This window comes from Gouania willdenowi, chromosome 7 (assembly GCF_900634775.1).
Source record: "Gouania willdenowi chromosome 7, fGouWil2.1, whole genome shotgun sequence".
Classification (NCBI taxonomy): domain Eukaryota; kingdom Metazoa; phylum Chordata; class Actinopteri; order Blenniiformes; family Gobiesocidae; genus Gouania; species Gouania willdenowi.
Window position 1 is genome coordinate 30387922 of NC_041050.1, and position 285428 is coordinate 30673349.

The 285428-nt window shown below is 38.1% G+C and overlaps 8 protein-coding genes across 25 annotated transcripts; 1 reads left to right on the forward strand and 7 right to left on the reverse strand.

Annotated features, from left to right (window-relative positions):
- Nucleotides 1–10396: 10396 nt before the first annotated feature.
- Nucleotides 10397–68496, reverse strand: scn8aa (sodium channel, voltage gated, type VIII, alpha subunit a). Of its 7 annotated transcripts, none has more exons than XM_028451998.1 (28): nucleotides 68176–68496; nucleotides 67702–67902; nucleotides 63671–64004; nucleotides 54408–54526; nucleotides 52608–52697; nucleotides 51190–51318; nucleotides 49034–49125; nucleotides 45678–45899; nucleotides 45358–45421; nucleotides 44381–44522; nucleotides 41958–42164; nucleotides 40571–40852; nucleotides 38225–38506; nucleotides 36683–36818; nucleotides 36218–36456; nucleotides 34636–34809; nucleotides 34170–34526; nucleotides 33585–34058; nucleotides 32804–32921; nucleotides 30055–30209; nucleotides 27826–27999; nucleotides 21603–21725; nucleotides 17374–17658; nucleotides 16993–17046; nucleotides 16154–16291; nucleotides 15951–16055; nucleotides 15571–15841; nucleotides 10397–15478 (listed from the first exon to the last, which is right to left on the reverse strand). In XM_028451998.1, exons 3-28 carry the CDS (start codon nucleotides 63947–63949, stop codon nucleotides 14343–14345), a joined length of 5847 nt encoding a protein of 1948 aa, XP_028307799.1. In that variant the 5' UTR covers nucleotides 63950–64004; nucleotides 67702–67902; nucleotides 68176–68496; the 3' UTR covers nucleotides 10397–14342. The 7 variants fall into 7 exon arrangements, with proteins under 7 accessions (XP_028307799.1, XP_028307796.1, XP_028307800.1 ...); XM_028451995.1 differs by having other exon boundaries at nucleotides 38192–38506; XM_028451999.1 differs by lacking the exon at nucleotides 49034–49125 and adding an exon at nucleotides 49334–49425.
- A 7348-nt stretch (nucleotides 68497–75844) lies between these two features.
- On the reverse strand, nucleotides 75845–144853 carry dip2ba (disco-interacting protein 2 homolog Ba). Of its 4 annotated transcripts, XM_028452004.1 has the most exons (40): nucleotides 144605–144853; nucleotides 109720–109791; nucleotides 108359–108508; nucleotides 107240–107365; nucleotides 106588–106824; nucleotides 106377–106505; nucleotides 106036–106047; nucleotides 105561–105680; nucleotides 105192–105389; nucleotides 103941–104032; nucleotides 103746–103856; nucleotides 103394–103517; nucleotides 102932–103041; nucleotides 101700–101802; nucleotides 101466–101530; nucleotides 101277–101370; nucleotides 100118–100237; nucleotides 99901–100015; nucleotides 98329–98468; nucleotides 98067–98203; nucleotides 97668–97748; nucleotides 96564–96691; nucleotides 96354–96468; nucleotides 95172–95373; nucleotides 94962–95074; nucleotides 92710–92733; nucleotides 91569–91647; nucleotides 91354–91479; nucleotides 89946–90067; nucleotides 89458–89569; nucleotides 89114–89223; nucleotides 85570–85700; nucleotides 85297–85465; nucleotides 83389–83559; nucleotides 83166–83227; nucleotides 83019–83076; nucleotides 82863–82937; nucleotides 82614–82788; nucleotides 79402–79525; nucleotides 75845–78865 (listed from the first exon to the last, which is right to left on the reverse strand). In XM_028452004.1, exons 1-40 carry the CDS (start codon nucleotides 144687–144689, stop codon nucleotides 78613–78615), a joined length of 4770 nt encoding a protein of 1589 aa, XP_028307805.1. In that variant the 5' UTR covers nucleotides 144690–144853; the 3' UTR covers nucleotides 75845–78612. The 4 variants fall into 4 exon arrangements, with proteins under 4 accessions (XP_028307805.1, XP_028307806.1, XP_028307807.1 ...); XM_028452005.1 differs by lacking the exon at nucleotides 106036–106047 and having other exon boundaries at nucleotides 144605–144852; XM_028452006.1 differs by lacking the exon at nucleotides 92710–92733 and having other exon boundaries at nucleotides 144605–144852.
- A 4011-nt stretch (nucleotides 144854–148864) lies between these two features.
- atf7a (activating transcription factor 7a) lies at nucleotides 148865–186022 on the reverse strand. Of its 3 annotated transcripts, XM_028452352.1 has the most exons (12): nucleotides 185903–186022; nucleotides 170005–170076; nucleotides 160147–160243; nucleotides 159015–159127; nucleotides 158754–158915; nucleotides 158428–158576; nucleotides 157983–158076; nucleotides 157753–157872; nucleotides 156791–156943; nucleotides 156425–156613; nucleotides 153974–154079; nucleotides 151088–151317 (listed from the first exon to the last, which is right to left on the reverse strand). In XM_028452352.1, exons 2-12 carry the CDS (start codon nucleotides 170050–170052, stop codon nucleotides 151088–151090), a joined length of 1461 nt encoding a protein of 486 aa, XP_028308153.1. In that variant the 5' UTR covers nucleotides 170053–170076; nucleotides 185903–186022. The 3 variants fall into 3 exon arrangements, with proteins under 3 accessions (XP_028308152.1, XP_028308154.1, XP_028308153.1); XM_028452351.1 differs by lacking the exon at nucleotides 185903–186022 and having other exon boundaries at nucleotides 148865–151317; nucleotides 158766–158915; nucleotides 170005–170101; XM_028452353.1 differs by lacking the exon at nucleotides 185903–186022 and having other exon boundaries at nucleotides 148865–151317; nucleotides 170005–170100.
- Nucleotides 186023–188641: 2619 nt separating this feature from the next.
- Nucleotides 188642–197604, reverse strand: asb8 (ankyrin repeat and SOCS box containing 8). Its single transcript, XM_028452355.1, has 4 exons — nucleotides 197525–197604; nucleotides 194478–194654; nucleotides 194278–194382; nucleotides 188642–191280 (listed from the first exon to the last, which is right to left on the reverse strand). The coding sequence occupies exons 2-4, from the start codon at nucleotides 194604–194606 to the stop codon at nucleotides 190645–190647; spliced, it is 870 nt and encodes a 289-aa protein (XP_028308156.1). The 5' UTR covers nucleotides 194607–194654; nucleotides 197525–197604; the 3' UTR covers nucleotides 188642–190644.
- Nucleotides 197605–199529: 1925 nt separating this feature from the next.
- Nucleotides 199530–217450, reverse strand: larp4aa (La ribonucleoprotein 4Aa). 2 transcript variants are annotated; one of them, XM_028452725.1, is made up of 17 exons: nucleotides 216862–217450; nucleotides 214204–214321; nucleotides 213763–213921; nucleotides 212344–212428; nucleotides 212118–212254; nucleotides 211933–212036; nucleotides 211741–211851; nucleotides 211600–211653; nucleotides 211295–211504; nucleotides 206184–206287; nucleotides 205952–205993; nucleotides 204173–204403; nucleotides 203653–203707; nucleotides 203425–203583; nucleotides 203173–203312; nucleotides 202330–202552; nucleotides 199530–202018 (listed from the first exon to the last, which is right to left on the reverse strand). In XM_028452725.1, the coding sequence occupies exons 1-17, from the start codon at nucleotides 216973–216975 to the stop codon at nucleotides 201626–201628; spliced, it is 2439 nt and encodes an 812-aa protein (XP_028308526.1). In that variant the 5' UTR covers nucleotides 216976–217450; the 3' UTR covers nucleotides 199530–201625. The 2 variants fall into 2 exon arrangements, with proteins under 2 accessions (XP_028308526.1, XP_028308527.1); XM_028452726.1 differs by lacking the exon at nucleotides 205952–205993.
- Nucleotides 217451–219390: 1940 nt separating this feature from the next.
- LOC114466890 (ATP-dependent 6-phosphofructokinase, muscle type-like) lies at nucleotides 219391–236808 on the reverse strand. The gene is made up of 22 exons (XM_028452759.1): nucleotides 236628–236808; nucleotides 234763–234836; nucleotides 234586–234663; nucleotides 232018–232207; nucleotides 230595–230760; nucleotides 230402–230446; nucleotides 229637–229745; nucleotides 228709–228804; nucleotides 228530–228622; nucleotides 228299–228424; nucleotides 227115–227179; nucleotides 225864–225927; nucleotides 225588–225734; nucleotides 224417–224487; nucleotides 224252–224339; nucleotides 223971–224123; nucleotides 222671–222835; nucleotides 222519–222580; nucleotides 220903–221014; nucleotides 220718–220817; nucleotides 219833–219938; nucleotides 219391–219748 (listed from the first exon to the last, which is right to left on the reverse strand). Exons 1-22 carry the CDS (start codon nucleotides 236716–236718, stop codon nucleotides 219607–219609), a joined length of 2343 nt encoding a protein of 780 aa, XP_028308560.1. The 5' UTR covers nucleotides 236719–236808; the 3' UTR covers nucleotides 219391–219606.
- A 6745-nt stretch (nucleotides 236809–243553) lies between these two features.
- On the reverse strand, nucleotides 243554–262422 carry troap (trophinin associated protein). 3 transcript variants are annotated; one of them, XM_028453055.1, is made up of 14 exons: nucleotides 262286–262422; nucleotides 254721–254834; nucleotides 252830–253073; nucleotides 251651–252071; nucleotides 250347–250456; nucleotides 249712–249763; nucleotides 247015–247160; nucleotides 245924–245978; nucleotides 245761–245834; nucleotides 245593–245676; nucleotides 244496–244597; nucleotides 244144–244414; nucleotides 243853–244052; nucleotides 243554–243727 (listed from the first exon to the last, which is right to left on the reverse strand). In XM_028453055.1, the coding sequence occupies exons 2-14, from the start codon at nucleotides 254780–254782 to the stop codon at nucleotides 243668–243670; spliced, it is 1881 nt and encodes a 626-aa protein (XP_028308856.1). In that variant the 5' UTR covers nucleotides 254783–254834; nucleotides 262286–262422; the 3' UTR covers nucleotides 243554–243667. The 3 variants fall into 3 exon arrangements, with proteins under 3 accessions (XP_028308856.1, XP_028308854.1, XP_028308855.1); XM_028453053.1 differs by having other exon boundaries at nucleotides 244496–244600; XM_028453054.1 differs by lacking the exon at nucleotides 262286–262422 and adding an exon at nucleotides 258539–258773 and having other exon boundaries at nucleotides 244496–244600.
- Nucleotides 262072–282735, forward strand: LOC114467060 (differentially expressed in FDCP 6 homolog). 4 transcript variants are annotated; one of them, XM_028453056.1, is made up of 11 exons: nucleotides 262072–262371; nucleotides 266705–266845; nucleotides 267844–268029; nucleotides 271172–271399; nucleotides 271487–271633; nucleotides 275563–275671; nucleotides 275752–276050; nucleotides 277260–277426; nucleotides 277578–277776; nucleotides 279563–279665; nucleotides 279818–280221. In XM_028453056.1, exons 1-11 carry the CDS (start codon nucleotides 262276–262278, stop codon nucleotides 280018–280020), a joined length of 1878 nt encoding a protein of 625 aa, XP_028308857.1. In that variant the 5' UTR covers nucleotides 262072–262275; the 3' UTR covers nucleotides 280021–280221. The 4 variants fall into 4 exon arrangements, with proteins under 4 accessions (XP_028308857.1, XP_028308859.1, XP_028308860.1 ...); XM_028453058.1 differs by lacking the exon at nucleotides 279818–280221 and adding an exon at nucleotides 282109–282735 and having other exon boundaries at nucleotides 262276–262371; nucleotides 279563–279653; XM_028453059.1 differs by lacking the exon at nucleotides 279818–280221 and adding an exon at nucleotides 282109–282242 and having other exon boundaries at nucleotides 262276–262371.
- The last annotated feature ends 2693 nt before the right edge of the window (nucleotides 282736–285428 follow it).

Genomic DNA, 285428 nt, shown 5'->3' on the forward strand with positions numbered 1-285428 from the left:
TGTGTGGGGGGGGGGGGGGGGGGGGGGGGGCTATTATTAGTTTTCAAATACACAAAATCTTTGTGTTTACAGTAAGTCTTAATTCTTAATTCTAATTCTAAACTGCTCCAAAACCATTCAATCTGTTTTCCCACAGGAAATGCCATGAAGGATAAGAGGCAATCACTGGAGTCTGAGCTTTGAGACCACAGCTGTCCACAAGCATCCTCCAAAATAGAAAATAGACTTCCTCAGCTGCTATACCCCACCACACTGACCAATGCTACTACCCCGCCTCCAACTCCCCAAGCACAGCAACGTTCACTATTTAAGATCGTCCTATACCAGTGTTTCCTAAATCGGGGGTAGTTAAAAATGCTAATCATATTAAATATTACCAGCAACTCACAAAACAGCAAAAACACACAAAATAAGAGAAAAATATACAGAATAATAAAAATAAAAAAAACGTACAAAATGACACCAAAAACACACATACCAAGAGAGAAAAATACCAACAACACACAAACGACAACAAAGACACTAAACGACAGAAACATACACAAAAATAACAGAGAAACATACAAAACGACACAAGAAAAAACCAAACGACACCAAAAACACACACACTGAGATAGAATAATTTAAATAATACCAACGACGACACACAAAAAGGACAACAAAAACACACAGAAAAATAAGAGAGAAATATATATACTGGATAATAAAAACAACAGACAAACAACAACAAAATACACCAAAAAATGACACCGAAAACACACAAAACATGAACTTAAAATAGGATCAGTCTTGGTCACACATCAGGAGGGAGATGACCATAAATGGTAAAAACTATAGAAATAAATATATTCAGGCAGCGCTATACTGTTTCATTCCACTTATTTACAAAATGAGATCGTTTAAAATGTGTGTTATTGCTCATTCATTCCATCATTATGCTCTATTATATATATATATATATATATATATATATATATATATATATATATATATATATATATATATATATATAGTATTAGACATAAGGGGGTACTTGGATTCAAATGTAAAAGAAACTTTAAGAACCACTGTCCTATAACAAAGCACAAACACCTTCTGGTTTTATCAATCTTCTCCTGAAGAGTTTTAAGTGCCACATGTCCAACAAGCTACACTACACCAGAGAAATGAAAGGTAGCAGAAAAAAGATGGTGAAATTGAGCCTGGGTGAAAAAACTATTAGTGAGGTTTAGCTGCATGGAAAAAAAAAAATCCACTTAAGGAAAAAAATAAATCACAACCAGTGTGTAAACCTGTGTGTTTCCATTGGTTTCCTTTTGTTTCTGCCTCCTCCCAGCCCCCACTGCCAGCTCAGCCTCTCTTCACCCGGACTGTGGCCATGCATCCCTGCCCTGAGCGCTGCTCGCTCACTGGAGCACAAGGCCCCTGCAAGAAGGAAGCCTATTCAACAGCCTGCCCACAGATGCTCCACCAAAAACAGTCCTCCAGGCAACAGCGGGAGGCAGAAAGAGGAAAGAGAGCAGGAAAGGTAGATAGAAATCTGATAGCCTGTCATTAACTCCCCAAATAAATTGAAGGAGAAATCTCAGCCCAAAGCACAGCCCTCGGTGATGATGTTTAAAAGCGATATGTGTATTGTTGTGTCTCCTGCGGTGTTTCAAAGAACGGTTTATCCGTCGCCTAGGTGGTGTTTGTTGTTGCAGATAAATGGTCTAATGTGTGGCGTCCACAGTGATTCACACACATTGCCCTCTTAACCCCAAATGAAGCACAATGTGTACAGACACCGTGTGTAGGAGTGCCTCTTCAATCTAAACCAATTTTACACTTTATGTAGCATCTACTTTGACGCAAGCTACACCAATTACTTTCCTTTTAAAAGGTAGGATTAATGCCAGGGTTAGACAATCTTATCTTAATATAAAGTGAAAGAAAATGTCTATCGGATCGAAGCAATCAGAAAAATAAAGTAGTATTATCGCGTAATGGATTGCACAATTCTGGGATTACAAAAATGTCAAATAAGTAATCAAAGCATTGCAAAACATCAAGGTTCCTACAACTTTAGTCAATTTAAATTCAAGACTTTTTAAGAGTTTTTTTTGTCATTTGAAATGAAATTGAAGACCAACTTCACAGTAAACATAATTGGGAGGGTAGGGTATTTTCTAGTGTCTCGTGCAGACATGCAATTGGCGGCCCTTAAAGTAAACACACAAAAATACACAAAATGACAGTAAAATACACAAAAGGTGCAGACTAAAATAATCAAAATTACTCCAACAACACAAGATGACGACAAAAAAAAAGCTGGAAACAACAACAAAAATACAAAAAATAAAAACCATTAAGAAAAACCATTTAAAAAAATCTTTGTTGGACAGGAATTTTTTGTTAAATTTACATTTTCCCATGTTGTTTACAGATTTAAAAAAAAAAAAGTAATTTACCATTTATTTTAAAATGTGAGACTAATTACAATCATAAAATCATACTTATGTGTTAAAATTGAAACAATGATTTAAGACACTTTAATGACAATGAAGCCCTTATTTTTAGATTAATGCATTTAATGACTTTTAAGACTTTTTAAGGATCCGCAGGAACCCTGAGTAAAGTGATGCACGGTATTAAAAAGCTGCATCTACATGAGTGAAGGTGCAGATTAATGCAATATTAATTATTAATGTATTGATTAACACGAGAGGAGCTGTGAGAAAAGCTTTGAAGATCTTGGTCATTACGGACTGGACTCCATGTCTGCTCTTCATGATCATATATATATTGAATGTAGACTTTTTACCTCATCCTCCTCCACTGGGAGAACAGAATAAAATATGAGTTATAGTGTGTGTGTATGTGTGTGTGTGTGTGTGTGTGTGTGTGTGTGTTCATAAATACTATATCACTACACCATCCGGCTGCTGCCTGAGCTTCATACAATCTGATTAAATATTTGCTCTCCACATCAGTGCCTTTATCTGATCACCTCAGGTATCTATAAATTATTTCATCGTTTGCACAAAGCAAGCCTAGAAAAAAATGCTTTTAATTTCACTTTTAATATAAGAAGCTTTAAAAATGAAAAAAAATTTAAAAAATCTTCTGCTGCTCCACTAAATTCACAATCAAACTCTAGATTATACATTATTCAATGACACAATGTTGATTTTTGACATGCTGAGTGTTTACTAAAGGTTACAGCGCCACCACGTGGAAGACTGAACACCTGCTAATCAACAGTGACACCTAGTGGTCAGAGAGCCTCTACCTGTATTCACGTTTCTTAAACCTTTTACCAAATTACTGTGATAGCTAATTTACCTATTGACTAAAATAAACTACAATAAAAAAGACAAACACTTACTTGTTTCAGAAGGAGCGGTTTAAGTCTTGTAACGGAGCAATGGTTGGAGGTGTAGGTGTTCTCTCACATGCTAACCTAGACATGCTAACCTCTGTAGCTAAAACACAAAATATTATTATTATTATCAAAGTCACAAATATGCACAGAATCCATTTCCATTATTACCTCAGCTTCATGTTCAGCTTAGAGGAGATAAGTCGGTCCTGAATCCGTTTGAATAACTAAATGGGAAAAAAAAACTGTCTACAGCTCTGAAAGTTTGTGTATTTCAAAATAAAATAAAATAAAATAAAGTAGTATTTCAAAATAAACTGCATTACTTTCACGTTCGTGTTTCAGGCTTTCCTCGCACACATGTCCTGTTTTCTGATCAATGTTGAGAAGCTTTGCCCACCTTTCATTTTCATTACTTTTTTTTTTTTTACCTGAGGAAAACTATAACAAAAGCCAACTTCTTACGTCATACCAACATGTACAGGCTTCACGTATCATCTCTTTTCTTTGTTTTATTTTATTATTATTATTATTATTATTATTATTATTATTATTATTATTATTATTATTATTATTATTATTATTATTATTATTATTATTATTATTATTTTCACAGTGTGGTAAATACACTGTTGTTGTGTTCATGTTCATAATAAAATAAAATAAAATGAATAATTAAATAAATACAACAACATTTACAAAATAAATTGACAAAAAAAAATCTAAAAACTGAGAAAATGATTTCACTTTTGTGGTTGATCTTTTTGGTATCTGTAAAAATTCCCATATTTGTGTTTTCTTCCTTTATATGTCCTTCTTTTTTATTAAAAAAAAAAAACACAGACAAACTTAACAATATGTAATCAAGTGGATAAACTCTGTAAATGGGCACAGTTTGAATGAAACATTATATTGAAATACCTCTTGTCGATCGCCTTTAAGTGTAAGCATGTAAATATAACTTGGCTGCTTCTAATTTTGTTATATTTCATTGACATATTTTATTTGCAGCTCTCCCTATAAAGCTCTCCCTATGAACTGCCTAACATTGAGCATTGGTTTAAATAGTATATTGTTCTTTTATTCATTCTATTTTAAACACCATCCATGACTAATATTCCTCACAAGCGTTCTGTGGCAGTGGGAGAATGGAGCATATAGTGCATGGATAAGCAAGTTTTATCACAGCAAGGATCACAAAAATGTGATCGTCTTTGATCCGAGGGCCACATTATCAACTTCCATGTCCGAATTTAAAACAATGACCCATCTGAGCAGAAAAAAACAACAAATAACATTTTCTTTCTTTTTTTTTTTTTGTTGCAAATTTGTGTATTTTTGTTTAATTTTGGGGGTTTTATCTGATTCGTCTGTTGTCAGCAGGTTGTGTATTTCGGTTGTCACTCGTGTTTTTTGGAGTCATTTTTGTGTATATTTGTTGTAATTTTATAATTGTGGAGTCATGTGGATGTATTTTTGTTGTAACTTTGTGTTTTGGAGTCATTTAGTGTATTTTTTTTTATTATCTAGTGTGTTTTTCTGTAATTTTGGATGCCCCTGTGCCGCGAGTTGCCAATGTCTGATCTAGAGGTTTAATGTCCAAACCTTTATACTGTGAGATCATGTAATAATCACTATTGCATGGTGTTAACATCACATTGTGTAATTCATCTTGTGGAGAGTGTTTGAAAAGCTCTCCGCTTGTAATAATATGAACTACAGCAGGGACACATGAGAAGATCCTCAATTTTCCCAAAACAGATTTAAACCTTTTTTTTTTTAGCAGCCGATCAATAACCTAGAACAGACATAGGCAACTGGTGGCCCCCAAAACAAATCCCCCAAAATTGTACTTCAAGAAGTTGGAAGAAATATAAAGCCCAACGTAATACAGAAAATAACTCCCAAAACCCACAAATCAACATCAAAATTAGGTGCACAAAAAAAATCCTAAAATACACAAAATGACTCATCATGAAGCACAAAATGACAACAAAGACAGACACAACAACTACTCAAATAAACAAAATGATGATGAAAACACAAAAAACAACAACACATCATTACTCAGTAGCTCCAAAGACACACAAAGTGTCAACAAAATTACACAAAATGACAGAAAAATACAGAAAACAGCAACAAAAATACAGAAAGTGACCCCCAAAATGCACAAATCGACAACATAAATGCAGAAAATGACACAAAATGACAACAAAAACAAAAATCAGAAAAATGCACATAATGACTCAGAAAAAACACACAAAATAATTCAAAACGGCTAAAACCACAGACAAAGATCCATAAAAAAGTCGAAACCCTTCCCCCGTAATGCTCAGATCAATCATTATTCTAAATGCTAACATAAATGTTGATAATGTGGCCCTTGGATCAGATATAATCACATTTTTGTGCTGTCCGTCACTGACCTAGAAGACAGTTTAACCCCTATTGATGCAATCACTGTGTTCACTGTTTAAAAGGTGAGCGGTAATGTTTGGTGCTCTGCTGTTGTCATCACACATTAGAACACCTCTTCACACCTGCTGCTGTCTGACTCTGTGAAACTGGGCCCTGACTTTTGACCTCTGTGTGGAGTGCACACAATTCCAGTTCGATTCCTCAGCACCGTAACGAGGAAAAGGGTCGTCGGGACTCGGAGGTGAGTTTCATGTCACACCCACACAGCTGCTGTCCTATAAAATGCACTGAGAGTTAAAGGTTTAGCCCACTTTAGGTGTATCCTCAAGGTGTTGTTTCATCACGCAAACCCACGTCACGGAGGCTTTATCAAAAACCATTGGTATGTGCACGAGGAACTTCACTGAGGAGCTTCCACAAGGTGAGTTTTCCCTCATCATAGCCAAACATCTAAAACCTACTGCTTGTATTAAAGTCGTGTGATATTTCTCATCCTGTCTGTGTTGACTAGGTAATCTGAGGATGGATTTACTCATGTGGTCAATGCTGGTGCTGCTTCTCTTTTCAAACACCAAGCAGATGGCTGAGGATCATCATCAAAGCAGACCATCAAAGTATTTGTCCAGGTATCTTTCAAACTTTAAATACTAAATATGCTGAAGTCATACTTGGGTTTTATATCTATTGGATAATAACTTGGGCATGTTGCAAAGATTGTGGAGGAGTTTTTCCAATGAAAAACCCAATTACCTAAAATCTAATTGTGACATTGTTGTGGCTGTTGGAAAAAGCGTAAAACATGTGGTATACTCAATGTAAAAAAAAAAACCGTGTGATGTTGTTTGGATAGATGGCAGTCGTATCGGATGGAAAAAGGTCAACAAATTATCCAAAAATTAAAAAGGCACTCGGATGGGACGTTCACCAGTGACCTGATAAACTACATTGATAAGACAAAGGCCAAAAACTTTGTAAAGTGGCTGACCAGCACCAATGGAAAAAGGTGAGTGAAAAACACTTACAGCTCATGGCATTAAAATAAATGACAAAGTTTCCAAAGATATCTCATGTTTTTAAAATGCTGTTGACCCGCCACTATTTAATGGAACTACTTTTCAATAAACTGTGTGATCCACTGGGTTTATTTAGTGATAATTCATTTATTTTTGTTCTTTAGATGTCGTGGAACATTCCTCGAAATTGCAGCAGAGGAATGAGATACTCCTGAATAAATGTAAATGTCTTTGTTTGATTGAGAGAAACGTCAGAGATGATACCAACCAAATCCTGTGTTCTTCGTTTTGATAGATGTACATGTATGAGCACTTTGTCATAGTGCAACGTCAGATTTATTTCAAGTTTCATTTCTAAAATGTAAACGAAAGCTACACTCTAAGGTTAAAATCACGCGTCTAGTTATTTTCCTCTACAGCACTAATAAACCAAAGTGTGCCATGTATTTGTACTTTTCTGTTTTATTTAATCTGCAAACGAATGTATCTAAAACATGGGTCACAAACCTTTCTGAAACTGTGAGCTACTTTATAGGTACTGAATAGTCTGAAGAGCTGCCAGTTAGAAAAGTACTACTTAAATACTACATTTCACTTTAATCAGAGGGTATAAGGAAGGCTAGCAGTAACTTAAAAAGGAAGGAAATGTTGAGGTTTCAAAACGAAACATGTTATTTCTCCTAATTTATATGATTATTTCATTTTCATTAAATTGTGTGGAAAATTCCCCTTGATTTAAAAAAAATATATATCTTATGAATATTATAATTTTGTATATAACATACCACTGACCATTTACCAGATCTGCAACACTTAAAACATTTGTAACAATGTTTCACTGAAAATAAACATTTAAATTATAATTTTTTTTTGTTATTGTAAAATAACACAGATAATACTCTTCACACTCCAGAGCAGCAAATACAGCCTCAGAGATTAATTTATGTTTATTTGACCAAAAGCAAGATTAGTAGTTAAACAAAGATGTCTGTCTGTTCGTGGAGTTAATTAATTTGTGGAATTCTGTTGATAAAGAAATAACAGAATTCCACAAATTCTGTTATTAAAAAGAAATTAACATTTCTTTTTAATTTCAAAAAGAAAATATCACAATATATTTTAGTTTTATGTTTGTGGGTTTTTTTTTTTGGCATTTGTTAAATGTTGTATATAAAATAAGGTACATGTGTATATATGTATTTATATATGTTGCATTATTTGAAAAAAATACAACTCACATGTAATTGTTAAATGCTTGCATTTCTTTTGTATGTAACTTACTTGAATGTTATTTATATTTATATTTATAAGCATTTTGCTTCTGTCTGTTTCAGTCTTGTTATATATATATTTTTAAATTGTGATTTATGTTTGAATATTTTTTTAGACTGAAACTAAAACTGAATATGGTTAATTTAATACTAAAATTTTATCAGCAGTATTTGACTTTACTAAGTACTAACTACATGTATAATTTGTATGTATCTTTATTAATTTGAGTCCTGGAGAGTAAATCAGATTTTAGATGGAGCTCATTGGTGACTAGAGCCCCTGAGGACACCTCACATGGTCCATGTGGGCTACCTGGTGCCCGCGGGCACCGTGTTGGTGACCCCTGATTTAAAACAATTTAAAGTTAAAAAGTGAAACACTTCAAGGGTGCTTTTTAAAAAAAAAAAAAAATGAACAAATGAACACAGTTAATGATATTTATAAAAGGTGGGGAAACTGTTAGACACAGTCTATCTATACACCTTATAGCCACAGGTAGGCGCTGTTGTGTAAAACATCCCAGAGCTGTGGAAAGAAACACATCCAAAGGGAAAAATCCAGTTCCTCTCTTATCTCACAAAGATATGAGCAATAATTACACAGGGAAAAACAAATCCACCGATATTTGGTCTGTTTTTAAAAGCTGCCTGTGTGCACCACATCCAAAACCAGTTTATGGTGATTTATGGTCATTTATGCAATGAATCAGACACCTAAAAGTATAGGTCACATTCAGTGGAAAAAGGAGGGTGTGGGTGGGAAATATTGAAGTGAGGTTGTGGGAATTTGTGTCATCCCATTTAGAAAAGCTAACGCTGGGGGTGCAGGCTGCTGTGATGGGATTGTTGTGTGTGAGGGGAGGTGGTCATGGGCCCTGCTGGTTTCCATCTCCATCAGGCCCTTGTAAAGGAGGAGCGGCATCAGGAGGGTGGAGGGAATACCAGCAGATGCAGAAACAGTGGTTTCTAATAAGAGCAAAGGGTTAAAATAGTGTCTGACATGAGGGAACCCCCTCCTGCTGTTTAACAGCATCTCTGCAGAACAAACCAACAATGCTCCTCAAAGCAAGGCGAGGTTGTAGATGTGATGCACAGATTTGATTTGAATCAACAACTCAATCGTAACATCTGATTATTGCAAAGAACATGTAATAGCATGGTTAAATGGCACGAGGAGAGGAAACCCAGCTGGTGAGCGGGATGAGAGGCTGATGAAGAAGAGGATGAAGGTGGGGGTGTGTAGGTGTGGCTCGAGCTCCTCCACACAAAAACGCATCCGACAAGGTTTGTCCCGCCACCGGCGCCGCATTCCCGCCGTCCCAGCCCCACCCAGAGCGGCATCTGTCCGGTGAGAGGACAGCGGTCGTCCCGGTGTGACCTCCAGCACCATGGACAGCTCCATGCTGCTGGATCGTAGGGTTCTCCTGGTGAGGATGCTGCTGACTCAGCCTCCTCTGCTGCATTCATTTATCTGCACTGCAGTGCTCCACCAACACCACCACCACCCATCTTCTCCATGGTTCCATACCTCCCCTCCCCTCCCCTACCAATCACAGCCGTCCTGGTGCATGGCAGAGCATCCAGGAGAAGGCTGATGGCTAACAAGCAAGATGGATGGATGGATTGATTGATGCTCCTCCTCTGGAGAGCAATTCAAAATAAGTTAAAATGGATCACTAACCCCCAGCATCTCTACACTCTTAACAAACTCAACAATCCCTATTACAATAGTAACATTTTTAATGCATTATAATCTTATTGGAACCAAGAAGAGGTCAACCCATATCGAGTAATAGAATATATGTAGCCAAAAATGTAAGCGTAAAGATGTAGGTTTCCAATGAAAGCATTTATTTATTTATCAGAATGTTGTTTTTAGCCACCCTGTTCATGTTTTTCATATTAAAATGATCAATGAATAAACTATAAAAAGCTTTAACACCAAGGGTTTCTGAGGCTGAACCACTAAACAATATCTTTGATAATTATTATTACTACTGATTTTTTTTTTTTTACCCATTCCAAAAGCACCTGAGGGCAGGATTGAAATATTTTGGTCAGCCAGTTCTCGCCCTATTTGCATGAGCTGCACCTCAGATGTAAACTGTTGTGTGCAATTTGACAAAAACAAGTTAAAATGACTATAGCTGTGATCAATAACTTATAATATAGTTTGAAAAAAGTTAATTATTTATTAACCAATTATTCATGTTATTAAAAAATCAATATTATTGTCATAAATACATTATTTATATAATGTTTACACACAATTCTGGATACTTCTTCTGCAAAAAGGATCAAACATTCAGCTAGTAAAAACACCAGACGTGCAGTAACTGGAAGGCTGCTTTATTGGTAATAAAAAGGTTCGTGCTCAAATGAAGACAATCTTTCATATATTCTTACCAAGAGTCCAAGTGGTTGTGCAACACACCATCATATTGTACTGTATATATCTTCTTCTACCACGGTGTCAAATGATAACAGTTTTAAAAAGCACTTTAAATTTTTAGCAGAAAAAAAGAAAGAAAAAAAACCCACCAATTTTAAACCATGCTAAAAAAAACTAAAATAATTTTTTTTAAAAAGTAACAATGAGTCCTTCTAATAAATATCGATACAAAAATAAACTTCAGATGGTAAACAGAAAGAGAGAAGAAACTCAACTGAAATATAGAAGGCAAGCTGCTTTTTCACAAGCCAAGTGGGTGACACATATAGCACTAAGAACAGGACATTTTTGAGTTAGCTGTTTTTTTTTTCTGTTAACATCACACACTTGAATATTCAAAAGAAGTGGGGTGCCTGGATGACCCACCGGCAGTATTTCTGTCTCCACATCCCTGATTTATGTTGTGCTCACCCCCAAAGCCCATCCCATAGTTTAAAAAGATGTTTTAGTTTTGATTTTTCTTCTTTTTCCAGTGTGGCATTGACATCCAAATTTGCAGAAAAAAAGGCACATGCCATCGAGTGGAACACTAGAAACAAACCATTCAACAAAAGGAATGAGAGGTTAAAAAGCAAGGATATAATGGTGTGTGTCTGTGTGTGTGTGTAGAGCTGTAATGGCACTGATGTGTGTGTGTGTGTGTGAGAAAAGCCCCTGTGAGGTTAGGTACCCTCTCAGGGAGCATGTGGCAGTCAGTTACACCAGCTGATGTCCTTCAGGAAACAATCACTGGTAGAGATGGTGGGCAGTGCAGATCATCTTTGTGTGTTTGTGTCTGTGTGTGGGTCCTGTATACTCTGAAGGTGACAGATGTGACAGTTAAGTAAGAAATGTGCTGGTAACATTATCCTTTTGTCATGATCAGGCTACATCCAGTTGGATCAAACATGAGCTATTCCCCCACATTGAGCGACATAGTGCTGGAAACAACCAGTTTTAGATATCGACTGAAAGTGTTGCACATAAATCAAATGTGACAGTGTTCTTCAGTTTTTACGTATATACATATTGACATATATGTATACATGTATATATCTTTTGTATTATATAATATCTATAGTTCATTTAATTTCAATCGACAAAGTGAAAAGTGTCTCAAAAAATCCCAAAGGTAACAAATGTGACAAAGGGCATAGCTGGAAGCCATTGTATATTATTGTTGTTATTCATTTTTTTGATTATTAGTAGTAACATTTTTAAAATCCCATATGTACAAAAAACACAACAAAGCATGCCGATAAAATAAAATATAATACAATATTTATAGTTTCTCTCAAAAAGCCATTTACATCATAGCCTGCACTGTACATATATGTTTTTTCGTGTTTTCTTTTTTGTCTTTTTTATTTTCTTTAGTTGTTTTTTTTAAACTTTTTTTTTTTTTTTGAAGTGTGAATGTATCATTCTAAAATATTACATCCAAGATGAGCGTGGTTAAATTGGATGACTAACTCACTCCTGTGGTTCTCATTGGGAATGTATTTGGTTTCAGAGTGCAGCAGACAAACTGATTCAGAGACCTCATCATGTAAACAGACCTCAGTTATTGTTGTACAGGGAAATCTGGTACGGGCAGTGTTAAACACACCAAATGGCATCAGTGATGTGACAATGGACGCAAGATTCCTGTCTAGTCATCCACTTGGAAATAGGACCGTCACTCCTGTGTAGAAAAGAAATGGCAGGACACGAAGAGAGGCAGTTGTGTTTTCTCCATTCCTTGAAAAAGCCTGTTCTGTCAAACCTCGGAAAAAAACACCCACAGAGTTTATTATACAACATAGCTGCATCTATGTGAGGCCTGCTGAAGTTTCTTCTCAGCAAGTGTTGTCTTGAGGAGAAGCATCTGAAAGTCTGCAGGTTTGTAGGAAGATGGGGTGAGCCCGGGTCCAACAGCACACAGTGTTTTAAGAGGTCCCACAAAAGCACAATGATACACTGACAAACATGGGACTTTGAGCACTCCACCTCAGACCAAAGCACAACCTATAAGTTCTAATGGCAGTCAGTCTAAAAACCCTGAAGGGGAGGAGCTACCGATACATTGGTCCATTGTTAACGCTATGTTATTTTTATATAATTCATCCTCCTCCCTGACACAATAGAAACAATCCATTCAGTTCTCCAGTCCAACCCACAAGCCCTTCACAGCGGTCCACCTTCCACACATGCTAGGCACGACAAGGCATGTCCTTGCAATAATTCTCTGCAAAGTCTGCTGCATCAGATGGTCAGTGTCACGCTCACTGATCAAAGCCTTTCCTGCGAATGATTGCATCAGAAGGACATTCAGAGAAACTCTTCAAGGCTTTTTCCAAACACTGGCAACTAAAATTATATTAAAAGTGCTGCCCGAGTTACCACTCACTGGAAAAGACTGGTATGGATCTGACAGTATAAAAAAAGGAACTTGAATAGAACAATCAGTAGAAATAGCTCCTAATATATTTGTGCACCTGTTTTCAGTTCTTCTACTAGCCTAAAACGCACACAAATAGGAAAAACTAACTTTAAGCAAACAACCTCAACCATATTTCTTTCTCTTTGTAGGAATTACTGCAGAAACAGGGACACGGTGTGAGCCCCAGATTTGGTTTCGGGCTTCTGACTCGGTTGTGTCCCCTCAACATGAGGCTTTTCTGCTTTTTAACACTCACCACTTTGTCTAAGCTATAGACATTCAGAGCAGAAAAAAAAAACCTGATGAGTGCTGATGACTGATGTAAAAGTAATTCTTTTTTGAGTGCTTACATATTTTACTCACATAAAGTTTTGATAATGAGATGAATTGAAAGATCTGTCAGTAAAAAAAAAAGCAAAACCAGTGGAGGGCAGGAATCCCTAAATATTTTACATAACCTCAGCCTAAATCTTCATTTTTTTTCCCATCTATAGTTCTTCTAACTTTTCCAACTGGACAGCCTCAAATCTGAGTTCAAGCCACTGCAGTGGTCTGAGATTTAGTGTCTTGTGGAATATGATTACTCATGCATGATTCCTGACCAAAACATGCCTTCATGCAAATCATTTCTATGCATTGAACGAGCACAATAGTTAGTATTTATCTGGAACTTGTTCTGACCAAATCTCCTTCAGCCCAAGTTAAAACAAAGACTGATGACCCTGACCTGGTCAGTGTGAAAGCCCATGAAGAAAATGTCTTTTTAATGTCAGTATAACAGAGGAGATGAAAAAGACCAGTGACATGGGCTGAATGCTATCTTTTTTTTGCTGCTCAAATAATGTATTTAGACCAGAACACTCAACACAAATAAACAAAAAAAAAATCTTTACAATACTGGATCGCCTCTTGCTTGTTAGCGTTTCCTCCATGTGCTAAACATGTTTGGTGCAATATCAAGTTCTTCTCCATAAAGACAGCAAACGTAGTGTTGTCAGAGCCCCATCAGACTGCTGATACAGTTCTAATGGGATCTGTGGGATCCAGTCCCGGAGCACTGACGCTCTGCTGCAGGGTTCCACACTTGGTGGTGGCAGGGATTTTGCTATTCTCCATTCTCGCAGAGATTTCTGTGCCTTGGCAGTTGGTCCCCAAAGAAATGTGTGCCATCAGACAACACACAGTTAATCAGTGTTTTTCATTTTGTACCTTTTTTTCTACTCACACGATCGCGATGCAGCAAAGGTCCCACAGTAAACTGATTGTGTTTGGTTTAGCTGTCTTTGACAACATAGGAAACCACATCGCCTCCATAGTACTGGAGTATGTAAACAATATTTTTCTTGGTGTGTTTCTAACTCACAAATGATCATTTTTCTACATCTGTTGGGTTTGGGCCCAGAGTCTAATCTCGCTGTGTTTGATCCTAACACTTGGATTCCCATTCATCTTTTTGGTATTTGTCCTTATTATCATCTTGTTTCTCCTTGTCAGGTTTGGTCACGCTGTCATAGGAAGGAAGAGAGGCTGTCGAGGGCGTGCTCTCTTTTTTTTCTTGGTTGGTCCCCCCATTCTCCACCTTATTGTTGGTAAAAGTGAAGCGCTTGAAGATGATGCCACGCCTGATGAGGTGAGCGCGGTATGAGTTCTGGATGATTCTGGCAGAGACGTCCTCCTGTTTGCGGCGGAGTGTGGTGGTGATGGGCTCATACGACACCTTGGAGGGGTTTGCGGCCACAAAACGCTCCTCCATCTGTTGCCTCAGCATGTCTAACTCACCGCTGTCACCCAGCACACGCTTAGTGAAGGCAAACAGGATGTCAAGGCAGTGAATGCGATCACCGCTCACCATGGGCAAGTCCATGGCAATTAGTTCTATGGTGTTAGGCTTTGGCACTCGAAGTGGGTGCTCCAGTGTGTCTGCAAAGTCTGAGAGCTTGGCAAAAGTGATGAACTGGGATGCAGTGGGATCAAACTTCTCCCAGATTTCGTAGAAGGTCTCAAAGTCATCTTCACTCAGTGGATCAGCACTCTCCTCTGTGGCTACGCTGAAATTCTCCAGAATGATGGCGATGTACATGTTTACCACAATAAGGAAGGAAATAATGATATACATTACAAAAAAGAAGATTCCCACTGAGGGATTACCGCAGTCACCTTTTACTGAAGTACCCGGATTCTCTAACTTGGGGTCGCAGTCTGGCGGATAGTTGAGAATCGGCAGAAGTAAGCCGTCCCAGCCAGCCGACGTTGTGATCATGAAGAGGATGATCATACTGTTGCCAAACGTTTCAAAGTTATACAGGTCATCAATGCCTGCCCCGTGTTTCACGTATCCAAAGTTGGACATGCCGAAAATGGAGAAGATGAACATGACCAGGAAGAGCAGCAGTCCAATATTAAACAGAGCTGGCAGTGACATCATCAAAGCAAAAAGTAGAGTCCGTATTCCCTTGGCTCCTTTGATCAGGCGAAGAATACGACCAATACGAGCTAATCGGATCACCCTGAACAAGGTTGGTGATACAAAATACTTTTCAATAATATCAGCCAGAAACATACCTGTAGTGAAGAGGGGGGAAACAAAAGAATCAGAAGAAGACCTCATTCTATGGGTTACCTCAAGGTACATTGTTTCCACCAATGTTGCTTACCAACAATTGACAAAATGACCACCACCACGTCGAAGATATTCCACCCGTTAGTGAAGTAATAGTGCCTCAGGGCAAAGAGCTTTAGCAAAAACTCTGTAGTGAAGACAACAATGAAGATGAAGTTGACCCAGTAGAGAACGTTTTCCGTTTCATCGGACTGGTCATCTGTTTCCACCATCATCGTGACCATATTGAGGCAGATCAGTATCATGATTGAGATGTCAAAGACTTGCTGTGTCACAAAGTCAAAAATCATTCCCTGGACTCTGTTCTGTGTGGGTAGAGGACACAAAACATGATTAGGTCAATGGTTATTCAAATTTGAAACAGTCAATTTATTTGCTGCATAATCAGAAGTTGTTAAAAAAAAAAATGCATACCTGTGGACGAGGAATTGGTTTTTGAGGCTTTTTTGAGCCAAGTTTTTTCATGGCATTGTAGTATTTCTTCTGTTCCTCTGTCATGAAGATATCCTGACCTCCAAAGTAAAGGGATGAATGCAGACTTGGTTACAATCTTTTTACAATATTTAAAGTAATAATGATATTGTTTAGTTTTTTAAAGGTGACAGAGCAGCCCTTATCTTTTTCTTTTGTTGGTTGAAGTTGTCAATGATGACACCAATGAAAAGATTCAGGGTGAAGAAGGAACCAAATATGATGAAAACCACAAAGTAAATGTACATGTAGATGTTGACCTCATAGGATGGCTGATCTTCAACCTTAAATATAATAAGAACAATTGAAAGCAATGTCATAAAAATGATCAATAAAAACTATGGGTTAGTTTTAGTTGCATCCCATCACATTTCTTTACAAACCACATTAGAATATCATTTTTATGATAATATTTTATGATGTAGAAGACCTAAAGAAGTTACAATTCAAGAACAATAAGCACTAAAGATAAACAAAACTTTATGCTGTGATAATTACTAGCAAGTATATGTTTGTTTAATATTTTGTAGAAAATAAAATCTAATTTCTCAGGTGAAAGACAGATTAAAGTAACCAGAAATCTGGTAGCATTCAAAGCTGACTGACAAAACATGACAGCTGATCAGCTGTTCCACTCACACACTCACGTTACAGATATGATCTTTTTTAATAATCCTGTTCAATCTGGAATATTTGATTCAATTCAAGCTACAGTAAGTGTGAGGGGGGAAAACCATAAAACTAATGTTTTTTTTCCCGTTCGCTATAGAGACAAATGTTGTTGTGATCTTTCAAGCTGGTAGTCATTACAGAATGACAGTAAATTGATTTAGCCCATATATTTATTAACAATTTGCATAATTATTTATAAAATATTGTTCACAGGCAGAAAGTGTGACTGCCAACAAGCAACTAAAACCAATGTCAGACTCACTTCTGAAAATAAACATTCATATTTTTAAATTAAGAAAAACTTTGATTATACCATTCTGGAATCCACAGCTGCATACATAATGTCCATCCAGCCTTTAAATGTAGCCTTTGAAAAGAGAGAGACCATATTTAAATGGTTTTAAAAACAGATGAACTATAATTAGCATTACATTCATCAGTGAATGATCAAGCTGAAATGAACTGGCCTGTGGTAAAGCTTGCACATGGACAGAAAGACTGGATGAAAGGTGAGAATTAAAAGCAATAAACACAATGGAGAACAAATCATTTGCTTATGATGCGATAACATTAAGTTAAAGAGGGACGAAACGGCAAGATCAAGATCATTTAGTGAAGAGTAGAAAAGATTTGAAACAAAGAGTGGAGCAAGAATGAAAAAGTTAAATGCAGACATCAGAGTTGCTGTTCTCACCACTTGGAGCAGGGCGAGATAGCCAGCGCCCACGTTGTCAAAGTTGATCTTGACATTTTTCCACCTGACCTCAGTGTGGTTATCACGAATAAGCGCCTCACACTCAGACTTGTTGTTAACCAAATCGACTGGCAAGTATTCCTCTGACGTCTGATTGAAACAGTAGTAGTACTTGCCCGCGAACAGGTTGACCCCCATGATACTAAAAATCAGCCAAAAGATGAGGCAAACCAGCAACACATTCATAATGGAAGGAATGGCACCCACCAAGGCGTTGACTACCACCTAGACCAGACCAGGAAAGACAGGATATGACAGTGTGAGACTTAGGAAACAACCGTCAGCTCTGTTACCTCTTTTTGAAAAGACACTACATACTGTTATGGCATGACACTTGAAAATGCTACTTTAGTTTAGGTTTGTTACAGGTGGGTTTTTTTGTACGCTCACTAGTTCAACACGATCATGAATTAAAAGCAGAGTCTGATGAGCGCTGCAAACAACTGTGACGTGCATACAGAAGTGTGGGCAATTAATGGAATGAGCGTCCCAGTTTAATTAGAGAAGCACTGATTTGACTCTGAGATGCTCTTTGATCTATTGAAGCACGCAGCGAGAATGACTTAAGGAACACTCCAACTCCAACACACGCACACAGTACGAGTAGACACAAAATAATTATTCCTGGGTCTAACGCACCCATCTAAAAATCAGGATTTGAAATGTAAAGATTTATTTGTTAAGGGATTCATTCACTTCCTTTATACAGGATGTAGATCAAAGTGTGTTTTACTTCTCAGCAAACACAAAAATAAACAAACTTGTTTTTAAGCTTAGTGTCCTTATTGGCTTTATGTTTATTTTTGCAACATGGTTTCTATTTCGGAAAGCAGTGTTTGCCATACCACTATGAAGTGTCAACACTTTTCCCCCAACAACAGTGTTTCTAACATCGCTGGGAAAATAATTTCAATCCCACCGCCCCTCAAAATCCAAACAGTTTAGCATTCCCCTCTTAATTCTTATAGATTTTCTATCAGCAGTAGAAGCTCAGCAGTGAACCGCTCACTACCAGTGTTAGGCAGGCCGACCAGCAGCTCTCAGGCAGACAGCTGAGCATGCATGTCTTTGTTTTGTGGAGCCATATTCCCTCCCCATCACAGACAGACAGGGGCGAGCTCTGGAGTTAGATTCTCTCAGCATGTGCCCAACCTTCACGGAGGTTTGGGATTTACTGTCAGAAATAAAATTACTCATATAAAATGCAAATGACGCATTGTGTATAGATTTAATAATAGAATGTATTTTGATTAAAAAAGGATGAAACTTATAATCCCAGTTGAAACGCCTCCTCCCAAAGCACTCACTGAGAGAACAACTCCGGCTGCTTGAGTCGAGTTTAAATTTAACCTCTTTCACAGTGTTAAAAAAAAAAAAAAACAGAATTGGGCATTCTCATAAAGAGGGAAAATGGCTTTCAAAAATGCATAAAGTGCATCAGCAGTAATAATACATGCGTGTTACATGGCATTGTGCAATCTCAAGAACCGCTCAAATCAATAGATAAATAAATAGAGAAATGTGATAGAGAGATAGCAGCTAAGGTCATGTCAGAAACTGTACTTGTTTGTCTGAGGAGTCTTTTCCATCATTATATGATTGACAAACATCTACACTGACTGAAATTCAAGGGCCAACATTTTATCGAATCGCCTGAAGTATATGTTAGCCTTCTAAACGGGTTAACAATTTATATTTACAACCCAATCAAAAAATATAATGATTATCATAGTGATAAAGGTAGTCATTCCTGTACAATGCGTTTCTCAAGAAACTAAGTTTAAAAAGCAGCATTAAGAGAAAGAGAGAGAGCAAAGTACAAAGTCAAACTGCATATATTCATTGCTGGTTAAGCAGTGCATATTACATAGTCCAATTAAGGCAGCAATGCTTTGGAGTTGCATATGGACTCTGTCATGTATGGTGCCATTAAGTTCAAAGAGCAAGGGTGCAAAAGATTTCATCGTTCGAATACTTCAGAATCTGTATTTTATGATCATCTCTCCATTCATTTACTTCCCTGTTTATTTATCTATTCTTTGATCTGAAATTGTTCATTTGCAGTTCAAACAATACTTTATTACTAAATTGATAAACAAAGACATAAAAGTTAAAAAGTGATACAGAAGGATTAAATTCCTCAGTTTGTATCCCTGTGCACTACTGGACCACCATTGCCTCTCTTACCACAATCACCCAGTAAATTATTTCATTCAGAGGGGCATTGGTATTGGCATCATTAATCTTTATATTGAAGCAAATGTGCCATGAATTCAAACCCCAAAAATGGCATATTTTTAACAACTCTAACCCATAACCAATAAAAAAAACATCTCAGATTTTGTGTTAAACTATCAATTAAACACCAACTATCCAGGGCATAAAAGCATTGATGTCGGCTCATGTGCAACTGCATTGTTTATTGGTCATTGTATATCAAAAATAAAGTAAACTGAAAGCAGAATTTGTCTAAATAACAATTGATTCATTTTCTGAGGGATTTCTCAGGATTCTTCCCCTACAGGTCTGTCATTTTTGGGACATGCTGTAGATGGATGACACATTTTCTGTCAAGTGTTGTTCCAACACTGGAGTTCCAGTCAACCTATGGGCCACCGCTCACTCAGAAGTCAAAGCTGGAACTTAACTGGGCCCAGTGTTGCCTTCCACTTTCACAGGCTGTGAAACTAAGAGGCAACACAAAGCCAGAATTCTGCCATGTCCACTACACTGTGTGGTGCCATGACATGACAGCATTAATGCCTTAAGTGAAATGGCAGCCTTAAATATTTGCTAAACTTCTGCTTGCAGCTCCAAAATGAAGTATAATAACTAATTGTACATACTCAATAATGAGGGCCTGACACTGGGACAGATTGCTGGAAAGTCAGCTGCTCAGACGTTGGGATTCAAAGTGTTGATGCTAGCAGAAGCTTAACAAATACTTTCCTCCCAAAGCCACAACACTGTGAGTGTGTGGGTTCTGTCTCAGTCCCTGATGCAGAAAGATCCTGGACAAGCAGAGGAGAGTAATGACACTCAAGTGGTCTGAACCAGGTCAAGATGGAATGAGTAGTGAAAGGGAAGGGTGCGAAGAAGACAGGGGAGGACAGGAAAGGCAGGGTGAGGTGCTGCCCTGGGCAGCACACGTGGGGACTGAGGAGGGAGTAAAAGTGTCTGGTGAAAAGGAAAGGTCAAACTAGAAAACAAGGCAACAAGTCCAAGAGTAGGGAGAGGGAAACAGGAATGGAGTCAAGAGAGGGAAAGTGAGAAAGAGACAGGGGAGACTAAGATATGACAACAACCAGGCACAACCTATTACTACCATCAGCCACAGAGGCAACCAATCAGATCTACTAAAGTTAGATAGCGGTAACTGAAGCAACCAGGAAAACTGAGCGTCAATTCTGCTCAACAAAACGCAGAATCCTCAGGAGTGGTTGCTTTACAGCCGCCCCACAAAAGAGTTTTTGTGTGACTGGTTAGGCAGAGGGTTTGGTGTCCTGCAGCTCCCCGGTCCCTGCTGGTTGTTCTCGATGCAATTAAGGAATGGTGTGAGCTAGGACAGGGGAATTTATGGCAGCAGGGAGGGAGGGGCATATGGAAGGTGACAATAAGGAAGGTTTGAATTGAAAGCAGTGATTAAGAATCAGGCCAGATTAATTCCTAGGTCTGGTTCTGAATGCTCTATGAGATGAGATGTACGTTTGGTTAGCTTTGACCAGTTTGGCATTCACTTAAGCCAATTGAGAGGAAAGAAAGTGAAAATAAGGTAAACTTCTACTTAGTAATTTATGTGATGAGGCAGCTTAGTGAAAACATATTTGAGAGCATTTTATCACCAAATTGAAGATTTTGTAAAGAAACTCAATTTGAGTGTTTTTTTGTTGTTGTTTTTAATCTGTTGTCCTTACAGTTTTAATGTTACTTTACTCAGTCTCCCAGCTGCATCATGACTTACTTTTCATTCTAACAAAGGCATGGTACAGGATTGCGCATGGAAAGGTGAAATATCTTTCACTTCCTTTTTAAAAACAATCCCCGATAATTTGATGGCTTTTATTGTCTTCAAAGTTTGTTTTTTTTTTCTTTTTTTTAATCAGTTCTAGCATGCTTAAAACTGTTGAATGGGCATGCGGAAGGATCAGCTGCTTAGCTTTGGATCTTACCCTCATCCCTTCAAAACGTGACAAGGCTCTGAGGGGTCTCAAGGCCCTTAGTGTCCTGAGTGATTTAATGGGCCCTAGATCGGAGTAGCCCAGCGCATTAGCTACAAGGGTGACTATAGACACCTATACAAAAACAGAGAAGCAAAAGAGGTTCCAAACTGTTAGAAGTGAGAATATCCACTAGGGAAGTGAGAAGGCCCTGGTGTAGACGAGTTGCTTGACACACACACATAAATCTATGCATGTATACACATGTATAATATTGCATTTATACATGAATATACACAGAGAGAGAAGGTCATTGTTTAGTATTGGTTTTATGTGTGTAGTATTTTTAGTAGCAGTAGGCCATAGGGATTGTTTATCTGTTATTTGGGGCAGTTCATGGGATGTGAAAAGTCCTTTGTACCTGCAAAGAAATTTTAGGTTGAGAAAGAGAGAGGAGATAGAGACATAAGACTCAAAAGAGGGTAACTTAGGCAGTAAAGAGTGTGCTACATGTTTTTAGTAGAGACACAAGCCAAGGGACAAGAGGAGCAGGGGAAGAGGTTTTAAGGGATGGAGGGAAGGAGAGAGGTTATCCTGTGGAAGCTGATAAAAACCCAACAGACATGAGAGCCTTACCCTTGCCCCTCTAACATTGTCTCTTCATGTCGCGCTCAGGCAGAGGCATAAAATCTCCTTAAATTTAAGACAGACAAACTAATGGAACCTAAGAGAAAGAATACAAGTAAACATGTACAATTGTGTCATTTTCTTTTTTTCTTTCTCAAACATTAAAATCCAGTTCATCACACAGGTTTGGAAGTCAAATAGGAGAGCCACAGTCACATGAACCACACACGAGAAACAGGGATGAAGGTTAGGGGCAAATCAGAAATAGTTATTAGCACTGGATGCCACTGAAAGGACAAAAATACATGGAGTACAGTTGGGTTACACACAGTTAGCACAATAACGGCACAAAACCTCAAAGGAACCAGTGCAGCCCCCTATCAAATCCAACCATAGCCATCAAGAGATAACTACAACTTACTTTGATCCACCAGATCAACTTAACATTAACTTTAACCCATAAAATGCAGAGGATTTTTCTTATAGCAACACAATACTGAAATTTAGACGTTCTGACTCTGGGTGTTAGTAACATAATATGTTTTGCTCTTTGCTCTGATAGGTACACATAAATATAGGGTTACATGAAATATGTATTAATCAATTTCAAGATAAGAGGATGATGCACTTAGTCTCTTTCTTAGAGAATTTGAGACAAGGTATGTGTGAAAAGGACAATTCTTTATTTTGCTCTAGAGGAGTAGCTCCAAACCATATTGTATCTTGAGTACTGGAGAGAGTGATGCTCTTCAAGAGTAACTTCAGTAACTAAAGTGTCCTGGCTGTCCATTACAGGTTGTCTGCAGCACAAGGAAGTCTTCAAAATAGGATACTTTAGATGAAACAAGATGGAGAAAGCAGAGTGTAATGTAATCAAATAAATCTGCTTGTTGCATGATAACCACATGAAAAGAAAACAATATAGAACATGTGGTAACACTTTTTTTAAGGGGTATACATATGGCTGACATTACACTGTCATTATTATGACTCAACACCTGTCATTAGCATGAATAAGGTGTCATGGAGGCTGTCATTAAGTGTCGTTTGTTACCCTAACCCAGGGGTGGCCAATCCTGGTCCTCAAGAGCCACAATCCAGCATGTTTTAGATGTTTCCCTGTTCCAACACACCTAATTCAAATGATGAACTCATCATCAAGCTATGCAGAAGCCTGATAACGATCCTGGTCATTTCAATCAGGTGTGTTGGAAGAGGGAAACATCTAAAACATGCTGAATAGCGGCTCTTGAGGACCAGGATTGGCCACTCCTGCCCTAACCTCTAACGATCCCCTAACCCTCAATATTCCCCACACTGCTTACATACCCACTATACACTGGTGTCTGCACTACACACCCACATCCCATGCTCATTCCCATCTTTGCCAAGTAGGCTCAGTTGTGGCTGACTGCATCCGGTATACCCGCTTCTGGTCCCTGAACACATCTCAGACACTCCCTATACCAGATGGACCAGATTCCTGAAACTTTTAGATATCTCCCTGCTCCAACACACTTGAATCAACTAAATGCCTCGTTATCATGCTTCTGCAGAGGTTGATGACAACACATTGGTTTCAATGAGATGTGTTGGAGCAGGGAGACATCTAAAAGTCTCAGGAATCTGGTCCTCGAGGACTGGAGTCCGGCACCCCTGCCCTACACTGATACACCTTCACAAATTTCTTGATGAACGGTGTACGATACCAAGAAACCCGAGTAACATGCGCCGGCCTGTGCCTTGCCTTTGACTCCCCATACCAAACTGAACGGTCTAGAACCGTTCAGGAAGTTTCATCGAGAGAAAATAACCACAAACCTCACCTTAACCCAAGCCCTACCCAACACTAACCCAAAAAATGTCAATATAGATTCAAGGTTTTAGAATTTAGCGAATGACATTTGATGACAGCCTTGATGACACTTAATGCTAATGACAGGTATAATGTCATAATAATACCAGCTTAATGTCAACTGCATATATACCCCTTCAAATAAAGTTGTTCACTTCTAACTGTGGTTTACTTGGTCTGGTAGTTGGAGGATCTGAAACAGGGGGAGTACCAGTTCCTAAAAGATAAGGAAAATTACCAACAATAAACAGACATGAAAGCCCGTTCAACCAGTCACCGACACAAACTTTTCAAACTCACCGCAAGAAATACATGACATTCAAAGCTTACCAAAATCACAGGAGGACGCTTTTTTTCAGCAAAATCTTCATTTTGACTGATGCCAAAATCAGCAGAGCTTTGGAAAAGCAGGAGATTGACCTTGAATTTAATTTCTTGTTCGTGTTTAAGTAATAGGTAAAAAAAGATGCTGGTTTGGTTTTTTTTTGGTCCAAGAACTTTCCTACATTTGCAGATGTTCTGCTACAAAGGCAGTAAAATAAAGATTTTGCCTTCATCTACGCTACAGTATTTGGGGTAATTGTCACCTTCAGCTGACCCCTTGGAGAGCACCCCAACTCTTGGGGTGCCTTTGGGCCGTGGCCCCCACGGTGGGCCAGCTGTACGGTATTGGCCTCAGTGTCTCAACGTCCCTCTCACAGAGCTCTGCAAGTCAAGCCCAATGACATCTGGGGCTGTGATCCCATGATGACGACAGCACGAACCAAACAAAAATAAAACAAAAGAAAGTGAAAAGAAACAAAAACAAAACAAAACAATGAGAAAATCCTGAGTGACAAAGAAAGATGAATGGAGCGTGATACCTTTATCATGCATTTATTCTAAATCTAAAGCAGAAAAACCCACCAGAAACTGGTGTGTCCTGTATGACAATGTCAAACCTAACCTGAACCTTTACTCAAATAAATAAATATAAATATTTCTGACAACAGAAAAAAATGTCTAAATCATCTTGATAATGAATATCTGAACAAAACAAAAAAGAAAAATCCACAGAAAGCAGACAGATGCAACAACAGGAAAATGAGGAGAACATCTAAAGAAGGATTCAGGCAGAAAAACTTTTGGAGAGAAATACAGGCCGGTCTAATGATGGTGTTCACAACCCCCCCACCCCCCATACCTCTTCTGAGTCAACAGGAAGGGTTTCACCACACAACACAGAACAGCAGTCAAGCCACAGCACAGAATACACTCATAAAGCACAGGTTTTCTCGTGGGGGAAGCACCATTAAACACCAAACTTACCCTCGGCCGCCTTTCACCCACCATCATTACATCTCAGCACAATATCACCACATTCCCAGGGTTACACTTCTAAGAGGGGTTGGAAGGAGGACGAGGAATGAAGGTTCACAGATTGGGAAACAAAGCACCTCGCACTGAGAGTTTGGCAAGAGAAAAAACTGCAGTTCAGCGAAAAGTCTACTTTATTAACCAGAACTGCATTTGGGGAAAAGACTTTGATGGACTTGAAAAACTTTGATGTGGCCGAATAAAGGCTCTGGGTGTGTAGTGTGAGGTCTAAAGGTAGGAAATGGAAAGAGTTGTTGCTGTTTCTTTGAAAAGTTCCTCTGTAATGTGTGTATTTTACATTACCATGGCAACAAAGGCCTCTGCATTGTTTACAAGAACTCTTGGGAGTTGCTATATTGTCCAAAGAAAACCTAATTCTGTAAAAGTCTGTAAGAAACACTGTGTGACTGGTCAGAAATTTGATGTTAATGGTAAGGTTATTAGTGTTCATTATTGGATAGCCTACCGCAAGCTAAATCCATGACATGATCTGACACGATTGTGACAATTGGTAATAAGTAATAATAATATTAATAATAAAAATAAAAAGAATAGATAGTATTGCATTAAATTGTTTGTTTGTTTGATTTTTTTATAAAATGCAATTCACAGACAAAGTTACCAGCAGATATTCTGAAATAGTTCAAATTCCTTCTCTCATTTCATTTGGGTGCTGTAAAGGCTGAACTGAACATTTATTGCAATGAGCAGCCACTTACATTTGGGTTAACGTACAACTAACATACTTTTTATTTTGCTCTGAAAACTGAAAAAATGTTTTTAAGGTAATGTGACCAAACCAGCATTTTCAGATGAATGTAAACACTAGAAGTAACAGCACTAAAGCCTTGTTTCTGCTGTAAAACATCAGCAGTTGTAATGATAACCAGAGGAGCTAATACACCCATCTTGGTTTGACCATTGGGATCTTTTGCACATCTTATCACATCATTACATAACAGTGTGTCTTCTAAGGTATTTTCTTCCATCAAGAGAAAAAAACTGCTCTATTGTCTCCATCTGTCAAATATGAGGTAGTGAGGTGTGTGTCTTTGTGTGTGTGTGTGTGTGTGTGTGTGTGTGTGTGTGTGTGTGTGTGTGTGTGTGTGTGTGTGTGTGTGTGTCAGCTGATATAAGGTGTTCTGCACCTGAGTTCTTGTTCTTTTCACCTCAGGAACAAAAATCTCTGTTCTCCTAAATTATGAAGAAGTTGCCATTTTTTTAACTGTGGGTATAATAAAAGGTAAAAATAAATAAATATACTGTATATATATATATATATATATATATATATATATATATATATGATAATCAATCATTGAATTGATCTGCCATTGACAGGTGTCCTTTCACTGGTATTGTCTGAGGTGTTGGATACTGTGGAGAGGTGATTAGTTCAAGAAGAAAGTCAGAAGTCAAGGAAACTCCAGTTCTATTCAAAAAGTCGCACACCTGATTTAGAATACAGGTAAAAATCACATGCTTTTGTTTTTTCTTCAAACACTGGTGCATTTCCCCCCTTTTTTGATATCTGACTTAGTTTGTCTCAGATATCCCAGCAACGTCCAAGTCCTAATTTGAAGACGTGTAACTGGAAGTGAATAGAGTAAGGAGTCCCAGTTCTGGACTTTCAGTCTTGACTTGACACAAGGAGCAGAGCAGTACACAGAGAGAGAGGACAAAGACACATATCTGACATCATACAGTTCAGAAAGTCAGGCTAAAACACTTTTACAGAAACACATTTTTGTCACATCATTTTCCTCGAGCAGAGCTTGAATATATTAGTTAATCACTGATTTACAGTTTATTTATTGATTTTTTCTTCTGTTGACACAAGCTCATGAACATGAGTCATTTCGAGTTAAGAATTAGCCGATGGAGAGAAAGTCAAAGTCTGAAGTTCATTCAGAGACTGGTTTTAATTATTATATACTCAAGCAGCTCAGAGTGAGTAATCAGTAAGTGTGATGGCTTTGTCGAAGGTGACCAAGGTGTGTGGAGACTCAATGTGGACAGACTGCATCACAGTCTTTGTAAAACACTGCCCACAAATGCTTCAAAAAATAAGCTTCTATGTTGTACACCACATACACCGTCACCTTATAAAAGCCAAGACACACACATTTAATCAACAATATCACCTTCAGAACCTAACCACACCCAAAAGACCAAAACAGCATGATAGGCTGCACTTGTGTGCAGCTCACAGTATACTTCTGATTATGTATTAAAACAAATCTAACTTTACTGCAGCCATAATTGCCTAAATCCACAATGGACAGTCTTTCTGTATTTGTCACTGTGTGCTGCTGTTGCACCAGGGTGTGGTTAAGGTGCAACGGGGGTTGACTTCATTTACAACACATGATGTAAGATAGAGAAAGTCATACTTACATCCACAATGAAGAAGTCCAGCCAACACCAGGCATTAGTGAAATACTTGACAAAACCATAGGCCACCCATTTCAGCAACATCTCCAGGATGAAGATGTAAGTGAAAACCCTGTCGGCGTACTCCAAAATGATCCTGATCGTCTTCCTCTGCTCAATGTACACATCCTCAAAGGCCTGCAGAGAGAATTATTACACATGAGGATTTATAGCTCTGCTAATGAAATTGTGCACAGCTCTACAGCCCTGTAGGGAGTTTATGACTTACAGTGATTCAGAGAATGAAAATAAATCTGTTCCAAATAAAATATTCCAACACCCTGCACTGGTAATGCTCTGGATTTGAGACTGTATTTCTATTTCAGTGGCACTAGACATGCTGGACACTTAACCCCCACAAGTGCACCTCTAGATTGATAAAGAGCAGAGTCCATTAATCATCAGTACTGATGGTCCGTCTTCCAAACAGCTTCCTACACTACACCACTTATTCACATCTTCAGTAACAAAAAGATGCAAAAATATATCTTTAAATCTATCAAGTTATTTAGGTAATTTAGATTGTATTGAGGGTTGGCAATTTTCTCCAGATACACTTTTTAGGTTTTTGGTTGAAATTTTATTTATGTCCTGACAGAAATGAAGATCTTATGTGCTCTGAAAAAGGAATGAAGAAAATATGTCAACTATAGCAGCTGTAAATCTGTAATAACTTTGACCAATGGTAAAAAACAAACCGTCTTTTTTAACCAATCATGTCTCCCAGTTTTTGGTCATGTTGTTTAACATATATGATGGAAAAGTTTATTGTTTACTTACTGCTGAATGAGACATGAGACAACAAAGTTTCTGCACAATACAAGCGATGAGCTGAGGTCTGCTATTAGAGCAGCTGTGCGCATGCCTGTGAGTGAGACGGCGCACAGGAGGGAGGGGCGAGGGGGATAAAGGTGGAGCCATCAGGGAAGCTACATTCAAAATCATGCTAGCTTTTGAAAATCACCTACCCTACCTTTAAACCCTAGTTTAAACCTTTAAAAAATATTATGGTATTTTCTGGGCTATTGAGTGCACCGCAGTATTGGCTGCTTTACAAGAAATGTACAATATTCCCGGATAAGCCAAACTCTATCAGAACGTGCAGGTAGGCGGGCTGCTACGCCGGTTTTGATTAACAGAGATTCATAAGTATTCTGATGAGTTTCAACTGATGAGTGTCCACCACCTACACATGAAGTCACCTCCTCACTGCTCCACGTCTGCATATCAGCCCATTTACAGCTTTTTATTCTCACTTTTTACTGTAACAAGGCTTGTGCCAGCGCTGCACTTGCTCCAGAACAAACCTAATGTGGTGATTTGGAAACTTTATGCCCTTCATTATTTCCTGCTATAACAAAAAAAAAAAAAACTGAGTAATCTTACATTTAAACCTTATTGTAACTTGGGTAACACTTTACTTAAAGTTTTATACATAAGGCTGACATTACACTGTTATTCATACTAATGACAGGTATCATGTCATAATAATAAGGTGTCATGAAGGCTGCAATTAAGTGTTGTTTGTTACCCTAACACCTAACCATAACTCTTACCTTAACCCTAACCCTACTTAACTCTAACCCTAATCCTACCACAACTAGATCTCTCCACCTAACCCAAAAATGCCAACATAACTTCAAATGTGTCATAACTTAGCTACAGGTGTCATAATTGAGCGAACAACACTTAATGACAGCCTTCATGACACCTTATTGATGCTAATGACAGATAATGATGGCGTAATGTCAGCCTTATGAAAACAATGTCAAGTAAAGTGTTACGTATCCAACATTTACCCCTTCCTGCCAAAAATGCACATGAGCTTCCCCACTTGGAAACTGTCCTGGGCTTATGAAGCCTGTGTGCTGTGCAAGCTTCAGTGCATCACTTTTCCCACAACTTCCAAAGCTTGTTTATGAACGTTTGGTTCACGGAGATGTACCAGGGGTGACGGTCGATAACACACTGTTTTGCCTCCTGACAGCCACTTTAACTGGACAAATGTGTGCAGACTTGCTGCAAAATCCACACACAGAGAGAGCACTCTGTTGTATTGTCCGCTTCCTCAAATTTAAAATTAAAAAAAGCATCCTATACGATGGAAAATACGGTAAATACAGTTTAAAGGAGATTTTGAGGTTTTTTTTTCTTTATTTGTTTGTATGCTAGCTGCAGACATCCAGTCCTTACCAGGGCACCACTGCTCAGAAGAATCATGAAGATGATGAGGGTTTCAAACCAGTTGTGTTCCACTATCAGGTAGCAGGTTTTTCTCAGGTACCACCAGCTCTTCCATTTGCCCACTGTGATGTCAACCTCGCAGCACTTGTACTTGGCGACACAACCTGAGAACACACAAGAGGTGACATTTGGAGAATTTATCCAAGATACTGTGAGTTATGAAACAGCGTAAGTATAATTAAAAAAAAGATTACACAATTACTAACAAGACAAGACAATTACTAACCCCAGATGAGTTTAAATACATGAAATATATCTTGTATTTTGCAAAAATTTTGCCTATTGCAGTTGTGTATTTAAATAAGAGCTCCCATTTAGAATTAGCAGTGCTGATGTCTTCAACAGCTGAAACAATCACAGATTTACTTAAATCACTAAAACCTGCATATTATACCATCAAAGATATTACAACCCACTTTCCAATCATTCCAACAAATCATTTCTTTTTTTTTTTTTTTTTTTTTTTTTTTAATTTTTTTCTCTTGTCTGCACATTCTGTCGAAGGTTAACACTACAAGAAGTGCAATCTTTTAACAGCAATGCATATTTTGTTATTGCAATTAAATAAATTTATTTATTTCATTGCATAATTGTGACCATCACCAGCCCTCCCTAGGGAAGGGTAAGAAATACTTTATTAAAGGGAGGATGTAAAAAAAGAGAGGGCAGTGTTACACCAAGGTGAGGGGTTGGAGAGGGGTGGGGAAGTTAACAGGGAAGAGGAATACAAGATAGGAAATGGAATGGGTGGGGAGTAGTCGATAGATTTCAAGTGATGCGATGTGAAATTGTGGTTGTGTATATTGTGCTTATTGTTGAGTTATCAAGCCAGTTTGGTGACCAGTGTGCGGCTTAGGAATAATGGTGGTGGCTGTGAGCAGAGGAAGAAGTGAGTGGAAATTCCATAGAACAGGTATTTGGGAACAACGTGTCTGTGGTTGAGCCCAGTATGAGTGTTATCCCACAGCCCAAGGCCAGTGCATCCATGACAAATGTATTTCCAAGAACCGCCACTGCAAAACCCACGAGCCGCCCCCGGGCCCCGGAAGCAGCCAGGCCAGCAGCAAGAGCGGGCAACCCGGGGGCCCCCGGCGACCACCACACGGCCAAGCAGCCCCCCGAACGCCCCCAAGATCCCAAACCGAGAGGCAACCATCGCCCCCCCCATACACACCCGAGAAAGCCCCAAGGAGCCAAGGACCCAGCGCACCACGCCACCAATCCAACCCCCAACCCCCAGACCCCCCACCCCATCCCCCCCCACCCCCCCCACACCCCCGCGCCCAACCCCCCTCATTTCTTAAACCTTAACTTCGAAGAAGGAACCCTAATAAGCCTTTTTTAAGAAAGTAAGAATCCATATTCAATGTGCAGGAAATTAAATACTTCTTATTTTCTTTATCATCAGCATACCATGTTCATAATACTGAAAAGTGAAATAAGGCTTACCAACCCTGGGATCCTTAAACTTTAGAGATAAGGGCTTATATTGTTACTGACTAAAAAATGTAAGCTGCGAGAGTACAGATGAAGGTCCATAAAGTGAAAAAAAAGGGGGAAAAAAGCAAACAATGTGAAAACTAAAATATGGATGAAATTATGGTATGTTTTGCTAAATTGTTTTACACATAATAAGGCGTTTTTAGATATTATATCGAAGTATAATGCCCTTTTGTCGCCCTCCTCCACATGTTAATGTTTTGCAACATAATAGAAATAAACCAGCAATGCCCAGATACCGACGCGATTGCTTGATCAAACCTGTTCTACATGTAAGTATCATCCTTTATTTATGGGTCATTGCAAAGTTTTATGAGTGTCCTAGTCATGTTAATTGTGTTAATTGTCTTTGTTGATTTGATCTAGTTAAATAAGTTGCCTTTCTGAATGAAAATCTGCTGATACGTAAGTGTACTACTGGTCCACAGCTTGGTGGTTGGGGACCCCTGCTCTACAACATTAAAAAACTACAAGCTAGAGAAGATTTTACCTGAGCTTTTTTTTTTTTTTTTTTTTTTTAAACACTCAAACCATAATAACGAACAGTTTGGATCAATTATATCAAAACTTTTGAAAAGCGTAATTATAATGATTAAAAAGAAATTACAGTGGCCTCGATACATTTTAAGTATCTATTGATCTATTCGTAGACTGTAAATTCCCAACCATTATTACACTAATTGGACTAAAAACACATACTGTACTTGTTTGGTTGATGAGAGTGTCCAAATTAGTCATAGTAATCTTAATTGTCAATTTTTAAACATGTGCTGGACATACAAAAAATTAAAAAAAAAATGTATATGGAAATGAATGGGTGTGGGGGGTTGTCTGTATCTATGTATTGGTCCCTGAGACAGAATGGCATCCTTTATACCTCTCTCTTATGTCTGATATATGCACCAGAAGGTCCATGACCCTGTAAGCAGCGATAAACGGGTAAACAATATGAAGGAATAAATAAAAGAACAACAAAGTTAAAAAATTATATTTTGCTTTTAGTCATAAATCTACCACCAATGTGTTTGTGTGAGCATCAGTTACACAGAAAGGCTAATAAATAGGATCTTGATGGTTGAGTGATCCTTCATAATGAAGCCGTCCTTCACCCTCCTGCCCTACAATTCCCATTCAGCCTAGAGGGAACGTCTGTCTTGTGAAGTGGAGATAATGGTTGTAGTGAAAACAGTGCTCTCACCATCTGTCCAGCATGCCTCTGGATCCAAATACTCCTCCACCGTCTCCACAACCACCACCTCCTCCACGTCTGGCTTGATGTCGATGGTGCTGCCCTCTGAAGAGCTGGTGTCGTCCAGCTGCAGGAGAGCAGATGGGTAACATATGCATGGTTACTAAAATTTAAATGGCGATTAGACACAAGCACTGGTTCAGAATAGTTGTCATTTGGAGATGGTGCAGGGTTATGTAAAAGACAAATTTATCCAACATTCTGGTGCTAGTGAGAAAATGTACAATGCATATTATTTTCAGATTTTATTGGCTCCACCTTAACACCCTTTGATCACAGATATGGGCATTATACCAGCCCCGCACCTCATATATTACCCACTCTATCACTGAAAGGGAATATCCTATGTCAAATCTGCTATATACTGTAAGTCTTATAAACTAATTTCACACTAGACAAATGTAAGAAGACATCCTTTCATTAACACTGCTTGCCTCTTCTAAAAACCTCATGTGGTTCTATTGAATAATGAAGTTATATTAGTGTCTGAGTTGTGCGGACACTCTTCACATTACAGTGCAGGTCCGAAAAGTGTAATGAAGTTTTAGTCAATTAAAAAAATAAGTAGAAAAGTACAAGTTTCAGTCAAAAACCAGTTAAAAATAGCAAACCATTTCAGAGAAAACAAAAAACTGTGTTTTGTTAATGTGCAGCACATTCTTGTCTGTTAAATGTTCACGTCCTAAAAAGATGCTGCTCATTTGGTAGAAAAATTCACTCTATCGCTAACCTCTTTGCTGTTCTCAATGTCTGACTCGCTGCTGAAGTCCTCTGTGTTGAGATTCTCAAAGTCAGATTCTCCAACAGCGATGGGCACGCAGACGGTCAAATTGGGGTTGTGGATGAACGACATGTGGTCCTCATCAATCATGTACTTCCCAACACTGCTGCCAATACCACTGGTGGTACCATTTCCGTTCTTTGCATAGTCCAGATCCCGATTGATGTCCACCCCGGCATGATTGGCAATGCAGTTTAGCTTCTTATCATACATGTCATCTAAGGGTTTCTGCTCATCCTCAAGGGGGGGTTTCTTCAACAAACTGGCCACCAAAATGCGGACTTTTTTCTTTATCCAGGCAATACCTTTCTTAATGCGTATGACTGATATTTGCAGGTTGTTGAGTTCCCCATCATCATCCGTTGCCGCCAAGTTGTCGGCACTAAATGAGCTCAGCAGCAAGGCCAGAAACAGGTTCAACACCTTCAAACACATAAGAAGAAACTAATAAGGCCATGTCCTTAACCCAACTGTAGCTCTGTTAAAATGACAACACTTGTTGCTCATTAAAAGATTGCCAGATTTGACACTTACCACCAGGTTACCAATGACCATGACCATCATGAAAACAATGAGGCACATGGCCTGGCCTGCCACCTCCATACAGTCCCACATGGTTTCGATCCATTCTCCACATAGCACTCGGAAGACAATCAGGAAGGAGTGGAAGAAGTCGTTCATGTGCCAGCGGGGGAGCTCGCAATCAGCCGATATCTTACACACACAGTCTTTGTAGTTCTTTCCAAACAGCTGCATGCCCACCACAGCAAAGATAAAGACGATGATGGCCAGCACCAGGGTCAGATTTCCCAAGGCTCCCACTGAGTTACCAATAATCTTTATCAGCATGTTGAGGGTAGGCCATGACTTGGCCAATTTAAACACTCTCAGCTGTGGGAGGATGGGGAAGATCATTAATTAGTTATTCAGCTATCTGGATGGATGGATGGATGGATGGATGGATGGATGGATGGATGGACTGACAAAAATGGAAATTTACCAAACGGAATGACCGCAGCACAGACAGGCCTTCGACGTCCGCCAAAGCGAGCTCCACTAAACTCAAAGTCACGATGAAACCATCGAAACAGTTCCAGGCCTCCTGGAAGTAGTAGTATGGGTCCATAGCCACAAGCTTGAAAAGCATCTCTCCAGCAAAGATCCCAGTGAACACCTGGATGTGGGAGGGAGGACTGATTTGAACAAATCGACTTTAAAAGAAATTGTAAATAGGCAGATTTCTTGTTTGATACTTGACCAATTAACAGATAAAAATAAAAAAAATGTGTGTGCATACTGTATATGTGTGCCCAGAGGTGAAAGTAATGGATTACAAGTACTCACGTTACTGTAATTGAGTTGCTTTTATGGGTACTTGTACTTTTTTTAAGTATATTTCTAAATCAGTCATTTTACTTGTACTTAAGTAAGTTTTACAAGGTTTCTACACCCAACCGTTACTGAGTAAATTATTATTTTTTGTGATTATTTTTATTTCTGTTTCATGGTCTCATTGAACATAATCCATATGATTAAAGCCCAGCCATTTTCTTGGGTTCAGGTTGGGGTTTCTACCTATGACGTTGTTACCCACATGGCACATTTTTATCATGACAGTTTTAAAGTTCATAAATGTAGCTGTACTGTACTTAGAACTTGAGAATTGTTTTTATTTGTAATATATAATTTATTGGTGTTATTTTATTTTAAAAAAGAACTGTAGATTTTGACAAACCTTTTATTTTATTACAGATGCCTTTGTGGAAAATAAATGAAGTTGTGTTCCTTTTGTAAGTTTACACATGAAAGTAACTAGTAGCTTTTACTTTGAGTACTATTTAATTGAGCTACTTTTTACTTGTACTGACTTGTATTTGAGTACAATTTCAATCAAGTAACAGTAATTCTACTTGAGTAGGACTTATCAGTACTCTTTACATCTCTGTGTGTGCTGTACAGGCTGTTGCATGACTATGACTCATATTGCATCAAGGTGACCTCGAAACCCCTACCCGTACTTTCCCCTGTATTATTTGATAATCCCTTACTCTGGACAACAAATAATGAATAATGAATATATGAACACATTTATGTATACACATATACACCTGCACCATCACAGGTGTGCTAAACAAAGGAGATCAAGATTATTAGAATGATCACACCCCTTCCAAAATCTAATGAGTGTGAAAGTAGCCCGATTGTGCTATTTGAGCTGTGATTCAGGCATCATTTTAATAAAAACTCATTGATCATCATGCCCCATGGAATATTAATGGAAGCCTCCAACCAGTCAGCCAACTAGCACAAAAACAGGCTGGTACCAGAGAAGTGAGCGGCAGCTCCACTCACCCAGTGAAGAGAAGAGGAAAGACATCAAAGCAAAAGAAGACAGGGAACATTTGAGTTTGGATGAATTAGAAAAATGAACAATCACACAGAAAGACAAACAGATTTTTTTGTAATGACTGTCCTTCTCAACTCAATAAAAACCCTGCCAATTAAGTCCAAAATAAAAGGGGACAGAAAAGAGACAAATGAGGCTTCAGTGACTGAGAAATTAAAAAAAGGTTGACACTCACCAGATTTCCTACAGACAGCATGTCTTCAAAGTCAGTGCTCATGGGGTAATGCTCCATGGCCATGAAGAGGGTGTTCAGGACGATACAGATGGTGATGGCCAAGTCCACAAAGGGATCCATGACTATCAGGTTCACTATTTCCTTGATCTTAATCCATGTGGGGGAGCACTCCCAGATCAGGAATGTGTTAGAAAAGTTATACCAGCATGGTGGACACTTGCGCTGAGACTCCTCCAGTTCTAAAGACATAGCGCGGATAAAACATCAAAGCCCAACATAGTTGCGTGCATGAGCATTCAGCATGCAATGGTATTTAATGGCAGAAAGTAACTTTGTATGTATCTGGTACTATTGGATATGCAAAGCAGATAAGCAGGAAATTCATGTCAAAAAAATCAATAAGAGCAGCCCTAGTTAAAGAATAATGAGAGAGCAGGTTAAATAGCTGGGTTAAAGTGGCAGTACCCTCCACTAGTGTGTTGGTAATGACGCTCATGACACTGTTGGCCCGCTCTTTCCGCCCATAGGAGGTATTGAGCTGGTCCACAGACACCATCAAGGAGCCCGACAGCTTCTTCTTCACCTCAACCTCAGTTGTTGGCTGTCAGGAGGAGAGGAAGAATCAAGCACCCATGGAGAGGACATGATCACCATCCCACATAACCACCGGTGGCCGGTGGAGGGAAGTGCACAACAGCATTGGCAGGAAAAAGTAATTGAGGGTCAGATATTTGGGGTGATGGGGGAGGGGGTAAGTTACATTCTTCTTCATTTCAATGCTGGTTTCAAGGAAGATGTGTGTCTGCTGTAAATGCATGCACGTCTCAGCCAACGTGGGAGCAGTGATCTAAGGCTACTTGACCTAATTGTATTTGAATGTAATTAGCTCATCCAAATTAGACAGGAGCTGCCCTGTGAGATACTTTTTAAGGAGGACGGCTTCTGCATGAATGCATTTCAGTCCTGCTATGTAGTGGTAAGAGGCTTTGCTGTCATTGCAATATAATCATGAGGTTATTTTACATAATGTCGCTCAAATATGGCCACGGTAGGGCTTCTTGCAGATTGAAGCTACTGAATCTTCCTACTTTGAAACCATACAATTTATATTGCAACACTCAAGTGAAGTGCATTGTAAAGGAGATCATATGGAGTTCTGATTCATTCAGTTGTCATGCATGAGCATGCTCCAAGTCAAAGTGAAGGTGATGAAATTACAAACATCATAGCCAATGTTCTACTTGTCTAATTCATGCTTGGTCTATTTTATGCTATAAATCTAACATGCTAACTAGAATGAGACACGGCTAATTAACTACTGTTGACCAGGGAGAGTTTGGAAAACAGAGAAAAGTAAAGACAGACAAGGACAACAGCCCTCCTTTCTTACCAAATATACATTAAGACATGATTTAATATGTATAGGCTAGTGTCAGGAATGAGGGAACCTGTTAAACAGTCCACTCTGTTTCCTCCAACTTCTACTGTATCAATAAATTGAATCATTTTCGCTCATTACTGAATGCTGTTTTCATTTTTTAATCACAAAACTAAGTTAAATAAAGTTGGGTATTAATTCCTAAATAGTCTAATGGAAATATGTAATGTGCCAATTACAAATAAGGCAAATAAACACCTTTGTATTGCTGTGTGTGTGAATGAATCAAAGTTTTACAAAAACAACACTACAATTTTATCAATCAACCCTATCTTCTGGAAGTCACTGATAGACTTAGTGTCACCAATCAATCAAATGTGAAAATGTTTTTCGTGTGTTTACTATAATTCACCATCCTGTGCCTACTGTTGGAGGGCAGCATACACTATAGGGTAGGGGAGGGGAGGCGCGAGCGCTTAGCCAAGAGATACATACGAACTTGCAAAGATGACAGAGTAGAGATAAGAGAGCCAGAAAGAAACGTAACGGACGAGAGGGGGCCATGCCTAGATAGGTCTACTAATTGACTTCCTTACGCTGTCGTCAGTAGCTGCCTTATCTATTTTCACCTCAGGCAGAAGACGTCCACCGGGCCCTGGGCCGATGAGGGACACCACGCCATTGCAATCCACCGTGCTGTTCCTCTTTCCGTGGAATCCGCTGTAGCTGTTCCGTCGATACGGGCTGAACAAAGAGCCGCGACGCTCCTCGCACTCCTCGACAGTGCTATGCTCATCGTCTGCAAACTCGTTCTCCGAACCCACATCCTTACTGCGGCCTTTAAAACTGAAGATGCTGCTCTTGCTGTTGTGGCGGGAGAGGAAGGGTGAGCCAGGTATGCTGAGGAGGGACTAGACAGGAGGAGAGAAGAAAAAGACATTGTTAAGTGTGAAGTTGCCGGGGTTTTTCTCAATTACAATGTTTCTCAAATGGGGGTACGTGTACTTGAGAGAGAGAGAGAGAGAGAGAGAGAGAGAGAGTGGAAAATTAACAAATAAAGTGTCAGTCTTGGTCTCACACCAGGCGTGAGATGACTGGAAATTATTAAAAAAAATCTATTCAGGGGCCACTTAATCAGTGTTTTTCAACCTTGGGGTCAAGACCCCAACTGGGGTCGCCTGAAATTTCTGAAAATTTATAATAAATTTGAGAAACAACTGTACTTCTATACTTTCACTTTGTGAAATATAAATCTAGTTTAACTAAAACGCAGTAAAAAAAAAGTTTTATATCTGAGCTAAAACATGATCAAAAATTAATTCTAGAAAAAAATGTCTTTCGGGTTGCCAGAATTTTTTTTCTGCTTAAGGTTGGGAACCATCTACTGTTTCTATCCACTTATTTACAAAATTAGATTCTTTAAAATGTGTCTGTATTATTGAAGTATTATTACACCAGCACCAAAATGATTATCTCCAGTAAGTTCACAAACCACAAAGCAAATAGTAATTAACTGGGCAGTGGTGGCCGAGGCTTGTAATTGGAAGGTCAACAGTTCGAATCTCACCTGGGCCATCACTGTGGGATGCTAAAGGCACATTGTGTAACTTTTGGCAACTCGATCGGTAATTTTCACGCAAGCACCCCTAGTGGCCATAAGCGCCGCAGCACTGTCGCAAAAATCAACGTGGATTCTTTAGTAAGGGAAGTCGCCAAGTCAGATCCTTAAATTCGAGATAAGGATTGGCTCTAAGGGCTCGCGTCGCGGCTACAGTCTATGGGCTGAAGTATGGGCTGGAGGAGCAGCCGCCACCACCGCCCTCCTCTCCTCACCGCTGGAGTCCCAGCGCTCGGCCTTCTTGCCGCGTCAATGGCGCTTCCTCCCACTCCCTGGCCTCGCCGCAGTCGTCGGCCCCCTTCGCAGAGGGTCGCCTGTCCCCTCCGACCCCCGTAGAAGTGGACCGACAACGGTGGCGAGGCTAGTGGCGGCTGCTCCTCCAGCCCATACTCCAGCCCATAAACTGTAGCCGTGGCACGAGCCCAGCTCCGCTTCGCGCCCCAGCCCTGAGAGCCAATCCTTATCCCGAAATTACAGATTTGACTTGCCGACTTCCCTTACTAAAGAATCCACGTTTAACTGAACTATCGCAGCAAATAGTGCACCATTAACCCAACACGAAACTACCATATTATGTTATTTTGGCTGTAAACAGAGGCTAACTCTTTTCAGCTGCCCACAGCAATGGCGCTGGGTCGGGAAATGACCATATGTTGTGACGTCACGTGGTAACGATATATATCCGAGCCTGTGGTCACGTGACAGCCGTAAAGTGAAACTTCTCCAGGCATTCTCCAGGTCACATTACCTGGAGAATGCCTGGAGAGATATTGATACTGTCAAGCGCTGTATATTGGCCTGTGGAATCATTTAAAATAACTCATATGGTTCAACTCTTTAAGTTAAAAAGTCCACGGTGTGCCTTTAAGCAAGTCCCTTAACTCTAACTACTCCCCGGGCGCTACACTGGGCCTGCCCACTGCTCCTCAGGGATGGGTTAAATGCAGAGAAAGAATTTCATGTATGTAGCTCTACATACGTGACAACAATAAAGGTGATCTATCACCCCTATCAAACTTATTTCACACAAGTGAAAGTCTGAGTACAGCCCTATTGTTACAATGTAAAACATGAGCCAGTGTTGCCCAAGTGAGGCCTAAACAAAGCACTTCAGCACCCTCTGAAACATTCATGTTAGTACAGTCAATAATTCATGATCTGAACTTGTGCTTCTGTATCTTTAGCCACTATATGCTCATGTGTGTGAGTTTGTGCAACATCAACCATACTGTATGTTCTCAATCTGGCCTCAATATTTGGGGACATCTCTGTGTTAAAACATAGTACACTAACTTTTATGTCTCTCAGACTTATTTTTGCTTCCTTCAGCTTCACATCATGGAGCCTGTTTTCTAACCTGGTTCATTATGGAAGACTTTCGACCAAGGCGGTTATCTGGGAAACGGAAGCGACTTCTCTTGCTGCCGTCGTCTGACTCTGACTTGACAAACTTCTCACTGTCACCCTTCTCCTTCTCCTGTTCTTTCTGTCGCCACTTCTTCTTTCGATTGCGCCGCTCTTTGGCACTCTTGGAGCTGAGCTTTGACATCTCGGAGGAGCTGCAAGACAAATGGCCTCCTCCATCGTCCTCAACTGCATCCTCTGACACAGTGCCTGCAGAGGTTGCCATGGCAGCAGTCTAAAAAGACAAACACCACGTATAAATTCCGAAAAACAATATGGCCTGATCCAGAAAGAATTATATCAAAGGAAAGAGCAGGATTATGGTCCAGCAACCCCTGCTACAACATATGGTATAAGCAGGGTTAGAAAGCACAACTAGAAAAGATTGGTAACACTTTACTTGAAGTTGTATAAATAAAGATGGCATTACACTGTCATTATTTTGACACAATACCTGTCATTAGCATGGAAAAGGTATCATGAAGGCTGTCATTAATTCTCGTTCGTTACCCTAACCCTAACCCTTCATTACCCAAACCCCTAACCCTTGATGCAAGCACTTAACCCCCATCTTTAATTACTCAGGTTCCTACACATACTTCCTAAACCCTAACCTATTTTCCCTTACCTTAACCCTAACCTCTCCTTCCCCACACTTAACCCTAACCCATTTCCCCCCACCCTAACCCTAAACCACTTTTCCTTACCCTAACACAATCCAACTTTTTCTTACCCTAACCCGAACCTTCCCTTCCTTAAGCCTAACCATGACCCCAGATACCTCCAAACCCTACTATTCCCCAACCCCCTCCTGAACATCCCAGTATAAGCACTTTATCTTTCATATCCATATTTTAATTATTTATTTTTATGAAACGTTTAAATTGGGTGGGGCAATAATATGGTTTTATTCTCACAGGAAGCTGCAGACCCTTTCCTCTTTTATTGAATCTTGGACCTATTTTATTGGAGGTTATTCTACTTTGTTCTATTATTCCTAGTTTTCATTTTTTCTTTTATTTTGATTTTACCATTTTAAATCTATTGTTATAGGGAGGAGGAAGGGGTTCCTGTAATCTGTGCCTTAACATGTCTATCCCTACCTAACCCCTACCACAAACCCTAACCCTACCAAACCCCACTAGATCCCTCCACCGAAACCAAAAAATGCCAACATAGCTCCAAAGGTGTCATAATTTAGCAAACGACACTTAACGACAGCCTTTATGACACCTTATTTATGCTAATGACAGATAATGACAGCGTAATGTCAGCATTATGTATAAAACTTCAAGTAAAGTTTTACCAAAAGATTAAAGAAGACTTTGACCCTTACTTACCTGTGCATCTTCCTGTTGTTTCTTAAGCTGGTCCAGCATGGCCTTGAATTCGTCCTCCTTCCGCTGAGCCTCTTCCATGGTGGCCTGGTTCTGCTCTTCATAGGCCATGGCTACCACAGCCAGGATTAGATTCACCAAATAGAAGGAGCCCACAAAGATCACCAAGACAAAGAAGATCATGTAGGTTTTTCCTGCGGCTCTTAGGGTCTGTAAGAGGAAGAACACAAGGAGACTCTTAAGCCATCGGATACATGTCACTACGCAGTATGTTAGCGCTGCCAGAAGAAAATAAATACTGAGCTACTTTGATAATAGCATGTGCGTATATATGATTATGTTTACATGTAGCATAAAGGGCACTTCAATTATGTTCACCTTTCCTGGCTTTTAAATATAAGAAGCTAACCTGAAGTTGAAAAATGGATGGGTTGTCCAACACCGGTGTTATCACTTACAGTGTCTTTTCTTTGAAGTTGAACATCCACCAACAGTTTAAGATAGAGACGCAAGTTCTTATGCATGGTGACAATTCTACAACAATTTGTTGTTTTCAAAGGCTTAGAATACAAACACACATTCAGCAGATGCCTTGAGACACACATTTTCCTACATGTAGCTGCCCAACAGAAATAAGAATAATATGTAGCCCAGTTCATGTTCACCATTTCATTAATTTCAATAACTCTGGAGAAGGAAGCTGGATCTCACCAACACCAACTAGGCCATATGTGTCTAACTCAAGGCCAGGGGGCCAAATAAAGCCCATCAAAGCATCCGATTTGGCCCACAGGAGAAAGTGAAAATGACAGAGAAAACATGAATCATTGTTTAAATTACCAAATAATTTAGTTATTTTTCTAAAATGATGCAATTTTTCTGAAATTATTCAACAAAATCTCCTCAAATTAAATAAAGTTTGGTCAAAAAATAAATAAATCAAAGCACATTTAAGGATCTGTCACTTATTGCTTTGATATTGTTGTTGCCTTTCATTCTTTATGTCTAATTTATAACTAAGAAAGTGCAAACTCGGGCACATTAATGTTGAAATTGTTTGTTTTCCGGCCAAAAACCTGCCGCCCACTTGTTGATATTTAATCCTTGAATTATATGAGTTTGACGCCCTTGACTTAGACCAATAACATCTACATTCATACAGTGAAATGTAAGTCTTACTTGCCAAATGACACTAAGGCACTGTCTGGAATCCAATGGTTTCTCAAAAGAAGGTTTAATGTTTTGTTTTTTTTTGCTTTTGTACCACTGATTACAAAATTATAGAATAAGATAAAGCCAGAGACTTATTTGTAGTAATACTGAAGTCTGACCAGTAGAACAGTACAGAGCTGAATAATAGTTTTTCTCAACACTAGTTGGTGGGTGAATTTCAAAGGCAGGACCAAAAATAGAGATATGTGCTGGGTGCTCCCATCCAATCTCATCAGGTCTTACCTCTCTGATTACAGGCGTACTGTAATCCTGAGCCGTGAATATTTCATGCTTCCTCCTTCACTTGGCCTCTGAATGTGCAGGCATTAGTGTGTCTCCACCATTTCAAAGCAACCCAGAGTGGAGCAGCCCAACACACAACTATGGTACATGGCACAGTATCTAGTGTTAAGCTAAAATAAAAGTTATTTTCCTTTCAATTTACACAGGCAGACCACTAAATACAGTGTAAGTGTGTTGACACGGACAATTACACTAAATTCAGAGTGAATTTTGTTGATTATTGCCCTTTAAATTAACATTGATTGTCTCGTACTTTTAAAGTTTGCGCTGCACTGAGCCAAATTCAACTATGAAACTATGACAAATAAAACAAACAGACTAAACCTCAGTATGTGTGTATACATGTTAGAAATTAAGATCACAATAATACTTGGATTTTTTTCATAACTAAAATGTGCCAAAACCTAAAGATAAATCATTTCCAGATTGGAAAAGAAAAACATTAATAAAACATAATAATAAAACATAATAATAAGCCTTTGCATAAGTTACTGTAATGCTATTTACACTCAATATTTCAACTCTGCAACATTTAAAGCCTGGAAAACTCCATATTTTTTGTTTTCTTGAAGTGCAATGATGCAGTATTATTAAGAGTTGATGTTGTATTAAAAAGAAATGCAGTGTTTAGAAAATGGTTTGATTTACATTAAAGATTTGATTGAGTTTTAACCCGGTTTAAAATCCTATGTTCCTGGTACATGACAAACCTCTGTTTTTGCTACTTTAGTGTTTTCTTTAGTTCGGCTCCATTTTTGAAATGATCCACAAATCTGGCTACCATGGGTCAGAAATGTGTGAATTAGACTTTTGTAATCTTAACCTTTTAAAAGCAAATATAGGAGAAAAAAGAGGCATATCACCTCTTAATCCTACATAAAATAAATAAAAAGTCAAGTCCAGAGCTTTACCAGCATATACAAGTTTTCCCAGAAGTCTTGTGTCATCAGTCGGAAGAGAGCCAGGAAGGCCCAGCCGAAGCTGTCAAAGCTGGTGTAGCCATAGTTTGGATTTCTCCCAGCTTTCATGCATGTGAAGCCCTCCGGGCAGCGGCTGAGGGGTGGAGGGAATGAGAAAGAGAGAGATACATATAATCAGAGGTGGCAAAAGTACTAGTCTTCAGTACTCAAGTAAAAGTATACACCTGTAGATACTTGAATACAAAATGACTTTGGTAAAAGTAAAAGTAATAAAGTTGCTCCCTTACTTTAGTAAAAGTAAAAAAAAGTACATTCTACTAAATGCACTTAAGTAAAAAGTAAAACAAATGTCTCTTCAATAATAAGAGGGTTTTAAAACCAGCAAATTTCGTATCTTTTTTTTTTATATAAGATCTTCTAGAACACTGGTACATGTACATGGAAATAAATTAAATCTGTTACCTTTGAACACCTAGATAATTTAGCACTCCTTATAGATCAAATTTGAAAAATAAAATGTTTCAAGAAAAAAAAAATGCAAATGCTCAATTAAACCCAGAGCAGCTTTAAGTTTAACATTTTTAAAAACTTGAAAATGTTAACCATAAAACTAAGGTACTTGCCAAAAGCTCAAACTACCAACATTTTTCATTTAGCCACAAGAGAATCATGTTCTCCAGGTTTTTGGAATGGAAATGTGTCATTTTTGGTCTGAAAATGTGTCATTTTTGGTCTGAAAATAACTTGTTCAGCTGAAAAACCTTTCACAGGCAGCAGAGGCGGTTGTTGGTTTGCGTCTTTTTACGTTGTGACATCATCTTTGAAGGTCTTAAAAGTAACGAGCTCATTTTTAAAATGTAAGGAGTATTTGCACTTTGCTACTTGTCACCTCTGCATATAATTTAATGTTACTACAGACGGAGGCATTGCCGCAGGTCCTGATAGGATCAGTGGCAGAAAAACCTCACCCAGAGTCAGAGCTGTTCCCACAGAGCAGAGCGTCCACCTGACCATGCAGGATGTAGAAGTTGCCTGAAAAAAACAAACCAGATGAGTCACTGTGTCACAGCTACGACTAATAAATGTGTCTGTGAATCCATAAAGACCAATTTCTGATCTGACTTTGCTGACACATTCTTTTCATATTAGTGCAACTCATTACAAATCCATTCCTTTTGTCCTCATTGCTGCCAAAGTGACATATTGTAGCGTCTTTCCAGCATATGGGCTGACTCAAACACCTTGATCTATGCCAGGTTCATGCTGGTTACGCTTCACCACCACTTACTATTGTTGTGTATGAACTCATCCCAGTCAAAGCCCTTGCTGCCGTTGGATAGGTAACTCTCGGTGATGTTGATTGGCCACATCACGCACTTTTGGCGCAGGTTGCCCATGAAGAGCTGGAGGCCGATGAGGGCAAAGACGCTCAAGCAGAAGACAGTCAGAATCATCACGTCCGAGAGCTTCTTTACAGACTGGATGAGGGCGCCCACAATGGTCTTTAGGCCTGGATGGCAGGGGCACATGCACACACACACGCACACACACACACACGCACACAAACACACGCAATAGTGATGCAGGAGCTGCCGATGTTTCAGGTTTTAGATTTTGAACTCGTCGTTTTATGATTAAAATGCAGCATTAGCATACAAGTTAATTCAATTTTGAATAATTAAAAGTAAAATTTCATTTAAAAAATCAAATTACAACAATTTTACAAGTGTCTATTAGCTGGGTAATGCTAACAATTGCTGAGTATGGCACAGATTTATATAAATTCCAGCAAAAAAGCATTTGTGATTTACAATTGACAAATTAGACACAATACATATATCTCTAGAGACAATAAACATAACATATTACAAAGCCTTTCCACTCTTCTCATATTTACCCCAACAGATTTATTAAAAAAAAAAAAAAAAGAAAAGAAAAAGGATGGAATAAACAAAATGTGTCAATATAAAACCCAAGAAATAGGTGGGATAATTTAGAGGAAGAGTGGGAAGACTAGAAATATTTAAGGAAAAGAGCACAGCAGCACAACAAAGGTCCATGAAATGATAGAGGCACAGGCAGGGGGGGCTGGAAAACACATGCAGGTCATTTAAACTCCAAGGCTGAACGGGAGCAATTCAATGCCAGCACCAGTGTGGGCACTTTCTTGAACTGTCTTGTATGAGGAAAACACTGACCCCATACCTCGACCCTGTGGTGCGTCTCATTCAAAAAATATCTAAAGACAAAATCACTTTACCTTTCAGGCAGGGATCCTTTGGCAACCTTCACGTGGATCCACGAGAAACATAATAGTCCAACGGCATCTAATAAAACCCATTTCTTTGGCTACAATATACTGTATTAGTTTAACAAGAATCTCATCGAGCTATACAGGATTTAGGAAAACTAAGTAGAACACAATTTGTATTCACATTCCCTTTTCAAAGCTTATTTATTTGGTTATCTTGCATTATATAATAAAGCTTGTACACTTTCTGTAGTCCGTAACCAATAAATTAAACACAGTTAGTAGCCATTGGTGGGTGGCAGAGGCCTAAGGGTTAAGGAAGTGGGCTGGAATGTTTGTAACTGATGGGTCGATGGTTTGAATCCACTGTGGGACCTTGAGCATGGCCAATAACCCTAACTACTCCCTGAGTGCTACACTGTTCCTCAGGGATGGGTTAAAAGCACAGAACACATAATATGTAGTACATATATGACAATTAGGATGAACAATTACCCATTTCAAATCTAATCATCTGCTTTAGTTAAAGTGGAAGAAATGACGCTGGTGTCAAACTACAAGAAGTTACAGGAGGCAGGAAAAAAATAATTTATTCGGGATGCTCGATATTATCTTTTTTTTTTTTCTTCGATATCCAATATGCTAATATTGTCCTTCCAATTTTAGGTCACATAATATACTGTATATCCCCTACTTTTAATGTGATGCCTCAGAAAAGCGTAACGGTGTAACGATTCATCCATTAGATCCATGAATCGATTAATATTCCTACAGTTGGCCTGCCGGATGACATTAATCGATCTAAAATTGTTTTAAAAGTTAATCAATCAATTGTATCGATACAAGGAAACAACACAGAGGATTTAAGTACAGCAGACTTTATATGGATGTGTTTTAAAAGCACTTTTAATATGATAGACGTCTGTATGTCTGTGACAGGTTTAACTACTGCTCATTTAACATTAACAGATCTTGGTTGCACTTCATCTCTGATATTAATATTGCATTATTTTTATGTGAAAAACAAGCAGAAGGGTCAGGTAAACCTAATATGTAATTTTACTGAAAATGTATTGAGTATTGAAAATGAGATCAGAAAAGGTTAACATCCTGTTGGTTTAAATTAAAGCGTTGGTTGGACTTCATTTAAATGAAATGTGAATACATTTGCCATTAAATGTTGTTTACTTGTTTGTTCATGTCCATAATTAATTTATAGACGATCCCCTTACAAGAAACAACAGGAATCTATGAAAGATCACCTGCACTGTCCAGTGTCCATGGATTTATTACAGTCACACTGGTTGAATTATTATTTTGGCTTAAAATTTACTGAATCGAATTCTTATTTGCCAATACCGTAATGAAATCATTACCTATCGAATTACAAACTTTTGGGATATATTGTTTCTTGCATATACCAGTAAAATATGTTCTTCTTGTAGAAGCTCTGTCTAGCTTTAATAATATTTTGGTAATATTTATTTCCAGTATATACTGTAGCTACACTCATGTTAAGCAGATTGGAACCTGATGGTCGACGACCCAATCTGTCACTCTATAAACATTAACCATGAACCCATTACTACATCTTATGGATTGTTTATCATTCCAACAAACTGTATCGAATCGGAATAATAAACAGAAAGAAGAAATCAATACCATATAACTTTGAACAAAAGAGGACAACCCAAACTTCCAATGCCATTTGTCAGCCAAGCTCTTAATAGACTAATATTGTTAAAAGCAAGTGACCGAAAAGCATCATGCAGCATAAGAGATATGTTCACAAACTAGGCTTGGCAGTCTTCATGCATAAATAATCACCACATTCTGTGGGATCTTTCTTAGAGCTACTCCCTTTAAACAGCATCAAATAAACCAGGTTTACCAACAGGAATCCTCTTGTTCCAATTCAGGCATGACTTTTACAGATGGAACAAAACTGTATTTTTATTACTTTTTTTTTTGTCCTCTTACAATGGAGTCAAAATATTTGAGAGGCAACCTGTTACCTTAGGATAAACACTATTACCACCAACCCTTTAGTATCTCATTTCTAAAGATTTCTTTACATAAAAGGACATAAATAAGAGTTTAATGTTATTTGAGGAGAAACACAGCCGCCTTTGAGAAAAGCCTCATAGAGCGTTACTGGGGCAGAAGAGAGTCATAGACACTTTAAAAGGCCCTAGAGGAGACTGCAAAGCCTATCAAAAATGTATTAGTACCATTTTTGATAATTTTGGAAAAAAAAAAAATCAAAAAATGGTAGTTTCCAATTATTATTTTTTTTGTTATTGCTTAAATCATAATTGTAATCATAATAATAGTGTGTAAAAAAAAAAAAAAAGGGTGAGAGGATCAGCCTTAGTGTTTAAACTGAGTCTCACCTGGAATGACAGAGATAGTTTTCAATGCTCGGAGAACTCTGAATGTTCTCAGCGCAGATACATTGCCCAGGTCCACAAACTCTGTTATATATCTGAAATAGGGGAAGGATCACACACAGAACAAACACGATGACAATAACCACACACACCAAGAGCACAACACCACCGAACCAGGAAGGAAACGACGCCACTCACAGAGCCTGTCCACTGAGGAGAAGGGTGGAAGGTAAAAAGGAAAGAGAGACACACACACCTAACACCGACCCCGCCCAGCTACCCCCCGCCCCAATCCTGTCTTACCTGGAATTACAGAAATAGTTTTCAATGCCCTCAACACCCTGAACGTGCGCAGAGCTGAGACATTGCCTAGGTTTACAAACTCTGTTATATACCTGCAGGATCAAACCACAGTTACAACAGCTCGTTATTTTCATGTGGATGTACGGAGAAAAGGATGAGCTGACATACAGATGGTCTGTGTGAGAGCCACAGGAACAATGACATGTGTTTACTAAGAGGAGAATAGCTTTGGTGAGGAAGATGCATCAGTACAGCCAGGGGTGGGATCAATTACTTTTTTCAAATACAATTACATTTACGTTAAGCTGATGTCCTCCTGAACACTAAAGAGTTACAATAATCAGACTCTTTTTCACCACTTCTAGTGGCTGACCTGCCACTGGTCTTTAAAATTCAATAAATTAAAAAAAAAGATCTGTTTACTAATGTAAATATCATTTTTATTTTATTGGATTCATTTTTATTATTATTTTAGATTTGAATATCTTTAAAATGATAAGCATTTAGCTCCTTATCATTCATTTGCACCTTGTGATTCAGTTTACCTTACAACCTCCTTGTTTTATGTGTGTGTGTGTGTGTGTGTGTGTGTGTGTGTGTGTGTGTGTGTGTGTGTGTGTGTGTGTGTGTGTGTGTGTGTGTGTGTGTGTGTGTGTGTGTGTGTGTGTGTGTGTATATAATAATAATTATTATTATCATTATTAGTGCTGTGTTTATTTATTCTATTTTATTTTTTAATATCCCGCACCTTGCCTTTCTAATTACCCCTCGGGGATAACTTAAAAAAAATTGGATTCTGATTCAATAACAATTCAATTACGATTATAGTTACCAGCATTTTTTCAAAATAGAATAAATTACATTAAATTAATTACTTTGTATCCTCAGAAAGTCAATTACAATAAATCACAATTACTGAGCCTGAAATAAACAACGTAATAAAAGTCAACTTATGATAACGGGTCCTAAATCAGCTGTAAAATACACTAAAAACAAATATCTATCATCTAATTTCTTTCTTTCCTATCTATTGGTTACCATGTTAGGCTTCCTAATCATAGAAAATATTGGTTTTTATTATTTTTGGTGTGGGCATCTGAGCCTTTTCTGTCTCAGTATAAATTTATTTAAAATGGTAAAATGTGGGAAATGAATTTTAATAATTGTTAACTACATATGTGTAGAGCTGTAATATGGTTCCCCTCTTTTGTGTGAAATTATAATTGACCATTTTTATGGTATTTTCATGGCAATTACAATTACAAAGTGAATTATCTGAACTCAATTGCAATTTAATTACGATTACAACAGCAACATTACAAATATAACTAGAACTGCAAGCAGTTATGAAAAGGGGCCAAGCTTTCCTGCGCGACTCGGCCCCCAGGTTTTGCGGAGCCCATGGAAGTACGCCACGAATGACGACGGGCTTGTGGCGAGCGTCAGGACACAGTAGGTTTTTGATGTGCAGTGACTTACAAACTAAAGTATACCTTGGGAGTGGGCGTGGCCTATGTCAGAAGATGCAACTCTATTTAGGGAACAAGTGGATATAAAGTTTATGAAGACGAGAAAGTTATAGGTTAAAATGTATTTGCACCCACTATAGCACCACCTAATGACACACTTCTACAGTGAGTGTAAATCAGAAGCAGATACATGACAAGAGAAGACTAAACAGTTAAATGGGATCGATATAGCTGGTTGTGAAGGAGGCCACACTGCATAAGATGGAAACCTTGAATTCTTAAAGAGAAAGATCAGATATTTCAGGGAAGTACAGAAAATGGATCATCATGCAGAATATTGCATTTTTCCCTCAACAACATTCTGAACCCAGAACATATAATACTTACGCCATTGAAATGACCATAAAATCCAGCCAGTTCCATGGATCTCGTAGGAATGTAAACCCATCTATACAGAAACCTCGCGCTGTGATTTTTACAAGAGACTCAAATGTATAAATTCCTGTGAATGTGTACCTGAAAGACAAAAAGGTTGACAGAATGAGTTCATCCATTCTGGATCAAAGCCCACAATATTCAAGGTGATTTAAAACAGATATTTGAAGTTGGTGTTGAGCAAGAGATATATTTAGAACAGAAAGATTACCACGATATGTTAATAAAAAAAATTGTGTGTCACATCCAGATGTTATTCATGAAGGCGCATGAGCCAGTTTTAGCAAACAGTTATTTAAAAAAAAATATTGGTAATGTTTGCACCATGACTGGCTGACAGCTAAGTTAGCATGCTAACAATGCTAGCTGCTAATATTTTTATTCCCTAGAAGCTAGCAACTTGTGCTACCCTGATTTTGCCATGCAGCATTTGATTGGTTTTAAGCCAAATTTTCACATATGTGATAATATAATATTATTAGCATTAGCACGAAGCAAAAGCGGATGAATCCAATACTGTGGTGTAGACATGACATTGGCAACTGGTGGCCCAGGGACCATATGCAGCCCTCGTTCTAATTTTGTGCGGCCCCCCAAAATGAATGCACTGAATGACTCCAAAAATATAAATAAATACACACAAAAAATCCTGCAAAAATACACACAAAAAAACCCCAGTGAAAACACACAAAAACTACACACAAAAGGACAAAAATACACATAATAACAACAAAAATACACAAAATAACAACAAATATACACAGAATTACTCGAATAAATATACAAAAGATGAAAAATATACTAAACAATACAAAAATTACTCCAAAAACCGAGGAAACAACAAAAAAACACAAAATAAGATAAAAAATATAAAAATACAACACAACACAAATACAGAAAATTACAGCAAATTAATTAAAAACAACAAAAACAGACAGAAACAAAACAGAGTTAATGGCAATTCATTTTGTGGTACATGTGGGAAAAAAAATGTGAATAGTTTTTGACAAATCACTGAACTCGATACAGCAACATGCGGACAAATTAGCATTAAATTAAATGATGTTTACATAATACTTTATTCCACCAAGCAGATACGTAATTGAGCAAATGGTAAAATATGATCACATCACTGTTGTTTGCAAAATCTTTTTTTTTATCTAACATCTAAAATCTAAAAATATTTTGAATATTTTATCAGTGAGAATTCTGAAAACAAAATGTATTCTGTGCACTGAATAGGATCTTTACAAAACAAGATAATAAAATAAATAGACGTATCCCCTAGCCTAGAACTACTAGAAACCATTTAGTGATTCAAACAGCAACACAATCAAACACATATATAAAAATGTAAAAAGTGTACTTACTCTACTTGTTTTGACCACTCGGGTGGATCACTAAAGGTCATGAATATACAGTTGGTCAAAATAGTACACATAATGATCATGCTGAAAAGAGTGGGGAGCAGGTTAAGGAAAATGTGGATTGGAAAAGACTTTCACAATTAGAACAACACCTCAAAGAAGCACAAGTTATAACAGTTGCTACAATCTGATTTACCTGCTAAGCGCTAAAACTACACAACACACATGTACAACAAAGGAAATCATTTTTTCACTCATGAAATATTCATGTGGTATATATTTAGTGAAACCTCTACGGTATGACCGTAACAGTGGTGTATTTCCCTGTTGCAAAGCTTTTAGAGCGGTCTAAACTTACAAGCAAATGTAAAAAAAACACAGGAATACATTTAAAGGAAGAGGTCAAGAGGTCAACTAATAAACAGTGGTAAAGTATCACAAAAGCAATTTAGGATGGCAAGCAGAAGTATTAAAAACACAAAAAGATGGGGGTTTTTTTGTTGTGAAAACTTCCAGCTAAATATCAGGTAATAGATGTGATAGGAGACAAGTTAAGCATGTATACCAAAACATTAAAACATATAGATTAAGGATATTTCTAAATGGTATTATAATATTGAGCCTTGTTTTTGTCGATGAGATCCAGGCTCCAATATGACTGCTTACAAACGGTCATGAAACCTGGCAACAAGGGGATTTTTTATTCTAATGAATTTATCTATTGCTTTTGAAATATGTATTACATTTACATCCATTAAAATGTCATAAGCAACAACTTTTCTGTTGATTAATATAGAGGTCAGGTTGTTGTGGTGGAGTATTCGAGCACGTTAACAATCTAGTTGTATAAGTTATTTTAGCTTTGACTTTAGAAGCAAATCTCATTCAAATTCAACTAATAAACTAAAAATGAGCTTTTTTAGCATAAAAAAAACACCTTCATTAGATCAATAGATCCATCTTTAATTTTAGCTGTAAATCACAGTTTCAGACAATCTAGCCAGCCTAGCATACACACAGTCCCCTACACAAACTGATCAAGAATCAGTGTATTTATCCAGATTCCCTCCAAAAGATCAATGGAATCCTAAATGGTGTAAGGTCTATCTGTGGTTAAAAAATGTGTCCGTTAATTACTTTTTGACCTCATCCTGCTAACAGACAAACAAATAAATAAACTTTTTACCGCCGTGGCGGAGGTAATAATCAGACCTGCAAAAAGTACACAAACAAGTGTAGAAAATGAATCATCAATTCAGTGATATTCCAACAAATCAACAAGTTTGGACTGGTTTGGCAAAAAAAATAATAATAATTCACCAAATGGTTAAAATGTGCTTTGCTTTGCCTCATAATTTGGTCATCAATATGTTGCTAAAATGAAGTTGAATAAATGTAAAAATTAAGTTTAAATGACTGCAGTCAGTAGGTTTTATACAGATCATTTTCTGCAACAATCAGTACTAGACAATTATCGGTATCATATTTAAACATTGTTGCATCAGCAGCAGCATTTCTTCCCTGTTTCATTAGCGTTATAATAAGTATTGGTACAAGGTTAAACTGCTATTCTTGGCCCTGAGGAGAATGACACAAAAAGCAGGTGAACTGAAAACAGCCAAAAGCTCATTTGGAGTACATTTATCTGCAGGAATCTTCAGTATCAACATGACTAATGCACTGCTTATTGTACTTGACATTATGTGACATTATTAATATCCTATAGTAGGTGAAACATCAGAGGAAGCAATGATCTATTAATCACCAATAATGCACATGAACAAACACTGTTTCAAAGGATATGAATGTATCAAAATTTTAATAGCTACTTGCCTAACCGGATTAAAAGGACTTATGAAGTACAAGGCAGGTGTGGCACTAAAGCGGAAGATTGTCTTCCCTCTATTTACCACTATAAATGTCTGTGGAGAGAAGAAAACAGACAGAAACAAGGACAGCGTTAATAAATTGCTACGTAGCGTTCACAATGGATCATAAAAGACAAGAATAGACCACTAAAAGCATTGAAACGATATAATAGATCATGATGTTCAAAATACATAAAATATGAGTGCCATGTTTGCGTTTTACATTCAGTGTCACACAATGTTAAACGAAGGTAATTTGCAAACAGCTGGGCAGATGTTTCTGATGTTTGAACACGGTCTTGCTCCTTCTGCACTGCTCGGCTTCAAGAAAAGGAAACGAGCAAAACCCAAAGAAGTTGGCGAGCCACTTCCTGTGGATAACCTCATGAGTGTTTAAATAAAGCATGGGGATTTGCATGAAACTTTAATGAAACTGTGCATTTGCACAAGTGATATGGGCTCTTGTGCTTTTAACAAGGCACCCCTCAATACATTAAGCCCTGCAGAGCATCTGACTAGGAGGCCGGGAGTGGGGGGTGAGGAAGCAAGGGTGGGGAGGAGAGGTGTGGTATTAAAGGCCTTGTAGTGGCGTCACATAACGGAGTCTAAAACATGCACTTCACATAGAAATGAGGTGCGTGTGTGAGAAGTTGTTGACAGGAAACCAAAACAATAGCAAGAGCAGAAAATACAGCCGACCCACTTTGAGAGAAAGAATCCAAAAGCAACTCAAGCAATGTTGACAATGAGTGGACACTATTAATATTGGATCTGTAATAACTAGAACACCAGGGTCATACTCTCATTTAAAAAGTTAGAATACGCTATGTAAATGAATAATCGAAACAGTGGTCAGATATCACAACATACATAGGGTGACCATATGTCCGGATTTACCCAGACATGTCCTTTTTTCACGTCTTGTCCGAGGATATTTTACAAATTATTGAATTTGTCCGAGTTTGACAGGGACCATGAACGCATCTCGGAGAACACGTTAATAAAAAGAAAGTGTCTGTTTGTACGGACAACCCCCGTTGCTATTTGTACGTTTACCAAAGTACACTTACTTAGAGCTAGGGTTAGGTTTATGGTTAGGTTACAACCCTATGATGCAACAATTTTTAGGGTTAGGTATAGTCTTAGTCACGTGACCTAAACTGGCCAATGAGAAGCGCTGTGAACGGATAGAATGTTGGGGAGAGAGAGAGAGAGAGAGAGAAGGGTTCAAATAGACCAAATAGCAGTGGATTAAATTGAAAAAGTTATTTATTAAAGTGTATATTTATTGATTACATACTGTTCTGTAAGCCTTGAGTTTTTGTTATAGTTTTAATAAATTAGGAGGTAATGTTTCTCAAACTGTTTCAAGAAAGGGTACGTTAGCGTCTTAGGGTTAAGGTTAGCTTTAGGGTTAGGTCATAACCCTATATTGCAACAATTTTTAAGGTTAGGGTTAAGGTTAGGGGTTAGGTTTACGGTTAGGTTTAGTCATAGTCACGTGACCTAAACTGGCCAATGAGGGGCGCTGCGTATGGATAGAATGTCGGTATATTGATACGGCATCTGATAGCCACTGCCTTGTTTCAATGATTAAGAGATTTTAAGTTTTACATGAGATGTTTCAAGAACAGATTGCTAAAGTGCAAAATAAAAGTGATTGACATGAGTCACCACTGATTTCAGATTTAACCCTAACCCTTTCTTATAAAGAGAGAACATCATTTTTTAACCCTTATGGTTATGGACAATAACAACTTGTTCATTCATTTTATTGTATTTTACCGTTACAAGGTAGATTCAAGAAAACGTTGAGTACTTTTTGAGTACTCAACAAGGTCGGCCCAATTGTCCTCTTTTTTTTAGAAATCAAAATATGGTCATGGTCACCCTAGACATACTGGAAAACCTACCAGTTTTGGTTCCCACAATGAGTTGTAAATATGTAACAACAAATCCTCTATTCGAGGTATAAGGATGTAGAAAACCTGATGTGCAAATATACACATTAAGTGGCATGTGTACACAAAGCCTAAAATTAGTCATCCAGTATTGTCATATTCACACACAGACACACACGAATGCCACACGTGTAAGGGAGTCATTTTTGTAATGCATGACTAAACTGCTGCAAAGCTACTGAAAATTTCATAATCCAGAGCTGAGCAAAAAGGAGAGAGCGATGGTGGAGAAGGAGAAGGATGGAGCAGTGGCAGCGCTGTGAGGCAGGCAGTGAGTGTAGCAGCAGCAGGCTGTGGAGTAGCAGGACGGAGGGAGGGAGGCTGGCATAAGGCGAGGAGGAGGAGAGGAGGAGGGGGTGGGTGGTGGGGGGGGGGGGGGGGTCAATGCTGAGGGAGAGCAGCTTCAGCCTGGGAGCTGGAGGCCACAGCCAGAGCTGCAGCGTCTCCATCCAGCACCATTCAGAGAGCGCTGAACCCTTATGGTAAATGATAAATACACAGCAGTCAATGGTAGGGAGGTTTTTTCATACTGCAAGTGGCTAATAAACTGAACTTAACGTTTCATCTAAGGAACCTCACGATTCGATTATGATTCAGGGTGCTACGATTAGATCAATCAACGATCATCAAGATATTAACAATTGTCACGATTTTTTATGCATCTTTTTTTCTTTTCCTCACTTTGTGGCTACTTCATACTTTTAAACAAGGTATATGTGTCGACATCCATTAATTAAAGTAACCAAACAAATGTATCACTTATCTTTCTTTGTATCACCAATCAAATAGTAATCATATTACAAAATAAATAAATGCATATTACATAGGGCTGGGCGGTATGACCAAAAATGTATATCGCGGTATTTTTCAAAATTCTAACTGTTTCATGGTATATGACGGTATTTTTTTTTTTTTTTTTTCATAATCAGGTGTTCACAGTATTTTCTACTGGTTGAGAGAGGAATTACTGCAGTAGATTTACTTAGGATGCTCTATTTTACTGTCATGATGAGTGAATATTGTAGAATAATTTCACACTAGTAGTAATACAAGTTACAATGAGACACAGCCCGACTCCGTCTGTTATTAAGGCATCCACACATGTAACAGCCACTGGCTCTTTGCCCCGCTAGCTTTAGCATTAGCTCCATTTCTAACTTCAAATGCTGCATACGCAGAAAAAAAGCCGACCGAAAGAGGAAACGTGCCAACTTGTCCACGGACTCATGTATTTCAATACATCTGAGCACTAAAAAGTCATCTGAGCAGCGTTGACGAGGTACATAAGTGTGTTTTGTGTTTTTGTGTCATGTAGACACTGTAGTTACGTGTTGCGCTCTGTTTACACGGACCACAAAGCATCAGCAGTAGAATCTGGTTTCAGTCTATCAGCGCACGTTTCACAGAGATCCTCTTTACTACATCAAGACGGTACTTAGTACTTAATGAAGATTATTACTTGGATGGGATTAAACCAGCGCGCACAAGAAATGATCCACGCTGCAATCATAGCACACAGAGACTCGTGGCATTCACACCAAACGCATCGAAAGCTGCAGGTGTACATTCTGTTATGGCAATTTTTATATTCATCATCATATCGTCAAATGTATGTTCATGTGTACAATTTGTCATGTTTTAATACATGATGACTCCATTACTCTTTGCACTTTTGAACAGCTGAATCATGTTAGATTAAACAGTACAGATCGTATTGTACTCAGTGCAACACAGAGTCTCTGCTGAAGGCCAAAACTCAAACTCACATGCAGATATACACGAACGCACACACTATCAAGGACAGATAAGAGTGGCACCCAATCTTCCTCATAATATACACGTCTTCATCATCCTCAAATGTTTCCACTGTTGGGCATCTGACTCCCTCCTTCTCCTCACCTCAGGGTGGAACTTTTCTGTTATCTGTATAAAAGCATAAGCTGTGAAACTGTTAGTTAGAGTGGGTCTTGCCTTTTTGCTCTGCCACGAGCCTTTTGCCTTTCATTCTTTCAGGATGGAAGCTTCTTTTTTACTCCTTTTTATTTTATTTTATAATAAATCTTTTTTATAAAATCATCAATGCCTCGCCTGGACTCCATCATTCAACCAGAGCAATAAATCATGCCTCCAAATGAGGTCAACCGCAATTTTGCCGTAACAATTCACAATAAACTGTATGGTGGACGTGCTTCTAGGGAGCGTTGGAGGTCCCGCTGCGTGTCCCGTTTTGAAGCTTTTCGCACGGCGGACGCTTTTGACGTGCGTCGTGCACCTCCAACGTGGCCAACGCTAGAGTTGGGATTGTTGAAATTTTGGGGCACATCACGGCGCGTCGACCAATTTGGAATATAGCACCTGTAGTTGGTGTCCTGGTAGGAGATGCGAGCACCGATGCGGGTCAGCAGGTCGTCAAACTGGGCACGGGAGAGAGCTCTGAAAGCAACTCTCGTCCAAGCGCAGCTCTGGTAAATCCAGAAACGGCGCCGAGGCGCAAATAAAGCCAAGCCACTCTCTGGATAATGTAGAGCCGATGAACGGGGGTCAGAGGCGGCATATTCAGCAAGGACTGCAAACTTTATTCTCCATTCACCTCACTTCTCTATGGTCATCTAACATCACAGTGCACACACTGAGTCACACCAAAATACATCCGACCAGAAACACTGCCTTCTCAACACAATAATGTTTCCCACCATATTACAGTCACTGGGTGAATTATGAACGTAACTGATCGCCACAATATCATCCATTGTATGAACACCATTGGCAACAGAGAAGCCCCTTTGACGCTGGTGACAAGCATCTGTGTTCAATGAGCACAGGCGTCCAATAATGCGCGTGAGGCACAATTTTGAGGCCCGAAATGCGTTTGGTGTGAACGTACCATCACAGAGTGTGCATCTCCGAGACGCACACGCTCAATAACTTAAATGCACTTTGTGTGTAAATGAGAGAAAAGGTTTAATTTGACTCTCTTCTAGCAACTCAGTCAGTTATAGGCCTGTACATTATTATTTCATGTATGAGTGGGGACAAGTTAAACATTTTTTTTTATATATATATATTGTGCATTGTTGGAATGCCCGTGCTAAATAAATATTTTCATATTTTGAATTTATTTATCCTTTGAAGCATTCATATAATTGCTATATTTCATTTTTAGTGAAGTTACTACACAGTCAGAGCCATAAATGCAATGGGACATCATTTGCATAATAATTTATTTCAGCGTTTCGGTTTTCAGCCTTGGTTTTCTCATTTTCGGTTTTTGGTTTCGGCCAAAAATTTTCATTTCGGTGCATCCTTGGATTCGTTTCTCCTCTGTTTGAAAACGAGAAATTTCTATCGTCCTCACGCCGTGACGCTGAGTTCAATTCAACCTTGCTCAGCCCTGTGAGGCACTGCCCTGCTATGGACACCAGCGGGGTGGGGATGGAGGGATGCTGCGTCATCAGCCGACCAGCCGGCCCTCTGTCGTGGCTGTGACACAATCTAAAAGAGTCACAATTGGAAGACTTGTCATGAGGGAGATAAACTGCCTTCTCTCACACTCATCCCTCCGCCCTGTTGTGAAAAACCTATTAGGGATCAGCTGCCCTCCTCTTCATGACAAAGACATACAGAGCAATGTTCTTCCATCAAGGTCACCACCTGATCTGACGTCACAGCTCCTCAAAATGCCGGATCTGAGGCAGCGTCAGTTTTACTTTGACATCAGAGAGACCAGATCGAGGGTTTGTAACTAGCTTAGCCTGCAGTTTAGAGCTTACATGTAGGACTGCTGCTGAAGGCGAGAAACAAAAGGCACAAAGCAGATTGCACGATGATGACTCGCATGCATCCATGAGGAGAAACGTATGGAACATGCTGGAAACAGACGAGGAAAGTATGCGTGCGTCAGTGAGTGAGAAATCAACAATCCCACATTTTTCTGGGCAGGTTTTCATCAGAATCGTGTCTAAATCTTTGTGCACTGGACTGATGTGTTATATAACAGCCAGTGTGCACAGTGTAAAGACAGGGAGGTGTAAAACACAGAAGGAGACAGTAATGGTGCAGCTGATAACACACAAAACAAAACAAAACACACAGACATGCACACAACACGGATGATATATAATGGGCAGCTTCTCCTCTTTAGTTAGTTAGCGTTTGAATGGAAAAGTGAATCAGTGCTGACCAATTTGAATAAAAATGCATGTTTTGTTACATAATTCTTGTTAAAAATAGACAAAATACATTGTTTCCATGGTGAAGGACTTTAGCCTTTCTCCTCAGTCTACACTAGCATTACCTCACCACAGCACACTTAACATCACAAACTAACAAACCAGATGATTTTAAAGACAACCTGTCATATATACAGTATATATATATACTGTATATCTGAATATGTCTTAAAATCCAGATTATTATTATGCTTTTTATTTTGGCTTTTCAGAAGAAAAAAATTATTCTAGCAGTTTTTATCACTATTAAACTCTCAAAACCTTCGGCGAGTATAAAGCGTTGGCCTTTTACGTAATGTGTTTCATCTTTTTGTGAAGGAAAAAGCACAAATTCAAATCAATCGTGAATATTAAGCAATTGGTAAAAATTTGCGACGTAATTTGCCAGAATTCCGTCGAATAGTTTGCCAGAATTTTCCATCTTATTTTTTTTTTCATTTTTTAAATTGAAATCTAATATTACTGTAAATAATGTAGTACTGCAACCCCCAAGGTTTTTTATGTACAACTTAAATGGTCATTTAGAAAAAAGTCCTGTTTTTGCTGTCATTTCACTTCAAACAAAATCTACCAGATTAGATGCTCTGTTGGGCCAAACTTGGCCCAACAGAGCATCTACATGAGTTTGACCTACATGATATAGGCTTACTAACAAAATGTTCTCCTTCCAAAGCTCAGTTAACAGGTACACATTGGTGGAAACTGTCAAGGTCACCCAAACGTCCTCATGCTGAGTGTCAGTCATGACAGAAACCTTCAGAGACACACGTGTGTCCTCTACAACAGTGGTTCTCAACTGGTCTCACCTTGCGACCCAATTTTGCCACTGTCATTAAATCCAGATTCAACCAACCAAATTTAATCCTATTAATCCATATAATCTTTTTTTAAAACATGAATCTATATATTTGCCCATGCAACAAGCATTTCACAACAGGCCTGTCAAAAGAAAAGTCCAACCCAACATGAGAGACATTAAGTATTTATTTTTGACCAGCTGTTCGCGACCCACCCAGTACAGGTCCGCGACCCACCAGTTGAGAATCACTGCTCTACAACATGCCTGAGTCCGCCCAACACTGCTGCTGCTGCTTCTCTGAACAATTAGGAAAAGCTGTCATGTGGAACAGAAGTCTTTCAACACAAACTGTCCCTGACCTTTTTCCCCAAAGCCCTGCAAGCACTTTGCAGATACTGCCACAGCCCAATCAAGAGCTGGAGAGCTGGGCTCTTCTCAGACCGCTGAGCTTCTCAGGGAGGAAAACATAATTACATTCAGCCACCACATTATCAGATTAAAACACTGTAAACACACCACACCTTAGAGTCAAGACACACACACCACACGTCACTGATTGGTCTGATTTGCAACGTCCAATCACTGTGTGACCCCTTTAATCACTATTTGGTCATAGATGTTCACAATAATCCAAAGAACTAAAGAACAACCCAAACTGATCAGTTTGTTGTAACGATAAAGCAGAAAAGATTAGATCTGTTTAAAATATATTATTTAGGTTTCTACTCTATAACTACCAGTTAGCTATATGTCACCATGACTAAACACCAGGGTTGAGGCCAATTATAATTGTAAATGCATAATCGATAATATATTACACTTATGGCACAATTATAATTTTAAAAATCTGTTGCTGTGGTAATCGTAATTAAATTGTAATTGAGTTTAGATAATAGACTGTACTTGTCATGAAAATGATATAAAAGATGTTAATAATGACCATGTTACAGTTCTAAATACAGTTCTACACATATGGAGTTAACAATTATTAAAATATGTGTCATATCAAGCTTTTCCACATTTTATCATTTAAAAGAAATTTATTAAATATTAATATTAAAACTATTGTTTTTAATGTCATTTACAGCTGTTATCATAAGAGATGCTAACAGAAAGCTAACACACGAGGAAGTTTAACTTTTATTAGATTATTTATTTCAGGCTCAGTGATTGTGATTAACTGTAATTGAACTTTAGTAATTGTGAACATAATTGACTTTCTGAGGATGAAAAAAAACGGTAATTTGATTGTAATTGGAACAAATGCCAGTCAGCGTAGTCATAATTTAATTGTAATTGAAAACGTAATTGGAATTGAAAAATGTAATTGACCCCAACCCTGCTCAACACCCATACACCCACATTTTGTTGATACCACATTAAAGCTCAGAAATCATAGTTGCAGGGATTGGTCTGTGGTGTGTGAACTAGAACTGGCCCAAACGTCTTGCACCAACCAAACTATTGTACGGGACACGCCCCGGGCCTAGAAGATAAAATATCTACCCCCAATTTTCTGGACACTCTTGCTTCTGATACTCGCCTGCATGTGAGCTGTTCTGTTTGAAGGAACAGCAGGCTTTCTGCTAAATTTCACTTGTGACTAACTTAGAATAAACTGCACCTGAAACACAGTATTACTCTTGTCATCTTTCCTTGAAGCTGTTCATTTAAAAGATCTGTGAAGAAGGAAGAGAAAAAACCTTATACATTTAAGGATCGTTCAGAGATTGGGTTATGATTATTACATTAGAGTAAGAGTTTTTTCTCTTTAAGATAACAGAAATTATTTTCATTCTAAATTATATAAATATCTGAAATCAAATAAAAACGTAATTTATTAGAATCCATTAGATAAAGACAATACCTGCAATAAACTTGAGCTAACAGACGTATTGAATGGTGATAGTTTCATGTTTTAACCCCTGAATCCAACTTTTAAGGAGAGCAAAGATCTTGAGGCACGTGAAAAAAGGCAAATACCAAAAGAACTACATGTGAATTCTCAAACCAAACTAAATACAATATTTACTTTGACCTTTTTATACAAAGATCCACTCTTTTCTAAATTCTTCTCCTAAAGAACATTCTAAATCCAACCAAATTTTCCATTTAAACTAAAGTCCAAGACATCAGAAACACCCTGTGATGAGCTGAGTAACTTTGCTGCCATCAATGAAAACACAAAGGTGCGTCTTTATGGACTCACTTTCTGAGTATTCACGTAGAATGGGTCCAGGTCCTCCAGTGGGACCGCCACCATTCCTTTAGGGATGTCCCCGTAGATGTAGGGCAGGCTCTTCCCAGCCTCCAAGTCGCCGTTGGGTTTGGGTTTGTTCTCGTCATCGTCGTCACGGTAACTGCTGTCCTGTTTAGGCGGCCTCCTGTTTTTCTCCTCTTGGATGCGTTGCTCAAGGACCGCCAAAGATTCCACAGTAAACCTCTTGAAGCTGTCAGGTCCTGGCGGTGCAAGAAGGGGTAAAGCCATGTTTTCATCCTGCAGCTAATTGGTCTTTAGGTTTGTATCATCCACAGCAGCAGCTCTGCAGGAAGAACAAGTCACAACACGGTATTAGGCACGATAAATGGCTGCCAGACTATTACATTAGGACCACATATTAGTTAACATTTGATTGGCTTCTTTCTCCAAAAATTGATGCCCAAGAAAGGTCAATTGGTAGGAATTCCCAATCTACGGGTAAAAGCAAAGGTATTGGGTCTATCTTGTTACTGTGATGCCCATGGCATCATGTGCTGATTGCTCAGTGTTGCAGCCTGCTGATTGGGTAATGTCACACACCTGGGCCCAGTGCGTTGAGGTTAACTAGAATCAGAAGTACTTCATTTATCCCAGGGGGAAATTACTGAGCTCCCAGACTCCTTGGCTGCATCCGAATAGTCCCTCCTATCTCCTTTCCTATCCACTGTTCTTTAACCCCCGGAAGTATTTAAGTGGTGGCCATGATAAAGAGCGTTCATATTTTCTTTAAGCTAAGGAAAGGAGGCTCAATGCTTGCTTTAGAACCTCCCTTAGCCTAGGAAACACTGATACATCCTTTACCAAAGGAGATGAGATAATGCTGACCCACAATTCCTTGCGGCAACAACATTTAAAGGAACACGCACAGCCGAGCGCTTACGGAAACTCACGATGACCGACAAGGGACGGAGATCATGTAAGTTACCAATGCAATAATATGCCTTTAATAACTTTAAATAAATCATCTAAAACCCATTTCTTATGATATGTAACACATATTATCAGATTATAACTGACATAAAAAGGGATCAGAGACATTTTTAGCCACAATATGTTTTATTCAACATAATTGATAATAATGAGTGGAAGGTGAGTGTGAGCAACCATTCTCAATGTGACGTTCTTTTAGTTTCACTTTTGTTCCTCGTAGCCTGGTATCCTCTTTTCCTTTGATTTACATTCAAATCTTGTGATATTTGAGTTTATATCAGCGGAAAGTGTCATAAATGTACTTTGATACATTTATGCAGACATCACTAACCGTCGCGGCCGTCGGATTATTACGTCACCTAGTGGAAGTGCATCTGATTGTCAAAACAAAAAGGATCGCCTTTTCCTAACAACTTTCTTTAACCCTGTGACGTCATCTACGTGGTTATGGAAAAGTGGATAGGAAAGGAGATAGGAGGGAATATTCTCCACACAGGACACCACACCTAAGCACCAAATATCCTGTTTGCCAGATATTGGCAGTTATCTGGATCAGTTATTGATCAGTGTACCATGATCATTCACATTTTAAAGGCTTGGAATAAATGTGTATCCCCATTAATACCAATACAGTAAATCCAAACGTACATGGGCACCCCCATTTTTATTTTTTTAATAATCACGATGAACTGTGCAATCAAGATCTGATGCCAATGAAACTTGGTGGGCTAATTGAGGAACCAACGCGACATAACTGAGTCAAATTTCATAGGGATCGGTCAATTACGAATCGAAACATGAATTTTTAGATTTTTGCCAACGTTGAAAGATAGAGAATTTAGCGATTTTTCAAACTGAATCAGAATCAGTATCTTGATCTGGATTCTGCTCCAAAATGTAATGGAATCTTTCATGGCATAAGGTTTGTTTAATTTTAAATTTAGTCTAAAATGTGTTAAGTAGTTTTGACATAATCCTGCTAACAGACAAATAAGTAAATGGTGAATATATTACCTCCTTGGCAAATGAAATAATTGTATGGTCATTAGAAGTCTTAAAAATCATTTTTAATAATTAGTAAAAATAAATAAATAAAAAAGACAGTCTTTATAATAAATTAACCTTTTCCCAACCTCTCATAAGTATAACCTTGTGGTATATGTGAAACATGTTTTTGACAGCATTTTTGGTATAGCCTACGGTAGTTACTGGCACTTTGATACTGCAGCAACATGGTGTTGGGTTTGATTTCTGTGTGAAGTTTGTTTTCTCTGCTTTCCTCCATTTTCAAAAGTATGGTTCGTGGGAGCATTCGTCCTGATAACAAACCTTCCCCTCTGCCAGAAGAATTCACTGTGTTTAAGTGGGATGTGAAAGCACATTTCATGTTTAAAAAGACTATTAGATGACACTTTACATTGCTTTGACTATTGTTTGCATAGTTTATACATCGCCCAACATCATTGTAACACTTTACATCAAGTTTTATTCATAAGGCTGACGTTACACTGTCATTATTATGACATGGCAACTGTCATTAACATGAATACGGTGTCATTAAGTGTCGTTTGTTAGCCTGACCCTTCGTTACCTTTACCCTAACCCCACTAGATCCCTTTATCTCAGCAAAAAAAAAATGCCAACATAGCTCGAAAGGTGTCATAATTTAGCGAATGGTAACACTTAATGACAGGCTTCATGACACCTTATTCATGCTAATGACAGAAAATGACAGCATAACGTCAGCTTCATGTATAAAACCTCAAATAAAGCATTAGTGTAAACTCTTCATTGACAGCCTTTTTAATGATCATTTTTGATTTTGGATAGCCTCAGAAAACCCATCACACGTGCACGTCTACATGACTCAGTTCTTTTCCTCAGCAGAAGGACGAAGTGTAAAAAGGTTGCATGACAACTGTTTAAACATCAGTGTTGGAGCAGTGATGGGAGGAGAGGGGATTAGAGCTTATAGCCACACCTGAAAGATGAATGAAACCATTTCACATGTAGGATCTCATTCTGACCATTACTGCACAGCAAGGTGCATGTTCCACTCAGGTGTGCCTTTAAAAAACGTGAATTAGCCATAATAATAACTGAAAACCAAGCCTGTTGTCACTTTTCTGCTTCCTCTCGCATAGCAAAGTCTGATTAAAAATGGATGCAGGAATGGAATCAGACCAACAAACACTATTTCTGCTCTGCTGGGATGAGGAAAAGAAAAAGGAATGGAGCACAGGATGCTTAGACTGTTTTAAAATGGACCCCGGATCATCACAGTCTGTCTCTCTCTCTCTCTCTCTCTCTCTCTCTCTCTCTCTCTCTCTCTCTCTCTGAACGGCACGCCAGCATGTGCACGTATGCGTGTACGACTGAATGCACGCCCGGGGTGGAGAGGGGCTCATACACTGCCGATCTACCGGGCCCCGTCCCCCGTCCACCCGTGTCTCCATCCCCGGTCGTGTCCCAGGTCTCACCATTATCGCGCACCACAGTTTGGGAACCATACCCCCCCCCCCCCCCCCAAAAAAAAAACCCACAAACAATATTGTATGGTTATACACTGGGTATGTCATCGGTGTCCCTCTGTCATTTCATTCATTCTAAACGTCCATGGCAGCTCAGCCCGGGAAGGTTTTTGCGCAGAGACGCGCGGGCCGCTCCGTAACCAAAGTGACCAAAGCATCTCCTGCTCTACTGCAGTGCTTTGGTTTCTGCTGACTTAGATAGTCGATGGTTTGTCTAAGTCACAGCCGTGAGGTCGATGTTTCATAATGAACCAGTGGGAGACAGCCCTGTGTGTTGTTCGGTGAACGCGCTGCAGCGTTTTCCTCTCCCTTCCAGATATTTCGTGCGCTTTTACGCGTTGCCTTAAAGGATCTGCACCACACCCGTGAGGCCATGTCGACTGACAAATCAATAGGAGCCATCTGCGTGTCAATAGCTACAAACAACACACATGCTGACAGCATGACCACAAACAAACATGCAGATTGTGGCGCTGCCACAACCATGAAAAACCAGCAGGATGGAGAGCAGCTACTTACATGGCAGCAGACTTATGGACACTGGTGCATCGCGGTAGAGTCCAAATGGTAGAAAAACATTTCGAAACGCAGTCCATCTGATCTGAGCATTCAAAGGTGTTTGTTGGTTATTTATGGAGCGGGGCTGTCAGGCGGCGCCCCACCTGAAGCCTCTCATGTGAGACATTTGCTGCCTCTGTCTCAGAGCTTTTGCTGCGTATCCTAGAAAAAATAGATACAATCCAATGAATCCTTTGTAATCGACACCAAACGGTGGATAGACATATGTTTGCTGGGCTCAGGGAGCGCAGACTGCCTCATCCATCCCGCTCCACACACACACAAAAAGGAAAAGATGCGGGGCAGAGCGGCTCTGCGACATTCAGGCTAAAGCAAGGATACCGACGGATGGAGAGAGACGCAAACCCGCACCCATCCATGCACGTCCCCCCCACCGCCCCCCTCCCCAAACAAGCACGAACCGAGGATACTCACTTTGTAAAGCGTTAAAATGAATCCGTGGAGCCGCGGCGGGGCTGCAGATGTGGGAAAGATTGGGGAGAAACTGCGGTTGTCGCCATATTGTTGCTGCTGCTGCTATCTTCCCCCTCACTGTGAGCGCTGTCCCTGCATAATTGATGACTCTGGGCAGAATGTGAGGGAGTGTCGGTTTGCTCCTCATGCTCTCACTACAGTTCACCACCATGTCATCTGCAAAGACATAATTCCATGGTTGTGTATCCTGACTTCATTGTCACACTGACAGCACACCTCACTGTTGTCTTACATCCCTCTTACGTCCATCTCAGGCACCACACACACCCTCAAAGACACAGTGCAGCTCTTTTTGACCTATATAGCGTCCTATTATAATAATAATAATAATAATAATAATAATAATAATAATCCGATCCAAAACTCTGAGCCATTTAAAACTCTGGATGAAATAGATTTTACAAAACGATTTTGTTTGATTTTGATTTACGCTACAGACCTTTAGAAAAACATTACGACAAAATGAAATGTTTGTTATCTTTATAACATTCAAACGATCAACATCACTTTTTGATATATTTTTTAAATTAATAGACAATTTTGATTAAATTGACAGAATTTCAGTAGTAAGACTGAAAACCATCACGTGGTTCCTTGACTAGAATCGTCTCTGGTGACGTAATTACACTTACTGACACCTAGTGGATTATCTGTGCATTGCATGCATAGAACTTCAAAATTGATGATACACTCATCTGATCATTCTTTAAAAACCTCAAACAGAGGAAAACAAGATGGGCATTTAACCTGGACACAAACGCTTATTTGTTGATGTTGGTGCTAAATTTAACAGCTGTTACTTCACTGCAGCACAGTGAGCAGAAACATGTCAAAACTTCCAGCCAATAAACTCTTTTTTTTTTGTTGCTTTTTACAAAGTCGGAGGCATTCTAGCCAGGAGGGGCAAAAGAAAAAATAGAATTAAATATATAGACCGTCTCCAGATTTGCTCCAACCACAATGTGTGCAACATATACAATAATGCAAAAATGGATTAGTAACATAACTGATTCATGTTGAATCCAAAAATTTGTGTTGACGAGTCGTTTAATGTTGTAAATTCATGATAAAATCAGGCCGGCGGCACCTTTCTGATTCATTTTTGCTGCTGGGTGCAGTGTCGCTTCACCATTTACATTGTGAAGAAGTTTTGCACAACAAAAGAAGAACCAACCTAAAGTCTCAAAAGTTTGGGATCATTTCACTGAAAACTTACACTACACACCTGCGGTAGAATTAACATCTGTGACATGACACTACCAGTAATACATACTGTTTTATGGCACTTAAAATATTTGTATATTATGCACATTATATTAAGAATTGTATTTTTTCGAATGAATTTGGGAAAACTGTAAAGTTAAAATCCGAGTAAGGTTAGAGGTGCTTTGCTTAACCCTCAGTTAGTTAGGTATTTTAACTGATTGCATAGAGCAGACATGGGCAACTGGCAGCCGGGGGGCCATACACCCTCGGGCTAATTTTGTGAGTCTGTCCTAATATTGTTGGTCAACTCACTTATAGTCTTGATCATCTTCCTTCTCTTGGATACCCTCCAGCTACATTTGTCTGACCTGAAGGACATCGATCAATCAATCAATCTTTATTTATAAAAAGTGCTTTTTATACAATAAAATGCAGCTCAAAGTGCTTTTACAAAGTTAAAAATAAAAATAAACAAAACATCCACCCCATACAAACCCTGTCCACCGCACACAGACACAGGTTAAAATAAGGTCAATGGGACATGGCTAAGTGCAGAGGATCTAGGTAAGGAGACATCACAAGGAGCCGTCTGCACCAGGAGCAGGACACAGACTATGGGCACAGGGTGACGAGACAGAGCCGCCAGCACAGCTAAATAGCAAAACCCATTTACCAACACAGACAGAACCACTGCAGCCACGGCCCCTCACAGCCCGTAGTGCAGAGGGCTCCCTCCGAGGAAATACTGGGATAGTAATACTAAAACATAAAATAACATACAAGAACAATCCTAAAACTATAAAAACATCATAAAAGATAATAATCCTAAAACTATAAAAACATCATAAAATATAACAAAACCTAAAACTATAAAAGCAAAAAAGACAACAATCCTAAAATGAAAAAATAATTCGTTGAAAGCTAATTTGAAAAGGTGGGTCTTGAGCCTGTTCTTAAAAACATGAACGTTCTCTGCAGCACTGAGGTTCTCTGGCAAACTGTTCCACAGACGGGGCCGTAAAACTGGAACGACGCCGCACTGTGTGTGCGTGTCCTGACTTTGGGGATTATTAAAAGACCAGCACTGGAGGACCTCAGGGCTCGGGAAGGCTCATAAAGTAAAAGTAGTTCTGAAGATAAGAGGGCCCAAGACCATTAAGACATTTAAAAACCAGAACGAGAACCTTAAAATGTATCCTGAAACACACGGGGAGCCAATGCAGCGATTTTAAAATTGGTCTAATGTTCCCTCCTCCTGGTCTTCATCGGCACATGTGCAACTGAATTCTGTAATTGTTATGAACTTGAAGTAGTCTTTTTGGGAAGACCAGTAAGCAGGGCATTACAGTAATCAATCCAACTAGTGATAAAAACATGCGTGTCCATGTTGGCCTGAGAGCAAATGGGACAGACTCTGGATATGTTCTTCAAATGATAAAAACCTAATTTTGTTATATTTTTAATGTGAGGAATAAAAGTGAGCTCAGAGTCTAAGATAACGCCCAGGTTTTTAACTTGTGTAGAGGGAATCAAAGATGCTGTTCGAAGTTTAGGTAAAATTTTCTCTCTCTGGGCATCAGGACCTAGAACTAAAAGTTCAGTTTTGTCCTGATTGAGCTGGAGAAAGTTTTCTGCCATCCAGGATTTGATATCTAAAATACAGTTAAAAAGATCATCCATTGGACTGGTGTCATCAGGAGACACAGAGATGTACAGCTGTGTATCGTCAGCGTAAGTGTGGAACTCCATGTCTCCTAATGACATCACCAAGAGGGAGCATATACAGATTAAATAAAACAGGGCCTAAAGTTGATCCCTGAGGCACACCACATATTATGTCATGGACTTTAGAGGAAAACATATCCAAACTTACCATAAAAGTCCTGTCTGTGAGGTATGATAAAAACCATTTGTGAACAGCACCAGAGAGGCACACCAGGTGCTTCAGTCTGATTAAAAGAATGGTGTGGTCTACTGTGTCGAAAGCGGCACTAAGGTCCAGTAGAACCAACACTGTTTGTCTTTTGTTATTATTTTAGTAAGAAGTAAGAATTCCTTGTGTTTCTTATGGCTTTGTTATACGATTTTAACTGATCACAGAGGATTTGTTGGTTAACTGTTGTTTTGTTATTTCTCCACCTTCTTTCTGCCACCCTGCATCTTCTTTTTAGCCTGTTCAGTTCCTCAATTTTCCATTGTGTTTGACATTTTTTATGAATCTTTTTTGTTGCAAGTGGGGCCACAGAATCAAGACAGGACTGAAGTTTACTGTTAAAGTCATCCACAGTAAAATTACAGGGGAGAGGTAAAACAGGCAGTGCATATTTGTTTAGTACCTCCTTAAAGTTTGCAGCCACTTCAGGTGTGATATAGCGCCTTCTCACTGTTCTGGCTTAGGTCTACCGCTGGATAAAGCTGTTAATATTGAAAAACACAGTAGTGGTCAGAGACAGCCAAGTTAATAACAGAGGACACACACGTGGACAGGCCATGGGTGATGACCAGGTCCAGTGTGTGTCCTCTGTTGTGAGTTGACTGCATGACGTGATGGTAAGAGGGGAGGTGGCACAGCATCCATAACCACCAACGACCTGGATTTTACCCATCACATATGGTAAAAGAGAAGTTAAAATTTGGTGGTGAGGCCTCAACAAGAATAATTGGTGATTTTTGATAAAAGGGCGGAGTCCAAAGATTGTTAAATTTAGCAGTGTTTTTACCTTTTTGTTGCTTGTATTGACTTCTGATGGTGATTAAAATGGGGATGTGTGCAGAGGAGGAGGGACACCGTCAGGCATGGGATGGTAGCAGGGCTGGACAGCGTACCCCATGTTGGAGACCAATACTCGGCTGCCCAGCCTACTCGGGTGGATCCTATCCTGTACGTAAAAAGAGGATCTATTCCAAAAGAGGTTAAAAATGTAAACCATGTAAACCTCAGTTCAGGAATTACATTTTCCATGTAAACACGAAGCAGAAAATTTTAATTCCGAATGATTTAATTTGGAATAACTAATTCCGTGGCCATTGTCAATAAAGTCAATGCCATGTAATCTGCAGGAGGATTGGAGCCAGCTGTTCAGACAGGATCTTGCTAAAATGCTCTACTCCATGGCCCAGTGTGGGAAAAGGACAGCTGATGAGTACAGTCTTCTCACTGTTTTTTAAAAGACTGAAGAGGCCGTTATAATCCTTCTTAGTTACCAGTGTCATTAGAGTCCACATGGACAATAATAAGCTTCATGAAGGAGGGGACAAGTGGGAAACCACTTTGTTGGTGTCTGCGAGCTCAGGTGTACTGCAGGAGTGGCTCTCTGGAGGCGTGGTCAGCAGGTTGGAGCTGTTTCTCCGTGGAGCCAGTGTGGAGTCTTGCTCGTCATGCTGAAATCCAACCATGGAGCAAGACACACTGCAAACACGTCCCAAGGCACTCCGCACCCGCGACCCAGTGTGGGCTGATGTTCGAGAAGGAGCAGTCAGAGGTGGGAAGGCATCAGGGTTAAGGATGCTGAATCTGTTCTCCAGTGTTACACCCTCAGGAGGAGAGAAAGGACAACTTCTCCATGCTGGGAGGGTTTTATGTCCAGCAGGTGCTGCCGGGATAGAGTGGATCATACAGGGCCTTAGGTCTATCTCCTAGTAGATACCGGGGGTTATCCACAGTAGCAGGTGCATAAGGAAGACCAAAAGATCCACTAGGAGTATTTGTGGTGATCCTGGATTTAGTATCCATTTCCACATGAATAGTATCTGCTAACTGTGAACTGGTAGCAAGGGCTTGTGTTTGGCCGATGAGGATTCACTCCAACTCACGTTCATACTCCTGAATTTTATGCAATGTGGAAATCCTGGCTTCAAGCTCTGACACTTTTTGGCTATGGTTAATACAGCTTTCACAGGAAAATAGAGGAGAGTGAGGACCAATGTTCAGCTTCTTGGCCTGTAGCCTGACCTGGTGGTGGTAGCTGCTGTTGTAGCCTGGTGGTGGTAGTTGTAGCTACTGCTGTAGCCTGGTGGTGGTAGTTACTGCTGTAGCCTGGTGGTGGTGGTAGTTACTGCTGTAGCCTGGCCTGGTGGTGGTAGTTACTGCTGTAGCCTGGTGGTGGTGGTGGTAGTTACTGCTGTAGCCTGGTGGTGGTGGTAGTTACTGCTGTAGCCTGGTGGTGGTGGTAGTTACTGCTGTAGCCTGGTGGTGGTGGTAGTTACTGCTGTAGCCTGGTGGTGGTGGTAGTTACTGTTGTAGTCTGGTGGTGGTGGTAGTAGTTACTGCTGTAGCCTGGTGGTGGTGGTGGTAGTTACTGCTGTAGCCTGGTGGTGGTGGTAGTTACTGCTGTAGCCTGGTGGTGGTGGTAGTTACTGCTGTAGCCTGGTGGTGGTGGTAGTTACTGCTGTAGCCTGGTGGTGGTGGTAGTTACTGCTGTAGCCTGGTGGTGGTGGTAGTTACTGCTTTAGCCTGGTGGTGGTGGTAGTTACTGCTGTAGCCTGGTGGTGGTGGTAGTTACTGCTGTAGCCTGGTGGTGGTGGTAGTTACTGCTGTAGCCTGGTGGTGGTGGTAGTTACTGCTGTAGCCTGGGGGTGGTGGTAGTTACTGCTGTAGCCTGGTGGTGGTGGTAGTTACTGCTGTAGCCTGGTGGTGGTGGTAGTTACTGCTGTAGCCTGGTGGTGGTGGTAGTTACTGCTGTAGCCTGGTGGTGGTGGTGGTAGTTACTGCTGTAGCCTGGTGGTGTGGTAGTTACTGCTGTAGCCTGGTGGTGGTGGTTGCTGCTGTAGCCTGGTGGTGGTGGTAGTTACTGCTGTAGCCTGGTGGTGGTGGTAGTTACTGCTGTAGCCTGGTGGTGGTGGTAGTTACTGCTGTAGCCTAGTGGTGGTGGTAGTTACTGCTGTAGCCTGGTGGTGGTGGTAGTTACTGCTGTAGCCTGGTGGTGGTGGTAGTTACTGCTGTAGCCTGGTGGTGGTAGTTACTGCTGTAGCCTGGTGGTGGTAGTTACTGCTGTAGCCTGGTGGTGGTAGCAGCATCCCAGTTGAATATCCTGGTGTTGTGGATCAGTGAGTCAATGTCTCACTCATTCTAAGCTTACAGCTTGAAGACATCCAGCAAAGATGACTGAGAGTTGCTCCATTTCAGAATTGGTAATTTACAGAATGTGTTGTTGATGATCTGATTGAGGAGGATGAGGCCTATTCAGAACAACAGTGCGAACAGTGCGTCTCCTTGGCATACATTGTACTTGATGTTGATCGTTCCCATGGAATTCTTCATGAAGGCAGTTAGTGTCCTGTTAATCTTGTTCAAGTCCAGACATTCATCCATGTTTGCCGCATTGAGTCAAAGGCATTCTTGTAGTCAATCCAGGTGGTGAACAGGTCGGTCCTCCTATACGCTTGCCAGGGTTGGGGTTAATTACATTTTCTCATCTCTTGGTTATCTTCTTAAGCTTCCTTATCCATGAAAACATAGGTTTTAATATTTTTAGTCTTGGCATCAGCACAAAAATCTTTACAAAGAAAATATGCATCTGTTATTTCAGTGTTTTGTAGACACATCTCAGCAATTTAGCATTAGACCCATTATCTACAGCTAATCCTGACTGGTCTTCATACACACATTGGACAGATCACCAGTCTATTGATGGACTGAAACAGACTTTCTTTTAAAATAATAAGCCTCTCAAAGCTGCACTTCAACCTTCATCTCTCATTGATTTTTTCCCCCAATATTAGCAAGAAAGTAAATTACATTTAAATTTATTATTTAATTAAAGAGTAACTAAACCCCAAAACCATTTTTTTCTGGTGAATACAGAAAAAACTTTTTGTCAAAGTATTTCAATTTGGCATATTTTGTTGTAAAATGTCAGTGACTGTCCCCTATGTGTTGAAACCTGGCTATTACAATTTATTTTTGCTATTGGCTAAATCAAGATCATGTGACGTTTCGGGACCATCTTGCGTCACAAGCACTGTTTGCCCCGCCCCTTTTATAAAAACTATTACCTGTGGGTTCTAAAATCTGTGGTGAGGATTGAGAGAAGTGAGTACAGACGTATGTTGAGTAATGAGTAGCCAGTTAACATAGAGAATAGACTTCATTGGAGATTTTATAGTATAGACTTGGCGGTTCTTAACTGCTCTAGGAGCCCCGCTCATAATAAAGGCATTTTTAAAAAAATTCCCTCCAAGTGACAGGTCAGGAGAAAGCAGGGGTTTAGTTACTCTTTAATAAAGGATATTATTTATCTTTATTTAATAAAGGCCTACTTGAAGTATACTGACGGGATACATATGGACATTTCAAATGTTTCCAATGTGGTTAAAATAAAATTCAAAAGTTGGTTTGAAATGTCAAAGATTCTCTTTTCCAGTTTGTTCTCGCTCATTTTGCAGTAAACAAAGCGCCACAAACTCTGACAAAGCTCTTTTTATTCAACATGAGACACATCCAATGACGGAGTAACAGTGGGTTTATTCATCAAGTAAGACATGTAGTAAGAAGTTATTACACCACTGACCAGATTCAGGACGTCTTTGCGGCAGCTCGACGATGCATAGTTAACTTGCTGAGGTATACATTGTGGGGGGGCCTTGAGTAGGTTTTCCTTCTTTTATATGAAGACTCCTAATTATGTAACCTCACAAGTACATTTGATATTTTGTGCTTAGGACAACTCAGAAAGTTTGAATCAGACGCCATTGGTAGCAACACAAATAGAAAATCTGAGTGAATATTCAAACAGGAAATGACAGGTGTTATTGTCCTTGTCCATTTGCCTGTTGGGACATCTGATCGCCAGGCGATAAGATTGTCTCCGGATGACGTGTGGGAAACAACTAAAGAGAAGAAAAAAGACTAAGCTTTTTCTTCTCTTTACAGTGAAGGATCAAAGTTTGTTCCCTTTGTCAAATAGCACCAATGTTTTGTGAAAAAGGCTAGAAGGTCAGAGATGGGCGTGGTCAGTAGCAAAAAATGGCAATAATCACATGGGTGTCTGACAACGACCTCCAGCTTATGGTTCACAGAGAACCCTTTACTGGGGGTAGTCTGTGGGTCACCAGTGTGTTTGTCAACCAGCTTAAAGCAAGAAGCTGTGCAGTTTGATCTGAAGATCATGTCAAGAAAATTATTGATGAAACCCTACAAAATATATTAATCTCCTAGTCTGTATGGAGAGAGTAAAAATACAGTGGAGTCGACATTAAAAACAAAAGTTCAATCTTTTGGGATTTTTTTCTCTCTTTTTTACAAAAGTTGGGTTGCACCATAAAAGCCAAACATGACTGTTGTACTAAACATATGCCCACGCACACACACTCCCTCATGAACACACACATCAGGAGATAATAGGGAAAGTGCAAATTGTTCCCGCCCAAATTATCTTGCTTCTTTTACACTGATGCTGTCAAGTATGAAAGGCTCCATCCAGGTTTTTGTTTATCTACTGAATACCTTCTCATTGACACATGAACATCAGCGACCCTGAAGGTGACCTGTAGAGTACGGTTTACAGAAATGTTCTCCCATATCCTACAGAATTTTTTTCTTCTTCAAATCACAGGTTGTTTGTGAACGACCCTGTTTTTCTTTTCAGTGTTACAGACATTCAGAAGTGACTGGCTTTAATAAATGTGGTAATGTTTGAACACAAAAAAAAATCATGACTAGAAAGTAAAAAATAAATGAAGACATCCCCTCTTCTAAAAAATAAAAGCTATGACATGGTGTCTGATTTCTTATAACTCAAAGTACAAAAGCTCCACAGGTTTGATAAGGCAACGTTCTCCCCATGGTTTTAAGATACTGTTCTAGTGATTCATTAGATTATATGTAGAAACTAAGATAAAAGGCACTGACCTGCCTTCTGATGGCTCAGCAAATAGTACGTGAGGTGACGTGATATTCTATATCAGGTGTGTGAGAGTCAGTAGCTTCCAGCGAGAGCTCAGCACAACATTTTCTGTGCTTTTTTTTTTTTTTTCCTATTGCCATAACAGGGACTACATCCATCTTAGATATCTATTAATCCATTAACCCTGATCAGGTCCAAGAGCACGCAAGACAACACGGACACAGAAATAACACACAGAAACGATCACACGGATGCTTTCAGCGAGTAAAATGTAAATGGTGCTCAGATCGAAATCATATCGCTTCAAACAGGACAGTTTTTCAGATATTTAAAAACTAAAATATCCAAGCAGCAACAGCAAGCTTAGGTATTTGACTCTATAAGTTCTAAATGACTTATTTTACATTATTTTACCAAAGCGATGTTATTTAAATTGTGAAATAAGAGTATATACCTGCTATTAGTGGTTTTGATTTTTCAAATTTTGGTTTGAGTAACAATGGTAAAACTGTTCAACCCTTATGTGTTCACTGATGCTGTAAACCTGCCACACCACAGCCATAAACAGCAGCTAGGCTTCTATTCCTGTACAGTATAAATAACCTTCAGATCCACTAAATGAGGGTCAGTGGTTCTATTCGTGACACTGACTGTAGATCTGAACACCAGATACAGCTTCAAACCTTCTCCTTTGCCAGCACTGACATGGACACAGATCTCACAGATTCCCACTCAAAATTAAAACAAAGTCTCTGCACTTCTGGAATTCAAAAAGCTAATCTGTCTCTCACCAAATCACTGTGAAATTGCTTTCTTTTAGGACGTTTGGTCTTGTGTGAATGCCGACACTTCATCTGGTGGCAGACGGTGTGTGAAGCAGGTGGAGCGACACCGTGTGGGGATTGGCTGCTGCTGTTGGCACTTTTTAATACTGATGTGGATTTGCTCTTGTGAAAGCAGCAGGCGTGTGTCCCCCTCAGGTACTGTAGGTGAGACACGAGATTGACTTAAAGTGCAACGAGGGGAGAAGTCGGTGCCAGAGCAGCGACACTTCACTTAGAATCGAAATGGTTTAAAACAACAGAGCATGCGTGGATGAAAGATTCAAAATAAAAATGAGGAATGACAGTAAAAATATAGATGGGATGGATGAGGAAGATGTGGGATGCACAGAGAGATGGAGGATATTTCTTGGCCCACAGCAGCAGAAGTCACTGTGAAGCACATCGTCTGCAGTCCTAAATGTCTGAGCTTTGAAACATGTGCACATCCTGGGTCCTCTGCCCTTCTGTCTGTTCTCGGAGTCTGACTCAGACTTGTGCAGCGTTCACATGTTGTAGGCCACGTAGATCGGGTCCAGCTGGTCGGCCAAGAACGAGTCTCGCAGGTGCATCCTCTGTTTCTCTCCTCTAGAGTTGATGGGGATCACCCCGGGGTCCACGATCACCACCACCCCAACGATGAGGTGGTGCTCCTCCAAAACCACGTTGGTGACGAGTGGCACCAAGTCTAAGGCCTCCTGCTCAGAGCCGCCGAGCTCCGCCACCACCACGAGGAGGTTGGTCCATGTGAAGACGGCGCTGAGGATTCAGAAGTGCATTCAGAGCCCAGAACGAGTCACTATACGTGAACATGTAACTAGGGGTGTCCCGATTCGATATCAATATCTGTCCGATATTAGCCTGAAAACGAATGTCGAATTCAAATTTCCCTGATTCTCCGATATTTTTTTCTTATTCTTTTTCCCCCCAATTCATTTTTTATTTATTTCATTCAATTGTAGAATACTGTAGATATTATGTTGAATGTTAAATGTCTGTAACCAATTGGTTAATAATAAATAGGTCAGTTTTTCTCATACCTAATGTTGCAGACTATTATTCTCTGTTTGAGTAACATCAGTTGATCAAGCCTTTTCTATCATTCCACTCTACAAAATAAGTATTTATTATTTATTTATTAAAAAAAGAAGAAAAAAAAGAAAAAAGTATGTATGATTCATGCTGATATCGGATCAATATCGGTATTGGCCGATGCGCAACACAGCAATATTGGTATATCAGAAATTAAAAAGTTGTATCGGGACATCCCTACATGTAACAGGGAAGAAACTCACCTCTCTGCAATGCTGCGGTGTGCACGGGACACGGACGTCTCAATGTCGATTGGGTGATAACGCAGTCCCCTCAACTCTAACGTTTCATCCAGGGAGCCCACAACAAACAAAGCATCATGGCGGTCTGTGGCACAGAAAGCAAACAGGTGAAATCATTATTTTGACAATCAGGTTAGGAAAAATAAACACAAGTTAGATGAGTTTATGACTTTAAGACTTCTTAATTCACTCAGGGCCATTGATGAGATAACTCGTCATTTGCGTTTTTTCACGGGGATTACTAGAAAACACCTTGGCGGAGGTCCCTCATCAATATCTAAGCTGTGGGGTGTTGTAGTGACCAACTGTGCCCTGAAAATGGCAGCAGTACACCTTTAGATGAGAGATTAGCCACTGATGCTACCCAGCAAAGGAGGAAGAAGCAGGAACGAGTGAGATTATGGCATTATGAAGTGATATTGTGACGTATCCAGCAGCTCACAGCTCCACATACTAACACAGAACATGTGTGGACACGAGTAGATTACTGATAATGTTGCGACGGTGAGATAAAACCAAATACCCCCAGCCTGTGAGCCAGATAGCAAAATAATAGGTGACATGTAGGAGGTAGCAGCGCACCTTTGGATGAGGGATCATCCATGCTCAGCAGAGCTCAGAGGGAGAGGAGGAAAGGCGTTTACGAGACAGAAAATGAGGCTATGTACGAGAGTTGACGTTCCCAGCAGCGCATACTCAACCAGAGCATGTGTGTAACTCATGGATAGTGTGGCGATGGTGAGATAAAACGATAAAAAAAAAAAAAAAAAAAAGCGGGGAACGCAGTGACACTCTGCATGTCTGGGAGGAAGAGAAAGTTACATGTGTGCAGACTGACGGGAGAGAAACTTGGAGGAATGCCAAAATACAGTAAGAAATCCATTCAACTCTGACCCAGATAGTAAAATAATAATAATTTTGCCATCAAAAGCCTGGTCTCAGTGTTTTTTTATTTGTTTTATATACAGTAAGGAAACAATGTTCAGATGTTAGAGTTGTCACTAAAGCAAAAAAAAAAAAAAAAAGCTTTAAAGTCATTGACAGGGTTTTATTTTTAGAAAAAGGCTGTTTTCTCAGCTTTTTGCTCTGAAACTGAAGATTTGTGTAAAACTTGCTCTATCCAACAGCTGATTACAAAAGAACGAAATGAGCCAGAAACAAATTCTTTTTTTTAATGAAAGTAGAAAATATTCTGTGGGTCTTTAAAATCAGTCAAAATGCCCCAAAATGGCTGGCACTGGGGGGGGTAGAAAATCTGAAAATGGCTGGCACTGAATGAGTTAAATTCAGACATTTATTCATTAAAACCTGAGAATACACTTGTGGGAAATGTTCCCTTTGGAACAGAGTACAGCATCATTGCACTTTCCTCTGTCATTGGGATTTCAATAAAGGTATGTACACTATGTGGTGTCAAAACTGGCACAGAACATAATGAATATTGATACACTAGTAGAAAACCTCTCAGCATTCCAGCCTTATCTTCAAGTGTCAACCATTCCAGCATTCCAGAAAATGCAGCCAAGCAGGGCCATTGAATACATAAAGGTTGGGATACATTGTGCAATTTTTTCAATAGTTGTACTCAGGTCCAGCTCAAGTTGTGCGACTCAATTGCAGAGTCCAAATGTGCGAAGCTCACAATTCATGTTCTCACACTGTACGGGTCGACAGTCTGAGAGGATCTGAATGCTCACACTGTACCTCCATACAAGACACGTCAGGGTCTTGTTTCCGGAAATTCAACGTACAAATTAGAAGAAGAAGAACTCTGAAGCAACGCCATTAAAACAGAAGAACCCGGAAGTGGAGAGACACTCGCAAATCTCAGCAAAAAAAGCTTTAAAAAGAAAAGGCGGCGATGAGATAGACTAGGAACTGGACGGGGGCAGTACGATCCTTCAATTCTACAGCGGTCTTACGGTGTTTGCGCATGAGCAGTGTGAGAGTTAAAAGTAAGCCGGTCTGTGGCACTGCTTCAACAGTGTGGTACCCTCATGAGGAGCGACTGGATTTCAAACATGTTTGATTTGCTTTCGATTGCTGATTGAGAGCTGGTTGTGAGGTGTTAATCGCTTCTCGTGACCCCATGTATACTATACAATATAAGACAAGCTTTACACTAAGCTGCATTTTAGTCAAAAGACTATGACTAAAACTACACAATTTTGCTGTCAACCACACAAATTTGCTGTCAAAATTAACATTGGTTCCAGGGGCCCTGCCCCATAACCAAGGCACTGAATATTCCCGCCTCGACGTGGTGTTAAGTTACCCCCACTTTCCACTGAATGAGTAACTGCTGCATAACAGCAACAGAGCTAATACGTTTCCATTAAAGTAAATGTGTCAATTTCCATGCGGTCCATCACTGCTGATTAAGGACTCAGTCATGCTGCAGCCCTTCGAAACAGATACGTAGACCTTCTATTTTTGTTGGAAGCCCGAGTAACAACGCATAAATTCAGCAAAGATAGGCTCATGTGGGACAGGAAGTAGTGCACAGACAGAATAAAACATCTGGTTTATTTTCAAAATAAAATATTGTTTGCTCCTTTTCAGGGTGGCGGTGGGTCTGCCGGTGCCTATATCCAGCTTTCTTCATGTGCTATGCGGGGGTACACCCAGGACAGGGCGGCAGTAGATCGTATTTCACATATGAACATTGCACTTATCCATGGTTGTATCACAATAATCTCCACAAAAGCAAAAGATCTACAGGGCAGGATCGAGTCGATTTCCTTCTGCTCCTCTCGGAGGACACAATTAACTGTTTGTATGGCTTTGTGGTTCTCTTTGTCTTAACTAAAACTCACTATATCACAAGATTACGCATTATTAAGGCAACAGATACGTTTCATAGACTGAGGTGGTGGGGATTGACAGAAGGCGAAGCACGGAGCAGTTATGCAGCAGGGACATTACTTTACAATACTTACGCAAACCAGTATCGGAAATTAGCAAGAGCTACGGGCCATTTGGCTCTCAATTTAGCCAAAAACCTTGTTCCAAGTTTTTTGTCAACTTATTCTTCGCTCCGCCAATGGTTGGGGAGAGTTTTCCATGGCCTCCAATCATTTTAAAAATGTCCACAATTTTTAGACTACGGGCCATACCCCGCTCTAATCACACAAATTAACTGTAAGATCCGCTTCAATTGAATCTCTCCTCACCTCCACTGGCGTCCAGCAGCTCCGTTCTCTTAATGAAACCAAGGTATCCTGTCCTGGCCCACAGAGTCTGAGGCTCACCAAAGCTCAGTCTGGTGTTGAAATGATCAGCCTGTAGGCTCTCCTCTCCATAGATGGTGTAGTAGCCGCTGGCGCTGTGAGGACTGTGCACCCAGATCTGCACCATCACATGAGGGAAGTGAGAAGTCAAAATAAAAAAAGGGTAAACAATGATCCTCTAAGCTCACTCACCTCCCCAAGATGCGAGTCTCCCAGAGGTCCTCTAGTCTCTGGGTTAACGATGATGACTCTGACACCAGGTAAGATCTGTTAAAAGAATATGAGGAGAATAAACACAGCAAGTTTGCTGAAACCTGTCACTAAATTGCGATGTTACAGGATACTTACAGTGCCAGACTCCATGAGAGGAAGACTTTGCGGCGCACCTCGTTCCACCAGCCTCACTCTAACAGATGAAAAGGATAAACCACTATCAATCACTGATTTATCATATGAACACTAAGAATTTCATCGTCATTGATTCATTGTGTCTACCGGTCATGACGTAGGGACTTCATGTCAACATAGACTGTGGAAGGGTCTGGTCCAGCAGTGCCCTGGTCATACAAAGGGAGGAAAACAATCAGTCAGACCGCTTCAAACCCAAAATAAAACCTTTACCAAAGAATAAAAACGATCTTCACACAATTAAGTAGCAATAAATAATTTCTAATTCATTGAAACTGATTTAAAAGTGTGTAAGTTGTCAGAAACCGACCTGCATGCCGATGGCCAGGTTGACTCGGGATCCGAAGGCGGTGCTGACGGCGCGCGACGACAGGCCGATGTCTTTGAAGAGTTTGGAGAAAGACTGTGTGAGAGCGAGACGAGGACGTTCCTCAGCTATGACCACGCAGCTCCGCACACACGACAGGTTCAGACCCCGCGCCTGAGGGAACACACACCACATTATTATACTCACAAATTACAATAAAGATGGTTCACAGAAATAAAACAAATAGATTATTCTGACTAATTTTTGGACCACTACTAATGGCGTTTACAAGGTGACTCGACGCTGGTGGGAGAGTAAGAGCTCTCTCACTATTTAACATTTTTGAGTGCCAATCTTAAGTGATTGGCTGGTGGACTGTAACCAGACTGGCTCTTCACAGGAATGGCATCAGGGCTTTAAATTAGCACCCGCCAACCGCAGGTAAAAAATTAACTTTGGCGGGTAACATTGTAGCGTTACTAGTCATTTGTCTGGTGAAGAATGAAACAAATACCACTGCGTCTGTTTGAATTGGCAGGCTGCAGAAACAATATTTTGGGCTGTTTTCTGCCAAGAAATTTGAGGGTTTTTGTCTGTGTTTAGACTTTAAAAAGTAATGTGTATCTGGCAACCCTGCTGGTTGTACTAATCCTACATTTCCCATGAACAATATGTTGTCATACAACAACTGGCTACGTGCTTACGTTAGCATGACTGTTATGGTTCATTATCGGAGGAGTCAGACGGAATGATGATGTAAAATTAGTTAGGCACAAACAAACAAACGTGGAATAATTATCGAGTGTTGAAAAACCTAAACCTGCAAAAAAGGAAAGCTGCTGCCGACACAGGGGAAAATTAAGACAAAAGGATCTGAAAACAAATTAGAACTTGATTACTTCTATTTTTTCTAACTTGACAACAATGTTCCTGGGATCCAATTTTCATCTGAGTTAAATTTGTTTATTAAGTTATGAGAATATAAATGTTTACTTCCCCGACACACTCAAAGTTCCATATTGCACTTTTTAGGCATTGTTACAATATTGTTTTAAAATGAAATTTAATATTATTACTATTTTAATGTATTTATGCAATCAACTAAATAACAAACTGTTTTAAAAAAACATGAATGCTTAAATCTATTCTGTGGCACTGATAATGTAGTTTATTTTTGCTGGGAAAACATTTGGCTCGTGGAAAATCTGGTTGGCTGGTAACTTTAAGAATCTATTAGCCATGCTGGCTGGTGATCTAAAAAGTTATTTTAAAGCCCTGAATGGTGTCTACAAAGGAGCCGACTGCCCTGCAGACGGTGGAGAGCATTAGTGTATGTATTGCTGTGCTGAGTGTTCTTATTGAGAAATTAGTAATTTGTGTGATTTTTTCCCAGGTATACCCAGTGCTTTGTGTTAAGACTTTTGGAGCACGTTAGCGTACCTTGCGTTCTGTGTTTTCCTGGTTTACGAGCGTTTTACGTTGAAATCCTGTAGTAATCCTTCTGTTTATTAGAATACATGGTTTATCCAGCGCCTTGAGTTTAACCTTATCTATTGTGTTCTGTAAAGAAGCTGTAGGAGTGAGATGCCATTTTTGTTGTCCTTTCATATTATTTCTTTAGAATTAGGAGTTTACTTGTTGTTTTAGCCTGTGCTCACTCTGATGCCATTGCTTATGTTTCCTTTGTTAAACAGTGATAAATAAACTGAATGGGAATCATAGTCCTGGTCTTTGTCAAATATGTTGCGCTCTACTCCTAGACTTGGGCCGTAAAGCTGGCATTTTACTGAAACACTTCAAACTTAGCATTACAAAGCAATCACATTTACATTAGAATAAAGAGACATATGTGCCATCTGTATTGACAGCACTAATTCACATTCAACCATTGTGTGCATGTGTTACTCTGACCTTCAGTATTTCTGTTTGTGTGCCGAGGCCTTTGGTGCACAGCTCCATGACAGAGTAGGAGCAGAACGTGTCTCTGATCTTGTACTGGCTGAGCGTGCTCAGCCACAGAGGCAGAGAGCTCTCCAGCTCCAGCGGAGGGATAAGGATGGACTGGTGACCTGAGTAAACACTAGAAACAAAAACACAATCACAACAGCAACAAGGCTACACATACAGAAGCTGCACGTGGTAGACTGGACAACACAGAGTGTTCATCATTGAGAGTCTGGGTACCTGGAGAGGCACCACAGGACGAAGCCCAGGCCACAGTACGGGTCCAGGCAGATGGCTACTTGGCGTGAGGAGTAGAGCTCACACTGCAGCTTGATGGAGCGACACAGAGTGCTGATCGCAGCATGAGACATCTGAGCAATAAGCCAAACTTTAAATTAGTGTGTGTCACATCCGGCAAGGCTGCATCAATCCAGGTCTAAAATAAATCTACAACAATAATAACCCTTTAAAACAGCTGAAGTCAAACAGGACTTGCACGTCTAAATAGTTTAGAAACCAAAGCTACTGGGCAAAAGAAAAAAAATCAAAGTAAAATACATTTTCTACAGGACAAATATAAAATTTGATTGTAATGTATTGTAAGTAATAATGATAATTTTTAAGTTTCCTCAGTTACACCTCGGTTCTGTGCTACAACTGTTTTCCCCTTTTGCCTTTCAGTTTATTTTCTTTCTTTTTTGTAGGTATTCCTTTTATTGCAAGTATGGACACTCTAAAGACAATTAAAACAATAAAAAAGAAAGTACCGATAATTGTTATGATAATACTTGCAGCAAAGTGCAATTTTTGAACTCTTATTTTGAAGGATCTATAGTGACTGACTTCCCAGATATGGGAGACAGACTGTTTTGTACTTTGGGTATATATTTAACACATGCTTCATCAAAGCGCTCTAGTCGACCAGATGACACTAGCTGATATGTGCTTTGTCATCATAATTTTTTGTACGGGTCTCAAAGACCTGTGTGATTTAAATGTCTCTGATTAATGAAACCTAGATGTTATGAGGAAATCTACAGAGCTGAATGATGACACAGCTTAATAACATAAGTGTGTAATAACTTATTGACATTCAACAATAACAACAAAACTACACATAAAAGCAATGAAATGGAACTGAATCACATCACATTAGCCAATCATGACTGAATGTTTTTAAAGTTTTTGTAAAGAAGTAAGTAAATAAATGCTTATATGTGTCAACAAATTTAAAATTAATTCGATGCATAATATGAAACAGCTGTTAAACCCTGTACAGGTATTTTCAAATTCAACGTAATGACAAGAAGACTGTCATCAACATCCCCCACCAGATTGGTTCTCATTATAACTCGCAACCTTTTCCTAAATTTCCTAAATCTAAGAACTTAGATGTATGCATAAGAAAATATCATCACATCAGAATATAAAAATAGTAAATTAATTGATGGAGTTGGCCCTTGTCAGGTGTTCACAGACTGCATGCACTGAAGTAACATCAGAAACGATATATGAACATTTTATCAGCAGAAGATCCGCTTAAAGTCTTTACTCAGGAAACACTGTAAACTGAACATACAAATACAGTGGGGCAAAAAAGTATTTAGTCAGCCACCAATTGTGCAAGTTCTCCCACTTAAAATGATGACAGAGGTCTGTAATTTTCATCATAGGTACACTTCAACTGTGAGAGACAGAATGTGAAAAAATAATCCAGGAATTCACATTGTAGGATTTTTAAAGAATTTATTTGTAAATTATGGTGGAAAATAAGTATTTGGTCAATAACAAAAATTCAACTCAATACTTTGTAATATAACCTTTGTTGGCAATAACAGAGGTCAAACGATTACTATAGGTCTTTACCAGGTTTGCACACACAGTAGCTGGTATTTTGGCCCATTCCTCCATGCAGATCTTCTCGAGAGCAGTGATGTTTTGAGGCTGTCGCCGAGCAACACGGACTTTCAACTCCCTCCACAGATTTTCTATGGGGTTGAGGTCTGGAGACTGGCTAGGCCACTCCAGGACTTTCAAATGCTTCTTACGGAGCCACTCCTTCGTTGCCCGGGCGGTGTGTTTGGGATCATTGTCATGCTGGAAGACCCAGCCACGTTTCATCTTCAAAGCTCTCACTGATGGAAGGAGGTTTTGGCTCAAAATCTCACGATACATGGCCCCATTCATTCTTTCCTTAACACGGATCAGTCGTCCTGTCCCCTTAGCAGAAAAACAGCCCCAAAGCATGATGTTTCCACCCCCATGCTTCACAGTAGGTATGGTGTTCTTGGGATGCAACTCAGTATTCTTCTTCCTCCAAACACGACGAGTTGAGTTTATACCAAAAAGTTCTATTTTGGTTTCATCTGACCACATGACATTCTCCCAATCCTCTGCTGTATCATCCATGTGCTCTCCTGGCAAAACTTCAGACGGGCCTGGACATGTACTGGCTTAAGCAGGGGACACGTCTGGCACGCAGGATTTGATTCCCTGTCGGCGTAGTGTGTTACTGATTGGTAACCTTTGTTACTTTGGACCCAGCTCTCTGCAGGTCATTCACAGGTCCCCCCGTGTGGTTCTGGGATTTTTGCTCACCGTTCTCATGATCATTTTGAACCCCACGGGATGAAATCTGCGTGGAGCCCCAGATCGAGGGAGATTATCAGTGGTCTTGTATGTCTTACATGTTTCTGATAATTGCTTCCCACAGTTGATTTTTCACCACCAAGCTGCTTGCCTATTGTAGATTCACTCTCCCAGTCTGTACAGGTCTACAATTCTTTTCCTGGTGTCCTTCGACAGCTCTTTGGTCTTGGCCATAGTGGAGTTTGGAGTCTGACTGTTTGAGGTTGTGGACAGGTGTCTTTTATACAGATAACGAGTTCAAACAGGTGCCATTAATACAGGTAACGAGTGGAGGACAGAAGAGCTTCTTAAAGAAGAAGTTACAGGTCTGTGAGAGCCAGAGATCTTTCTTGTTTGAAGTGACCAAATACTTATTTTCCACCATAATTTACAAATAAATTCTTTAAAATTCCTACAATGTGAATTCCTGGATTTTTTTTTCACATTCTGTCTCTCACAGTTGAAGTGTACCTATGATGAAAATTACAGACCTCTGTCATCATTTTAAGTGGGAGAACTTGCACAATTGGTGGCTGACTAAATACTTTTTTGCCCCACTGTACATATTAGTGTTCTTATAAATAGAAAATACCACAATACAAAAAGTCAGCAAGCTTCATGCTAACGTCTATGGGAAAACCCATGTATATGCTCATGCTAACATTTACCGCGATCGGCGGTGATATACCTGTATATCACACACCGTTTATGCTTTATGCTTACATAAACATCAAACAGTACAGCATATGTTTTTTCAGCTGAAAATACAGAACAGTAAAAACCCGTGGGCCATGGCTTTCAGATGGCAACTTCCGACTACTACGGCAACAGTATTAGGTCAAAACCCAAACTCACCAGGAGCAAAAAACGAAACAAGGGCAATAACTCCTGAAAAATGAATTGTGCACTTCTCATTTTCGAACTCCATCAAGGTATTGATACCCTGAAGCCACACATCGAATTTGGTTATCCTATCTTAAGCAGTTTCTGAGAAAAGCTGTCCCTTTAACTCGGACGGACGAACGAAGCTCAAACCTCCGTATATCCCCTTCCTCCCTTCCACTTTTTGGCGGTGGATAATAAAACAGCCGAGTGAAGAAGGCAAAGTGAAAACACTAGTATGAGTAGAGGATGCGATGTTTGGACATAGTTTTACCTTAACTCCAGTCAACATGCCTGTGGTGGACACACTAAAGTCCAGGTAGGCCAACATCTCTGCTGTGGGAGGTTTGTAGATGTTTGGAGGTCGCTTTCTGGGAAGATCATCTACAACAAGCACAGGGATTGAAAAATGTGTTAATTGATGTTTATTCACAAAACAAATGAGAATATTATATCTCACCACTTTACCATGTGCTGCAGTTGGCTATCACAGGCGCAAAGTGTTATCTATATTGCTTTAATGCAAACCATGTCAGATCTTTGTGGTTTCACCACTCTTTTACAATTATCCATGAAAAAAGACTGATTAACGGCTGATCATGTGACAGAGTCCAGCACCTGTGTCAATGATGGTGGGCCACGTCTTGACGTTGACGCTGGCGGCAGCTTCCCTGGACCGGAGGATCCTCATCAGAGGTTGAGTAGTGAGAATACAGGATGCTTTGCTCACCTGCGAGACACAAAAACAGAAACCCTATCACCCATGCACCAATGTGTTCATAAAAAAACTAATAAGAAAAACATACATCAGTATTTTTATGGCATTAGTGAAAACTAATACATGTAATTTAACAGATGGCTCTGGAGATGTTTGAATATAAAAGGCTTTAAAAACAGATTTAAAGTGGGGTTTAAAGCTTTTCGGTATTAAAGGAAAAACATATTTGACAGAGACCTGAATGCTTTAAATATGAAAAAAAAATACCTGAACTAATAATCATAGTTAACATCATAACAGGACTTAGTCAGTAAAAAGTAATGCTAAATGTCAAAAAGTCAAATGTGTTCCATGATGACAGTTTGAGTACATGCACTATTGCGCTCACATCAATGATCATGCGGACGGTGGGCAGAGTAGCAGCCAGGTTCTGTGGATGAGGAGGTCTCACAGTCACAGGAACGACCCCAGCATAGAGGCAGCCGTAGAAGGCAGCAATCAGGTCAATACCTACAGACGCATCAACACAATGAATACAAGCAGAGCGTCACAGCCACAAACAGTCACAGTTACAAAAACAACACAAAGTGTAAACACAACACAGAAAGGTATACACACCAGGGTTGGGGTCAATTAAAATTGTAATTGTGTAATTGAAAAAAAGGTGTTGCTGTTGTACTCATAAATGAATTGTAATTGAGTTCAGAAATTGACTTTGTAATTGTAATTGGCATGGAAATTCAATAAAAATTCATTTACGATGTAATTTAATGCAAAACTGGGGAACCATGTTATAGTTCTATATCTTACACATGCATGGTTGATAATCAATAAAAAAAATCAACTTACCTATAGAAAAAATAACTGTAACTGAAGGGACACCTACACTCTGCTGTAACATCTTAATTTCTCATTTATTTATTTGTTTTTTTGTCTCTTGTCGGCTTTGTTTTGTTTTCTGGGACCCGACATGTTTTCCTTTTTTCTTTGTGTTTTTTGTTTTCTCACATTGTCAAGTATATGATGTCTTGTTGTCAAGGAAGGTTCTGTAACATGTTTTCTCATATTTATTACTAAAAAGAGATAAAGCAAAAAATAAATAAATCAACTTAAATTAAATCAACTTTTCCCACTACCTGTTTCTTCTTTTCAGGATCATTTTACTATTTAAAAGAAATTTAAAATCAAAGGTTACACTGACAGAAAAAAGGCTCAGATTTCCACACCAAAAATAACAAAGCCAATATTTTTATTGATTAGGAAGCCGAGCAAGGTAACCAAGAGATGAGAAACAAATTAGATGATGGATAATATTTATGTGTATTTTACAGGGGATTTAAGACATGGGTCAAAACTGACCCGTTATCATAAGAGACGCTAACAGAAATCTAACACAAGAGGAAGGTTTCCTTTTATAGGCTTTTTTATTTAAGGCTCAGTAATTGTGATTGATTGTAATTAAACTTTAGTAATTGAGAACATAATTGAAATTGACTTTCTCGGGGAAAATAATAATTTTAATTTTAATTTTAACTGTAAAAAATGCCGGTCAACAATCGAAATTGAATTGTATTTGAACATGAATAATTGAAGAAGCGATTGTAATTTAAAAATGTAAATGATCCCAACCCTGATACACACCTATGTATATTCATGAATCATGAACATATTTATACATGGATGAAATAGCAGAAGATGGTGGCAAACATTGAACTGTAATTATTGATGGATATTGCACATTTGGTTTAAAAAATGTAATAAATAAATAGGGATAATATTGAGGCTTGTGTGCACACCTGGGGGATAAAGCAGCACCACATTGTCTCCAGTGTAAGACCTCCTCTCTCTAATAAAAGTGGCTGTGATTTTCTCTGCTCTCTTGTGCAGCTGAGCACACGTTGCTGTGCACACTGCTACCCCCTGGAGGACAAAGAACAGAAGTACAGATGAATGACAAAAGGAAAACAACAAGTGTGTGGGAGTGTGTGAGATAATATGTGTTGTCTTTACTTTGCATTGAGCAGCACATATAGCACATGGTCGGGATCTGATTGAGCTCTCCACTGTAGAGCGTCAGACAAGAACTGGTGCTAAAAAGGCAAACAGAAGAAAATATCAATGTAGATACATTCCAGAGGAAACAGAGAAGAGATGTCAACATATAAAATAAGGCATGAGAACTGACAAAGTCTAAGGAACCAGCCAACAAATCAACAGCCAAGAGCAGACCATCCTCGTACTTAAAGACTGGTGAATACGCAGACAACATTTTACGGAGAAAAACAGATATATCATGTGACAATTCCATCTCTGATAGAAGCACACAACAGGAGCACAACAGGGGCCTCCATATGGAATGATTCGACAACTGAAGTGTCACACTGAGACCATCTGCGCTCATACACACACTATCAAAAACTAATGAACTACAGTCCTCCAAAATACCCCAGAGCACTAGTGCTGACAAGCCACACATTACTGTCTTCTTGTATAAAACAGTGAAAACACGAATATATGCATCCATGAAATGTCAAAACCTGAGGACCTTACCAAAAGAAACACATAAAATGACAAAATTTAAGCTCAAATCTGTTTTTACACAAAAAACATCTCCAGCAGCTCCACAGACAGAGGGAACATGATCTTTTTTGACACTCACACTCAGTCAAACAACTCTTCTGTGTTGGCCAATGGTAAATATTCATGCCTAGACCATTCATTAAGACATGCAACACATGAGAGCGTTACAGTAAACACAGCGAGCAGAGGTGCACACCATAGTTTTACATAGTGACACTTTGTTCTTGTTGTTCGAATGCAAGACTAAATAAAGCATGTCTGTCTGATCTGGGTCCACAACTGAGGTTTGTAAAGAGTTTCTTTTTTTTTTTTAAACACTGAAAAATTATTGGTCCCTATAAATAGTACATGAGTGTTAATCAGTTTTATTATTACAACTCGACATCTCTGAGCTAATACTAAAGTTGAAGGACAGGAGGTTATTTCTTGTCCTTTAAGACTTCACGTATTACTCTTTAGGTGTGTGGACCCCTGCTGGCCACAGAGCCAGCCGATTTAGAAGATCAGGAGATCCCCACAGCAGAAGCACATGTGACCCACAGAAGCAGCACAAGCGGAAACGGGAGTCTTACCATCATGGTGGGCCACATACAGAGCTAAAGCCCAGCCAACCAAAGGTAAAACAACAAGAGGTGTAAGATAACAACACCAGCAGCTGCTTTCCTCCACAAGATAAAAAGGTTATTTTTAACTTGACAATGGCAATCGGAGAACACTCTGTTTTCATTCTATTTAAACTGAGAATTGCTTTTTGTTTTATTATACAGGTGCTGGTCAAACAATTAGAATATCATGAAAAAGTTGATTTATTTCAGTAATTCCATTCAAAAAGTGAAAATTGTATAATTTATACATTCATTTCACATAGACTGACATATTTCAAGTGTTTATTTCTTTTAATGTTGATGATTATAAGTGATAACTAATGAAAACCCCGAATTGAATATCTCAGAAAATTAAAATATTGTGGGATAAGTTCAATATTGAAGACACCTGGTGCACCTGCAAAGGCCTTTAAGTGGTCTCTAAGTCTAGTTCTGTAGGCTACACAATCATGGGGGAGACTGCTGACCTGACAGTTGTCTAAAAGACGACTATTGACACCTTACACAAGGAAGGCAAGACACAAAAGGTCATGGCTAAAGAGGCTGGCTGTTCACAGAGCTCTGTGTCCAGACACATTAAGAGAGAGGCGAAGGGAAGGAAAAGAGTGTACAAGCAATAGGGATAACCGCGGCCTGGAGAGGATTGGGAAACAAAACCCATTCAAAAATGTGGGGGAGATTCACAAAGAGTGGACTGCAGCTGGAGACAGTGCTTCAAGAACCACCACCTACAGACGTATGCAAGACATGGGTTCCAGCTGTTGCATTCCTTGTGTCAAGCCACTCTTGAACAAGAGACAGTGTCAGAAGCGTCTCGCCTGGGCTAATGACAAAAAGGACTGGACTGCTGCTAAGTGGTCCAAAGTTATGTTCTCTGATTAAAGTAAATTTTGCATGTCCTTTGGAAATCAAGGTTCCAGAGTCTGGAGGAAGAGAAGAGAGACACAGAATCCATGTTGCTTGAGGTCGAGTGTAAAGTTTCCACAGTCAGTGATGGTTTGGGGTGCCATGTCATGTGCTGGTGTTGGTCCACTGTGTTTCCTTAGGTCCAAGGTCAACGCAGCCATCTACCAGAACATTTTAGAGCACTTCATGCTTCCTGCTGCTGACCAGCTTTATGGAGATGTAGATTTCATTTTCCAACAAGACTTGGCACCTGCACACACTGCCAAAGCTACCAGTACCTGGTTTAAGGACCATGGTATTCCTGTTCTTGCTTGGCCAACAAACTCGCCTGACCTTTATTTTCTGAGATACTGAATTTGGGATTTTCATTAGTTGTCAGTGATAATCATCAATATTAAAAGAAATTAACATTTGAAATATATCAATCTGTGTGTAATGAAATAATATACAAGTTTTCCTTTTTGAATGGAATTACTGAAATAAATCAACTTTTACATGATATTCTAATTTTATGACCAGCATCTGTATTCCTAGTTACTGACTCAGTTCAGTGATTTATTTTAGGGTCTTCAAGAAGTTGATAAAATAATAAAAAAGGGATCCTCACTCTGTACAGTGCATAACATTTGCTGGCTTTTAGTAGTGAGTCCAGCCAATCAAACACTAATGCTCTGGTTGCCAATTCAGGCCATTAGTAGTGGAGGTGAAACCTACAAAAAAGTGGCAAGACTTCTTTCAAAATCAGAATGTTGGGTCACTGTGTTCTGTAAAAATACAGAAAAAAGATACATATATTATAATAACAGGAGACCAAATACAAAATATCTGGATATCATATTTTGGATATCAGGAGATGGGAGCATGATGTGACGTACTGAAAACAAATTTCACCCGTTGTGTGGCCATTAATAAATTATTCTAATTCTGATTCTGAATTACCTTTAACTGTCAAAGGAATACTCGTCACATTTATCTACAGTTTTTTTTAAAAAAGCGCTGCCATTATTAATACATTTTCAAGCTTCAAGTGACATTGGGTACAGTCACGACCAAAACCCCAAACGAAACTGTTTAATTGATTGGTTCCTTTAAAACACAAGGAATGTTGAATGTTTAATATTATGGAACCACAATCCAACTTTTTGGTTACAAATTAACATAAATATTGAACCTTTTTAAAGATGGTGGAGGAGCCACAACTAAAAGAAAACCTCAAAGAAACTGAAAAAAATATTATTTTCCACAGTACGAATCGCAGATTTATCTAAATGCTTTAAAAGGGTTCAGTGTAGTAAAAGTATTTTTTGGTTCACCTTTCGAATGAGATCCTGATCTTCCACCATGCCCAGTTCTCTGCCTGTAGCCTGAGCGATTCTCTTCCCTGCCACCAGGTTTCCAACGAGCATGGAAGCTGGACCAACATCCACTGAAGCAGATCAAGAACAATCCTCATCACTCAAACAGTTCAAAATATTTACGGTGTATAAAGCGTTAAAGCAGACCATGTGTGTGAGATGACCCACCAGGTTGTTTCTGTCTCGGCTTTGGCAGGTTTGTGACACAGGTGTGGGGGCACAGGAGGATATTGCAGGGGTGCAGGTTTCCCTCCAGAAAGTTCTGCTTTGTTTCACAGATGTGGATGCCTCCGAGCGGCGTCTTTGGGAGAGTGTTCGCGGGGACAAGTGCTAGGCAGTACAGGCCAACCTGGTGGATGCTGTCGATGGCCTTTGAAAACACAACCATTGAATGTTGCAGTCAGAAGAATGTGAAATCAGAACAAACTACCCTGGAAGATAATGTTCTGTGTTGCCTGCTTGTGTGCAGGTTTGCAAACAAACATGAGAACAAGATACAAATGCTTAAACTGACCACTCTGCTGAAAGGACCAGAGACCTGGTATTAACAGAGATGTGCTACAAGAGAATCATGGAGTGACGCACCGAAATTCCGTCCACCAAAAATGGCCCAAAAGGGCAATGCAGCTGAAACGCCTCTCAGCGAAACAAGCCAACTGAAACAGGATGTTGTGATGACACGAGCAAACACTGCGGTCATCGCACATGCTTGTCTGGAAACAGGCATACTTTACCATGGACTCACGGAGCGGCTATATTTCAATACATCCGAGCCCTACTTTACTACTACATTACTTGGATGGGATTAAAGCAGTGATCCACGTTGCAATGAATGCAGAGAATGGAGACGTGCCGTGCAGGAAAGTACAATAGAGCTCACAGTCAAGCTGCTTCTCATCAAGAACTTAAAGTACTTTGTGTTTTTATGTGAAAACATTTAATTTGACTCTCTTTCAGCAGCCCAGTCAGTTATAGGCCTGTACAATATTATTTAATGTATGAGTGGGGTCAAGTTATTTTCAATTTTTTTCATTTTATTTTGCGATGTCAGTGCAAAATAAATATTTTCATATTTCAATTAAATTTTTTCTTTGAACCATTTATATTAATTTATACAATTGCAATGCTTTAATTTTAGTGAGGTACTGTAAGTACACATTCAGAACCATAAATGCAGTAATTTGCATTAGGATTTCTTTCGTTGTTTCGGTTTACGGCCTTGGTTTTCACATTTTCAGTTTCTACATTTTCAGTTTCTACATTTTTATTTCGGTGCATCCCTAGAAACATGTACCTGTGGACAGCATGGAGAGGAATCTGATTGGTTAAAGCTAATTTGTTTCTGTTTACCTGCAGTACTCTGCTCATCCACTGAAAGCTGTCCTCCTCACTGGCATCTGGTCGCTGCTCTGCCACGATCACAATCCTCTCATCATAAAACACTGTCACTGAGAACACGGCAATCCTACAGAAGCAAAAAGAGAGGAGTGAGCACAGGCACATGGATAGACGAACGGATAGACATAGAACACAGAACAGTAAATATTGACTTTGTTTTACCTGCCCCTGTAAACCGTTTTGACAGGCTCCACTGCCAGGGCTGTGGCCACCAGATCATCAGCGTTGTGGCGCCGACCGCTCACAATCAGCAGTCCCTCATTTTTACCCACAACGAACACCAGACTGCCCTAAAAAGAGGGAAAGAGATGACTCAGCATGAGGGTGCACCAACCACCTGCATAATCATCAAAGCACAGAGCAAACAAGTGTAATACAGATGCTTTTCTTAATTTTTTGTGTTCTGATCGGTACAGCCAAAATCTAGGTTTTATGCATCGTCTCCTGTTATACCAGAGGTTCCTAACTTTTTCCTTGTCATGACCCCATTTTTATAACACATATTTCTGTCGACCCCAGGACACTTCTTTCTCTAAAATTAGTTATTTGATCAAGTTTATTATACTGCATTACAAACACAGGGTAGCCAGTATTAGTGCACAATAGTGACACCAAGCACCAGCTCAGATATATATTTTAAATAGATTTATATTTGAGAAAGTGAAAGTATAGAAACAACTGTTTGAGATTGTGTGCGGTGTTTGAATTTGAAAAAAATATTAATATTTAAGCTCTTTGAGCTTTCTTCCTCTTCCTGCAGTGCATATCTATTTCTGTGATATGTATTTTTTAATTTGTTTTTTATATATTTTCATTTCAAAATAGATCCTTTTTTTAATATATAGTTTTTTTTTTATTTTATTGTAATTTTTTTAATTTTATTATTAAACATTTCAAGCAACCCCATTTTAATTCTAATTCCAGGTGACCCCAGATGGAGTCACAACTCCAAGGTTGAAAAATCCTGCTCTAAGGACACTGCTGCAACTAAAAATTTATATAATATTTTTTTTAATTAAAAAATTAGAATTTTAATGAGTAACTTTTGAAATTGTATTATAACTAGACATTTCAGGCGACACCATTTTATTTCCAGGCAACCTCACATGGGGTCACGACCCCAAGTTTGAAAACCCCTGGGCCTTAATTTTCTTACAAAATGTAAATAAATGTGACTAATTTCATAGGATAATCTATTGGCCTTTATCAGAATATCCAATGAATAAAATAAAATGACAAATGACAGGCATGTCTGGAGGTACTTACTGGTCCCACAAATCCAAGCAGACCAGTTCGGCTAAAGGGAATTTCTCCTATGGGTGCCCCCGCTTGGTTGACGGGAATAACCTAGAAAGTATCAGAGACCAGGAAGACTAATCAAACAACTTGTACTTACTTGTGATGGATGAATGCAGAGATTATGAACCAGAGGTGTTTAATGTGTAACTTATATCATTACTACAATCACGGTATGTTGCTATAGATCATCATCAGTGTGTTCAACTTTTGTAAGCTGTGTAATTAAATCCTCCTCCTAGTCATTATGCTGTGGTTTATTAACCGTTTGTCGTAAATTTGTGTATGTAAACAGATGTCCGTAAAACAGATGATTACTTCAGTTACCAATAAACTATGGAGTCCGAGCTCTAATACAACTTCTCACACCTCAAATGTGTTCTTGGTGAGACCTGGCAGTCCGTAGTACATGGTGCCACCAGCCCGAGAGTTGATCACAATTTCTCCAATCTCGTCTGTCTTGCACAGCTGAGGAGGCCCGTCGGGCTTTACGATGCACATCAGAGCTAAAAAATAAAATAAAATAAAAAAACACAAACCCATCCAAACATTAACTGTGTATATGATACCCATCATTTAAGATTAATACTAGTCTGACACAATTGATGCGAGTTGATTGTGGTTGTCGAACCTCCAGGCATGATGTGGCCCACGTCCTGTACAGTGAGAGCAGAGTTCTTGTCCTCTGTGTTCACTCTGATCACCCCATGGCTCAGTCCGCCCATGGACAGAATGGCCCTGGCTGGTAGAGGAGCTCCACGTGCACCAGGCCTGCACATATGAGAAATTGATGGACTTTTTCATACCGTACCGTACTATATTAGGGTGGTCCATAGCATAGGAAAAAATAAAGTTTCAAATAACCTCAATTAGAACCCTGCATTAGGTTTTGGCATCCAGAAGACGATTTAGGGAAAAAAGGAGATGTTTCCTGGAAATTGACTATATACATCATTCATATACAACAATATGAAAAAGGAAGGTTCATAGATTCCCCCAAAGCGCTGTGATGCCATTAATTAAGCAGATTATGATTTCTTTGAAATCCTTATTCTAAGTTTTCAAAGAGCACAGGAACATTTCTGTGATGTCAACTAAAACCACAGTGGTTGCTGTTTGTTTTTGCAGAACAAAACCACAAATTTTCCAATATCCCTTTGTTATTTGGCTCGCTATGTTATGGTATGAAGCAATTTTCAAGTGTCTTGTGCAACCTCTAAATAATCATTCACATGCATAAAATTTGGACCCAAATAATTTGGCAAAATATAGAAACAAATGCAGGGTTCTAACCTAGAAAATCTAAAATGTATTTTTTGGACCACCCTAAATTATGTTTTTATACATCTTCTGGAAGATATAAAGAAACCATTGGTATAATGTTTCCACTGCTTTTTTTCTTGATTACAGATTCTGTTCTTTAAATGCACAAAAGAGAAGTGAAACTCCGCTAAAAGGCAGCCAGGAAGGAAACTAAAGGTGACCTAATTTTGATGTCACGCAGCTGCTCAAGAGCTGCAGTTAGAGGCATCGCCATGCCATCAAGGTAGAAGGAAAAAATAAGTTTTAAAAATAGGACACCTAATTTTAAAGCTAATTTTGAGGAAAATAAGATGCGAAAGTGTTGAACTTTCCTGCAGTCTAGTGTTCTCTAAACCCGTGATTTTCAAGTGGTGGGTCGGGAGCCAAAAGTGGGTCACGGACAGCTTGTAAAAAATACAAAAAATATTTAATGACTCATGTTGGACTTATCTTCTTTTTGAAAGAAACTTTTCTTTTGACCGGTGTCACGGTCTGAGTTTACCTCCGTACTGAGATTATAACCCTAACTCTAACATATTCCAATAAACAAATAAAACACGTGTCCGTTAATTTTTTAGCAAAGATTCATTTTTCGGAAATGCGCATATACAATCTCATTACGATGTGAACGAGATTGCATGACACCGGTGTCACGTACTGAGTTTACTTCCGGGCTGAGATTATAACCGTAACCTTAACCTAATCCTAACCCAATCCAATAAACAAATAAAACATGTGTCCGTTCACTTTGAAAATATTTATGTTAAAAAAGACTACATTTTGTTGGTTGAATTCTAACAAAATATGAGCCGTGTCCACTAAAAACAAACAACCATCACACACTGCAAAATATCTAAGCGTCTGTAGAAGTATTTCAATGATCTGTCCTGTGTAGCCGTACCTGCGTATGGCTACTGTCAGGGCTTCAGCGGAGGTGGCACATGGACAAATGACCTCAGGCTTCAGACCATTTGACTGGAAAACATTCAGGAAGGCATCGCAAGAAGAAACGGACCCTGAGAACCAAAAATTGAATGTCAGGAAAGCATTTTGGAACTAACAGATGAGAAAAACCTAACCGACTTTTATATAACAAGCATTGTGGGTAAGTGACTCACATGGGTTGGCTCCATCAGCCACTATGAGCATTCGAATAGAAGACAAGTTGGTGTCTTTCTGCTCCTTGTGAGCCATCATGGCCCAGTGGAGGTCACGACACTTCACCAAGGCCACACGTGCTATGGGCAAGGAAAAAGGAAGAATATATAGAAGGTATGGATAACATAAATATACAGCAGTGATATGTGTCCAGGGGAGCTGTCATCGTGACAACTGAATACCTCTAAATTATTATTTTTTTAAAGTGATGTGTGATATGTCTTCTACTTTTAATGACTAAATTTGCTGAATTACTGGTAAGAGGACACAGATGCAGCTATGAGGTGTACCTTCTTGCCACTGCGTAAGCTCACACTGCAATGTCTAAGCCTGTGAGTCGAGTCCTTTCTTTTCACACAGTTGGTCATCTTTGAATATTTTTTTTTTAGTCTTTAGCTCAATGGATTAAATAAAACATTCTGTGTATCAGAATTGACATAAAAAACACACAAAAAATCAAGAAGGCAGACAGGCAGTACCTCTGTGTGCAAATAAATGTTTTGCTAAAAAAAATCCAAGATATGCCCATATTTAAAAAGTGTGTAAGTGAGAAAAAAATTTGTGTTGCATATTTACCCATGGTTTCATTGATTTATATATACCCCTGCTCAATTACATAGCCGACTTACGTGTCTGCAAAAAAGTCTTGCAACACTGGAAACTTCCATAAAAAGAACCTCACCACATGCCACTAGTACAGAGTGCACACTACCAGTAAAAGAAATACAAAATACAGTTAAAAAGAAAGAAAAAAATCAGTACTTCCTTTATTTTTATATATTTTTGGGTATGTATTTTTTTTTTACTTTCTAAAGTAGTCTAGCCTAAAAAGTGAAAAACCCCCAACACAAAAAAAAGCTATTAACTCTAATAACTGGTTGTTTTGTTAGTGTGGAGGAGTTTTGGGTAAATCTTCACTGTTGATTTAAGATTAGAAAAATTCATGCATGGATTACATTTACATAATTTGTAAAATACTTTTGTATAATTACGACAATGTATACCTCAAATACATGTAACATCTTTGAAACAAACCAAAAATGTAAACTGATTCATTCACATTATAACAAAAGAAATGAAATTATTTAAGGACAATAAAAAAGGAATATGTGGCTGAACCTTTGTGAATGTGGACCCTCTGCACCCAGGATATGGGGCAGGCTTTCATCACAGCGTATGGCACAGTGATGGTATGAATTCTGTTCATGACACTCTGCAAAGACAAAAATGCACATCATTATCATTATTCTCCTGCTGTACATCACATCAAAGTGGCAGATAAAGATAACCAAGCAGCGGCTGTCTCACCGTTAATACGCCGTGCCACAAGCCCATATCCTTCTTACAGTCCAACACATTTACCAGTGTCTCTCCTACAGTAAAAACAAAGCAACATAAAAAAGGTTAATATAATTTTCTTTTTACAAAGCTCAGTGTCATGATATGTTTTATTTTAACTAATAACATCAGATGCCGAGTATCAAAGTGAAAGAGCAAAACAGTGATTCCTTAACAGAAATGTTGGTATCACTGATATCTGACCTTCACAGTAGTTACAGGCTTGAGTCAGAGCCTGACAGTGCGTCAACATGGAAATCTTAGACACAGCAACACCCATCACTGTCCCCTCCTTGGTCGCTTTGTACTTTATTGAGAAAGAAACAGAGTAACAGGATTAAAAAAAATACGACAGAATTACAACTTGACATTTTCAGCAAGGACGAAAACTATTACATTTTTATTCTAGTTTTTGTCTCTTTTTTTTGTAGAAGCTGGTGTTTGTTAAAGCTTTGTAGAAATGTCAATGTACAAATAAATAAAATAAAATCCTACAGATGAGTGACTGAATCTCAGGAGTAATAAGTAAAGACTAAAGTGTGACAAGAGAATGCATTACATCCCTACAAATCCCTGTCAAAATAAAACAAGTTATTGGTATCCTATGCTCTGGGAGGGGCCAATAATTGGTTAACTAGTATGGTAAGCATCACAGTGCAAACATCATGGCCTCAATCCGACGGCTGGCCCTCAGTATGTGCGTATGTGTCTCTAAGACTGGTGTCCTATCCAGGGATTTACTCAGCCTTAGCCAGGGTCGGGGTCAGTTTTGACCCATGTCTTAAATCAGCTGCAAAATACACACAAATTATTATCGATCATCTAATTAGTTTTTCATTTCTTGGTTACCTTGTTAGGCTTCCTAATCCATGAAAAAATTGTATTTTTCTTGGACGTCTGAGCCTTTTTTCTGTCAGTATACCCCTCGATTAAATCTTTTTTTTTTTTTTTTTAAATTATAAAATAACTCAATAGCTTAGCCCATAGGGACATGGGTTGGGAACCGGAGGGTTGCCGGTTCAAGTCCAAAAAAACGGAAGTTGTTCTGGTAGCTGGAAAGGTGCCAGGGCACCTCTCGAGCACTGCCATTGAGCAAGGCACCAAACCCCAACACTGCTCTTCCTTCATTGTAAAAGCAACCCCACTCTGACATCTCTCCCTTAATTCATGTCCACAGGTCCTGTTTGTTCATGTGTGTGAGAAGCATGTCTCTAAAATAACAGAGTGCAATGTAATTTCCCTTCAGGGATTAATAGCCTTTCAATTAAATTAAAATAACAGATGTTTTCCATTACAATTACATCATAATTGTAATTAATTATTATTTACACAAATTCCAATTATAATTCACCCCAACCCTGGCCTTAGCTACAACTGACATTAGGCCATGACCACACAGGATTAGTAGACACAGAAGATAAGAGGATAGGGTGTACCTCAATGTAGGCGGTGTCTGTATTAGCAGTGGGGATGTGAGGCTGCCAGTCTTTGGATGGTTTAGTCAAGTACTTAGTATCGGTCACGACCCATTTCATCCGTGGCCATCCTGGAGAATGATGCCAAAAAAAAGCACAGAGTGATAAAACAAAATGTAAGAAGACCCCAAAAGAAGAGAAGATCATTCAGCTGCAACACTTATGAGAGTCTATCTAAAGTACCGGTGTCAAACTCTGTTCCTGTGGAGCTATTATGATCACTCTCCAGAGCTAATATGACAGCCTGTTAATTAGATGTAGGTGTGCTGGTTCAGGAAGACAATTAAAATCTAATATAAAAAAAAAAAATATAGCAGTTCTCCAGCAACAGAGTTTGACACTCTTGATTTAAAAGCTAAAAATATGACAGATGACTGATGCAGAGTCAGCAGCACAGCATAGATGCAGTCCAAGCTTGCAAACCTTTGAACTGGATGATTTCCCCATTTGGTGTTTTGGGCAGCCCTTTGAGACACACTTCACTAGTCAGGGCCAAACTCACCCCACAGCTGCCTAACAGAAAGCCAATCTGCTGGCTGCCTGCATCCTACAGGGACAAACAAAGGTCAGGAGGACTATGACACGCTGAGAAAAGCAGCCTCACAAGAGTGTCACATTAAAACACCCAGGAGCAGTGGAGCTGTCAATAAAATGCATGTTTCATCATCACTTAATACAACTGAAATCAAATGTGACCTACCAAAAAAATGTATTTAAAAAAAAAAAAAAAGAAAAATGTAATGTAATCATAACAAAACAGAGTTGGCAAAATTACCTGTCTGGAAAGCGGTACTTCAATGGGCACAGGAATGACTTCAGCTAAGAGACAGCCATAAAAAGCAACCCAGAACATCCCAGGGTCACTGTTTGGATACACCAACGCCACCTGAAAAATGGAAAAACAATCTATTGTGTTTGCCACTGTCCTTTTAAAGACATATACCAAGAGATGAGGGTGGCAAAATCTTACTCTATCTCCAGTTTGGAGGACAGGTTCACTCTTTGTGCCCAGTTTATTCAGCAACGTGTAGGCCAGCTTCAGACTGCGACTCCACAATTTACCTGTGTGGGTAACCATTTTTAAATTATTGTTACAAATGAATAATGATGTAATAATAATGTTAAACATGGAATGGGTAGCATTCTACTAGAGTTTAAATCATTATATGCAAGCCACCAGTGTTTAATAATCATGTATTGGAACAATTTTGGTCATTTTAAAGTGTTTTAGGTGCAAAATTAAAAATGTATTTGCCAGAGCTGGATTGTTGCCAAGACAACATGACTCAGCAACTCAAAGTGAGCCATACTGTACTAGAACAAGGTCTAAGAGTAAAATAAATCATGTTTGTATGCTGTTACACATCAGCTTCATTGTCTTTATTGTACAACAGACTTAAAACTGGGTTAATGGTAAATTGTTACTGACAAAAAAAGGGTTAAAATCGATTTCCCTTCTTTTGCTGCATTTCTATGGTGGATGGCAATGTATCATCTTTAAAGGGGACATATTATGAAAAATCCACTTTTGCAGTGTTTTTGAACATTTGCGAGGTAACTTGAGTGTCCACCAGCACACAAAATGGGAAATAAATCCATCCAATCCTTTGTTTGTGGTCTGTGTCAGTCTTACAACACAGAGAAAAGTGCTCCGTTTCAAATTTTTTGAGTTTGTGACATCACAAGTTGAATCGGGCTTTGCTTCTAACTCCAGCTGCCGAAGACAGAAGAAGGAGGTGGCTGGATTTTATCTTTAATGGAAATACTTGTAACGGGTTTTCGGGACACCCCGCGAAATAGAGGGGCGGGGGGAGGGGGAAAACAGAGCGCTCTGAAAGAGCTGTTTTATACCGGGTCTTAAACCTCCCCTTTTGCTTGATTCATGGTATGTTTTGACCAAACCCCAGCCCAGATATGTTATTTAAACCATAGGGAACTGTTTTAAAAGGTGAAAAATGGGTATAATATGTCCCCTTTAATATTATGTTGTTTACTGTGTTGTTGATGTTTTTATTGTTTGAAATAAAGTTATTTATTATTATAATATCTATGTTCTGCTGATTCATCATTACAGTGGTATAGTATCCCTTAATGTCTGTGTTTTGCCTTCCTAAAGAGAAGAGCAACGTATAATGTGGATGTGGACAACGATCCTCTATATAGTAATCATTTATGTTTTTTTAAAATTATCTATCATAACAATTGAGTGCTCGATGTTCACCATATGTGAGTGTGTAGAGTGGTTTGCCAGTGATGTCCAGAGCTGTGAGGGCGGGGCTTTTAGCCTGAGTGGCCCCCCAACGGGCGAGGGCAGCCTGCAGCGCCGGGGGCCAGTTACTGACCACTCCGAGGGGCTCCCCCTTCACTGGGATGATCTGACGCCCTTCAGGCTTTGGTGTGTTGGGGTCTGGCTGGGGTACTGGAAATAAAAGTTCAGGGAGTAGATGAAAAAAAACAATGAATAAAAGAGGTTACAATTTAAGAAAGATTTCAGCAAACCACAGAATTAGCCTGATTTTATTTTTCTTACAACAAAAATAATTTCTGCATTTGACAGTACAGCATTGCATTTGTGCTTCTTATGTCTCACCCTCTACTATTTCCTCCGAGTCATCGAGGAAGAATTCGCTGAGCGGGGGCCGTTTGGGACGTTTAAGTGTGTTCAGCAGCTGCTGGATCTTGGTGGACACTCTGCTGCTGACAGGCACGCCTGGACAAATACCACGTGCAGTCACAGTCAAAACGATAAACCAACAAACACGGACACATGTAGCTCAATGCTAACATAATTCACTGCTCTATTCACGCACACTCACAAGGGCAGAGTCCTACACACTAACAGTCAGGATGAGAATCAGCAGCAGGAAGAGTTTGAAAAGGAAATTTAGACTAGAGGAAACAGATGGACAATTTCAAGTAAAATTGAATTTGAGGACATTTTATTGTACTACGACTATGACACAAAACAAAGAGGGATAGAATCATAGATAGATATCAGGAAGGAAAGCAGGCTGATTAAGGCCTTGAAGCGCCCCACCCCTTTCCCAGTGTCCGATTTGTATTACCTTTTCTTTTTCCTTTTTTAAATAAAGGCAAGACAGGGACAGGATTAATGGACCCAAAAGAAAGAACACAAAAGATGTGATTAGCAGCATTTACCACCCAGTGGAATGAGGAAGTCATTCAGGATAGACTCAGATCACATTAGGATTTGAGCAGATTCTGTGAATCATATGGTCACAGAAAAATGTAACCAGACTACAATGAAAAAAGCATGCAAATAATTAAACTCTCCCATTTCTTCAGTTGGGTCAAAGTATCTACTTTTTATGAACACTTAAGATGCTTCCTTTTATATTAAGCAGAAACTGAACACTTTTAAAGATGGGGGTTTGTATGGTTGTACCGTCAGCAGTCTCCATCATGCTGGAGCGGCTCTGTCCACGACTCATGCCCCTGACCGCGGGGGGAAGGTCCACTCTGGATCCGCTCTCCTGTGGAGTGGAGGACGTCACATCTGGGGGCACGCTGTTTTCTGATTTAGGATGGAAAAAAGTGACATTTATGACGGGAAAACCACTCTGACAATGATGCACCATTGTGTCAGTAACATTTACCAATGCGTGTGTGTGCCAGCACGTCGGCTAACAGAGATGCAGCAGGCTGGGGCTGGGGCTGGGGTTGGCTCTTGGGCTCTCCATGGGAGAGGGTGGAGGAAGCAGATGAGGATGTGGAAGAACTTTGGACGGAGCGGTTGATCCAGTAGTCAGGGCTCTGCAGGCTTTGGGCAAGCACTGCACTGAGAGCTGCTTTTCTGCGCAGAGAGCCTTCATCCTCTGATGCAGAAGATGTGTCTAGAAGGACCATAACATTTTTATTTTTATTATTATTATTATTAGAAGGATTCTAAGTATGATTTGTTTTTTCTTCCATGTGTCAATGTGTAAAAAGCTTTTGAACTAGTGATAAAAGCACTGAATAAATTTGGTACATTTATTAGTTTGCACCTGTAAAATGACTTTCTTCTATAGCACACATTTTTTTTTAATTGTGCCTCAATTTTGTCAAACACTAACTCTTCTGAAACAAGTTTTCTTCAGCGTAGAAATGCCTTTTTTGATAAGCAAGCTGTGTGTGAATCTTATACAAACTATTTTAATGAGGCTTAATTTTATTTGCAGCAAATTCAATGACTTCCTTTAGGTGATGTAGGTCCCTTCAGGTCCAAATATTACTCAAAACCCCCATCTGCATCTTAAAATGGCTCACCTGGAGGAGTGCATGCATCCATGGGAGATTGGACAAAGGCTGAGCGGCGCTTAGTCGGCATGGGCGGTGCCATCTTTTCTTCTTTGTGCTTGGCCAGTGCTGCTTGCACAGCTTCAGTGTGGATGTCTACACACACAAACACCAAAACAAAAGAAACAAACTTGATTTAGTCATAGTGACTGGTGTTGACAGGTTTTGCTGAACTATTAATGGAAAAAAAAAAAGTGAAGACTCATCCCGACCAGGATGCAGATCTAACAGACTGAACTACAGCTAACTGATTTGGATATTTTGTATTTTTACCTAGCTAAAACCAAACACAATGGTAATGTTTAACCTTTTTGGGTCAAGGTGAGCCTTGTGATTAAAGAGGTGCTTGGATATAAGACCAACAAGACGTTCCCCATCTTCTATCTGGGAAATAATTGCAAAGTTGTGCAGATGGAAGATAACTATCTGGTTGAGGTTCTTCTTACAGCTGGCAGAAGCCCATAACAAGAAACTGGCTTACTTTAGACCCTCTGAGACATAACCAATGGTTAGATATAGTACAGGAAATATGTGTGTTAGAAAAAATGACTTACTGTTTAAGAATAAAAAAGGAAGATTTTGATAGAAAATAGAACAAATGGATTTGATTTATAAAGACACCAGCATTTAAAAGATAATGGATAGCATCACCTTATTTTTCTTGCATAATGACGAAAACGAATGTAAACTGAAAACTGTATACCCCTGTGTACACTATGACCTGATGCCATGCTTGTTGTTCTATGTTCATGTATATATGTGGAAAATACAACAAAAATCTAATGTAAAATAAAATAAAATGTGACTACAATGTGGATCGCCCTCTGTCTAAAGTAATGATGAAATACCATTTGTCACTTATTTTACTCCTTTAAACTTAGGGGTATTTCTAAGGTCTCAACAGAAATTGTTTCCCATTTACCTCTTCCATGCCTGAAAAATGCCAAATGTCTTTTGTTTGCCCCCGGTCCCATCCAAAAAAAAAAGGATCATCACAATGCAGATAAGTCTGAATTATCCTTTTTATTCTATCAAAATTTCAGCTTTGTTGCTGAACGCGCTTTTTGTATTGAGTCATAAAACGTGTACCTGATCTGTAGCGCTCATCCCTGGCCCCTCCACTGCGGTGAGCACGATGGTGTTTGGAGGGTGAGGAGGTGGAGGGGCCCGGGGCCTCAGGGCTCGGGTCTGCACTGTGGCTCGGTGAAAGCTGCACATCTGGGAGAGAGAGACTGGCATCTGCAGTGCAAAGAGAAACACAAAGAAATTAGATGATTGTGTGTATACAGTATATACACACACACACAAGTATATACATATATATACACACACACACACGACAAGATTCCACAAATAAAAGAAAAGCTTTGGGGAAAGTCTCACAGCTTTGTTATAAATTTCCAGAGATACCATCTAAATTTAGACCCTCTGCAAACCAAGGATGGAGTGAAATGAGGACATAAAATTGTCTGATTCAACCTGCACAGCAATAAAACTAGGTGAAACCAAAATTAGATTATTATTAATCTCTCTGTCCTCCCTCATCCATTAATTCGAGCCGGCGAGAGATTACAGAGGAAAGGAGGCAAGGGGACGGGTGAAGGGTATGTGTTTCCCTTTGAGACCAGAAGGCTGCCTGGTAACGGCACAGAAGAAAGCTTTTAAACAAAGTAATAAATGCTATTTTAAGGTCAAAATACAGAATTTGATGCATCAAATGAAACAAAAACCTAATTTACGTCCTTGCATGAACTTCAACATGAAAGTTGAACTCTAAACATCATTCAAATCAGAGTTATGTCAACTTCAAGGGATACTATATTCCTATCTAGTAGCTTTAATTTAAAATGAATAGTCCAGCTAGCACCAGCTATAAAATGTCTCAAAGTTAATAAATATACATTAGCTAGGTATATACAAAGGAAGTCATGAAGTTACTTTAACAATACACCAAAAGTAATCATCTTCTCTGGAGCTAAAGTATTTGTGAGGAAATACCACAGTTGCATCCTAAAAAATGAGTTAACATGGCAAGGCATAAATATTTAACAACTTTCAAAATGACATTCATTAACACACTGTGTCGCCTGAAATGGTCACACAGAAAATGTATGTATTTCTACTGTGTTACATGAGGATTTTAGGAGCAGTGCTCTTTTCAGAGGAATAGTACGGATTGTCAACACCGGATGGGATTTCTCGTTAGGCCAATAGATGGCGACAAAGAGTCATATATTCACATTAGAGAGTAAAAGTGAGTTGAAACAAACAAAACAACTCCAATGTAATTTCCTTAATAGAGGTGCACATTTGTCATATGGGAAAAAGTGGCAAGTAGAGTGAAATCTTTGCTGTAGGTACATATTACAGCACTGCTGACAGGAAAAGTGATACTGGGAAAGAAACAAAAATGCTGATTCCTAAAGAGCAGAGGAAGAAGGTGCTCTTACTTGGCAGATGGGGGATGTAGGAGGCCAGCAGCTTGGCTTTTTTCTTCTCGAAGCCCTTCTGGGTGATGTCGCCTAGGGGAGAAGACAGAAACACCACAACGTCAGGATTACCACACAAACACCAGGCAACAGTGCACGCACATTAACCAGATGAAGTACACAACACTCATCTGACACACACACACTCTCACACAGTTACTGCTTATACACTGGGCTTGAGTCAATAATAATCCTCTTTAAACTAAATCTACTGAGCTCCACATGTTAACAGCTAAGTCCATTTACAACAATGCGCAGAGATAAGGCTATTGTTTGGCCTTACATCAGCTGCAGCGAGCAAACATGATTAGTGCACTAAAAAAGAAACCTTCTGGCTATGAAACCCAAATATGATCCCGACAGTAGCTGATAGCTGTACTCGGCAAAACACAACAACAACACTGAAGGCCACCGAGAATGGGTTTGATAACAAGAGCAAAAGATAAAGGAAAGCCATGTGAACCAGTTTCAGATGGGAGTCGACCATTTATCTGCACAAGCCCCCCCCCCCCCCCCCCCCCCCCCCCCCCCCCCCCCACTTCAGCTCAAACCTTTTTTCCCACTGTCCAAGGAGCACCGCCCCCTTCCTCACTAGGCCTTGGACTGGCAGGCCTCCCACGCAGGCATGACAAAGTCCACTTTACAGGGACCCCAAAGCACACAATCTGTTTGAGCAGCAAACATGCACGCAAGACACACCCCACCCCGTTGATCAACTAGCACACACACCCCTTGTACACACAAACATTCCCAATGTAACAATCTTGCACACTCAGTATTTCCAGTTCTACTGTCTAGTGATAACACTGTTTGCTATGTCAAGTGCAAGTTGCCAGAGGTCTGCTCAGCTTCACCACTACCACACCTCCTCCTCTCTGACCACTGACAGGAAACAGACCTGAGGCCAAGTACGGGGTCGGGGTCTATGGTACCGTCGTTATACTAGGGGTTCAAGATATAATGATACATCATCATTCAGACACAGTAATCAATGATCAATACATACTTTTCAAATAATTATTTATTTTACACAAAATACTTTAGATGGATTTTTTATTGGATTAACTGATATTTTAAAAGTACTATAGTACTTTTTAGTTTATTATTTATCATAAAGAGTATATAATCTATCATTTAGAATAGCAATTTTTGGTTATTGCATATGTTACCAAGTCAAGTCAAAATCAGCTTTATTTTCAATTCCACTATACGTACAAGACATGTAGACTATATGAATTATAAGGACAGAACAACGACGACAACACAACAAGTGTTTACACGATATACATTGAGTGTGTTCAGATATGAAAATAAATATATGTATTTACATGTTGCAGATGACATAACAGTTTACAGATGTCCTCTGCTAGTTAAATAAAAGGTCAAATTTGTCTTCTGTGATTGCTATTGCTAAGTTTTTAAAAACTGCACGTCATCAGTTGCCACTGTGAAAAACAAAGAAATGATTTGAAGAAGTGCAACTTTCTTCATGCATCGATTTAAAAAAGAATCACAGTCAGTAATTGTAATTAGGGGTGGGAACCTCTGGGTGCCTCACAATACGATACGCGATACAAAGCTCACGATAACGATTATCTCACGATATGACGATACTGCGATTATCGATATATTGGTCAGAAATCATTCTACAATAATCTATGACATAACAAGTAAAAAAATACAATTTTTATTTTACATATCTGAAAGACAATAGATTGAAAAAGTGTCCTTTGAACAGTGACACTATTTTAGTGCAACATTTCTGTAAATAAGTGTCAACATACCAATGTAAACGAATAAGTATCGCCAATAGTGCTTTGTGTAAACAAAAAATAGGGTCTTTCTTACCAGTGGCACCAGTATAGTGCAATATTCCAGTAAACAAAATAGTGGTTCCTTCAACAAACAGTGACAAAATTTCTGTGAAGACGTACCTGCACATTTTAGTGAAAAAGCAGAAAAGGTTTTGAAAATAAATAAATAAATTTTAAAAAAATTTAAAAAAAAAAAATCGATACTTAGCAGGAGCATATCGATAATTGATAGTGCGGAAAAATACCGCGATATATATCGCCGTATCAAGATATTGTCACACTCCTATTTGTAATTGTGTCAAATCATGACGTGGATAAAGACTTCCCACCCTTATGTTCTACCAGTTATTCTTATTTTATTAGCATATTTATCTTCACGTAAATATTAAATATCAATAGCTCAAAATCATCAATGTTAAGCTAGTTGGAGTCTTTAAATCGACTGACACCACCAGCCCTCTTTTTTCAGCTCTCTTAAGTTCACTTAAACTACACCATGATTTGTTTCCCAGATAGTCCACTTTTGTTGCTGGTCAGGTCTGAATGCACAACCGGGCTAAAAAGAGCTGACTGTGGTCCGTTTGCATTAGTAGGCAAACTCTAGCTTCCTGCCTAGTGACTTATAGGGCAAACAGACAGACCTCTGCACTGCAGCATGATTCAACATAAAAGAGCAATGTGTAGATGTGGAGCAGTGAAGAGGAGCTGGCTTGTGTAGATGCTTTTAGGAACTACCTGGAATAACATGGTAAATCCACAGCTGGGGATTTTACCAGCACAGGGGAACAGAGATAAACGGAAATATAAAACTGTGACAACTGTACATAAAAGGTATGTGACTCACTGAGGCAAAGCAAGCAATAAACATGTTTTTGTTTTACTGGCTGAAAATCATGCCACTATACAACTGGAGTTACAGCACAAACGGGCAGCTTTTGTAACCAAAAGGGTTTTTGGGTCAGTGTGAAGCTCTTTGAAAAGCTGTTTAAATGCAAACCAAGCCAAACGATGGTGTTAAAATTTAATCAGCCTTTCTGTCCAAGGCACTGATCTAAACCAGCCTAAAAGTAAAAATGTGCGATGGGCAGGTGATCTGTCCAGAATGTAATCAGCCCTGCCCATAAGATCAATTCCAGTTGTAAGAGCGATTTATCTCATTTATCGTGTTCATTTTGAAATGCTGTTTCCTTGTTGGCGCACCAATATTCCTATTTGATCCAATTATAGCAAGCTTGAATTTTTGAATCTTTAAATGGGGTGGATTGTTTTAAATACTAAAGCTTCTGCTTTTGAAAACACCACCATTTTGGATTAGGATGCAAGGGTCAAATGTACTTTAGTGAGCCAGAGCCAATCAAATGAATTGAAAAGAGCTACAGCATATCAAGGTTTGGTTATTATGGATGGAGGAGTCTAACATTGAGTGTAAATTTCTCACTTAGAGTGTTTACTCTGGTTTGCGCTAACCATCTGAAAGTATGCATGAAATAACAGGAATCTATAAATGTAAATTGCTCTAAGAGTGAATGGATATTAGCAGTTGTTGGTTTATTTGTGTTTGGCAGCATTTTCAGCGTATACCCCAGCGTAGTCCCTGTTGAGAACCGTACATTGGCACCAGCAGACCCTCACTTTTTCAGAGGATGAATGAATGAATACAAATGAATGAAAAAAAAATCCTGCCAATGTTTTATTACCATTGACCCCCAAATGTAACAAAAGTTGATAAACACATGGTGCAGTCACTGGTGGAAGCGGAAAAAAAACAAAAAAAAAAAACAGTCCAGTATCAATGCTTAAAAGAAACAATGGAAAGAAAAATCTAAACAAAGCTCAACAAGCGGATTGGTTGGAGGTTGGAGGGATGAAAAAGTTTGACTCTGATCGAGTGTACTGTGACTTAAAGCTTTCTCACAGTCTAGTCACCATCCCTTTGGCAGGTTTTGGCTGGATAAACAACAAGGGAAGCGCACCTTAGGACTGACTATATAGATTAGCAGGATGGGCTCAGTTTGAGTCCTGCAGTCTTTCATTTCTGATCTGCAGGAAACACTGGGGGTTTCACAACAACAGTGCAGCTGTGAGAAAGGGTTGGGTAGAGAGGAACATTCACAAACTCAGCAGAACAAAGTCAGCTAGACAGAGTAAGGAGACAGTGCCAGTGCCACAGAGCCAAGGGCTTTCATTCATAAATTAAAAATAAAGAAAGAAAAATTAAAAATTAAATCAGCATTGAGCTCAGAGTCCATGCTCGGGGACAAAAACTAGTCTTACAAACAACAGAAATTCTGCTCCATGTGGAACTTATATTCCCCATCGCTGAGGCTTGCAAAGGAATTGTTTATGTGCAGACAGAAAAGCCCAGCAATCAGAAACTAATTGATTGCAGTGGGCGAGAGCATCATTATTGTTAGAGACAGAGTTATGTCAAGCACAGTCCTTGTGCATGAGTGGTGGTGGATAGGGAGCAAGGGAGGGAGGGGATGGAAAGATGGAAAGTAGGCAGTCATTAGCACAAACACAGAAGAGCCTGTGCTAGTTTGGGGGGCATAACAACAGACACAAGCACACTCCGAGAATGACAGTGAGGGGCACCGGGTGGAAAGAAAGCTGTGACAGCTGATCCAAAACAGTGGACGAGCTGTGGTTCTTCGAGCATGAATGTGGCATTTGGAGTGTGAGCAAAACAGTACAGTAACTGTGAGAGTCTGCGTGAAAACAGAGGTCAGGGGACAGGATATGAACGTTACTCCACCCAGTGTGTGCGCTGCCAAAATCATTTCCCTGAGTGTCTAGTGAAGGAGGAATGTGCTGATTGGAAAACACCAAACTAAGAGAAAGCAGCAACTGGCTGGCAGAACTAGCTACTTGGCCAGAAACTCCCCTTGGATGTGTGTGTATATGTGCGTGTACGAGCGTGTACACAGCTGGTCCAGGTTAAAGGGTGCTTAAGTGCAAATAAAAATAAATGTGAAGTGAGCCTGGAGCAGAGGGGAGTTACAGGACACCTCTGTGAAATCTGCCAGTATGTCAAAAGATGAATGTGTGTTTTTGAGAGAGGATCTGCTCAGCATCAGCATGAAGGGTTAGAAATGCACAACTTCAGTGTACGTCGTCTTGTCATTAAAATCCAGACCTTTCTTCTTGTACTGTAGTCGGTTTGGGTCTAGATGTCAATGACTGTCTGATTGCTCCTTTTAAGTTCGTCTGTGGACCTCTGACTTCAGGAGCATGAAATGTGCCTGATCCTACCATAACTGGCAGTGCAGGAGTCAAAGTGGAGATAAAAAACAGATACACACAAAGGATATGCCTATCTACATTCCAACATTTATGATTCAGATCAAATATCTAGAGCACATCAGCTTTAATCTTGTGATGTCATGAAGCACATTACGTGATCTGCTGATCAGCTATGCAACATCTGCAGACTGTGCATTTCCCACTAAAATTGGTAAAAGTCAATAACACGTTTTAGACATCATCACGGCATGTTATAACAATCTCTGGGTGATATAAATGTCAACTTTAGACAAAATTTTAAAATGACCTAACGTCACTTCATTTAGAGCTCTGTTAAACACATTAGTGCAGAAGTGTCAAACTCATTTTAGTTTGGGGGCTAAATATGGAGCATGGGATGCACCGAAATGAAAATTATTGGCCGAAAAACGAAACACCGAAAGAAACCATGCCAATTATTAGTACCATTGCATATATGGCAATGCAGATTCATGCAAATACACTTCTCACTTCCAACTCTTCCTACTTCCTTATCTAGCCAAAACTATGGAGGAGTATCCTGTTTACACATTTCTTCCCCCGAGCTGTAAGGTTCCGCAATGATGAAACAAATTAGTCATGCTCCCTGTTTTAGTATTAATCCTCTGACTTTTCAGACATGCAAAACAGCAACAGCAGAAACAGCGCCATTTAAGAAACATGCTCTTCCAGGCCACTAGCCAACATGGTGTCTCTAGAAGAAGAGGCTTCTCTTTTATACATTTTAATTGATTCATCCCTAATAGAAGATTCAGATTTGTATATTTGTGTCATTTAATGAGGGTACTAAATCATCAAAGGTTTATGTTGCCTTAATAAATAGCACAGTGGAAATTAGGTTTGTCCCCCTTTATGTAGGGGATTCAATCCCTGTTTATGTATCTAGAAGTGCAGCCCAGACTTAAGACCCTCCGTTTGACACTCGTGTGTTTAGACCCCCCAAGACGAGACGAGTGTAATTAGTGAAGGCAGATTAGCAAGTGACATCATCGTCATCGAAAATCTCCTCTGACCTCGGTTTGTCGGTTCATCTCTCTGCAAGCAAATAACAACCACATCTGACAATTTACCCTGTCCCGTTTGTAATTGTAATCTGTGCATGTGCCCATTTGCTCTACGTGATGGGTCCCGGACTCATTTGTGATAAAGAGTTGTCCCAAAGACTTTAAATGGAAGTAAAAATAAGAGCATCAACATAATTTGCTGCTTTTAACACAACAGCAGTGATAACAAAAACACTCAGAAGAGAGTGCAAACCTGCACAAATCACCAAATATCCTCTTTGCCAGATATTGGCTGTTATCTGGATCAGTAATCCTAATCATGGTACCTTATCATCCACACTTCAAAGGCTTGGAAGAGATTTCTATCCCCAATAATTACAATACACTATGTCCAAATCTATAAGAGCCCCAATCTTTTAGACAAATCACTATGAAATGCAAAATCCGGATGCGATCGGGACAAAACTCACTGGGGTAATGAGGAACTAGTCTGAGTCAAATTACATAAAGATTGTTCAATTGCAAAAACGAGATGTGAATTTTTGCCAAAGAGGAGTAATTTTTTTTACTGATCCCGAATAAGAATATTAATCAGGATCCTCTTCGAAATGTATTGGAATCCTTAATGGCGTAAGGTCTATATTTAGATACAATTTTGTCATGATCCATCAATACTTTTGACCTAATCCTGCTAACAGACAAACAAACAAAACAGACAAATAAATAAAATTGAATTTGGGATAAAGCAAGTAAATAGTCTTTTACTTATCAGAAAAGTTAGCAAAAATCAGTGCCAACATTCAGAGCTACACGGACTGAATGTGAAGAGTCTGTACAGTCTGCTTAATGTTCTAACCAACTATGATAACCAGTGTTTCCTAGGCAGCCATTTAGACAAAAAGTCTGTCTCTGTCTCCCAGTTCTGCAGCATGTTTGGGTCCAGAAGATCACCGGCTAGTCTAGGTAACTCTTCTTCTGCAGGTCAGTGTAGCTTGTGATGCCGGGACCGCAATAAGTTCTCTGTGCTGCGATGCTGCAAACACAAGGGCAAATATTTTTGTCTCTCCTTCATGTCATATTTAGGTTTTGGAGAAAATTATGTATGCAGGAACCGTCCACCGTCTAATGTTGTCAATCCACAACACACTGTCTTTCTCAGCCATCAGCAAACATAATGTACTGTAATTTACTTCCTTTCTATGTACAGGCGCGCTCACAGAGCAAGTCTAGTAAGAATCCCATGTTTATCACAAGTGACCCCTGATGTCATCGGCCCCCAGATTTTTACCTACACTTAGATTATTCAACAGAGGTAACAACCTGGATTACACCAATACATGACAAAAAATTCAGCACAATTTATCGTTAGAGCATAGCCATCGCAATGTACGTGTGTGCAATAGTCACATTGTGGGATCCTACAATATTTTTGCACAAACACTGCACACATTTGTCCAGTGCAAGCAGCTGTCATACAGACCATCATTCCTGGTGGGATGACTGAACTGGCACAGCCACTGGACATGTCTGTAAACAAAATGTTTAAAAAAAAAAAAAGCTTTCAGAGTTGTGGGGAAAAAGAGTGAGGTACTCAGAGCTTTACTAACAAAGGACAGATGCAGAGATCAGTGCAGGTTAATTGTCCCAAGATGGCAGTAACAGAGCATAACAAAGTGCAATTCGAGTCATTCAGTGAAAATTCCTGCATTTTTCATATCGCAATATACAGTATCCCAGGATTAAAAAATTGCAAAGTCAGTTTTTCCACTATCGTGCAACCCTATTCAGAGTTCCCTGTATTTAAATTCTCTCCTAATACGTAATCTGGGATTACATGATTCTAAACAGATTATGGAGATTTGTTAAAAGCATACATGACAAAAAATGCCAGACCTAATCATAGGATCCAATTCTACATTGCAAGACTGCCATCAATGTGTCCATGCTCGGGATGCAAGCAAAGTGTGTCTCTATGTTTAATTTATACATATAAAAACACAACATTTTTAGGTTTTAGGAGTTTACCAATTTGGAGTCACAAAGAAAGCATTTAGAAAAATGAAAGCAGCCAGGTTTTGCCATGTAGGTACAGGTACAGACAAAAACACAGGGCTGTTAAAAACTATTGCCAGCCGCAAGATCTTATTAAGTCTGACTTAACACACAGAAAAACAATGGAGAGACTGTGGTGGTAATGAGAGTAAATAGGAGTGAGCAGGAAATGCAAATGAATGAGTCTGACACCAGTGTCATGTAATGACAGCTGGTCAGATCTAAAGAGCTGATTTCTAACAAGCAACACAGCTGCCATCAAATTTTGTATACTCTAATTCTGTTTCTACAATTCATCTCTCTCTCTCGCTCGCTCTCTCTCGCATTTGTTAAATTTAATCTCTCTCATGAGTAAGACAATTTTACACATTTTACAATTTTTAGTAATACAATTATTTTGAAATCAATAAGACATACAGTTGTTGTATTCAAGCCCATGATGACGTGAGTGATGTATGACCTAAACTTACTCAGAGTGAAAAATTCTATTTTGAGTGATTTATTTCCGAGTTGCAAGATATATAAAATTGAAAATGCATGATGTAGTATTTGTGTGTAATAGTATTTTGTTAAAATAACCATGTTACAATTACTCAACCTCTCGGACAGTTTTTATAACCTATGTTTGGCCCTTCAGGAATGCCTTTAAATTTCAAGTTTAAAATGTATTAATACCAGGCCATTTCACAAATGAATTTGATGCCCTTTGGTTGATAAACTAAACCTTGGTGATCACTGAACTTTCCAGCAAGACAATGACCCAGAGCACACCTCAAAGTCACCCAAAGCTTGGTTGAGAGAATCCTGGAATATCCTGAAGTGGTCTTCTCAAGTTCTCAGTCACCAGATTTAAATCCATTTGAAAATCTTTGCTGGGATTTAAACAAAGCAGTCGCAGCATGGAACTAATCAAACATCACTGAACTTGAGGCTTTTGCATGTGACGAATGGGCAAAGACTGTGTAGGAAATCAAAAAGGCAACCTGTTGACAGTGTACCTCACATTCTGGACTAAGTACTCTAGGAAAGGCTTTGGTGCACAAAGAAAAACAGGGGTGCAACGGTGAATGCACTGAGTATAAACACCAATGTGCTCCTTTGGAGTGCGCGCAGTCCACGAACGGAGCCAGGCATAACGAGGCCTTCACTGAGTGCTTGCTCGCATTGAGGGCAGCAGTAAAAAAGAATAGAGCGTACACGCTCATCAGAACCAGCATGGAGGGACCAGAACTGATGGACTATGATGCCAGGCCAGATGCTAAGCTGTGGTTCTCCCAGAGCAGTGGTCTGCAACCTGCGGCTATGGGGCCTAAAGTGACCCTTTGACTCTTTTGAAATGGCTCCCTATAGCTTTAAAAAAAAACTATTGAAATGAAGTTATTTTTTACAGAGGCTATTAATGATTAATGACAAATAAAATCAAGATAGAACAATTTGTTAACCTAGAAATAAATCACATTATGCAATGACTCAACGACCTTCCTACTTCATCTCCTGCAACATCTACAGACCATTAACTTTTCTTGCACCTCTGGCTAACCTTAAGTTTTAAATCTCTGGTAAGATAATTAAACCAATAAAAACAATATTCTGGAAGAAAATAGAGATTTTAATTGTGTGGGAACAGATTTATTTAACCGCCAATGTGCTGGTTAAAAATGCATGCTTTATGTGTGGCAAGAAATGAGCAATTAGCATGTGTTGACCACATGATCATGCATCATCAAATGTTTCCTTCTAGAGTAAAGGTTGCAGACCCCTGACCAGGGGAAGAGTGTTAGGAGACCCCACTATAATGGACCCTCTGAATTTAATTCCATGGGTTGAAGCAATGCAGACGCTAAGTTGGTTATGCTACTGTTAAGTTAATTCAAGTACAGCCTTTCTGCAAAACTAATTACCTCAAAATATTCTTTATATACTACAGGACAAACAAAAACCTAAAATAAACAAACAGTGATACTAACATGGTTTTGATTAGAATGCAACAAATAGCAACACACGTAAAGTTCAAAGCTGCATTTTATATTGTACTCATTTGCACAAAACCTTAAAATGCAAACTCAAGATTAAGAATGAAGTTATATCTATGTTTGCCAAACAATAGTAAGTCAAACTGAGACTCAAAGTCTTCCTTTAGCGCAAGTGTTTACCAGAAAGTGAGAGTGTTATAAAAAGCCAGAAGTTAGAATACATAACTAAGTGGCACTGCCACCACAATACGGAGGTATGACAAACAGGAAATTACACATCTGAGAAACACAAAATAGCAAAGGGTAAAGCGCCACTAACTCTTGACAACTTAAAAAAAACAAAAACAATACCGCAGAAGCAAGTACTGTATAAAAGAACACAGCAACAATCTGTCCTGCCCTCTTCCTTGAATCAAGTGTCTAATCATTTCAGACCATCCTGTACTGGATGTAAACAACACTTCAGCATAAATCATTTGAATGTCCTACTATGAAATAATAAAAATCTGGCGGTCAATGAACTCCAAGTAATAACTCTGCTTTGTGGCCAAGTTACAGTTTGACTGGAAAGTCACCATCCTGTAAGTTATCGCCAATGGAAAAAAACTAATGCTCCTTTTAAGCTTTTAAAGGATTTGCCTTCTGTCTGACTGTGGAGTGCTGTGGGAATACTGCCCTTCCTCCTACATTACTTTTATTACATTGTGCACATATAAGCAGACCTCACGCTTTCAGCCAGCTGTATCGGACCCTATAGAAGGATGGACAAAAGGATGCCTTATCCCCTTCCCAAAAATGGCAATCTTGGGATCACAAAGAACTATCGTGGCATCACGCTCACCTTACGGCAATACCGATTTCTTTGGTATCACTGCTGGGGTTCTACAAGGAGACACCTTGGTTCCATTCTTATTTACCACATTTATAGGCTACATGCTAAGAAAAGCTCTCGACAAAAACCTAGAGCTTAGATTCACCCTTATGGAATGAAAGAGCAGACGACATGCAACTCAGAAAATTACAGATGCAGACTATACCGACGACTTAGCAATAGTGGCAGACTACCTGAAAGACACAACAGCACTACTTCATAGCATTGAGAAGGAAGCTAAAGTAATCGGGCTATATGTCAATGCAGAAAAAACTGAATTCATGTGCCTCAACCAGGATGCATCCGCAGGCATGAAAAGCCTAAGCAGTGTTACGGTAAAGCAGGTGGATGATTTAAAATATCTAGGCAGCTACACTGTGTAACCAAACAGGATGTCAACAGTAGACTTGGAAAAGCATGGGGAGCACTGAATGGAATGGACAAAATCTGGAGGTCTGACCACCCCGACAAATTAAAAAGAAATTTCTTCAGGGCTACTGTAGAGTCTGTCTTTATATACGGTTCTATCTCATGGACCCCGACATTGAAACTTGAAAGAAAGATAGATGGTGCCTATACGCGTATGCTCCACACTGCTCTTAATTGACCTTGGAAAGACCATCCTACCAACAAAGAACTCTACGAGAACATTCCACCCATTACCACCTCAATACGACAACTGTTTGCCGGACACTGCTGGCGGAGCAAGAACATACTGGCTGCAGACGTCATCTTGTGGAGGCCATCCCACGAAAAAAGATCACAAGGGCGGCCAAAGAAGTCCTACATCGACCAACTGACTGATGATATGGGATGTAGGGCTCAACCCAGTAAGGCATGTATCAGTACAATGCAAAACCAAACCAAAATGACCATCTTTACCCTGTTACTTATTCACTGATAATTTACCCTTCCGTACCATTTATTAGAGTGGGCACGATGCGTCGACATCATCGACAACATAAATTTGTTATGTTATTAGCGTCAAATGCTTCACAAAACTAGCCGCCAAAATTCGGGCAACAAAAAAAGGTGGCTGCTATGTTAAAGAAATATTGAAATGTTAACGATAGGGTTTGATATACCTTTCATTGTGTGAATAGTTAGATTGATTAAATAATGTTAAATAATCATTAGTGAAAAATGAATCGTTAGATTAGTCAATTAATCGAAGAAAAAAAATCTATAGCTTTAATCATTTGACAATCATTTATGCTGTTACTTTCCTTTCAAAAGTGGGTCATGGTGAATCCCCGAGGACATTTACAAACAGGTTGTACCATCTTTTTGACGACAAGCTACAGTGCAGTTAAGTTCAGAGCACATTCACTTTTCAAAGTAATAAGAATGGTGAACAACTGAATGCTCTTTCTAAACTTTGATGTAATGTCCTCAGTATCTTTACCCAAAACAAGGTTTCTTTAAATCTGCTTTGGTATCAATCATTTGAGATGGCAATGCCGTCATGAATATCAGAAGTGCTGCAGATGATAATAGGACAATAAGAAGTCAGTTGTTTTCCTTGGTGGAGCTATTATCTTAATTATATAACCAATAAAAAAGGCATGAACTCCAGTGCACACTGACATACATATAAAACCTTACCGAACACCACAACAGTTTACTTTTAATATATATTATCTCCTTCAGATATAGTGTGGTTTCTATGACTTACCAGGGCAATCTGCATAAGACTATTTGTAACTGCCAGTGCCTACATGGGCAGTGAATATATTAGTTTAATACATTTTAGTTTTTGTTTTGTACCCCTAAAGACATTAATAATTAAGGCGGAACGAAATACCCGCAAACGTGTCCGGGGGGACCCATTTTATGAACGGACAACAAAGATGGATAGAACAGGAGAGTGTCCGTCATTTCTAAGTTAATATATCATGTTTAAGGGTCATAAATAAGATAGAAATTATAGTTTTGCAGGATAAGCTGGCATTTCATTGAACAAAGTTGTTGTCCTTATTTGTGTAAGATTAGAATTACATGTTATGGATAAAAGAATATAGTTATATACTTTATAGATATAATTCAAAGTTAAAATAAGACATTTATGTACACTTCGTACATTTGTCTACTTCATTCATGTTATATTTCTTTGTGTGCTGTTTGTTACAGTTCTCACATTTAGGAATAAACCCCTAATCTGAGGATAAAGAACAGTTGTGCTGTCGTCATTAAAGCAAAGGGAGGCACACTATATTTAAGTGAGTTGATGTCACAGAAATGTGGACATTATTTATACAAAATGTAACATTTTGTAACTGTTTATGTACATAAATTAGTGAATACTGGTGACGCACAATGTTGAAAACAACAACAAGAAAAGACCAGTAGTTTGGTATATAAACCCACACCGTTTCTTTGCCACTCGCTAGGCCAGCTTGTTTATTTCAAGTGTGTGAGAGCAATAATTAAGTCAACTGCCACTAAGGGCTAGAGAAGGAAGAGAGGGGGTGTCTCCCCACACAGTATCGGCTGCGTGTCACACTAGTGTTTCAGCATTGCCGGGTAACCACAGTTTACTGGAGAGTGAGAGTGTATAGGGCGGATCCAATTTCACCGCAGTGGGTGTTGTAGCTTAGAGATGTGAGGAGTTAGGGGGGTCAAAGAGAGCTGACCTAAGGTTCACTGATCCTTTTCCATCAACATCAACTCAAGTGTCATATGTTGAACCAACACATATGTGGTTGCCGCTGGTATTCACTGATTAGCCATGAGATAATGACCACTTGCCTGAAAATGTTTGATGTTTAGATCCCTGAAATGACAGTATTGCCTCTGAAAGCATGTGATGATATCAGACACAATAATAATGGCAGAAACTCACGTAGAGAGGTGGTTGATTGGACTTTGTTGTCAGAAAATATTTGTCAACTTAAAATCCCTTTAGTCCAGAGATGGGCAATGTCTATCACAGTGAGGGCCACGAAATTGTGATTCTCTAATCCAAATACCACATTATCAACATCAGTGTCAGCATTTAGAATAATGATCAAACAGAGCATTAATATAGGAAAAAAGAGGGTTATTATGTGGTTTCCTTGGTGTTTTTGAGTTTTTAGTAATTTCGTGTTTTTAAATTTATTTAGTCTACGTTCCTTTTTTTTTTTTTTTTTTTTTCTTGTCTGCACATGCTGTCAAAGGTCAACACCACAGGAAGTGCAATCATTATGAGACAGCAATGATTATTTTATTGCAATAAAATACATTGATTTATTTTATTGCTTAATTGTGACCATCACCAGCCCTCCCTAAGAAATGGTAAGAAATATTTTATTATAGGGAGGATATAAAAAGGGAGAGCAGTGTTACACCTAAGTGGAGGGGGAGGGGGAAGGGGAGGGGAAAGGGAGCAGGGAGGAGAGACTCAAGGCAGGAAATAGAAAAGGTGGGGAAGAATAGACTGTTCTTCGTATACCAGCATATGTGCAAAAAAAAAAAACGCGACTGCAAGCCCAGGAACTGCCCTGGGCCCGCAGATGTAGCCAGGCCAGCAGAAAGAGCGGAGGCCAGGGAGCCCCAGGCAACCCCCCCGCGGCCGAGCAACCCCCCAGATGCCCCCAAGATCCCAGGTCGAGAGGCAGCCACCGCCCCCCACACACACATCCGAGGAAGCCCCAAGCAGCCGAGCACCCAGCGCATCCCCCCACCGACCCCAACCCCCAACCCCAAGGCCCCCCGCCAGCATCCAGCCCCCCCACCCACCCACCCACACCCAAGCACCCAACCCCCCGAGGGAAGGGCCCAGAGAGCCCCCCGCCCGAGACCCCAGCAGAGGAGCCAAGGCCCCCGCCCAGCAGACGGCCAGAGCCGCGCGGAACGGGCAGCCGGCGGGCGCCCGCCGGTGGGCCCAGAGCCTGCAGGGTCCGGACCCCAGGCCAGAAGGACCCGGAACGGAAGCAGCACCGAGGGCAGCGCCCCCAGGGACGACAACCACGGCCATAGTCGCCGAGGGCACCAAAGGGATGCTGCAAGCTGCCCCGCCGGCCCCCAGGCGCACCGACCAAGCACCCCAGAGCGCGCCAGATCGCCTTTCCTTGATGCCGCCCGCGCGATGCGCCCCAGACGCCCCCCCCCCACCAAAGGGCCCAGCCACACTGCAGAGCCCGGCTCACAGGGCGCCGCCCAAGCCGGGGCCACCCGGGGCCGCACCCGCAGATATGGCAGGGCGCGGCCCGTACCACCCGCCCTTTTTCGTTAAAGGAAGGATTGATGATTTTGACCAGTTAATGGAATAGTCTGATAGTTTAGAGAAGCTGTTTATTAGTTTAAATAATTATTCTAATGAGGATTGGGGTTCTTCCAAATAGAGTAAAATATCATCCGCGTAAAGATTAATTTTGTGTTCTGAGATGGATGAGTGGATTCCTTTAATAACAGAGTTCTGACGAACAGCTGCTGCGAGAGGTTCAACAAATATTGCAAAAAGCAAAGGTGAGAGTGGGCAACCTTGTCTCGTTCCCCTCTGCAGTGTGAAGCTTTGGGATGTTATTTTGTTTGTGGTTACTGAGGCCTTAGGTTTAGAGTATAGGATGGAGATCCATTGTATGAATGAATCTCCAAAGCCAAATTTGCCAAGGACAGCAAGGAGGAATGACCAGTTGACTCTATCGAATGCTTTTTCTGCGTCTAGTGACAAGATTATTGTTTTCTTTTTAGAGTTCTGTGCCATGTTGATCAAATTAAACAGCCTTCTAACATTGTCTGTGGAGTGTCTATTTTTAATAAATCCTGTCTGGTCTTGGTATATAATTGACTGTACGACTTTCTTTAACCTGGAAGTGAGTGCTTTGGAAATATTTTATATGTCTGTGTTAATAAGTGAGATGGGACGGTAACTTGAGGGTAACATGGGGTTTTTGTCTGGTTTAAGTAGTAATTTAATGTTTGCTGTTTTCATGTGACCTCCTAGTTTAAAGTTTGACCTGAATTATCAGAAATTGCCGCTATGAAATAGTTTTCTTTGTTGTGTTTAAGCTGATTTGCTAAATATTTGCCTGATTTATTATTTTAGTCAAAGTTTTTGTACCGTAATTGCTGTAAAATAAAATCCGTTTTTTTAGATAAAATTATGTCCAGATTAAGTTTTGTATTTTGGAGTTTTTTCCATAAAAGTTCAGACGGGTTAGCTGCGTATTCTTCCGTAAGTTTCTTAAATTTTTCTTCAATCGTTTTTTCTGCTATCTGTTCCTGTTTTTTCTTATAAGAAGAGTATGATATAATCTTCCCTCTGATGACAGCCTTGCCGGTTTCCCAGAGTAAGGACGGTGACACTTCCAGAGAATCGTTTGTTAATAGAAAGTCCTCCCATTCTTTTCTTATCATTTTACCAAATTCACTGTCATTAAGTAATGAAGTATTAAAGCGCCACAGAGAGGATAATTTCTGATTAGAGTTACACTTCAGGGTGAGGGATATCGGGGCATGATCGCTAATGATTATAGGATGTATTTTAGAGGAAATCTTATGTGCAATGGATTTATTTGAGAGAAAAAAGTCAATTCGGGAGAAGGATTTATGCACAGGGGAGAAGGGGGGGTATTGAGTGGATGTGAAAGAAAAAAAAAGGTTAGGGGTTGGAGAAGAAAGAGGTGACATGGGGGTAGAGAGTGTCCTGTGAAACTGTACGGGCCTATACGTGTTTACCAACATCTGAGCAAGCATACACACACATACATACACACACACTTAGTATATATACACATATCCATGATTTTATTTTATTCATCTTTTGAATTATTTCAATTATTTTTTATATATATATATATATATATATACATATTTAATTATTATTGTTTATATTTCATTTTTTATTTGTTTTTTTTTTTTTTTTTTAATTTTGTTAACACACACACACACACACACACACACACACACACACACACACACACACACACACACACACACACACACACACACACTTTACCTTTTAAATAGTGCTACCTGAACTACACCATGAGTGGAGAATTATCCTTTCAATATTATCTCATAAATCACCTGTTTTTTTTTTAACATGTTTTATTTTATTTTTCTTAGTAGAGCCAGGGGGTGATGTTAGAATCCCTAACTAGTTGGCCATCAATGTAAAGCTTGTCTACGACCAGTTTGGAATTACGGCCTCTGTCGGTTTTCTTTGAAGATAGGATATAAGGTTTTTCGGCGTTCATTTATTTCTCGAGGGAATTGATCATTCATGCCGAATTGCGTACCTTTAAGTTCCCTACAATTACTTTTAACCTGGATTTTCTGTTGAAAGTGTTCAAATTTGGCAATGATAGGGCGTGGGTGGTTACCTCTGCGTGGACCGAGACGATGGACACGGTGAAAGGTGATGTTGAATTTTCACAGACTGTCACGTGACTCTCAGAACATCTCGCGTGACTTACCGTGACTTCAAAGAGTCTACTTTCCTATCAATATAGCAGTTTTTGTGGCTTTTTTGTGTGCATTTTGAGTCATTAGGTGTGTTTTTGTTATATATTTTTTATTTTGTGTACTATTTTTCTGTCATTTTGTGCAATTTCGTAGGCATTTTGTGTCTTCAAAGTTCTTTTGTATATGATGTTTTTGTAGTCATTTTGTGTGTTTAAGTGGTGTTTAGTGTCTTTGTTGTAATTCTGTGTTTTATAAATAATTGTTTGTATTTTTAAAATCTTGTGTCGTTTTTGTTGTTATTTTGTGTACTTTTGTTGACATTTTGTGTATTATATTGGCCTTCATATAACTTCCATCTTCATGAATTACAATTTTGTTTTGGGGACCACACAAAACTAGACCGAGGGCCGCACGGGGCCCCCGGGATGCAAGTTGCCTATATCTGCTTTAATCCTTTAAAGGGCCATTGCTATCAGGAAATACTGTTTCAACATCAGGGTGTGCATAGCTGTATGCTCAGTTCTGTCACTGCGTGTCAAAAGAAAAACCACATGTATGTAAAGCTTTAAGGATCCAAAGCAGAACATTGCCCAAACCATCTCACATGTCAACACCAGCTAGCTTTCCTTCCTAGCATAGTGCTTTAGGGTTTTATGACTCATGGTTTCTCTTTAAGTAACCACCCTCACAGTCATTCACACAAATTCAATGATACTGATTCATCAGAGCAGGAAAACTTTAGTGGTCAAATAAAAAAAAAAAAAATAAAATAAAGCTTAGATTAATTTTAATGACGCTTTGGTATTCATCAATAGGCAGCATTAGGCTCACTGTGCAATCTGATTGAAGGAGAAAAGTGATGCCAGTCAATTTGTTCTGCTAAGCTACAGTAACGGACTCCCTCATAATTCTCATGTTAACTAAACACAATTTGTACTCCTAAATCCCATAGGAATGATCTATTCTTTCAACATTTCAACTTAAATATTTAAGATCTTTGTAGAAGAAATGAACTTAAAGAGTACCTGTACTAGTGTTGTTTATAACAAAAAATGTGGTTTATATATTACAGTAAACAAAATATTATAATTTGAAGTACTTTTTTGTACAATTTTATAGCCATTGAGACAGCCATTACACATATCATTGATAGAGCAGTGTGTCAAGTCCAATATCCATATAATGTACATGTAAAATATGTCTGTTTCATTGGAGTTAGGTACTAAATATACATTTACTTGATACAACATGAATAATAGTTTTTATGAGAATTATTTCACCGACCCCCAAGTTACGGCTCGAGGACCCCAGTTTGGGAACCACTGCCCTATTACACCTGAACCAAGTGTATGCCTACGTTTACACACTAAGTTTATGCCAGCATTACATTTCCGTAGCAGAATTTAATTTAAATAATAAATTTAAACTTGCATGATGGTCATTTACTGGATTCCATCGCTCATAGGTAAAAGGTTAAAACATGTAAAAAAAGAAAGTGATTAGGCAGCTATCTTAATAAACCAATATTATAAGCTTAAGTAGCCTGTAAAAATTATGTTCACCAAGTGTCAGTTCCCCCACTAACTCTGAAACAACAGAGCATGAGACAGTTTCATGGTCTTGACCTTTTGAGAGCATCTATGAATAATCATTAAACATTCATCAGGATGTCAGTCTGTTGCTTCTTCAAAAATGACAAATTTCAAACTTTGGAAATTCAGAGTCGTGTTTACTCAAGTCCACTCATAGAATCATCGGGGGGAGAGTAAACAGACATTCACTGTGCATCATGACAGGATGTATAAATGTTACTTCAGCGCTTAAATACAAAAACAAGTTAGGAAAACAATCTCACTTCACAGAGCTGAAGAACCAAATTTACAAGGGAGTGGCTGTGAGTCACAGGCATCCAGAGTGTTATTACTGTGGTTGAAAGCATAGTGAATAACAGGAAGAGCAATAATTGTAATTGGCATGCTGCTGTTACCACAAGAAAACATAATTTCAGTGCATTAACCACACTATTCAAGACTGCTCAAATGGCAATAATGTTGGTGTCAATATTTTATTTTGTTTGTTCAAAAATATGATTTTGTGCATTCAAAACAGTCAAACCTATATGTAGTGGTTGTTGTGTAGAGTAGTTGCTTTCAATGGAATTCAAAAACATTCACCTACTTCCTCCATTCAAGGTGATAAACATGTATTATAGGAGCAAACATAGAGACCAGCCCTATAGACAATTCAACACAAAGAGCCCAAAGCCACACCCATTCTACATGTTGTCAAGGCCTTTGATTCCTTTCTTTATCTGGAGAGTTGAATTAAAAGGGGTCCGTGACTAAGAAGCCAAGCTCGAGCACAATGTGCTTCGAGGGGCCAAGAGGGGAGATACACATCAGCCAGATGAAGTGGTTTCCTGAGGACTTCTACTCATTTGGATTTTTATAAAACTTTGGCTCTAAACACAGATGAGAAAATGACCTATCCTAAATCAGAAAACAGGTCCAACAAAGGGGGGGGAAAAAACCAAAAATGTCCTCATGGCATACCAAAGTAGGTGACCTTTTTGAAAAATGTCATTGTATTTTTATATGAAGGCAGCTTCACATGTGGTCTTTGGTTTCCAGCAGCCCTTCCTGTGACGCATGCTGCAGTTTTTCAACATAGAACGTGACCAGCTGCTGACAGAAAAACCTCATGTCCATCACACCCACTGGAAGGCCTTTATAATCAGCTGCTGTTGATCAACTGGAGAGCCTGAGTGAGTCCATGTGATGATAGATAATGTTTGTGGGTTTTTTTTAAAAACATTTGTTGATTTCTTTTTTTATTGTTATTGATTTTGTTTCTTCACAAGAGTTAAAAAGTAATATTAAATTATTGCATTAAAGCAATGGCATTTAATGTTTTAATGGTATGATGTAATTTTCTATAATGTTTGTAAATGTTACTGTACGTTGTGAATTGCATAATGCATCACTGTAATCTCACAGCTTGATTGTTCTAAATATCTGTATCATATTTGTATTATTTTTGTAAATATCTGTATCATATTTGTATATTTGTATTAATATTATTATTATTACTATTATTATTACTATTATTATTATTATTATTATTATTATGTTACTTTATTTTTTACTACTGCAATGTGTGTGTATCTGATCCTTATTTTTAACAGTCTTTTACTTAATTATACACTTGTTTAATGTTTATTCTTTCTTTCCTCTTTACTTAATGTTTTATTCTTTTGTTTGTGATTTTTTCTTAAGTGGCTGTAACAAAAACAATTTCCCCCTGGGATAAATAAAGGAATTCTGATTCTGATTGTACTGGGACTTGATTTGAAGAAAATAGTGAATCAAATCGAAAGAGCAATATCTGCCAGAAAAATTGCAATCTTTTCCTAAAATTGTTCAGCCTTAGCTCCTACCATCTTTCTATGATTATATTTAATATATTACTACAAACAACACGAGGATGTGTGTAGAAGGAACTTTTGACATGTCAGGAGCTTTTATTGCACTTATATCCAATAAAGTAGGTTTATACTTGAGACCAGCTGCAGATCTCTCTATGTGGAGAAAGACTAGCGGAGGAGATGCAGCGAATAGTCAAGTGATTCTAAGGAGGGAAATTTGATGTGCGTGATAATAAACAACTATGGTGGGTCAGTACCAGCCCGTGACCGTGCCTTGCTGTTAACTCACACCAACCATGGTGCCCACTAGAAGTGATCTTTTGAACTCTAATAGTTCACTAGAAGTTAACTTTAATTATAAAACTAATGATTCATTTGCTCAGGTATACACTATTTTGGAAGGAAGATGCCAAAAACATAAAATGCAGCTTTAACAATTAGCACAGGTATAACAACCTCACAAGGTCAGAAGGCAGGTTGAAGGCATGAATTCAGGCCGTTCCTGGCACACTGTTATATTTCACACATAAACCATGTGTGCAACAGCATTCCACATAGAACAGCCAATCAGCCGAATAGCTGGTTGTGGATGTGTTTGCCACCGGCCACTGTCTACTCGCCTCCATCATAGAGACACTCCACTCAATTAGGACTGACTGTTAAAGATATGGATGGGGTAGCCTCTGCTGCAATGATGGTGGAGCTTTTTGTGTCAAAGAGATGCTTGTTTGCTTCTCCTCAGGCATGAAAGTGCATTTGTCTTGCCAGCGAGGTCTATTTATATTCACAAGAGCATTCTTCAGCATTAGCACAGTCACATGGACGTTGGGCAGTGGATATAGACCAGTGATGGATTAAAGGGTGTCCACAACTGACTGTACCAAGAAATAAACACAACTTAACATGATTATGTGTACCAAACCCTCAGACCTTGGTACCCTGTTGATAAGCATATATTGCTGTAAACTCTGGTACATCACAGCCAGGTTGTGACTAAAATAGTGGGAGTAAAGACTGATCAACATCACAGCTTCAGCACATAATCATCTCTAATAGTCCATTTGGCCACAATAGTTTAATAAAATGTTGGGATGTGCGGAAACAAGTGTTAAGGGTCTGATTACCAGTACATTAAATCGGCAGTAAAATATGAGTGATGAGTCACAGTTTGAAATACACCCATAAACCCAGAGGCTAAAACTGGTTCTTTCACTTTGGGGTGCATGGTAGTGCTCTGGAGGAGGCTACACACGTAATTGCAGTTATGCAGCCATGCCTGTAAGCAAAATTAATTCATTGATTGTAAACTTTCAATAGACAGGTAAATGTATGTCCGTATGATGTGGATGTCATGTCCTACAAAAGGTCACAGGCAAACGCATGCATGTTAACACTAATCCTTCAACTAATGTCCTAGATAATGCCGCACAGTGCCCAAGTCAGGTTATTTGACTCATCGGTAATTTTCAAACAGTGAGCTATTCAAAATAAGTGCTTTTATTGTTGCTTTTGGTAACTTCTACTTAGGGATGGTAAACATCAGAGGTTGGGCTATATGAATTTTCCCTGCTTTTAGGAGTCCAACCCACGGGCTGGCTGGTTTTGTTCGGTGTGGGTAGTCACTCAGAGCAGGATAGGAATGCGCCTGCATGTTTGGTCTATCAATACCTACTGAACACTGACGTGGAAGAATTGAACACATTTTATAATGACGAAGGATGTCTGTTTAATTTTTGCACATCTGGATCCGATTAGCCCTGACAAAATAAACAATGTTAGATCCTGACTGTCTGCCACACAGTCCTAAAAACTCATTTAGACCACACCTCTTTATCAATCAATCAATGTTTATTTATAAAAAAGCGCTTTTCATACAAATAGATGCAGCTCAAAGTGCTTTTACATAGTTAAAATACACCCGCCCAACAAACCCAGTCCACCACACACAGACACATAAGTTAAAATAAGGACAATGGCACATGGCTGGGTACAGCAGATCTAGGTAAGGAGACATCACAGGGTCCTGAGACAGAGCCCCAGCACAGTAAAACAGCAGAAGCTATTCACCAACACTGAGGGCCACAAGACAGCGTCACTGCAGCCACGGCCCATCACAGCCCTTACTGCAGAGGGCTCTCTCTGAGGAAACACTGGGATAGTAATCCTAAAACATAACAACATAAAAGAACACAATCCTAAAACTATAAACACTACATAAAAGAACAATCCTCAAACTATAAAAACAAAAGACACCAATAACAACATAAAAGATAACAATCCTAAAATGAATAAATAATTAGTTAAAAGCTCATTTGAAAAGGTGGGTCTCGCCTGTTCTTAAAAACTCTTCTCTGCAGCCCTGAGGTTCTCCGGCAGACTGTTTCACAGACGGGGGCGGTAAAACTGGAACGACGCCTCACTGTGAGTGCGTGTCCTGACTTTTGGGATTATTAAAAGGCCAGCGCCGGAGGACCTCAGGGCTCAAGAAGGCTGATAGGTTAAAAGTAGTTCTGAAAGATAACAAGGCCCAAGACCATTAAGACACTTCAAAACCAGTTAGAAAACCTTAAAATTGATCCTGAAACACACAGAGAGCCAATGCAGCTATTTTAAAATGGGTGTGATGTGTTCCTGCCTCCTGGTCTTCATCAGGACACGTGCTGCTGAATTCTGTAATAATTGTAAACTTGAAATACTATTTTTGGGAAGACCAGAAAACAGAGCATTACAGTAGTCAATCCAACTAGTGATAAAAGCATGCGAGAAAATGGGGTGGACCCTGGCTATGTTCTTCAAATGATAAAACCTAATTTCATAAAAATTTTAATGTGAGGGATAAAAGTGAGCTCAGTCTAAAATAACGCCCAGGTTTTTAACTTGTGTAGAGGGAATCAAAGATGCTGTTTGAAGTTTTTCTCTCAGGGCATCAGGACCCAGAACTAAAACTTAAGTTTTGTCCTGATTGAGGTGGAGAAAGTTTTCTGCCATCCAGGATTTGATATCTAAAATATAGTTAAAAAGAGCATCCATTGGATCCTTAGCTCAATTTAACTGCACCAGGGTTTGATTTCCTAAAGACCAAAGAAGCAACTTTAGTTGGCTTCCAGATGGGGTCTCGGTTGCAATCAAAATCTCAATCCAGTCCCTGTGACGTAGCATAGACACACACTGCGCTTCAACAGTATTAAAACAAAAACAAATATAGAAAGCAGTATAATGACTCACTAATACTTATTTAAGCTGTATTACACCAAGTGAATCATCCTGATTATTTTGTATATATCAGTAAAAGATTGTTTTTCATGATATGATTTGATTAAGATTATCTGTCAACAATTTGATCCAATGCAGAACAATCTGTTTCAGCCTCTATTTTCTACACTACTGACCATGTTTTTGTTTTGTTTTTATCAGCGAACACAAGCAGTAAGATAAGTATGACCTCCAATGTATTATTTAAAAAGTGATTAAAAAAAATCAATAACTGCAGCATTTGAAGCTAGCAATCAAGCTAATGCTAGTGAGAGCTCGTGGCCCTCTGCCACTAATGTAAAAGTGACTGCAATAAGTCTAAGAACAACTTATCCGTGCCTGTACCTGCTGCAAAGTGACTAAGAGGAAAATGATAGAGTTTCATGGCATTGGATATCAAAAAAAAACCTGCCGCTAATGTAGCTACAAGTAACAACAATAAGTCTGAGAACAACTAACCTGTACCATGTTCATTCTATCATTACCCGTTGACTTATGAAAATGTTACGCATACTGCACTTTATTTTTTGTAGAATATTTTACTTTTAGGAGCTTTTATCCTGTAAGCTGTTGTAGGTTATTTTTTCGATTGATATTTATACATTTAAATATCCACAAAGCTGCTGAATTTGTAACTTTTTCCTTTTGCACTGAGCTTGTATGCGCTGTAGAGAGTCTCAGTTACCCCTCAGTCGAGTGTGCAACAACTACACGAGGGCCCTCTAAAATCCACATTAACGGAATTGCGGACGGAATCGACCAATGAAAACGGAATCTACCGAAACGCCATCACCGTGAGTAAAAGGACGTTTTTTTTAATGGGGAAATGTTTTGGTGACCGCTTATTAGATGCACCACCCGCCCCCTTCCCATCCTGGCTGCTTCAAACACAGTCTAAACCGCGCTAAACATCACCTGGTGCCCCAGTGACACGTACGGGATAATGGGCCCCATTTATATATTGGTATATGCCAATGACCAACAGTCGTAATATTTGACTTGCAAATAAATGAGAAATTGACTTTCATTGTTTTTTTTTTTCTTTTGGGGCCCCAAATCAAAAATCGGGCTCCAAGAGTATACATCCATAAATTATACCCACCAAATTTCAGCCCGATCCGTTCACGAATAACAGAGGAGTAGTGATTTTAACTAGTGTACACAAAAACAAGAAGAAGAAGAAGAAGAAAACAAGAAAAAAGTGAGTGGCGTTTTGAGTCCGGTAGCCCGGCCTAAAAATCAGTGATGGGCCACAAAAATCAGCAAAAATTTTGAAAAGTATAACCCTCTGATTACTATTCCCTGCATTTTGCGAGGCACATTTTGTAAAGTAAAGCTGAAGTTTTTTTTTGGTCTTTGTTACAGCCTTACTTTAAAGCAAAAAGCTTTTTTTTTATTGGTTATGGGTCATGATGATTGGAGTTACGAGCTTGGTATAGGTCCTTAACACATAAATACTTAAAGACACTGTATAGACAAGAAATAACATTTTTTTCAAAAGACTGATTTGAAAACACGCTTCGGCTTCAAAACTTCTGCGCTCGGCTTGTCTAGTTGTTGGCAAATGAGCGACATGCGTGTCACGTATACCACGGGGCTAATTTCTATCAGTTTCCCACGAAATAGAGCACCAAAGGAGAAGCCGCCCACGTGTCGGGACAAATCAAGGGTGTCGATTACATCCTCTTGTCACGGGCGGGGGTCTTGGTACAAACGGGTGTTAATTACATTATTCTCCATTCGCTGAGGTGTTCCTTGCGCCAAGAGCAAAGACTATTTTTTTTTCATTCAAAAATTAAATTAGCTATTATGTGGGACCCTCAGTAATATTGGCTGTAGTAAATAGACAGTGCGGCTGATTTATGTGTCTCTCGGTTATGCAGATTAAAAAGATTGTTAAAACAATCCATGCATGCCGGGAACTCCTTTTTGTGTTTAGGTGTGCAACCAGTATTATGGTGGTACCAATCAAAAAAGGGAAAAAACAGAAAAGTCCCCCTACGCCGGTTGAAACACAGCATTGGGGCCAACATCACAGCGTAGAGGACCCTATGCTCAACTGCGCAGGAGAGGACCCACTGTTAAATACAACTCCAAACCTGGGTTTGAATTTATTACAGAGGGCAGGGATTACCTTCTCAGTGAAGCAGCTACGTAATGGAAGTTCAAACTTCAACAGGAAGTGAAAGGCTGTGTTCTACTGTTCTAGTCATAAAAAAATGTCCAGAAATAATCTTTTAAAACACTAGGTAGGTTTTCATTCCCTTTCTCATGATTTTCACCTCGCTCCTTCATACTGTGCTAAGTAATTTTGAGCTTTACAACTTTATTGACCCGTCACGAAAAGAAAATCAAGAAGCGACATTAAAACATTATAATAAGTTGTGTTACAAACTATTTACTTGCATAATAAAAATTTCGAATAATATTTAAATAATTTTCTATCATGATTTAAGAGCTTTTTCTACCATCACACACACATTCATTTGTCAAACCAGTTAAACGTCGTCTTTTGTGTGATACGTTAATTTCTACAGAGTCACAGGTGGGTTGTTGTCAGTATAGCTCCTGGCATAAATTCAAACACGTTATTCACTTTTTGGGGGGCTTGCCTCGACTTGAAGTCACACTGACAAACCCAACAAACCAACCCACTCATCCAAACCACTAAGGGAAAGCTGTCCTGCTATTTAAGGAGTGTGTGACTAATTCAGCCAACCGATGGCAAGGAGAAGGAATAGGTAATATAGTCATCATTAACTGTTCCCACAGATTATATATTTTATCTGCAATCCACATCATCTGAAATGCACACACACATGCGTGCAAACAACATGTAAAGCAACAATCATATGGTACATGCACACACATGAACAAAGACCTGTGCCTCGAGCAAACGACCATCTGCTGGATCTAAGGACCTACGGATATGAGGCTGCAAGGAAGCTGACTTTGTTCTATTTGGATTCAGACCATTTTGGGTTCTTTACATGCACTATCAAGAGTATCATGCTGCAACATTTTTAACAGCATGATAGCAAAATATTATAAATTAGGAGTCTGGAAAGCAAAATAGAACAAAGTAGTTTTAGACTTACCATCCCTCCTCATATAAGCAATATTTAAAAAAGGCTCACGTCGTAATTTTACTTAGAATTGCAGAGCCAAGGGAAAATAAAGTTTAACCAAAATTAAGTGACATCTTATATATATTATAGCATTGTGTGTGTCCTATAAAAACAAAGAAAAATTGTGTTGTCTAACTGGAGCCCAGAAAAGATGGCTGTAATCTTGCCAGAGGCTAGAACATATGTTACACAAATTTCTCTCCTGCTTCTGCTTTCTATGAAAGTACACAAGTATTTCTTAAAATATATCTAAATCTACCTTCATAACAAATGCATAGATGAGAAATCAAATTATGGAGATTTTATTTCCTGTTTTATACTCGATGATGATGAGTTATATGCATTCAAGCAGTCCACTCACAGTCAGGTTTTGGCAAGCAAATGTGACCAGAACATTTCAGATCTACTGCTAATGTCTTAGTGCTAGATAATGCAGTACATGCTAAGAGGGCTTATGCAAACAATGCTTTGATAAGTCAGGTTTAGTTAGCAAAAGGGAGACTGATGAAGTGTTGCTAGTTTTTTTTTTTAAATAAATAATCATATTTTTAATAACTTTTTTAATGATCTTGTGTCAAAAAGATAATTACGGTACCTCAGCCAAGGAGATAATGTTTTCACCAGCTTTTCTCTGTTCATTTCTTAATGTGGATGTTTGTTAGCAAGATATCTCAAAATGTTGGAAATTAAATTTGGTGAGCTGATAAACAATGTCAAAAGGAAGAATTAGTTCAATTATGGAAATGATCCATTCTTTTGTTGCTTTCTGAGATTGTCCCAGCAGGCTTTAGGGTGCGTTCATATTATAATGAAGAATCTTTAAGTTAAAACACTCTAGAATTTGTTTGGGCAGTGTGAACACACAAACAAAGTCAAGAGTGGACCAGGCAGGCGAATTGATTGTTTTGGCCGGCCCCGGAGCGTCTCCAGTCTCAAGCAATTCCGATTCACCCAAGTAAGGGACTATACTGTACCTGTGTGAAAGCACCCTTAGTTACTGACAGCACTAAATGTATAGTGTAAATTTCAAATGTATTTTCAAGAATCTTAAATTACCTACAAAAAGCTGATTAGATTTGTCCTCCATATAAATGAACATGATGCTGTACAAACACTAAACAGCTTGTGGTAACAGGGCTCTAAAAGTTATGAAGTTGTAGAAAGAGTTCCTTTAACAAACAATGTGATGTGGTTCCCCTTTTGCACAATAGATGAACTTTAACAAAGATAAAACACATTTGAGGAAGGAAGTGGCACAAATCTGGAATCTGCTTTCCAAATTGCAAATGCAAATGTATTATTTTTTACAAATTGGCTGGGACACAAGAGAGCCATTTTCATAAGACCCCAGAAGAGTCTAGCAAAGATCTGTCAAGCTTTACTCTACAACCTGTCACTAAGGACCAAGTTTAAGAAAATGAATGGTTGATACAATTACAGCACATTACTGCTGTCCTTTTCCATCAAAGACTCTTCAACTAATTTCATACATAATGCCACAGACCATTTTGGCAGCATCTGAATGGACGACCAAGAAATCAAGCATCTGCTGGTTGTCTGAACCTGTCTTCATATACTGATCATCACAGAGATCAAAGGCAGTAACAGATTACAGCTAAGAAAATATACAAATAAGGAGTCTATTTGTAGTTTGTTTTTAATCACAAACCCATGGCAGATTGGCCTTGACCACTTGCAGCTGATTCCTAAAAGTTGCAGACTTTTGCTTGAGTTTGCAGAATTTGATTTTTTTGCAACCCCTTGTGATAGAGGTAAGAGGTATCAACCTGTGAACTGGTTACAGGAATGGAACCAGAAGCCCTCCATTTGGAGTCTCATCGTAAACCACTCCCAGCAGAGGTACACACAACACGTCATCTTCCTATAGCTGATCCTTGGCCCCTCCCTTCTCTTCATATGGAGGCAGCCCATTTCAACGTGAACACAAAGACCAAGTTCAGCTGAATGGCCTAAATGGCAGCGGAGCTCCACGACACAGAAACTCAGATCAACTGAATGCTTCTTATTGTGTCCCCATGGTCACAGGGGGCTAGCAGAACCGAGTAGCCCTTGAGCAGCCTAGAATTCTTTTCCGAGCAACACAGCAGCAGGCATTTCCACTTGGTTCAGATGAGGACTAGGTATGGACTGAAGGAAAATAGGGAGGAAAAAAAGTTGTAACTAGAAGCACACTTTGTTTTAGGAAAATGCTCAAAGGCTCATACAAGCACAAGAGAAACTCTGTACTCACAACTTCGTACTTTAAAAGGACCCATTTAGCAACTACTGCTGATTGAATATATAAAACTCTTTTCACCTCCACATTAATTCCCTGGCAGGCACAATCTACTAATGAGAGCTTTCAGAATGGGTGGCTTGAAAAAAAGGAGTCACAACCAAACCCATGTTTCTGAATAAACAACACAAAACATCCAATAATTTAAAAAAAACTACTCACATTTCTCTTTATTCATGTCAATACAACAGAAAGTGCAAACATTACTTTTTGGTTGGATTTAAATTAACATATGCCATGTATGAATTAGTGCTGCAGACATTATTTCAGTAATTATGAATTATTTTATTGATTATTTTGGCAGTTTAACAGATAAAAAATGTTGGTATCTTCTGCCGTGTTTTACTTTAACAGTACCTATATGTGATAGCAATCAATAAACAAATCAATTTTTTTTTTTTTAGCCTGTGTGCAACATTTACAGCAGACTGCATTTTGAGATGACTTCTGTTGTATTTAGTGCTTTATAAAAATAAAGATGAACTGAATTGAACAATAACAGGAATATTGGTATACCACACTATTGTAACTATAATTGCTAATAGTAATTTAGAATAAGAGAGGTGCCCATTCTCCATTAATGTAGACAGACTGCTGTGCAAAAAAAAGCTATATTTTTATGACACACAAACACAGTTTGGAATGTTCACAATTCAAATTTATTCTGCGGTTCTCTAATATTGACAATGTATTTTACTTTATGATAAAAAATATTCACAGTAACGAGGAATATCTCATTAAACTAGTAGATGTTTGCATGTTCAGAGATACGATGAACAATGAGGAAAAACTTTACGAATAACCAGCAGTTTTGTCGTGATTTTAAATGATTTTTTTTAACTATTTTCCTGAAGACTGTTGGCAACAAAACAAGCAAACTGAATAATTAAAACATTTTGGTTTTTTCTATTTTGTGTAGCCTTAAACAAACATTTTATGTTTTAGTTTTTTTATGTAACTGGATGCATCACTACCACCAGTTAAACTGTGTTTCACTAAAGCGGGACGTAACAACCGTGAAGCGTCCAAGACGGTAACATAATGGTACATATTAGGGAATTCAAACTCTGAAAATGGACACCAGAATAATGATTTAAAGCAAAAGTTCCACATAAGTATCACTATACTAACATTTCCATCATATACAGATGGGACAGAGTGTGCATAACAGCCCTTTAATAAAGATGTGTGGGACTGATTTAGAATCAAACAAAGCCTTTCATTCAACCAATTCTAATATTCAGTGACATTTTTAATTAGATCAAGTCAATTTTAGGTTTAATCGGCTACAGAAGATTTCGCAGCTTAAATAATGTGATGCGGCTTTGTTGACTTTGGGAATAGCTGCTTTAGAATAGAAATCATTAAAGAATGACCTGTAGTAAAATGTAAAACCAACTAAAGACTTTCTCGTGCAAAGAAGTGGAATGTTCTGCAGTTGCCAAATAAATCACTTGACCTGAATCCAACCGTGCATTGTTTTAACTGTCTGAAAACAATAATGAAGGATAAAAGTCACGCTGATAATCATTAGACAGCAGAAGATCACCAGGGATCAAACGTAGAGTCTTTCAGTGAAACCTGATATCTTTGTGTCATACACTGGCTGAGGATTTTTTCGATATGATACCGATATTGCAGCCTTACGTATCGGCCGATACCAGCATGAATCATACATGCTTTTCTTTATTTATTTTTTTGTTTAATAAAAAAATAATAATTAATTATTTTGTAGTGTAGAATGTTATAAAAGGCTTTATCAAGTGATGTTACGATACTCAAACTGACCCATTTATTATTAACCAATAGGTTACATACATTTTAACCTTCAACATAATTTCTACAGTATTCTACAATTAAATAAAATAAATCAAAAATTAATTGGGGAAAAAATATTAATTTTTTCGGAGAATCTGGAAATTTGAATCCAACATCCGATATTTGTTTTCAGGCTAATATCAGACCGATATCCGATAGGGACACCCTAATCAAAAGTACCCCCTCATCATTTTAGTAGTACACCCCCCTTTTATTACAGGTTCATATACATGTATCAGGTAGAGCCCAACCCCTTTTAGCTACTACTGATTAACTGTCATTGGTCTATGATATTATGCAACTGATATATTAACATTTTTGCTGAGCTTTCTGCATTATACACTGCCATGTTTGAATGAGCAGCACAATTTGCCTTGTTTGATTTACTAGTTAGAAATTTTAGCAACATTATGTTCCAGAAATACATTATCTCATTTATCAGTCCTTATGTTGAGAGTGTTACTATTTAAGGGTCTTTATTTTAACTGAGTAGTGTTTTACTTCTTTGTCTTGAATAAAAAAAATCCCTTATCAGTCAATCTCTAGTATCAGTGGGATGGTCTGATCTCTCTCCTATGTCATGGGCCAAGGTTAAGAAGCATTAAACCGATTTGTTCATGATTTCCTGACTGTTGGTCATTTGACCATTTTGGCTAGTGCTTCGACTACCTCTTCAAAGCTATGCCCCGATAATGTATTTTCTATTTGCAGCATCTATTGTTGATTAGTGGTTGGAACCTCTGGGTACCTCACGATACGATACGCGATACAAAGCTCACAATAACAATTATCTCACGATATGACAATACTGCGATGATCGATATATTGGTCAGAAATCAATCTACAATATTCTATGACAAAAGAAAAAAAAGATTAAGTGAAAAAATACAATTTTTATTTCACATCTCTGAAAGACAATAGATTGATAAAGGGTCCTGTGAACAGTGACACTATTTTAGTGCAACATTTCTGTAAATAAGTGTCAACATACCAATGTAAACGAATAAGTATCTCCAATAGTGCTTTCTGTAAACAAAAAAATAGTGTTTCTTACCAGTGACACCAGTATAGTGCAATATTCCAGTAAACAATATGTTGGTTCCTTCAACAAACAGTGACAAAATTTCTGTGAAGACCTACCTGCACATTTTAGTGAAAAAGCAGAAAAGGTTTTGGAAAAAAAAATAAATAATAATAATAATAATAATAATGATTTTTTTTTTTAAAAAAAAAAAAAAAATCGAAAAAAAAAAATCGATACTTAGCGGGAGCATATCGATAATCGATCATGCGGAAAAAATATCGTGATGTATCGCGATATTGTCACACTCCTATTGTTGATGGCTCAACAGATTGCTTGGAAGTAGTGACGATTACCATGAAAGAAGACCATTCATTACCTTGGAAATAATTGAATAAACTTTTACACATTGGCTGGTCAGTGTGCTCAATTACTCCTTGGGGTACACGCCAACCTATTGCTGTGTAATTTATCGATATATATCCTATTGCGATATAAAAACGTCTACCGCAGATTAATGCGTCTATGGTTTATATCACAAATTTAATGTATGTGGTGACAGTCTTGGTCCCACTCTGTTGCTAAAATGAGATGCAGAAAATTGATACTATGGGATACGGAGGTGAAACGTTGCTTTTTTCGGCCAGATTGGGTCCCCCAGAGACCAAAGTCATCAATTAGTCTGGTTACAAACTGTCACTACAGCCAATATGACTCTTCCAAGCAAAATTGATAAAAGCGTGTCTCTCAAATGGATGTGTAAATTTATCTTCTACTGCTCTAGAAGAACTTTAAAAAAATTAAATCTAACGAAACCTCTACTATCATATAAAATCTTTGATGGTATGATTTAAAATGATAGCATTGGCCATTATTGTTCTTTTTTCCGCACCCTGGTGGCATTTCCACACACAAATGTACAAATCAGAACCCATGTGACAACAGCAAATGTAGTGAAAGTTACTAATATTCCTTCATTGAGAACATTTTTTTATTGTTTATATTTATATATAATAAAATAGATAATGAATAGCAATTTTCCATTCATTCAACGATTCATTTTAAGGAAGAGAAACTATACCGGGATATATGGGGGTGTCCCGATCCAATATCAGCCAGAAAACAAATATCGGATTGCATCTAAAATCTCCGATGTATAATATATTATATTTATTCAATTGTAGAATACTGTAGATATTTTGTTAAAGGTTAAAATTTATGTAACCAATTGGTTAATAAATGGGTCGGTTTTTCTCACAGCCTGAAAACGGATATCGGATGCAAATTTTTGGATTCTCCCAATTTTTTTTTCTCAATTCATTTTTTATTTATTTTATTCAACTGTAGAATACTGTAGATATTATGTTGAAGGTTAAAATGTATGTAACCAATTGGTTAATAAATGGGTCAGTCTTTCCTCATACCTACTGTTGCTGACTATTGTTCTCTGAGTAACATCACCTGATCAAACCTTTTCTAACATTCCACACTACAAAATAAGTCATAAAAGTATGTGTGATTCGTGCTGATATCGGATCGGTATTGGCCATTATTCAAGGCTGCAATATCGGTATTGCATCGGAAGTGGAAAAGTTGTATCGGGACATCTCCAGGGACATATATTGTTATGGTAATAAAACATTTTCTCCAAATCGCACGGCATCACACCAACCTTTGATTGGGAACCACCAATTCCCAAATCTATAAATTCAAAACTTCAAACTGGAAAGATTTGTAACAACATAATAAATTCTAAAATCTATAAAAACACATATGAGCAGCATGTCCCTCATGGGAGGAGGATGGTAGTCAGCTGGAGGCAGAAGAATAGAAATCCTAACAAGGATGTGTGACAGACAGACAGACAGTGTGTCACTCCTCCTGGGGGAGGGGTCAGCTACTAATATATGCTTTGTATGAAGCACATACACAGGAAAACTTGCATCATAATGATCACATATCACGTTAACTAACCACTAATGAAGGTTAGCGCATCACGTGTACAGGTGAGGAAGCTTGTAATTTACAGGTATGTCAGGTAACGTTATGAGCCCCCTGTGTTGATGGTTCCAGTGGATGTCACTGAGGTAATAGGTGCCCATTAGTGTCAGTCATTCATAACAGACCGTGTGTTTTCAAACGATGACTCGAGGCCTGCTCATTGCACCTCAGCACCAGTCACAGTGACTCACAGTGAGCCACTAAACCTGTTTCCAGAGGAAGCTGTAACACACATTCACACACACAGCAGCAGCAGTCATGGAGTGCATGTTAGGGTGGCTGAGAGAAGAGCACCAGGGCTAAAGCTCACACCAGTCTGCCACACGGAAAACAAGAGACATTAGCACAAAAAGACGAGATAAATGAAACAAAGGTAGATCCTAGCCATTCTCCTCCTCCTCCTCCTCCTGTCTGTCATGCTCTGCTAGCTCATATGTCTCCATCCTGGAGCAGCTTTAACCTACAGCTAAAACCAGACCTAGCATCTCCCCCACCTCTCCATCAACACCCCCTCCGTTACCTTCAGACAGCTCCAGGTCCAACTCCGCCAACTGGTCCCTAACCTCCTTTGGCAGGGAGGACAAATCCACGCCGCGGTCCGCCATAGCGTCTCCTCTCCACCGCACTCAGAGCAGACTAGCTGAAGGACAGCGGGCCGTCAAGGCGTAACGAGTAAAAACAAAAAGTAATTGAAAAAAAAAAAAAAAGCCTCCCTTAAGACAACGGACAGGCAGCGGAATGGGAGAGACGGTCCATCCGCACGCCTGGCTCTTCCGCCATGATGGGAAAAACTCACCAAAGGCAAAGCAGCCGGTCACGTGACAGCCTCTACATCGCCTGTGAGTCGCTGCATCCGAGCACGAGCAGGTCAGACAGACGCAGGTGCGCCCCCTGTTGGAAGACTGGTGGAAACACAGCCTGACAACCAGAGAGGAGGAGGTTCACGTCAGTAGAACCACAGTTCAGTTAAGTACATGGAAACATTTATTAAAGGGGAAAATACATATAATTATATCTTATTAATATAATCTGTATTATATTATTATTATTGTTATGTTCATATATTATTAATAAAATAATGGCAATAATATTATAATTATTATTGCCATTATTATTAATATAAATGTTATATTAATAATCCATCTTCCAACAGTAATGTTTTTGGATATTCGCATGGCAAGGCAAATTTATTTGTATCGTACATTTCATACAAAAGGCAATTAAATGCGCTTTACATCCGAATCAGAATCAGAATCAACTTTACTGGCCATGTAATGTGTTATACACACGAGGAATTTGACTTGGTGAACTGTGCTCTCTCTAATAATATAAACATTAAATAATAACGATCAACTAGAAAAAATATAAACATAAATATAAACAGTAGTTAGACTAATATGTGCAAAACTAAATAAAATAATATAACAAGATAATAATAACAATAAGATAAGATAATAATAATAATAATAATAATAATAATAATAATTACATTAATAATTTACATGAATAAAAATTGCAAAAGAAAACACTTAAACACATTAAAAAATGAAGCAAATTTGTGTCTGTACTATCTCATCAAAAAGAAAGTTGCTTTAATAAATAAAAAAAAACCCCACCATTAACAAAACACCAAACTTTAATTTATTTAACAAAAAAAAAACCTTTTCAATCAAAAAAAGTGTTGAAATGCAAATAAGTATTTGACACTCAAACACTTTTTTTTTTATTCAAAGTATTTTTTTTTAAGTGAGGTTTTTTTAAATTGATAATACTTTCTTGATTGAATAATTAAGACACTAATTTACCTCCATATTAGGGCTGCACAATGAATCGAATTTTAATCGAGATCACGATTTCATGGGCTCCGCTGCATATTAAATCAGGCACACAAAAAAAAGGGTGGAGAAGGGGGAATTCAATGAACTTGTGCAAATTTTTTTTATTTATTTAAGTTTCTTCTTTTTCTTACTTTATTTTAAACATGTAGACTGATGCTTTTCTTTTTTTTTTTTTTTTTGGCAATTTTGTGTGCAGACCCTATATTTGAGGGATTTTTAATCACCCCATAACAGCCAGTGGATCTAAAAAGTTAGAATGATCTGAATGTCGACTGCACTAACGTAGCTGCTGCTGCTGCTGCTGCTGCTGTTGTTGTTGAAGATGCAAATGTTTTCAATGGGCCAAAATGAATCCTGGCTGGGTTTGGTTTGGCCTTATTTTTAACCTCCAATCAGTGGAAAACGGTTTCCCAGTTTAATAATCCTATGTGACGTTCCCACTGCAACCACTAAAGAATAAATATCCTCTTACTACTACTGCCTTAAATCAGGGCTACTTACCGAAAGATGAGATGTTTTTATCTCATGAGAAACATGGATGATTTCTTGCTTTTTCTTGGAAAACAAGCTTCAAAGCAAACTAGACGTAGTAGCAAAAAAGTAGGCTCTGTTCACTTTATATTCTAAATATATTCTACATTGAAAAACAAACTGAAACCCTTAAAGGGGAAAAATAAAAAACTTAAGATAACCTGGTTGCATAAACATGCACATCCCTTAAACTAATACTTTGTTGCAGCACCTTTGGCTTTTATTACAGCACTCTTGGGTAAGAGTCTATCGGTGCGGTACATCTTGATGAGCCAATATTTGCCCACTCTTCTTAACAAAACTGCTCCAAATCTGACAGATTGTGAGGGCATCTCCTCTGCACAGCCCTCTTCAGATCACCCCACAGATGTTCAATCGGATTCAGGTCTGGACTCTGGCTGGGCCGTTCCAAAAACCTCAATCTTATTCTGGTGAAGCCATTCTTTTTTTGATTTAGCTGTGTGCTTAGGGCAGGGGTCTGCAACCTGCGATTCTGGAGCCTCATGTGGCTCTTTGACTCTTTTGCAATGGCTCCTTATAGCTTTTAAAACTATTGAAATAAATATATAATTTCTTACAGAGGGTATTAATGATTATTGATTTTGACATCAACTACAATCACGATATAACAAGTTGTCAACCTAAAAATAAATCACATTGTGCAATAACTCTGCCACCTTTCACCTCCTGAAACAACTACAGACCATTAACCTTCCCTGCACCTTAAGTTTTAAGATAACTAAACCAACTAAAAAACTATTCTGGAAGTAAATATACATTTTAATTGTGTGGGGACAGATTCATTTAACTGCCAACATGGCGGCTAAATATGTATGCTTGATATGCGGCAAGAAATTAGCAATTAGCATGTGTTGACTGACATTATGTGTTATCAAATTCAAGTTATTTTTTGTAACCCTTCGAATACATTGTCTAAAAAAAATATTTTACATAACGTTATCCGATAAAATTTAACTGTATAGAATTTTATACACTATGTTGTCTTCATTAAAAAGGTATTTTTTTCGGCTCCAGAAGGACTTTAATCCAGGTGAGATGAGGCAAAATGGCTCCTTTGAGAGTAAAGGTTGGAGACCCCTGGCTTAGGGTCATTGTCGTGTTGAAAGATAAAGTTCCTCTTCAGCTTTCTAACAGAAACCTGAAGGTTTTGTGCCAACACTGCCTGGTATTTGGAACTGTTTATAATTCCCTCCACCTTGACTAAGGCCCCAGTTTCAGCTGAAGAAAAACAGCCCCAAAACATGATGCTTCCACCACCATGCGCTACTGTAGGTATGGTGTGTAGCTATGGTTCTTTTGGTGATGAGCAGTGTTGTTTTTGTGCCAAATATACCTTTTGGAATTATGGCCCAAAAGTTCAACCTTGGTTTCATCGTACCATAACACATTTTCCCCACATGCGCTACGGAGACTTCAAATGTGTTTTTGCAAAATTAAGCCAGGCTTGGATGTTTTGCTTCTTAAGATAAGGCTTCCGTCTTGCCACCCTACCCCATAGCCCAGACATATGAAGAAGACGGGAGATTGTTGTCACATGTACTACACACCAGTACTTTCCAGAAATTCCTGCAGCTCTTTCAGTGTTACTGTCGGCCACTTGGCAGCCTCCCTGACCAGTTTTCTTCTCGTCTTGTCATCAATTTTGGACGAACGTCCTGTTCTTGGTAAAGTCACTGTTGTGCCATATTTTCTCCACTTGATGATGACTGTCTTCACTGTGTTCCATGTTATATTTAATTCCTTGGAAATTCTTTTGTACCCTTCACCTGACTGATATCTTTGAACAATGAGATCCATGTGATGCTTTGGAAGCTCTCTGTGGACCATGTCTTGTGCTGGAAGGTGTGGCTACAAAAATGTCAGGAAAAGCTACTAGAACAGCTGAAGTTTATTTGGTGTTAACCAGAGGCACTTTAAATGGTGACGGGTGTGTGTTGACTCCAATTTGATTGGTTAAATCCGAACATAGCCCGTCCCCAGTTATAAGAGGGTGGGCTCACTTTTGCAACCTCATTCTCTCAGTTTTTGATTTTTACTTCACCTCCCTGAAATGTTTCAGTTTGTTTTTCATTTGCATTGTACAGGTTATAGGTCACATTAAAGGTGGAAAAAGTTGTGAAATTATTTATCTTGGATCACAAAAACCTGGCATTTGAACAGGGGTGTGTAGACTTCTTATATCCACTATATTCTGTTTGTACATCACAACTATATTGTTTATGCAATATATGTTAAATTTGTACATGTAATCATATCGTTCATTTAATATTTGTACAATATAATGAAATTGTTCGTACAATATAGTGATCCAAACTATATTTTTTCACACATCCATAGAATCCGATCATCATTTCAAAGAGAAACACATGAAGAACAAAAACAAGATTTAGTAAATTGTAGTTTCTTTAATTAAACCTGCAGCACGGTAAAGTGTTCATTGTTTTGGACATGCATGGAAAAGTAAATATATTCATATAGTACAGATATGTACAGTATAAGGACAACATGGGAGCGTGAAATACTGCTAAAACATGCAGTTTTCCACATCGTTTTCTTGTCAGTTTCCAATGTCTTCATTATAGTTATTCGACCAATTGAAAAATAAGTTAAACAAAGTTAAAACACTTGACCAAATTTTTTAAAATCTTTTGCTGGGATAAAATTACTTTTAGAAAAAAGCTACCAATAAAGTATTTTTGTTACAGAAAATTCATCAATACAATCAGAAGCCAAAGGTTGTGCGAAGCTAAAAAAAAAAAACAAAAAAAAAATTAATCGCACAAGAAAAGAAACAAAACAAAACACATGAATAAGATGCTCATGACATGACATACAAAAAAACCCCATTAAAACTAAATATTTATGAAATTTTATTCCATAGCAACCGTATATAAGAGAGTGCGGGCTAAATATATTGCCAGCATGAAACACCGCAAATGCCGGGATCACCATTAGGACTGTGGGACAAGAGGTTCAGTCAATACATTTAAAGTTGCACATGTAAGAAAAAAACAACAATAAGAAACTCTAAAAAGTATTGGAAAAACCATTAAACACACAGAATATAAAGCGAAAATGAACTTGCATTACTTTAGTGCATAAAGACACGTCCACGTGTTAATGGACAGATTATCTGTTTGAAATGACGAAGAAACGATTATTAAAGTAATTGTTTTTGTATTTATGTTTAGGAAAACATCTCATCTGGTAAACGGATTCGATTGGTTGCCTTTTAGAAACAATCCCATCCTACCTTTACTCTGCCATTATAGCGTTTGGCACTGACGGTGCCTTTGCTCTGTCTCTCCACAAGATGACAGAAAAAACCCTGTTTTAGTGATAAAAGAACAGCGCACCAGTAGAAAAAACTATTAGAAATGCTTTAAAGCGTCATCAGGCATAGAGTATTTAGTTTGAAGAAGAATTCAAAGCTCTGCCATTGTTCTCTGTGTATTTATCAGAGAAAAATCAGAGGCACTGATTGGATTTTAAGGCAAAACGTGACATTTTCCATTTTACGCAGCAAGGAGTGATATAACGTGTCACTAGAACAACAAGATGGTTTATTTTTCTTTACTCTGAACTCCTCACAGGAGATTTTTGGACATCAAGAGAACAGTTTAAATGTCACTATGGCTTTGTTTGGGTTTAATGGAGATAAAAAATTAATAAGAACCTTAATGAATTTCCAACAAGCAGCAAGGATGCACATCCAGTTTGATAACCGTTTCCAATTCACTGGTCATTAGACAGTTTAACCCCACTTTTTTTTTAGGTAATTGAAAAGACAGAAGAGTTAATTCGCTTCAAGAAACTATCATTAAACTGAGTTCAACTCAACAAACACATGACAGAACTAGCCTGGGACAATGTGCCAACTGGTTAACAGATATAGCTGCACATACTGTATCGAGAAAAAATAAAAATAAAAATTAGAAAAAGACAAATACTAGCCATCCAGCTAAGAGCGCATCAGATGAGTATTTAGGCTATGTTCTCATCAACATAAATATACAATCACACGCGCGCACACAGATAATACACTTTAGCAAGAAGAGGTGAACATGAGGTAAGGTTTTTCAGTCCATGTTGACATCTTCTCCAGGAGGAACCATGTGCTGAATGTCTGAGCTTTAAACCTGCATCCTTAGCGAGAATTTCTTTGGAGTCAATGATGCAAACAGATGGAAGCTGTGATGTGTGAGTGTGTGATTTAATCTATGACCGAAGCAAGGCACAATGTCCTGCAGAAGAAACCATGAAGTAAGGTTGAGGAGTGGATCCATTTTGAGGAAGAGGAGGCACAGCAGGGCGAATTTGGGGGGGAGGGGTAGGGGGAGGTATTGGAGTCCAGCCCCTGTAGTCTATGGCAAAGTGAACAGGGAGCTCTCACACAAGTCTCAGTCCATTCCCAGAAGGCTGCTTTTGCTGAGCTCCAGGCCACAGCAGGATGACTCCACACTAGGGGGAGTGAGAAACTGAAAGAGCAGGGTCGGGGTTGGAGGAGGAGGAGAAAAAGAAGAAGAAAAAGAAGAAGAAGAAGAAGGTAATTTTGGATGTGGGAGCCACCCCCTATGTAAGTGCCAAGTCTGGGCTGCAGTTGTCCTCGCTCATCATCTGGCAGCGGACTGAGATTGTGCAGCCATGATAATGTGAGAGGATCCACTCTCCCTCTGCTGCTGCCCCATTCCTGCTAACACAGACATGGCCATGGCCTCAGCTGCTGCCCTCGAGCTCAGGCCGTTCAGTCCCATGGAGGGAATGGGCGCCAAAGAGCTGTGTTGTATCACTGGGGCGGGGGATCCTGTAGGCTCCATGGTGTCCTTAACTCTCTCGTCCATAGCTGCACAGAAAAAAAAACAAAACATGTTTTATATTTGCACTGAACTTTGAACTTTCAAAGCCAACATCTCCCAGCATTATAGTCACAAATGACCTGGAGCAGTGGGTAGTACTTTGTATTTACTTGTATTACTTTGTATTTCACAATTAGTTTAGCATGTTAGGTTGATCTTTTTATCTTTTCCAATGTCAGTATTCTGTTTTTGTTCAGTTTTCTTTTTTTATGCTTGAAATTATTGAAAAACTGGTAAACTGTATTAGCTCAAAACTTAAATGATAATGTAAACTTGTTTTAGGGTTTGTTAGCCGTGTCCCGTTGCACCTGAGGCATATATTTAAAACGCATGTTGAGAAGAAATGTAAAGTTTGCTGAAAGACTTTATTCTAAGCCAAATAAATGAATCCCAATAAGAAAAAATGCATTTGGCCAGTCGTCATACGCACTTCAAGCTGCCCATTACTGGAATATATAATCTGTAAATATTAGGCATATAATTGTCCTTTCGCAAAAGCCCCGCCCCCCTTATTTACTTTTGTGACGTCCGTCAAGTTCCTGAGTTCGTCTGGGTTACAATAGGCTTTGGAAGGGCATTTTTTGGGTCATTTTGAAAATAAAATCACTATAATATAACCAAAAATTGGCAATCCACTGTCATGTAAAGAATAACAGCACATCTCAGGATAGAAGAAGACCTTTTAGGATGAGAGGGAATAATACAGGATGATGGCATGAATGCAACTGTGGCATTTGAGGACTGGATTTGTTAATTAAGCTGTGTGGCAGAACCAACTGCTCAGAAGTCTATGTCATTGTGTGGGTCATTGCAAAACTCAAACTTATTTCTCCCATGTAGTAATTTCAAATCATCAGCCTTCTTGTAATTTATAAAGATCGTTTTTGCACTTCTGTGTCTAATCTACACATAACTGAGTGAGCCTCCATTCCTGTCAAGCCACTGTTTACTAGTGCTCTCCCGAATGAGGCCTTTTTAATATGTTAGACTTTGAGTAGACACTGAGTAAAAAGTCACAAGTTTTCTTTAGTGCAGCTTTAAATCACACTGCAGGCAAATGCAACCCAAATCCAATCTTTTTGCCCATATGTGACCTGTATCCAATCTGTTGAAGACGGTCTGAATGGCACAATTCAGATTTTTTTCAAATCCGACCCACTTTCATATGTGGTCCTAAATCCGATACGAAGGCGCCAAGGCACTTTTTATCTGACTCGTACGTTTCCTACCAAACGAAAATGTCATAATTCTAATAATTAACTAAGAAGTAATAATAAATTATAGTTCTTTTTTGTCATTCGGAAATTTGAAATGAACTCCTCATCATTGAAGCCACTGACATCTCTATCCCACCACTGTTGACTCTGCATCCAAACAGTGCGTTGTACAGATGTAGCAGCCATCACGGCAAACGGATAGAGCTATTAACCTGGCTCTCTTCTGTCGTGTTGACTTCTGTTGGAAAGTGCGACACACATCTCCATATTTACTTCCGTCAACACTGTACGTGCCTGCGGGGTCATGCGTCACCTTAGTACATCTTCTGCGCATGAGGGTCACTTCAGTGTCGTATTCTTATACATACTTTAAACCGTTTGAAGTAGGGCTGCACGATTATGGCCAAAATGATAATCACGATTATTTGGATCAATATTGTAATCACGATTAACAGTTTAGAGTGCAAAAGAAAAGCTTTAAACTAGAATAATGATAAATACTAAAACCAAATCATTTTAATTTACTAAGGGCAAACTATATAATTACACTGTTACAGAGTGCAACTCCTTGAAAACAATTACAGCGTATAAAGAAAAGTTAAGAAGACAAGGCTTAGGCCTACAAGTTTTGGGTAAGGAGAAACCATAGACTGTAAAAAAGATGAACGTGACGTCCTCCATAGTTCTTACTTAACATTCTTGAAGCCTAAATACAGCGCTTATTTTTTTTACGTCATTTGGAGCCAGAGTCTGTGCAGTAGGGTCCTGGGGGAGGAGCCCTGGTAACACGCCCCGCCCATTTAGCGACTGCCCAATACTGCTCAAACTACTTATTTAAAACAAACCACAGAAAAATGAGCACTTGTACTCAATGTAGGATCACAGCAGAGTTTAGGTTTGAAAAAAAAATCATGTGACAAGTATTTTAACTTCACAGTTTGACCAAAATCCCATCCGTTAACATTGAGGAGGCGGGGTTTATGTCCTATACTGCAGCCAGTCAGCAGGGGGAGCTCTAAAAATAATAGCTTTTTTTTGGAGTCGCTTGTCAAGTCCATCTTTTTTACAGTGAATAGGAGAAACAGCCGCTGAAGCATTGCTCGCTTGTTAATAAGGTAGCTTAATGAAACCTTAATCATGTGTTCGCCCCCTGGTGGTTGGCTGACTACTGGGGCTGATAAAGTGCCTGATTAGATGTGCAGCAAATGTAAAAAATCACCGACGATCAGGTTAATTTAATCGTGGAGGCCAATATCGTAATCACAATTAAACTTCAATTAGTTGTGCAGCCCCAGTTTGAAGATGCATTTAATATGTATTATGAACAATCACAAGAAATAGTCAGGTTTTTTTGAAAGAATACGAATTGTGCATTAAGACCTGCAGTGTGAACGTAATGACAGAAACGCAGGTTAGTGGAGCTCACCTAAGTAAGCTGTCTTCTTCTGTAGGTTAGTCACAGGACAGTCTTTGTGGGCCAGCAGCAGCTGCTTCAAATGAGCCACCTCGTTCCGCAGCAGAGACACTTCATTCTGAAACCAACAAATACAGACTTTTTATCACTATTACTACAAATAGATGGAATTACAAGATTCAAGATTTTGGAAAAGTGCAAAGGAAAACAGAACAACAAATGCTAAACAAAACATATTCAAAACAAATTAAGATTAGAAGAACACTGTTATTTTCTAAATGCCACTATTCTTTCTGACATATTTGGCAGCATGTCAGATTGTCAGAGTGATACATGCAGCGACAATGGCCATGGTTAAATTTTTTAATTCTTTATTATTAATTCCAAATTAAATCATTTGGAATTAAAGTGTTCTCAGTTTACATGAAAATAGTAATTCCTGAATTGAGGTTAACGTGGAAAGCCGGTTTATTAGGCTTAATTTAATTCCGCTTTAGGTCTGGGGGATGGGAAGGCTCTGATTGGACAGTAGGCGAACGTGACGTATCACGTCTATCGGGAGAAACACACAACAAACCTTTTATTGTCGGCTGTAACACAGAACACCACACATGAGAACTGTTTTCACTTTTATTTTGATTGTAGTTTTGAAGCAGCAGCTCAACAATAACACATGGTTTCAGTTTGGACTATGGAGCAGAAGGAGATAGGAGCTAATCACTGGCAAAAATGCCAGTAAAACTCCGGAAAACAATCACCAGGAATAAATAGTTGCTCCCTGGTAAAGATAGTAGCTCTAACAACAGGTAAAATGATAAACTTGGTGATATTACAGCCTGTGAATGCAGTACGGGGACACATTTACTCCACCGTGTGAAAGTCTGCATATGCGTTTCTATCCACTCTTTTCATTATATCCATGTATTCTAAGGCAATAAATAGTCTCGGTTCTAGTCTGGACGGGCATCTTGGATTATATTGTCATCGCAAAAAATCGTGCATGCACAGAACTACCCGAATTAACTTAAAGCGGAATTGGCTTGTTGCATCGGGCAACAAAAATGTACTTCTGCACACTTGCGGTACAATGACGAGACAGTGTGAGTGGCCAAGTCCCTGACAGCTCTCGCTGCATCGTGCCCCATATGACGGCGCATAAAAAAGTGTTTTGAATTTTTGACAGTACAGTATGCGATGGCTCTTCTACGCCAGCAGCACTGAATGTTTATGGAGCTGTCTAACAGCTTAGCTGTAAGCGCGTCACGCTTCCAAAAAAGATCTAAATGTGATGCATATTTTTTATGTATTGTATTAGTTAAAATGCTTTCAGTCAGCACAGTCCACCCCGAGTCAGAGAAAGAGTGGGAACAGACGGAATAAATAGCTTATTAAAAACATCTGCAGTGTGGACGGAGTGTCTGTGCTCTGATCTGCTCCAGCTCGGCTGCTTGTGTGTGAGCAGTGGTGACTCTGAGCCTCTTACTGTCCTCACAGCAGTGAGTGATACGTGCTTGTATGTCTATAAAACATCAGAAAACTCTCCAAAAGCACAAGATAACGTTCCTACATTTTTTACTAGTCTCTATGGAGAAAACAGTGGCAAACAGTTTCACAGTGTGCCCGTGCACGCAAGTTTCGTTCAGGAGGGGAGGAGGGAGCGTGGAGCGCCTCACAAAACTCATGCACTGCAGCTTTAACTTTGAATACTACATCCACCCATTATTAACTAACTAAATACAGAATATAAAATGCAAACTCACCTGGTATAATGGCAAATTTGGTTATCAGAGATAGTAAAACACATCCGCAGCTCTATTTGACTCAGAGCCAGCTCAAATTGTCTCCGCAGGTCCTCGTTTTCAATTTGGTGTCAGCACAATATCACTGGGTAATAAATGCCAGCTACACACTCTTGTGTCCCTACTTGGAGTGTGAAGTTGTCTCTCCGGATTTTGGCTAGCCATTGCTGACGCGTTGTATTATCAGCAGGGAAGCAGTAGAAGCTAATACAGGAATTATACCGTGAAGAAAAGGTAGATCTTGGTACGCAACAGTGTAATGCTGAACCTCCAACCCTTTTATAGACCAATTGCCTCTTTTGGACATCAAACATGCTCATTTTCCCCTCCGCTCGCTGGCTTCGAAACAACAACAACCATGACCCGGAAGTCAGCACCGTCACAAACTGTAACAGGAAGTGTTTGGACGCCATATTGTGCACGTAGCCAATTAAGCAAGTTAAGTGTTTACAAGAAAGAGGAATTCGCTAGTTCAGAATTAAAATCGGAATAAACCAGCCACTTAATTCATATTTAAGTTTAATTCGGAATTAAATTAGCATTAGGAATTAAGTTTAAAGAGGAATTAACTTTTATTCTGCTTTAAAGAGGAATTAAAGCTCCCATGTAAACATGGCCACTGCATAACCCCCCACCCCCCACCACCTCCTTCAGGTTGACTCACCGACAGCGAGACGTTCAGGGAGCTGAGATCCTCTGCCTTCTTCTCCAGGGAACCGACCCACAGTTTGCGTTTCTGTCTGCAGCGCGATGCCGCCGCTCGGTTCCTTTCCAGGAACCGCTGCCTTCGTTCATCTGGGTCGTCTTCCACCGTTCGACGCCGACGCCCACCTGTCGGCTGTGCTGGCGATACCTGGAGGGAAAAGAAAAGAAAAGGAGAGAAGAGACAGAGCGCAGACATAGACAGCGGTGAAGAGTAGAACAAAAGAGAAACAGAAAGCTTTCAGTACAAGTTTGATTTTATTCTCCAGCTTACATCAAAACAGACATTCCAGAGATGATGAGTCTTGGTAACAGACTGGGTTTGTACCTGAGGTTGTGCAGGTGAAGGAGCATCTGGCTGCTGAACTAACAGCTGGCTCTGCTCTGCTTTTTGTGGTACCATTGGACTGCTTCCCATATCCATGATTCCCATACTGTGGTGCACTGATGGGTTCTGGTGGGACAGAGCGGCCTTCAGACGCTATAGAGGATCAATAAATACATTCAGAACAAATAAAAAAGAAAACACAGGCCAAAATAATAATAATAATAATAATAATAATAATTATTATTATTATTATTATTATTATTCATTTTATTTAAAAGCACCTTTCAGGACACTTTACAATAAAAACAGAATAATACAAAAAATTAAAAAAACCGCAATATCTGAAAAATAGCTGGAAAAATATCAAAATATCTGAACTCAAACTGTTATAACCCTGTCTTACCAGTCAATAATATAAGCAAGAAGATTCATATAAAACTTTGTGACCTTATATGACCTGAAATATTTTGACATTCACAATGACATGCAAGAGCTGTGATAAAAGTTAATTATTCTCTGCGGGTGAATTTCACAGGCACTGTCACTCTCTAGAGATCCTCACAAACATTCCCATGGGAACATCGCAGGGATCCAAGTCAGTAATAAACAGATTTTGTGTTGTCACCTTATTGTGCTGAGTTCACTTTAAACACTATACACTAGCAGACATTCTATCACATGACAGTGCTGGGTGTTGATCATGTTATTGAAAACCACAACTGGGTCTTTTTTTTTTCTATCTAAAAAAAAAAAAAGAAAAAGAAAAAAAATAACATCAAAGTGTGTAGTGTGTTGTTCTATAATAGACAAAAATGGCTTTTGTTCTTTGGAAATTCTTAAAAAGTAATTGGAGAAAAAGTAATGTGATAAACAATCAAAGGCAGAACAAAAATGTCTAAAGTGAGACGATGGAGACACAAAGAAAAGAGGAGATGAAAATAGGGAGCTAATCTGTTGCTGACCATCTTAGCCTCTGAGTAGATGCTGTAGCCGGAGGGGGAGTTGGAGCCGCTGCTGCTGCCTCCGAGAGGAGGGCCAGGGATCCCAGGAATGTTGGGTGCCATGCACAAAGGTCGAGCCAGCTGAAGACGCACAAAAGACAGAAAAATGCATTAATATATTGAGACTTAACCAACTTCAAAGCTGCAATAGTGATACTAATTGAGTTTAGTCTGTTGTTGGTCAGCCTTACATTAATGACGGAGGGTATGTGCATGGGCCCAGGGAGGACGGGCACCCCCTGCCCGGTGGGAAACATCATCATCGGGTAATGGCTTGTTGGTGAGCTAAAAAAAAGAAAAAAGAGAACAGAAGACAAACACAAAATAAAACCACTTGCTTCTGTGTATATAGTTGCAAACAACCTGATAACTTGAGGAAAATAATATTTGGTACCATTTAAAGCTGTAGTTTGTAAGTTTTATTTTATTTTTTTAAACACTTTGTAAAATTATTTTTGTGCTCACATTAAAGAATGAAAGGTGTGTGTTATAGTTTAAAACCATTTTCAAAGCTTTTCTTAACTCTCCTGATGAGAAACACAAAGTATATCAATGCCCAGAATGTGCGTAATTATAATACCTTCAAAAAAATGCAGATAGAGTACAAAAAAGCTAGCCTGAGGATACTACACTTACCACAATGTACGGTTTGAAGGTGGTGCTTGTGTGATGACGGACGTGGGTGATGGCATGGTGGGTTGAAGGGCATCGAAACCCAAGTGTAGTGGGAGGGACCCTGGACGCACAATGGTTGGGGTTGGGGCTGAATTCTTGGGAGGTGTGTCCTTTAACAAAGCAATATATTAAAGTCAGTGAACCAGCTTAAACAGAAAAATGTCTGCAAAGAAAAACTAAATATTGTCATCCTTAAACATGTTTCTGTAAAACTCATACTACGTTACTTATAGCGTCAAAAATGTTTTACCTAAACTCATGAAAACAACCATGTCACTTTATCCCACCTTGCCTCTAACCTGTGGCTCTCTGATGTCAGATTTCCCGGAGACAGACTCAGGACTTCCTGGTGGTGAAGAATCAACCTCCACAGGTGCTTCCTCTTTCACCTTTACATCTGATGGTGTCTGCAAGGTCATGTCTAAAGCACCAGAGCTAGCTACAGGAAGCTAAAAAATGTAAAACACTATTTTAGGTACATGGCAACTGGAAATTGATTTTATTTAGAAATTACAACTGAAGCAGCCCAAAAAACAACATTTTCTTACAGAGTTCTTTGTCCTTTTTTCATCATCGTCTTGCTCAAAGGAGCTGGCCAGGTCATTAAACAGCCCAACCTCTTCACAGTTCTTTAGGAACCGAGTGGGAGTGGGTGTCTGATCTGGAAAAAAAATATATATATCAGACTAGGGCTGGGTGATTTTGCCTAAAGAAGAAGAAAAAGAAAAAAAAATCAATTTTCAATTTTTTTTTTCCCAATGCACTTAAAAAGTGCAACTTTATTGTGTGATTGTCCTAAAGAGTTAAAATGCATAAAACAATCCCAAAATAAAAAGTAAATGAGGCTCTGTCATTCAACAATTTCAAGCTTTAACCCAGGTTTGAGCAAAAGTGCAACAGCAACTTCACAGTAGCTTAAATTTTCTGATAAAGAAATCAGATAACTACATATTTTATAACATATGACATTACAATTAAAAAAATAATCAACTCTTCCCTTTGCATCTCAGCAAAAAAAAAGGTTTTTTTTCTTTAAAAAAAACTAAACTTTTTAAAACGCTCGAATTTACAAAATAAAAATCGTTTTTATCTACAAATTTGATAAATTGATTAAAACGATTTTTTTTGCCCAGCCCTACATCAGACTTTGTTAAACTAAAATAATAAATACAGTAGTTCATAGGGTGGGACGATACACTGAGTTCACGTTATGATAGACATGATACAATACAATAAATGCATATTGCTAAATACACATTAACTTCTGATGTTAAAAGCCACACGTTGGAGGAATTGTTAAATGGAACTAGATCCGACTGTATAAATGTTGTTTTTGTTTGTTTTTGTGTGTGACGTGTTATATGTAATTATATACTGCACTAATAGGACGAGTAGCAATGGCTCTAGCCAAAGCTAATGGAGACACATACAAAGATATTCTTTGAAAGGGGGAAAAAAGACCCCCCCAAAAAAAAAATCACAGTTGGGAAAACAACAAATAAACATAATTGGGTGTGTAGTAAATTGTGTAGAACCTCCCCCATCATACCACTCGCACATGTGACGTTTTAATATTGCAATATCTTGTCGCAAAATATATCGTCCCACCTCTAGTGATTCATATTGATTACTACAGCAAAGTCCTAATCCAGTGAACAGTAAATATGAGGTCAACAGTACCTGCAATTATGACAGAGTCTGTTCTGGCTGGTCCAAATTTTAGTGTCATTTCATGCTTGTGCTTGTGTACTGCCAAGTGATCCTCATTGGTGAACCTCTGGAACAAATGGACAAAAAACAGAAATACAGTCATTACATAAATTAGCCTGTAGGTCACTAGAACGGCGTCCTTAAGAGACAGCCTCTATTACCTTAACCTAAATATCACATTACAATATGCACCAGTAAATAGTCTCTTAGAGATGTGATCCGATTCATGACGCCTGCTGAGCAAAGATTATGGAACAACCACATAGAAAAGTGTGTCTGCGTGTACAATTCCTTGCTTCTTAAATAGCTGCATTATGGCCACAGGATATCAGCTCAGATTTCTGCACAAAACACTAAAAAAAATAAAAATAAAAAGATAAGAAAGAAAGCTTTTGTGAATGAGGGCTTCAAAGAGCTGAAACTGTTTAAAAGGCACAGAAAAAAAAAAGGTAGATGGAAATTCTGCAACGTCATTCAGATGTGTAACAAAATACTAGCATGGAAAAACAATTATCACACAACACTCAAAAAAGAAACTAAACCTTTTTAGTATTTTAAACATGTTAGGACTGTAAAAGGCTCCGTTATGTGTGTGTTGGTTTCTATCAGCAGTTCGTGACGTCTGACACTCAAAGTGAGACAGGAAACTTTAGAGAAGTAACAAAGTGATTCATATTGGAGACGTAGGAGGGATAGTCCTAACCTACACCCCACCTATCCACCAGCGGCGGCGGCCTATTTTGGGGCGCTGCATTGCAGTTGCGAGTTTAGTCGTGAGAGTGAAGTGGAAACGCAGTCAAGTGTTGAGAGGGGGGGGGGGGCGAATATTTTTAGCTCTGCCAGGCAGCATCACCAATACAACGACATATCTCGTCTGTCTGTCTGTCCCTCTCCTCTGTACAACTGGGCTCGGGCTTGTGGAAGAATCTCTTTCCAACTAATCTTTCTGGTATGAGATAAAGGCGGCTTGAATTACCTATACACACGCAATACGTACAGGCATAACGCAATGCGAGAGCCACTGGTTGTTATTGTTGTTGTTAACTTGGTAAAAGAAAAACACTGAGCAATGCCAGGAATCATCATCCATGTTCTATTATGGTTGTAATTCAGTCTTTCTTGGTAGACACTAGACAGCTGTGGTCTGTAAAGGCCAGCAGTAAAACAGTTATTAGACATACTGCTTATAGAACATACTAGGACGTGCCCTGTCTACGTGCACAGGGGTCTATACTAATAATTCCTACAGTAAAATGTTACCAATGTGACAGAATAATTCCAGCCTACACTTGTGTGGAGCCATGCGTTGGGATTTGATTTGGTGCAATAACAATAATAATATGGATCAATTTGTGTAAAGTAAAAGAAGATGCTGTCCGGGACTGAAATCTAACACAACAAAAGTGGTTGATTTTAGGTTGATTTAAGTTGTTACACCTACTTGTACAATGAGAGACTCCAAACACCTACTGTATCTGACCTGTAAAAACAAGCTGTGACACCAAGTCATACCATAACATTCCGCAGACTTTTAGTATTATTATTTTCTTTTCTTTTTTTCAAATTAACAAGAGGTTTAAATGATATTTCAGAGCATGCAATGTTTTAAATCTCGCTGCTTACTTTCAAAATACAAAATCTAGTGTCAAGAGATTAAAAAAAAAATGCTGCGATTAATTAATCCTAATTTTTCAATCGCACCTAAAAATTGCTGAGAAACGCCTTCAACTTGAGGTATTTTCATTTAAATTAATGACATTATTGTGGCAGACCAAAACATTGGTATTTAACAAAGTGTCTTTCAAAAGTAATTTATTGTTTTTAAGAGCCTTGAACAGATGCAGGCGTAGCCATTTACATTCCTCTGTATTTGAGACTAGTCCCAAGGGCTACCTGTCATATTGATGTGTACTTTGGTCAATCTCCAAATCATAGAACATGAAAATGAAATAAAACATCAGGACTTATTCATTTTGGCTGTGAACCCTGTCATCTTGTTCAGTTTTGGCCACACGGCGTGCTCGGAGAATGTAGCATAGCACTGTCTGAGTGTCTGCGTCACGGTCAGTGCCTAATCCTTTCGTTTCAGATCCTTTCAACGCAAAAACGACATCACTTCCTTGACTCGAAACCTGTACGACAGAGCTCCTGGGACGTGATATTTGAATCTAAACCAACCATACACGTGTAAATATGTGTTTTGTGGTGTTTTTAATTGTTAATTTTTTTTTTTTTTTTTAAAAACAGATAAAAACAAAGTACACAACATTGACAATCAAAAACCAAACAGAAAAATAAAAAAATAAGTAATAAATCGGAATTTACTCAAAACATAAATTTCTAATTATTTTTTAAAAAGAAGAGTTTCAGCCCTTTAAATAGTACACAAACTGCCTTTGGCCGACCAGATGTAGATGCGTCTCGCACATGCATTGAAATGATGATATTTTTTATAGGGCGTTATTTTTTCCTGTCATTAATTAATCGCAATTAATGTGTTAAAGAAACAGCTGCTTAGCCATGCATACATGATTTAGTGAAATAATGTATCACGCTTGGCTAAGCAGCTACATTCTCTAAATGAATAACAGAAATGGAGGTTGCCATGCACCCTGTGTAATATGGGAGTTCTGCCTCAACATGATCAACATCAGCAGGTGTATAGAGTCACCAGAAGGCATACAGGCAATCTGGACACTACAATCAACCCAACATCCATGTTTTTTTGATGGTGGGAGGCAGGGTTGGGGTCAATTACATATTCAATAATAATAACAATAATTCATTTTATTTAAAAGCTTCTTTCAGGCCACCCAAAGAAGAGAAAAGAAAAGCAATGTAGGTGAAATTAGGAATGATAATTTACAGAGTGGGCAGAATGGAAGAGATGAGTTTTGAGTCTGGATTTAAAGAGGGGTAAGATATGTCGATGTTTAATATTATATATTGAATTATCCATGTTCATTTACAACTCAATTACCTTGACCAGCATTCGTTCAAATTACAATTAAAATGACAATTATTATTTTTCCCTTGAAAGTCAATCACAATTACTTTCTCAATAAAGTTCAACTAATCACAAATACTGAGCCTTTCATAAATTAGCCCATGAAACATAGCCTTCCTTTTGTGTTAGCTTTCTGTTAGCATCTCTTATGATAACAGGTCAGTTTAACCCATGTCTTAAATCAGCTGTAAAATACACTAAAATCAACAAAAATATTGGTATTAATATTTTTGGTGTGAGCATCTGAGCCTTTTTTGCATTTGTACACCTCTCGATTTAAATTGTTTTTAAATGATAAAATGACTTTCAAGAGAACTGACAGGTAAACTTGACATAAAACATATTTTAATAATATTTCCTTACTATCCATATGTGTAAACTCTAGATTAAATTGTATTTGACAGTTTTTTTAATAGATTTTCAAGCCAATTACAATTACAAAACACATTTTCTGAACTCAATTACAATTAAATTCTGATTACAACAGCAAAATGACACAGAGGACCACCCCAGCGCTTGAACCCAGGACAGACTGTGAGGGCAGATGTGTGAACCATGATTTCAATGCATTTCTGACAAGATTTGCTGATGCAGCTGAGAAGGTAATAGTCTGCTTCCTGTATAATCCTGCCCATGTCGTCTGAGCCGTTATAAAACCAGCTGACCAATAAACACAGGCTATGACATGTTCTCTCTCTCTCTCAGACTTTGGCTGTACATTTGAAATAGATTCATGACTCATTGAGAACAGGTTCTCATTTGTAATGACGACCTGGAAGCAGTTAGGATTAAAGGACTTGCTCTACCTCACACAGTGATGGCACAGAGTGGATTTTAATTCTTTTTTTTGTATTAACATAGAGACTAAACCCATTATACCAAAACTGGACTTGACATTTTTACAGTATACCAAGATCAATGCTTTTATAAAAAAAAACCAATGTCATATGTACGAGCACTTTGAACCAGTTGGTATTATTTAAGAGCTTATTCATTATTATAATTTTTTTTTTTTTTTTTTTTAAATCACTACCTGTTGTATTTTAATTTCTATGTTAATATTTATATAAAATATACATTTTAAAGCACATATTACAACAATAAAGCAAACAAATCTGTGGCTTTACCTCTTCAACATATCTAACTAACTAACTTCACGTTTCATGAAACATGTAAACATGTGGACAGCACTTCTTAAACACTCTCTGAACTTAACAGGACAGTACAAGACAGGAAAAAAAAAAAAAAAAAAAAAAAAAAAATTGGAAGGGAAAAAAAAATCACGTTATATGATATGCAATTAATCGTTCAGCCTTAGTTATGCTGTTAAAATTATCAAGATTTCCATACAAATATTGAGGCGGGTCCATATTCTATAGACACGGTCCAAATTCCGTAGCTGAATATATATTCTTGGTACTTCAACAACAGATTTCCCTCCCAGTCTCATTCCTCAGTTCCCTCTCTCTCCTACTGACCTGTGTCACACAGTAAAATGGCCGTAGCATCTCGTATGTAAATAGTGCAGCTGACAGCCAGCTGTGGCTGCTTCAGTGTACAGCAAAAGCTCATAATATCAACTTCAGTCATGTCACAAGTAGCTCCAACACATCCTTATGTTGCCCGTAGTAATAAATGAAACGATATTAAGGAAAATGTAGAGAAATAGACAATGAAAACTTAAATACAGTGGAAAATCAAATGAATCAGGTGAGACCGAAAGTAAATACTGCACCAGAACCAACGATTGGGGTCACATCCAACTAGACATGGCTGCTCCCCATGGACTGTATTTTGGGGTATAAAATTGCAAAAACGTGCACATATTTTGTTTATTGGTAAAACATTAAATATATTTCCAGTACAGGTACCGTTTAATGTTTGCTACACTTGCTTGATATTCAGCCACTTGTTTTATTAAGTTAGGGTTATTATGTGTGGGTTTCGTCCATGTTTATTTCCATTTCAGGGAATTTGGCTCGAGACTTGACAATTTCTTCTCGCCTCCACGCACTCAACCACCCGTTTACGGCCCAAAACATGCATGTGAGGGTACATTCTGACTGCCATTTGCATTTCAGGGCGGGAATTCTGCATTTTCCTTCAGTTTTCTTTAATCACAAAATAAAAATTATTTTGGATCAACTCATTTGATGTGAATGAACAAAGTGAAACCTTATCAATTCTATTAGTCCACGTGCAATGTTACAGAGAGCAGCTTTTATATTAGCTCCAGTTTGAAAATGAACTAATGTAGTCTGTTAACAGAGACAAAGATCTAACACCATACTCCAATCCTGTACCTGTTTATTTAACAGTTTCACACTCAAACAAATCTCCTAGAAGGGCCACAGCTGCAGAGCCACACCACACCACCCTCTGCTTTGAAAATGAAACTGCCTTCGCAAAGTGAAAAGGATTGACAATATGTGCAAATGAAATACAGTTACTATTTACACCACAAAAACATATCACAGGGTGTTTGTTATACATCATTGTGATTCTAGGAATAAGACATTAGCATTCTCCTAATCTTCTCTGAAGATATAAAGATATATTATTTTCTGTTAAATACAAATTCAGGGCTTACTGTTTTTTGGTGGTAGTAATGAAAAGGCGCTAGCAAGTAAAAATATTTTGTAGCCAGAACAGTAGGTCTTGAGGGAGGACAAAGGGACAGATAGTAAACACGTTTATTGGCAAAATGTATTTAATTGTGATAAGAAAAATAAGTTATATATTGTTGAGCTGCAACCAAATTGTTATTTCATATTAAATATTCAAAATCAACAGAGTTTAATGAATGAACAGTAGCAGTGAAAATGAACAGGCACAGGTGAGACACCTCACGTGTATTGGGTAAATCATTTGAATAACTGATATCATTAACATGAACTTGCCCAGTTGATTGCTTCAATGCAATAAAAATTTACAAATCGTCTAAAAAGGTTTATTTCAATATGAAAATGATGGAATATTATTAACTATTCAGTACATAGCATACATTTACAGAAGAGCATTGGATAAAGCCTGGGTCAAACTTCTATTGTGTTGATATAGTTGAGCCAAAAGTATTTACATTATTTTGGTATATCTTTTTATCACTCCATAAATGAGAAAAACTGTGAATGATTCAAATAAAAAAAAGTTACTTTTATTCTGTATTATTATTATAATTATTATTTTTTACCCTGCTCACCTGTAGTGCATCACCATCCAGAAAAAACCATATACGTGACAAAAGCAGTATCAGCAGAGGGCATGTCGGGTAACGTTAATGTATAAATACTGACATTTACGCACCATGGAGCACACTGACAGCATGAGCGTGCTGTACTTCTTGTATTCACCCATTTCTTGTTCCTAACGTACACGTGTGAAGTTATGAGGACAAAACAGAAAATAGCTTTTCCATTTTCCCACTCAAAAATGATCCCTGTCAGTAAATGTATAGAATTTTTTCTTTGCAGTTCTGACTAATGATTGTTTTTTTTTGTGTGTGAAAAGTGGAAATCTGTTATTGTTACATAATATCATACAATTCATAATATGTAGTACATAATGATAGTCTATATATATAGATTAAAACATCAAATATTATATCACTATTATATAATAATGTATATATATCTTACATTATATAATGGTACAGTATCTACTATATATCTACTTTTAATGCTGTTTTTCTTCACTTTTTCAGATATAACGCCAGCACAACTGCCTGGGTACATATTACTCTTCGCACAGAAGGATTTTTATCAGTAAATGCGACAAAAAACTTGTCATCTCTGAAACCACAAACTGTCAGAATAACCTTGTAACCCCACACAAATGAGAAGAAATCCCAGCTCATCCATTAGTCGGGACCAAAAACAGAAATCCACCCACATCCGGTGGCTTGTATACAACAATCACCAACTTTACAATACCAAATTCTTAGTTTCTGCTGTTATTTCCATGACTACTAAATACAGCTAGGTTAGAAAGCATCACAACATCTGAAATAACAAACAACATGAGAATGACATTATTTATTCCTATTGCAAAATGAACACAGCCATCAAGTGACAGCCAAAAAAAGTCAATACTGTAAATATAAAACAATCAATAGAAAGATTTTTCCAGATACAATAATAACCATAATCATAATAATCCTTATTAGTGAGTCATAGGCCTATATGTAAAGCTAATGTAGTTTAATATCAGTGTGTTTCAGTTCTTCCATGTCTGCAGACGAGATGATTTTTTACTTTTATATTCAACATAAAACAACATGTTTTTCTTTAATCCAAAATGTATTATTATTGTGCATATTATTTATGTTCAGACTGCACATGAACCACAACAACTTTACAACGTTGGATTATCCGTCTCAAATATTCCAAAATGTAACCATTTCTGTGTCAGTTTACACAGTTTCATTGTTTGTTTCATTTGCTTTCCCTGTAGGTGTCATTACAGGCTATCACATTTTCAGACGTCGTCCCAAATGAAGTTAACTTATCATTGTTTTACTATTTATATACAGCAGAAATGCACCTTAACAGGCAAGTGCTTGAGATCACGAGGTGAGATTTGACAACCGGCCGTTTGCTAAAGCTAAACATTAGGTTAATTCACGCGTTTTACTGTAAGATTGTGTGAACATTATGGATGGGCGATATAAACTAAGAACTGTATCTCGATAACTTCTGGTATTTATCACGATAACGATAAAAATTATGATATATAAATAAATAAAATCATTCCCAACTTAAAGTGAAAACCTTTACAAACACAAATGAAATTGAATACGTCAACACTAGCCACATAAAAGGCTATTATAGCTGCTGACTCAAAAAGCCCATGGGCAGATATTACATATTTATGGAATATATATTAGTGCACAAGGGTCACTATCAGTGTTATTGAATGTAATTCATTTATTTCCTCATTTAAAATGAAATTATTTTCTTAAAAAAAAAAAAAAAAAAAAGCACATAAACAAAAATAGTGTTTTTACTGTTGCTGAATCTGGTTTATTTTATATCTGATAATGAGTTACATAAAGTTATGGTTGATAAATATCGCTCTGATTTCCTATAATGGAATACAGTAATCACAATAGTTACATTATTATCTAATTAGCATTAGCTCTTAGCCCTATCTCATGTGTCGGTGGGTTACCTTTAGTCGAGTTTCTAGTTCATAATCATTGCTGCGGGTTCATCCCTGTCAGCGTGTTTGTGGGAACTCTGGGTGGATCTGGTGGAGAAACTTGGATTGGTTCACTTTGTTGGATGGTTGTCTGGTCTTAACCTGGTAGCGGTCCATAATGTATGACAGTACGGCAGCTTCAGGTAGCCGTGACGATCACCGTCGTGTGTGTGTGAGCAATGGCAAAGCTACAGAGAATAATAAGTTGTTCACAAAATACTTGGGGGCAATTTTTGCCCGTGGAACAAGGTTTTTAGAGACATTCTTGGCTAAATTGTGGGACAAATGGCTCGTGGCCCCTCGCTAATTTCCGACATGGGAATTTATCATTTCTATCGTGGGATGACATTCTTACCTTTGAGAATGTTTTTGACGATATATCGTAAACGATAACATATCGCACATTCTTAGTGAAAATGTCTAAAAAGTCTGTCAGATTATAACAGATTTTGAGCTAGAATTGTTAGAACTGTTATAAATTCATGATATTTCCCACAATATGCACTTTTTTATTTAGAATTTTATCTTTATTAACATATGTTGTTTCCCTCACATTTCTCTTTTTTAATTTCCTCATTCATTGTCTCATATTTACTATCTGTAAAGCACTTTGTAACCCTGGTGTAAAAAGTGATATATAAATAAAGATTATTTTTATTTTTATTATGTGGGGGTATATTCAGGGTCATATTATATCAAGAATTTCCGTTTCCGGCAGTTAATTTTATATTTTCCGTCCAGCAAATACAGAAAATCAGAGGCCACACAGTCAAAGCAATCAAAGTTTAAAAGTCAGCTTCTTTAGTCCACATCAGAGTCTGAGGGTGTGTTTAATCCTGACCAGAGTAAATACTACAAGGAAATAAACTCTAGCTAATGTAAAGTAGACTAAACAAGGCTGATCTAAATGAACTCTAGGTTAACCATCATTAAATCCAACAACAGGTTCAACCAGTTTAACATTTTTATGGTCAAAATTCAGATAAAACACAATGTTTCTGATCAGAGGAAGAAACGTGATTTAAGAAATGTTATCTAACCACAAAGAAAGTTTCTCCAAGTGCCAGGAAGAATAAAGTAGAAAATCACACCCAATTAAATTAGCATTGGTGACCGCAACATAAGAAATCCTGTGTAAATAATCCTGTGTCCTGAAACTTTTCCCCCCTTGTACTTATCTGTGATATAATAATGCCAAGCTCCCAACAACAAACCACAGAACTGGCATGTGAGTTCACTACTGACGCTCAGCTGAGTCACTGCTGAGGCTTTAACCTGTGTGTCTGCAGGCGCTCCAAGTCAGCGGTGGCAGGTTGAAACAATCACTGTGTTCTCAATACTCACTGTAGCTTCCACTGAGTCACAGATAAACCGTTGTTTCACAAGACATCGGGCCAGAAAAAAAATGTTATGATGTTGCATACATCATAATCAGGAAAACTTTGAAAAATAAAAGTGTTTAGTTATTGGATCTACAGGGTTTAGTATCAATTTACTTAAGTTTTAAAAGAGGATCTAAAGGCAGCCATAGTCTTTTCCAGCTGTAAAGTTGAACAACACACGCGCACACGCACACACACACACGCACACACACGAAACTTAGAAGATGAAATGAGGGGACTTACCTGTCCGCAGCCGGGAGCGTTACACACAAAAGGTCGGTCATCCCCCATTTTTGCAAAGAGCTTGCAATGTAGCTGTGGAAGTGGAGAAGAGGAAAACATTGCTGCAACTATTTGGAAAACTGGAAAACACTGAAAACAACAAAAAAGGGATGCTGCGGTTTGTAGTCTCCAGTTTGTGCAGGAACCCAACGCGACTTAAAAATAACCCTGGCAAGGAGGAAAACACGCAAAGAGGCAGCGTGACGAAGCTTCCCTGGTGACACTTCCTTCTCATGGGGGGGCTTTAGTGTGGCCAATAGGAACTTGCTTAGTGGAGAGCACCACAGCCACCGTTTATACAAACACATCGCCCTTGCTTTCCCTCTTCTTTCTGTCTGGTTTCCAACCCCTCCTCTTGTTACCACTCCCTCTCCTCACCTCTTTAGCACCTTACCATTTCCCTGCTGCAGAGACGTAGTCTGGAGCCTTCCTTATCTGATTCAGCTGTTTCTTTTGGCCATGTATTCATTTAACTGCACAAACATTTCAGGTGAATCTACAAAAAATAAATCTAATTCACACTGTGATGACTTTTTCTTTTACACAGTCAGTACTAGATTAAAATGACAGTGGAACTCCGATTCCCATGTTGTTGTCAGACTAGTTAGTTTATCTGGGTTAGCCCCCCTAATAATAACATAGTGGGGTAGATACTGCATGGTCTCCCGTAGAAACTGAAAAAGGTGATATTGCGCATGGATACAGAAAAACATGCAGGGGTTTTCAACCTTGTAGTCGGGACCCCATTTGTGGTTGTGAGAAACTAGGAGGGGGTCGCCAGATGCCTTCAAGAAACCAAGTATATTTTCTGAACAATTTGAGCCCATTTTTTGCTTATTTTTACACTTTTTCCTGCAACTACACCAAATTTCAACCTATTTTCATAACTTTTTCTTGCCATATTTTTGCTACATTCTCCCATTTCTGCCACTTCGCCATCAAATTTGAATGCCTTTTTAGTACATTTTCTCACTTTCAAGACATTTTCAGCACTTATAAACCCTTTCCACCATTTTCCCTCCTAATGTTGCATATGTTATTATTATTGTCACTTTTAAGTTCCTCTTTTCACCATATTTCATGCTTCTTTTTGCCAATTCAACAACATTCTCGATTTGTCATGCCCATTATTTCCCAGTTTAATCTAATTGTTAATACTTTCTGTGACTTTTAAGCCAATATTGACACTTTGAATCCTTTTTACCACTTTTTTCTAAGTTTTTGGCAACTCTAATTTGCAACTTTTAACCAATTTCTATGGTTTTTAAAAACTTCATTTCACCACCTTTTCCACCATTTTTGGTCACTTTGAACCCATTTTTATTTCTGATTAAAACAAGGACCATAATTTTGCTGACTTCATGAATAGGCCCCTAAAAGCTCTCCCCTTTATTCCCCCTCATAGATGGCCCTGTCTCAACATGACTGTTCTTCAACGTTCATGTCTGTGTTCAACCACCTTCAGCTACAGTGGGGGTCCTCGGTCTCTGGCACCTATTTTTTGGGGTCGCGAGCTGAAAAGGTTGAGAACCACTGGTCTAATGTATCTACTTGTTAAACTAAAAAAACACTTTTTCTACTATTTGGAAAATTTTTTGAAAGCTTTTCCCACGATAATTTTTTTAAATATATAAAATCATAGTTTATGCCTCATAGATGAATGAATCAAACATTCACTCAAAAAAGAAAGGAAAAAGGTAGAAATCTCAGCACAAAATGTCAATAAACGGAGTATTTATGGTGGAGATAAAAACAACCTTTTAAGTGGTAATTTTGACCTTTTTCCTTTCTTTATGGGTAGATGATGTTCAATCTATGAAGTCTACACTGCGATTTTTATCTGATAAAAATCGTGGGTAGCAACTTTAAGTACAGAAATAAAAAATTATCTAAAAATTTTAAATATCTTTTCAAAAGTCATAGCATTTAGGTATAGTGCTTTATTTGTGGGGTGATATTTAGAGCAAATTTCTGTAGTTTTAGGGAGAATTTGCAATCTGATGAAAACATATGGTACAAATTAACATACTGTCACATAACTCAATTTACATGAGTAAATAATGAATCATCAATCTTTATTACCTGCTAATACTGTTCTGAGTCATGGGGAGCATGAAAGTACATGAAGCGAATAAAACGATTATATCTGGTACAATTTTGATTTAAAGTTTTAAACATTTACAAATAACTACCGTATTATAAGGCGCACTTAAAATCCTTTAATTTTCTCAAAAATTGACAGTGCGCCTTATAATCAGGTGCGCCTTATGTATCAAGTTAACTACTGTGCTTCAACATACTGAACTGAAAAAGTGAGTGTATTGTTCTGTATTTTAAGTGTTAATCCTGAACAATGTTGAGAGTTATTGTTAATGAGTTGAATAAAGTTTGACTTATCTGACTATTTTATTTCGCTTAATGCATCTTAATAATAATAATAGTAACAATAACAAACCGGTGCGCCTTATAGTCCGGTGCGCCTTATGTATGAAAATAGACCCAGTCAGACCCATTCATTGATAGTGCGCCTTATAATCCAGTGCGCCTTATAGTCCGAAAAATAAGGTAAATAAAACTCTAACCTTCGCCTTTTTCTCTTTCCCAAGAGGGCTTCAAGATATAGTGAAGATAAATATGCTGTTTTACAAGCCAAACACGAAAAATTGTGAAGACAGAGTGGGAGGTTAATAACAAATAAGTCATTAAACTTAATTCTGAGAAGCAGCTGGAAGAAGAATAATGGCGCGTTCACACCAAACGCATCAAAAGCATCAGGTGTACATTCACAATATATGGCGGGCGCTCTTCTTGGAGTGTCGAGAGGTCCCGCTGTGCATCCCGCGCCTCCTGTGCGGAGCGTTTTGAAGCTTTTCGCGCAGCAGACGCTGCACGTTTTGAGATTTCAAGCTTTTGACATGCAACCCACACCTCTAATGTGGCCGATGCTAGAGTTGGAATTGTTGAACTTTTGGCTGGAATCGCTGCATGTCGACGAATTAGGGGCTTTCCCCAACCGTGACGAATTCAGAATAATGAAAAAAAAAAAAAAAAAACACTACCCGGGGACAGATGGACAGGCGCTCTTCTACTGGAATAGAGCGCCTGTAGTTGGTGTCCTGGTAGGAGATGCGAGTTCCGATGCGGGTTAGCAGGTCGTCAAACTGGGCACGGGAGAGACGGAAGTAGCACTGAAAGCGACTCATCCAAGCGCAGCCCTAGTGAATCCAGAAACTGCGCCCAGAAGTCGGAGGCGGCGTGTTCAGCAAGGAACTCCAAACTTTATTCTCCATTCAACCACACTTCTCTATAGCCCTCTGACATCACAGTGCACACACTGAGTCACACCAAAATACATTTGACCAGAAACACCGCCTTCTCAACACAATAACGTTCCCCACCACTTCACAGTCACTGGGTGAATAAATGAGCGTAACTGACGACGCCACAATATCATCCACTGTATGAACACGACCGGCAACAGAGAAACCCCTCCCCAAAACGCGCTCAAAGCACTCTCTTCCCAACTTGTTTGGACGCGCGTCAGAGCGTCTTCCACGCTGGTGACAAGCATCTGATTCAATGAGCACAAGCATCCAACTACAGGCGTGAGGCACGCTTTTGACGCACGAAACACGTTTGGTGTGAACGCAGCTTTATGGACCTTCAGTGCTTCCAGCAGAAACAAATCAGTGCCTTTCTAAGGGTGTGTGATATTTGCAGTTAATTGATATAAATGTAACCAATCACCATTACGCTTGCTGATGACAATCATCATCATGTTTGCCTCTGTGTGACAGCGGCTTCAACCACAGAGACCACAGAGCAGGAGGAGCTACGTCACAGATTTAGACTTGGGTTGGATTTAAAAAGTTGGATATTGAGCAGAAAAATATGATTGAAAGATGTGTCCTCCGGTGACCGCCTGCAAGCAAAGGAGCAGTTTGTTCTAACATTTTAAAACAAAACATGTGATTGTGAGGAGAGCCAGAGGAAGCAGTCAGTCTCCGACCACAAGAGAGAAGAAACAAGTTTGCCCTACTACTCAACCACAGACCTCTATTGCACACACTTTTTGAAAGGGCACTCTGGATTATAAAAGAGTAAGTGTTGGACTGACATTACAACAGCCATTAAAATACACTTGTGCTAAGACATGGTCCATTTCCAATTGAGTTGGGTTCCACAATGATTAAAACCTAATACGTAGTGAGTCGCACATACTTTAATGAGACACAAATGCCCAAAGTGTTTGGATAGTTTAAAAAGGCCTCTGTGAATTAAAATATATCAGAATTATACGGACCTACTGTTGAGTTGAGTTTGCTCCCAACTGTCCAGCCGGTGCCTACAGACTTTATATTTCAGGTGAAGCAATGGATTAAAGATGGATTGGAGTCAAGGGGTCTCAGAGAAGAATCTCAAGTGTGCATAACCACAGACAACACCGCAAATATGATGAAGGCAGCAGTAGGGCTGGGCAACATATCAAGGTTCAAGATATATCGAAATTTCTATTTTGGTGATACAGAAATATACAATATCGTCTAGAACAGGGGTCTGCAACCTGAGGCTCTCGAACCTCATGTGGCTCTTTGACTCTTTTGCAATGGCTCCCTATAGCTTTAAATAAATAATTGTTATTTTCATTATTTCATAATGATTAATGACATTGGCACCAAATAAAAATCATGATATAATAATTTGTCAACCTAAAAATAAATCACATTGTGCAATAACTCTGCACCTCCTGCAACATCTACAGACCATCAACTTTCCTTTCCCCTGTTGTTAACCTCAAGTTTTAAAATCACTGCCAAGAAAACTAAACCAACTAAAAGACTGTTCTGAAAGAAAATAAAGATTCCAATTGTGTGGACAGATTCATTTAACTGCCGACATGCCAGCTAAATATGCATGCTTGATATGTGGCAAGCAATTAGCATGAGTTGGCTGACATTACCATGTGTTATCAAATTTAAGTGAATTTTTTGTAGCCCTTAAAATCCATTAACTCTAAAATCTTCTTTACATAACATTATTATACCCCACCACAAAGTGTGGAAAGGGGACATAAATTTGAGCTCTGCGCGTCCGTCTGAGTTAGAAACCATTTACGATAGGATAACCAAATTCGGTGTGTGGCTCAGGGTATCAATACCTTGATGGAGTTCGAAAATGAGAAGCGCGCAATTATTTTTTCCGGAGTTATTGCCCTTGATCCGTTTTTCTTTCCTATGTTCGAGGTATCTTCAAAGGGGACAGCTTTGCTCAGAAACCATGCAAGACAGTTAGTCATTTTTTATTCTGATGTGATAATATTTTCTTATGTATACATCCAAGTTCTTAGAATTAGGACATTTAGGAAAAGGTTGTGAGTTATAATGTCAACCAATCTGGTGGGGGATGTTGATGACTATGTCTTCTTGTTCTTGATATAATTTTTAGTGTATAGAAATTTATACACTATATTGTCTTCATTGAGAAGGTATTTTTTTGGCTGTGGGAGGACTTTAAACTAGGTGAGATGAGGCAAAATGGCTCCTTAGAGAGTTATGCTACGTTCACACCAAACGCGGTTTCTGCGGCACAAGCGAACAGATTACATGCAAAGTCAATGGTTTTAAAGGTTGCAGACCGCTGGTCTAGAACAATAGCTTATTTTATATTAAAATAATCATTTTAGTTGCTGATTTTGCTACTTCTAAAAACAGCATGAAATCCTGTGTGCATCCTAACCCAGACTTTCCCCTAAACAAGCCACACTACAGAACTCACTCACACGTGTTGTCCCTTATAGGGGAAAAAGCCAGAAGTGGCTCATATTGTGCCGGTGTGGCATTTTGCATCAGCAATTTTAACACAGAATTTCCCTCTGGTACGACTTTATAGATTTAAAAGTATTTAAAAAAATATCGAGATATGAATTTTGGTCCATATTGCCCCGCCCTAGGCAGCAGCGCTTTGGTCACAGGTTCCACCTTGCATTGATAGATTATAGGGATGTAACGATTAATCGTAAGGCAGTTAAAAATCGATTCATAGGTATCACGGTTGAAATCGATTTTTTGACAATTGAATCGCAGTACTTTTTTTAACCAGCAGAGGGCGCCATCCGGAAGTGTTGGCGGCGGGCGGAGTCTGCTAATACTTTCTTTCTGGCCGCCTTCTACTCTTAAATATGTTAATAAATGATTCATTACCCCTTTAGCACCGAAAGAATATCTGTAATATTACTTGAATATCTGTAAAAGTCACGTTTTTATATTAGCTCTGTCTGCTAGCATAGCATCTCTTCTTCACTGCAAGATATCTGCATGCCAACCGACCACTGGGTTACCAGCGCCCTCTGCTGGTCCAAACAAATATGACGTAAATCAGTGAAATCACGGTTTTTTTTTTTTTTTAAGTCCAATTGTTAAGGCACAAAATACATTTTTAGTTGCACTTTTAAAAGAAAAAGAACTGTTATGCAGTTTTGCATTGTTTATTATAGAACCAGAATTTAAATTAATAGGCTTAATTTTCATTTGTATTATTCCTTTATTTATTTCATTCAAGATTTATTTTTAGTTAAATTGCATTGTTTTGAATAGTTGATCAAGGAATTCTTTTGACAATGAAAAATAAAAGGAAAATAATACAATATTTTCTAGTTTTTTTCTTAAAATTTTTTTTTATCTACAGTCCCATTTTGTAAATGAAAAAATCGTGAGAGAATCGTATCGTGAACCCAGTATCGTGAATCGAATCGTATCGGGAGTTGAGTGAATCGTTACATCCCTAATAGATTATAATGTTACACTCTTACAAACAGAAGTTTTAACCTATTTTAATACTTACTCCACCAGGTTGGACAGAAATGGTGTAAGTTAGCCAAGTTATTTGCTGGAAGTATTATTTATTTTGCGAGTTCTTCAAGAAGTGAGCAATTGTTGACAATATTTTCACTATTTTACATTATAGAATACAGCCTGTTGTACTGTTTTTGTTTAAAATGTGTTTTTTTTGTGTTCATTTGCACTACTTTGTATCATAAAGTGCTGAGTTATGTTTGAGTTCAATAAATGTTCTCACAGTGACAGTGCGTTTTTATTTTATATAATTTTTAATCAATTTAGCTATATAACACTTTCAATTATAACGCGATGTATACCATTACCAAAAAGGGATTTAATTTATACTGTGATGAATTTTATGTCATATATTATCGCCCAGCCAGTTTCAGCTAGTACACGACTTTGATAATACAACAACAAACACAAGCATATTTGACTTTGCTGTGTTCAATATAATGTACAATATAATGCACAAAAATGTGTTGAATCTCGATCCAGCCAAAATTAATCTCAACTAAACAAAGCAGTCCTGGTACTTTGGTGCAGTTGTTTCCCTTGTGTGGAAAAACAGCATATCATTGTTTATTTATAGTAAAGATTGTTTAAATAGAAAAACTAACACTTTGTTCTCCCGTGAATTAAAGTGTTAGGTACAGTGTTATTACTACTACAGCGTTAGTGACCACATTACCCTGCGTAGCGCCTACTTTTCTTCTGTGGGTCATCAAACTTTATTGGATAGGATGGATTATTCATTACTCTGGCGAGGCATAAATATCTGAAAGTTTTCCCAGTGTTGAAGTCAGTATATTTTCCTCCTTGTCCCACTGTGCTGAGGACACCTGTCTGTGAGCCAACACATGATTACTGAAGGATTGCACTGGAATATGATGCTCCGTCATGTCGCTGAGCCAGAAACAGGCCTGACTGTTGTGTCTCTCAGCACCATGACTTTTCAGGAGAGAAGGCGTCTGTTTTCTACTGGCTCTCACAGTCTGCTCGTCTATGTACAGATGAAAGCATTTTAAAAAAGCAGAGAGGTCTTCCCTGATGAAGACCTCCCATGGACCAGTGAAAGCCAACAGGTCAGTGCCAGGTTCCTCACAAAGTGCCTACAATCTACTGAGTCTATTTGGAAAGAGAAGGGTCCACAAAGCAGATACTCCATGGACCTCGTTATAGCGAGGGTGTGGACCATGTGGGGGAAATGGACACATCTGGCTCGAGGAGTGGGAAAGGATTTCAGAGTTTACTTTTCATGAAAGTAACGCTCGATGTTATCTTGGCAGACACAAACTTAAGAGAAATGTGAGATTTGATTCTGTGGAAAGTTCACAATGAGCGTACGATGATGGAGTGAGAAAACAAAATACCACTTTCACTGCAGAACACACCAGTACGTCTGCCCAATGTCTACTGGCAAACTTTATAGGTACAGCATTAGGGGTGTCCCAGAGGTGAAAGTAACTCATTACAAGTACTCACGTTACTGTAATTGAGTTGATTTTATCTGTACTTTTTTTTAGTATATTTCTAAATCAGTAATTTTACTTGTACTTAAGTATGTTTTTAAAAAAGTAAAGTAATATGTTACATTTCTACACCTAACCGTTACTGAGTTAATAATTATTTTTTGTTGTAAAACAATCAACGGACATTGTGAAACTACAAATAATGAAATGACCAGATAACAATCAAATGCATCACATCACACATTATATTTGTACATTTGTATTACTTTCATTTTTACCTTTTTTTTATAATTTTTTTTCTACTGTAATGTGTACACTTGTTTTATTTAATCCTTATTTAATTATGTACATTGTCTTTTTTCTTTCTTTGTTTAGTGTTTATGCTTTTCATTTGTAATATTTCTCGAGCCCCTGTGACATAAGTAATTTCCCCCCGGGATAAATTAAGTATGTCTGATTCTGAACTTAGAGTCTGAGAATTTTTTTTCTATTTTGAATTGAATTCATTAGTTTTATTTTATTTTACAAAATAAAATGAAAAGAATTTCACATTTTGACAAACCTTTTATTTTATACAGATGCCTTTGCGTAATTGTGCAAGATTTGGTCTCTTTCTTTTATAGAGTTTATACATGAGATATTTACTGTGCGCAAGGGAACCGTGGCAAGATTTATTACCAAAAATAAACGTTGGAAGTGAAAGTAACAAGTAACTTTTACTGTGAGTACTATTTCATTGAGCTACTTTTTACTTGTACTTGAGTATTTTATGTATGACTTACTTGATATAGATCTGATATCAGCAAAAAATAACTGAATGGTGTTATGTTGGCCAGCACCTTAAACACCAGATAAAATCTGTCCATTCGACAATCTATTCTATCCAACAGCTGACAGAATTAAAAAATAACTGAAGTGAAAGTGCTATTTGTTCTTCTTGTTTTAAAGTTATTTTTATGGGTCTTCTCATTTATTTTTGTATTTATTTTATTCAATTGTAGAATATTCTTAAGTTTAAGTAGAACTAGCAGTTATTTTGAACTTTAAAAATATATTATTTTTTGGTTTTATTGGATATGTTATATTTTAGGGTTCTCTAATTTATTTATTTATTCAATTGCAGAATATTCTTATGTTTAAGGTTAAAATGTATGTAACCCATTGGTTAATAATAAATGGGTCCGTTTTTTTTTTTTCTCAAACCTACTGTTGCTGACTATTGTTTTCTCTTTGCTCAAGCCTTTTCTAACATTCCACACTATAAAATAAGTAGGAGTGTCCCAATCCGATATTGGATATTGATCCGATATCGGCCAGAAAATTTTATCGGACTGCATCTAAAATCTCGAACATATATATATATTACATTGTAGAATAATGTAGATATTAGAAGTTAAAAGGTATGTAACCAACTGGTTAATAATAAATGGGTCAGTTTTTCTCATACCTACTGTTGCTGACCATTGTTCTCTGTTTGCGTAACATCACTTGATCAAGCCTTTTCTAGCATTCCACACTACAAAATGAGTCAAAAAAGTATGTATGATTCGTGCTGATATCGCGTCGGATCAATATCGGCATCGGCCACTACTCAAGGCTGCAATATCGGTATCGTATCAGAAGTGAAAAATTTGTATCAGGACATCCCTAAAAATAAGTAATAAAAGTATACTGGTTCGTGATGATATCGGATTGGATTGATATCGGTATCGGTGAATACTCGAGGCTGCAACATCGGTATCGTATGAGAAGGAAGTGAAAAAAGTGAGATCAGGACACCCTTACAAAGCATTTATCATACAGAATTAAACAGCAGCAAATTCTCGACACCTCGAAAGAAATCCTGGTGCTATTTTTTAATTTACACCTTTGAAAAAAAAACAAAAAAACCTGAAAATAATAAGAGGTGTGAGACCTGTAAAACGCTCGCCTCAGGGAGATCTCAATTCTCTAGAAGGTAATTTATTACATCCTGATTCATATTCCAATTACTGATTGATCACCCACATATCAAGTTCTCCTATCCTCGCCTCCTTTCATTCAAGGTGACATCGCAGACCTCGGTGCTGCTTCCTGTCCGTCTCATTGAGCCGCTGCCAGTGTCTCAATGTTAACTTGGATTTCTCCGACTCAGCAGGTGTAGGGGAACAAGTCCCAGCTATAATCAGCCAGTGTTTGATGCAGCCTGCTAGGAAACTGACTAAACAAACTGTATTAATAGCTCACACTGCAGCCATGACTGCGGAATCTGAGGCTTGAATTGCCAGAGGGGGAAAGGGAGACCCCACAAAAAGGAAAAGAAGTAACATGGTGGATGGTGAGCAGGCTGTGATGGGGAAAATGTAAAAGTTTGTGAGCTGCACTGGGTCAATCAAGTGTTGTGAATATGAAAAAAAAAGGGGGAAATCGCTGAACTTTCCAGTTTAGGGTCAAGCATGCGCAGCAGCCAGTATGTATTTTTGTAAGCAAGTGAACATAAGATTTAGTAAATGGAACAAATGAAATCCTATATCCCACCTCTGCATAACTAACAAGGCCTGAAGGATAAATCCATGACAAGCGAGCACACAATACAGGACTAAGCAGGATGCACTCTGGCAGGTTATAGATTACATGTGTGATTTAGCAAAAGTGACATTTTATCTTTGAAAATACATTTTTTTAGGTTTTTACAAGGGTTTCTACAGCTTCAGTCAAATTAAATTCAAGACTTTTAAAGACTTTTTATTGCCGTTTGAATTTAAATTTAACACCAACTTCACAGTAAACAAAATTGAGGGAAAAAAAACGTCACATCAATTACATAGTTTTTTTTTGTTCCATTGTCAAGTGCAGACATGTAAACATAAAGTAAACAAAAATACACACAAAAATACACAAAATGTCAGTAAAATACACAAAAAATAATCTAAATCACTCAAAACACACAAGATGACAACAAAATAGCCAAAAATATATGAAACAACAACAAAAATACAAAAAACAAACCCATTAAGAAAAATATTTGTTGGACAGGCAATTTTCATTAATTTACATTTCCCCATGTTGTTGAAAGTTGCAACGCGCATCTGCACAAAGTCCAGCTGCAACAATGTCACTGTTTTGTAGTTGGTTCCGCGGTCATGATTGAACAATGTTACAGTAATATTATTATTTATTTATTTTTTAAATGGATGTTACCATTTAATGTGAAGTGAGACTAATTACAATCATAAAATCATACTTATGGGTTAAAATTAAGACTTTTGAAACAAAAATTTAAGACATTTTAATGACAATGAAGGCCTTATTTTTAGATTTACGCTTTTTAAAACTTTTTAAGGATCTGCGGGAACCCTCTTCACTCATTTTTATTTCTTTGTCAACATTACTCGACAATTTAACCCCTAGAACAGACAGACATCTTTGTTTTAGTGGTTCCCCAGAGTTCTACACAGTATGTCATATACTGCAGTATCAAAGTACAACACATTGTAAAAGGAACTATTAAGTAAGTCTTTTGTTTTATATAACACACCAAGTGTTTTTGAGATTTTTTGTCTTTAAATAATTTATGTGTTGCCTCCAAGATAATTTATAGTCAATTATATGACTCCCAACAACTTGGTATCAAAGACACGGTCAATTTTGTTTCCATTTATTGCAAGTTATATTTCTTCAAATAACACATTTTTGATTCTAGAAATCATGAATTCAGTTTATTTATTTATTTATTTTTTAGAACAAAATATGGTTGTATCATCTGCAAACATAACATTTTTTTCTTAAAATTGTCTTCATTTATGAATCCCAAATCAATCAGATTTTCTCCCAAAAAAATTATGAATTGATATTTGTACTTCTTCCTAAAAGGAGCATCAAACTGCACCAGTGCAGTCAATACACTGCAAGTAAGCTTTTAAATCAAAGGAAAGAGATCAAAACCTAATACTTTACACTGGCTCACAAGATAATTTACTATATATTCTGCTTTTGGAGGTTTAAACCCATACATGACTTATAATTATATGTAAGTCAAATGTAAACCAAGCAAGTCTCTCAGATTCATGGATTATGGTGAAGCATTATTCATCCTATCCCTCGTTTACACTTCCACGGATAAATTATGTGTAAAGTATGTGATGCACCAACAATGTGACTGATACGAGTCCCTGCAGGATCTTCACTTTAACTTCCTTGGTTTTACGACCAATTTCTACTTAATTTGAGGAAATTTTTGGGGAACAATTTGAGGAAAATTGCAGTACGGCAAAACAGAGCACTGGGAACTATTAGGAGTTTCAGCTGAATTAGTTGGCAATTTACGAAATGATTCATGTTTTCTTTGAGATTTTTACTTTTTTCCTGCGTGCCGAATTGAATTCTCTAAAGGGCCAGATTTGGCCCCTGGGCCTTAAGTCTGACATGTGCTTTAAAAAAAATATAAATTACAGCATTAAAGCCAGCCCATTTGATCAAAAATATTTTCTCTTGTTCCTATTTTTAAGTGTTGAAAAAGGAAAAAAAAAATCTGTTTTTTTCTTATTGTTGCAGTGAACAATTATTTATCCATCTTCACTTATTTTATTGTTTCATTTTAAAAAGCATCTTTTTTTTAATTAAATGAGTCAAATACATAATTGCCTTCTGGGCGATATGGACCAAAACTTATATTAATTTATTTTTCTCAAAAATTGTGATATACAATATAAATCTTGATATTTTTATTTCAAATTAAATCTGACCAGAAACAAAATTCAGGGTTAAATTTGCTGATGCAAAATGCCACACAGGCACACACATCAACAAACAGTTGCACAATACGTTCCACTTTTGGCTTTTTCTCCTCTAAGGGACAGCACGTGTGAGTGAGTTCTGTAGTGTGGCTTGTTTAGGGGAAGGTCTGGGTTAGGATGCACTCAGCAATACATTTAACTGTGCTTTTCATGCTGTTCTGAGAAGCAGTGAAAACAGCAACTCCTGAAATTAGTATTTTATAATAAAACAAGCCAAAATAGAAAACTTGATATTTCTTAATGCCAGTAAGTTAATGTAGGGATGTCCCGATACAACTTTTTCCATTTCCGATATGATACAGGTATTGCAGCCTTGTGTATCGGCCGATACCAATATTGATCTGATATCAGCATGAATCATACACATACATATATATATATATATATATATATATTTTTTGTTTTTTGTTTTTTTAATAAAAAAATTATAATTACTTATTTTGTAGTGTGGAATGTTAGAAAAGTCAGCAACAGTAGGTATGAGAAAAACTGACCCATTTATTATTAACCAATTGGTTATATACATTTCAACCTTCAACATAAACATAAAATCTAAAGTACTCTACAATTAAATAAAATAAATAAAAAATGAAATGGTGGAGAAAAAAAAAACGGTAAATCTGGAAATTTGAGTCCGATATCCGATATTCGTTTTCAGGTTAATATCGGACTGATATCCAATATCAATATCAGATCGGGACACCCCAAATGTTAATGTTTTGTTTATTTAGACAAGGTTTTTCAGGATATATTATCTCCTGACATGTTTCGACTGTCAACTGCCAGTCTTCCTCAGAGGTGATATGCCTTGATGTGTCCCTACAAGTTACCTCATAAGGAAAGCATCAAAGCATTAATGAAATTGATGAGAATGCATTCCTTATTTAATAGAGCCCAGTACCTCTATGAAAGTCAGAGGTCGGGCTGGGCGATATATATATATATATAGCGATATTCAAGAGATGTATCGATATATCGCCCAGCGTGACGATATCTCGATATTGCATTATTTTTTTCACACGATTGATTATCCATATGCTCGCGCTATCAATTTTTAAAATTTAAAAATACATATATATATTTTTTTCCATTTAAGATTTACAGTTCACCAAGACAAATTCCTCATGTGTATTCAATACATTACTTGGTCAATAAAGTTGATTCTGATTTTATTATTTTCAAAACCTTTTCTGCTTTTTCACTAAAATGTGCAGGTAGATCACAGAAATTTTGTCATTGTTTGTTGAAGGAACCAATATTTTGTTGACTGGAATATTGCACTATAATGGTGTCACTGGTAAGAAAGACCCTATTTTTTGTTTACAGAAAGCACTATTGGAGATACTTATTCGTTTACATTGGTATGTTGACACTTATTTACAGAAATGTTGCACTAAAATAGTGTCACTGTTCATAGGAGACTTTTTCAATCTATTGTCTTTCAGAGATATAAAATAAAAATTGTATTTTTTCACTTAATCTTTTTTTTTTTCTTCTTGTTATGTCATAGATTATCATAGATTGATTTTTGACCAATAAATTGATAATCGCAGTATCGTCATATTGGGAGATAATCGTTATCGTGAGCTGTGTATCGCGTATCATGAGGTACCCAGAGGTTCCCATCCCTAATATATATATATATATATATATATATATATATATATATATATATATATATATATATATATATATATATATATATAAATAAATGACAATAAATCATGCATGATAATGAGCATGTAACATCATTGTGTGTTGAGATGCTGAAGCAAACATGCTGTGCTGCATTCTTCCCCTGCTCTAACACTCCTGTATGTGATGGAATGAATACGACTGCCAAAAACATGGCCTACATTCCTCACGAAGGTGTTGACATGCATGGATATGCAGATAGTAGGCCGTTCAGCAGTTCAAGTTTCAACATTAAAGGTTATCATTATAACATGGGATGTTCTCTAATGTCCTTCTTGCAAACTTTGAGAAGATGTCTTGACTTTCACAGTTTAAAGCAAAACAAAAAAAAAACCAATAAAAAACACATTGTTGCAACAAGTAGTCGGCGTCACCACCAGTAAAATATCCAAGCCCTGTGAGACTTAAAGTTCCTTCGTTCAGACAAAGCTGGCTACCTTTAGTACTCAGTTCAGTAAAGTTAGTCTTTTTAAGCCTCCATTACCTGCTGGCTAGCAGGGACACCCTTAGCTCCGCCTGTTCCCGTAACAGCCCCGCCCACAGAGCTCTCTGATTGGTCAAAAGCACGTCAGTCAACTGTAGCTACTCCCTGCATTGCTTTGGACCCTGTCAATAACACCATTCAGCTGCTTCCTATTGGTCAAAAGTCCCCAAATCAACTTTTTGTATCCACGCAAAACTAATGGATAGCTACCGTGGCTAGCGTTCCCAACAGGCCATATATCGAAGTCTGCTCCAACAGCGTAGCTAACGCTGTTTGCGGTGACAACAAACGCGCGTAAATCCCTATGTAGCGAAACTTAAAGGGCGGCTGGGTGTGTTTTAAAGGTGTTGCAGACGTTAAAATCAGGTAAAAGCAGACCGAGTGGGTAGTTTGGCAGTTAGCGAATTGACACTGCTGCTAAACGCCACTCAGGATCCGAATGGTGCTGCCATAATAGTTCTGACAATATTACAGACGAGTGGTTTTCACACCGATAAACACTGAAAAGTGTCGCATCCATCACAGCTGTCAACTACACTAATGTAGTTCACAAGTCTTAGACGAAATAAAAGGTTTTTTAAGTGTTTACAAACTCACCCTTGCGCCCCTCTCTGTGGCTCCCCTTTCTACTGGAATTCGACACTCCCCTCGACGTCGACTTATCGCGAGATTTCAGGCGCAACGTAGACGAGACGTGATGGCTTAAAACGTCACGAGAAATCAAAATGCATTTTATACTGTATAACAGTATTTTTAGATATTGAATGTAATTTACCCATTTAGTGCTCTATTGAAGCAACGATTTGAAAAGTAATTGTATATTTTGTTGTGAAGAAGAAACCACTGAACCATAATATAATATAATATAATATAATATAATATAATATAATATAATATAATATAATATAATTAACACCATGACTTCCTTATCCACAATATACTTGGACATTTTTCTATACATAAGCAAATGTTTTTTGTTTTTTTTTTAAAATACATCAAACCTCATTTCACTGCCTTTCACAATTCATTTTGACAATATTTTAAATCCCTTAAAATCCTAAAAACAAACAAACAAAAAATAAAATAGTTAAACATGTTTGAATATTTTACATTTTACATTTATATTGTAAAGTACCATTGAATTATCCCTTTTAAATTTGATTTCATTTACATTTTTCTTTATTTGTGTGTTTTGTTTGTTTTGTTTGTTTATTTATTCTGTTCCTCAGAATGAACTTGTGGTATTGATTTTAATATGTTATCCTATCCATTGTTCTATTGATTGTTGTATTGGACATTTAAGTGCCTTGTTTCCTGTATATACTGTGCACTTTACATTTGTTTAGATGTTGTACATTTTTAACTAGACACTGACAAAAATGAAATAAAATGTTGTGGATATGACTAAAACTGAAGTATTAAGTTCAATTATATAAATACACATATATAAAGTTGGCCTATTTATATTTACAAAAACGCATTTGTCTTCCAAGCCCATTCATCTTCCATCTTCGCTACACTATTACATCTGATGAAAGATGGATATATGATGGCACCAGTAGGGTTGATCGCAGTTATTCACATTTATTTTCAAATAAATCCACTGAAAATTAAATATTTTAAACAAATCCTAAGAACATGTTCTAAAATTTCTGTTTTCTTCAACCATAACAACTTCTATCTCGAGAAAATTACATTTAGATTATATTCTATATTTTTTTTAAAAAATCCATCAAAATACTGTTATGTGAACAAAACAAAAAAAATATATTGTTGTGACGGTCAAAGGAAAAAACCGTGTATTGATGTATGACTATGTAAAGCACTGAAACATACACATTTCTGCCAAAGAATTTTAAAATAAAAGTGAATGTTTTAATTTGAAACCTTGATATGGAGCTCAAAGAGTTGGTTCTCTATCAATAATCAATAATACATTCACACTACATTCCACTACTCTGAAACATGCTAAAATGTTTAGGACAACCCAGAAAGTCCCTCAAAGTCACTCAATAAGTAACTACAGTGGACTTCACTAATGCAGCTTTTAAATGTGATTGTGTTTAAAGGTTTATCCTGTAGAGACCCCCAATGGAGAATAAGAGAACTGTATTTGTGTATGTAGTTGTTTTAATTATCTGATGTATCATTGGGATTTAAAAACGATTCCCCCCTTTTAATCATGATAATTAGATCTTTTCCATTCTTATATATAATACATACTTAGAGCCAAAACTTTGTATTTCTGCATTATGTGGTACTGAATTGTGAGTAGTCAGTTTGTACAGTAATAGTTCATTGGGGTTTGTGCTAAACAGCTTCAGGTTCAGTGGTTTTTTCATTATATATACAGGCACATCATTGCAGAAAACCCACCGATTAAATTATGTTTTTCAGTGTCACCTGATCACAGTTAGTACTAATAAAGATATATAAAATAACAATAAGATTTTTTTTATTATTGTATATATTTTGATTAGTACAGTTCAAGATTAGCCCGACCCATCAGACAACGTTCAAAATACATAAATAAAAAAATATATATATATACTGTATATATACCTGTTTTTGGAGGAAAAAAAGCCATAAAAATGAATACATTATTGAGATTATTCATCTTTCAGTTGTATGACAATTTTGAAAGTGTGTAATATGTTTTCTTTTTTGTGTGTATTTAATCAAAATCATATAACGACATTAATTTATTAACAGCAGGATGCTGAAAATTGATTATTTGTAACTGTAATGTAGGAAAAGGGGTAGGATTAATACATTTATACATCCACCCACTCCCTTTCAAACCCAAAACATATGTGTATGCAGTAATATATGTAATTTCGTTATTTTTTTCATCCATCCATCCATTTTATGACCCGCTTGTTCCTGTTTTTCAGGGTCATGGGGGTCTGCCGGTGTCTATCTCCGGCTCACACCGGATGTCAGGCGGGGGTACACCCTGGACAGGGCGCCTGTCCATCTCAGGGCCACACACTCTCAGACAACCACTCACACACACATTCATCACCAAACACAGTCATGTTTTTCGGATTGTGGGAGGATGCCGGAGTATCCAGAGGAAATCCACGCAGCACGGGGAGTGCAAGCAAACTCCACACAGAAAGGACCCAAGTGTTCACCGCAGGGTGGAGAGAAGCCATCTGCATCAAATATTTTGTTTATTGTAATATAGTGGGGGGTTTTTTGTGTTCTTGCATTTGTTTGAAATAAAACAGTATTAAAAACCTATGATGGACTGCTGGCTTTTCTAAGGTGTTCCATGTCTCACACCCTTAGGATTCTGAGAGTGTGTTAGATCATAGCACCATGTGCAGTGTTTCTAAGTACAGCCACTTATTTCCTGCCTCATAGGTGGGATAAAAACAGCCAAAATGTAATGTTAAGGGTTTTAACTTGATCAATATTACAGCTGTTTACTAATGTATTTCTTTTGGAACACTGACACGTTTACCCTGATTTAAAAAAAACAAACAGGAAGCTGCAATTGTTGTTCTAAGGTTATCCATTGTCAAATTTCCAATGAAACACAATTTTTTGAGAACAGTAAAAGAGAGAAGTGTAATAAAAAGGCATTTACTTTCAGCAGGCTGACAAAAAAAAAAAACAACATTGCTAGTCTACACTAAGTTGATATAAGATTTTTTTTTTTTTTTTTTACATTTCAGCAAAGAAAAAGAAAAAAAAAAATCAAGCATAGTAAGATTCTAATCATACACAAACATTCAAGCATACATTTAAGAAATGCAGTTAGTGAACCTTTCCACAACAAAACTTAGTATTCATGCCATTGTATACTTGAACATTTAAAACATCCGTTAACGTAAAGTCACATTCCTCCAGAATATGAGACTTATGAGCACCTTCGAAAACCTACTTTTGTAAGTTAAGACAGAAACTGTCATTGGTTAAAAAATAAAAATAAAATGGAACCACAAAAAGATAATAAATATGGACCAAAGATGTGAAAATATTTTTAAAAAACATTGTGTTTATGTAAATAAAATGATCAGATTGAATTGTGAGTGTGCATGTGTGTGACTCACAGGAACACTCAAACAATATCTATATTTCTAGCACGTTACATAATCACACCTTCTGACAAAGTTATTAGACAACCTGCATCAAATAAAATGAGCCCTAACTGTTAAGCTCACTATTAGCACACGAAGCACAAATGTATTCCAATAAACTCCTGCATTCCTATTCGTGAACAGTCTATTCTCCATGAATGAGGAACAGACCAAGAGTGATTACAAAAATTGGCCACGGTGAACATTTTTCTATATTTTAGTGATGGCATTTCCTTTTCCAAGTAATAGTGGCCTGATGAGTAGGATGCATCAAAGCCCACAATGGTATGAAAATGAATATGTCCTCAGTCTAATTATGTTCCAATGACCAAAATAGGAAGCCTTGCTAAATCAATTTATGTTTATGGGGTCCACATCAAGGTTAAAATGTTCACATATCCCCCATTATTAGTGATTTTTAATATAACAATTGGGTTTTTTTTTTCTGGAATAAATTATATAGAAATGGAAAAAAATATATTTTGCTGGACAATGAAGCCTAACAAGACACTATTGACACAAGCTTGATTAGCATGATAAATTAATGATCTAGCAGTACTTGTGTTTTTCAGGAAAACAACAAAATAATGCACAGTTTCTGTTATTATTGGTGTTTTTTTTGTTTTTTTCCACAGGCTTGGTGGACCCCATAATTCTTTGCCAGGTTATATTTTTTTTTGGTATTAGAAGAAATTTAGAGTGGGGACAGAAAGATTTTAAAAATTACATTATTTTATGTGGGTTTTGATGGTTCCAATTCTATCACTGTTTATCGGGTCCACCAAGCCAGTGAAAAAAATAATTAAAGAACACCAATATTAACAGAAAATATAAATTATTTTGTTGTTTTCCTGAAAAAACATAAGAAAACAGAAATGACAAATTACTGCTAGCTCATCAATTCATCATGTTAATTGTGTAAATGTGTCAATAGTGCCTTATTAGGATTCATATTATATAGTTTTTTACATTTCTATATAATTTATTCCAGCAACAAAATAACCCAAATGCTAGATTAAATGTAAAAATTGCTCATAATGGGGTATATGTAAACATTTCAACCTTGATGTGGACCCCATAAATATAAATTGATTTAACGAATGTTAAGCAAGGTTTCCTATTTTGGTCATTGGAACATAATTAGACTGGGGACAGATTGATTTTAAAACATTGTGGGGTTTGATGCACCCTACTGATGAGTCATCTAACAAGCAGCCAATGAGGTTTGAGAAAGCCGAGGTGGTTTCAGTGTCAGTCTCTCAGTAGTAGGTAGTCTTTGACAGTCTCTGGTAAAGGAAGCTCTTTAACGGCAGTAGGTAGGAACTGCACTCCGAGGCTCTGTCGCACAGCGCAGCGAGCTAGGCTACGGAGAGTAGGGGCCTGAGCGACCATGTCGGTCAGCCTGGCCAACAGTTGAGGATCTTTGCTCAGCTCCCTGGGGAGAGTGCCGTCGGCGCGGCGGATCTCAAAACGCCCCGCTGCTTGACACAGCAGCTCCAAGCACTCCTCCTCCTGCTCCGTGCCCAGGCCCCGGGCCAACAGGGCCACCAGTCGGGAGATAGGGGTCTGACCCTTCATGTTGGTCACGTGAACCTGAGCTCCGTAGTCTAACAGCACTTTGACACTCTCCAGGTTCCCCTTCATGGCCGCCCAGCTCAAAGGTGTGTCATTGTTGTAGTCCCGTGCGTTGGGACAGGCCCCGCTCTCCAGCAGAGCCCTCACACACTCTGGGTTGTCTTTGAACGCGGCCCAGTGTAACGGGGTGTCCTTGTTGCCATCCAGGGCGTTCGGCTGGGCCCCGTACTCAAGTAGCAGCTCCACACAGCTCTCATCTTTCTCTGCCGCATAGTGCAGAGCTGTACGGTTATAGCCGTCCAAAGCATTCACCTGGGGATTCAAAATAAATATATCAATAAATCAGTGTAACTCAACAGTTTTATGCAGGATGACCATATTTTGATTTAAAAAAAAAAAAAGAGGACACGTGGGCTGACCTCGACATACTCATGTCCTTAAAGTTTTAAAAATTAAATTTGCTCTTTAAAAAAAAATCTGAAATCAGTCGTGACTCAAATCATTCAGCATTATTATGCATTTTAACATCTGCTCTTCAAAAATCTCATAAAAACCTTCTTAAAATCTCTAAATCCTTGAAACAATATGAGAAACATTGCCTCCTAAAATTAAAATTCCTCGGTCTGACATTTGAAAAATCCTCAAAATATTAACTGTCACAAAAAATAATTTACATTGATTTATTGTGACCAAGCTAAGCACTTCAGTGAATTTACAGTTGGAAATGGTTCATCCATTACATTTATAATACCGGTAGGGGAATAAAACATTATTAAATATGATTACTCACCTGTTTATGCATAGAATTTTATTAGGTAGTAGTTTCTGTGATAAACACAAAGATAAAAAATGTTGCTACTAATCTAAAGCTGATTGAATGTCACCTTACAGCAAGGTATCAATGGTCCGCCTCCTTCCCTTCCTTAAAATCAGTCCACGACAAAAAAATTTTTCAAAATTTTCAAAAATACTGTTTTTTCACCAAACATTGCCTAGAATCCCCATATTAGTACCAATGTTTTGATTCATGAATTGTTGCTGGCTTATGAATTCAGATTCACACCCACATAAAATATCAGAGTCCAAAAATAGTTTTTTTTAAAAATGCCATTTTTTCGCCAAAAATGACCAGATTGGAACATTTTTAGCACTAATTTAAAGCTGTGAGTGAACGTCACCTTACAGCAAAGTATCAACGGTCCACCTCCTTTCCTTCTTTAAAATCAGTCCATGAAAAGGTTTGTTCGAAATCCTCAAAAATGCTGTTTTTTCGCCAAAAATCGAGTTACCAGATTTTTTTTTCATTACCTGGAATCCCCCCATTAGTACCACTGTTTTGGTGTTAGAATGGTTGATGGGTATTGCATTAAAAGATCTACACCACTCTACACACACAGACAGACGGACGACGAACTGATGACAAAACCCTTCAGCCGAGGGTAATAAAAACTCAAGGCTCACAGAACAGTAAATAATCAGTAAATATACACTTCAATCAATAACCTTTTAATCACTTTCTCTTTTCCTCGTGTGTGATGATTTTGTCAAAACAAAGCAGCAACTTTAATGATTCGGCACCTGTAAAAAAATTACCAAAATGATCCATATTGGCTTTAAAAATCACCTCAGTAGCTTTCAGAAACTGGTGAAATTTCTCAGACAGAGCAAATATTAGTAGCGTTATGGTCTTAAAATAATGTGTTCTACGAGACGCTTTTAAATTCCCTGGGAAACCAGGACCATTTTATTAATTTGTAAAACATCCCCGGACAAGACATGAAAAGAAGACATGTCATATGGTCACCCTATTTCATATCAACAATGTCTGCACAGTATAATATATACCGTACTTCAAATCACGAGCCATGCAAGGAGAGAACATTTCCATGTGCCTACAGTATTTGTTAGACTCTAGTGATGGTGGCAAAGTTGTATTTCCCTGTCTTTGGCTATGAACATAATGGTGATTGATAATGACAGACTAAGCTCTATTGTTGCAGTCATTTATTCTATTGCCTAGGTTCCCAAAGTGGGGTATGCAAATTGTCATAGGAGGTACGTGAATAAAAATGTAAAACAGCATGACAACATTCAAAACTAGACTATAAATCAACCAACAGTCAGGAGCCTCCATGCATTGCCACAAATTACCCCTAATGCAGCCTCAGACAGAGAAACAAACTCATCAAAAAGGCACAAATATGAAATTTAGCCAAACATTGCAGAGTTCTGTACATCCTCTCAACCTCAACCTTCCCAATAAATTTAGAGTGAGTTGTATTTCACAGTTTCAGGGTGAGAAATATGTTGTATTACTGCTATATATTCAATTAACAAATGTTTGGTTGATTCATTTTCCAAAACTGAAAATGCTTCATTAAATGAAGCTAACGTGTGATAATTCTGAATAAGATGTTTCTTGTGTGCTTACAGATTATTATCCTTTTTCATTATATACCATTCCTCAACAGGATAGGTAAAATTAAGAGACAAATTTTACTGTAGGGCCACATTGTATATGCCATTACATTATTATGTTTTTTGAGTGTGCAGCAGTTGGGGGTACGTGGCTTCAGGTTTAATGTTTAAAGAGGTACAGGACTGTGAAAAGTCTGGGAATCCCACTGTTGTATTGTATTGCACCCATATTAGCATAGTATACAATGAAATAATACGGTAATATTCAGTAACAGATGGCTCCCTTCTGTACATTGTAATGTAATACAAACCCTCGGTCTAATTTTGTGCGGCCCCCATAACAAATCCCCAAAAATTGTATTTAAAGAAGTTGGAAGAAATATGAAGCCCAACATAATACAGAAAAAACTCCCAAAACCCACAAATCAACAGTATGAATGAAATACACAAAAAAAATTTCCAAAATACACAAAAATGACTCATCATAAAACACAAAATGACCACAAAGGCAGACACGTCAACCACTTAAACAAACAAAATGTCTATGAAAACACAAAAAACAACACATTACTAAATAGCTCCAAAGACAAACAAACTGTCTGCAAAATGACAGGAAAATACAGAAAGTGACCCAAAAAACACACAAAATTACAAAGAGAACACAAAAAATGGCAAAAACACAAAGCTCAGATCTGTCATTATTTTAACTGCTAACATAAATGTTGATAATGTGGCCCTCGGATCATATATAATCACATATTTGTAGCCCCCGCTGTGATAGTGTAGCCCATCCCTGATGTAATATATTTCTATTATATGTGTATATATAGAAAAATATAATAATTATTTTGCACTTTTTTTTTTTTTTAAATGAAGTGTGCGTTGTCCTACCTCAGCCCCCTTCTCTAAGAGCAGCTCAACACAGTCTGTGTCAGCAACCATGCAGGCGCAGTGCAGAGGTTTGAGTGTTCCGTGCATTCGGTTCACATCAGCTCCCTTAGTGTAGCACAGAATAATGACACATGACCGTTACCAATGACAAAATGAGACATTATTCATTCCATGGTGGGAGAAATGACACGCAAACCTACCTTACGAATTAAATCCTCCACGTTGTCATGTGGGAATGATCGGATGGCAGCAATAGTGCGGATGAGCCGCTCAGACAAGGAGTATTTGCTTTGGATGCTTTGCATGATGTACCACATAGTAGAGCTCATGTGTGACAGAGGAGCATGGCACCCAGGCAGAGGTGACGCGACGACTTACTGAAACAATACACAAGCAGAGAGGAAAAATAAAGAAACATGTTGATTGTTAACAAAAAAATCAATAAAAAAAAATTTACCTTCACAGACAGTTTTCACCAGAAATCTTTGGTTAGTTACCTCAGCAATATCATCACTAAAGCAAAACAGATAATACTGTGCAGGGCACATAAATGGCTGTGTAATTTTTTGGGGATTATTAAAATTGTTGTGCATGTTGTTTTAATGGCACATGCTACATTTGTGCTACAAGGGCAGGAAACAAGGAAACACCACTAGATTTAGAAAGCACTGTAGCTGTTTTCTCTGTGATGGTATAGACAGTGTTGACTGGATGACTAGTTAACCACCAGTATGTTGAGGTAATATGTTCACATTTCAGCTAATATCTCAGTAATGTTAAATTATGGAAGACAAACTGCCAGAATTAAAAATAAATAAAAACCTACATATATAAATCAATAAATAAATCACTCATTACTACCATACATGCTATTTATTTATGTATTTTTATTTGTTTATATATTCATTATTTCATTTATTCACACACTTCAGCACGCACAATGAAATGTAATGCAGATGAGGGGGCTGTCCACAATGGTGGGACTTTTCACCACTTTGTTTGCTGAAGAGGGTGCATGAACAAAAGAAAAAATAAATTAAAACACAAAAAATAAATAAATAGAATTTAGGGCATCTATTTAGGTATTATGTGATTTATTCATGAATATATACAGTATATTAAGGTATTGAGGGATTTATTCATGGAATATATCTGTAAGTATTTTTGTATTTTTTTTTTTATTTTTAAAGTGTAACGACACCCCAAACCAACTTTTTTTCTGCTGAATACATATATATTTGGGTATTAAATAGTGCTGTTGATTGATCCCAGTCCCACCCTTCACATTTTAGTAAAAGTCGTTTAATTTTGTGTATTTAGCTGTAAAAAGTCTGGTACACTGGCCACTAAGGGTTGAACGTTGGCTATTACAACTGAATGTCGTTATTGGCTGAAACGAATTCTTTAAGATTCCCCTACGTCAGTGCGTCATCAACTTTCACTGTTGGCCCCGCCAATCCTATCAAACCTGGGAGGGGGCAGAAGGGTTTCCTCTAATCACAGCCCTCAGTGAGCATTGATTGACAGGCAATGAGGAAGTCCACGGTGTGTGAAACAGCGGTGATGTTTTTGACTCTGTGCTTCTATAAAGAGCAGATTCTGCGCTAATCAGAGGGTTCATCAAGCTATGTGTGTATTTACAGACACATCATGCTATGAGTGTATTCCCGTCTGTCTTGCATGTGTGCAGACGTGTGTGTCTGTCTTATTACTATGTGCGTAAGAGCAGGATTGTTTGCCCCTGAGTGGTATCTGCAAGGCTGTGTGTGAGCTGTACGTCATGAATGTGTGTGCCTGTAGTAGTAGTGACATATTTCAGCTTATGAACTCGCTGTGTGTGTGTGTGTGTGTGTGTGTGTGTACAGACATCATTGTGTGTATTACTGTCTGTCTCTGCGAACAGCGGTATGGGCTGACATAGTCGGCGTGTCTTACTGCTACAGCAGTAATGCCCATAATCAAGACATTTTTTGAATTTCCCTCCTTGTGGCAGCTCAGCAGAAGGCAGGGGTTTACTTAGGGCGCTTTCACACGTATAGTCCAATGGACTCGGTCCGATTCAGGTGGTGAATCTGCAACATTGTTGCATTTTAATTTGGTCCGGTCCGCTTTCACGCATTCTATTTACCAAGCGCACCAAACTTTCTGGCTGGTATCCCCTACTTCAATGTAAAGTCCTATGTTTGGTCCTGGTTGCTTTCTCACATGGTTAAAGACCACACCATGTCTCGCTTGAGCTGAACCGAGACCTACATTCTTCAGAGGACCAGAATTCGCTTGTTTGCTACACACCAGAGTTTCAGTGACCTTTCACATATCACAAAAAGATCGGAGTATCCGAGGCAGCGAAGCATGGTGCGGAGCAAAGAGGCATGTGTGAAAGCGCGATTACTAGTTAGCAGAGTTGGTCCTCCATATTACATGTGGGACACTATTGTTCATTTAATATTTTTCATTCCTCTGCTCTAGTCTAGTCCCATGAATGACAGTGTGGATAAGAGGTAAACTTGACAATGTTGCTACAGTGTTTTACACTTAAAAACAGGCCTGGTAAGGTTGGAGGGTTTTTGATATATATATATATATATATGATAGTGCATCCCAAACAGTTTTACTATTTAATCCATGAATGATATATAAATCTGAAGCATAAACATAACATCTAATTCATCGTGTTATTGTAAAGGTCAAGGGTCAAGTCCAAACCCTGTTGCTCCTTCTGCAGTAAATCATTGTCTCAATTATAGCAACTGTCTCGTTAAGAAAAAGGTGAGATATTGTACTATTAAGAGTAAGTATCAAGTACTTACACCTGAATGCACTCATACACCCATTTATTTATCTGAAGATGATGGTCATATAGAATTTACACAAACCGGAAATGTCTATCAGCTTTAGCTGCAGGCTAAATGTAGCTAGCGTTAGCTATCTATAGGTGCTACATAAGGACATACATTAGGAATTTTAAAAAAAACCCCGTCGTGTCAGGCTTCATATTTAAAGCCACTGTGTTCTACATTAGGCTGATACTACCGCCCTAAAACAGCTGGTAGGAAACAAAGAACGGCTCTTACAGGTTTGTATTCCCTATTTGCTAGCTGCTAGCTAACGTTAGCACCGGGATGCTAAGCTACAGTCAAACAGATTAATAATATAACACCACTCTTTAAAAACACCGGAAGATGTACCGTGAATGTGCCTTAAGCCGAAACACTCAGTAGCTGACTGCTGTCGGGGGTTACTGTACCGTTTTTGGACCGCAGTGGTGAAGATCTGACAGCTTACGTGTTGACTGCTGGCAGCTCGGCCCGATGTAAACACTGGCCGTCATAGACTGAGACCACGCCCACCGAGTCTGAGGTCATAACTAGTGTGCAAAGATTACCTACGTGAGAAATACCCGGATGTGCACTTTATCGGGACATTTTTTAGGTGTATATGGTGGGTGTCAGCATAGACATATATATATATATATATATATATATAGGAAAAAATGTATAGGATCACACCTTCGGACGCAGGACTGTAGCGCAGTGCACCAAATATAGACTGTATGGCAGCCATGCATGAGCCGTATAGGTTACCGTGTTATTAGGTTTGGGACGATATATAAAATCCAAGAGACGAGACGGTATATGACACTGGGCTTCTGATAACGATATGAGCCGATATTTTCAGAAGAAAGAAAAGTCATTTTAAAAATAGCAATGTACAGTACTTTAACCCTGTGCATACTAACATACTGGGTATGACCTTTTCAACTAAATAGGAATTAAAACGATATTAATAAAATAATATTTAGTGAGACAACTTTTTCCTATTTAAAGTGCAAAAAGTGCCACCCTGCAATTAAAATGCAATAACAGGGTTTGACAATTAATGCCAGGCTAAAATTATAACCAAATCATGTCCTTATATTGAAATTTTTCAAAAGAATATTCATATTTGTGCATGAACTTTGCATAACAAGTTTTATTGGGGGAGTTTAAAAAATAAATAAATAAATAAATAATTAGAGCATATCTATGTTTTCTGGCAGTTATTCAGATCTTTGGCCATTGACTTTAGTCTAATGCAGTTGAAGACTTGCTGGTTTGTAACACAGATGTAGCAGTGATGGAAAGATATGCTGTTCATTGCCTGTGATGCATATTTAAAAAATAAGAAAAACAAAACCTTCAAAAGCGCTGAGCAGCAGGAGTCATCCAGCAGTAACCATCCACTGCCAGGTACCAGGCTGCAGCCATTCAACAGCTGGGTCTGTCTCACAACATAGAATCTCAGTGCTCTACCAGATCCTAGATGAAAAGCATATTATTGACACACTCATTACCACTATGATAAACAAGGAGTACAGATGGAGTCCTCTGTACTGAGGGTGCCGTCTCAAAGGTGCCTGTCACATTGCTGTACTGGAAGCACTATGGCCGCAATCTGCTCCTGGTTCAGACGGCTCCTTGTGATGGTCTCACCAAGATCTTCTGAACCCAGTCATACGTCATTGTGTATTTTTAACCTGTGTGGTTGTGTATGGTGATGGAGTTTGTACAATTTATTTCATGAAAAGTGCTTTAAAAAGTATTAAATTGACTAGTAACACAAAATAATTTTTTGGACCTAAACAAAAGCGCACAGCAACCAACAAAATGAGAACCTATGCTCTTGACCAATCAGCTATATGCAGAGAGATATCTTCTTCCTGATAATGGGTAAAGCCTTTAAGATGCATGCATGACAAGCTTTGCTTACATATATTGTCACCAAGTACACCCTCCTGCGTCAAGTCTTTCAATATGTACGCTATATTTTTATTTGCACATTCCTTTACCTGTCATTTCATTCTGCAACAGTAAATAAAAAAAGTGGGGGTGTATATACTGTAGCTGCTGTTATTCCCCTCTAAAGTGAAGGGAAAAATGTGTGCAACAATACTATGTGTAAAGAAGAAAATAATTTCACGGTATAAGTCGCTTCTTCTCAGCTCAACAAATCTTTAAAGTTTAGATCTTCCAGGCAATTTAAATGTGGAAAATAGTTAATGATTTGAGAAAATTATGCTAAATTTCAATATGTAACCTTCATTCAGTCAGTAAATCTGGTTAAACAATTGTAGTTCATTAACCTCTGCGTGATTTAAAAAAAAAAAAAAAAAAAAAAAAAAAAAAACACTACATGGCAGAAAATAAATCAATAAAAAATGATCAAGAGTTTAAAAAAAAAAAAAAAAAAAAAAAAAAAAAAAGCACCAAGAGCCAAATCAAAATAATTTATTTTTGGTGACATTTCATACAGTTCTAAGATTGTGTCTCAAACACTTGGCTGATCCATTACTACATGTCCATTTGTCACCGCAACCAAAATCAAAAATAAAAATAATCAAATAACGTTTTGATTAAGGGGCTTGGAGGGGAATTCCTGCAGGTTTTCACAAGCCTGTCAACGTCATCCATCCGCAGCTAAAATGATTTCACATTATACATGAGTAAGATTTTTTTTTTTAACAAATTAGTGCATTTATTTAATTACCTTAATTCACTAGCTGCTCATACTCATTAAATGAAAAAGAAAAAAAAAAAAGAGCCCCAGTGATTAAGTTTTCATATACTGCATTGCTAAACCCAAAATGCATCAAGTACTTTTTCTCTAATGACATCTCAATCGTTACATGAATGTCATATGCGTGACTTTATTTTACCAATGCAATTTCACACAACTTTGGGGAAACCAGCCTACCAAGATTGGGAGAAAAGCTTTGCACATTAGAATTAAAATAAATACATTTAAAAAGGAAAACATACAGCGAGTCAAACCTCAAAATCTAAGCCAACCTGTTTTTCAAATTTTTTTTTAAAACTTAAAACGAAGGAAAAACCCAGCAAACTCACCCTAAAAGCACTAAACGATGGTAGACACCGGCTGTCCAAAGTATCCCTCTGTAAATTCAGCACTAGAACAATCACATTCTCCCACGCATAATTCTAGTGAAGGGTTATTACAATGTGGCTTCAACAAATCCCTAAATCTTCAAATATCTAGATTAACTGGGCCAAAGATTTCCCAAAGACTACATTATGAAGCAGAGCTTATTAATTAAAAAAAAAAAAAAAACTTTTTTTTAACTTCACTCCCAGCAGCACACTGATCACAGGCAGCTGGCACATCGCACAAGAAAATGTTGTAATTTTACTTACCCAAGACAGAAACATGGTAGTTAATCCTCAGCTAACTGCGCTCAAATCTATTTTTTTGACTTTACATTAAGAAAAGTTCACAGATAAAAGCTTAACCTGAATAACAAAAAGTCAAACCTCACCTCAACAACCAGGTGCCCCAAACAGTCAAATTGCATGGACCTACTTTAATTTTCCTTATGAAAAAAAAACAAAAAAAAACTGCCCAAACAAAGGTGTAAACGAAAAACCTGACTGATCATCAACATGACAAATGATTGAGTCTTTTGGAACAAGTAGACTCCAAATCGTCCCAACAGAGCGATAACTCCAAGTGAAAAACTTTGGACCAGGCTAGCAGGCTCACCAGGTGCCCTCCCCCCCAAAAAAGTCATTAGGCTTCAAACCAAAGCGCATTTCTGACGGTGCATCTCAAAGGTTTAGATATTCGAGAGATCCCGAAGCCAACCCACGACCCAGGTTTTTTTTTTTTTTTTTTTTTTAAAACGCCACCGTAGAACACATCTGTTAATATACATATAGATGACCATTATCCAGGTTCAGGACAACTCTGATTCTCCAGATGTAGAAACCATCCTTTATCACGTTCAGTGCAACACACACTGAAACACTATATCAGTCTGCCCAACAATCAAAGCATACAGACATCAGTCAAGCCTTCAGTCATACTTGCAAACTGAAGTACACAAAAAGAAGTTAATGTCTCATTGCGTGTTAGTGATATCTTTGTACATGTACATAATGTATATGCATGTTTTTTTTTTTTTCTTAGTGCATATATTTCTTGAAGATCAACATCTATTTCCAAAATCAAAATGGCAGAGGGCCAATCGGTGGCCCAGTATCCCACCTCTCCCCAACAGACCAGAAATAACAGACCTCCACATATCTCACAATTCTTTCAAGCATATTGTTGAAGGTCCATCAATCATCTTTGTTTCCTTGATTTCAATCACTCGTCATAGTTCTCCAGGAGTCATTTACTCCTTTGAGTCCTGCATGTCAAAGTCTCTTTGCTTTTTCAACCTTTTCTTTGGACAAGTTCCAGGGGGTTGGTCTCTACCATAATCCTGTTGCTTTTATGTTATTCATTTCTAGATATTTTTTTTATAACCATGTATATATTCATACACCTTTTTTCAACTTAAATCAAGTTTTTACTTTGGCGATACTGGTGGGATATTCTGCTCTTTGCCAGTATGCCTGTATCCTCCCTGAGGAGAGCTGCGTCGGGCAGGAGGGGGGCGCCGCTGGTCCCGGAACTTGAGGCCTCCGGGGCCTCTGGGGCCATTGCTGCGATAGTAGCCTTGAGAGTCGCGTTCACGGGACGACCTGCTCTCTTTGCACTCCCATCTCCCTTCTCGTTCGTGGCTTTTCTCTTGTTTGTCTACCAGACTATTGCTGGAGCCCAGCTCCTCAGACTTGTTTACACGCAACTCACGCAGTGGCTGGCCTGTGGCAGAGCCAGAGGAGAGCGGGGCCGTGGTCCCGACTGGAGGGTCTTTAGGTGGCCGTTGACATACCTCGGCATAGCTGAGTTTACGAGGTTCCTAAAACACAGGGGGAAAATAAAGAGGGAAAAAAATATTAATGAAATTAAACACACCATCACATTCGTATTCATTTTATCTGACCCTCAGATCTCATAATCTTGACGCTCATTGGGGAAGGAGAGAAAGACCAGGACAGGGGGAAAGGCAGAAAGAAGTAAAGAAGATTGTAGGAGTGAAAGACAGAAATGAAGAAGAGGGAGCAGCCCATGCCAGTCGTTTCACAACCTTAGGTCCCTCTATGCGCATTGATTCTCATCACTGGGGAAAACAGGAAGTTTAAACAGTGGGTAGGACTAATAAAGTCTCACCTGTACTGAGATGGTAGAGGTGGCTGTAGCAGGGGTCGGTGTGCTGGGTGTCACTGGTGTAGAGGGAGCAGACGACTGAGTCCTGGAGCTGGGCACAGGTTGAGAGGTGGTGGTGGTGGTGGTGGTGGAGGGAGAGCTGAAGGTCGTCTGAACCGGTATGCGTGGAGCTGCTTTCGGAGCCGCTGGTTCTAGTCGTTCAATTCTCTTCTCCAGAGATGTAGTTCTGTGTGAGAAAATGTTTCAGACAAACCGATTGTGATCAGTTACACCAAGGTTACACCATTTCAGCTGCGCAACTGCAAAACAATATAAATCCAATATTTCCTTGCAATGTATGATTTCGAGAATTTCAATGACAAGTTTTTTACTTATATTTTTACGGCAATGACTGGAAAAACAATGACAATAAATGAATGTGAAATGTCGATGCAGAAAGTTAAAGGGCCCATGTTAAGCTAAATCGACTTTTCTGTGCTTTAAACATCATAAAAGTTCTATTAGGGCTTCATACACATGCCCAAAGTGTTATTTTCATTGATTCCCTCAATCATTAGTTAAAGGGTGATTTGCTCCTTTCTCACTGCAGGGCGAGCCCAAACACCTCGCTCCAATTTGATGACACGTTCCCACTTTGATGACAAATTTGACGCGGTACTGAGCTGGAGAAGCCGCACCTCCAGGAAACTCTCTGCCGTGATTGACATGTAAACAGTCATGCCCACAAAGGTGAGCATTTCAGTGTCCTTCGCGCTACTTATATTTGAGTCAGACAGATATTAAAGCACTGAACACAAGCCAAGCACGAGATAAAAAAAAACTAAAATATGTTTGTCAAACACATACCCAGAAATCAAAGGTCCAACTGGCTGACTTGGGGCTTTAGTTGGTGCCAGGACAGGACTGGAGTTTACCACAGTCTCCTCAGAGACGGTGCCTTGGCCTGCACCTGAACTCACAGTGGCATCTTTAATGGCTTGTTCTGACTAGAAAGGACACAAGAAAATAAACATTAAGGAACCAAATACTTCAATATTATAATATTATATAACCAAATATTTCAATGGTTAAATATAGTTGATCCAAAGTCATTTTTACCTTATCCCTGTACAAACCACGAACAACATCTGACATTCGGTTTTCCAGCACCGGCTCCCCCTGTGTACTGATCACGCAGCCAGGAAGGGGAGGGAAATTACTAGCAGCCAAGTCAAACTTGGGAGGAGAAACTTTAATTTCTGCTAAAGGTATAGGCCTCTGAAAATGGGAAGAGAGACACAGGTCAGGTGATGCATAGAACCTTGACAGCACAAATGGGCAATTTACCATAATCCGATCATCTTCCCGCCTTCTCCGTGTTCCTCTATACGTTGTACCACGTCTGAAATACAAGGAAACTAACCAGTCAGCATTCATGGTTCACTGCAAAAGAAAAGCTTGACTTCTCAAAATCAGAGCACACGCCTGGCTTTTATCTTGTACTAATAGATGCTCATTGGCACATTTTTCTACATTTTATGTACTGTGTCTAGTCCAGTGTTTTTCAACCTTGGGGTTGCCTGGAATTAAAATGGGGTCATTTGAAATGTTTAGTAATTGGTAAATTAAAAAAAATAAATAAATAAATAAAACTTACCGTAGGTCAAAACAGACTGAAATTCTATTTTTATTTTTTTGAATTATTACGCATCACACAATATCAAATAATTATCCTATACTTAAAATCAATGGTAAATAAAAGGTGCTGTTGATACCCTCACATAAGGTTAGCAAGCTAGCACGAGCCAAAAACTGGTGACTACACTGGATAATGGATGGCACTTTAAAATGTTATTGGCAGGTTTACCTTCCTCGTCCAGCCAGGGAGCCATCATCAGTGGGGTCCAAAGGAGAGGAGAGATGTGAATACGTAGAGCTGAGGTCAGTGGTTGTTTGTCCCGGGGTAGTAGCAGTAGTAGTGGTAGCCACAGCACCGACAGGAGGCTGTGGGCTCCGCAGACCAGTCAGGCTCTCCAGTTGAAGAGGGGTTGCAGTCGCTGAGGTCACCTCAGGTCTCACCTGGGGCTTGATGTGGTTTCTGGGACAGTGGGGAGTGGAAGTGAGAAAATTGAAGTGAAATGCTCTGAAAACAAAAGAACCAACCAGTGCTTCCTTCTGAACCACAATATAATATAAGATGGATTTGTCCTTAACGTAGAGAGGGGGAAGATGATCACCAAAAGGCTAAATGAAATTGGATCTGAAGTTACTGAAGGAGTTCAGAGAAAACATTGGTAGCACCAACTCAAGCCTCAGGGTCTGCTAAAGCTGGAACAGCATGCAGTGTCTGCAGATTTAATGTAAACATGCAAATGGTTTTGAGGAGGCTACATTTGCGGTCATAGCTGATTAAAGCAGAAAATGATTTGATGACGAGTTCCAAGCAGGGTTGGGGTCACTTATAATTGTAATCGTGTAACTGATAATTATCCACAGTTATGACATGATTACGGTATATCTGTAATTGTAATTGAAAAAATCTGTTGCAATCAAATACGTTGTAATTTAGTTCAGAAAAATTGACTTGCAATTGGCATGGAAATTTGATAGAATGTGTCAATTACAATTCAATCAAACAAAACTATGGAACCATGTTACAGTTCTAAGGCTTCCACATACATAGTTAATTATATAAAAATATTTAAGAGCAATGTTTCCCACTATCTGTCAGTTCTCTTGAGAATTGATTTACCATTTAAAAAAAATTAAATCGAGGGGTATAATTACACAAAAGGCTCAGACGCCCACACCAAAAAAAAAACACTCATAAATACCAATATGTTCATGGATAAGGAAGGCCAACAAGGTAACCAAGATATGAAAAACAAACTGGATGATAAATAATATTTTACAGCTGATGGTAACTGAATGCTAACACAAGAGGAATGTTAAGTTCTATGGAGATTCATTTTGACTTTCAAGGAAAACTCAATTAGAATTTGAGTTATACCAACAAACCAAAGCAGGCTAATTTTTTCAATAGACTGCAAAGAATATTTGGACACAGTGATGTGACAAAGTTCACATTAGACTAGTCGTTGACCCTCAGATCTCATAATCTGAACGCTCATTGGGACAGGATGGAAGTAGCTGACTTTGAAGAGAAAGACAGAAAAAAAAGATAAAGATAAAGAGGGGGGAAATGCAAGAGGCAAAGCCAGCTATTCCTCCAGGTCTCCCTCTATGCGCATCATGATCTCATCATCGGGCCTTTTTATTTGTGCAACTATCATTGCGTTAAAATTAAAAACACATGAACAGTAAAAGTTAAAGTCTGACAGCACAGGTGACACCTCCAGTCTCCAACTGTCAATGTTTCTGACATCAATTACCATACAGTAGCAGTGATGAAAGCAGCGTTGGAAAATGTGGGTCAAACTAAAATAAAGTGGATGGTTAATAAGGATGGAGACAACTTAAAGTATTTGGCTGATTATCTGACAAACAATGAACATGACGAGTCCACAGTGGTTAGAAAGGACAGTTTACTCAGCATTGTGAAGCACACTGTTGGGAATTTAGTCGTATGACTGCTGCAGTGTGCTAGGACATGATGAAGCTCATTACGCAGTATTAACAATGGTACCTGAAGGCATTTATTACATTCTTTCTGGAATAGAGAGGGACACTGTTGGAACAGTAAGAAGACAAAGGAGTAAAGAGCAAGTTGTTCACAGCAAATTGTCTAATGAATGAATGTTTAATACATGCAAACAAAGACAAGTGAAAAAACATTCCCACTTCAACAAATGAAATGCAAAAAGACTTGGAAGTGGTTGGGGGAAGAAGAGGGCTTGAGACAAAAAACAAGTACTTACCGATTTCTGTTAAATGGGCGTGTGATGTTGAGAGAACCAGTGCCAGTTTTATAGTGACCAGCAGAGCTAAAGCCATTCACAAAGCTGCTGTTGGGAAACGGTGCCTGTTTAAAGGGGGAAGAAAGTATCTTCAGTAATCCAATTTCTCAACAACGAACTAAATAGCTACACATACATTCACATTATTCTATTCAGTGATTTAAAAATTAAAACAGAGTGTCAAGGTTTCCTTTTGTAAAGCAGATTTTTTTTCCTCCCATGAAAACCATTAACTCAATTATTTGGCATCATCAGTCTAAGCATTAATGGTTACTTTAAATTACATTAGTTACTTTTCTACAGAGGGTAGAGGATATGAATTTTGAAGCAACAGGACAGGTAAAAACAACTTCAGAAAACCAGAATTTACTACAGAATCTCACATTTCTTAAAAGCCTGAAGTACAAGAGATTTTTGTAGCTTTTGAAAATGTTATAGAACTGCAGTAATTTAATTTCCCTTCAGCTGAGCTAGTCAATAGTTGCATTCCAGTAAATGATTCAATAAAATGCAATCAGCTTTTCTGCTAAAAAAAAAAACCCAAGAATCTGCACTTCTTTCATGGAAACAGTACAGATACGCTTTGAATACCAAGGACACAATAGATTTCTGATAACTGAGCAATGAAAAGTGTTGTTACTGAACAGTATTTGAAGCAGTGGTTCCCAAACCTTTTCTGCTGTGCCCCCTTTTAAACAATGAGAAAAATGAGGTGAAATGCTCTGAAAACAAAGATCTAACCAGTGCTTCCTACATAACCATAACATAATACATGCATTTGTCATCAATGCTAAAAGTGGGAGAATGTTCATTAAAAGTAAAGGAAATTGGATCTGTGATCTGAAGTTACTGGAGGAGTTCAGAGAGAACATTGGTAGCACCTACTCAAGCCTCAGGGTCTGCTAAAGCTAGAACAGCATGCAGCGTCTGCAGATTTAATGTAAAAATGCAGGCGGTTTTGAGGCGGCTACATTTGCGGTTATTAGGAATGTGCGATATTTTATCATTTATGATTTATCGTCAAAAATATTCTCACCGGTAAGAATGTGTCATCCCACGATATAAACGATAAATTATCGAGGGCAATGGGCCATTTGTCCCTCAGTTTAGCCAAGAATGCCCCTAAAAACCTTGTTCCACAGACCAAAACTGCACCCGTTTGTTGTCAACCTATTATTCTCTGGAGCGGAACGCTGTTCACGGGAGTTCCGCAGTGAAGCCTCTGCGGCCACGGTGTGCACCACCCCTCCCGCCCCCAGCTCTCTCACCCACAGATGGCGGTGCTCGTCACAGCTACCTGAGTCTACCTGAAGCTGCCGAGCTGCAATACATCATGAACCGCTACTTGGTTAAGACCAGACAACCATCCAACAAAGTGAACCAGTCCAAGTTCCTACATCAGTTCCACAAACACGAGGACAGATGAACTTGCAGCAACGATTATGAACTGGAAACTCAACTAAAGCCAACTATGCAAAGCTAACTCACCGACACAGACTGGGCTAAGAGCTAACGCTAACCACTTCCTTAAAGGAATAGACTAAATAAAAAGAACACTTCTTTTCTTAATTATATTTGTTCACAAGACAAAGCTGGTCCCATTACACTAATGTAACTATTGAGATTATTACACTAAATATACTGAATGATTAAATCATCAGCTTGATCTAGTTTAATTATAGGAAATCAGAGAGTTATTTATCAATCATGACTATGTAACTCAAGATGAATGAAACAAGGTTCAGCAACAGTAAAAACAACTGATGGTTATTGTTCCATATGTGCTTTTTTTTAAGAAAACATTTTCATTTTAAGAGAGGAAATAAATTAATCACATACAATAACACTAAGAGTGATCCACATGTACAATGATATTCCATAAAATATCAGCTCATGAGCTCTGAGTCAGAAAATATTGTAGCTTTTTTAATGTGTCTCGTGTTGATGTATTCAGATTTATGTGTGCTTGTAAAGAACCTGTTCACACTTTAAGTTCGGAATTGTTTAATTTATTTATAATTTTTTTATTTATCATGATAAATACCAGAAATTATCGGGATAATTTTTTTTAGTCCATGTCGCTCATTCCTAGCGTTTATAGCTGATTAAATCTGAAAATGATTTGATGAAACGTGAAGCAGAGCTGACGATACCAACGGACCTAAGCAGGCTAATTTTTTATTAGACTGCAAAAAAATATTTGGACACAGTGATGTGACAGAGTTTGCATTAGACTAGTCGTTGACCCTCAGATCTCATAATCTGAACGCTCATTGGGACAGGATGGAAGTAGCTGAATTTGAAGAGAAAGACAGAAAAAAAAAAGATAAAGATAAAGAGGGGGGAAATGTAAGAGGCAAAGCCAGCTATTCCTCCAGGTCTCCCTCTATGCGCATCATGATCTCATCATCGGGCCTTTTTATTTGTGCAACTATCATTACATTAAAATTAAAAACACATGAACAGTAAAAGTTCAAGTCTAACAGCACAGGTGACACCTCCAGTCTCCAACTGTCAATGTTTCTGACATCAATTACCATACAGTAGCAGTGATGAAAGCAGCGTTAGAAAATAAAGTGGATGATTAATAAGGATGGAAACAACTTAAAGTATTTGGTTCATTATCTGACAATCAATGAACACCACACAGTGGTTAGAAATGTAGTTCGTGTTGGGAAGCACAATGTTGTGAATTTAGTCGTATGACTGCTACAGTGCGCTAGGACATGATGAAGCTTATTACGCAGTATTAACAATGGTACCCGAAGGCATTCATTACATTCTTTCTGGAAAAGTGTCACTACTTTTCTACCAAGCTCACTTTTGAACAATGAAACTTCCCAGGGCACCACCTATTGCAACTAAATTTTGAAATTTTTTTTTGTTGCCTTTTTAAAGTATAATCTTTTTTTGACAAAAATAAAGATGTTGATTTTTTCCAAATTTCATGAAAATAAAATTTGCAATCATATTTTAAAACAGTAATAAAGCCCTTTACTACTAAAGTGCAATTAATTGTTCATGATCGAGGTTCAGCAAGACGTCGTGCCCATACAAAGTTTTGGATTTGAAAATAATGGAAAATTTCAGGCGCCCGCTATAAGCCGACCCACCCGCCCAACCAAGCTCCAGTATCCCTTATATTTTAAGACAAGTGTACAAGAAATCTAAAATAGCCACTTGTCAACCACTTACTATATACAATTAGGTGATTATAATATGGTAGTCCGACCTTTATTAACACTGAAATGCTGTGAACATTCCTACTAGGGCTGGGAGTTATGGACCAAAACTCATGTCAATATATTTTCTCAAAATGATGATATATGATATAAATCTTGATAACTTTATTTCAAATAAAGTCTAACCAGAAATACAATTCTGAGTTAAATTTGCTGATGCAAAATGCTACACAGGCATATTTATTTAACAGCTGATCAATATGTGCTACTTTTGGCTTTTTCACCTGTAAGGGACAGCACGTGTGAGTGAGTTTTGTAGTGTAGCTTGTTATGGGGAAGGTCTAAGCTGGGCTTTACATGTTGTTCTGAGAAGTAAAAGCAGCAACTCCTAAAGACAATATTTTGATACAATTTAGCTATAATATATATATATATATATAGTAGTTTTCTATATCATCAAAACAGAAAACTTGATATACATCTTCTCAATAGATTGCCCAGCCTTAATTCCTAAATTATAAAACAGTCTTAATTAAAACAAATGTGTATATGAAGCATGTGTTTATTTAATATACTTACAGTACAAGTCAACACATTCCATATTTACTGTTAATTTTACATTTTTTGTCTTAAGCTAGACATTTACATTTTATTTCATTACATATTTCCTTTTAATTTCTCATGCTCACTCATGTGGTTCTCTGGTATTCACTAATAACTTCTTAGATACATTTGTTGCAGACTTTACATCCTTTAACACTTTTTTGAAAGCAGTGTATATTTGTGGTGCTTGTGATTGGCTGATTTTTCATGGTGACTTGTGTAGTTCCTTCCCCTGCGGGAGACGCTAAAATCTCAAGTTATTAATCTTACAGAACGTGTAACTGTGTCACATCCTGTTGTTTTTTAGGAAGATAAACTGTCACATTTTACAACGTATTTACACGAGTTTTGTTTTTCTCTCTCGCAGGAACGTCTTCATTCATCATCTCTCTTCTGAGTTGTTTCCGTGTTTGTTGCTGCTGTCGTCACTAGCCTCACGAGAACTGATACATGAAATGGCCTGAGTGGCAGTTCTCGCGAGTTTAGTGCCGATAGCGGCAACAAAAACGGAAACAACTCAGAAGAGAGATGGATGAATGAAGACGTTCCTGCGAAAAAACAAAGAACTCGTGTAAATACGTTGTAAATACCTTGGACACCATTTCAGGTGGCAGTTCTCGCGACGCTAGTGACGGCGTTCAATTTAGAAAGGCATCTTTTAATTATTATTTCATTAAAAATACGGGATATTTACGGGAAAAATACTGATACGGGACAATGGCAGGAAAGAGGGGTAAAATACGGGAGTTTCCCAGCCAAAGCGGGATACTTGACATATACATGTCAAGTATCCCGCTTTGGCCCCCCAGCACCCCCAATATCACAACTACTGACTTAAAGCCAGTAAAAGTTAAAGGCCCAGACTTATATGGACACATTTTTTATTTGGGGCACATTTGGAATGTTGAAAATGGAATTAAAAGGTTGGACGTGCTATATGACTAGCATAGGAGCGGTGCTGAATTCTTCCTCACTACTTATGAAGGTCTTTCCACTTGTGGAATGGACAACATGAAAGTTTGTCAGTCATCACAAACTGAGATACAACTCAATGCTTACTGTTGTAATACTGAATAACCTTCACTGATTTGGTCCCCGACATTTTTTTCCTTAAATGTGCTTATTATGAAAATATCGCCTTGTATCTAAAAACTGAGTGTAAACTACATGTGTAGCCACAGCTGTTGTGGTACAGTCAGACTGAATTTTGTCTATTATTAAGTTCCAAAAGCCCTGCTAACAAACATGGGTGTGTTCAGTTATGCACTGTGTCTTTTTCAGGCTCACCAGAGGAGTTTCAAAGTACGGTGTGGGGGATGTTGTCCAGGTCGGAGGCATGATGCTGTAGACAGGGTACTGCTGCTGGGGATAAACATGCTGCATGTAGAGTGGGGAGCCGTACTGGGACTGGCTCTGAGACTGCTGAGCATACAGGCTGTTGTCCATGTTTCGGTAGCCATTCTTTGCGAAGAACGTGTTGATGGCCTTTATCCTGGCCTGTCAGCAGAAAAATAAGTAGGGGGCTGTAAGCAATGACGACCTAAACAACCAAGTACAGCCGTTCCAAATGTAGATTCTCTAAAGTTACTCACCATGATGGGTTTTCCCTGAAATGTTTTTACTTCCTCTCTCAAGTACTTGTAAGCCTTGAAAAAGAAAAGAAAAAAATCAACGAGAAATTCATGCGGCTGCTTTTGTAACAGAATTATGGGCAACATTTTAACTGGTGGTACCTGCTGAGCATCCGTATCAGACTGGAATGTAATATACCAGTTGTTGTTGTGCGCAAACTCAACACTTATCACCTTCGGACAGTTGTCATTTTTAAACAATGACTCAACTTCCTGTAAATTAAATTGAAAAACAATCAGTCATCAACAAGAAACTATTTTCCGTTAGTCTGGGCCGGATGAGTGTCCCCTCACCTCAACAGGAGTGGTTTCAGGGACTTCTCTTAATATGATAATGCACCGCTTGTGATTAGGACGAACTTTCTCTCCTTTTTCATCCACTTGAACCATTGGAGAGGCTGGAAAGAGACAGTACACAGAACATAAGACACCATACAGCAGCCAAACACAGCTTGTTTATCATAATCTTCTTCTCTTACATCTCAAAACATCCAGGATTAAGTCCATGTCAGTGGTGAGGACCTTGATGCTTTCCATGCTGGCTATAGTCCAAATCGGGACAAACTGGTCACTGTCCATCTGAGACATCAAGTACAGGTCTTTGGAGAGGTTTTCTCTGCATCATGAAAAAAAAATCCTACATTAAAAGTGGACAAGTTTCAAATCTGACATGTATAAAGACATTATAGAGTATCTGTTTCCTACCGAGAGAAGTAAAACTCAAGCTCCTTTTTTAAAGACTCTCGTAGATTCTCAGAGGATATCGGCTGTGCCTCGCTTTTGGATTCCACTGAAAATTAAATTGACAATGTCAGCAAAACAAAAAGGTTTGGATTATTGTTTCCTGTTCACTCATAGAAATGTACAGTAAAATAAAATGTATCCATCCCTTTTCAGAGTTGTTTGGGTCTGCTGGTGCAGATTAAGTTGACAATATTGACGATAACTTAAGATGCATTTTAGTCCAAAGACTGACCAGAACCAAATCAAAATATGCTGTAAAAATTAACACTGCACACCACAAACACTTTGGCTCATATCCAGATAATATGTGTGTGCTGGCCACGGTTTGGGTTTGTCATCACATCCTGTTTCGATTAGGTTGTTTCGGTGAAAACATTTTCAGTGGTCAAATTTTTAATGCATTAAACTACACAGTGTAACCAAAGGCTTGCTGTTTCGAATCACTGCAAGACCTTGAGCAAGTGACTTAGACCTAATTGCATCTAGGACCCTCTTGAAAAAGAGATTCTTAATCTTAAGGAGACTTTCCTGGGTAAATAAAGCTTAAAAAAATATCTATGAATAAATAAATGAATAAAAACATTACATGTTACAAATGTAATCAATGGACCAATACTTGGTTTATCAGGTGTTTTATGATAAGTGCACGTCCTTGGCTCCGACATTAATAGCTAAAGGTGTATTATCACTAAGACAAGTACAACTAAACTTCCAGTCAAAGCCCACATTGACCAAAACCATAATACAAAGCGATTACACTGTGAAACTGTGAAGACCTCACAAGATCACTCCGATTGCATCACAACCCTTATATGGTCATTCTCCAAAAAGCAGACTGAAAATACAAAAAAAAAAAAAAACCGTAAAATGCCAACTTTAATGCTAAGATGGACATAATGTAAAAAATTTTGAGGATATACTACACATTTCTCTTTCTCCTGTGACAGTGTATGGCAATAATTCTCATGATAATGTTGGTAACAAAAAGGAGTTACGTCAAATGATCCCACTATACAGGTTTATCTTATATATACTTACGTTGTGTTTTAGATCATGTGAGCCTGGCGAAACGAGAAGTTTGTGTGAAAATAACCAACGGTAAATATTAGGTGGGGCTCGACTGAGTGTTGCCAAGTTTTGTCAGGCAGCAAGACAACACTCCCTGTAGAAGTTTCTGTACAACGTACCAAGGAGAGATTATACTCAACCATAATGTGAAGGCAGTTTATAATACCAGTCTACTCTGCAGTTAGAAATGTTAGTGTATGTGGTGATTCACGACCCACACAAACCATGTCATCCTCATTGTAACCATGTATTGATAATAATAACCTTAACAACTTTAGCTGGTGTGTATGAAGACAACGTGGTGCGACTGACCTGAGGTCCCGGTTGTGGACTCAGCAGGGGAAAAAACCAACTCAGGAGGATCCATTCCATTGACTGCTATCTCAGCTGTTGCTGTGGAGCTGCTGTCATCCAGGGCCGTGAATCCCACAGTGTATGGTTTGCACCCAGCAGACAACGGCTCAGAATAACCTGAGAACAAGGTAGTTAACTTAACACAGACAAAAGAAATTTTAGAACTTTCATACAGAATCTAGATTGAATATTTTTGGTTGGACATATGCTGTGTGTTTATGATTACCACCATAACAAATAAGGCCTTGAATTTTTATCTTGTTCATACATTAAATTGGAGTTAAATTATAAACTTTATTGATACAAGTAACGCTACCTGAAAAAGTACAAAGTGAAGTAAAGTTTCCAACACTTTTAGATGAAAGCATCCCAAAACTATGAAAGTTTAATGTATCCTACCCTCGCTGAGGTCTGAGGAGGGCCAATGAGGACCGCTGGGGACAACCTCACTGGGGGCCACAGGCATCTCCTGCCATACCTTAGCATTCGGGTTCAGACCAGCACCCTTAGAGGTGACCTTCAAAACAAACAGAGGCAACAGCCAGCAGAGGTCAGTTCGCAGAAATTTTTATTTTTCTGAAAAGTACAGAACTGCTTATGGTTAAAAGATTAGCTCTTCAAGCTTAAATAAATCCATAGAGATTTCATCACTAACATTTGTAGTCAACTTTGGATAAGTGTTAAACATGTGGTGAGCAGGTCATGGCCAACGTAAGTAAATCAAGACCCGCCCCCCCAATAGGGCTCCTATTGTCCCCTAGTATTTAACACTCAGCACTAGGGCTGAGGGATATATTGAGATTAAAGATATATAGTTTTCTATTAAACTTACAATATCGCCTATATATATACATATATATATTATAGCTAATTTTGTCTCAAAGTACTCGTTTCAGTAGTTGCTGCTTTTGCTACTTCTCAGAACAGCATAACAAGCACAGTTGAATGGATTACTGAGTGTGTCCTCCTAACTCACACCTACCCCTAAACAAGCCCTCACTCACATTCTGTCCCTTATAAGGGAACAACACAAAAGTGGCACATATTGTGCAGCCGTTAGTGTTAATAAATACACCTGTGTGGCATTTTTGCATCAGCAAATTTAACCCAGAATTGTCTTTCTTGTAAAACTTAATTTGAATTCAAATTACAGATTTATATCGCCCAGCCTCACTTAGGACAGGGGAATTGCAAAAGTTGCATTGGATCACCATTAAATGGTAAGTGGACTTGATTTATATAGCACTTTATTACCATCGAGGTCCCAAAGTGCTTCACAATATCGGCTCATTCACCCATTCACACACCAATGGGACAGAGCTGCCATACAAAGCACTAGTCGACAATTGGGAGCAAAGACACAGGCAGGTATAGCCTTGGATTGAACCTTCACCCTCTTTATTAGAAGTCGACCCCTCGGCAACCTGAGCCACGATCGCCCTGATTACTGCAGATGGTAGTGAACAGGATGGGTTATGACTCTTCACATCAGATCCAGTCTGTGTCTGGAAGCAAATGATCCTGAGCTTGCAAAGGTCTGGGTCCAAGAATAGACCTCAGACTGTAGATATGGCATATATTACACCCCGAACCTAATGTGAACCAACAGTGGATGATGTCAGCCTGGAGGCTCCTGCAGCTCGCTGCTGACACAATAAGGACAATAACTGTCTGCTAAAACTGGTCTGTCGTCCTGACATTGTCACTTGCCACCTGCTAACAGCTCCTCTCGGCCTGACATCAACAGCTGCCTCAAACACACTCCTCTTCGGTGGCTAGCCCGCTGTGTCATTAACAGGACCACATTTCAGAGCTGACGCACGGTTACAAAGCATTCTCCTGTGCCACAGGCCGAGAAAAGTCAGCTGACCGCGCTGCGCAGGGCCAGGTATTCGCAGCGCGTGTCACCGCGCTAGCTGCTAGCAACGCGATTAGCTAACAGATAACATTAAGTGTACGAACGACTATCAAACACCTAATGAGCGGAATACCGAGCTGAGTACGACTGGATACGACTCATTCAGCGGCTCCGTGGTTATTATAGACTTTATAGTACTTCAACCGCTGAGTTTAACACCATCTTACAAGCTAATGATTACTCAGCAAACTACTTAATGAGCCTGCATGTCACACAAGCTAAGCTATAGCTAGCCAGCGTTGCGGGGCCACCGGTGACAATGTCAATCGGTGACCCACTTCTGCTCACCTACCTACCTGTAGGTTGTAGAAGATTATGATTTTGAACTTTGCGCTTAATATTTATCCAATTAAAAATACATACAAAAGTAAAGTTGAAATGTTTTACCTCAAGAACCACAATAGAAAACAACGCAATGTTTTTCTGCCAACAGAACTTTACATTCTCTAGTAATCTTAAGAAAAATGATCTGAGTGAAGGAGAATAGTTTGACAAACATTCATTAAATTCAGGTGTTCCCAATTACTTTCACGATCACACATGCAAGTAATCAAGCATCCAGACTTTGAATGGATTAGAGTGTTGTATGTCTGATCAGGAAATCCAGACTTTTTTTTGGTGTGACTTAGATCAGAAACCAGCAGGACGTTTAGTAACAGCAGGGTTGGACCTCACTAAAGTTCAACAATGTCCATCCAGATTCCACACACGTCTCATAGGACGAGTTGAAACCGATATAAAATGGAAAAACTTTAGACTTTGTATGTAGTGTTTTTGTCCGTCACTGCAGAGTCAAAGCCTCGACCGTCACCCAAAGTGGGAACAAGTTTTTAACAAAAACGGAAGTTGGTCACCAATTAACATGCTCACCAGTTAAGTTGGTACACCGGCTATGCTTACGAGCTTCGGGTTAAGATAAATGTATAAGATTAGCTACCTGTGTTGCCTGAGAGTCTAAACTGGTCCTGTTCCACAGCCTTTAATTTATTTTTTAATTTATCACCAAATAACAGTCAGTACGTCTGGGTCCACACGGACCTGATCCACACCTGGGTTATTTATAGCCGCTTATAAACGTCGCTGTCGGTCTTAGCAGTCGGATAACCCTCGGCTAAGCAGATACAGCAGGCCTCACTCACCATGCCGGACCTCCTCTCGCCCCCCAGCGGAACCTCGTCCTCCACTCCGGACTCCGGTCCGGGATCAGCCTCCTCCTGCAGCAGCGGCGGCTCTGTGGTCTGCTCTGAACTCATCAGCCGCTCCTGACTCACTTCCACCCTGTCTCGGTCTCCCGGCCCCCCACCTACCACCACAGCTACCCCTCTCTCGGAATCGCCGGTGCTGGTCTCAGCAGTCAGTCCGGGTCCCGCTCCTCCTCCTCCTCCTCCTGCAGGGCTGGACCCCCCAGCAGCCGGCTCGCAAGCTAGCAGCTAAGCTACACTCTGGTGCTAGCAGGCTAGTTGAATCGGCGGGGCGGGCTAACGGCGGCTAACTGAATGAATCAAGCCTGAGCGCTTAAACTGTAGTCCTTTAAGCGAGCCCAGACTATGACTCTCTACAGACCACCGTCCTCACCGGCGTGTCTTCAAAAATCAACGTACACACCGGCTTCGTGAGACGCATTCCTCGCCGGACGACCGGAGCGGACACTGGGGACACGCAGCGCTCTTCGGAGTAGGCACTCAGTCCGCCGACGTCCCGGCTGCCACTGCGACTTTACTCTGACCTCTGCTCACAGCCACTTCCTTTTCCGGACTCATGCTGCGGCTTCGCTCTCTGTTTTTTTTTTTTTTTTTTTTTTTTTTTTTTTTTTAAATTAATAATCACTTAATAAATAAATGAGCAAAAAAAATCCACACTGACGATTCAAAATTTGTTAGTTTTTTTTTTAAACAACACCAAAATGAAAATAAATATTCTTGATGAAAACTTTGTTACTTTTATATTAAAATTTTAAAATAGTTATATATTATTTAACTAAAATACATAAAAATATATTTTAGAGCATTTCACCATGCTTTAAACATAATTATACAGCATCTCTTTGTATTTATTTACTTTTAAAACTTGATAAGGGGAATATTTAAAAGATCCAGTCATTCAAAGAAGCTTTTATGATAAACTTTGTGACCTACAGCTCTAAATCAAACTATAAAAGTAAAGATAATTATTACATCACTGTTTTTACTGATCGAATAACCAACACAAATGGGTACTATAAACTCAATTCAGGATATATATGTTTTTTTTCTTTTTTTTTTTTTTTCTGCAATACACATTAAGAATAACTGGGGGGTTTTCACCAAAGTGGGGAAAAAAAACATCCAAGATAACAGGATAATATCTAGTTAAATGTCACTTTTTTCTAGCAAGGTCTAAATAAAAAATATTTATTAGACTGGTCAGTGTTTTGATTAATACTGTTTAAATTTCGAATCAAATATTTTAAATTAATGTGCACAGAGAGAGCGTGACAATGGATCGTTACTAAATTCACTTTGTATACATCCAACTGTGCATGGCTGTATAGGTTACATCCCGGGATATCAGGATTAGCTAAATTTCTTATCTAATTTTCATGAAATACCCCCAGCTTTTGACTCCTTTAATGACTCTATTTGTAATAAAAAAAAATTTTTAAACTTAAGTGTCAAATAATAAAATTCAACCATTTTACCTAGTTAGGGACAAGTCAAAAAAGCCCAATTGGTTTTTATCTCAACTGTAATAAATAAGAGAAATGCAAAAACTCTTGCACCATGGCTTATAAAACTTGTGTATGTATTAAATGCTCCAGTCCTTTTGATTTATGTAAATAAAATGAATTATTGAAAAATTAGAATGAGTAATTTGACATCACCACCTTAAAAGAGCAGACGACTGCAGAACAGTCTTTATTTTTTTGGCTTTAACCCTTCTCATGATCCAGTTTTTGTTTATTACTTCGCCATTTTTCAATGTAAGACAGATAAACCTGAGCTCCAGTTACCCAATGTCTGCTCATTTAGTTCATCAAGTGAATCCTCACTAACCTTAAGGTCATCAGGAGATAGTCAATAAATACATCAATACAGTGGACTGGATAAAGTGCAGCCAGTTTTCAATCCTACCAATTTTAAAATATCCAAAGCATCAAGTCGGTCAACTGTTGATGACATTTATATTGTGGCCCAAGTGTGATATCTGCAAACTAAAAAAAAAAACTAAAAACATTGACATTAATCGGAACCAAGAAAACTAATAGCCTAGAGCAGTGGTTCCCAAACTGGGGTACGTGTACCCCTAGGGGTACTTGAACACCTCTCAGGGGGTACACAGAAACATTTGTCAGTTTATTTTTTAACATTATAGGTTTTTTTTACATGCACAGACTTTTTTCTCATCCATTAATAAGAATTTGTGGCCCAAAGTTCAAAATCTAAAATGAGAAAAACATCAGAAATAAATGAATAAAAAAGCCTAAATTCAAGGTTAATGTTGGACGACACACAGGAAGGAGTTTGGACGAGCCGGCAGACAAAAATAAATGATGTATAACGTGAGCTAAGGGGTACTTGTGATAAGAAGTAAAGGCGAAGGGGTATATGGGACAATAAAGTTTGGGAAACACTGCCCTAGAGCTAATAATGTATAAGCACAAGCTCAGAGAGCAAATTTAAAAAGCCAGGTTTGTTTTAAACATACATTTTATTCAGTCAAGTTTCTCTCATATGTGTGGAACACAATAATTAGATGTTTTGACAACTGTGAGCTCAGTGAGAAAGAAAACATCCATCCATTCATTCATTCATTAAGGACACAGCAGGACAGCAGCTATTTGACCAAATCTGAGCAGAAATAAGACCTTTGTAATGTAACAAAGGGTAAAGAGGTCATAGTTCTGTCTACTTTCCCAGAGGACCTCGTTTCTTGATTACATGCTCAATGTCGGCATGCTCGGACGTGTCCAGTTTGATGTCGTACTTGGCCAGGATCTTCATGATGGGTCGGATCTTTAGCCACCACTGCGACTTTGGGATGCGGTGCCTGCGGCAAACACAGGGATTAAGTCACTCTGCATTATCACGGTTCTTATTGGACATGTAAATGAGCTTCAAGTGTGTGTATTACTCAAAGTCTGTGTCACTCTTTAGGTCAGCAAGAGGCTGGAAGGTGAGGGCTCGCTTCTTCATGCCCAACACGCAGGCCGAGTCCGGTGTGTTAGCAAAGATACGACCTGAAGTAAATGGCAAACAATCAATGCTCAATAATAAATAAACAAGACCATTCACAGCTCAAACCTTCACCAAGCGCCAACAATTCTTTTGGCCAAACATTATAATTTTTCTACATGCAGGACGCATTTGAACTCATCTGCAAAGCAAATGCATTAGTGTTGTTTTAAGTCTAGGGTATTAAAATCTACACTTGAAGTGTGTATTGAAGACCATTGAAGGGTCAATTTTAACTGTTTCAAAGCAGAAAAACTGCAACTAAAACTCTGAAGTACAGTAAATATCATAAATGCTGTCTGTAGGTGTTGAATAATTACCACTGACCTACTACACCTAATAGGGTTGATTGTTCACCACAACGGTGTCATTGTAGAAGATAACTAATGAAAACACAATTCAGAATCAATTTACACGAGCATAAGGGTCAAAATATTGAAGATGTCGACAGTTTAAAATTTTCAACATTCAAAAGTTATTACCACTGTATGAATGTATTCATTAAAGTGTCATGGTAATTATACCAGCTGTAAAAAGACAAAAACAAAACAATGCATTATAATGAAATATTAACACTAATAATTTTACATTGATACAACAAAGCAAAACACATTTTTTTTGTCTTTAATGATAAACTGCAAACCGACACACAGTAGACTATTAAATGGTAAATTTAATTTTGTGTAATTGTAGTAGTCCCTGCCTGGGGCATTCAGAGTATTTGCATATGGCCTCTTTGTTGTCAGGCATGAAATGAGCAAAAGTTTGCCTTTGGGACCCGTACCATGTCTGTAGCACTCCTTCAACTTCTCAGTCAGCCACAGGACAGACTTGGCACCCATTTTTGTGCCAAAGTTTCTGTCAAAGGGAGTTGGGGTGCCGCCCTGCAGGCAGAAAGTCAGACAGCATGTTGTTGTAGGAGATAAACTCTGACTTTGGTAGTGGACTGTGTGGTTCTCTTAAACACACCTGCTGCATGTGTCCCAGGACGTTCTTACGGCAGTCGAAGATTCCTTTTCCTTCCTCTGAGTACAGGTTGAAGATGAAGTCGGTGGTGTAGTTGGAATTACAACTCTCATTCCTTTGTTAAAAACAACAGTCACAAAGTATGTAAGACGTACAGGGTATGTGGACAGAAAGAGATTGTTTTAGTTGATTTACCATTTGAGTTCACAAACTATATGTATATTCCTAATGTTGGGTTTATTCTTTGTCTGTTTTTCTTTTTGGAATTAGTGCTTTTCTATTGGTACGTTCCAAATGTTTTCCATTACGACCTTTTGTAGAATTTTGTTTATACAGTGCCCAATTTTATTAGACTAGTGATTATTATTATGTTTCTGCAAAGGTTAATACATTTGTATGTTTATGCTCTTTACCTTAAATATTTAACTATAAACTAGAAATAAAATATATTAGATGTACTGTATATTATAAGATTTACTATTTTACAAGAGGGAAAATACTAAATATTCATTATTATTTGTTTTAATGTCTAGAGAGGTATTTTTTATTTTTTTTACCTATCTATGAATTCACTCTGTTATCTCTAAATCGCGCTGTAAACAATTAAAAGTACAATAAACAACATTTTTAGTTTACATTAACAAATTCCCTTAAAGCTGCAGCATGTAAATTTGTTTTGGCATCATTTGGTCAAAAATCCATAATCATCTTTGAGCATATTGTAATCCAAAGTGTTCTGAGTGGACAGTGAATCTCTTCTCCTTCTCCTGGCACTGTAAATGAAGTTTAAAAATCCAGAAGCGTGATGCTGAATTTCTTCAAACTGCTGAAATTCTTTCTACAAACACGTGTGCTCTATGGGCTGTTTTGGGCAATACTATTGGTTGCTCGACTGAAGTCATGCACGTTCACGTACCAAATGCAATGGTGGACGTTGCAGCAGCAAAAGTCTCCATCGCGGCATTAGGCACAACAGTTACACAGCAAATCAAGCAGAAAAAGGCCGACCGAGGCGGAGAAGCAACAGTTTTAAGTCAAAAACATTGAGGAGGAACGGATCGCTTTTGCTTTGCGTCCTCGCGGACCTCCATGACTGCGCTGGGTCTGACCCACACAAACACTAGTGTCAGAGAGAAAGTTAGAACAGATGGGACAAATTGCATGTAAACCTAAGAGAAGCCTGTCCAAGGTTAAATCATTTTACAGTCTGGATGTGGAGTGATGGTTGTCACTCTGCCCTGAGCAGCTGCTGAGAGCACAGCTGCCTCTGAGAGCTTGTGGTGGGGAGGAGCCGATGGCAGCAGCCGCTGTTCAGGACAGTAACTACAGAGTGATACATGCATTCGTGTCAGAGTCTCTAAAACACCAGAAAAATCTCCATTAACACAAGATAAAGTCCATACGTTTGTCACTAGTCTCTATGGAGAAAAAAGTCGCTAAGAGCGTTCACAAAATATGCCGGTAAGGGAGGCTAAGTTTCGGTTTCAAAAGAGAGCAGAGAGGATTCTACAAACTGCAGCTTTAAATAAAAAGTTCAGGTTAACCAAAGTCTAAGTGTGTGACAGGAAATGCATGGGTTGCAAGTACAGCTGCTGTTTGGACACATTTGAAAAACCCACCTGAGGATCAAACCTCTCTTTACCGTTGTCTTCATCTTCTCCACCAGATGCTCCACATTCGTCTGTGCACGATTCACAGATGAAAAGAATTAAAGAGTAGAGTCAGCAGATTAGATGACTCTGCTGAATAGTGCATTATAAAAAAACAAAACCTCCAGATCTCTAATGCCAAATTTCTCCTCAAAAATGTAGGCAGCGTCAGCGCCAGCAGCCAGACCAGCCATGGTGGCCAAGTAGCCGCAGTATCCACCCATCGTCTCCACGATAAAGACGCGGCGCTTGGTCCCGGCAGCAGACTGCTTGATTCTGTCACAGGTCTACAAAAAAATAATAAATACATTTTTACTAGTCTGTCTAACAATTAACATGTGTGGGAGCAGCGTTAATATTGTTTGGCTAAAAATCTTCGCCATAGTTTTCGTCGACTATATAATTTTAATTGACAATTAAGAGACTATGATTAATTAAAATAATGCATCTAAATGAAAACTATCAAAGTATACTAATATTTATCAACTAATAAAAACTAAACTATCATTTTGTTATATGGGAAGAAATTGAATCAGAACTCATGTGAACATGTGGTCTTACACATTGATCACATCAAATCTGTCTGTATGAATTTTTTTTTTTACACACATTAATTAACAACCCATATTAGGTTAATAAATAGTAATTCAGTTTTTAGAATATGCATAAACCCTTTGTATTTAACTACTAAAAACTTAATTTCATTCAGTAGACTAAAACTATAAACTATAACTGAAATAGTTCTGATGACGATATTTCGAGACTATGAATAAAAGTAACTATGGTGTATTAGGGCCACTTTAAAATAAAAAGAAATCCGAGCAGGAGATTAAAGTCATAATTTTATTAACGTTGTAGTATTTCAAGATTAAAGTCATAATATTTTGGAAATAAAGTCATAATTTGATGAGAATAAAGCCATATCTAACGCAACTAACACAGATAGCCTTTAGTCGACCTCCTTCACAAAAGAGGAATCAGTTTTGTTCTTTGGTCAGAACAAATGCAAACGTCTGCAAAGTCGCTTTAAAATCCTTAAACTAATAACAGTGTGGTGATAATGGGCCAAAAGAGTCAGTATTTCCCCATGTGTGAGACATAAAGAGAAGTATAATCTCACTAAATGCACCATAACACAGACAAAATCCTATTTGTATTTCATTTTTATTCTCAAAATATTGCGACTTTTTCTTGAAATATTGTGACTTTAATCTTGAAATATTACGATTTTAATCTCATAAAATTACGCTTTTACAAAGATATGACTTTATTCTCATAAAATTACAACTTCATTCTCGAAATATTACAACTTTACTCTCGTCGTGCCCAGATCTTTATTTTATTTTTAATGTGGCCTAAATACGCCATTGTATTGTTAAGTTAACATTGTGTGGGAGTGTGTCCAGCTGTTTTGACACTGACAGAGGTGATGGTGTTGAGGGCGGTGTCGGCACCGATGCTGAAGTCAGATCCAGGGACGTTATTGGACACGGTGGCAGGGATGACCACTATGGGAATGCATATCTCCTCGTATTTTTCTCTGGCCTGCACCAACTCCAGACCTCCCACATAAGCCTGCCACAGAGTACAGGAGTGAGAGCAGTGGGGCGGTTAAAACTCGTACATGGAAATGTAAAACTCAAGCCCGTCATTCACATCCACCTGAATTTTTTAAGGCACGGAAAAAAAATCTCACATCTTACCTCAAACCCACCGATAATCACAAGTGCATGGATGTTGAATTTGGCGATGTTCTGACTGATTTCCTCCAACAATTTTCCTGGAAGTGTTCTTTAAGAAATGGACACATTATGGGCTTTTCAGTCAGACAGAAGCCACACAGAAATATAATGGGCTGTGATTATTACCTCTTTGTGCCCAACATTGAACCTCCTTTTCCAGTCCAGCCACTTACAGAGGTCCAGGTAATGGGTTCAATCTGCAGTGAGGAAAAGTGTTCACAACCTTTCAGACAACACTCAACTGATAATTCTAAAAAATGCCACCGTATGTATTGAAAAACCTGAACAATTTGTCCAAACCAAATGCTATAGTTCTCCAGATTTTATTGTGATCAAATGAATGTGTTCTCATTAAGCTCAGCAAGAGCCCCAATAATTCAGCATCATTTCTTTTCAGTTTGTGTTGGACATCGGTAACATTGTCAGAGTGCAGCCTTCCAAATGGAGATGTTGTTTGAAACTTTGGTGTATCATAGAAACTGTCAATTTCAAAGCACTTCCAGAGGTGTGAGCATTGCAAATATTAATGCAATTTTATTTTACATTATAAATCTATATATATACATACAGTATACTGTATCTATATAGAGAGAATGCTGTCAAACATTTAGCCTTCATGGGCAGAGTGCGGTAATACCTAAACACTCAAACTTATGCTAATAATTGGTGGTAGATAAAGCAAAAGTTTTCCAATGTGACATTTATTGATTGGATATTGATTGCATGCAGCTATGAGACGTCAATTGTAAAGTAGCACATGCTAAATTAAACTTGCACTTTATGCAACATTTTACAACAAACCGTGTTTACAATAACCTATGTATGTTTTTTGCATAAGATTTAACATTTAGATTTATATTTAACATTGACATTATACTTTTATTACAAAAAAATAGGTCACAAATTTCACAAATATTGCTGTAAATCTGGTCTAAAGTAACATTAAAAAAAATTCTTATAAGTTTTTTTTAATGTGGTTTGACGCTAAATGTTGCGTGCTAACTTTACAACCGACACCCCGTATGCAGCAGGATGATGTTGTTTTTTTAATGTATGAAGATAATTACTACAGTCAAAAAGGAGCACAGAGGACAAAACATAGCGGAAAACAAATTTGTTAAACATGCCTGTGAAGCTTTGTCTACCTTTATTCACCAATAATAAAAATTAATTTCCAATGCATTATCAAATTTTTAACAAATTGGATGACCATATCCATGCCTTTCTTTTAAATTCCCCATTTTAAAATAATGAAAACATTTCAATGAATTGCCCAAACATAGAGAAGCATCAGTACCTGCCCTTCAGCGAGCCCATCAAAGCCATCATGAACAGCCAACATGTTGTGGCCCTGAATGATTCCCATTCTGACCGCTGAGCGGACCGCAGCGTTCATACCTGCACAGGGAGCGCCGATGTTGAGGAGGGCCACGTTAATGTTGCTCTACCAGAACAAGAGCCACAAGCACATCTTGAGCAGTTCAATATCAGGTCAACAGGGTCTAATAAAGCTGCAAATATCAGCAATAATTTCCACCGTTAACGATGGCAGGCGTTTTGTTTGAAGGCTCACCTTCACATCTGGGGGATTTATGTGAGCCAGCAGTTTGTATGTGTTCCAGTTGTTCTCAAAGCTCCTGCAAACACACAGTCAGGCAGAATGATGGTGATTATAAACCTGCTGTTTTAACATCAATATTCACTAGTTTTAAATGCTCCCTGTTGTCAGACAATCACAATTTGAGCTCTCATCAAAATCACTCCAATATTTGATCTTCCCTGCTTCATTTCCTTTGCTTTAAAGGTAAATGGTTCATTTGACTCCTGAGAGTTGGCCAAATAAAGTGTGCAACACATACTTTCTTCACTACTTTTCTACCAGCTTTAGATTCACTTTGAGTTAAGTTGTGTGCTGCAGTTTTTATCCCAGTAGGACTCTGAGATCTGCAGGTTGAAAGCCTTAACATGTAAAGAAGCTCAGAAAAGATTATTTGTCAGAACAAACCATAACTTTAGGTTAGGGCTCGGCGGCACGACTAAAAACGTATATCAAGGTGTTTTTCAAAATTTTAACGGTTTCACGGTAAATGACGTTTTTTTTTTTTCATGTATAATCAGGTGTTCACAGCATTTTCTACTGGTTGAGAGATGAATTACTGCAGTAGATTGATTTAGGATGCTCTATTTTACTGTCATGAGTGAATATTGTAGAACAATTCCACACTAGTAGTAATACAAGTTGGCCACAGCAGCCCAATGGCTCTTTACCGTGCTAGCTTAGCTTTAGCATTAGCTTGATTTCTAGCTTTAAACGCTACATACTCAGTGGTGTGGTGGTTTCTTATGGTGAATAAGGTAGCGTTTTGTTTGCAGCTCCACCAGGATTTATTTCCAAGTTATAGGAATTACAAATTGTGATTCTTTGCTCTCTTTTTTTTGTGTATTACTGCCAAACCGCAGACATGCTAAGCTAACTCCCTGTCCATGAGTGCAGAGGCATGCGCACGAAGGCACATGATCACACGCAGCTTCACAGCTTTCAATTGTGTCTTTCTTATCCATTTACACGTATGATTTACACCATAACTAACACCAGAGCGCTACTGGTTACCTTCCTATTTAGAAGTGCCACACTGAAAAGGGTCCGGTCTGAAACGCAGCGCAGCGTTCTGACAGTTGCGTAATCAAATACACTGGTATGGCAGTATATTAAAAATTCATAGCATAACAAAAATATATACCAGTATTCGGTATTAACCGGTATACCGCCCAGCCCTACTTTAAGTTGTTGTTTTGGTTTTTTACAGAAAAGGAAACTGCTTACTTTCCTCTGAGCTTGATGGCTTCATCAAACCTGCCCTGAGACATGGCGGCAGTCACATCTTTGGTCTATGGTTCAAAGAAAAAAAAAAAAAAAACAGGAAACACATTAAGTACATGAGCATAGTTGTATATGGTGTACAATGAAATACAATGAGTGTCATTTAAAGTGGAACTACAACTTTTTTGTGATTGCTTCAATAGTAGGTAATTACAGTCTCCTTTGTAAAATGTAGCTAATTATTGTCTCCTATTGTCAGAATGAAATTGTAAGAAAATACAGTATTTTATTGAGCAATACTGTTAGTTTGTGGTGAATTTGTCTAAAAAGGAACTGGGAACATTTCTCGAATATTTTTAAATTAATTGTTAAATCTTTCCGAGTACCACCTGCAATGTGCTCATGTACCCCGAGGGCAGGGGTCTGCAACCTTTACCCTGAAAGGAGCCATTTTGTCTAATCTCACCTGGATTAAAATCCTTCTGGAGCCGAAAAAACACCTTCTCAATGAAGAAAATATAGTGTTTAAAATTCTAAACACTTAAAATAGTATAGAATAATGTTGTGAGTTAATGGATTGAAAGGTTTACAAAAAATAACTTGAATTTGATAACACATGATCATGTGATGTCACATGCCAATTGCTCATTTCTTGCAACATATCAAGCATGCATATTAAGCCGACATGTTGGCAATTAAATAAATCTTTCCCCAAACAAATAAAATCTCTATTTTCTTCCAGAATAGTGTTTTTGTTAGTTTAGTTATCTTAAAATTTATGGTTAGCCACAGGTGCAGGAAAGTTGTTGGTTGATGAAGTAGGAAGGTGGCAGAGTTATTGCACAATGTGATTTATTTTTTAGCTTAACAAATTGCTTTATCATAATTGTATTTGAAGTTAATGTCATCAATCATCTATACCCTCTGTAAGAAAAATAACAATTAATTATTTTTTATTCTTTTAAAGCTATAGGGAGCCATTGCAAAAGAGTCAAAGAGCCACATGAGGCTCCAGAGCCGCAGGTTGCAGACCCCTGCCCTAGAGGGACACGCACCCCTGTTTGGGAACCACTGAGGTAGAGGGCGGGATATATCCCTCAGTAGAAGACAACTCTATTCAGTGATCAACCTAAAGTACCCCCCCCCACCCCCTCACACACACACAATACTGGGTTGTTAGATCGTACCACTTGAACACACTCCATGAGTGGCAGTCTGACTGCTAGGTTCCCCGACAGGCTGACCACACAGGCTGGGGTATCTGGAGTGGCCTCCAGTAAAGCCATTACTGCCTCCACACCCATCCTGCTGCCCTGTATGAAACACACACAAATGCACACACGGACAGAAAAGATCAGGAGCTGTGAGAGAGAGAGAAGTCGTCGTCAACAGGTTAATGAAATCTGAGAGACGCTCACGAGAATCCTGTCAAAGGCAGAGGGCGTCCCTCCTCTCTGTACGTGTCCGAGGACTGTGGTTCGGGTGTCAAAGCCCAGTCTGTCAGTCACCAGCTGTGGAGAGGTTCATTCTCCTGTTAGTTTGATCTCATATCTCTGTTACCATGGAATCAATGCTCTAATAAGGAATAGGGCGTTGCCTTTTTAATCTGCTCAGATGTGATAGGTTGACCCGCTCTGGACATCGCTCCCTCAGCCACAATGATCACATTCAGACGAGACCCTCTGGCCCTTTGCTGAAAAGGATACAAAAGAGACAGGTGTATGTTTTAGTGTAGAGTCTAGGTTCCCAATGTGGGGCACGGAAATTGTCATTAAAAAAATAAACAACACTGTAAACTAGAATATAAATACAGCAGTAGTCAGGAGCCTCCATGCACTGCCACAAATTACACACTGGCCTCTGTTAGACTGCCCTCTAGTGGTGACGGAAAAAACAATCATGTAAAAAAATGTGACGAGAGCTACATTGCTTTGCGATAGCCAAACATGCTCGGTGCCCTTTGCCACCACGTACTTGTGTGAAAGTGGATTTTTCAGCTTTGACAAAAATTCAAACAAAATACAGAAAAAGATGATTTAAAACTCAAACTCTCTCAAATTCACCTAAACATTGCAGTTCTGTGCATCCTCTCAACCTCATGCTTCTCATTAAAATAGCAGTGAGTTATATTTTACAGTTTCAGGATGATGAATATATTACTGCTATATGTTCAATCAACACATATTTAATAGATTTATTTTTCCAAAATAACAAAATTGTTTCTCACTGAAAACGCCACTAAATAAATCACGTAATAATCCTGAATATGAGGTTTTCTTGTGTGCTTAAGAGATTATAATTCTTTTTTTTTTTTTAATTATGTATTATTCCTCAACAGAATCGGTACAAATCAGAGACACATTTCACTGTAGTGATACATTGTATGTAACATTACATTATCATGTATTTTAAGTGTGCAGGAGTAGGGAGTACATGGATTCAGGTTAAATGTCTGATGGGGTATGGGATTGTTAAAAATGTTTGTGCACCACTGGTGAAGAGACAGAAAGTCTAGAAAAACTCACATTGGCCAGTCTCCTGCACAGATGGTCCTCCCAACCCTCATCTGGAGGCATCTCGGGAATAAACACCCAGTCGGCCCCGCAGGCCTGAGCCGTCACCAGGGCCAGGTACCTGCAGCAGCAGCACACCACACAAAATATGATTCAAACTTGGGAGCAATGAAATTTAAAAACAGCACATGATATATATAATTAAATTAAAACATACGTATTAGATATGTATACATTTTTTTTTTTTTACAAAAAGGTGTGTAAATTGCAACATAACCCAGTTGTTCTGAAACCACCAGCTTGTTTTAAAATCAAGTAAATCCGCTTAGAGTTCAGATCTCACTAAAACGAACAATCAAGTTCCCAATGTCTTGTTTTTGGAAAAGTCAATGAAAAAGTGCATAAAAACCAATTGACTATTTTGTGTTCAAATATGGATGTTTTAAAGACCAAAATTTGAGGTCAAAACTAAAGCAAAGTTCATGTAAAATATGTGTTACTGAAATTTTTTATTATTATTTTTAAACCTCTTTTATTCATTTTTAGGAGAACCCATTGAACTCAACCTTGCCTGAAGTTGGACAAAAGCCCAGGAAGATTGTAATGAAATGAAATTTTTCTCGTCTATAAAAATAGCCTCATTGTTAAACTGAAAGGCAAACAAACACAGTGAAGATTGCATTTTAAATTAGGATCAAGCAGAATTTTAAATTTTTTTAAAATATTTTTTTTAGACTGAAGACGCAAAGACTTGAATAAATTTCACAATGTACAAACCCGCAGTGTCTGCCCATCACTTCCAGTATGAAAGTCCTCTGGTGGCTGTTGATAAAAACACACAGTTTGACGTTAGTTAAAAAAAAAACATAATTAATGTAACTTTAAATGAAACTCAACAAACTGAAGTACATTTGTACATCGTTACAGTGACAATAAAGCTACTGTATATGTGGAGTTGAGCGTGTCTGACCTCTGTGCGGTTGTTGTGATGGCGTCCACCACCTCAATGATGCGGTGCAGGGCGGAGTCAGTGCCAATGGTCATGTCCGTGCCACAGAAATCGTTATCAATGGAGCCCACCATCCCAACGATGTTCAGGTGGGACGATTTCTTGGCCTCCTCATTTGTGATCTTACCTGTGAGGAAAAATAATGCACATTTAAATTCAGCAGGTGTGACTCAATGAATCACAAAGGGATTATATCACTTTATTTTCTTTCTAAATGAATAAAAAACAAGCAACTATTTTTTTGGATAAAATTTTTTATTTATTTTTTGGATATACTGTATATATATATATATATATATATATATATATATATATATATATATATATATATATTTAACAGATAACCACTGCAGATTGTCAGCAAAAGAAAACAATACAACTCAAAATAATAGAACTAAAGTATATCCTGTTCATTTAAATTAGGTTAAAATGAAAAGCGACTCTTTTTAAAATATGTGATTTCAAGACTGAAATTTAGATTAACATTGTGTTTTCTCTCTTTAAAAAAAAATAAATAAATCAAATCCTTGAAAATTAAGTTTGTTTTTTACCTCTTTATTCTGAATTAATCCATGCACTCAGGCAGCAAACGAACTGAGGTGAAAGTAATAGATTACAAGTACTCATGTTACTGTAATTGACTTGCTTTTATGGGTGCTTGTACTTCCTTTGAGTATAATTCTGAATCAGTAATTTACTTGTACATACTTACGTTTTAAAAGAAGTAAAGTAATTTGTTCCATTTTTACACCCAACCATGACTGAGTAAATATTTTTTGTTTTTGTTTTAAAATGATCATCGAACAATGTGAAAAAACTACAATAAATGAAATGACCAGACAACAATCAAATGCATCACATCATAGACGACCAATCAGATTAAACGTAATGCACTGCAAAAAAAAAAAAAAAAAAAAAACAGCATTGAATGAACTCTAAAACTGTTATTTTCTCAGTTTTAGAGTTCATAAATGTAGCTATACTTAAAGCCTTGGAATTTATTGGTGTTATTTTTTTATTATTTTAAAAAATATATTTTGTACATTTTGACAAACCTTTTGTTTTATACAGATGCCTTTGTGGGAGAATAAATCAAGTTGTGCAAAATTTCGTTTCTTCATTTTGAAGTTTATACATGAGATGTTTACTGTATCCAAGGGAACCGTGGCAAGATTTATTACCAAAAAACAAACGTGGGGGGTGAAAGTACTGTAACTAGTGACTTTTACTGTGAGTACTATTTAATTCAGCTACTTTTTACTTGTACTTGAGTATTTTATGTATAACTTTCTTGTACTTCTACTTGAGTAGAATGTATCAGCACTCTTTACACTTCTGCAAACGAACCATACGATTGTCTGAATGGACATTCTTTTCCCTGTACCTGCTTTGACCAGGTCAGCCAGTAGCCCGCTCCACTCGGTCCTGAACTCGTTGGCACCGGTCAGACTGCCGTCGCCTCCGATCACGCACAGGTTGGTGATGCCCAGCTTCACCAGATTGCCGGCTGCCTTCATACGGCCCTCCCTGGTCCTGAAGTCTTTGCTCCGAGCGCTGCCGATGACCGTGCCGCCCTGAGGACACAACGGGAACACTAGTGATGAACAGAACACATGCCAAACATGGAATAAAGGAGACTCCTCTATCCTGAATTTAATGACATACATTAGGAAACCATGGTAACATTCTAGTTTAATGCTTTATTAAGTACTTATTAATGCCTTATTCTTATTAATGCCTTATAATACACTTAATGGCAGTCTTGCAGTCCAAAACACGGTTAGGATTAGGGTTAACGTTAACCCTAACATGTTGAGATCTTAATTCATATACAACAACTTCCTTACTACTAATAAGCAATAATTCTGATATTATTGAGGGAAAACTCTTAGTTAATGGCTTGCCTGTTGTATAATAAGGCCAGGCTGAATAAAGCATTAATACTGTAAGTACTTCATAATGACTAATAAAGAGTCAATGTGTTACTAATTTGCATGCTTATAAGCAACTAAATAATGGTTAATAGGTGTTCCATAAACTAAAGAGTTACCAAAACCATATGGTGGATGCCTTTTAATGTAGAAAAAAAAAAAAAACATCCCTGTTGCTACGCACTGTCACTGACTTGTTTCAGGCAGTAAGATAATTGCCATGGCGTGAAATCATAAAGTAAATGGATAAAATTAGAATTAAATTGAATATCAAGAATTAATGGCTGACGTAGCTTAATTAAAAGCGGAACTCTTTTCAACTTTAAACAAAAAACTACAAATAAATTACAATTATTTTTTATCCTCAGGAAGTCAATTACAATTACGTTGTCAATTCTTAAAGTTCAAAATAAATGACCTAATAAGACATAACCTTCCTCTCTTATGATAATGGGTCCTAAATAATATCCTATTTATTACCTATCCATTGGTTTCCTTGCTAGGCTTCCTAATCAGTGAAAATATAGGTTTTAATATTTTTGGTGTGGACATTTGAGCCTTTTTTGTGTCAATATATCAATATACCCGTCAGTTTAAAGTTTTTTTTTTTTTTTTTTTTTTTTAAAATGGTAAAATGTGTGAAAGCTTGATATGAAACGTTTTTTTATTTTACTAATTGTTATTTACATATGTGCAGAACTGTACATAGAACTGTAACATGGTTCCCCAGTTTTGCGTGAGATTGTAATTTTCACAGAATTTTCATGGCAATTACAATTACAAAGTCAATTATCTAAACAAAATTACAATTTCATTAAGATTACGACAGCAACAGATTTTTAAAATTATGACATATTTACGCCATAATTGTAATTAATGATCAATTTTGCCATTACAGTTACAATTGACCCCAACCCTGGTGTGCATAGCGTATTATGGTCACCTGCCAGTGATTTTAACCCAATGGGTCAGCAGAGAAAGGCCTGAGCAGGTAAAAAAAAAAAAGGTAGGCTGATGAAGATACTGTAAATCATTCGATTCATCACATCTTCCCATTGTAACCAATAATCAGCTCTTGCAGCATGCGTCTGGTGTTGTAAGGGTGTGCATTGCCATGAGTCTCACGATAAGATCAAATTTGCATGTCACGATACAATGTATCCCGATATATCCCGCTACTAAACAATACGATATATACATCACGATATCAACTAATACAAATTTCACCTTTACAAGTACAAAATGGTATGAAATACATCATCATCATTATCATCAATTTTCCCCTTCCACTGCTTCAGCAGGTTGGGTGCCAAGGATCCAAGGATTCGCTCCACCAGAGGCAGGAACCTTCAATGATCTTGCATTTCCCGTTGGAGTTGAATAGAAAAAAGGCCTGTAAGTTTATCCTACTTTTTCTATATGTCACAGGTATACGGTGTATTATTAAAGCGCAACAAAATTTGTTTTTGCAGGGCTGAGTTAGGAAGTCTAGTTATATGAGCAATGTACTTAAGGTGTTGGACAAGTTATGGATCGGTGTAGAGTGGGTGAGGCGGAGCATGTCGAGATTGGTATATTTGAAGCACCAGTCTTCATTGTCTTCTTCTCACGATGGTGTTTTATCTCTTTGTCTTGGTGGTGCATTGACACGTTTGAACCTATTTTGGACAAGTTTTCTAAGAAAATGAATCCACGTGGAGTCCAACTACACCAGCTGTGAGGCGTTAAGATGACCGGCTTGGGTACTGTACGTTGTGAGATTAAGTAATTGGTAACGAACTGTACCAGTATCATATATTGTATATAGTATTATCTGGTTCCCCCGAAACCTAGTGACTGACATTCACATGCTATGCATATGTTGGCGCAATTGAATGTTTGGGGGTTTTTTTTGTTAAAAAAAATTGATTTGGACATTTTTTTTTAGATCGGTACGATAATCACATTGTGAAATATTGCGATATGTGGTCGAATCGATTTTTTTTTTTTTTTACACCCTTATTGTGTTGTGTGTCACTCACCAGCTGCAGCATCATGGACACACTCTCCCATGTAGCTAGACGGATGTTGTCCGCTCCGTCCACCAGGCCCTGGTATCCCTGCAGCACATGCATTTACACAGTGAGTGAGCGTGCTGCTGGCGTGTGTGCGTTTGGCGTTGTGTAATTGTGATTGAGTGACATGTCGGTGTTCAATACCTCATGAACAAAGTACACCTTGGCACCGGTGTACAGACCAACTCTGACTGTGGCTCTCACTGCAGCGTTCATACCTGGGAAACATGACCACGCATTTTGTGTTGATACACACAATAAAAAATCTGTATTGCCTGCATCTCTACTCTCAGATTTCTGAAAGACCTTTCAGTTCCACCTTGACCTTTCCGTGCTCTTTGGTAAAATATGAGACAAAAATAGGCACAGGGGATGGAGTTTAGGAGACTGGGTGTACCATCTTGCCCTTGGATGTCTGGCACATGAAAAGCCCCTTTGAAAGGTTGCGTTGTGACAGGCATGTTGCAGCTCTTGTTTCAACGGACAGCAGCTGAGGGTGGGGGCGTGTCTCTCTGGCCATACCAGAAAAAGGTCATCGCCACTAAAATAGCCCCAAAGAAGTAAAAACAAAAAAAGGAACATTGGATGGGACGAGTGGAGGAGAGATAGGCGGAGTTAGAGGGAGAGAGAGTGGAATTAAAGAGATGCAAGAACAGTCAAGTAAGATGGGCCATTACACAGTGTTGATGTAACCGCCTGAAGAAGCCCTCTGCTGATGTGCAGGTTTGACCTAAAGATCTAAAGCCAAACTTGGTTGATATGGTGCATAACTGTGCAAGAAAGATTTCAAAAAGAAAGATTTTAAACTGCAGGTTACCTTTGTTCTTTTTCTTTCTGTGTTTCTGCTAATGCTATTCTAGTTGTACTAAATGCATATAGGATAATAGAATCATATCATGCTGATACAACTACTGTCACCAACGTCTCCACTTGATCCGTTATAATTAAAGTGATGCAAGCCTACTAAATAACCAACTTACATGCTGACTTTTGATATTGTTATACTCAAATTATACATAAAACATTCTCGTATTCCTGCTTACTACGGTCTAGCAATATGCAGCATGCTGTGTTAATGTAATCTTTCACGACATAACTCAAACAATGTACAGTCATCTTCAAAAGCTTGTGACAATATGCCCTCGATGTGAAATGTAGCTACAAGCTTTAAACCATGTCAATTGCTGCAACTTGTAAGGTCTATGTTATTGATTGTATGGTTGAAAATGTAAAAAAAGGAAAATGTTACTCATAACCAGGTACATGCTGGTGGTTGTGTGCGCCCGGGTATGAAAATGGTGTACTTGAACTGTAACTTTTCCAATGTAACGTAATTTGTGAGATGCAGTTGTTGTTGGTTGAGTTCCCAATGGGAATACAAACGTGAAATGTACGAGTACTGAGAATATGAATATAGGGGTAGGCGCATATAAGCTTCCTTGCTTCAGCCTATTCCTTTTGAGCTTCCATTACTGTGTAATGATGTGATTTCTGTAAGTAAACAGCTAAAATAACTTAAACTAAATCAAAATTGGTGTTATTTTTCTAATTATGTATGTTTACATTTTTGCACTATTATCCTATTAGTGTTTATATTTTTGTTCTTACTCTGCTCTTATTGCTGCAAATGTGAATTTTACCTCTGGGAATTAATATAGGTGTACTCTATTCTATTTTATCCTCTATTTGATGCATGTGGGGCTGAGGGAATCTGCAGATTTATTCTCACAGTCTACAAACATTGCTCTCATTACTCACTCCAGCAGCTCTTCAGCTGTGCATCTCTGACACAATGGGAACAAGTCCTTATCCTCATCCTCTAATCTGGTTTTGTCATACTTTAAGATGCAAATATTCCACACTTGGCCATAAATGAGTTGGAAGGTTATAGGAGGTTGTTATCCAAAAACGTGGGAATCAGCATTACAAATAGTTATGCTACTTTGTTATTGGTTAAAAATGTTTTAGTTTTTTTTTCTGAATCCAAAACCTTTTTAACCCCCGCTCACCTTGTGCGTCTCCTCCTGACGTCAGCACGGCGATGGAGCGTCCGAGCCCCATCTTTGTGGGGTCTGTGGTGGGCGGCTGGGTCTTGGACATGGCGGCAGAGGAAGCAGGCGCACTGGTGGCCTCTAGGAGAATAAAGGGACAAAGAGTGCGTTTACCTTCACCCTCTGCTTCTCAGGGGTGCCACAAGTGACGACAAGGGTTTTATAGCCCACCCACTCCCTCCCTCCCACTGACATCATGGTCCACTCCCACGAACACAGTTCTGCTAAAAATAACCAGGTCTAGTACACCTGCAGTGGACAGTCACATGGGAACACAATGCACACAGAAACATAAATAAAATGTTAACAGTATTAATTGAATCCTAACCTCAGTAAATGACAGAGATGACAAGTAACAAAGTACACACATTTTGTTACTGTACTTAAGTAGTTCTTTCTGATATCTGTACTTTACTTGAGTATTCATTTTTTTGCCGACTTTTTACTTTTACTTCTTACATTTTAAAAATGAGCTCGTGACTTTTAAGACCTTCGAAGATGACTGCTCTGGTTTTTCTTGAGCATTGACACTTTTTTTTTTTTTTTTTCTTGACACATTTTATTTACAAATTGTATTTGTGCTAAATTCTCCAGATGTTCAAATTTAACAGATTTAATTTGTTTCCATGTACCAGTATTCTACAAGTTCTTGAAAACAATAAAAATATGGAATTTGCTGGTTTAAAAACCCTGTTTTATTATTGAAGGAACATGTGTTTTACTTTTTACTTCTAGTAGCATGTACTTTTTCCTTTCTTTTTTTTTTTTTAAACTTTTACTCAAGTAAGGGAGCAACCATCAATACTTTCACATTCACCAGAGCCATTTCTTTAAATTTAAGTATCTGAACTTCTTAGGGATCGACCAATATGGATTTTTTAGGGCCGATGCCAATACCGTTTCCCCCCCATCAGCCTTAGCTACTTTTGCTCCTTCAATTTACATCATAAAAATGACACAATGATGATAACAAATGGTGCGAGTCTCAATTTTTTTTTTTTTTTAAAAAGAAAATTTATTGAAATTAACAAAGGTGAGGTAGAATGACAACAAGTTAAAAATATTGAACAAATACTAAAAACAGGTGATGTAGAACAAGAACAAGTATAAATGATTTCTGCTCTCTGTAAATAATGCAGATTGGCGAATGCAGCAGCCCGCATCGACCGATGCCGATACATGTCAAAAACGCAAAAATCGGCCAAAAATATCAGCCAGCCGATGTATCAGTTTATCACTAATACTTTTACTTGAGTAATGAAGACGAGTACTTTTGCCACCTCAGGTAAATGACAACAGAGCTATCAAAGAACAAAGCTCCTCCTACTGTTTGATATCTAAGACATCAGACAAATGTTATCAAAGCTTGAAAATGATGCATTTCATTAACGATATTTCTCGATTTCTTATAATTCAATTGTGTATGTTTGGGTGTTATAGTAGAATACAAGCGTCACAAGCCTCAATGTGTTTGCATGTGGATGCTGCACCCACACGAGAAGAGCGACATTCTTTGATCTTTTGTCTTCCATCTTTACGAGGCTCTCTATTGCTTCACACTAAAGGCAGCCACAGAAACACAGAGTCGGGTTGAACTGTGTTGTGATTAAGTCAGCCTCCCCCAATCTGTGTTTGGGGGGGTCATCCAACCCAAGAGGATAAATTTTAGAGCCCCCAAATGTCTGCACACCCTCTGCTACGGCCGGTGAGCTGGTTGCAGGAACTGCTAGAACTTTACTTGTGACTTAAACAACATGACTCTTGTCGTCAATTCTCAAAGCTGTTCAATTAAAACTGGGGTGTCAAACTCCTTTCAGCTCAGGGGCCAAATACAGAGCAGTTTGATCTCAAGTGAGCCACAGTTTTTATTGGGGGAAAACAAGTAATTTTTTAACATTATTGTGCCATAGTTCGCATTTCTACGTATACATAAAACACTGAATAGATAAGAAACCGACAATATCCAAACAAAAAGTGATCGATATCAGTCACTACAGAAACTTCACTTTAAATGTTCTAGATTTTGAATATTATGTATGTTATGGTAGGGCTGGGCAAAAAATTGATTTCATCGATTAATCGAATTTGTTGATAAAAAATATTTCTATTTTGCAAATTTGAGTTTTTACATTTTTTATTTTTCTATTGTTTTTTTTATTTTTTTCCCACCACAGTTTTTTCTGACTTTTTTGAGTTCCGGTGTGAGCCAGTCCCCTCTTTGTTTACATTAGTTTACCCTTTGAGTAGGCTATATGTGTGTGCCACAGGCATGTTCAATTTTTATTTCACACTATGTTGAGATGCTAAAAGGAAGAGTTTATTATTTTTTTAATTGCAATGTTATAGAATACGTAGTTATCTGATTTATTAATCAGAAAATTGGAGCTACTCTGAAGTTGCTGTTGCACTTTGGTTTAAACCTGGGTTAAAGCTTGAAATTGTTGAATGACAGAGCCTCATTTACTTTTTATTTTGGGATTGTTCTATGCATTTTAACTCCTGAGGACAAGCACAGAAATAAAGTTGCACTTTTGACAATAAATCTGATGTCTGCAGTCATTTTAAGTGCATTTAAAAAATTAAAAATAAAAAAAAAAATAAAAAAATCGACAATCAAATCAAAACTCAAATGAAAAAAAAATCTGCGATTTTTTTTTAGGCAAAATTGCCCAGCCCTATGTTATGGTTTTGTAAGAGTTTAGAGTTTTTTCAACAGTTTAACATTAAAAATGACTGCAATCAATCCCAATCTGGGTAGTAATGTCATGCTACACTTGTTTACTCTCTGGGTGTTCAATAGTTGAAATTTTTTAATTTTATTTCTTCATACAAAAAAGTGGATGGAGACAAAAAAAGGAAATGTCCTTAAATGTTTTTTTTTTTTTTTTTTTTTTTTTAAATGATCATATTTGTCTCTTCAGGCAAACTTGACGTGTACTGACTCCTATCTTTCAATTAAAACAGCATGAAAAATAAATAAATAATAAAATAAAAAAACTAAATAAAAATGACTGCAATCATACGATAAAAGCACAGAGAAAAATTTAAGCACCTGCAAATATTGTTGAGTTTCATTTACACAATGACTCATGTTTCCTCTGTCATTTTTATTTTTTCCTGCGGGCCAAATTGGATGCTCCAAAGGGCTGGAATTTGGCCCCCGGGCCACGTGTTTGACATGTATGAATTAAAAGATGCTAGAGAGAAAAACCTTACATTAGCTCATTGTAAGACACCACATGCACTTTAAAGCAGGGGTCACCAACCTTTCTGAAACTTTTTAAATTCTAAAATATAATGGTTTCACTTTAATTAGAGGATGAGAAAATGAAGACTTGCATAATTTAAAAAGGTAGGAAACAATAAATTTTAAAGTTACACTCACACTTTATTTTTCCTAATTATTGTCATTATTTCAAAGGAAATATCATTTCCCTTTATGACTAACAACTTTTAACTGAGACATTTAACATATTTGTACAATTTAACAATTGTGTAAAATTGTACAAAAATTTAAAGACGGTTAATTCGACACAAAAACCTTGTCAAGTGCAGTAGTATTTCACTTTACTAAGCATTCAGTCATCATACTAGTGCCTTATTGTGTTCTCCCTGACATCCCCATCATCTACACACAGCATCATTATACCAAATTGTAACAAACTATACAATGAAGTGTCTCTGGAAAGGAATCCTCAGAATAAAGACTGTTTATAGTCCCGTTGACTCATTTTAAGATAATAATAATAATTTAAAAAAAAAAACAGTACATTAAACAGAAGTAAAACAAAGTGAAATGCTTTAGCCAACATTGTTTGGTGTGTCTTTTAAGTCTTAATATTTATTAAATAAAGCTCAGACTTACTGAGAGACGCGGTGTGGAGAACCTGGTCCTGATTACAGCACGTGCAGGAAATCCTCGATTAATAACTTTTTTTTTTAACTTCATGCGAGAACAGATATTTATAATATTGAGAGTTACTGAGTCCATTTATTGAAAAATACTAAGGAAACACATGGGAAACTTCGTGGTTTAGCGAACAAAGTAAAAAAATAAATTCTCTATCCAAAAACGAGTCAGTTGACGACACCCGCCCACAACGTGTTGCGCCCCGCCCACTTTCCGATTCGAGAGAGCCAGCGACCAATCAAAACGCTCGTTCATTTGGATGACTTTGTACGTCATTATGATGTGTTAATTTACAGAATAAAGTATGCAGGTAGATTGGTGTCTTTATTATTCAATAATAAAAAATAAAAAAAACATTTTCAATCAAAGAAGAAATGTGTTCAAATGCAAAAAAATATTTCAGACCCCATTTTTTTTTTTTAAGTTTTCTTTTGATTGAATATATTTTTCCTTTGATTGAAAATATATATATTTCTTTATAATAAATACATAAATATATTATTTATTTTTTTTTTAAAAACACAACCTTTATTATGTGTATAAAAAGTGTTATTTTAAGATAGGCTCTGATTTATATACTCTATACTCGTGCAGTGCTCGTGGGAAGTATGTATTGCTATAGAAAAGTGGGAGGTTTAATATTTAGCACTGTAATATAGGCTAGCATACATCTGCAGAGGCTCTGTGCTTTGTTGAGAGTTGATGAATTTGTCTGTCATTGATGTCTAACTTCACTATCATCAGTAACTATGTAAACTGGTAATTATAGAACTTGGCTGTTGACTAAGGCAACATTCCTTAACATATTTTTATAGATAAACACAAACTCATTCCTTGACTTCACCTAGTTTTGAACATATTTAAGGTAAATTACGGATAGGTAAAGTCATTTTTTCTTTTTTTTTTTTACATGACAAAATGTAAAATGAGCACTTCTGATCTGAGATTATCTGATTGGCTATTCCTTTAGGAGTGATCAGTTTGCCAAGGAGATGGTTTATTTAGAACAGGAAATAAACCCCCATGGTTTCACAAAGCCAGGACAGGAAATTGTAACATTTGCCAAGCAGCGCCAAATACCGCATTGAAAGTGAATGAGGTGTTAACAGTCACAGCTCAGAAGGGTTTGGTGAATTTGAAATGAGAAGGCAATAGTAGGCCTTACAGTTTTGATTATGTTTATTCATGTCATCAGCTAACATCATCTTAAATGGAATGAAATCCGACTAAATTAACTGTGCAGAGCATAATATTTAGCACTGTAATATAGGCTACATACAGTACATATAGTAAAACCTTTTTTTTTTAGGATAGTAGACCCACTTTAGTCATTTTTAAAAGCACTTTGTGCACCCTCCTGTAGATTCTATGCAGCTTTCAACTTATTTTGAGTTACCTGACTACCTGTCAACATTAAGCTGCATTTAAGGCAATTTAATGTAGTAATTCATGAACGGTATCATTGCAGTCCAAACAAATCCGACGTTGCACACCCGTGAACCAATGCAGCAGCCATGTTGAAAGTCTCAGGTCAATCTGAGCCTGATTCGCAAAGATATTTGAGGAACACTCAAACAGAGATTCCTTGCTTATATATATAATATTTGGTAATTATTTACTGCTGAATATTATCATAGTATCGTGCTTATGAGTCAGGATTTCCTTCTGTAGCACTGTCCACAAAGCTGCACAAAAGATGGAAAACTATCATTAGACATCAGTCAGGCAGAGCTGCAAGCCTCTTGACAATATATCCATATAGTGGGTAATTGAACTGCTGTAAATAACTGAATATATTATGTCATCACAGTGCTTCTTTCATTAAGCCTTTAATCAGTTGTTAAAATGTAGCACATATTGATCATTTTATGATAATTAATATAATTCTGGCTTTTATTAACATTAGATAATGTTGATAAAAGCTTCTCCACTTTATTTCAAGATACAATAATCCCGGTTGTCTTTATTGTGTTGCCTGGGCTATAAATATCAGTCAGCATTTCTTGTTAAATACATTTTCAATGTCAATTTTTCAAAAATTGTAAACTTTTGAAATCATTGTCGATGGTGTTTGGAAAATAAGAATTTTATTTAAAAAAACGTTTTTTTTTTTTCTTAAACGGCATTTTTCATTTTGCTCTCATGCCAATAATTGAAGTGAAAATGGCATTTTTAAACATCAGTTTTTCACTTATGGAGCACATTGCAAAACACATGACCACCATTCCCATGCTGTCTGGATGCAATATGTGTATTTTAGGATTTCTGTGTTAATAACTGAATTTTTGACAGCTGTTGAATTTTCCCCTAAAGCTAACAGCTGTTTTCACACAGGAGACGGGCTTAGTTAATTACGCTACAAGTAACATTTACATGTGCTAATAGAGGATGTTCCATCATGGAATAGTTGTGGATTATGTTTTTGATCTATTGATGAATCACCACAGCTGTAGAACTCCTATAATGAGGGTGAAGAAGTTTAACAAATGTACCACAGAGTTCAAGCTTCAATTGATGTAAAGCTCACATTAGAATAACTCCTTTCATACACGTACCCCTTCTGACAATTTGCGTACCCCACTTTGGGAACCTAGGCTCGTCTATATAAATGAAGTCCAACGTTTGCTCAGAATTGCTTAAAATTCCCTGGCCCCCGACCATTGCTGCACAGCAGCTATAATCTGACGTTGATTGTGAAAGACTTCCTTTTTTTAAATTGTATGAAAAGTCCTGGATTTATTAAATATTTCAAACTGATCCTCAAACTCTACATTCAGATTGCCTTAGCATCCAACCTTAATCAAAGAAAACACAGTCGTCATTGATATACACAACTTTATTATTAAACACTGTACATTGAAAATCCACACAAAGTTTGCTCAATGTTAAAGTAACTGAGCTTTCCTAATTCTGCTGAGCTACAACTAAAGACTGATCTATCAGAGTCTTCATTGACCTTTACAAGTTTGTCTTTTTTCCCCATATATATATTTTAATTTGTATACCTGCATCTAAAACTCAGGAAGCCACTTGATAAACTTTTTTCTTTTGCAGAAAATAAAGCTGTAGTGCTGAATAATGGAAGTTCCTAGTCGTGCAGAGGGGAATAAGGTCCAGACGAAGTGTCAAAGTGGATCGGAACAAATTTCTGAAAAATCAATAACAAAGATTTGAATTAACATTGACTCATGAAAATGGTGGAATTATTGCTTCTAACGGTCACGTTTCAACTATAAATTCCCCTCCTTTTTACTCTTTGTGCTGCATACTCACAATTGAATCTTCAAAGTGCAAAATGGAGGCCAGTGGGTTTCCACAGCGAGAACGAACACGGACGAAACCAAGAGCTGTGACAGACATGGAGGTGTACGTGGCCACTTCCTGATCCATGCGCAGCTCGTCCAGGGGAGGGAGTCGCCTACGCAGCAGAGCCACAGCAGGACTCAGGGAGCAGGGCTTCACAGCAACGGGCTCTGACAGACAAACAAACAAACAAACAAACGTGTGTTATTATCATCATCAAAAAAAAAAGACACTCTGCTGCATCTCACAATTTGTCGATACCTCTGTGTGGACGCTCAGACAGGTTGATCTGATTGATTCCTGCTGACTTAGCAGAAAACTCATCGAGCTGCAGCAGTTTAAAGCTCGAGGACGGAGGGCCGCCCTCATCTGGTTTCTCAAAACGCGGCGCTCTAAAAAGCTTTTTGCCCGTTGAAAAGAAGATGACGGACTCTCGGTCAGGTGCTTGAAGGAACGGCTGGGCATCCTCAACCTTCGGCTTGTCACCTTCTTCATCACTGGAGATCCTGCTCTGCCTCTCTGTATCCTCACACTATTATTTAACAAGACAAGACGCAACAGAATAACATTTTATCCAGTAAGAATTCAGCTGAGCTGTTGGAGTGGGTCTTACCACTGAGGCTGTAACTGGGAGTTGCTGTGCACACGTATCAGGGTCCTTGGGGTCAGGGTTCTGCTCTTCCTCGGCATCGACAAACAATCTCTGGACAACCTCCTGCTTAAAAAAAATACACGTGAACTCTTAAACTTCACGATCTGATTCAATTCAAAACAGCTCAAGTGTTTTTCAAAGCCAAAAACAACTTACTTCCATATAACATAAGGAAAGTGTTTTCAAAAAGAGAGGCAGGATAGAATTCAGGAGGAGAATTTAAAAAGGGTTAAGGTTACAACTACATTGAAACACGTGTATCAACGGAAGGCATGAAAATACAGAATAATTTAACAGATTAAATAAAAAGACAGTGAAAACATAAGCATTTTTTAAGTAAACTATTAAAAAAAACAGATTTTAAAGGGAGCAGCAGGACGGTAATGTCTGATTATTATCTGGTGCGGCTCTTTTCCCTGTCTGCGTTGGGCTATGTGTATAATATATTGTAGATATATATATATATATATATAAAATGAGATTACAACTGAAAACATAGTAAGAATTATAAAATGCAGCAAACAATATGTAATAATATAATTGAAAAGATATGGTATCTTGTATGTATGTATGGTACGGGTATAGCAATGTATAGAAATTTGGCTTTATTGACACAATTATTTTTGCGTTCATATGTATAAAGGTAGCTTATATTCTAATTATAGCTTGTAAATGAGTAGTTCATAATATTACAGTATTTACATTGTTTTTTTACATAGCTTTTATTTATATAGCTTATAGATAAATTGGTTATACAGACTATAAGAGTGGTAGTATTAAATAAGTCAGACTTCTTCCTAATCATGTAAATATTTTATTGAAATCTTAATTGTGTTTTTGACCTGCTTCGGAAACTAACGTGTTTTGTGACATTCCTTTTATTTTATTAAGTATTGTTTTTGTTGTACATAAATAAATCAAATCAAAAGTAGCCTACATATGCTGACTGGAGGAGAATCCCTTAAGACAAACTCATCTCTGCTAAGAATAAACATACACTCTTCCCTCAAAAAGGCTCGACACACGTTTTGTACATGAAGGAAAAGGCTGCTTCTCACCTGCTGCTGCGACTGAAAGTAACCTTTGCAGTTCTTGGCTCCAGGTGTCGTGTATGTTAACGGTTGTGTTGACTGATGCCATTTCTGAAGCAGAAAAGCGATACTTTAATGAAATACACGGAGCCAGGTGTACTGAGTGTGTGTACACAATACTACGCGGTGACCAACCAAAGCAGACATGGGCCGATGCCTGGAGACTCTCTGTGGAGTCCATTTGCTCTGCGGTGTTACTCGGAGTGCCACTGAGGTGAACGTAGTCATGTGAGGTCACGGTTTTAAAATATGACACAAAATGTTGAATTCTTCTCGACTGAAAGCTCAACAAGTTTACCTGCAGGTCCATCAGATGGCTCCATACGATTTTTCTTAACCAGCACTCTCTGAGCCTGGGGGAGGAAGCAAAAAGGAATATAAATCTAAATAAAATGGTTACCACCAGGGTTGGGGATAATTAGATTTGTAATTATGCAGGGGTGTTCTGATCCGATAATGATATCAGTCTGATATCAGCCTGAAAACTTCTTTTTTTGCAATTCAATTTTATTCAATTGTAAAATAATATAGATATTATGTTGAAGGATAAAATGTATGTAACCAACTGGTTAATAATAAATGAGTCAGTTTTTCTCATAACTACTGCTGCTGACTATTGTTCTCTGTTTGAGTAACATCATTTGATCAAGCCTTTTCTAACATTTCACACTACAAAAAATAAGTAATTATTATTTTTTTATCAAAGAAAAAAAAGTTAGAAAAGTATGTATGATTCATGCTGATATCGGACCAATATCGGTATCGGCCGATACGCAAGGCTGCAATATCGGTATCGAATCGGAAATGAAAAAGTTGTATCAGGACATCACTATAATTGTGAAATGGATCATTAATTACAATTATAGCATAATTATAGTATTGTAATTTTAAAAAGCTGTTGCTGTCATAATTAAATTGTAATTGTCATGTAAACTCTATAAAAATTGTCAATGTACAGTTCTACACATATCTAGTTAACAATTATTAAAATGCATTCAATATGAAGCTTTCCCGCATTTTACCATTTAAATAAAAAAATAGATTAAAATCTTTATTTTCATTGATTTAGGAAGCCTAATTAGGTAATCAATAGATAGGAAAGAAATTAGATATTTATTTTTTTGTGTATTTTACAGCTGATTTAGGACCCGTTATCATTAGAGATGCTAACAGAAAGCTAACACCAAGAGGAATGTTAACTTTTTTTTTGGCTATTTATTTCAGGCTCAGTAATTGAGAACATAATTGTATTTGAGTTTGAGGATAAAAAAAATATCATTTAATTGTAATTGAAATCTGAATTGTAACTGATAAATGTAATTGACCCCAACCCTGGTTACCATACAGTGGAAAACGTAGCAGAAACAAAACGTTTCTTTGCGTCCATACTGTGTAGATTGATGTGCCCCGGCCTGGTGGACATGTTGAATTTCGTGGCGTTGCACCCAAAGGTTGCCCAGCTTTCACCCCCTCATTGAGGAGAATGCTCTGCAGCGCTGACGGGTCTGGAGAGAACTGCACTGACTTTACAGAAGCTGGGAAGACACGAGAAGAAAGTCATGTAGATTTAACTTCTACTCATTTTTAAAACATTAAAACAAAAGATTAAAGTAGCATTTAAAAAAAAAATAAAAAATGAAAGCGTGTTTATACAACAAAGAAGAAAATAACATGCAAATGCAACTTAAAAAAAAGTAAAGGTCAATGACCAAACAAAATTTAAGATGGATTTTAGGGCTGAGCTGGTATGAATGCAACTGCCGTAAATTAGGTGGATATTCAGTCCAATGGCCTTTTCCAAGGAAACTTTTAGGTTTCCATTTCTTTATCATACATTTTTGAGCGCGATGGTCACTGTTTTAAGTAAAAACAAGCTTTTGCAGTTTCTTTGAGAAGCATAGAGCAGGATCTAGAAACCAGACTCCATAGTGACACCATGGTGGTTAGTGCAACTAAAGCCATCAGCCAAGCCGCGGCAGGGGCGTGCATTAACTGTTTATCACCGTAGCTGATACTGTGGATAGAGGATGGATACCAGACCAAATCCTGACAGTTCGGGTTCGGACAGATATTTAGAACTGGTGGTCGGGTTTGGTCACATAGTGTCATTTGTGCGCAGCATTCTTACTTTCCTGCTGTAGCTAGGACAATTTTAAAGGAATACACCATTGAAACATTCCTTTTTTTGCAAAATAACTAATAATAACTAAAAAATAATTATCTTTGATACATGTATTATGTAAATAGATCTGATGGGTCTCTTGTGTGCACTGTGCCCATTTGTTTCACTTTCGCTTGTTACCCGTGCACTGATCTGATGTTGACATTAACAGTTGTTTGTTAAAGCTGATATCTGGAGTTTCTGAGAGGACGTCTCGATGTCCCGCCCTAAACAGCTCCACTTCCTCCCCCTGCCTCTGCAATCTACCAGAAGCCACGCCTCTACTTTTCTGCATGTGCATCGCGGAACATAACAAAGTCGCATGGGGTTGCATTGATATAGGTCTATGGGTCAGGTAACAGCCAAAATCATATTTACCTGTTTGCTGTTGTGACGCACGGCCTTGTTTCCGTGCACAGTTCTGCATTCACTTTGATTGACAGACTCAAAAACAGGAAATCGAAGCCTATTGGCTGGGCGCACTCGGTGATCGTTACCATTTGTATAGAGGTCTATAGGATGAAGGAGGGACTTCTATACATTAATGTATACCATAGTCTAGTTAGGTATTTTTTCGCATTTCAAAAGAATCATACATAAACATAGATTTCTCAGAAACTCTGGATATCAGCTTTATTAAAATCGGTGCTTACCACTAAAACAAACGCAAATATGTTATTTCTTTGAGAAACAAAATTAGGTTTTCACTGTTGGGTCAGACTCGGACAAGGAATCCGCACTCCAACTGTGATTTATTTACTCGCCATTCATGTGACTGTTTACTGCAAGACGTGTGCACACGCCTCTGCATTCATCTGTGGAACCAAACAGTAGTTTAGTCCACCGTCTTCTTCTCATTCTTTTTTATTTCCAGGGTATTGGGACGCCTCTCCAAGCCGTCAAGAACGCTCACCAGCGTCATTCGACGTCACCATCAGCGTTATTTGACTTCACGTCTGCAGAACTGTATGGGGAAATCGGACCCGGAACAGCAGTAGAAAATGTATCACGCAATCTTTTCAATGCAATATGTAGAAATGTGTGTGGACTCATGCTCTTTGGTTAGGAACGCTTCATCACCCATTAGCAATAAAACAAAACTTAGAATTAATGTTTATTTTTTCTCAAATCATGCCCTATGCTCCTTTAATGGTGTGTTGCAACCAACCTGGTGCATATCACCACCTACTGTATTGGAGTGTGTAAATCTTGGTGCCATCTACGTGAGGTTGCAAAAAAAAAAAAAATGGTGGTACTTAGCGTAGACTCCAAGCTTTTGCATTTAGACACATGTATCCCTAATGAACTCCTTATACATGCCTGGAGTCCAGTTTAAACCCTGTGGATGCTGCCATATTTAAACCTTAAAAAAAACACCAAAAAAACATGTTTCAAGTATTCTCTAATCCAAGTTGTATATTACAAATTCAGTAAAGCTTAAACCAAGTAGAGAAACTCAAATAAGAGAGAAAAAAGGTACAGAGAGTCGTTGGTGTCATAATTACAAAGATAAGGCACTATTTGAATTAGATTCAAAATTTGAAGGTTGTTTTCCACGTGAGAACATGTAAAACAAAATTTGTGCCTCAGGGCTCGCAGCATACTATAAGAAATTAATAAATAATAAAATGATTCCTCAAATGCCTTGAGAAGTATCAGAATGTCTCATTCTGAATAAATTACTTTTCTTTTTTAATATTCAAGGTTTTATCGAATGGGCATGGGGGAATATATACACTTGTATATATCCATCCTTTACGTTTTTTATTAATATTATCATTATTATAGTGTTTCTGGTTTGTTTTTTTTCGCACCATCCACCAAGTTAAATTCCTTTTATCGTTTTTAAACTGTACTTGGTGAATACAAGATTTTTCTGATGCTGATAATGGTGAATGAGTGAGGGTTTCCAGGGTGATGCTAACCTGTGGTGGGTCCAGTTTTCTTCCGACTCTTCATGATGGAAACTCGCTGAGGCTGTGAAAATGTGATACAAATAATATAAAACATAGCTCTGACCATAGACTGTAAAAGAATAGACGGGACAAGCGCCTCCAAAAGTGAAGTGCTTTTTTTTTTAGAGCTCCCCCTGCTGACTGGCTGCAGTATAGGTCATAAGCCCCTCCTCCTCACTGTTAACGAATGGGATTTGGGTCAAACTGTAAAGGTAAAATACTCGTCACATAATTTCCTTCCCAAACCTAAACTCTGCTGTAATTATTAGTTATTGTCACCCAGTTTTAAATAAGTTATTTCAGGTTGAAATACGGGATTTGACGTCATATATTGACAGCCAATGATTGGGCAGTTGGCAACTAAATGGGCAGGGCGTTTTACCAGGAACCTACTGAGCAGACTCTGGCTCCAAATTACGTCAAATTTGCAAGATGGCTGCAGCCTTAAGCGCTGTATTTTGGCTTCAAGAACGTTGAGTGGAAACTATGGAGGACGTCACGTCCATTCTTTTTACAGTCTATGGTTCTGACGTGTCAAAAATATCTTCATGATGAAACATGAGGTGTAAAGAGAACAAATAATGATTTCTGATGAACAAACTCACCAAGTAGTTGTATTGTTTGGACTGGGGAGTAGCAGAGGTCACATCTACTCCTTTGTTGCAGAGGATGCTGAGTAAAGCCTTGTGATCGGACTGGAAGTTTTCCTGTTTGTCTGAAACACAGAACATGTCAGACAAAGAACCAACATGAACATCTTGTCCAGTGGTTCACAATCTTTTTTGTCCCGTCTACCCCCTTTGCATTTTTGTCAAATCACATGTACCCCATCTTCATATAAGTACCGTCTACATAATTTCATATGCTTTTTCACTTGTGGAACAGCGGGCTCCCCTAAACCTCTAACTGTGTCTCGAACATTGGTTCCGTCAGGCTTAATCTACATCAGGGATGGGCAACTCTATTACAGCGGGGGCCACAAATACGTGATTGTATCTAATCCAAGGGCCACATTATCAACCTTAGAATAATTACAGATCTGAGCATTAATAGAGGAGGAAAAAGGGTTTTGTCTTTGTCTGTGGTTTTGTTTTGGCAGTTTTTAGTCATTTTGTGTTATTGGAGTCATTGTGTTTGTTATTTTTTGCGTCCTTGTTGTAATTTTGTGTATTTTTCTGTCATTTTCTGCATTTTTTTTTTCTCGATTAGTGCGCTTTTGGGTCACTTTCTGTATTTTTGTTTTAGTTTTCTGCATTTTACTGTCATTTTGTGCACTTTTGTTGACAGTTTGTGTGTCTTTAGAACTATTCTGTAATGTGTTATTGTGTTTTATGAGTCAGTTTGTTTTATTTTTGGATCGTTTTTGTATTTTGTGCATTTTGCTGTTAATTTGTGCATTTTGGGAGTTATTGTGTGTATTATCTTGGGTTTTATGTTCCTTCCCACTTGAAATACAAATTTTGGGGATTTGTAATGTGGTCCCCGGGCTGCCGGTTGCCCATGTCTGATCTACATATTCTAAAAAAATGAGTGTCATTAAAAGCTAATTTAAAAAAAAAATACCAATACAATTAGTTCAATACTAAGTAAATGTGGTCTCCTATGTAAAATGGAGCTAATTATTGTCTCTTATTGTAAGAAATGTGATAAAATGGCCTCTACAGCATAAAATAATCCCGTTTCAATAAATTACAAAAAAATATAGTATTTTATTGAGCAATTGTACAGTTAGTTTGTGGTGAATTTGTCAAAAAGCAAAAAAAAAAAACCCAGAAACATTTCCCGATTACTTTTAAATTAATTGTTAAATCTGTCCAACATGTGCTCCTGTACCCTGGGAACCATCTTGTCATAACGTAATACTCATTAATATTAGAATGATGAAGCGTTATTAATAATTCAATCAAACCTTTTAAAGAGTCTCCCTGCTGCTGTGATGTGGGGTCAACATTAGAAGCTTCCGATGGCTCCTTGATACTAAGCTGGTTCATGTTATCCAAACAGAACTCAGAAATTACCACAGGCTTGGTAGAGAAAACTGATTTGTTCTGATGCGTCATGCTTCCAGAATTAGACAACGTGTGTGAAGTCTTAAAGTTGCTGGGAGGACCAGTTTGTGCTGATGGATGGGATAAAACATTCTCCTTCTTGTTGTTTAACACAGTAGGTTGACTAGCAGAATTTGCATTGCACATGTTTCTCTGAGGAGTTTTAGTTCCAGTCTGCATCACAGTTTGTGGCTGTTTGACAGTGGCCACTCTTGAGCTTCTTGGCTGGGAGAAATTGAACGGCACAGGCCGGGTGCATGGCCTTTTCTTCTTTGCCTTTCCCTAGAAAGAAAAAGAAAGAGAAAAGGCAGCGCATTGGAATTGAACCATGAAAACTGTGATTGGCAAAGTGTGAGGTGCTTCCTGTAGAGTTGTTGGAAAGATCAGCCCTTCAAGATAATTCATTACTGTAGTTTGTTTAAATGAAATTTGAAATTACAGTTTTGCACATTTTCAAATTCATGCTTAACCTAAAAATGGGGGCCCAATGAACAAATAACTCCCCATTTTTTAGGGAGGATTGTTTGATTTGCCAAAATCTGATACTGATAAGTCTAACTACACCACGTAGATGTGTATATTTATACAGTGTAATCTATTTCTGAGACTTCATAAAGCACGTGTCAAACTCATGGCCAGGGGGCCAAATCCAGTCCTCTGGATCATCCAATTTGGCCCGCAGAAGAAAGTAAAAAATGACAAAGAAAGCACGACTCATCCTTCAATTTTCCTCAAATTATTACATAATATTTTCCTTAATTAAATAGAAATTGGTCACAAAATCTAGGAGATTAAAAGTGAACATCCTGTTGGGACTGTAATCTGCTTGGATTTTGTCAGTTTCTTACATATTTAGTATTTTATGTATATGTAGAAGTGCAAACAAGGGCACAATAATGTTGAAATTACTCATTTTCCCACATAAAATCTGTGGCCCACTTAAGATCAAACTGTTCAGTATTTGGTCCCTGAACTAAAATGAGTTTGACACCCCTGCCATAAAAAAAGGAATGTAACATTTATTTATCAACTGTACTTACAGCCAAAGGATTCTCTTCCCACTTGCTGTGAGACTGACTGAAGTTGGAAGCTGTCTGAAGATGAAGGGACTTTGCCAGCACTGGGAGTCTGCTTCCACCCTGTCCCTGTCGCACTGGTGCCTTCCTCCCAATTTCAGAGATTTCTGGATGTTGGTTCTCAGCGTCTTTGTTAGAAGTGAGGGGCACTGACACAAGTTTGGATTGCTTTGGGTCGGCTGGCTTCTTGTTTTGTTCATTTTTCATTCTGTGCAGAGAAAACCCCAAAGAGAACTAATACAAAACATAAACACTTTTTCACATATACTAAATCAATCCTTATGATTCCCAATATTAATCCTCGAGACTACACCATAGTGCATACGGTTTCTAATTTTAAAGGTTTTAGGGAACACTACAGTACAGTCCCTATGAGGTGTTGCCTCTAAAGCTTCCAGATCATAAAGCAATATGGCATGGAGCCTTTAGACTAGGGCTGGGCAATATGGACAATTCAGATTTATTTACATAGCAGAAATTACAACAAGAGTTGTCTCAAAGCGCTATCAAAATATAAAATTTGTTGACAAACCCAACAAAATCCACATGAACAAGCATATACAATACAAATCTGGGTATTTTTAACTCAATAAAGTCTCACAAAAAGACAAATCTTGGTTCTTTGCTGATGCAAAATGTCACACAATCACATTTATTAACAAACAGCTGCACAATAAGTTACACTTTTGGCTTTTTCTCCTTTAAGGGACAGCACGTGTGAGTGAGTTCTGTAGTGTGGCTTGTTTAGGGGTTGGTCTGGGTAAGAATGCACTCAGCAAAACATTTAACTGTGCTTTTCATGCTCTTCTGAGAAGTAACAAAAGTAGTGAATCCTAAAGCGAGTATTTTAACAAAAAAATGAGCTATAAAATCAAATTTTATTGGTATAGACGCAATTGTAATTTTCCATATCGCCAAAACAGGTATCGCCATATATCTTGACTCTCGATATATTGCCCATACCAAGCCGGTAGCCTTTAAACTGCACTAATGTCTGGTCACTCTGTGATTACTTTTTTTTTTTTTGACATCTATCACTATGTTTTCTAACATAAAAAGCATAAACTTAATGCTTATTTGAAAAATGCAGTTTTTTCACATTTTTCCATGTGACATTGGACATAGATATCCACTTTGAAAAGGTTTTATTTGAACTTTATTATTAGCTAACATTTATTGTCTGATAATCTTTGTAGCCAAAGACTGTCGAAAACCCTTAAAACCAGTATTTATGTATGCTTTTCTTACTAGAATGTGTTATTGCAATATGTAACTTAATTAGTAGGGGTGTCCCTATCCGATATCGGATATTGGTCCGATATCAGCCAGAAAATGAATATCGGATTTTATCGGACTGCATCTAAAATCTCCGATATATATTCTATAAGCCTTTTCTAACATTCCACACTACAAAATAAGTAATAAAATTATGTATAATTCGTGCTGATAGCGTATCAGATAGGTATAATTTTCTGTACCGAAGCAAAAGAGCTTGAATTTGAAAAACAAGGCGTTTTTCCGTTTTTTTCGTGTTTTTCATGTTTTTGTTACATAATGAAAAATGAATGAACGAATGATACACGGATTAATTTGTCCTCTGATCAATATTTTCTGATGAACATTATACAGCAACTTGATTTTTCATCTCTACGTTTAATTTTGATATTAACTGGGGGAGAATATCGCGATATATTGTGATAATATTGTATCGTGACATACGTATCGCGATCCGTAACGTATTGCAACATCCTTGCCAATACTCACCCCTACTGTTTAGGCAACTAAATGAAAAATGAATGCAGTACTATGCAAGTGATCATAAGAGTTTAACAGTAAAAGTTACAAAGTTGCTTACCTTTGGAAGTCATTGTGGATTTTGTTGTTGCTTTGCTGGCGAAGGATTGCCGAGGGCTCCATGATCAGGAGTGAAGGATTGTGTCAAGTCAAAATGAGAAGCACAACTGCAGGCCTTATAAAATAAAACACGGAAGAAAATCAGTTGGAAAACTAGTAGAAAGACACTCAAGTTGACATTGGGCTAAGTTAAAACCTTCTCATTACCAACCTGTTTGGATTTGACATGCGTATTTCTCAATAACCGTAACTCTTAAACCGTTTAAGATAAGTTATATAAAAAATATGATGTATGGTATGATAGACTTCACATTAGGGTAAAGATATGCTGAGTGGGAGGAACACGACCCGCAGCTTGGAGTTGAGTGAGAGGGAGCGGAGAGAGAGTGGATTTTGTGAAGAGTTTTGTAAGATTTTAGCATAATAATAATAATAATAATAATAATAATAATAATAATAATAATAATAATCTAGCATATTTGAGCCTCACCTCAGAAGAAAACATGCAAAGAAAGTCAAAGAGAGTGAGCAAGGTGGAGACACTTCATGGGAACCAGGCTAAGTAGAAAAGTTGGTAACCTACAAGCTAACTTCTGTTGTTTTAGGGTTTTATGTAAAGTAACAAAAGTTTTTTAATTCGCTAAACATTAGATTCAACTTCATTGTAACTCTAGTTTTTATGTACAGTGAATATTTACCTTGCTCAAAATAAGGTTCAGCTTTATTGAAATATTTTTCATTATCATTCGGAATTCAACATTTTTCACACATTTTATGTTTTATTCATTTTTGTACTTAATCTGGTACAAAAATTCATTTTGGATGTACGAATTATCTATCTTGTCTTAGATTTATTTAACATCGAGGCCTTCCACTTCACGAGCAGAGACCAGAAGTGGCAATGGTGTCAGACAGTCATTGTCCACTCCTACAGCGAGGTCATGGATAACTGTGGTCAACCTGGACACAACCCATGATGCCCACTGAGGTTCCTGCTCCCGAAGTTCAGCCACCCCTCAACGGCCATCTATCAACTTTAGGGCAGAAGTTTTAAAAATGTTGTGCAATAACAGAAACAAAAATGTGGCCAGAAATCTCCAGGGAGGGAAAAAAATGTGCATATCTCTCTCAGTACATGAAGGCCAAACCAACCAAGTGGGGGCTGAAATTCTTAGTGCTGGCTGATATGAATGGCTGAATTGTTGACTTCACACTAGGAGTGTGACAATATGTCGATACGGCGATATATCGCAATATTTTTTTCGCACGAACGATTATCGATATGTATCGACTTAAAAAATATTTTTTTCTTTTTATTATTATTATTATTATTTTCAAAAATGATCTGCTTTTTCACTAAAATGAGCTGGTAGGTCTTCATAGAAATTTTGTCACTGTTTGTTGAAGGAACCAATATTTTGTTGACTGGAATAATGCACTTTAATGATGTCACTGGTAACAAAGACCCTATTTTTTATTTACAGAAAGCACTATTGGAGATACTTATTCATTTACATTGGTATGTTGACATTTATTTACAGAAATGTTGCACTAAAATATTGTCACTGTTCATAGGACACTTTTTCAATCTATTGTCTTTCAGAGATATAAAATAAAAATTGTATTTTTTCACTTAACCTTTTTTTTTTCTTGTTATGTCAGATTATCGTAGATTAATTTCTGACCAATATATCGATAATTCCCACCCCTACTTCACACTGTATATACAAAAAAGTCAACGACAACAACAACAGCATCATCAGGTAATGAGCTGTTTAATGATGTGATGTATACATTGTTTACTGTGACAACTTTTACACAAGTCCCCTCCTCTTCCGTCACATGGGCCAGCAGGGATTGGGGACCTGTGGGGAGAGTTGCTGTTCCAAGTGGTAATTGATCAAATCAATCACAAAAACAGCCCTCAACCACCTAAAGAACATCTCTAGAGTGAAAGGTTTAACGACTCAGAAAGATCAGGAGAAGCTGGTCCATGCTTTTATCTCCAGCATACTGGACATATGTCTTTTGACGGGAATCCCCCAAAAGAGCATCAAACAGCTACAGCTGGTTCAGAACGCTGTGGTTTGCCAGCTGCACCACAGCAGACAGGAAGAAGCTCCAGAGGGTCATAAACAACGCCCAAGGACTGATTGGCTGCCCTCTCCCATCCCTGGAAGACATATTCAGCACGCGCTGCTGCCTCAGGAGAGCCCACAACATCCTTAGGGACTCCTCACACCCCGGTCACCACCTCTTCCAACTTCCGCCCTCAGGGAGGGGTTTCAGGGCAATAAAGACAAAAACAAACAGACTAAAAAACAGTTTCTACCCAAGAGCTGTTGTTGCCCTGAATGCCTCAAACCCCAACAAACCCTGAATCTGCTGTTTTAATAGCCCTCTCGTCTTGTAATCCTCTGGGGACTGTATAGTTTTGTTAAGATTATAATGTCATGCACTATTCTATTTTATTTTGCAGTTTTTACAGACTTTGATTAGATGTTTTTGCACTAATTACCTGTTCACACTTTTTATGAGAGCTGCTATTTTTTAATTTTTTTGTGCCTCTGAAAGAGTAACAGTGGCAATAAAAGGATTCTGATTCTGAAAACCAGAACAAAGAGGTCAGAACACAGTTTTAAAATCTTTACACTGGCTCCCAGTCGGCCTAAGAATAAACTTTAAAGTTCTGCTGCTGGTGTATAAATGTGTGAATGGGCTTGAGTCCAGAATACATCAGTGAGATGTTACTAGTCAGGTATGAACCCAGCAGGTCTCTCAGATCTATGGGCACAGGTCAGATAGTTGAGCCCAGAGTTCACAGCAAACATGGCTATGCTGCTTTTAGTTGTTATGCTGCAAAGAAGTGGAACAAGCTGAAGTCAGCATCCAATGTGAACATTTTTAAATCAAAGTTAAAGACACTCTTTTTCTCGTTTGTGTATGGCTGAGTGAGATTTTTAATCATGTTATTGTTTATTTAATGTTTTTGCTGCTGATTTTAATGTTCTTGCTGCTGATTTTAATGTTCGTATTGATTTGTAAACTGCGCAATGTTTTCTGTTGCACTTCTTTTTATCATGTAAAGCACATTGAATTGCCTAGGGGTGGACACATCAGACCAAATGTTGGGAAACGACTCATAAGAACCAAAACCGAAACCCAGCGTTTTCTCGACATTGCTGTCAATAACACAAGGATGGCAGTATTTCCAGAAGGAGCTTTCTGCATTTCTGCTTGTAGTCACACTGAAAAACAGACTTTGGTCACAGAAGACCCCCACCCACTGAAAATCAATGTCATATTTTTAATACAAAAACAGGCAGAAAGATTGAGATTGAAAAGGCCAGAACTTTTTTTTGTTGGTTTTTTGTACACATGTAAAGTAATTAAAAGTTAAAATTGTTCATGTGAAATTGTTTGTTCGTCATTTGAATTCAGAGTTATTATAATGTTGTAAACTTTAAAAATCCAAATCGGTTTAAAAAAAAAAAAAAAAAAAATTATTTAATTTTTTTTTAAACTATTATTACAGGTCATACCACATACTGAAAATTGAGGTTATCTTGGAAAAAGGGGAAAACCCACTCAGTCATTGTACATTTTTTGACAATTCTACAGCCTGAATATAATTATGGTCATAAGAGGGAAGACAACAGACAAAGTCACAAACAAAGGTCTCTAAAGACAACCAAGATTTATCATCCACAGCAACCAAAACATGACTGCGCATATCAATGGTCTTCAACAGCATTAACAAATAGCCTAAGCTAAAAGCTAACACTTTAGCCTGCTCCATTCAAGCTAAACGTTACTTACTTTGCACAGTCAGAAGGAAGAGGGGGCACTGTTGGTTCCTTCAGGCTGTCTAAATAAAACAGTCCTAGTCCACAGTGTTCCGAGGCTTTGTGCTCCTGTTAGTACAAATTTAAAGGAGTTTTTTTCGCTCCTGTTTGTGTCAATTTAAAGGATCCAGAGAATGTTTTGTGTGGATTTAAATGACTCCGCACCGTTTCTGCTCCACACTGTCAGCTTTGTAAAAAGCGCTCTACGCCATTGGTCAGAGTCAACGCCCGAATAGCCAATGAGCGGGCTCGATTCGTCATTGGCCAATCAGGAGCCGACCTCTCAAAACAGCCCCATGGAAACGAAGTGAAAGATGTTCTGTCACGTGACGGCTTGTTTGCCGCGAGGCGTGTTTTTTTGTCTTTTTTTTTTTTTTTTTTTTGTCTGGTTGCTTTTGATAAAAATCCATCCTTTTCTGACCCGCTTGCTCCTTTTTCAGGGTGTTGCTGGTGCCTTTCTCCAGCTTTCTTTGGGCGCTAGGTGGAGGTACACCCTGACGGGGCGCCAGTCCGTCGCAGCTTTTGATAACCTACTGAGATAGATGTCAACATCACTTGTAACATCACTCATCATAACATCACTTAGTGGTGGATGCTTTTACTTCTTATTGTTTATTCTTTTATTGTTTAGCTGAAAATGGACATATAAGTGGCATTAAAAGTCTATAGAATAGATCAGTGCTTCTCAAACTTTTTTGAATCCAAGTACCAAGTTTGTCCAGCTACAAAACTTTGCTCAGAATAGCTTACTATTAAAACAATGATGGAACAAATGAGGGTTAACATTTTGTAACACTTTGATTGAAATGTGTTTTATTGACATAAACTTTATTTTTGATTGAAAAGTATTTTATGATTATCATTAAAGTCGTCTTTTTGTATTTGGGCTATATTATGGTTAGTACATTTGTGTCTTTATTATTTCAATCAAAGAAAAAAAAGTGTTCAAATGCAATTATTTGGGTCTCAAGTATTTTTTTAGGAAGTGGCTATACGTACGTAGCCGTATCGTACAGCGCCCCTCATTGGCCAGTTTAGGTCACGTGAGCGCCCCTTATTGGCCAGCACTTGTTAGCTATTTCTAAACTACGTTACGGACTAACTAACCCTAAAATAGCTACGTACGGATAGCCACTTCGTTTTATTCTTTTTTTTACATTTTAAAACTTTTTTTCTTTGAGTGAAAATATTTTATTTTTTGATTGAAGTAAACTTTATTTGGATGAAAATTTATTTATTTATTTTTTTAAATCGAAGTGATTTTTAATGAATAATAAAGACACAAATCTACTTCCATACCAGGGGTCTGCAACCTGTGGCTCTGGAGCGTCATGTGGCTCTTTGACTCTTTTGCAATGGCTCATTATAGTTTCCAAAAAAAAAAAAAAAATAGTTGTTATTTTCTTACAGAGGCTATTAATGATTAATGACAAATAAAATCATGACATAGCAATTTGTTAACCTAAAAATAAATCACGTTGTGCAATGACTCGGTCATCTTCCTACTTCACCTCCTGCAACTTCTACAGACCGTTTCCTCTTTCCTTGCACCTGCTGTGGCTAACCTTAAGTTTTATATCCCTGGTAAGATAATTAAACCAACAAAAACACTATTCTGGAAGAAAATAGAGATTTTTATTGTGTTACTTCACTTTTTGTAGCCCTTCGAATACTTTAAATTAAAAAAAAAAATCTTCTTTATGTAACATTGTGTTACAAGATACTGTTTTGTTATTTCTTGATGTTAATTTATTTTAAACTGTTTTTAAGTTGGCATTTACAATAGCAATATAAATTTAAATTAAATCAAACACTATTCTATATAATTTGAACTGTATAGAATTCAATACTAGCGGTGTTCCAATCCAATATTGATATCGGTCCGATATCAGCTAGAAAACGAATATCGGATTTTATCGCACTGCATCTAAAATCACCGATATAAGCTTTCCAATAGCACTTCTGTCCATAGGTGTGGTTCACACTCCAACAAAGTAATCTATTGTTGCTGACTATTACCTGACATCTATCACTCTATGTTTTTTCACAGAAAAAGCATAAACTTAATGCTTATTTGAAAAATGCCGTTTTTCCACATTTTTCTATGTGACGTTGGACATTGATCAACTTTGAAAAGGTTTTATTTGAACTTTGTTATTAGCTAACATTTATTGTCTGATAATCTTTGTAGCCAAAGACTGGCGAAAACCCTTAAAACCAGTATTTATGTATGCTTTTCTTACTAGAATGTGTTATTGCAATATGTAACTAAATTAGTAGGGGTGTCCCAAATCGGGATCCGATATTGATATCGGTCAGATATCAACAAGAAAACAAATATCGGATTTTATCGGACTGCATCTAAAATCACCTATATATATGATATTTATTCAATTGTAGAATACTGTAGATATTATGTTGAACCAACTGGTTAATAATAAATGGGTCAGTTTTTCTCATACCTACTGTTGCTGACTACTGTTCTCTGTTTGAGTAACATCACTTGATCAAGCCTTTTCTAACATTCCACACTACAAAATAAGTAATAAAAGTATGTATGATTCGTGCCGATAACGTATCGGATCAATATCGGCCGACACACAAGGCTGCAATATCGGTATCATATCGGAAGTGAAAAAGTTGTATCGGGACATCCCTATTCAATACACTGTATTGTCTTCATTGAGAATGTATTGATTTCGGCTCCGGAAGGACTTTGATCCACGTGAGATGAGGCAAAATGGTTCCTGTGAGCAGAGCCGGATTATATAAATGGACTTCACTAGGCAGAATGTATTTTTTGGCCCCTCCTCCATTGATGTTATTTATGAATTGAAATCTGAAACTTACCAAAGTTAGTATAGTAACTTATTATAATAAGAAGTTAATTCACATTTTACATAGCGTAGTCTTGTTGGATCTTTGTATACTGAAATAAATTGTGTCGGACATTTTTTTAAATTATTATTATTTAGACGTTATTACCCAGCTCTATTAAATGCTATTAAAATATCCTTATCTTATCCATTGTGAGTGTCATTTTTAAGGCAGTAGTAGCAGTAAATCACCAATAGGTATCAGCATTGCTATGTAAACAGAGCAAATGAGATAAATGTTGTAAGCTATTGCATTTTGCAGAAAATCTTAATTAAATGTGTAGATTAAATTGAATAGTTAAATAAATAGTCAAATATACTTGATTTATTTATTTCTTTAAATGTAGTTTTACAACAAAAACAATAATTGATCAAAGTCAGTGGAAATGCCACAAAGACCCTTTTATTAATCACTAGCAGGTCAATATCAACATTTTGTGCCACTTTTGACTTTTCCCTTCATTAAGGCTGAAATGTGTGACTAAATTCTGTAGTACTTTTAAACCACATTAAGCACGCTGTCCCTTTAAGAAAGTCAGCTGAGCTGCTTGGTCCCTCTGTCTGGCCCCCCTGTCAATCGGGCCCCAGGCACGTGCCTAGTTTGCCTTTGCGTTAATCCGGCTCTGCCTGTGAGAGTAAAAGGTTCCTAACCATCACTGCTCAAACACCTGATCTCCAGCGTTATTCAGTGGTCCTCCAGCAGGGGGCGTCGTTGGTGACTAACTAAAAAGCCCGTGCTGCGCTGACAGCAGTGACACAGTGTGAGTGTGTGGATGTTATCGTGGGTCTGTGTCAGCCCTGGAGGGAGAAACAAGAAGAAGAAGGACCAGAGAACATGGACTTACGCTCGGAGCTGCTGAAGTCCATCTGGTACGGCTTCACCGCCCTGGACCTGGAGAAGAGCGGCAAAGTGTCCAAGTCTCAGCTGAAGGTCAGTGCTGGGTGTGTGGGTTAGTGGTTGTGGTCCAACACCAAGAGGAAGAGAAGCTGTCAGTGTAAAGGCTCTGTTTGGACTCATCTTTTTCCTGACTTTGTAACACTCAGTCAAAAGCAGAGTATGAACAAACCTGAAGCACTTTGAGCTCACTTTGGCATTTCATCATCACTGAGTTAGTATTTCCGGTGTGTAGTTTCTTTCCACCACATGCTGTCAGACCAACCAGGAAGAAGTTTGTTCCCTATACTTAGACACAATGTGTGTCTGTGTGAGAGAGTAACAGTTTGCTCTCAGTGTGCACCATGAATGGCTTCCCTCATCTCCAAGCTGTGCTCTCACCCCAGTCCAAGTGCACAAGCTTGTAGTGCAAAGGAACCTGTGGCACCGGGACCAGCATGCTCAATGGACCATGTTCAACACATGTGTAAAATTGTCATTGTTGTAGTGGAGAGATGGGGTAGGGGTGGGTGGGTGGGTGGGGGAGGACAAGCTGTGCTGGGGTTGACCTCACTTCTTTGCTCCTTTGTCCCTTGGTGTTGGCTCCATTTTCAGCCCCTGGTTTACTGCAGGTCATTCCCATGACTGAGCTTATCCCTCTCATGTATGCAGATACTTACCAACAGAGGTGAAAGTAACAGATTACAAGTACTCACGTTACTGTACTTGAGTTGCTTTTATGTGTACTTTTTTGAGTATATTTCTGAATCAGTCATTTTACTTGCAGTTAACTGTGTTTTAAAAGAAGTAAAATATTTTTTATTATTCCTACACCCAACCGTTACTGGGTAAATTATTATTTTTTGTTTTAAAATGATCAACGGACATTGTGAAACTATTAAAAAAATTTTTTAAAATGAGCAGATATAGATCTGTTTTTTCTATGCTGTTTTTGTTTTGTTTTTGTTTAAAATTTTATTTTTTATCTTTTAAGTCTGTCCCAAAATTTGCACTACTTTCCTATGTTGGTATTTATTTTCTTCTTACTGTTTGTTATTCTATTGTGTTGCTACAACATGTGAATTTCTCCTATGAGGATCAATAAAGTTCTATTCCAACAATCAAATGCATCACATCATAGCCGACCAATCAGATGAAACGTAATGCACGGCGCCAACACAGCATTGAATGGAGTTTATTTTCTCAGTTTTGAAGTTCATAAATGTAGTATATATTATTTTTTTTTATTGTATTGGGCAATTGAAAAGTTCTTAGTATTTTTCTTCCACAACTCATTTGTCCTGGAACTCCTTCCAGGCTATTAATGCAGCACTAATGACACGTACAGTATGTCATCTTATAGGGGCGATGTCAAGGATGTGCAGTCCACCTTTTTTGGAGCCAAAATGTCAAGGTCAAGGTTGCACCAAGTGTCAAAAACCAAAATTTTCCATATTTCTACGAATATTTATCATAGAAGATTGATGGTTAGGTTACGTTTATGAAACAATCATCTCAAGTGGCGTATTTTATTTCTTTGAACCGAAGCTGTACGATCTACCAGTAAAAAGATCGGTCGGGGTCAAAGTTCATGACGGTATGAAAAAAAACAAAAAAAATACTTTTTTTCCCTATAACTTGGCCACAAATTGAAATACACAGCTCAGACTGGTACCATTGAACAACATTTTCTTTCACATTTAAGGTCAAGGTCAGTCTTCTGTTTTTCCTGCATTATTACTTTCAATTTCATGAGTAAAAAGAACAAACTTGTCAACAAATCCAGATACAGGTTGTCATTTTTGCAATTTTTTTTCAAATTGGCAAATACGTATTCGCCTTGCGAGTACAGGTCTTGCCTAGTTTTGAATTGAACTCGTTGGTGGTGTTTCATTTAAAAAAGAATTGTACATTAAAACTTTTTTTTATTACATACAGATGTGTTTGTAGAAATGAAGTTCAAATTGTGGTAGACGTTGTCTCTTCCCTTTTAAGTTCATACATGAGATGTTTACTGTATGCAAGGGAACCGTGGCAAGATTTTCCAGAAATAAACGTAAGGTGTAAAGAGTACTGATATATCCTGATCAAAGTAGAAGTGCTGCTACTTGATTGAAATTGTACTCAAGTACAAGTAAGTCGTACATAAAATACTCAAGTCCAACCCTATGATGTGATCCATTTGATTGTTGGAGTTTCACAATGTCCAATGATCATTTTAAAACAAAAATAATAATTTACTCAGTAACGGTTGGGTGTAGAAATGTAACATACTTACGTACAAGTAAAATGACTGATTTAGAAATACACTCAAAAACGTACAAGTACCCATAAAAGCAACTAGCAACGTGAGTACTTGTAATGTGTTACTTTCCCCTCTGATCTAAACACAGCATGCTTTTATTCATACTAGGCATGGAGCTTTCAAATATTGGTCCTGTAAATCTCAGACATAAGGATGCTGAACACTCTAGACAGGATGTGGTTAGAGCTCAACCAAGTCTAGATATCTCAACATACCAGCTTCTAAATACACGTTCACTGTGCAGAATGTTGCTGCTGTACATTCTCTTATCAAGCACGCTATGAAAGATTGCTACAAATGTGCACATTATGATACATTTTCCATCATTACAATTAAGAGGGGAGAAATGCAATGTCATATATAAAATGATACAAGTAATGATTGGAGAGGAAATCCTAAAAATGAATTATGTATTAAGTTGGATTCAAATAGTATAAAGTATGAATTGTGTGTGAATCTGTCCACATACAATAAACTCATATTTTTAAAATGTAATAACACTGTTAAGAAACCTTATTAATTCATTGGTAAACAAAGAAAAGTGAGAAATCTAGCCCTTGATCATAGAATGAGTATAATTTTTTGTGAATTTTATTTTTGCCATCATGATGGTAATATCTTTGGTCCCTAACAAAAGTTGACATGCTCAAGATTTAGAGACAAAGTACTAAAGAAAAGAGCACAAATGAACAATAACTAATAACAAACAAACAACACAAAATGATTAATATGTTAATATTATATCTTCATATGCAAAGTATGCTACATACTGTATAAGAAGGTACATACTATAGTACCTAGGTTCCCAAAGTGGGGTACGGGTACCCCCAGGGGTATTAAAATGGTCATGGGGGTACGTGAATCAAAATGAAAACAATGACAAGATTGTCAACTAGAATATAAATAGAGATGCTAATGAAAGGTTATTTTTATTGCTCAGCTAATGTTAGGTTAATGCTAATGCAAGGTTATTGTTATTGCTCAGTTAATGTTAGGTTAATGCTAATGCTATTGCTAGGTTAAAGCTAACGCTAGATCAATGTTAATGCAAGCGTAATGCTAGGCTAATTCTATTGCTATGTTAATGTTAATGCTAATGCTATCGCTAGGTTAATGCTAGGTTAAAGCTAACGCTAGGTCAATGTTCATGCTAGCGTAATGCTAGGTTAATTCTATTGCTATGTTAATGCTAAGTTCATGCTATTGCTAGGTTAATGCTAGGTTAATGTTATTGCAAGGGTAATTCTATTGCTAGGATAATAAATAGGCTATGTTAAAGCTAATACTTGGTCAATATTAATGTTATGCTAATACTTGGTTAATGCTATTGCTAGCTTAATGCTATTGCTAGCTTAATGCTAGGTTAAAGCTAATGCTAGGCTAATTCTATTGCTATGTTGATGCTAGGTTAATGCTGTTGCTATGTTATTGCTATTGCGAGGTTAATGCTATGTTAATGTTATTGCTAGGGTAATAATAATGCTATATTAAAGCTAATACTAGGTCAATATTAATGCTAGGCTAATGGTATTGCTATGCTGATGTTAATGTTGATGCTAGGTTAATGCTATTGCTAGGTTATTGCTAGGTTAATGCTAGATAATGCTAATGCTATTGATAAGATAATGCAGCACGACGCGGGCCAGCACCTGCATCCTCACTGGCATTTTCTGCAGGAAATGCAATTATTGTAGTTATTATTATTATTATTATTATATATTATTCATCAACAGGATAGGTAAAATTCACTGTGTGGCTACATTGTATATGACATTACATTATTATGTTTTTAGGTGTGCAGGAGTAGGGGTACATGGCTTAAAAATGTCTGAAGGGGTACATGACTATGGAAAGTTTGGGAATCATTGCTATAGTACATAGTTTTTTTTTTGAAAAATACACAAAATGTAATTCCATAATGACAAATTAAACACATAATTTAAAGATTTGTGTAAGTGTTTTTTTTTATTTTTACATGACACCCTTTGCCCTGACACGTACAATTAAGTTCAATGTTTGAAAAGCCCTGATGTAGACACACCTTAATGTTTAAAGGATAATACTTGTATCTCTGTGACTTCACAGGTATTGTCTCATAACCTGTGCACAGTCTTGTGCATCCCACATGACCCGATTGCTTTGGAGGAGCACTTCAGGGACGATGACGACGGTCCTGTGTCCAGTCAGGGTTACATGCCTTACCTCAACAAATTCATTCTGGACAAGGTGATGACATCAGAATCATCTGCAGTGCATAGGGTGTGCTGCTGTGCTGTCAGATTATATGACGGGGTTCCCGCAGATCCTTAAAAAGTTTTAAAAGGCATTAAATTCATGAATTTAAAAATAAGGCCTTAATTGTTGGTAAACTATCTTAAATCAATGTTTCAAAATTCTTAAATTTTAACACATAATAAGATTTTATGATTGTAATTTGTCTCACATTTCAAAAGAAATGGTAACAATCATTTAAAAAAAAAAATGTACATAATTTCACGGAACACCGTGCAATCAAACTTTTAAGAAAGTGTCTATTTGTACGGTTGCCGTAGGGACAACCACCGGTGCTATTGGTACGTTTACAGAAGTACACGTACGTAGCATGTTAGGGTTAGGTTTAGGTTTAGGGTTTGGGCTGGGTTATAACCCTATATCGCAACAATTTTTAGGGTTAAGGTTTGGGTTAGGTTTAGTTTTAGTCACGTGACCTAAACTGGCCAATGACTGGCCTATCACGTGACCTAAACTGGCCAATGAGCAGCGCTCCATACAGATAGAATGTTGGTATATTGATACAGCAACCGTACGGATAGCCACTGCCAACTTTCAACAACATGGAGAAATTCAGATTTAACGAAAATTGCCTGTTCAACGAAGATTTTTCTCAATGGCTTTTCTTAAGGGTTTAGTTTTTGTTGTTGTTTCATAGCTATTGTGTTGTGTGTGTGTGTGTTTTTTTTTTAATGATTTTAATCTGTTTTCTTGCAGATTTTACTGTCATTTTGTGTGTTTTCTTTGGGGGCCGCCATTTCCACGTCTGCACTAGACACTGGAAAAAATTTACCCAAACCCTATGTAATTGATGTGGCATTTTTTTCCCCCTCAGTTGTGTTTACTGTGACGTTGGTCTTCAATTTAATTTGAAATGGCATTAAAAAGTCTTGAATTTAATTTGACTGAAGCTGTCGGAACCCTGTATGAGCCTTTTTGTGTTGCTGTTGCAGGTCGGGGAAGGGTCTTTTAATAAAGAAGACGTGGATGAGCTCTGCTGGACTCTTACTGCGAAGAAAAACTACCAGCCAGACCGCGGCAGCAACAACGTGCTGCCTGAGAGAGACGCCTTTAGGCTGTGGTGCCTCTTTAATTTCCTCTCTGAAGACAAGTACCCTCTGGTGATGGTTGCTGACGAGGTGTGTGTTGCCCTACTGTACATTCACTCTAAATAAAACACAGACTTTTTAAAATTAGATCATAGTATTTTTTTTTAAATAATTGTAATAACATTCGTGGTACATCAACAGAAACCTGCAAAAAATAAAAAAATTCAACTACGAGAAATCATTGAGTCTTTAACACCATCTGATTAGTACACACACAGCGTAAAACCTTTTTTGCTATCTGTTCCTTTCCTGCTGCTGTGTGGGCTCATTTCACACTTGCAAACACCGGTTTCGGTTTCCTGTTCTGTACATTTTTGCAGCAGCTGTCAAGAGTGAGCCCTTTGCTACACACAGATAAATTAGATTATGCAACGTTGAACTCAAATGAGGAAAAGGTAATGGTACAGTTTTGCATGCTAAGTGAAAAATGCCGTGAGAAATGACAGAAAAAAATGCCAATAATACTTCAACTACAGATAATAGGAAACAATGTGGGAGCCAAAACATATGTTACTGCACAGTTTTACCAGAACTTCAATTTCATTGAGGTAATAATTCTACTTTGGTCTCCGAACCTCAATTTATAAGAGCAAACCACCACAAATGGATGTAATTATTGCACTTTAAGTTTACAATGAATGTAAAGGGACCAAAGCTGGACAGAAGCCACTTAGTTTAATATATATTATTGTGTTAATTGAGAATGGCACGCAACCAAAATATATATATTTTTTCATTATCATTTATTATTATTATTACTTTCCTAAAATACGCGATTGCACATTTGATGTTGTTTTTATGGGTAAAAAAAAAGTGACAAATGTTTACTTTTTTCAGTTTTTTTTAAATTTTGTTGGGATTGGAGGCCTGGACAATTTTCCCTCCTCAATGTGGCACACAACAGAAAACACTTGAGAACCACTGATCCAACCTAAGTTATTGAAATTATTGTATTGCATTTATTATTTATTTAGCCACCAAGGTCAGTCAAAGACTGATTTTCATGTTTAAGGAGGACCTGGTACGGCGGTAGCAACAAAAGCCACATTATGAACAATTACATACACTTGTGAAAAAATAAATATAATATCATAAGGTTTGATTCTAAATATACAATTAAGCCCCATCCATCCATCCATCCATCCATTTTCAGAGCCACTTATTCCTGTTTGTCAGGGTCAGGCAGGTCTGCCAGTGCCAATCTCCGGCTCTCATTGGGCGCTGGGCGGGGGTACACCTTGGACAGGCCGCCAGTACAATTAAGCCCCATAGAAGCAAATACATTAGTTGGAATTATTTAATTTTTTTTGTAATTGGTTTTTGAAATGACTTGCGTTACTCCCTTTAACACTGATTTCTGCCAAAGGAAAGTTTTACTCATCTCTGTGTCCTTGAATGAAATTTCTCACAAAAATGATATCCTGCATGTCATAGATACTGTATCTCCTGCTCATACGCACTGAATTCAAAGATTGTCATTATTCAACTGAACAGAAAGCCTGAGAATGAGCTAGAATTTAAAGATGCGGTCCGCAACTCTCAGATCCCTCTCTCCTCCTCCCTCCCTGCTGCTCTCTTGCCCTGCCTCCAAACTTTCCAAAGTCCCTCCCTCAGAGGAGCAAACAAGCTAACGTTAGTCAGACAGCAACATCACAGTAATATAACATGCTCTGTTCAAAGCATATTACTGCAGCGCTTCTCTCTCTCAATGTGGCACACCTCAGCAGTAGCATCAACAACACAGTGTCACTTACAGCAGCCCACACGGAGGCTGCTGCGTGCACATGAACAACACATGCACCACAGAGTTCTAGTGTAACAATTACAAATCAAACATAATGTAAATCAAGCAGCATTAGTTATCTTTCAAGCAGAAAAGTTGCTGATTCCATTTTCTACTCCTCCAGACCATACACTGTAAAAAAGATGGCGCTCCAGCCCCGGGAAAGGGGCGGGGACTGTGAGCAACAGCTGTCAGACAGTCCATCAAACACAATCCTGGCTCTGATTGGTTCTTTTTGCTTGGTCGTGGTGCATTCTGGCAATGTGCCAAAGGCTGCAGGAGCAGCAGGGGGGACTCAATGAGCCTGTTTTTTCACACAAACTGCAAGTTTGATGTAAAGCTGTCCTTACATAGTGACAGCTTTAGCAAATATGACAAAAAGTCACTTTTATAAGAGTTGCAGACTGCACCTTTAACACCAGGTGTGGTGGATCAGTGTATCATCTTAAACATGTTGCATAAGTCATCAAATTTATGACAGCAAAATCATTCATTTTAAAGAATATACCTAAAAACACACTTTGAAGGTGTTTACTAAAACTTCTTTTTACTTTTTACTTCACACTGTAGATTTCATCATCAGCACAACTTTCTTGGCCAATCAAAAACTACAACTCTTCTTTTCTCAACACTGTGTTATTATTTATTGTTTTAATGGTGCACAGGAGTTGAATCTACTTATCAATAACAACTGTATTGCTTTAATTCAGAAGTCTTACTGTGAAATGCTAAGAATAGTTGGTGTGCTATGCTCACTTGACTGTCTATATTTGTCTGTGCTGTTTTTCCTGTTGTTTTTGTTTTTTTTTGTTTTGCATTATTCTCAGCTTAACCTTACATCAAAATTACAAGTGATTAAACAAAATTGGTTTCAGTTTTTAGAGCCCTTTTTTGTTGAAATAATGAAATGTAGAAAATACAAACTATGACAAAAGTTCATTAACAAAATTGATAACAATAATAATGCATTGGATTTTATAGAGCGCTTTATCATAGACACTCAAAGCGCTTTTCAGAATTAAGGCATTATTTTTTCACACCACACTTAGTGGTGGTAAGCTACATTCATACTAGGCAATGTGGGTGAAGTGTCTTGCCCAAGGACACAATGACAGATACCACTGGAGTGACTGTCCCCCACTGTGGCACCTGGAATTCTTGGTGGTCTCCCATCCAACTACTAACCGGGCCTAGACTTGCATAGCTTCCGAGATCTAAGGAGATCGGGCAATGACGTGCTGGTATGGTAGTCCTATTTTCTACTAACAAAGCCTATTCCTTTATGCGAACTGCTTCTTTTTTTATCACAGAGGAAGTGATGTCTCTATATTTAGAAAGTAGTGACCTTTGAAAGCCTGAACCTCTTTTATTTTTTTTCACCTTTTGCAGGTAGAGTACCTCCTAAAGAAGATCTGCATGGTTATGAGTATTGAGTTTAACTGTTTGGAGTTGGAGGACTTCCTTACGCAAGACAGAGTGCAAAACAATGGTGTCAGTGTGTGGGTTTTCCTGGAAATGATGAACTCTGGGAAGATCACCAAAGGAATAGATAAGAGTGTCATCAGCATGGCTATAGAGGAGGTTTACAGGGAGATCGTTGGTGACGTTCTCAAAGAGGTGAGAGCCTGCAGACATGCACTAGTGTTATGGAGTGAAACGTTGAAGTGCATGTAAGTGTGTGTGTGTGTGTTTGGTTTTATGCAGGGTTATCTGTGGAAAAAAGGCCATCTGAGGAGAAACTGGAAGGAACGGTGGTTCACTTTAAGGCCAAGCAACTTGTCCTACTACACCGGGGAGGATCGCAGAGACTGCCAAGGCAACATCATGCTGGATGGGAATTGCTGTGTGGAGGTAAGCTACTGTAAAGAAGCTTTGGATCTTTATTTCTGTAAAGGTTATAAATCATCCTGCTCATATGTATTATGGTAGCTTAGTTGAGGCTTGAAGTCTTGCTGCCTGGAAACGTTTCACCGCTCATCCAAGACGCTTCTTCAGCTCTGATTTCAGGGCCGTATTCCTAAAGATTCTGAGAATCGTCTCAGAGAGCTCCTAACTTAACCCAAACATTCCTAGCAAGGAGTCTTAGCTTAGGAGTGATTGGAGAATATTCTCAGAGAACTCTGTGCAAGGTATGGACAGAAACTCTTTTCTTAGTGAGGAGGTGTGGTTGACCCCGTTGCTGGGTATGAGTCAGCATTTCAAAAGCTGTGATTGGTTGATCCTAAAAGCTGGATTAAAAAATACTTTTGGTGATAATGGGCAAAAGATGGACCCTCAATAAATGTAATCATACAATCTAATCTTATGAAGACTAATTGTAAATAATATTTCACATAAAAGAAGATATCTGTGAAATGAATAAGTTATACTTTAAAATTATCCTACAAAATGTGTGAAAATGTAGACCCACTTGCACAGTATTCAAAAAGTGATAGTTCTATTTATCTGCTTATATTAATTGCCATGCTGGTAATTTTTGCACGTTCACCATTTCAACTCAATTTGGTATTAACAAGGGTAAAATGACTCAGTTTTCATCAATGTCTGTGATTGTTGAACGGCCTATTAGAAGCAGTGTTGGTTGGCTTTCAAATCTACCACAGACCAGTGAACAGCAATGGAGAAGAAAAGAACAAGGAAACCCAACTGGACAGACGAACAGTGTTTGCTTCTTGCTTTTGCTTGAAATCTCTTCCTGTTCACGAAGACGGCTTCATCTTCTGACGGCGCAATTATTCGTACGTGTCCCATCCATTACACCCACAACACCGGGAAATCCTGCCATGTCCATAAATGCCCTTTTGTGAGCTTGTGAAGTGCGGGCAATGAAATGAAACAAATTGTGTCACAATATGCGGTTGTGACAATGCTGTCAGTGTTTGGTTGATGACCCTGCTAATGGAGGGTTGTGGCAGACCCATGAATCACTGCTGCAGTATTACATTTCCCATGTTGCCAAATACCTCAATGTTGTGATGACTTTCATTTTGGGTGGTATTGCATTGTGGCGTTGGGTTGGTGAAGTAAGTGCATCTCTAATGAGATCAACCACAAACATGATTCCTGCATGATCCAATCTGTAGCGTTTCACTGTCATCCAGTGTTTGGAGAATAGCTCTCCTGCTTAGGAAACTCCTAAGCCACTTAAAAGTCCTCTTCCCTGTTTTTAACAGATCTCACCTTAGGCGCTCTCTTAAGAGCTAAGATTCTTTAGGAATACCTTTTATCTTTACTGGGATCTACTCTTCACTTTTAGGGGAAATTCTAAGAAGACATCATGACATCAAGAATTTTCTTAGAATTTGGCCACTAGGAGCAACTTTTTGCTCTAAGAATCTTAAGGAATACGGCCCCAGATCTTTACCTCTTAATTCTTATAACGGGGGCTTTTAACTTCATTAATGTCTGGATCTGAAAGTGATGATGATATACATCAGAGCTGGTATTCACAAAGCACTTTAAGGCTAAAAGTAGCTTTTAGTGAGGTCACCGTTAAAAAAATCCTAGAATTCCTTGAATTTTAAGATTTTAGATAGAATTTTTCCTTGTTAGAATAAAAGTAATTCACAAAGCATCTTAGCGTAACATAATGGCAGCGTGCTCAGTCTGTCCATTACGGCACGTTCAGAGCCTTGTATTGTTGCGCGATTTGTTCGCTCGCCGTGACCCTGAAAAGGAGCGAGCGGATTAAATATTTCTTAATGCAGTTCAAGTATGATCAGTTGATTTTACTCTCCATTCATTACTAGGACCACAGAGCGCTTTTTTCCCCTTTCTGTAACAACCAATCACTGCTTTTAGAAGACTGCATCATACCCAGCAATGGGGCCAACGGGGTCAACCAAAAAAACTCCTTCTACCACCTGAGGAACCTCGCTAAACTCCGCCCCACACTTTCTCTGCCCGACCCTGAAAAACTGGTACACGCCTTTGTCTCCTTTGGTTTTAAACTGTTTTACTAGTCATGTTTATTGTAGGTCTTACGCTTTCTTTGTAGCACTTTGAGATTTCTTTTATATAAAGTGCAATATAAATAAAATGTATTATTATTATTATTATTGCTAACCACACCTCCTCAGTAGGATAAAATTTTCTTTCTGTCCCTCCTTGCTCAGAGTTGCTCTCAGAAACTTCCTGAATCAAGATTCCTTGCTAGGGATCTTTTAGCTAAGTTCGGAACTTCGTGAATACGGGCGCAGGAGAATAAGACATTTGTATTTTGACATCATCACCTTGTCATGTTTGGACTTTTTTTTATTCAATACTATTTATTGAATTTTACAATAATGACATGACAATAATGAATAATTACAATCAAACAGATAACACGACACCCCTCCCTCCCCCAGACAGTCATACAATAAAAGAGCACAAAATTACAGAGGTATTAATAAAAGTAATTATAGTTTGAAGCGGCACGTAAAGAAATAATGAAATAAAGCAAACATAAAGAATAATGAAAATAATAATAATGATGATGATGATGATAAACTGTTAGCCTTGAGAGTGCTAATATATTTCCAGCCCACTATATGTACATTTTAGGGTAACCAGTCATCAGAACCATCACGTAAAGGTCATTGGAAGGGACTTCCACTTAGAGAAGTCTCCTCCCTTTAGAAGCAAATTCTTCAGGTCTGCAGGTAAATAATCTAGAAAAGGTGTCCAGATCTTTAGAAACAGATCATCTTTCCCCTTTAAGACAGCCTGTAATCTTTCATGAGGGAGGGTGCCAAACACCTCTCTGTACCAAAGGGTAACACTCGGTGGGGAATCTCTAATCCAATTGTGTAAAATGCATTTCCGAGCAATTACAAGAAGCTTCTCAAGAAGTTTGTAATGTATAGCAGGAAGGCATAGTACCCTAGAGGGAAGGCCAAGGTGGAAAACGCCGGGGTCTTTATTAATTTTTTACTTAAATATCTCGTTTATCTCCTTGGAAATAAACGTCCAAAATCTGGAGATCATCTTGCACTCCCAAAAGCAATGAAAGTATGTTGCCCTATCAGTACGGCACTTAATACATATGGAGGAAAAGGAATGATTCATGTTTCATTCAAGAGAGTAGTAGCCCTCTCATGGAGAAACACCAGAAGTCCAAGTGTAAGCAGGTGGTTGTCTGAATTATCTACAACTCTCCCCTTGGAAAAAATTACTTTCACAATGAAACAACATAATTTTCACCAGATATAGGACCCCTTCATCTGCTATGTATCGAGGACAGATTTGTCACATGTGATGGAAGAGCCTGGGGACAGGCAGTACCTAAAATTGCGGAAATATGTTTCTTGCTTTATTTTTTATTTTTATTTTTCCCATATAATGATCCAAAAAGGACTGATTCACTGACCTGATTCCCAACCAATATTTGGAATACCTCGAGGATGGGGTTGGGGTAGACGTTTGTTTAATACATGTAATTGTATTTCCTTGTGTCACACTTATGTTGTGAAAACAATAAAAAGAATGTTGGTTAAAGCACCGAAAAATCAATTTAGGAAAATTTGAATGAAACCGATTCAAGATCAAATAAATTGATGTTTTTGCTCTGCTTTACTCAACAGGCTGAATAGTGCAAAAAGTCAGGATGCAAAGCATGAGCCACAGATGAACGTTTTTTGTGACTTTTCCGCAGAAATCCGCCGATAATGATCTCAGCAATCTAACAGAGCTCAATCAAAATTGACTTGAATTGTCTGATAGCCTGACTCAATAAAGTGAGAATTATAAACATGTGAAGGAGCCATGCAGTTACATAAAAACATCTATTTTAAAAACAGGTGCTGCCTGATCGAGACGGGAAGAGGTGCATGTTCTGCCTCAAAACCCTCTCGAAAACATATGAAATGAGCGCGTCCGACACCAAGCAGAGACAGGAATGGACCACAGGTCAGAGATAACTCATAAAGTGGAGTCTGAATATTCAGAGTCTCCCTATTCCACTCATCATACATCATCATTCCCTTCAGCCATTCAAACAGCCATCAGGCTCAACGTGGATGGCAAGAAATCCCTCCACAAAGACCTGAAGTTGAAGCGTCGGGAACAGCGGGAGCAGCGGGAAAAGCGGCGGCAGTCCAAAGAGGAGGAGCTGCAGAGGCTGAGGGCCCTGCAGGAGGAACGGGAGCAGAAGTTGGGAGAGCTGGAGCTCCTGAAGGAGGCGCAGAAGCAGGCTCAGGCCCTCCTGGAGCAGGACGAGCTGAGGAGGCGCCAGCAGCACGAACAGCTCCAACAAGCCCTGCAGGTTCAGCTGCGTGAGGCAGAGGAGGTGAGGATGATGAGACAAAAGAGTCAATCAACCAAGGCTGGTTGTAATAGCATAATTAATAATTAATTACAATTGTGATGTAATTATAATTGTATTTGTAATTGGAAATATCTGTTGCAGTTTGTAATTATAATTGAATTTTAAGTGTGACTTTGTAATTGTAATTGTCATGGAAATTCTTTCAAAACTGTCAATTTGATTAAACGCAAAACATACGTAGTTAACAATTATTAAAATATGTTTCATTGTCTAACAAGGTAACCAGAGATGACAAAGAAATTAGATGATTGATAATATTTTTTTGTGTATTTTACAGCTGATTAAAGACATGAGTCAAAATTTACCCGTTATCATAGAGATGCTAACAAAAAGCTAACACAAGAGGAAAGTTATGTTTTATGTGCTTATTTACTAAAGACTCGATAATTGTGATTAATTGAATTTGAACCAGGAATGGGGTCAATTTTTCGGTTACAATTGCAATTTAAATTACCACTGTTAAATTACAATTACAGTTACCAGCATTTTTTTTTTCCAATTAAATTACAATTATCTTTTATCCTCAGATAGTCGATTACAATTATGTTCACAATTACTAAAGTTCGATTACAATTATTCACAATTACTGAGCCTGAAATAAATAACTTAATAAAAATGTAACCTTCCTCTTGTGTTAGCTTTCTGTTAGCATCTCTTATGATATTGTGTTCTAAATCAGCTGTAAAATACACTTAAAACAAATATCATCATCTAATTTTTCTCCTATCTAATGGTTATCTTGTTAGGCTTCCTAATCAATGAAAATATAGGTTTTAATACATTTTTTAAACGGTAAAATTTGGGAAAGCTTGATATGAAACTTATTTTAATATTTTGTTAACTACATATGTGTCGAACTGTACATAGAACTGTAACACGGTTCCCCACTTTTAAATTATAATTGACAATTTTTATAGACTTTTCATGGCAATTACAATTTCAAAGTCAATTACCTGAACTCAAATATAATTCAATTGTGATTATGACAGCAACCAATTTTTTTAATTATAAATAACGCAATTACAATTATAATTTACTGCAACCCTGATTTGAACTTTAGTAATTGGGAACTTAGTTGTAATTGACTTTTAGGGGGAAAATAACAATTGTAATTGGAAAAAATGTTGGTCATTGTAATCATAATTAAGTTTTAATTGACTTTCTGCTCAGGCCCGAGTCAGCATGCAGGCAGAGATGGCCCTGAAGGAGGAAGAGGCCGAGAGGCAGAGGAAGAGGATCCTGGAGCTGGAGGAGATGCAGAGGCGTTTGGAGGAGGCGCTGCAGCAGGAGATTAAAGCCCGACTGGACGAGGAGGCCTTCCGCTACGCTCAGGCTGGGTAACTGTGATTCACGCTCAGCAGCTCAGACGCCTCATTATGATTCTGAGGAAGTTGAACTTGCAGGAGAGGAACCCGTTATAAGCTACAGTCTTAAATTCAGTCCTTATTGGGAAGTGTGTGAGTTTTGGTTTTCTTCTGCTGCGCTCAGCTTGTTGGCTGAGGAGGAGGAGAAGATGAAGGCCCTGATGACTCTGCAGGAGGAGCAGGAGGATTACATAGTGAAGACGGAGAGGGAGAAGCGGGAGCTGAAACAGGAAATGGAGACCAAATCTCGGGCACTGGAGGAAGCACAGAGGCAGCTGGAAGAAGTCCGCGCCAACCGACACAGAGTGGATCAGGATGTGGTGGTGCGTTATCAAACATGGCAAATACATAGACAGCCATGAAACTTAAATAAAAGCAGATTTATTGGTAACACTTGACCTGACGTTTTATACATAAAGGCTGACATTATGCTGTCATTATTACGAATAAGATGTCACGAAGGCTGTCATTAAAGGTGCAGTCCGCAACTTTTTGCCCCCTCCCTCCCTCCCTGCTACTCTTTTGCCCTGCCTCCAAACTTTCCAAAGTCCCTCCCTCAGACGAGTTAACAAGCTAACGTTAGCCCAACAGCAACATCACAGTAACAGAACATGCACTGTTAAAAGCATATTACTGCAGCGCTTCTCTCTCTCAATGTGCACACACCTCAGCTGCAGCAGCAACAACACAGTGTCACTTACAGCAGCCCACACGGAGGCTGCGGTGAGAGAAAGTAGCATGAACAGCATGTGAACTACAGAGTTCTAGTGTAACAATTACAAATCAAACATAATGTAAATCAAACAGCAGTAATTACCTTTCTAGCAGGAAAGTTGCCAATTCCATTTTCTACTCCTCCAGACCATTCACTGTAAAAATGACTGCGCTCCGGGAAAGGGGTGGGGACTGTGAGCAACAGCTGTCAGCCAGTCTCTCAAACACAATCCTGGCTCTGATTGGTTCTTTTTGCGCGGTCGTGGTGCATTCTGGCAATCTGCCGAAGGCTGGAGAAGCAGCAGAGGGGACTCAATGAGCCTGTTTTTTTCACACAAACTACTAGTTTCATGTAAAGCTGTCCTTACATAGTGACAGCTTTAGCAAATATGACAAAAAGTCACTTTCATAAGAGTTACGGACTGCACCTTTAAGTGTTGTCTGTTACCCTAACCTCTAACCAAGGTTGGGGTCAATTACATTTTTCAATAACAATTACATCTTCAGTTATACGTGTGTATTGACAACTCAATTACAATTACGGTGACCTTAGAATTATTATTCTCCCCTCAATTACAATTACGTTCTCAGTTACTAAAGTTCAATTACAGCTAATCAAAATTACTGAGCCTTTAATAAATAAGCCCATAAACATAATCTTCCTCTTGTGTTAGCTTTCTGTTAGCATCTCTAATGTGTTTTAAATCAGCTGTAAAATACACTAAAAAATATTATCTATCATCTAATTTGTTTTTCATCTCTTGATTACCTTCTTTGGCTTCCTAATCAATGAAAATATTGGTATTAATATTTTTGGTATGGCCGTCTGAGCCTTTTTTCTGTCAGTATACCCATAGATTAATTTAATTAATTTTTAATGGTAATGGGAAAACTTGATATGAAACATAATTTTAGAATTATTAGCTACATATGTGTAAGCCATAGAACTGTAACATGATTCCCCGGTTTTTTGCTTAATATAATTGGAGTTGAAAGTTTTTATTTTCCGAATTTCCATGCCAATTACAATTACAAAGTATATTATCTCAACTCAATTACAATTTAATTGTGATTAAAACAGTAAAGTGTTTTCAATTACAATTATATTTACACCATACTTGTAATTAATCATCAATTACACAATTACATATATAATTGACCCCAACACTAACCCTACCCCACCTAACCCCACTAGATTTCTCCATCTAACCCAAAAAATACCAACATATCTCCAAAGGTGTCATAATTTAATGAACGACACTTAAAGACAGCCTTCATGACACCTTATCAATGCTGATGACAGCGTAATGTCAGCCTTATATATAAAACTTAAACTAAAGTGTTACTGCTTTATGTTGTCTTTGTTTGTTGAAGCCTTGTGTTTATTTACAACAGGCCGCTCAGAGGAAACTCCGTCAGGCGAGCACCAACGTCAAACACTGGAACGTCCAAATGAACCGACTGATGCGACCGATCGGACCAGGCGGTGCGTGTCTCTGTGAGCCTGGACTAACATGCAGAACAGTGAACTTTCAAACATTTCTATCATTAACTAAAAAACACGCCCAAATAATGCCATTGTAGCGACGCTGGTAACTTGTAGTCTTTTAACTCTAAAGTAAGTAAAGAATGCTGTAAATGTGTTTACAGCTCCGAGATCAGAGATTGCAGAGAAAACGTGTCGCATGACGCATGAAGGACAGCAACAACATGCACACACAGACATAGCAAATCAGAGAAAAACACAACAGTCAACACACCAAGACAGACCAGAGGAGGAAGTACAACATGTTCCTAAGAGCTACAGCTTCAAAACTGATGGGTCAAAAGTTTGGATTCTAGAACTTGTATAACGTTAGGTTTGAGGGCTCACACCGGGGGCCAAACCCGGCCCTTTAGAGCAGCGATTCTCAACTGGTCTCACCCCAGGACTTACATTTTGCCTCCGTCATTAAATCGCAAATTTTTTTATGATTCAACCAACCAAATTTAGTTTTTCAATATTAGCCTTTGAAAACACACACAAATCTATATTTTCCTGTACAACATGCATTTCACAGCATGCCTTGTTAGAATCAGAATCAACTTTATTGACCAAGAGTGTATGAATACACACGAGGAATTTGTTTTGGTGACCTGTGCTCTCTCAGATAGTGTAACATTAAATAATAACAATCAACTAGAATAAATAAAAATAAATAAAAAAAGAAGTATAAACATAAATATAAGAGTAGTTAGACTAATATGTGCAAACTAAATAAAAATACCAAGATAATAATAATATTAATAATAATAATAATAATGAAATAAAATAAAAATACAATAATAATAATAAGATAATAAAAGTTTCTGTCAAAATAAAAGACAAGTCCAACATGAGAGACATTAAGTATTTATTTATTTATTTTTAACCAGGTGTCCATGACCCACCCAGTACAGGTCCACGGCCTACTTTGGGGTCCCGACCAGCCATTTGAGAATCACTGCTTTAGATGATCTACTGTAACTTGGCCTGCAGGAGAAAGTAAAAATGACAGAGAATCACTTAGTAAATTACCAATTAATTCAGTTGGAGATACATTCAATGAGGGGTGCACGGTGGCTTAGTGGTTAGCACGTCCGCCTCACAGCAAGAAGGTCCTGGGTTCACTTAGGTCCTTTCTGTGTGGAGTTTGCATGTTTTCTCCGTACAGCTTGGGTTTCCTCCGTGTGCTCCGCCACAATCCAAAAACATAGTTTGATTGGAGTCAGTAAATTGCCCGTAGGAGTGAATGTGAGTGGTTGTTTGTGTCTGTGCTGTGTTGCGTTGCCCTGGTATGGACTGGTGCCCTGTCCAGGGTGTACCCCCGCCTAGCATTCATTCTGAGCTGGAGTTGGGCCCCGGCAGACCCCTGCAACCCTGAAAAACCGGAACAAGCGGGTCTGAAAATGGATGGATGGTGTATTCAATGAGACTGCACAATTTTTGCAGGGATCACAGTTTTTTTTTCATGCTGATATCACATGATGGTAGTCATTTTAAATCTCAAATTGTTGAAATTCTTAGGGTCAATTCTTGATTTTTCAGTTTCAAGTAAATTTAAGTAAATAACCTGTGACATCGGTCACTTATTGCTTGGATATTATTGGTGCCTTCCTTACATACTTCATATATCATTTATATGTAAAAATACAAACTAGAGTACAATATTAGTAATCTGTGTGGTCCACTTGAGATCAAACTTTGGCCCCTGGACTAAAATGAGTTTGACACCCCCCGCTTTAGAGTTTCACGGAGACCGTTCACCTGATTTGAACCATATACCTGTAAAATCAGGCTTGAAATATGAACTGGGAGTTAAATTCAATTGTTTTAAGGTGAAATGGTAAAACATTGTCACTATCCAAATATCTATCACCCATACTGTAGTCTGTAACTACCTTATGTCAAGTCCTAAATCTGATTATTTTCCTTGTTTTGCAAATTAATATTATATAACATTTAATTGTTTATCCAGGACAGGAACCCTTCACAGAGTTTCTGTCACTGTTAGGGTAAATTGTAATTGCATTATTTATAATTAATCACAATTATGGTTGATAATTGACTTTGTAATTGTAATTGCCATGAAAATTCTATACGCAAAACTCAGGAACCATGTTACAGTTCTATGTACAGTTCCATGTAGTTAACAATTATTAAAATATGTTTCATATCAAGCTTTCCCAAATATTACCATTTAAAAAAATATTAAAACCTATATTTTCATTGATTAGGATGCCTAACAAGGTAACCAATATATAGGAAAGAAATTAGATGATATATATTTGTTCTTAGAGTATTTTACAGCTGATTTAGGAGTTGTTGTTATAAGAGATGCTAACACTAGAGGAAGGTTACCTTTTATTAGGTTATTTATTTCATGCGCAGTAATTGTGATTAATTTGCTTTTCTGTTTCAGAGAAAAGACCATCGATAGGCGTCTCCTTCCCAGCATTCCAGATTCCAGCGCAGCGAGACCCCGGGCTGCGTGTCAGGGGCAGACCAGGGTCTGAGGATGAGGATGAGGAGAGTAAAGAAAACGTTAACAACAGCTCTGAAGACAACGTGGAGAAACGCCACTCCCAAGCGTCCAATGGAGAGATGGACATCCCCTGAACGCACCAATCAGAGCGTGCCGTGATCACCTCAGGGTCTCTGAGTGAGAAGTTAAATGAAGACAAGTCGTAGTAATGCGTGAATAGAAAGAGCAGCAGGACATCTGCACGTAAAACTTAATTCACAGTACTAGCATTGTTACAGTGAGTTTACTGACCTCGTGTTATAGACAGAAAATGTTTAAACAATTTAATAACAGTGCATTTTAAATATTAATACCTCAGAGTACTGGGAACTAAACTAAAAAAAACTAGCTGTGAGGTTTGATGGGTAATGATGTATGTTTTTTACAGTGGTACATCTTCAGGTATTTACACCAGTATTACAGTTTCAGTTCTGATGAACAGAAAAGAGCAAGGCTGAAGTTTTTATTGTTTTTATTGTTTGTAAACAATTTCTCATAAATTAAACAAAAATGGTTACATGTTTATTTCTGAGCCTACTTTGACTATGGTGTCCTGTTTGAGCAAGTATAAAAGATGGCTGGATGCAAGTTGAAGACCTTCCATTTTCTACACGTTACACTATAATAAAATATAGAAATCAGACAACCATTAAAAGCTAGACATAAGAATGACATGATACAACCCACATAACTAAACAACGTTCAACTAAAACAGACCAAGTGGGGTTACAAAAACAGACCGACTTTAAATGTCAAAGGAAACTCAGTGGAAAGGTCTGCGTCACAGTGCTGAACCAGCAAACTGCACTTCCGCTTTGGTTTTAATCTGAAACAATTTCATTTTTGACTCCCCCATGTGGCACAGGTGCTGACTCCTCCCACTTCTGATGAGGCTGATGTGAGCCAACAGAGACATCCCCTGACTGAACATACAAACTACACTGGTGTTTATCAAACCAGAGCAAACATCTCCACAATCTTTGAATTTAGTCTCATTTTCTCTCTCTTTCCTCTCAGACATCAACAATTCTTACATTTAGGAAAACCTTTGATTAACACTCAGATAGCAAAGTGCACAATCAGACCAAATATCTGGACAGGCTTCATCTCCACACAAAGGAATATTTCCTATTTATGCTGTGATTGAAAGTTGATGATTATTAAGACTTGTTAAAACCTGATATGTTACAACAATCCGGAATGTACCAAGACCTAAATTGTTATGTCTATGGATACAACCTGATATGTTAAAACTAGTCAATAGAGTAACAAGATGCTGAGCCCAAAGCGTAAAAAGTTTTTGCCAGGCAAACAATTTTCCCCTAATAGTGTAATAATTTATTACATCATTGTGTGTCAATGATTTATGGATTACAGGCTTTATTGCTTCAGTGTAGGGGGTAGTGTCACACACAAATGATTGTGCGTAAATATGTTTATATATCGCCCAGCCCTACCCCAGAGACGTTCTAGAATTAGTTTTTGATCATGTTAGTTGTTGCCAGGATTAGTGCACACATGTGACAGGATGTGCCAGCTCAGATATTTTTAAACTGCATTTTATTTTACTAGATTTCTATTTGAGAAAGTGAAAGTACAGAATACGGTTGTTTAAGATTGTGTGTGGTGTCACATATGCAAGTGCTGGCCTGCATCATTGAACACTGCATTAGCCTTGCATTAGCATTAATGGTAGCCGAGTATTAGCATTTCCTAGCATTAGCAAAAGCATTTGTTAGCATTAGCTTAACATTAACCCAGCATTAGCATTAATGTTAGCCGAGCGTTAGCATTTCCTAGCATTAGCAAAAGCATTTGTTAGCATTAGCTTAACATTAACCCAGCCTTACCATTAGCTAGCATTAGCACTAGCTGCCTTAACTAACATTACCATTAGCTTAGCATAAGCCTTAACATTAGTCTAACATTAACATTAGCCTAGCATTAACCTAACATTAGCATTAACCTAGCACAGGGGTCTGCAACCTGAGGCTCCGGAGTCTTGTGTGGCAATTTGACTCTTTTGCAATGGCTCCCTATAGCTTTGAACAAATATGTTGAAATGAAAAATTGTTATTGTCTTACAGAGGGTATTATTGATTAATGACCTTCACACCAAATAAAATCGTGATATAACAATTTGTCAACCTAAAAATTAAATCGCATCGTACAATAACTGCTACCTTCCTACTTCACTTCCTGCAACATCTACCCAACATCAACTTTCCTTTCACCTTACGTTTAAAATCCCTGGTAAGATAACTAAATCAACTAAAAGACTATTCTGGAAAAAAATACATATTTTAATTGTGTGGGGGACAGCTTCATTTATTTTTGGCAGATGCCGTATCAATATACCGACATTCTATCTGTACGCAGCGCCCCTCATTGGCCAGTTTAGGTCATGTGACTAAAACTAAACCTAACTCTAACTTTAAAAATTGTTGCAATATAGAGTTATAACCTAACCCTAGACGCTACGTACGTGTACTTCGGTAAACGTACCAATAGCACTGGGGGTTGTCTGTATGGCAACCGTACCAATAGACACTTTCTTTATTTTTTGTAGCCCTTAAAATACATGAACTCAAAAAAAATCTTTTTTCCATAACAGTATTCAATATTATTTTAACTGTAAAAAAAAAGGTTGGAATCCGTTGAAGACTGGCTAAACAGCTGAAGTTCAAAGTTGAAGCTGTTAAATCTTAAAATGCTGAAATTCCAAATCGAAATGAATGGTAATTTTTTTTAACAAAAAAATTTTTTTTTCAAAATGTATGAAAGTTACCAATCACAAAAGTACAAGCACACCTGTATTGAATTTTCGAAGTGTCTATTGATACGGAAACTTATCAATAAATAAAAGGGTTAGTGGGGTAGCTAAAAATAAATTTGAGCTAAAATAAAACTGATGGTACTTTAAGTCACATGGTGCACCTATCATGTCACCTAAACTGGCCAATGAGGGGCGTTCTGTATGAATAGACTGGCAATTTCTGTATGAATAGTCACAGCCTTGAATTTGTGGCACGTTTTGCTGTCTTAATTGTCAAAATCGAGTGGAAACGCGCCAAAACTGTGACGGAAGTAAAAAACAGATAACAATAGTGAGGATGTCCCCTGTATCATCACTATTAAAACTTTTCAAAAATACATTCTTAATCACTATTTATTTACTTATTTTTAATGATTAATTACTAGACATTTCAGGGGACCTC

Bases quoted from the DNA above. Each gene is read 5' to 3' on its own strand.
- scn8aa (XM_028451996.1), bottom strand. From the start codon at position 63,949: ATGGCTTTACCCCTTCTTGCACCGCCAGGACCTGACAGCTTCAAGAGG. The intron at 34,527-34,635 runs GTAAATTTCCAT...ATCCTCCCACAG, and splicing joins TGCTGCGGTCATTCCGTTTG to CTGAGAGTGTTTAAATTGGC. The intron at 21,726-27,825 runs GTAAGTATGACT...GTTTTTGTATAG, and splicing joins TGGACTTCTTCATTGTGGAT to GTGTCTATAGTCACCCTTGT.
- dip2ba (XM_028452004.1), bottom strand. From the start codon at position 144,689: ATGGCGGACCGCGGCGTGGATTTGTCCTCCCTGCCAAAGGAGGTTAGG. The intron at 85,701-89,113 runs GTAAAACTATGT...CTTATTGCTCAG, and splicing joins GCATGTTGACTGGAGTTAAG to ATGTCTCATGCTGCGATCAG. The intron at 85,466-85,569 runs GTACCCAGACTC...TTTTGTTTCTAG, and splicing joins GTCCTGTGGTGCCTCTCCAG to TGTTTACTCAGGTCACCAGT.
- atf7a (XM_028452353.1), bottom strand. From the start codon at position 170,052: ATGGGGGATGACCGACCTTTTGTGTGTAACGCTCCCGGCTGCGGACAG. The intron at 160,244-170,004 runs GTAAGTCCCCTC...CATTTGTTCCAG, and splicing joins ACGCTCCCGGCTGCGGACAG to AGGTTCACCAATGAGGATCA. The intron at 158,916-159,014 runs GTAAGAAAATGT...TACATTTTTTAG, and splicing joins AAAAAAGGACAAAGAACTCT to CTTCCTGTAGCTAGCTCTGG.
- asb8 (XM_028452355.1), bottom strand. From the start codon at position 194,606: ATGAGCTCTACTATGTGGTACATCATGCAAAGCATCCAAAGCAAATAC. The intron at 194,383-194,477 runs GTAGGTTTGCGT...TGCTACACTAAG, and splicing joins TGGAGGATTTAATTCGTAAG to GGAGCTGATGTGAACCGAAT. The intron at 191,281-194,277 runs GTAGGACAACGC...TTGAATCCCCAG, and splicing joins TCTTAGAGAAGGGGGCTGAG to GTGAATGCTTTGGACGGCTA.
- larp4aa (XM_028452725.1), bottom strand. From the start codon at position 216,975: ATGAGTTCAGAGCAGACCACAGAGCCGCCGCTGCTGCAGGAGGAGGCT. The intron at 214,322-216,861 runs GTGAGTGAGGCC...TTTGTTTTGAAG, and splicing joins GCGAGAGGAGGTCCGGCATG to GTCACCTCTAAGGGTGCTGG. The intron at 211,852-211,932 runs GTGAGGGGACAC...TTTAATTTACAG, and splicing joins CTGAAACCACTCCTGTTGAG to GAAGTTGAGTCATTGTTTAA.
- LOC114466890 (XM_028452759.1), bottom strand. From the start codon at position 236,718: ATGTCCAAGACCCAGCCGCCCACCACAGACCCCACAAAGATGGGGCTC. The intron at 234,837-236,627 runs GTGAGCGGGGGT...CATGTTTCCCAG, and splicing joins GTCAGGAGGAGACGCACAAG to GTATGAACGCTGCAGTGAGA. The intron at 227,180-228,298 runs GTACGATCTAAC...TTTGAACCATAG, and splicing joins TCATGGAGTGTGTTCAAGTG to ACCAAAGATGTGACTGCCGC.
- troap (XM_028453053.1), bottom strand. From the start codon at position 254,782: ATGGAGCCCTCGGCAATCCTTCGCCAGCAAAGCAACAACAAAATCCAC. The intron at 247,161-249,711 runs GTTAGCATCACC...GTGTCTTCCCAG, and splicing joins GAAAACTGGACCCACCACAG to CTTCTGTAAAGTCAGTGCAG. The intron at 243,728-243,852 runs GTGAGTATGCAG...TTGATTTTTCAG, and splicing joins TGCACTTTGAAGATTCAATT to AAATTTGTTCCGATCCACTT.
- LOC114467060 (XM_028453056.1), top strand. From the start codon at position 262,276: ATGGACTTACGCTCGGAGCTGCTGAAGTCCATCTGGTACGGCTTCACC. The intron at 271,634-275,562 runs GTAAGCTACTGT...TTTTAAAAACAG, and splicing joins ATGGGAATTGCTGTGTGGAG to GTGCTGCCTGATCGAGACGG. The intron at 277,777-279,562 runs GTGCGTTATCAA...TATTTACAACAG, and splicing joins GAGTGGATCAGGATGTGGTG to GCCGCTCAGAGGAAACTCCG.